Below are 286,215 nucleotides of genomic sequence, written 5' to 3' on the forward strand. Positions count from 1 at the left end.
ACAGTGCAATTGCTGGATCAAATGTTAGATCTACTTTTAGTTCTTTGAAGAATCTCCATACTGTTTTCCATAGAGGTTGTACTAATTTTCAGTCCCACAAACAGTATAGAAGCATTCCTTTCTCTCTGCATCCATGCCAACATCTAATTTTTTTGGGGGGGGGGGGATTTTTAATAAAAGCCATTCTAACAGGGGTAAAGTGATATCTTATTTTGGTTTTAATTTGCATTTCCCTGATGATTAGTGACATTGAGCATTTTTTTCATATGTTTATTGGTCATTTGTCTATCTTCTTTTGAAAAGCTTCTGTTTTTAGACATTGAACAATGTACAACAGTAGTCCCCAACCTTTGTGACACCAGGGACTGGCTTCATGGAAGACAATTTTTCCATGGACTGGGGGTGGAGGGGTAATGGTTTGGGGATGATTCAAGCACAGTACATTGATTGTGCACCTTATTTCTATTACTATTACATTGTAATATATAATAAAATCATTATACAACTCACCAAAATGCAGAATCATTGGCCTGAGCTTATTTTCCTGCAACTAATGCCAACATTGATCTGATAGGAGGTGGAGCTCAGGCAATGATGCAAGCATGAGGAGCAGCTATAAATAGAAAGGAAGCCTTGGTAGGCCACCGCTCACCTCCTGCTGTGAGACTCAATTCCTAACAGGCCATGGACTGGTACTGGTCTGTGGCCCCAAAGGTTGGGGACCATAGACATATGATACAAGAAGGTGATCTCTGGCAGATGGGAAACAAACTAGGTGAGCCCTAGGATTTCCCCTGCCAACCGCCTGCAGAATGTTTCCAGGCCACAGTGCTGAGAGTTTTATGGTCTTCCTGAGTTGAGGAGACTGAGTTGAAAATTCAAAGGGACAAAGTTGGATAGAATTTGCGTGGCAAAATACTGAATAAGAAAGAGGAGAGAGAAGTGCCCAGAGACAAGAGAGTTGCACAGAGAGGGTGAAAGATAGAGAGAGAGAGAAAGAGAGATCCAGCAATTGACAGAGGGTTGCAGCTGGGTACTGATGAGCATTTGTTTATGGGAAAACCACCTGAGCACAGACAGATCCATCAGAAAGCAGGCAGATAAATCTCCAGAGCCCACACAGGGCTAGAAATAGTTCATATTTCGGGGGGGGGGGGGGATGCACAATAAGAAAGACATTAGATATAGTATTTAGAAGGGTATTGCCTTGTAGTGAGGAATATTTAGTCCTACGTTTAAAGGACACTCTGATCTCATCCAACAAAGCTTAAAAGGAACAACTTAAAGGATCAAACTGTTTCCAAGTAACTTAACTACAACCCAGAACAAAGCTTAAGAATATTTAAAAGGAAACAAAAATATCGGCACCAAACAACACAAAATTCACATCTGGTATCCAGTCAAAAATTACAGATATAATTACAATGAGAAAATATAACCCATAATGAAGGGGAAAAATCAATCAAGAGAAACAGCCTCCAAAATGGCACAGATGATAGAATTAGTATAAAAATGGACATTAAAACAGTTATAACTATATTCCATATGGTCAAATTCTGAATAACTTAATTACTCTTGGCAATAATACTGCTCATTGAGTTTTAAGGTCTGGTTATATATAAACCAAAAAGCATGATTATTTTGTTGTTCTTGATACAGAAAATCTCAGGGACTGTAACCTATGTATTTCAGTTATTCTTTTTCCTTTTTAACAAGAATATGCTCTTTGTATTGTATAGACTAGGAAGTTAAACCATTTCTGTCTGCTGAATTCAAAAGAAAAAATTTACTGTTATTTGGACTTATTGCTCTACTTATTACATTGATTTATAGAATTACCAATGTCAAAGCACATTGGATTCTTTGAAAAAAATTAAAAGCATGAATCAGTCAAAACAGTCAGGAGTGTAGTGGGATTTAGTTAAGAGCCAAGGTATAAGTGGAAGAAGAAAAGAGAAAGTCAGATCATACTGCCATACTTGGCAGAAAGGAAACATGTTCATGGTCATGGTGTTTATTAATAAAAGTAATGTTAAATCCTGAATTATAGCCCGGTCAAATGAGCCTTGAGGTGAGTATGACACATGCTTAAGCAACAAATTACACCCACTCCAGATATCTAAGGTATTATTCATTTCTTTCCTGGCTCACAACATAATCTTCCCCCAACTGGCCAAATTACTCAAGCCTCTTAAAGTATCCCACAAACAGGACTCAGTCCAGTTCCTTCTGCTAAATCAGAAAGAGCTCAAGGGGAAAATGGGTAGTGCTGGGAGGAGTATGGGCTATGCCATTCAACTTTTTTTTTTTTCTATTTCAGCATATTATGGGGTTACAAATGTTTAGGTTACGTATATTGCCCTTGCTCCAACCCCAGTCAGAGCTTCCAGCATGTCCATCCCCCAGATGAATCACACTCATTATGTATGTACATACCCATCCCTGCCTCCCCACTCCCATCTTCCCAACACCTGATGAATGTTATTCCTAGATGTGCACTTAGGTGTTGATCAATTAAAACCAATTTGATGGTGAGTACATGTGGTGCTTATTTTTTCATTCTTGGGATACTTTACTTAGTAGAATGGGTTCCAGCTCTCCAGGATAATACAAGAGGTACTATATCACCATTGTTTCTTAAAGCTGAATAGTACTAGTATGCATATACCACATTGTAATAATCCACTCGTGTATTGGGGGTTGCTTCCACATCTTTGCAATTGTGAATTGTGCTGCTATAAACATTCAAGTGCAGATGTCTTTTTTATAGAATGTCTTTTGTTCTTTTGGGTAGATGCCAAGTAATGGGATTGCTGGATCAAATGGTAAATCTATTTGTATCTCTTTGAGGTATCTCTATATTGCTTTTCACAAAGGTTGTACTAGTTTGCAGTCCCACCAGCAGTATATGAGTGTTCCTATCTCTCCACACTCACACCAACATTTATTGTTTGGGGACTTTTTGATAAAGGCCACTCTTTATCTCTCTTTGCTGATGATATGATCTTATACCTAGAATACCCCAAAGATTCTGCCATGAGACTACTGGAATTGATAAACAAATTCAGCAAAGTCTCAGGTTACAAAATAGCATTCCTATACGCCAACAACAATCAAACTGAGAACCAAATCAAAGACTCAATACCCTTCACAATAGCAACAAAGAAAATAAGGTAACTAGGAATATATTTAACTAAGGAGGTAAAAGACCTCTACAGGGAGAACTATGAAACACTGATGAGGGAAATAGCAGAGGATGTAAACAGATGGAAAAACATACCATACCATGCTCATGAGTCAGCAGAATCAACATTGTTAAAATGTCTATACTACCCAAAGTGATCTACAGATTCAATGTAATCCCTATCAGAATACCGACATCATTCTTCACAAATATAGAAAAAATAATTTTACACTTCATATGAAACCAGAGAAGGCCTCATATGGCAAAAGCAATCCTAGGCCAAAAGAACAAAATGTGAAGCATCAATTTACTAGACTTCAAACTATACTACAAGGCTATAGTAACTAAATCAACTTCTTATTCTATCCAATACATTTGTCAGAAGTACAGTAAAAAAATACAAACAGACAAGGAAGTGGTGATATTTTTACCATTGACTTGTCCTCACTTTTATCCCTGTCTCCCCCCTGATTTCCTGAGCTCATCCCAAATCACTCTATGTAGCTCTGACAGGCCACGCATCCTTAGGTGTCACTTTCATCATGTCACTGAGAGAGCTATAATAGCCTTGTGTCACCTTAAGGCATCAGGCCAGAATTCCTGTTTCTTATTATTCAGACCCTGAAATATGTGGCCTGATTGTCCTGTACATGCACCCTAGACTCAGCAGTCAAGTTTTCCTAAGTACTAGTCCTGGCTCCACTGTTCATTTGCTGTGTGACCTTAGGAGCTCAGCACCAGATTCTTCATCTGTAAAATGGGGATGAAAATGGTGCTGCCTACTTCACAGGTTTTTGGCTAAGGATAAAGTGAGATAATTTGTGTAGGACACTTAGCATTGCAAGCACTTTATAAATGATAGCTATTTTTACCTATTCAAGTATATCTACCTGTATTTCAGAGGAACATTCTCCCAATAGGGAGAAAGGGCTATTTAATGTAGCTTGCTCTTCAGACACACACACACCCCTTCATTTTTATCTCTGCTTCTTCTCACATTTTTTCTTTTCTAAAATATTCTCTCTGCCACCTCTTAATTAATCTATCCATGCTTTAAGATGCATCTCAAGTCCTACCTGAAATATTAAAGCTTCTTCAGCACTCTAAATCCTTGTTATACCTATTTTTGAAATTCACCAGTGATTATGTTCTCTAATAAAACAACATTTATATACCGATTTTCAATGAAAATATATTTGATATTTTTTCACATATTGTATCTCGTTTCCTCAACAATAATCTAAGATCCTTAATGACGGTGAACTATGTTTTTCAACAGATCATTCTTTGTTCCATGTGGTAGATATTACAACACTCAACTCAGGAAATCATTATTGATTAGATATAAGACAAAATCCAAAAGATATGGATAATATTTAATGAGCTTATATGATAAGAAATTGACTTTAAGGTGTCGAATAGGGCAAGGTATTAATTTTGCCTGGGTAATATGCCATAGAAGAAAGACTCAAGGAAGAAAATATCAGACATTTGGGGGTTCTCTTCTTTTTTTGAAGCTTAAAAAATGAATTAGAGTAGCTTTCTTATAGTATTTTGTTTTTTACATTTCAGCTTTAATCCTAATACTCTGTGCTTACCAGAGGAGTATATATAAGCAGGATTTTCATTGCCTGGCCCTAGAAGTATATTTAAAGCCATTAGTCAGCAACCAGACAGCTACAAAATAAGAATAAAAATGAATTATAAATATAAAAAGCCTCTGAATTGGAGATAAGGTAATGAAAAAGTATCTTTTTAAATTGAACAAAAATTAACAGATGATGAATATTAACATGGCAGAAGTAACTTACAAAGGAAAAGGTTTTGCAATTTTTTTGTCAAAAAAGGAATTCATCGATCCAATCACAAAGACCACTGTGTTTCTTTATTACAATATACTTGATTTTGGACCTGATGTTAGAGAAAGCTGTTGCCAAGTAAATCATATTATAATGCAATAGTCTGAAATAAGGATATATTAAAATAAGTCCATAATCCTTCACAGATTCTAAAACTGTTCAGTTTTGATGCTGATCAATCAGCATTCTTGTTGCGGCAAATGTACAGCTAGTGTTACATACAGCTCTTGACTGGGGAAAGAAGCCAGCGGCACATGAAGAGTTAGAGAACAGCCTTTATTCCTCCCCAGCAGGCTCAGCACACCTAGTGTTACAACCCTCTTCCTGTCTTCTGATCTTCTGACCCCCCTTCCTTGTTCTCCTCCTGCTTTTATACCCTTGGTAGGGCTCAAAAAGTGTCCAATGAACTACAAGCTTTAACATCCAATAATAGTGGGATTCAAAAATTACCCAATCAGGATCATACAAGCGTGGAGGGAAACAGGCAGCGTAACCTGGCCTGGGGACATTCCAGCACATGGGGCCCAGGTGGCTCTCTGCTGCAGGGCCCGCCCCGGCAGCTGTGCCCTGCAACTGGCCACGCCCAGTGCTGGCCTGCAGAGATGCAGAGAGATTGGGAGGCAGCAAGCGGTGGAGTCCCAGCACCCAACATTTTCCATGTCATTCTGATCTCTAATTTAATTTCCTAAATGAGTTCAACCAACAAGGTAAAAATTAGAGGCTCTGTGAACATATGATCAGTTGGCTATCATGCAAGATTTAGAGTTCTGTGTACTGTCATAATATGATATATAGTTGAAAATCAGCTTCTTATGAATTTGGTTATTATGTGTCAACACTGAGACTCAGCTCACATAAGGGAGAAATGTAATAATAAAATTGTGTCTTCAACTTCAGAGATTGAGTCCAGTCACAGAACCTAGAGTGACCCACCAGGACCCCCAGCAATACTGAACATATGACTCACTTTGTTCTTTGGATCATAATGACGATTCTGTCTACCCCCGAATATACTTTCCCTCATTATGGCCTGATTTATTTTCACTCGAATTCGTGATAGCTTTCTTTGACCTTGTGATAGCAAATTCACTCAATTTGTGATAGCTTTCTTTGACCTTTTGCCCAACCACAAACACACTCGTGGATTAGGTGCTCTTACCTGGCACTCCTTCAAAACATTCTTGCTACTGCAACTGCACATTGTTTTAAACGGATCCATTTATTGGTCTGTTAACTACAATGTTCCTTAAGTCAAGCTTGGGCCTTATTTGTTTTTAAATTCTTAGTGCCTTGTATTGTGCTTAATACTCAGGAAACCCTCAATATATTTTTGATGGAAAGCGCCTATCATATAGGAGACAATAGTCTTTTTCTATGTAAGTAGTCTTACAGATATTTGAATTAAATTTCCCACTAGAACTTAACCTTCATAACATTTGTGTAAAATGGCAAGTCAGAAAATGGGGTGATTCTTAGGTCAGCAAATGGTTACATTTCCCAGTAAATATATTTCAAAATGTATATTTTATATGACACTTATATAGTACTTTCTATGCACCAGGAAGTGTTCTAAGTGCCTTATAAATATTAACTTCAATTATCCTCATATCAAACCTATGAAAGAGGTGATTTCACAACCCCCACTTACGATTGGGGAAATGGAGGTACAGAGAAGTTATGTAACTTGGCCAACATTGCTTAGCTAATGAGGGCAAGGACCAGGACTTGAACCCAGGCAACGTGGCTCAGAGCACAAGGCCTCCTCTGCACCCCTAATGGGTTTGCCAGTAAGTCTTCATCCTTAAGATGAGTGGGCATATTTGTACACAGAAGCCTTGATGTATAAGTCATTTCTTCCCTTTTCCCCTTGCCTAGCCCTCTTAAACAGATGTCTTTTAAACTTCACATTAGACCAGTATTTTATTGAATTACTTTCCTCTAAGGAGCTTGACCTATTTTACAAAAAGGAAAAATGAAACAGGAAAACAAAACCAAGAGCTCAGTAATCCTCAAAAAATCCATTGAGAAATATACATGCTAAGAAAAGGAAACATTTTTAAAATGGGTATTAGCTAAATTCTTACCCCTTTAGGACGAGAGACTGAATAATGATTTCAATCTGCCCTGAGATTGGAAGATAAATGTTCTTGTAAGTCTTGGAAATGAAGCAAAAGGATCTAATGATTTTCATAAAAACTTCCTATTTCCATTTTTTTGAAGTTCAAATCCTGTGATGATTAGCTGCAGCTGACTTTAACCTTTTACTGTGCTTAGGGAGACTTTGCTATCATAGAAATCAGAAATCAAATGAATTAAGCTCTCTCTTCAGCTCAACACTTTAAATTGCAACTGGAAGAAACCATCTATAGCATCGTCATCCCCCAGAGGTTTTACTCAGAGGTTCCTTTGCTGGGGCTGCAATCGAGGCACAAAGAAGAAAAGCAGTACAAAGAAAGCTGCCAAGACTAATTGAAGACTGTGTAATAAAAGGAATATTATCAATTAAATTGTTACATTCTTAAAGGGATCAATAGGGTTCAAAGAAAAGATGTTTTCTCACTGTTGAGAAAATTGATCAGGAAAACTCCTCAGGAGAATAAGTTGGAAAATTGTGTCTTTAGCAAGCAAATGTGTAAGGGACAAACTGTATACTCAATTAAGCTCTTATCTTGTTTGTTGGAAAATAAGGAAATTCCCTTTATAAAAGAAGATCGGGAAGGACTTCTGCTTTGCAGAGTTGAGGTAGTAGGGGCCAGATTTACCCTCCAGCCTGAAACAACCAAAAAAAAATGCAAAATGCACAAACAATGCTTTTCAGGCAACAAAATATAGTGACCATGGAGAGACAGGAAATAAACGAGGAGAGCTTAGGATTGTCCCAGTTTACTGCCTTGACAGAAATTCCAGATCATGGAGCAGGAAGGAAGAAATCAAGAGGAGGCTGCAAACTCCCTAAACTGGGCAGAACAAGGCAGTCAGAATTCTCAGGGCAGCATGTTAAAGAGCAGAGAGATGCACAGAGAGAGACCTCTGGGTATTTGCAAAGGGTCCTCTACGGTATTCAGCTGAATATTGTTCAGTGCACGGATGTGAGAAAATGACACTAGACCAGAGATAGAACTATCCAAAAGAATTACAGGTAATGGTTCATATATATACATACAGTTACCATGTGTGATCCTATTTTCTCTGTTTTGACCATTCACTCGTATTTCCACCTTGTATCAGCTTCTTTATTCCTGAAGGACTTTATTTGACATTTCTTATAGTAAAAGTCTGCAGGTGACAAATTAATTCTTTTAACTTTTGTAGGTCTTAAGATGACTTTATTTTGCCTCCATTTTGAATTCTAGGTACTGAATTCTAGGTTATCTTTTTGTTTGTTTGTCTTTAAGTATTTTAAAGATGCTGCTGTACTGTCTTCTTGATTCCATTGCTTCTGATGAGAAATTAAAGTCATCCTTACATTTATTACTCTGTACGTAGTTATCTATATCTTTATTCTCTAGCTACTTTTAAGGTTTTTCTTTTTATCTCTGGCTTTGAGCAATTTGATTGTGATGTGCCTTGATGCAGTCTTCTTCATTTCTTGTGTTTTGAGTTGGCTGAACTTCTTCAATATGTCTGTTTAGTTTTCAACAAATTTGAAAAAGTTTTGGCCATTGTTTCTTCCAATTGATTTTTTTTCTCTTCTTTCCTCTCATTCAGGGATTTTGACTGAAGTTGTCCCACAACTCACTGATGCTGTCTTAGATCATTTTTTAAAAAATTATTTTTTGTCGGTGTTCTATTTTTGTTATTTTCTATTGTTACGTCTTAAAGTTCAATTTTTTCTTCTACAACATTAATCTTCCATAATACCATCCCATTGTATATTTTTCATTTCCCATATTATATTAATAGTTTTCTTCCCTAGAAGTCTGATTTGGTTCCTTTTTATATATCATCTATGTTTTAACTTAACCTTTAAATCTGTGACATAGAATTATAATGGCTGTTTTAATGTTGTCATCTGAAAAATTTTAACACTATGTCATTTCTGGATCAGTTTTATTAATAAAATTGATTTTTTTTCTTATCTTATTTTCCTGATTCTTTGCATGATCAGTAATTATTTAATGGATCTCAAACATTATGAATTTTACCTTGTTAGTTGCTGGAAATTTTTGTATTCTTACGAATAGTATTCAGATTTTGTCTGCAGTGAAGTTAAGTTACTTGGAAGCAGGTTTGATTCCCTGGGCCCTTGCTTTTTAGATATGCTAGGTAGGACCAAGGCATGTTTATTTTAGGGCTAATTATTCTCCATTGCTGAATTAAGACTCTTATGAATACTTTACACAATTCCATGTGAATTATTAAACTTTCTAGGCTGGCTGGTGTGAACAAACACAATTTTTGTTCTGATGTGAGCCACATGAACTGTTATAGCTAATCCTTTTTGATTGTTCCTTTTCTGCCTAGAATACTTTCCTCACATTTGTACACTGAACAGTACTCAGCTAAATACCACAGAGCTGCAGTCCCCACCCACTGGACCATGGACCAGTACCAGTCTATGGCCTGTTAGAAACTGGGCCACACTGTAGGAGGTGAGCGGCAGGTGAGCAAAGCTTCATGGGTATTTGCAGTGCTCCCCATGCGTGCATCGCCGCCTGAGCTCCTCCTCCTGTCAGATCAGTGGCAGCATTAGTTGCAGGAGAACAAACTCAGGGCTCCCATTGATTCTGTGTTATGGTGAGTTGTATAATTATTTCATTATATATTACAATGTAATAATAATAGAAATAAAGTGCACAATAAATTTAATGTGTCTGAATGATCCCCAAACCATTCTCCCCACCCTTACCCCCAGTCCATGGAAAAATTGTCTTCCATGAAACTGGTCCCCAGTGCCAAAAAGGTCGGGGACCCCTGCTGTAGAGGACCCTTTGCAAATACCTGGAGTTCTCTCTCTGTGTATCACTTTGCTCTTTAGTATGATGTCCTGAGAATTCTGACTGCCTTATTCTACCCAGTTTAGGGAGTCTGCAGCCTCCACTTGGTTTCTGCCTCCCCATCCCAAGACCTGGAATTTATATCAAACCAGTAAACTGGGGCAATTGTAAGCTCTAATCATTAATTTCCTGTCTCTCCATTATCACTGTATTTTGTTGACTGTAGTCTAGTATCTGGAAAACCACTGTTTTGTATATTTTGAATTATGTTTGTGGTTGTTTCAGACTGGAGGGTAAATCTGGCCCCTACTAACCCAACTTTGCAAAACAGAAATCCCTCCCGATCTTCTTTTGTAAAAGGAATTTCCTTATTTTCCAACATACCAGATAAGGGCTTATTTGGGTTTACAATTTGTTCCTTATACATTTGCTTGCTAAAGATAAAATTTCCCAGGTTATTCTCCTGAGGATTCTTCCTGATCAATTTTCCAAACATCTCATATTATATGCAAAAATAACTAAAAATGAATCACAGACATAAATGTAAAACCTGCAATGATAAAACTTGTAAAAGAAAACACACAAAAAATCTTTGATATTTAGGATTAGGTAAAGTGTGACTGAATTTAACCCTAATAGCCAAACCCCTAAAACTAAACTTGATGAATTAGACTTCATCCTAATTTTAAAAGCCCTGTTAAGAAAATTAAGAAATTCCAAAAGCCCTGTTTAAAAAAAATTAGAATACAAGCCACAGACTTGGGTAAAATATTTTCAAATCATATATCTGGTAAAGAACTTATATCCAGAATATATAAAAATAAGTTCTGCAACTCACTAATAAGACAAATAACCAAATAAAACTATAAGTAAAAGATTTTAATAAACATTTTTCCAAAGAAAGTATACAAATGGCTAATAAGTATGTGAAAGTATGTTTGATATCCTTAGTAATTAGGGAAATGAAAATTAAAACCACAATGAGATACCACTACACATCACCCATAATGGCTATAATCAAAAAGACTGACTATGATGAGTGTTCACAAAGATGTGGAAAAACAGGGATGCTCATGCATTTCTGGTGGGAATGTAAAATGATACAGCTACTTCAGAAAATAGTATGTCAGTTTCAGAAAATATTAAAGATGAATTTACCACACATTCCAATAATTCTGCTGTAATATATCTATTTATCTAAGAGAAATGAAAATTTATATCCACATAATTTTATGTCAATGCTCATTGCATCATTATTCATATAATTAAAAACTGGAAGCAATCCAAATATCCATCAAGTGGTGAATGTATCAACAAAATGTGCATATCCATACCATAGAATACTATTCATAAGTTAAAAGGAATGAAATACTGAGAAACGCTATAACATGGGTTATTCTCAAACACATTCTAACTGGAAGAAATCATAATCTAAAGCTACAAATTGTATGATTTCATTTGTCTGCAGCTTTCAATAGCACTAAATTTATAAACACAGTAAGCAAATCAGTGGTTTCCTGGGGCTAGGGAAGAAGGAGTGGTTACAAATGTGTTTGAGGGATATTTTGGGAGTAGTGGGAGGTTCTAAAACTGGGATTTGGATGATGGGTGCAATTCTCTAAATTTACTATAAGTGATTTAATTGTCACTTACAAAAACAAGAATTTTACTATGTGTAAATTACATCTTAATAAGATTGTTAAAATATATATATGTTTATAAATTCTCATTTTCCTTCCAATTATCTTCAAGAAGGTAACAACAAAGGTAAATTTAAGGAGTATATATTTTAAAATGTTTCTGAAGAAATGAGGTTTTATCAAGAAATAAATAACCTGGGCTCTTCTATTAGTCTGAAGAGGCATATAAGCTATTGATTTTTTTCTATAAAACAAAACTATAAGTAAACAATAAATTTTCAGGACAAATTGCTAATCTTTAAAAATTATGCATCAATAAATATTTGTTAAATTAGCCAGAGAGCTCTCACAATCCTATAATGTAAATATAATACATTTACTTCATTTCAAAAGGTGAAGAAACCTAAAGCAGCATTAAGTTAAAAGACTTGTCAAAAGTTATGAGATCAAGGGTTGAAAGAAAATTTCAGCTTTCCTTATAATGGCTACTCACCAATGTTTGAATTTCCCTCCACAATTCACCCAAGACCTTGTCAAATCTTTGCTTGAGGGCCCTTCCTACTACAGTACTTGTTATTTCACAACAAAAGAAAATTTCCATCCCCACAAAACAAAGACAACTAGAAAGACCAAACATGAACTCTCTGTAGTTTCCATCCACAAAATGAAACTAATTAGTAGAAAGAGATATCTCTCCATATTCTGATATTCTGGCTTGCACACATATTCATCATATAAATAGTATATATAAAAAATGTGAATGGACACAATCCATATATTAGAGCCCCAATTCTCCATTTGATACAAGTTCCTTGAGAGTAGGGACAGAGTTCATCATATGCACCATTGTATGCCTAGAGCCCATCACTGTGCCTGACCATTTTAGCACTCAATCAATAACTTTGAACCACACTTAAAATTTTATAATACTAAACAAACATATGTAAATTACCTGAACAATTTTCCAACATCTCTATTCCATAAACACATTTATTTTATTCTGCTTTTTGCAGAGATGAATATCCTTTCTTGTTATATGTGACATGTAAATTAAATGTGAGCATATGTTAGAATAGGTGAGTCAAGGACTAGATGATCAAATTAATGATTTTACTGATGTTACTCAAAGTGAGTCTGAAACTTGCCAAATATTGTAAGGCGAATTTTGTTTATAGTCACTTTTATAAAAAATAATCTTGTGATGGTATTTACTGCCATGCTTAGAATCCAAATTATCAGAAAGATTAAATTATGAGAGGTCATATTTTTAATTGTATGATGAAAACAATAGCCACAATAATAATCAAACTGTGCTTCTGAGATTGCTTTCTGAATTATTAAAGAATAATAGCTATTATTATTACATATAAAAAACCAACATGTTGTAACAAAACTTACAATTTTAGAAGTGAAAAGACCTATATCCAAGTCTGGTTCATATATACAGTGGTGGTCAACTCATACAACAACTTCACTTTGCTTGCCTAAAACTAGAGAGTTATAATACCCACAACATATGCATGATAAGGAAAGAAATTGCAGAAAATGTAAACAAATGGGCAAACACATGTTTGTTCATGGCTTGGCAGAATTAACATTGTTATAATGCCTATACTACAAAGTGATTTACAAATGCAATGCAATCTCTATTAAAAGATCAACATCATTTTTTGAAGATCTAGAAAAAATAATTCTACTTCATATGGAACCAGAAAAGAGCCTGAATAGCCAAAGCAACCTTAAACAAAAGGCGCAAATCAGGAGGCATCACTTTACCAGACTTCAAGTTATATTACAAGGCTATAGCAACCAAAACAGCATATTATTGGCACAAGAACAGAGACATAGACCAGTGGATCAGAACAGAGAATCCAGATATAAAATTATCCTCCTGTTGCCAGTTGATCTTTGACAAAGCTGACAACAATATACACTGGGGAAAAGAAAACTGGATAATCTCATGTGGAAGATTGAAACAGGAGCCTTACCTGTCATCACTAATAAAAATTAATTCACAATCGATAACAGACTTAAACACAAGGCAGTAAACTATAAGAATTCTAGAAGAAATGTTGGAAAAACACTTCTAGATATTGGTCTAGGCAAAGAATTTATGAAGACCCCAAAGGCAAGCACGATAAAAACAAAAATAAATAAATGGGACTTGGTTAAATTAAAAGGTTCTGCACAACCAAGAAAATAATCAGTAGAGTGACTAGATAGCCTACAGAGTAGGAGAACATTTTTGCATGCTATACATCTGATAAAGGGCTAACAACCAGAGTCTACAAGGAACTTAAGCAAATCAGCAAGAAAAAAATCAAACAACCCCATCAATAAAGTGGGCAAAAGACATGAACAGAAACTTTTCAAAAGAAGATAGACTAATGGCCAATAAACATATAAAAAACTACTCAACATTTCTAATCATCAGAGAAATGCAAATCAAAACCACAATGAGATATCACCTAACTCCAGTGTGGATGTGGACCGAAAGGAAGTCATACATTGTCGACAGGACTGCAAATTAGTACAACTTCTATGGAAAATAGTATGGAGATTCCTCAAAGAACTAAAAGTAGACCTACCATTTGACCCTGCAATTCCACTATTGGGTATTTACCCAAAGGAATAAAGATATTTTACTTGCACTTAAATGTGTATAGCAGCATAATTCACAATTGCAAAGATGTGGGATCAAACCAAGAGCCCATTAATTTATTAGTGGATTAATAAAATGTAGCATATGTATACCTTGGAGTACTACTTAGCCATAAAAAATTGGTGAACTAAATTGCACTGAAGACCATTCTCCTAAGTGAAGTATAGCAAGAATACAAAATAAACACCACATTGCACTCACTATTAAATTGGAACTAATTGACCAATACACACGTGCATATATGAAAATAAAACTCAAAAGAAATCAAGCAGTTGGGAAGGAGGAGAAGTGGAAGGGTAAAATGACACCTAACTGGTATAATGCACACTATCTGGATAATGGGCACACTTACAACTTTCACTCAAACTGTACAAAAGCAATTGATGTTGCCAAAACATTTGTACCTCTGTAAAATTCTAAAAGAAAAAAAGCGAGACATACCTATTAAATTGCTAAAAACTTGATTACCCATGTTTATTACACTATATAATTCTTTGATAATCAAAGTATTCAGTTATCTGTGAAATAGCAAGTTTGCTATGTTTTTTCATGCTATCGATTTTAGAAATGACTGTCATTACTCAATTTGACAAAGCCCATGCTTTAAATATTAGAATGAGTACTTTATACCAATAAAGTACAAAACATTCTTTGCTAGAAATAATCACTCATTAAAATATTTATTTTAAGAGATATTCTCAGACATCCTTAAATTATCATTTAGGAGAAAATTAAATCTATGCCAAGTTTTACAAATTATGTATTCTTTTTTTACTTTAAAATTTAGTATGCATGACTCCTTAAATTGGTGATTCTTCTATGGTCATTTTTTAAATTTCTAAATATTATTGATAATCTGATGTAAATGAGACTATATCCAATAAAAAGGACATATGCACACACATTTGAAAAACTGCTTTATAATGTCAGTAGATTCACAGACCTTGTGCAGCCTGAGAATTGATCTATGGTCTATAGACTCCAGGTTAAGAAACTCTGTTTTAAACATGTATGAAAATTCTTAAATGGCATAATTGAATGCTATACAATGAATTAAGTCTTCTTTTTTTCTCCTTTTTTGATTATTTAAACAACAGTTCTCTACATTTGCAAATTTGCAGCCTTTATTCTGACCGTAATGGTCTATCCAGCAAACAAATAAATACAAAGTCATTATTCAATATGAGATAGCATTTGTAAACAGTAATGAGGTGGAAAATTAATTAAATGTGGCTGAAAATTATAAATCATTTTACATTACCTCAGAACTCAAAATTCTCTTAGTGAATAGATGCTATAGGGTAGGGGTAGGGGATCTGTTTGAAAGCCCTTTGCACTCAAAACAGCAGTCACACAAATGTTCCAGGGACTTAGGCCAAAATCTTCCCCTCATTTCTTTGAAAATTAGCAAATGCTGCTGTTTTCAAATAGTAGGAAAAATTCCTATATATTGTGTGATGTCTTATAAATTAAACCTGATAAGTTTATTTATGAATGTATCTATAGACCCCTAGCCCTCTTTGCCGGGCCCTGCCAAGAATTTGACCCTCTCCTACGATAGTGCTGATTAAACTCTTGCCTAGAGACAACAAAATTCATTGTGTACTAGTTGATTTTCCATGAAAGTAAAAGCATAATTTCAGCAGGAAAAAAAGTGTTAATTCTCACCATTTCTATACAGATATAATCACCAGCATCATTGAGACTTTTCTCAGGATTAATCAGGTAATTAAGTCACATAGACCTGTTTGCTTTTGTTTTTTTGTTTCAGAAAAACATATTGTATGGAAAACAGATTCTTTACTTGAGTCAATCTCTGTTATAGTTCTATTCAGCTAAAATATCTCACAGTTAACTACAATCAGATTTTTTTTTTCATTTGGAAATAGCTTTTACATATGACCCACTAGGAAAATCCATTTTGAGCTTAAAATTGATATCCACTTATGTTATAACAGATTGTATAATCACTGGATCTAAAACACTCAGCAGTCTGCCTACATTTAGGGGCAAATATCCATATCCCACAGGCAGTCTTGGAGATTTTTCTAGGGAGTTAGTTCTCATTTCCATCCTTCACCATCCCTAAAACAAAACAGATTCTTCTTTCCAGAAACTAAACATGACCAAAATTTCTTCTCAGATAACTGCATGGCCAAAATATATTCTGTTTTAACCCTATAGCATTAGCCAATAATGCAAAAATCTAGCACTGTGTGTTAGCAAGTATTATGCTTTCTGTCTTTAGAAAAGCATTCCGTTTTAGAGAAAAGAAAAGAAAGTCGAACCAAGAATTTGGCAGTCAAGGATATCTGGCATCCAAATATTTTAAAAATATTTTAACTTGTAGCAGAAACATATTCTCTCTCATCAACCCCACCACCACCCCATTCCTTGATGCCAAGTAAGCATTTTTGATACTATTTTCAAACCAGCTACAGAGAGACATTGAGCGTTAAGAGCAAGAAGCAGCCTTCTCCAAGTGGAGCGGTGTCTCTTTCCTCAGACGACAGACTGAGACATCGAGTTTTGCTTTTCAAAAGTGTATATGTTATATATTTCAGTGCAATTAAGAAAACTTTAGAAAAGTGGCAGAAGAGAAACATGTCTCTCATGACCCACCTGGTGTTTAAGCATCCAGTTGTAAGAATCCAGCTAGCTCTAGAAAAATGTCAAAAAAGGCCTTTTTGGTACTATTCTTTCAGTCCCCTCATTTTTCTTCTCTCCTTCAAACCTAGCACCATTAGGTCCTGTGTGCCTACACTACTACAAAATCTACTCAATAAATGCCAACTGATGACTGGGATTACCTGTTTAATGTCTGTAAAGGAGGCTGACCAGCTCTGCTCTGTTCTTCACCATATGGCTGGACTCTAGTGCCCAACCTTACATACCAGATCAGCCAATACCGGCTGAAGGATTGATGAAAGTTGATTGAAAACAATTTAGAAGTATATACTCTTCCAAGGCATGTGTGATTTAACAAGTGCCAGAGCCTCAAACTGAAGAAATAAAGACTAGAAGATGGATGCCAATGACCAGTTAGACTGATGGGAGAAGTTTAAGAGTCCCAGCAGATCAATAAAAAGCCAAGATCATTCCATGTCACATACAGAATAGGTGCCCCCTACATGTCTTCCAGTCCTCAGTTAAGGGCCAAAAAAACCACTGGCCCTATCTCCATTTAATCTCTCCATAGGGTCAGAGAATGACTTAGTGTGGGGAGTCTGGAAGGCAGGTTGGAAGTAGATAGTGGACACTGAGGAGGCGAGGGCCATCTGGGAGTTCTTGAAGGAATGTCTACATGTTCTTTCTTTACCATTGGACACCTAAAGAACAGAAAGAAACCAAGCTCTGTGTTCTTCTGCTTCCTCCACTAATCAAGCATCCAGATCTACAAGTAGATGAATAAAGCGAGCTAACATTTTTGAGCATTTAGTATGAGCCCAGTCTTGTTCTAAATGCTTTTCATTCATTGATTTAATCTGCAAGACAACTCGTAGAATAGGTTTTATTATTACCTCCCCCTCCCCCATTTGATGAAAAACTGAGTCCAAAGTAACACAGCTTTTAGAAACTGGAGCCAGAAAGAAAAAAAAAAAAGGAGAAGAAGAAGAAGAAGAAGAAGAAGGAGGAGGAGGAGGAGGAGGAGGAGGAGGAGGAGGAGGAGGAGGAGGAGGAGGAGGAGGAGGAGGAGGAGGAGGAGGAGGAGAGAGAGAGAAGAAGAAGAAGAAGAAGAAGAAGAAGAAGAAGAAGAAGAAGAAGAAGAAGAAGAAGAAGAAGAAGAAGAAGAAGAAGAAGAAGAAGAAAAGAAATAAGTTATCCATAGTTCACAATGTGTCAGGGCTTTACCCACAATATCCCATTTCCTTCTCACCACAACCCTATGAACTAGGTACTATTATTATCGCCATTTTACAAATCTAGAAAATAGGCTTGAAATGGTTTTGTAGCTTGTCCAAACTTACACGGCTAGTAAATGACAGGGCCAGAATGGACACACAAGGATGTAGAATTCCAATTCCTATATTTATATGGTGGCGGGGGAGCTGCGGGGGGATTCTTCAAAATCTTTAAAAGGTGCAGACAGTTGTTTGAAGACAGAGCAAGAGAAGCTATTAATAGGATGTCCATGCCTTTTCTGCTCCAGGAAGCCTCTTGGGAAGACATCCTGGCTTGAGCACAGGTCCTGGCTGTGGAGTGGGGAGGGGTGGGCCAAGCCCTATGGTAGCTAGAGGAGCAATAGTGGGGCAATGAGCAGTGAAGAGCCTGCTGTGTGGAGGTTGTGAATCCTGGCAGGAAGTTTCTAGAAATCTCATAGCCCCTGGGCAGGGAGCTCCACAACTGCCCACCTTCTAAGAGGGGCAGTCAGCGCAATACCTTCCTCTAAACTTCTCTTCCAGGAGAGGGAGGGGAGCTGGAAACTCCAGGCCCTTCTTTCCAGTATTTTATCCTGGCTCTCCATCTTCTACTTGTGTACTTTCAGCTTTGCTCTCTGGCAACAAAAGGCTGTAGTTACATTTCAGCATTTTGCATCATCATTGTTATTTTACTAATTAGTTGAATTGATAAAGCACTGAATTAAGTGAAATTAGCAACTTCTTCACGAGTATGCTCCCATTTCTAATAGTCACACACTTTTAAAGTATTACTCATTAATCCCCAGAGAAATTGGGACACGGAGAGCAGGAGAATGCACCTCCATTTAGAAAAGGTGTGTGCCTTGAACCTTATTTCTAACTCTCAGCAGTTTTCACATGATCCTGACTCACCGAGGTGATGAGGAAATTATGTTAATTAACAAGGTTATAATTCCCTAGCTACGCTCCTAGTGTGATTCATGCTGTATACTAGTGAGAAGAAAAAAAAGGCTAAATGATAAGTAATATTTTACATTGCATTGTAATTATCATATTTTGACAGTAAGTCGAACATATCAGTACCAGAAAGGGGGATGACCCAATGTGATCAAAAAGTCTGCAGTGTGTTTTTTTTAGGATTTTAAAGCACCCTGGATTAGAAGACACTATAAATAAGGGGCTAAGCTGTACCATGTTTCCCTGAAAATAAGACCTACCCATAAAATAAACCCTAGCAGGATTTCTAAGCATTTGAGCAATAGAAGCCCTAACCTGAAAATGAGACCTAGTGATGGGCGTGGCTACACACTCTTTCTGCACAACCCATGCATTTCCTTGCAGAGCGGTGGAGAAGAGCAGCCCTTCTCATCTGCCTCATGAGAACTCTATCACTAGACAGGAGAGATTGGGACCAATGGTTCTAAAGGAAATAGAGTCCCAAGAAATTCAGGATGGAATTTGGGGTTTGGAGAGTGATGATGATGTTCCAGAAGAAGATGACTTAACTATATTTGAATAAATGTAGATTGTTGTACCGTACTTAAAAAAAATAGCACATCCCCTGAAAATAAGCCCTAGGGTGTCTTGAGGAAACCTTGTCTTATTTTCGAGGAAACAGTAGGTAGGTAGGTTGGTCGTGGAGGTCCCATAATGTTTCAGGAAAAAAAAGAAAAGAAAAAACACCACCTGTTTATTTAAGAGTGCGGGCATTGGGAAAATGATTGCTGGGAGTTTGAAACAGAAAATTAATGAATCATAATTCTCAACCCAGGGACCTGTGGTGGGGTCTTGAAAGTGGGGTTGGAATTCTGCGCTCCACTGAAGTCTGGTGGCGAGCAGGAACTAGCCCGCGGTCCCCCTGCATCTGACGCGGCACAGCGCCGCCCAGGGCTCTGGGGAGGAGAGCGCCCCGCAGACCTGCCCTGGGAGGTCCTCCCGCACCCCGCTTTCCTGCAAACACAAAGTGGGGACACCTCACTGGGGAACTCTCGCGGGCCTCGCCCTTTCGCCCCTCCTGCGCCTCGGGCCGCAGCCTCTCGCTCCCTTCCCTGCGGCTCGCTCCGGGACGCAGAAAGAACTGGGACAGAGAAGCGCAGCGGGAGAGCCGGGGCGGGGCCTCGCTAGCGCGGTGCGGGCTCTGCAGGTACTGGGTCCTCGGTTAACCGCAGGAGAAGGAGCGACCGGCTGGCCAGGGCTCTGTCACTTGCAGACAGCGGTGACAGCGCCCAGCGTCCGCTAGCTAGCGCACCAGGCTGGGAGGGTGCTTGAGTTGATGCGTCGTTGCAGCTGCTGCCTGCTGCTAAAAGAGCCGTCCTGGGGTGTTCCCATTTGTTTTCTTTGTTGTTTTTCACTTTTGTTTTTAAAGCTCCCATTACATATGAAAATCAATTTCGGTCATCGCTAGGATTAAGAGAAAGTAATTTAAAGGGTATAGTATGTTTGAATATAGGTTGCCTTAATATATATACCCCTTACTCTAGTTTCCCAATACCTTGAATACAGTACTATGTACACTTATATGGAAGTGCACCATATTGAAAGATAAAAACAGCGAACAAATTGCACAGAAATTCTTAGAAGCATGATTGTCGTCCAAAAGGAGGCAAGAAGAAATCTCTAGGAATGGGAGGTTACGTTTTCTTCATTTAAGTCTTTAATCCAATTTTGAGTAGATATTTTTGTACACAGCGTGAGATGACGATCATAATAATTTCAAGCTCTGCATGTGGATATCCAGTTTTCCAACACCATTTGCTGGAGAAACTTCTACTGTACAACGGTGACTATAGTTGGTAACAATGTATCGTGTACTTGAAAATTGCTTAGAGAGTAGATTTTGTGTTCTTGCCACAAATTACTAAGTATGTGGGGTAATGCATATGTTAGTTTGATTTAGTTGTTTCACAGTGCATACGTATTTCAAAATGTCATGTGTATCCTAAGTATATATAATTTTTATTTGTAAATTTAAATAAGTAATAAGAAACAAAAAATTTAAAGCAAACAAAAATGGGAGTTTGTGTGATTGAAGCAATTTGCAATGCAGAAATGTTTCTAAAACTCTCCCAGAATTCCTGTATGTCTTGCTTAGAACCGAGACTGTCCAGAATGTGTTTTCATGTGATCAGCAGTTCTTGGGGCTTGAGAATCAAGCCTGTAATCAAGATCACTGAGCTGACTGGTAGCTTCACAAGAGACAATTGACAGAAAACTCGGGATGAATAGAAGATGGACTTTCTCTGTACTGAAAATATGCTTCGTAGGATTATTTCTCCTAACATGAAAACCTTTTATTATCAATTTTAAATGGAAAGTTTTTTGTAGAGCTGAGCTCCAAAATAACACTGATTTATACCAAAACTATATCAATTCCGTTCAAAAGGACACAATAATTTCTAACACTAGCATGAATTGCTGTGTAACATGGCTGCTGATTGGGCTCCTTTAGCTCTTTCCTGGTTATTGCTGCTGCTAAAACTGTGCTCACAATAAGCATGTAGATGATAAAACAGTTAATATTTGTTAAAAAGTTAAGATTGAAAGGATACAAAAGAAGCAAGTGGGAGCATTGTGAAAGGAAAACTTAAATTGAACAGATGCCAACGTGAAGGCCGTGAGGATGACCCTTAGGGACTCTCCTTTGTAGTAGTGTCAGGGAGAGAAAACCCTACAAAATCAGAGTTAGACCTTGTATCAATCCAACCAAGAAATGTCTCATAAATTGAAGTAGCGATATAATTAAACACTTCCTCAAGTTGACTTCTCTGCATGTGGACAGGAATATTTTGAGATTGACGTTATCACCAAGTTCTAAATGTTGTGTTTTGGTGTAAGGGCCATAGCAGTTTCAAGGTGAGTCAGGTCTCCACTAAGAGCCACCACTTTAACTTTAAACTAGCTCCTTCTTGATAACTCAGTTTCCCCTTTTGGGAACTGGAGAAGAGAATAGAAGATTCCCTGGGTCTGTCTACATTGAACATTCTGTCCTTTTACAAGTGTGCGCTGGAACAGTGGAAGGCTGCCATAGAAGCTTCGCACTATGGTTGGGGGACCCAGTGGTGAACAGTAGCAGGCCCTGAAAAAAATTGAGGAGTAGCAAGTTTTGCAAAAGCCTATTTTTAAGGCATGGGATAAACTCAGCATGAGCCACAAATAAGAGAGTTTTGAAGAAGACAATAAGGAAACCATGCTTTTATCCTATCTATTCAACACATGTAGTAAGTGTCTCCTTACCTGCCTACTGTGTTCATTGAACACAGTAGAATAAAAGCAGATGGATTCCCTGCTTTAAAACAGATTAAATGAAGTGCAAGCAACATGGATATCACTGAGTGGTAACGTCATGGGTGATATTTATGAATTTCTGATTAGTTCTCTGTGTTTTCCAAGTTTTTTACAATGAATATGTATTGTTTTTATAATAAAAATATATTTTAAAAAGCTACTTCACATAAACATCAGAATATATGTTTATCAGGGTGATTTTACACAATTATTTTATGAAGGAGATGACTGCTGAGCAAATGAGCTATCTGAGGCTCAGGTTAAATTGTTTATTAAGATCTCAGAGCTGTGGTGAATAATCTAGAAGAAAGACAGAGACATGCACACAACTACATATGATTGAATGATTTTTTGTGGGTTTTTTCTTTTTATATTCTTTTTTCTTTTTGCAGGAAAGCCAGGATTAACACCTAAGTCCCCTAAGTCTCTGGATCCGGGCCCTTTCCACCACCCGACAGTGTCGGCTGATACCTTCAATCTGCACTCTGGAGGATTAAGGTGAGAACTGCAATATATTCAGTCACAAAAAAATGAAATGAAAGGAACCTATATAAGAAAAACATCTTCAAAATTTATGTCTGACTCTCTTGCTCTTACTCTCCTCTGTCACCTTTCCTTTTTGTTTTATTTCTTCCTTTTTATTTATTTTCTGTTTCTATTAATGACATATTCTTAAATAGCATTTGGAAAAAAATAAAGGAAAATTACATATTCTCATTACACTGAAATGACTACTGTTGATAATGTGACATAATTCCTTTTACTCTTTTATCTAGATTTAGGGGTTTTTTAAACATTATTATAATCATATCGTATATCTAACTGTAAGTTTTTGGTGCATTTCTTCTGAATTATTCAAGTTTTTATGAAAAATTTGGCCAGCAATATGGGAACAACTCCAAACTAAAAGGTTAATGAATATATCAGATAAGCAATCTTAGGTCAACATTTCCTTAGGTGTGTGTCAAAACACTAGACCCAAGAAATGTTCATTAAGAAACAGGTTTAGTAGTAAAATAAGTTTAAGGAATATATCCTATTCTTATCCTTGGAGAATCACAACACACTTTACAAAAATCCCTGAGAAAAGCATTATTTAAGAAAAGGAAAAACTTGTCTAAATTTGGTTTAGCTCAATATTTTCTACATTTATTTGTACATAAATTTAAAAAAACATTTTACACTTATTAGTGTTATCTGGAATAGAAACAAACTTTGAAATATACTTCATTAACTTTTTCACCAGAGTTATTTCCAGTTTTAAAAGACAGTTTTTAAGGGACAATATTATTAGACATGGTTACTCTTGCCCTGCAGTATCCAACTGGGAAAGACATAGAAGAGAAGGAACTTCCAGATCAGCTATACAAGTGGGAGGAGAAGTAAAAACACCCAGTATGTTTGTACATTTGAAAACTACATCTAGGAATGTGGTATTCAGGCCTCCCCATGCCTTTGAAGTCTTTGTTTACCTTAACATTTCAAGGTTATCAATTTTCCCTGTCAGAGTGTCATGCAATGGAGAAAGGCTGGAGAAATCACTAGTGGAAGGAGAAATCACCATTGGCATTATCTGAGGATTCTTCGTTTCATCTTGTATGTTCATTCCTTAGCCTTGCAGCTTTAAAAACATCCTTTTTTGTTCCATCCTGCCTCTATGTCCACATTCAAGTCCAAAAGTGCAATTGGCCTACTGTATCTGTGGGTTTCACATCCATGGATTCGACCAACTGTGGATAAAAAATATTCAAAAGTGAAAAAACAATGAATGGTTGGATCAATCCTGAAAATGTACAGACTTTTTTCTTATCATTATTCCCTAAACAATCCAGCATAGCAACTATTTACATTGCATTAGATATTATAAGTAATCTAGAGATGATTTAAAGTGTAGGGGAAGATGTGCATAGGTTATACGCAAATACCACACGATGTTTGTTATATAGGGACTTGAGCATCTATGGACTTTGATATCCGTGGTGGATCCTGGACTACATTCCCACAGATACCAAGGAGAGACTGTATATTAATCTTATGATTGAAATGAGTACCTCTCATAACCTTTCCTTTCTCTCTATGCCTACCTTCTTACTCATTCACTTAGTAACCCATTTTAGGTGCAGTCAGACTTAAAATATAGACTTTGAGGCATGCATAAAATTAGCTTTAAGTGTCCCAAGTCAAAAGCCATAGGGCACACTACCAATTACAGGCAGTAATCTAAAATCTAGATGCTGCTTACATAGGCAACTCTATGTGGTTTGCTCCAGGGAAATAGCAGCATCAACTCCTTCTACACACCCCCATAAGATAATACATTGTCTGCATTTTCCAATTTTTTGTTCATGTTCTACTTCTTCATTTGGGTTATTGTGAAAATTAAAAGAAATAAAAGAAATAGGTAAAGTAGGTGATTAATTATGCTTGCTAATAGCAATAGCCTTGACAAATTCTCACTTTTTTCAAGAAACTTTCATGTACAATCCTTTGGGACATAATCTCCTCCTCTCTGCTGTTCTAGCTTTTTCTATGTACCTTTAATAAAGCATATATCAGGTCTGTCTTGAGTTGAATTATTTATGCATGTGTCTATTTTCTACCCTGGATTATAGGTCCCTCTGAGCAGGGATCATATTTTATTCATTGTGTCTCACCCACATTGGGCAGGGGGCCTTGCATGGTGAGAGCACTCTACCAAGCATAAAGCACTATCAACTTGATGATGCTTTGCATCAAGCATATTCTGAATTGTATTGCATTCTGTGTCAATGAGGGTTATTACCACTTCTTTCTTAGAGCAATGTTGATGACGATACAAGTTAGAAAATTTTCTTTCAGTAAGTGAGTGAACTTGGATGGCAGAAATGTGGAGCCTAGATGCATCTTCTTTTTGTTCTCTCTGGAACAATTTCACTTTCCTAAAGATGGTATTGTCTTTTTGCCTTAGTCACAGTGCAAGCAAATACAAGTCACCCTTCCTAATGAGACATTTCCTCTTTCATGGGTTCTTAGACAAAGGCATGAATGCATGAAACTTCTTATTATGTAAGTAACTGGTGCAGTGAAGAGTAAGGAAGTATTAAATATTCAAGAAAATTCATGGTCTATGACTTATGACTTCTTCAGTGCTTTGGTAATTCAAAGCTATGGAAAAGAGCAAACCATGGGAGGCAATTCCTGTGAATGACCTCAGCACTCACTTAGTTCAAGTCCTTTGTTCACACCTAAGAAAAATAAAACACAGAGGAGTGAAGAAACATGCTCGAAAATCATGTGGTGAGAAGAAACACTTGTGTTCTGAAATGAAATTTAGGTCAACCTATATGGAAAGTAAGGGGCCCTTTTGTGATGGATTCAGAATCTTCTAATTTTAGGCACAATACTTTTCTAATCCCAAAGTTTATCTTGCTCTTGCTGCCAAAAAACAGACAGAGGAAACCAGGATAGGCAGGGTAATAGAACAGTAACTTTCAATGCTCTGCAGGAAATGCTGTTCTGGTGGTTTCCAGGCAGCCGAGAAGACCTACTGTGGACAGACTCACACTGAATCTCAAGTTTTCAGAGCATGATATGTTCCTTGAGACTGCAGAGAAGATGCTCTTCATCATCCTATGAAACTTGCAGCTAATTGAACCAACTTGAAGATGTCAGGCAACCTTGATTACACCTGACATGGGTCCAGAGTCATCACTGATATGAAAACATGTATCTTGTCTTCTTGCTCTTTATTGCACACTTTAATTTGCTCACCACATCAGCTATGCAAGAATTGAACCTCTTTAATCACATTCCCTTCTCTATTTCATTATCTCCTCATTCCAATCTTTTGCATACCATTGCTTGGGCTACCCTTTCCCTGGTTTCCATTGTCAGCCTCATCCTTCTCTCCTGCTTGGATCTAGCCATATCCAGATTAATTTCAATCAGATTCCTTACCTGCTCCAAAATAGCAAAGAAAAACTTCCTGACTTATCATCCCTAAGTCACAAATGGCAGAAAATCATGTATTAAAATTAACAAAGGGCCAGGCACAGTGGCTCACGCCTGTAATCCTAGCACTCTGGGAGGCCGAGGCGGGCGGATTGCTTGAGGTCAGGAGTTCAAAACCAACCTGAACAAGAGCGAGACCCCGTCTCTACTATAAATAGAAAGAAATTAATTGGACAACTAATATATATAGAAAAAATTAGCCGGGCATGGTGGCACATGCCTGTAGTCCCAGCTACTTGGGAGGCTGAGGCAGCAGGATTGCTTTAGCCCAGGAGTTTGAGGTTGCTGTGAGCTAGGCTGACGCCACGGCACTCACTCTAGCCCGGGCAACAAAGCCAGACTCTGTCTCAAAAAAAAAAAAAAAAAAATTAACAAAGAACACATATATATGGTACCTTATCAGAGACAGTAGAGGGCTGTGGTTAAAAGGGTAGATTCTGGAGACAGATGCTCTGTTTCAAATCCTGGCTCTGCCATTTCATCACTTAACTTCTTTGTGTCTCAGTTCATCCAACTTTACAGTGAGAATGATGATGATACCAACTGCATTAGTTAGGGTAGGTACAATAATGAGCATAAATAACAGTCATTTAAATGACATAGACATTTGCTTCTCTCTGATGGAGGAATCTGGGGGTGAGAAGATGACACCATGATTCTGGGGATTGGGCTCTTTGTGTCTTATTCTTCTGCACTCTCAAAAGATGGCTTCCATCTCATGGACCACAATGATTACTCCAGCTCCAACCATGATGTCGGCATTGTAGCCATGAGGAGAGGATAAGATAAAGGGAAATGTGGCCTCATTTCCTTTAAAGGTATGATCCAGAAGTTCCCCATATCACTTCCACTTATATCCCATTTGCTAGAATCAGTCATTGGCCACATCTAGTTTCAAGGAATGCCATGTGAGTTGTTAAAAAACCTAATACTATGGAAAAAGGGGAGAGTAAAAAGTAGAGGGAAACCCAGTAATCTCTGCCACACCAATGACGTAGAGCTATGCAGATTAAATGAATTACACATAAAAAGCATTTAAAATAGTACCAAAAACAGAGTAAACATATGTGGTGATTGTTGGCTATTAAAATAATGATAATACAAGTTAATTATATATGTCTAGGTCTTCTTCCCACTTTTGAACCATATGTTCAGGGTCAGTAAGAACCATGTAAAATATTTAGATGCTTTAATTTAAAAATAACTATTTATTAACATAAAATGCATGTTAATTTTTTAAAGCTAAAATAAGTGAGAGTACAAATAAAAAAATAATTGCCCACCTAATCTTTCCATTATAAAAAGCTGCATATTTATAACAGAATCAGTTTGGGGCAATAGAATTTTTCTATGTTATTTTCAGAAAATCTATATGTATGCATCAAGATATTAACTAGGGAAATTAGAAAACTGGAATTCAGAAAAATCAATGTTTACTTTGGCATTTGATCCCTCATGGTTTAAAGGAACTGAACTTTTTAATAAAAAGTTGATAATTATAAAGCTATTTTCTTTACAAATGATCAAAGGATTTAATTTGCTGGCCTAGCACCTCTTTAATCCAGGAATACAACCAACAAAGTTTACAAACACCTATGGGTATTTCTGAGAGATTAAGGAGAACCTCTTGATCTAAATGTGAAAATAAAAGTAAAATAAATGAAGATAATCTTTTTAAACCAGCAAATGATAAAACTTTGGCTAGATCAGCTGTGTATAAAGTAGAGGTTTTTCTCATATAAGAACTCTTTAGGTTCTTAAGGTTATCACTAGTTCCTTAGGGCAGTGCAGAAGGCTAATTTTCCATTCAGTGGATGAATTTATACTTTTTGTTACCGTGAAATTTTATTACAGTCTTGGAGACAGGTAGAACAGATTACTGGCTTTTGAGCCAGACCATCTGGGTTTAAATCCTAACTTGACTTACTGCTTGTATGACCTTGGGCAAATTGCTTAACCTCTGTGCACATTGGATTTGTCATCTGAAAATAGAAACAATAATATTGTGTACCTAGAGAAATTATAACAATTAATTTAAATAATATGCACAAAGTTTTTAGAGCAGAAGCATTTGGGAAGTGTTGGCTATTTAATTATTAGTCTCACCCAAGTCTTTTAAAAGTTTTATAATGTTATAAACGTTAACCCCTTATTATCACACAGCTTTACTGATCACAAAATTCTTTTCTATCCACTGTCTCATTTGATCTTCACTATAGTCTCAATATCCTCATTTTAAAGGCAAGAAAGCTGAGAATCAGAGACAGGAAAAAACTTGCTGAAGTAGCTGACTCTTTGCACCATAGAGGCAGGACTCTAGTCCATGGCTTGGTGCTCTTGCAAATCAGCTTCCCTCAGCTTTAATTGGAGGAACACTAATGGTGCTGGTACAGGAGCCTTAGGAAGTGAGGCGTTGGCAGCTCCTTCTAGGGAGGTGTTTCTGAGCTATGCCATGTGACCATACCTTGCTGGATACTCCTGATTAGTCCAGAGAGGGCACATGACTTTGGGGCAGTGCAAAAGCTCTGCTCAAATGGAGATGACAGCCACTTTCTATTCCAATAAGATTTTCTCTGTTGGAAATGTGTACATTTCTAGCCCTGACATTAGCGTGGGAAAGAGACTCACTCCTACTCCATAATCTTTATTACTTCCCATCTTGATTTCTTAAAATAGGTAATTTTATTAATAATGAAAACACTATTTTAAGGTTCCTCTTCAAGTCTGATGGCTGCCTTTGAGTTCCATCCATATAGATATTCTAAAGGTGGCACTGAAAGGAGACTTGATTAGTTCTTCACAGGACAAAAACTGGAAACCATGTAAAGTGAGGCCAAGGTGCTCAGGTGAGAATATTTTCAGAAAGACTGCCTGGTGGTGAGGTAGCTATTGCTGGGTAGCTCCCGTAGCAGCTGTAGGAGCAGAGTAAGTTTCTGAATCATGTTAAAGGCAAAAGATGAACAAAATCTAACTTCCTAGTGGCAAAAGTTAACCTACTTCCAGCATGTAACTCAGTATTAGATTTGGTCTATTTGGAAACCCATGACTTCCTTTTTTAAGCTCCACAGGTTCTCCCTTGTTATTGCATGAGTGGCTCAAGGTAATTTGATTTAGTCCCTGTTTCTGGCAACCAAAAGCCTAAGACAAAGTGATGTGTAAAATATCCATTAAGAGCTGTGTTAGGACTTTGAAACAAAAGTACCCTGTAGTTTATATATTAGACTTTATGGACAGAGACAGAGAGAGCTTATCTTCAATGAGAGAGAAGAATGAGGCAGAGGCACAGAGAGAACTAAGAAAAAATACAGAGACTCAGAATCCTTCATTTCAGCTTTGTTTTCCCCTTGGGTTTTCTGAGATACCCAGTGGCCTTATGACAAATTTTATGTTTTGGCTTAAGCTAGCTCAAGTCAGATTTCTGTAGTTTACTACCAGAAAAACAGACTTAATGCCTATATTTCTCATCTCAGAAGGTTGTAGGAAATTGAACTGGATTCACTCTAGATGTGCAATTCAAATATGAACACATACATTTGGCCCCAAACAGGCTATCTTAGAAGTCTAGGAAAGTATTAGGTAACACTGAAAATCAAAAACTAAACCTTAATTGTCTTTGGTTTTGAAAAGACAGTCATGCACACCAGTGATATTCAACTAGGTTGATGCCATTGTTAGTAGACAGTGTTCCATGGATGGTTTTTGTGCTTCTGAGCAAAGAGTCCTGGCGGCTGGGTTAAAAGATAATTGAATAGCAGCCCTAAGGATAGAGACTTCTAGAGAGCTATAGCAATTTATCTCCCTGGAGCCAAATGGTTATATTCCACCGTGGTAAAGGTCATTAAGTAGACACCTCCCCCTCTGCTCCCCAGAGAGGATTGGTTTACATTCCAGAGCAAAGGTATCCCTATCTCTGCCTCGATCTCTATCTATTTCTGTCTCTGTCTCTATCTCTCTCTCCATCTCTGTCTCTATCTTTCACTCCCCAGAAAAGAGGATGGGCAGGAATGCCAGCTGCTCTATGTAAGCTCTGAATGTCACAATGTGATGTTCCTGTTATGCTACCTGTGCAGGCAGATCTGGCTCTCACTGAGTTTCCACATGGGAAATTGGGACATGGAGAACTGACTCAAGATGCTCTGTGAGGAAATAAGAGATCTATTTCCTGATTCATCTTCTCATGTTTCTGTTTGTGTGTGTGTGTATGTATGTATAATATGTGTGTATATATATATTGCCCAAGATAGTCCTAGTTTACACCCATTATCCAGAGTAATTAATATACTTCCTTTCACTCTCAAAAGTGGCCCTATTTTGGAAGACAAAATATATGACCACCCAACATGTAACCCACATAATCTCAAGGAGTATCTTCAGGAAAGTACAATATTATCTAATTTTTTGCAGGGTTTTTTTTATATATAGTGATTCATCCTTTAATTTGCCAATTTAGACTACTCTGGTAATAGTGTCATTGAAATAGTAAAATTATTGCTTAGCCTTCCCTCTCTCAATTCCTCTAGAACTTGGTACCAGTATTGAAGTACACATCACCTTCTGCTTTTTTATGTAGCATATTTAGGTTTCCCTTTTGTCTCCTATACTTGTCCACAATATTTTTTTTCATATATGTATCCACTGACATTCCTAGTGTGAGGTTGAACAAATGAATGATATATCTCTTGAATAAGGTAAATGATTATCCCCCAGTTTAACTGTTTAAAGATTCAGATTTTTCAGGTTTACTAAGAATATGATTTACCAATGCCAAAGTTGTACAGCGCAAACTCTCATCTTGCAATGTATACAGGTTTGATATTGGTTTTCCTCCACAAATGGAAAATTGAGACACAGCATTAAATCATTTATCCCAGGTTAGTGGCAAAAGGGAAAACAAAACCACAAAATATAGCACCTAGAATTCCTGCTCAGCATTCTCTCGTCAGTATGACTACATGTTTCTATTTATGGGTTTGCTTTGTGGACATTTCTGTGTGGCTATATTTCATTCACTATAAGACATGCCTCTGAAATATTGCATTGCCTTCAGTCTAATAACATAACGTTAATAATACTTCATTCTTAAGGATCGTGTTTTATTTACAAAAGGTAGAAGAAATAAAGCTCAAAGAGATGAAACTAAAAAAATAGGAGGCCCAACAGCTAGAGACTTTCAGTAAAACTCAATCACAGAATGGAAAACAAAGAAGAGTAAATATATTGCTGTTGATATTGATAAATATATATGCATACATATATATGTGTGCATATATATGTATGCATATAGAGATAGTATCAGAATTAGAAATTTTGTCCGGACCTAGGATGAGAATGCATGTAATTAAATTACATTTTTTTTTTAGCACTAGAAGAGAGTATACTCCATCCTCAAATTTAAAACTTAATGTATATTAAATTTAATGGAATCTAAATTATAAAATTTTCTACAACTGAAAGAGTTTAGTTCACTCCCAAATTATAAATCAATGCGATTCCTTGCCATTCATTCTCAAATAAAATGAAAGTGAGGATTCAGTGTAAATACAGGTGTCTTAGTCAGTTTTGCATTGCTGTAAAGGAAATACCTGGGGCTAGGTAATTTATAAAGAAAAGAGGGTTATTTGGCTCATGGTTCTGCAGGCTGTACAAGCAGCATGGCAGCAGCATCTGCTCTTTTGAGGGCTTTAGGGAGCTTCCAGTCAAGGTGGAAGGGTAAGGCAAAGGGGGAACAGGCATGTCACATGGTGAGTGCAGGAGCAAGAGAGAGAGGGGGAGATGCCATACTCTTTAAACAACCAGCTCTTGCATGAACTAATAGAGCAAGAACTCACCCCTTACCACAGGGAAGGCACCAAGCTATTCATGAGGGATCCACCCCCATGTCCCAAAACCTCCCATTCAGCCCTACCTCCATCATTGGAGATCTGTTTCAACATGAGATTTGGAAAGGACAAACCACCAAACTATATCACACGTGAGCAATATTCACAGAGTCTGTTTAAGGGGATAGCTGTAGCACAGGTTCAGAGTGAACAGAGAAAAGCCGTGTTGAATTTATCCTCATGGAGTCTGAAAGAAAATAAACATTTACTGATCTAGATAGATCCCTTATTTTGCCAGATTGCAGAAGCCAGATTCATGCAGCGGGTCGGGATGCAGAACTAGAATTAGAAATTGGATGTTCACTGTAATGCTACACGAACTCCACTGTGACTTGCAGTAGAGTGTCTCTTTATAAAGGAAGGGGGACAAGTGGGAGGAAGGAGGGAGGAGAGGGGATGAAGGGTGAGACGACATCTATATGCACTGTAATTAATCCACCATCAAGATTGTTTGGTCCTGATACCTGAATTCAAACTCAGGCAGTCTGAAAAAAGAATTGAAACTTTTTAACTTTTATGCAAAACTATCTCCCCCAAAATATTTAATACATTTAATAATCTATATATTGCTTTTTAGCCTTAGGCTCTTTGGAAGAAAGCTACCATAATGATATAAATTTATACTTGTTTTGAATTCTAATAACTAAAAGAAATTTTATTAGCACTACTAACTAATAGAATTCTGAATTTTGAGAGGAAAAGCCTGAACCCTAATTTCTCCTATATCAGTTTTGGATATTATCTAATACAACCCAATTATAAAATGTTTATTTATAACAATCTTTTATGCCATGCACCTATTGATGTGCAGAGCTTTTCCCTCCCTATAAAACAGAAATTCCATAGCCAGTAAGCACCAATGTTAACAGGCCCGTGCTGTGATTTTTGATATATAGGGGAAAAGGAAAGAAAGAAAATCCAAGCTGCAGCCCTAGGCTGGCAGTCTGTGGTTCAGCCATTTTGCATTTTAACCAGCCTAAAATATTAAATATTTAGGCTCAAGAGATCTGTGATAGTTTAGGCCCAGCTGTAATATTAAATTAACAATCAAGAAAAAAGTAGCTTTCCGCCTTGGAAGTAAAATTAAAGTAACAATCATTAAACAGTGTTATTGACTAAATGTTATAACTTTGAGCTATGTTTCAAATAGAGGTATTCATCTTCCCATTGTTTCAAATTGTCAGTAATTAAAGTCATCATTTAAAGTAGTTTACCCAATAACCATTAAATAACGCAAGAATAGGGAAACCTAATAAACTATATAAATGTATTTTATTGATGCATAGTATTTTACATAACTCTTTGTGTACATATAAATATACCTCATTAATGCAGACACTACAATTTAGAAAGCGGGTTAATATAGAAACTGGATTTTTTTTAACTATTCAGACAGACACAAGATCTCTGTTAGGATTAGTGGTGCAGCAATTAAATGAATCAAGTGCTGAAAGGGAAAGAGGAAGAAGCTCAATGTCTTCAGAGATTTTTTTAGATAGATTTTTATAACTGTATTACCATTTTGAAATTGAAGTCTTAATTGTAGGGTGCGTTTAAATTCACTAGATGGGAAAGTTCTGGAATGCAGAAATAACATGGCTGTTAGACTGAACCTAAAAGGGGTTTGAATCTTGGCTCTGCTGCTTACCTAGTTGAATAAGTTATATTTAATGAAGTGCTGACTTCAGTGAACAAAAGGGGGGAAATACTTGCAATTCATGATCTCACTTATCTGTGCAATGTAAAAATGTTAAATTTATAGAAACAGAAAGTAGAATGGTGGTTGCCAAGTACTGCAAGGGTGGGAAGTGATGGTGGGGATGGGGTTAAAGGGTACAAAGTCTCTGTTAGACCGGATGAATGAGTTTTAAAACTCATTTTCCCAGCATGGTGACTATAGTTCATAATAATGAATTGTATACCTGAAAATTGCTAGGGAGATCTTAAATATTCTCATCACACAAAAAAATGTGAGATAATGGATATGTTAGTTAGATTTAATCATTTCACAATGTGTATGTACATAAAAACATCATGTACGTTGTAAATATATGCAATTTTTATTTCTCAATTATACTTTAATAAAGCTGGGGAAAAACACTTGCAATTGATGCTGATCAAGAAAATCTTCATCATATGGTCACCATGTGTATGTTCCTTTTTTTTTTTTTTATAAAAATTTACAGGGTATATGTGAAATTTTGTTGTATGTATGTAATGCATAGTGATCAAGTCAGAGTATTTAGGGTGTCCATAACCCAATTATAATACATTGTTGTTAAATATAGTCACCTTACTCTGCTATCAAACACTGAAGTTATTCCTTTTATCTGTGTGTTTGTTTGTACACTTTAACACACTTCTCATCCTCGCCCTTTTCCTAATCACTGTTCCCAGGTTCTGTTATCTATCTTTCCACTTTGTACCTCCTTGTGATCAAATATTTTTGCTCCCACATATAAGTAAAAACATGCAATATTTCTCTTTTGTTCCTGGCTTATTTCACTTACAATAATGACCTCTATCTCCACCCATGTTGCTTGCAAAGGACATGATTTAATTCTTTTTTTATGGATGAGTAGTATTCCACTGTGTATATATGCCACACTTTCTTTATCCATTTATCCCTTGACAGACACAGGTTTTTCATATTTTTGCTGTTGTGAATAGAGCTATAATAAGTATGTGAGTGTAGGTATCCCTTTGATATATTGATTTCTTTTTCTTTGGGTAAATACCCAGGAGTGGGATTGCTGGAACAAATGGTAGTTCTATTTTTAGTTTATTGAGAAATCTCTGTATGGTTTTCCACAGTGGCTATACTAGTTTTCATGCCTGCCAACAGTATATGTAAGAGTTCCCTTTTCTCCACATTCTTGCCGATACCTGTCATGCTTTGTCTTTATAATAATAGTCATTCTGACTGGGGTAAGATGTCATTATGGTTTTAATTTGCATTTCTTTGATGATGATCGGTGATGTTGAGTATTACTTCACACACCTGTTATCCATTTGTATGTGTTCTTTGAGAAATTTCTACTCATGTCCTTTGCCCCTTTTTGATGAGATTATTTTTTTTCTTGTGTAATTGTTTGAGTTCGTTATGTATTATGGATATTATTCCCATGTCACAACAATAGTTTAAAAATATTTCCTCCCAGTCAACAGGCTGTCTCCTCACTCTGTTGATTATTGTTATTTCTTTTTGCTGTATAGAAGTTTTTTAGTTTAATTAAGTCTTATTTGTCTATTTTTGGTATTTGCTGGCTGTGCTTTTGAGGTCTTAGTTATAAACCCTTTGGTTAGACCAATGCCCAAGAGAGTTTTTCTTAGGTTTTCTTCACATATTTTTATATTTCAGGTTTTATGTTTAAGTCTTTAATCTAGTTTCTGTTGATTGTTGTATATGTTGAGACATAGAGTTCTCATTTTTGCTCTTCTCCATGTGGCTTTTCAATTTTCCCAGAACTATTTGTTGAAAGGGTGTCCTTTCCCCAATATAATTTCCTATTAGTTTTGTTGAAGATCAGTTGGCTGTAAATATGTGGTTTTATTTCTGGGTTCTATATTCTGTTTTATTGATCTATTTACTTTTACACCAAGCCAATACTGTTTTAGTTATTATAGCCTTGTAATATACTTTGAAGTCAAATAATCTGCTATCTCCAGCTTTGCTTTGACTATTTGAGCTCTTTTTTGGTTCCATATGAAGTTTAGGATTGCTTATTCTAATTTTGTGAGAAATTATGTTGATATTTTAATAGATATTACATTGAATTTGTAGATTGCTTTGGGCAATATGTTCATTTTAATGATATTAAGTCTTCTGATCTTTGAGCACTGGATGTTTTTCCATTTGTTTGTGTCACTTCAAGTTCTTGTTTTGTAGTTTTTCCTGTAGAAATAATTCACCTCCTTGGTTACATTTATTCCTAGATATTTTATTTGTACAAAGAGATTGCTCTTGATTTCTTTCTCAGCGAGATTATTATTGGTGTATAGAAACAATACTGATTTTTATATCCTGAAACTTTATTGCATTGATTTATGGAATCTATAAGATTTCTGGTGGAATCTGCAGGTTTTTCTAGATATAAGATCACGTCATCCATAAAGAGAGACAATATCACTTCCTCTTTTCCAATTTGGATGCTTTTTATTTCTTTCTCTTGCCTGATTGCTCTATGTAGGACTTCCAGTATTATGTTTAATAGGAATGGTGGAAGTGCATCTCCCTGTCTTGTTCTAGTTCTTAGAGGAAAGGCTTCCAACTTTTCCCCAGTCAGTATGATATTAGCTGTGTGTCTTTTGTATATGGTTTTTATTATTTTGAGCTATGTTCCTTCTATGCCTAGTTTGTTGAGAGTTTTTATAATAAGGAGATGTTGAATTTTATCAAATGGTTTTTCCATGGGCAATGAGATGATCATATTGTTTTTGTCCTTCATTCTGTCAATGTGATGTATCATGTTTATTGATTTGTATACATTGAACCATCCATGAATCCCTGGTATAAATCCCACTGGATCATAGTGTACTGTCTTTTTGATTTACTGTTGGATTTTGTCTGTTAGTATTTCATCGAGGATTTTTCCATCTATGTTTTTCAGGGATATTGGCCTATAGTTTTCTTTTTCTGTTATATCCTTGTATGGATTTGGTAACAGGGTGATGCTGGCCTCATAGAATGAGTTAGGGAGGATTTCCTCTTCTTCTGTTTTTTATAATAATGTCAAGAGGATTGCTATTAGTTCTTCTTTTATGTTTCATAAAAGGCTGCCGTTCTTCCTCCTTCCCTATTCTTGGTTTCCCTTGTCACTTCTCTGTTGAATTACAGCATTCTCTCCCAGATAATGTACTCAAAGTGTGACTGTCTATACACTACTCTGGTTCTTTTAAGTGGAGGAGATAGGCATAAAATGCTTCTATTCAGCCATCTTGAACCCTCCCTCAATATATATATTCTTACTAAGACTATGACTCCAGTCAACACTGATTCATTAAATAACAGAAACTAAAAGTATCCCTGACACTCAGGCATTGATTCCACAAATAAGCTCCACTATGGCCCAATGCTATACTAAAAGGCTTCCTGTAGGGTAGAAAGGAAGCACTTTAAGGCCATTGAGTCCTGAAGAACTATGCATTTTGTCAAGTTTTGAACATTTCAGAGATTGTCCTTCATTAGTAAAATGGAGAACATATGAAATCATAAGATTGTTGATAAGATTCAATTAAATAAAATAATACATGAATAAATGATAATTTTATTGATAGGCAAGGTAGTGATATTAATATAATTTTAAAAACAAACATTTGATCTAAAAGGAAATGTTTTAATCATGATCATTTGAACATATCTAAGGTATTGCTATTCAGGCAATCTTTTTTTAAGTTTAACCAACATCACCTATTGACCCCTTCTAGGGTCATTTAATGGGTGTTAAGCTATATTACTCTTAATCTTTGCAGGCCAGAATTCGAAAAGTAAATAATTTGCTCAAAAGCACATAGCTATATTATATCCCATGCCTCTTGGTTATTAATTAATGATATTTCTGTTATAATAGTGGCTTTTATTTCTCCTCCTTTTGTTCTCTTTATTTTTTCCAGTAGCATAATCATTTTTTCAAATGAAATCTTACTTGGAATAACAATACCTAAAACAGAAAAAGTGGGAAGGGATCATTACCCTCCACCCCTCAACAACTTCATATCCTTGATCGATTTTAAGGAGAGCCCCAAGGTTCTGTGGAAAACAGACTACAAACCATTGTGTTCTAGACTGTTTCAAAACAGCCCATTTGGGAAGAGAGGTTAAAGAATAGAATATTCTTATTCACATTTTAAAGTAATAAATATTTTTACACATTATAACATTTTTATAAGACTTTTATTATGAATTATGAAGGAATTCAGAAATAAATACCAAACTTTATTAGAAGACTTTTTCTTCATGAAATTTATATGATAAATTATGTCTGTCTATTTTAAAAGTGAGCACACTTTTTGATGTGATTTTCTATCCCCTTTAATACCTTTTATGCTATGCTCTTATATGTGTACAAGAGAGCAAGAAATAAAGAAAGTGAGTGCCTACTGAAGTTCGGCTAGCACTAAATCTTTTATTCTCACTTGATTTTTACATAGCATGAATGTACATACACTCCCAAATGAACATGGATAAGAATGAGGCTATATTAATGTTCATATTCAATCTTGTTTGTTCTTTTCTCACCTATTTAGTACAGAATCCCCAATCTCTTGAAAACCCCCACTCATGTATTTCTGGATGTACAGCATATGGCACACATTTTCATGAGCACACTTGAGTCATCCTCCATCATCCTCAGCCTTCACCAATGTTCCCTGGCTTATGCATTTCCTGTGATGCCTCTGCCACTCTAGCTTCTGCTTCCAGGAGGAGCAGAATCTTCTCAGTGTATAAAGGCAACCTATAAAATGAGAGAATATATATGCAAACCATATATCTAGTAAAGGATGAATCCCTAAAATATCAACCCAGAGTGTTCATTGTGCTCTCATATGTTTTCCTTCCTGCACCACAACTGAAAAACACTCTCAAGGCCCTAATATGGGGTAGCCAATTGGCTCACCTTATTCATTTCCTCTCTCTCAGGGATCACTGTACTGCATTTTCTGATATCTAGTATCTTATTAATAAAAACCATTGTTTTATATTTGTACATTTATTTTTGTTTTAGGCTAGAGTATAAATCCACTACGTCTTATTACATCTTGATTAAAAGTGCAACTTCCTCATGATTTTTTAATTGGAAATATGTTTACTTTAGATATGTAGGATTAAGGAGAAAAATGCTAAATAGAAAGACAAACCTCAGTAAGGTGCCACTTTACAGATTCAAGGTCAATGCAAAGACGCAGGGAATAGGGAAGAACAGGAAAAGATAACACATTGCAAATAGTTCTGAATCAACAAAGCATGAAGATTTTTCATTTTTAAATATTTCATTCCATAGCACAAGCAGCATCGCCTGATCACAGTACATGTTATATAAAGCTGACCTGCCTTAAAATGCATAAACCAACCTTTATTTAGAATTAATTTTTGATCCTTTGACCTTTTATGAATTCTTGGCTTGAAAATGTCAAATGGCTTCAAAAGTTTACTCAAAATGATGTCATTTCTTCTCATGGTCAAATTCTGCATTGTGCCTTTTAATAGTGACTATGATTATTGCACCTGTTTTCACTCAACGTAAGTTTCTTGTATCCTATGCATTATAAACTGAAGGAACTTAAAAATTATTATGCATTGATTAAACTTACTATTATGTTATATCTAAACAAATATTGTCCTGCAACACTAAACCATCAATCAAATAATTTTGAAATTTATCTCAGAAAAAAATATTTGAGCCAACAACAAAATCTGTCCAATTATTTTATCGTTTGTCTCCTCTCTACACTTTTAGCTACTGCTCAGGTTTTCTCTAAACTTCTCCCTGTGAAGCTTAAGCAAACAAAAGAACCCATGTAAGGGGTACTGGTATTCACTACTTAGGGCTATGCCAGGAAGATGGCAGAGGCAATAAGGTCTCAGTGACTAAAGCTTATCAAAAATTAAGATTAGGAGTGGTATCAGTAAGATGGCTCCCTAGAGATGCTTAATACTTATCTCCTCATATAAAGGAGCAAACAATGAACAACTACATTTCAACTAGATTCTAGAGGAGGGTGGTAGAATACAACAAGGCTGGAGCAAACCATATGGAGCACAAAAACTCAGACTGGTAGCATAGAGAATGAAGCAAAATGCCCCACCTCTGGCACCCCATCTCCCCAGTTGGGATCAGCTCTGAACTAAGAGGGTCTTATTTCTGCAGGGCAAAGGTAAGTAGGATCCCCCCCAGCATCCCCCATTACCATCATAGACAGCTGCAGTCTTTACTACTTAGGGCCCAGTTCAGTTCCATAAACTGGGCCCTAAGCCCAGTTTATGGAACTGCCTGGAGTTCATAGAGCTTCATTACTTCAGAGAAGCAGCCAAGCCAAGCCTAGAACCCTCTCAACTTGCTTTGAACCAAGATAATATGACACAGGGCCATCTTGAAACTGAAGCCAAGCTAGAATTTGTTCTGCTCTGAGTGCTAGTAACCACTGCATCTCTCCATCCCCAAGACTCAACTGTCATCCTACCATACTTGTACAAATGACTACAGCACCATGAGTCTGGCTACTTGGAGGCTAGGCCCAACAGAATAGCCATGAACCAGGTGCCCAAGCCCATGTGTTGCCCTGTCCCCCAGTGTACAGGAAGTCCTAGGGAAAGTTGAGCCCAAGACAGTGAACCCACTACACATACCTCCTTGGTTTGAAAACCATCCCAGTGTCCCAGGCCCAGAAAAGCCGCACCACTGCCAGCACAAACAATTGCAGGCTAGGCCACATAGGAACCAACATCCATCAGTGGCATTGATTACAACTGCATAGAGACTACACAACTGAACCCACCCAGAACCAAAGCCAATGCATCCTACCCAACTGACACTCTAGCATACATTTGAAGGAAAAAAATCTTTTCCTAACAAAGGTATTTCATAAAATTACAAATGACAACAGTTTCACCAGATGCACAATATCAATATATCAATGTAGGAATGTGAGAAAAAAAATCTCCAGTAACTGACACTATAGAAAAGAAAATTTAGGAAATGAGAGAAAAGGAACTTAAAATAATGATTTTGAAAAAACAGTGAGATATAAGAGAACAAAGACAATTTGTGAAATCAGGAAAACAATACATGATCTGAATTAGAAATTCAACAAAGAAATGGATACCATATAAAAGAACCAAACAGAAATCTTAGAGCTAAAGAATTCAATGAATGAAATAAAAAATACAATTGAAAGCTACAGCAGCAGACTAGATCAAGCAAAAGAAAGAATTTCAGATTTTGAAGACATATTTTGAAATAATTCATTAAGTAGCAAGAAAAAGAATGAAGAAAGCCTTTGGGACTTACAGGAAACTATTAAACAAATATTTAAATTATGTAATTTTCAGAAGGAAAGGAAAGGCACAAAAAGCTTATTTAACAAAAAAATAGCCAAAAACATCCCAAATCTTGGGAGAGATATGTACATTCAGATCTAGGAAGCTCAATAGTCCCAAATAGATTCTACACAAAAAGATCATCTCTGAAGCACATTATAATCAATCTGTGAGAAGTCCAAGACAAAGAGGGAATTCTAAAAGCAGCAAAAAAAATTGTCAAGTCATATATAAGAGAAGTCCCAATATACTAGCAGCAGATGTCTCAGCAGAACCTTTCAGGCCACAAGAAATGGGATGACATAGCTAAAGTGCAGAAAGAAAAAAAACCGCCAGGGAGGAGGAGTAAGATGTCTGATTAGAATCCTCCAGCAATTGTACCTCTACACAAACACCAAGTTCAACAACTGTCCACACAAGGAAACACTTTCAGAAGAACCAAAATTCAAGTGAGCAATCACAGTACCTGGTTTTAAGATTACATTAAGGAAGGAGGCATGGAAGAAGGCAGCAAAGACAATCTTGCATTGCCTACAGTACCCCTCCCAATCCCCCAACAGTGCTGAACCAGCACAGTGAGTGGAAAGAGAATCGATGGGCCCAGGGGAAGAAGAGTAGCAGTACTTGTGGGACTTTGCATTGGAACTCAGACCTGCCCTGTCAGAAGGGAACATAGCACAGGACAGAGCTTTGCTGGTATCCATAGAGAGAGTATTTAGACCAGCCTAGCAAGAGGGAAATCCTCTACCCCAAAACCCAAATTCTGGCTAACACCACCACTAGCTGATAAAAAGTAGACTAAGGCTTGGATTAAACTCAAGGCAATCTGGCCACAAAGGGTGTAGTCCTTGGGCAATTTCTGTGGCTCTGCTGGCTTGGAGCCAGTGGTCTGGGATGCATGTGACCCAGTGAGCACCAGTAGTGATGGCCAAGCCAGTGGCTGTGTCATACCTTCCCCAATTCCAGGCAGTGAACCTAAGGGAGAATCTTCTTCTGCTTAGGGAAAGAAAATGGGATAATTCAGAAGACTTTGCTTTGCAACTTTGGTAGCAGCTCAGTCACAGTAAAATATAGTTCTAAGCAGAATTATGAAGCCCTGATTCCAAGCCTTAGTTTTTAGTTTTAGCATTTCTAGACCCACTCTGGGCCAGAAGGAAGCATACTGCCCTGAAAGGAAGAACCCAGTCCTGGTTGGATTTACCACCTGCTGGGTAAAGAGCTCTTGGGATTTGAATAAACATAAGAGGTAGCCAGGCAATAATCACCGTGGGATTTGCATGATATTGGGCTAATTTCTGGTATGATCAACTCAGTATTTGCAACAGTGGCCATGAGAAAATAACCCCACCACTCTTCCTCCAATTCTAGCAACCCAGCACAGGGAGTTAGGAAAGAGAGTGAGAGGCATGGCCTGGTAATATAGGGAATTCTCCCATACCTTGCCAAGTGCACCAAGATAGTACCACCCGGGGTCTTCAAGAGTCAAAGCATTACTGGATTGGGGGCATTCCCAGCAGTGAAAAAGCTGTAGTGACCAAAAAAAATATATCACAATGCTCAATTCTCTTTGAATATCTGGAAAACCTTCCTAAGAAGGATGGGTCCAAACAAGCTCATACTGTGAATATTAAAAGAGATATCTAACTCTTCAATGCCCAGACATTGATGGACATCCACAAGCATCAAGAACATCCAGGAAATCATGACCTCGTCAAATGAACTAAATAAAGTACCAGTGACTAATCTCAAAGTGATGGAGATATATGACCTTTCAGACAAAGAATTCAAAATAGCTATTCTGAATAAGTTCAATGAACTTCAATATAACACAGAGAAGTAATTCAGAAGCCTATCAGAAATTTAACAACAAAAAAATTGAAATTTAAAAAAATCAAGCAGAAATCCTGGAACTGAAAAATTCAATTGAGAAACTGAGAAATGCATCAGAGTCTTTCAACAGCAGAACTGACCAAGTAGAAGAAAGAATAAATAAGCTTGAAAACAGGCTGTTTGAAAGTACACAGAAGAGAAAAAAAGAAAAAAGTATAAAAAAGAGTGAATCATGCCTACAATATCTATAAAATAGCCCCAAAGGGGCAAGTCTGAGAGTTATTTGACTTAAAGAGAAGACAGAGAGATTGGGGTAGAAAGTTTATTCAAAGAAATAATAAAGAGAATATTCCAAACCTAGGGAAAGATAGCAATATTCAGTTATAAGAAGATCATAGAATATCTGTACCACTCACCTCTCACAAAAATCAATTCATAGTGGATAACAAGATGAAACATAAGGTATGAAACTATAAGAATTCTAGAAGAAAATGTTGGAAAAACACTTATAGTCATTGGCTTAGGCAAAAAATTTATGAAGAAGACCCCAAAAGCAATTTCAGTAACAACCAAAATAAATAAATGGGACCCGATCAAATTAAAAAGCTTCAGTACAACCAAGGAAACAATCATTAGAACAGATAGACAACCTACAGATTGGGAGAAAATATTTGCATGCTATATATCTGATGAAGGGCTGATAATTAGCATCTACAAAGAACTCAAGCAAATCAGCAAGAAAAAATCTGACAACCCCATTAAAATGTAGGGAAGACATGAACAGAAATTTTCAAAAGAAAATTAATGGCCAAAAAAATATGAAAAAAAAAATGCTCAACATCTCTAAGAATTAGGCAAATGCAAATCAAAACCACAATGAGATATCACCTAACTCCAGTGAGAATGGTTTTTGTCAAAAAGTCCTAAAACAACAAATGCCGGTGTGGATGCAGAGAGATAGGAACACTCATACATTGTTCGTGGGATTGCAAACTAATACAACCTCTATAGAAAGGAGTATGGAGGAAAACCTTAAAGAACTGAAAGTAGAACTACCATTTTATCCAGCAATCCCACTACTGGGGATTTACCCAAAGGAAAAAAAGACATTCTACATTACCTGGATAAGCAATATAAAAATATGTAAATTGAGACAGCAAAAAGTCAAAATGAGGGAGGTGGAGTTAAAGTGTACAAATTTTTGTGGATTTTTGCCTTTCTTTCTATTCTTTTATTTATGATCTAAGATAAATTTTCATCTCTTTAAAACAACTTATTATAAGATAATTTTGTAAACTTCATCATATCCACAGCACAAAAATCTATAATAAATGCACTAAAAATAAAAGTCATAAATTAAAACATATTACCACAGAAAATCACTTAACCTCAAAGGAAGTCTAGAAGAAAGGAAGAGAGGAGTTACAAAACAACCAGAAAATAATTTAAAAAATGGCAGTAGTTAAGTCCTTAAAAATAATAACACTGAATATAAATGGTATCAATTCTCCAATTAAAAGGCCTAGAGTGGCTTAATGAACAAAGAAACTAGATCTAATAAATGCTACCTTCAAGAAACTCACTTCACCTATAAAGATACACATACTTTGAAGGTGAAGGGATGGAAAAATGTATTCCAGGCCAGTGAAAACAAAACAAACAAAAAAAAATCCGCTATACTTTTGTCAGATTAAGTAGACTACAAATCATAGACTGTCAAAAGAGACAAATAGAGTCACAATGTAATGATAGTGGAGTGGAGCCATTTCAACAAGAGGTTATAACAAGTACAAATATCTATGTACTGAACACTGGAACATCCAAATATGTAAAATAAACATTAATAAAACTAAGGTTAAAGATAGACTGCAGCACAGTAACAGTACAGGACTCCCACATTCTACTCTCAGTAATGGAACGATAATCCAGATATAAAATCAACAAAAAAATAATGCAGTTAAACTATGCACTAGATCCAATAGGTGTAACTGACATTTACAGGACATTTTCCACCCAACTGATACAGAATACACATTCTTTTCATCAGTACATGGAACATTCTCTATAATAGACCATATCTTAGAATAGGCCACAAAACAATTCCGAGCAAATTCAAAAAATAGAAATCATATCATGTATCTTTTCTGACTACAATGGAATAAAACTACATCAATAGCAAGAGGAATCTTGGAAACTGCATAAACAAATGGAAATTAAACAACGTGCTCCTGAACAACCAATAAATCAATGAAGAAACTAAAAAGGAAATTAAAAAGTTTCTTGAAACAAATGAAAATGGGAATATAACATACCAAAATCTATGGGATATAAAGCAAAGTAGTACTAGGAGGGACATTTATAGCAATAAATACCTATCTGAAAAAAGTAGAACCTAACAATGCAACTGAAGGTATTAGAAAACCAAGAAAAAACCTAAAAATTAGTAGAAGGAAAGAAACAATAAAGAGCAGAGCAGAAATAAATGAAATTGAGACAAATAATACAGAAGATCAATGAAACTACAAGTTAGTATTTGAAAAATATAAATAAAATCAACAAAACTTTAACTAGACTAAAAAAAAAGGAGAGAAAACTAAAATAAATAAATCAGAAACATAAAAGGAGAAATAGCAACTGAGAATTCAGAAATAAAAAAATTTATTAGAGAATATTATAAACAACTATCACTAACAAACTGGAAAACCTAAAAGAAATGAATAAATTCCTATATATGAATGCAATTTATCAAGATTGAACCATGAAAAGATAGAAAACCTCAACAAACCAATAACAAGTAATAAGATAAAAGCCATAATAAAAATTCTCTCATCAAAGAAAAGCCCAGGACTTGATGTATTCACAGCTGAATTCTACCAAACATTTAAAGAAGAACCAATGCCAATCCTACTCAAATTCTTCAAAAAAATTGAAGAAGAGGGAATACTTCCAAACTCATTTTATGAGGCCAGCATTACCCTGATACCCAAACTGGACAAGGACACAGAAACAAAAAAGAAAACTGCAGGTCTGATGAACATAGATGCAAAAATTCTCCACAAAAATACTACCAAACTGAATTCAACAACACATTAAAAAGATCACTCACCATGATCAAGTCAGATTCATCCCAGAGATGCAAGAATGGTTTAACATATATAAATCAATAAACATGACACATAGCATTAACAGAAGCCAGAATAAAATCATATAATTATTTTTTTTCAATAGATGCTGAAAAAGCATTTGATAAATTCAAAATCCCTTTATGCTAAAAAAAAATCCTCATCAAAATGAGTACAGAAGGAACATACCTCAAAATAAATAATAAGTGCCATACATGACAAATCCACCACTAACATTGTATTGAACAGGGAAAAATCGAAGGCCATACTTCTAAGGACTAGAACAAGGCAAGAATGCCTACCTTCACTCCTTTTATTTAACTGGAAGTTCTGGCCAGAGCAATTAGGCAAGAGAAAGATATAAATGGCATCCAAATTTGAAAAAAATAAGTTAAATTTCCCTTGTTCACAGATTACATGGTCTTAAACCTAGAAAAAACCCTAAATATTCCACCAAAAAAAAGTTAGAACTGATAAAAACAAGCCTGGTTAAGTTGCAAGATACAAACTTAACATAAAAAAAAAAATCCATAACATTTATAATCCACCAATAGCAAATAACCTGAAAAAAAATCAAGGAAGCAATTTCATTTACACTAGCTACAAAAATATAATCCATCTAACCAAAGAAGGATAAATCTAACCAAAGAAGTAAAAGATCTATACAAGGAAAACTGTAATATTCTGATAAAAGAAATAGAAGAGGACACACACACACACAAATGGCAGGATATTCCATGCTTATAGACTAGAAGAATTAATCTTGTTAAATGACAATACTATCCAAAGAAATTTACAAATTCAGTGCAATCCCTATCATAATACCAATGACAATTGTCAAAGAAATAGAAAAACAAATCCTTAAAAACCACAAAAACCCTAAATAGCCAAAGCCATCATGAGGAAAAAGAACAAAGCTATAAGTATCACCTGACTTCAAAATTTACTACAAAGCTAAAGTAATCAAAATAGCATGGTATTGACACAAAAACAGACACATAGACCAGTAGAACAGAATAGAGAACCAGATATAAATCCATGCATTTACACCCAACTCATCTTTGACAAAGATGCCAAGAAAATATAATGGGGAAAGGACAGTCATTTCGATACATGGTGCTAGGAAAACTGGATAACCAAATGAAGAAGAATGAAACTAGACCACTATCTCTCACCATACACAAAAACAAAAACAAAATGGATTAAAGACTTAAATCTAAGACATGAAAGTATGAAACTACCAGAATAAAACATTGGGAAACACTCCAGGACATTGGTCTTGGCAAAGATGTTTTGTGTAAGACCTCAAAAGCACAGGAAACAAAAGCAAAAGTAGACAATTGGGATTACAACAAGCTAAAAATCCTCTGTACAGCAAAGGAAATAATCAACAAAGTGGAGAGACAACCAGCAGAATGGAAGAAAATATTTGCAAACTATCCGTCTGACAAGGGATTAATAACCAGAATATATAAGGAGTTCAAACAACTCAATAGCAGAAAAATAAATAATCCTATTAAAAATGGACAAAAGATCTGTACATTTTTCAAAAGAAGACATACAAATGGCCAACAGATAGAAGAAAAATGATCAACATCACTAATCATCAGAGAAATGCAAATCAAAATCACAACGAGATAACATCTCTCTCAAGTTGAAATGGCTTATATCAAAAAGACAGGCAATCAAAGCTGCTGGTAAAGATGTGGAAAAAGGGAAACATTTGTACAATATTGGTGGCAATTTAAATTAGTACAATCTTTAGGGAGAACACTACAGAGGTTCCTCAAAAAACTAAAAATAAAATTACCATATGATCCAGCAATTTCACCACTGGGTATATATCCAAAAGAAGGGAATTCAGTATATTGAAAAGATTATTACACTCCTGTGTTTATTGTAGCACTATGCACAATAGCCAAGATATAGAATCAACCTAAGTGCCCATCAAGAAATGAATAGTTAAAGAAATTATGGTATATGTATATACAATGGAATATTATTCAGCCATAAAGAAGAATAAAATCCTGTCATTTGTAGCTGCATGGATGTAACTGGAGAACATTATGTTAAGTGAAATAAGCCATGCACAGAAAAACAAATATTGCATGTTCTCACTCACATGTGGAAGCTACAAAAGTGTAACTCATGAAGATAGAAAGTAGAATGATGGTTAGCAGAGTCCAGGAAAGGGAATGGGGGGAGATGGAGGAGGAAAAAAGATACAAATTTATTTATTACCACTGAACTGTACACTTAAAATGGTAAAAATGATAAATTATATATGTATATTTACCTTGATAAAAAATTAATTTAAAAAAGAAATTAAGTAACAATAAACAAGAATATAGTAATCAACTAATTTAGTGAATTATAAAAAGACATTTGCCTAAAAATAAAAATATTACAAAAGTGTGACAGGGAAAAAACAAGTATATTGTAAATTTTATTGAGCCATAAATAGTTTAAAATGAATTGAAGATAGTCAATAAACATAAACATTGTTTTTATCTCAATCCAAATAAAGTGTTACAAATAGTCTTAAAATGATCTTAACCATTCCCCTGACCATGATTTCCTTTGGTATGCATCCTGCTGTTGGTTTGATACCAAAATATTTTTGTTCTCCAAAGAATGTAATTCAGTAATGTATTTTAGAGAAGCTATATACATTTGAGAAGCTATCCATACATTTTATAGAAATCTTCATGAATCTAATCAGTCTCAGTTGTTATCCCTGAACCCCACAATGAGGGGTCAAAATAGTGACTACTTGTAGGAACAAAAAAGAGAATTCAAACAACTGACGAAATAATAAAGCATCTTCTGAAAGTTTTTTTTTTCCATTTTAAGGGATAACTCAGATTTCTTAGAGTAGGTAGAATTACTAAACATGAGAAGGCAAGATCTCTGAAATCTACAAAACTGGCAGTTCATGAGAATTTTGTACAATTACCAGGTTCCATTCATAAATGTAGTTTTGTGATACTTCTTTCTTAAGACATAGAGTTGAAAAATATATCATTCCTAATAAGTAATAATAATTCTTTCCCTTAAGTGCATTTTTAAGTAAAATTTTAAAAATTAAATATAGCATATTATTTCACTTACATATTGCTGATTAACTAATCACCCTAAAACATAATGATTTAAACCACAGCAATTTATTTTTTTAAGATCCTGTGTGTTTACTGATGGATTTATCTACTGCCCTGGTCATAGATTACTTATGTGGTTGTATTCAGTTGGTGAGAACTGAAGGATGGGCTCAGATGTGATAGCTGGGGTTGCTGGGCCAGTCTCTTTAAATGATCATCTATCCAAGGCTTCATCATGTCATGGTGGTATAGAGGTAGTATTGTAAGAGACAACCTCTTATTGGGCCTCTGCTTGCATTATGTTTGTAGGTACCCCATCAGCCAGAAGTCACATAGCCAATCTCAGAGCCAAGTGGGAGGGGAATATTTAAGTGTCTGGATACTGGGAGGATTGATTCACTGGGGGACTATTACTGTAAAAAATCTCTCCTAGACCTGCTTTTGCCCCCATGGATTCACATATTTCCCACAAACAAAATTCACTCACCCATTCCCAAGATACCCTAAATCTCATCCAATCACTGTATAAGGCTTAAAGTCCAGACTGTAGCAATCTGCATGAGGTTCTGATACAAATGAGGCTCATTAGGTGAAAATATTTCAAGTGCAACTATTTGGGAGCAGCTCTTCATAAACCATGGATCTGTAAACTAAGGAGTTAAGTTATTTTCACCCCACACATCTAACAAACATTATGTTGGGGGCTGATTCTGGCATTATGCCTTATACTAATCATTCACTATAGCCTGTAATGTACGTGTGCTGCATGATGCAGCGGTATTTTCTTCAGACAGTATTTTCTTCAGACATAGTTACTGCCTTGGGACATAACAAGAGGCCTGAGTTTCTGCACGTAAGCAAGAGCTGCCCAGCTCCCCCATGGTGGGCCCCCATGGTGGGCATCTGGAAGCCATAAAAATAAGAAGAACATTCCCACAGTCTGGACCCGTGAGATGGTTGTTAGTCAATGACGGGTAAGATTCCTCAAGGGAGGGACGACCTAAGACAGGCACAACTGCAGGGGCCAGCCGCAGGCTGGGAAAGAGAACAAGAAGTTCTTCAGATGGCTGCATTGCTTAATGTTGCTTATCTCAGCCTTGGTTTTTGAGCTATGTCTGGTGCCTTAAGTAAGCGTTTTGAGGTCTGAGATCATGTGACAATTGTTCCCTTGTGAAACAGCTCCGGAATTGATGGCTATTGCTGCTATGCTCAGATGCTCATGTACAAGAAACTAACTTTGGATCTGGAGGGTATAAAAATAAAGTGACCAGTGCATTGGGCACTCCAGTCATGTACTGTCCTTGTGTGTCTGTGTCGTTCTTTTATGTTCTGTGTTCATCCTCCGTCCTGTAAACAGGCCACGGCAGTGAGACAAGGGGAGAATATCTTCAACCAGGCATTCACATTCCAAAAAGAGAGGAACAGAGATACATAGTAGTCACTGGTCCATGACAATTATGCCATCCTGCCAGGCATTTGCTGTCAAGGCCCACAAATCTAGGGACAGGGAATGTTCCTTGATAGAAACCAGTTCTGTTTCTTACCAGCAGTTCCCTAATCCATTATTTTCCTCAACTTCATCTTTGAATTTTAGCCATTTTGATATGATATGAGTTTGTCTTAACTTGGTAGTGCTTTCTAATCTTTACCATTGGAGAATTCACCATGGTTATATCTATAGATGTTCCTTTTCCCTCATCTTCCCACTTCCTTCCTTCTGAAATTGCAGTGATACAAATGTAAATCACCTCACTGAGTCTCACAGTGCTCTTGCATTTTCCTTTGTTTCTTGGGACTTGTGATTTCCACATGAACCCTGTTAACGATCACTGAGCTGAGAAAAGCACACTCAGTTGAGCTGAGATGTAGTGGGATATCCAGTACTTGTTCCAGATGAGTTTGTAGGCTCCTTGGACCATTTGATCTGAAGAAATAGAAGCTTGAATTGACTCTTGGCTAATAGGTAATGATGCTCTGTGGTTGAGAGAGAAAAATTAGATGGATAGCAAATGAAAAAGAAGGAACTTTACTGGAAAAAAAAGAGTGGTAAAAAAAAGAAGGGGACAAGGTACAATGGGGGGAGTATTGCACAGAACCTGGGCTATGAAAAATTTTAGCACTTTCCCTGTTTACAATGCAGCATTCTTAGTCCAAACTATTCTTTCCAGACATTATAGTTCAGCACAGTATCTTTTCATCCAGTTTTTATCACTACCCTACCAGCGGGAAAAAGAAGAAAAGATGGATAAAAAGTAATGCATAAGTAGAACTTATATCTCTCTTACCCACTTTCTCAATCTTCAGTAATTTAGGATAGGAAAGCTTTCATGGATTTCCCCACATGCAGCTGCTCTAAAACACAAGCCCCAAGAGTGTGCTGGATTTGTTGCCCAAGCTTATCTCCTCACTAGGTAAACCTAAGAGAGGATTTTAGTTGGTAAGGGAATTGAGTGAGTGTGCTATCACCCAGCTATTGATACTTCCCAAATAACCAATGTCTGCTTATTAAAAGCTGATGAGTCAAATTAGTATCTTGCAGGAGCCAAATTTGGTAGGAAAGTGTTAATAATTGACTCTCTCCTTCACTCAAATGAAAACAAAGGACTTCTGCATTCACCTGAAATATAAGACTTTCTTAGCATAAAGAATATATTCAAGTTCAATTTTTAAAACAAATAAAATAGGTAAATGTGCAAAAAACAAGCAAAACACCCTAGAAATCTAGTATAGCAAAAAAGGCATTGCCCCTAGCCCAGAAATCTATTCCAAGTATATCACTTACTAGCTTTGTGACCTTTGGCAAAATATTTGAACACATTAAGTCTCAAATTTTACAACTTTAAAACAAAGATTGAGATGCATAAAAACTCTATCTCAATTACTATTTTATTAGAAGGATAAAATGAGATAAAGCACATGAAAGCACTTTGTAAATCCATGAACATTGTGCAAATGTAAGACATTATTTTTGTACCGATACCTATTATGAGAAAAATAGAAGATTAATTCAAGATTATATTACATGGTTATGAAAAACTCTGTACTTTAAGATATTCAGTTAATTTTAAGGATCTCCATTGCCATAAGCATGAACATTTAATCCGTCACTATAAGTAGAAAAAAAAAAACACCCAAAAGAGCTTTGCCTAACAAAAGCTGATAAACCAAGAGTCATGTCATGTTTCCTTCTTAATCTTCCTTCAACATCCTCCTACCCTTCTTCCCTGCATACTTTGTATACTTAGAGTTTCAGGCCATTGAAAATATGCATTTTTTTTTTACTGGAAATGATGAAACAGAAATAGATGCCATTATTGTGGTTGGTGAAAATCTAGCTTCAGGGGCATTATCTGCAGTCAAATGTGCAGCTAACCCACTAAGAAAAAGCATGCTGAATCTGCATATGAGTAAAGAACATTTTCTCCCTTAGGACTTTATCACTTCTGCCAATACACCTCAGTGGTTTTATCATTTGAATAGAATCTTTAAAACAGGAGAAAAATATGGTATCATTGATACAAGGATAGAAAACATAGAGAAACTTTATTTTGCAGCTATTTCACACTATTGCCAATGTAGGCATGAAATAGGGACACAAAGTTTCTTGCTTACTTAGCAATGTCCTATTTTCCTTAGCTATTCTTAATGACTGAGTAAGAATATCTCTTTATGTCATTCTCCTTCCTGATTCTAAAAATAGTGGGCAAAAGCAATGTGATAGTGCTAATATAAAAATAACTACCATTTATTGTCTACTCTGAAACAAGCAATTTATATATATTATCTTACTACATTATTATTTATTGGGAGTATTCTAGGTAGATATCATAATTATCATTTGCAGATAAGGAAACTAAGTCTTAGAAAGGTTTAAAAAAAACTTGATCAGGTAACACAAATAGAAAATGACAAAATGTAAAAAAAAAAGACTTTATCCCTTTGCTAGAGGTATTGTTAACCAGGTAGCAGCACATTTGGGACATGAAAATTCTGCTTTATTTAATTTTTTTGAAAACTGGAGAATAATCAGAAAATGTGTTGCTATAACTATTGACACTGAATATTTGCCTGTAATGTTTTCTATCTTTTATGTAGTGAATGCAGCCAGTTTAAGATCTTTTAGAATAAAGATGGGCTGAGAGGATAGGAGAAAGGTAGATGGAAGGTGAGAAAGGGGGAAAAAGTAGAAACTAAAACATAATTGATTTTCCATTGTTATTTCAGGCCATCAGGTTATTATTTTAGACATAAATTTCTAGATTTATGTATAAAATATGTAACTGAATAACATGCAGGATATTGAGGTGATTCTATTGTGGAACATTGTTTTATTAGGACTCTTTCAGTTATAAGCAAAAGAAAACCCAAAACAAAACATCTTTTTAAAAGAAAGTGAGATAAAAGAAAAATGGTACGGTAAAGGTAACTCCCCAGATTCCAGCTCCCAGAGAAAGAGACATAGATCTTGGTCTCCTACATGCAAGTGGACTCCCCCCCCCCTACAGGGACAGCATCAAGAATCCGTAGAGGTTCAGTGCAGGACTCTCAAAAATGGAAAAAACAAGGTGATCGGGAGATAAGATCGCATTCTCTGGAGAGTGCAAAACAAACAATAGGGCATAGAGCATAGGAGAGCACCAGCCCGCCAGACCAGGGGTGAAGTGGGATCAGACCCACAGGAGAACTCCTTGCTTCCCCATTGACCTCCACACCCACTCAGCCAGGGATCTGTCTGAAGTTGGTGCAAAATCGCAGCAGGAGAAGAGGGTGCTGGAGAGTGTGATCATTAGTGGAAAGCATTGTGAACTCCCCCGGAACCCCGTGCTAGGATGGCACCAAGAGCAGAGGAAATCGGACTGCATTGATACGCGAGGCAGTTAGATATCTTGCCTCTGGTAACAAGTGGGGCTAGCCCTACAGAGCTGTTCACTAAGTAGGGGACTCTGAGCTAGAACCCTCTCATGTGAATAAGTCTGCACAGGGTGGGTCAGTAAGAGCGAGACCTATGGCTAAACAGGCATGACTCTGTGGGAAGGCAACATAGAGGAGACAACGGGGCATCCTGATGACCCAGACCCCCAACCCAGTATCTGCCACCTCCTAAACAGTCACCCCCAGTGCTGGTACCCTGTGAGTAGGCAAGCAGTCACCATTGAGGGGGTCCACAGCCCAGCCACTGTGTTGTGATACGGTGCAGTGGGCAGATCACCTACCTGAACCTAGAGACTCTCCTGACAAATTCCATCCCTACACAATCTGTGATTGGCTGGCCAGGCCTGGCTACTGAGAAGACTAATGTCAAGAGGAATTACAGCCACTGGGGCGATGGGTGCAGGGCAGACTGGGGAGCTACCTCCTCCCCCTAGCCTGCATCTCTAGCACCAAAAGTGGTAGGCTCCACCCCTGGAGGTGGGGTGAGACAAGAAAAGCCACTCTCCCACTGATCTAGGGTGAATCTGCTGGGCCTGCATATGGGCAGTAAAATGACTTTGCTTCCCAGAACAGTTTAGGTCACCCAGTTGATCAAAATGCTAGGGCTAGATCTCCTCCCCTGGTGAGTAGCCAACAGTCAGGGCTGGGTTCAAGGAACAAATCCCCTGTAAGTGGCCACAATAGGCTCCGCAAGTAACCCCTCCCATCAGGGGTACCTTCCAAGTGTGGTGGAAGAGCTCTCCCCAGTGGCAGATCAAGAAACCATAGAAGAGAGGACCACTTTGCACCATACAAAAAAACATCAGCTGATCCAGATGGGGAGGGCCCAGCGAAAGAATTCTGGAACTATGAATTCTCAAACCGAAAATACTCCCCCAAAGAGATACACCAGATCTCAAGAAATGGATACTGATCAAACCTAAAACACTAAAATAACAGAAGAAGAATTCCAAAATTGGATTGTAAGAAAGCTCAATGATATGCAAGAAAAAATGGATAACCAACACAAAGAAACCACAAAGAAAATTCAGGACTTGGAACAAAAATTCACTAAGGAAATTGAGATCTTAAAGCAAAATCAATCCAATCTCCTAGAAGTGAAAAATTTATTCAGGGAGATACAAAACACTGTGGAAAGCCTCAAAAATAGGATGGATCAAGCAGAAGAAAGAATCTTAGATATTGAAGATAACACCTTCAAATCAAATAAGTTAATCACAGAGATAGAGCAGAAAAATAAGAGACATGAGCAAAGCTTACAAGAATTGTGGGATTACATGAAGAAAAATAACCTCCGGCTTCACTGGATTCTGGAGAAGAAAAAAAGCAAGGGTTGGATAAGCTATTTGAAGAAATAATTGAGGAAAATTTCCCAGGTCTGGCCAATAACTTAAAATTAGAAATCCAAGAGGCCAAAGGACCCCTGGGAGATACAATGCAAACAGGAAAACATCACAACACATAGTCATCAGATTGACCAAAATATCAACAAAAGAGACCATCCTACAAGCTGTAAGGTGAAAGAAGCAGGTTACATACAAAGGAAAACTGATCCAAATAATGCCAGATTTCTAAACTGAAACATTACAAGCAAGGAGAGACTGGGACCCCATTCTCACTCTTTTGAAACAAAATAATGCCCAGCCTGGAATTTTATACCCACAAAACTAAGCTTTATATATGAAGGAGAAATTAAGACATTCTCAGATAAGCAAAGTCTAAGGGAATTCACCAAGACAAGACCAACCCTACAAAAAGTACTCAAAACAGTGTTACATACAGAATAGCATAATAAATACTAATGAACATAAAAACACTCAAAACCTAAAGATTAAAGGCCAGATATCACAATGGCTCAAGAGAGAAAAAAAAAGCAACAATGTCCAACCCAACAGAATGAACAGTAATCTGCCTCATCTATCAGTTCTCTCAATAAATGTGAATGGCTTAAACTCCCCACTCAAGAGACATAGGCTGGCTGAATAGATAAAAAAAAAATACAAGCCAAGTATCTGCTGTCTTCAGGAAAACACACCTAAATTGCAAGGATGCATATAGACTAAAAGTAAAGGGATGGAGATCAGTATTTCAAGCAAGTAGAAGCCAAAAGAAGGCTGGCATGGCAGTTCTAATCTCAGATGATTTAGTTTTTAAACCAACAAAAGTAATCAAAGACACAGATGGTCATTATATAATGGTGAAGGATACAATTCAAAAAGAAGATATAACACTTTTAAATATATATGCACCCAACTTAGGTGTACCCAGATTCATAAAGCAAACCTTACTGGATCTAAGCAAATTGATTAATAGCAACTTCATAATTACTAGAGATTTCAACATCCCACTGACTCCAAAGGGTAGATCCTCCAAACAGAACATTAATGAAGAAATAATGGACTTAAACAAAACTCTAGAACAATTGGGTCTGACTGACATTTACAGGACATTCTACCCAAAATCCACTGAATATGCATTCTTCTCATCAGCCCATGGGACATTCTCTAAGATTGACCATATCCTAGGACACAAAGTAAGTCTCAAAAAATTTAAAAAAATAGAAATCATACCATGTATCTTCTCATATCACAGTGGAATAAAAGTAGAAATCAACCCTAACAGAAACTCGCATTTCTACACAAAAATGTGGAAATTAAACAGCCTTCCACTAAATGATTACTCCATAAATGAAGAAATCAAGATGGAAATAAAAAAATTCTTTGAACAAAATGACAATGGAGAGACAAGTCATCAAATCCTGTGGGAAACAGCTAAAGCAATACTGAGAGGAAAGTTTATTTCCATAAATGCCTATAACCAAAAGTCAAAAGATCACAAATAGACAAACTAATGAATCAACCCAAAGATCTGGAAAAAGAAGAACAGACCAACTCCAAACCCAGCAGAAGAAGTGAAATTAACATGATCAAATCAGAACTAAACGAAATAGGCAACAGGGAAGCTATACAGAAGATTAATAAAACAAAAAGTTGGTTCTTTAAAAAAATAAACAAAATTGACATGCCTTTGGCTAGGCTAACAAAAAGCAGAAAAGAGAAATCTCTAATAAGCTCCATCAGAAACAAAAAAGGAGATATCACAACCTATCCCAAGGAAATACAAGATATAATTTACTAATACTACAAAAACCTTTATGAACACAAACTGGAAAATGTGGAGGAAATTGACACATTTCTAGAAACACACAGCCTCCCTAGGCTAAACCAGGAAGAAGTAGAATTCCTGAACAGACCAATATGAAGAGCCGAAATAGAAACAGCAATTAAACATCTTTCTAAAAAGAAAAGTCCAGCCCAGATGGTTTCACACCCAAATTTTACCACACTTACAAAGAAGAACTGGTGTCAATCTTGCAGAAATTATTCCACAACATCGAGAAGAATGGAAACCTCTCCGACACCTTTTATGAGGCGAACATAACCCTGATACCAAAACCAGGAAAGGATGCAACAAAAAAAATAAAACTACAGACCGATATCCCTTATGAATATAGATGCAAAATTTTTCAACAAAATCCTAGCTAACTGAAACCAGATGCTTATCAAAAAAATAATCCATCACGACCAAGTGGGCTTCATCCTAGGGATGCAGGGATGATTCATCATACATAAATGTATAAATGTAATTCACCACATAAACAGAAGCAAAAACAAAGACCATATGATTTATTTCAATAGATGCAGAAAAATCTTTTGACAAAATTCAACACCCTTTCATGATAAGAACACTTAATAAAATAGGCATAGAAGGGACATACCTAAAAAAGATACAAGCCATATACAACAGACCCATAGCCAACATCATACTGAATGGGGAATAATTGAAAGCATTCCCACTTAGAAATGGAACCAGGCAAGGCTGCCCAGTATCTCTACTTCTATTCAACATAGTGCTGGAAATCCTGGCTATAACCATCAGACAGGAAAGTGGAATTAAAGGTATCCAAATAGGGGCAGAAGAGATCAAACTTTCACTGTTTGCTGATGATATGATGTTATATTTAGAAAACCTCAAGGATTCAATTAAGAGACTCCTTGAATTGATAAATAAATTCAGTAAAGTCTCAGGATACAAAATCAATACACACAAATCAGAGGCATTCATATACGCCAACAACAATCAAATTGAGAACCAAATCAAAGACTCAACACCCTTCACAATAGCAACAAATAAAATAAAGTACCTAGGAATATACTTAACCAAGGAGGTAAAAGACCTGTACAGGGAAAACTATAAAATACTGAGGAAGGAAATAGCAGAGGGTGTAAACAGATGGAAATCCATACCATGCTCGTGGGTTGGCAGACTCAACATCGTTAAAATGTCTGTACTACACAAATTGATCTACAGATTCAATACAATACCTATTAAAATCCCAGAATCATTCTTCATAGATATAGAAAGAATAATTTTATGCTTCGTTTGAAACCAGAGAAGACCTTGCATATCAAAAGCAATTCTAGGCAATAAAAACAAAATGGGAGGCATTAATAAGCCAGATATCAAACTATACTACAAAGCTGTAGTAATTAAATCAATTTGGTATTAGCACAAAAATAGGAATATTGATCAGTGGAACAGGTCTGAGAACTCTGATATAAAACCATCCTCATATAGCCATCTAATCTTTGACAAAGCAGACAAAAACATACCCTGGGGAAAAGAATCCCTTTTTAATAAATGGTGTTGGGAAAACTGGATAGCCACTTGTAGAAGGCTGAAGCAGGATCCACACCTTTCACCTCTCACAAAAATCAACTCACGCTGAATAACAGACTTAAACCTAGGATATGAAACTATTAGAATTCTAGAGGAAAATGTTGGAAACACTCTCCTAGACATTGGCCTAGGCAAAGAATTTATGAAGAAGACCCCAAAGACAATCACAGCATCAATAAAAATAAACAAATGGGCCATTATCAAACTAAAAAGCTTTTGCACAGCCAAAAAAATAGTGATGAAAGCAAACAGACAAGCTACAGAATGGGAGAAAATTTTTGTATCGTACACATCTGACAAGGGGTTGATAACTAGAAACTACTTAGAACTCATGAAAATCAGCAAGAAAAAGTCAAACAACTCTATCAAAAAGTGGGCAAAGAACATGAACAGAAACTTTTCTAAAGAAAACAGAATAATGGCTAACAAACATATGAAAAAATGTTCAACATATCTAATCATAAGGGAAATGCAAATCAAAACTACAATGAGATATCACTTATTTCCAGTAAGAATGGCCTTTATCAAAAATTCCCAAAATAATAGCATGAATTCGGAGAGAAAGGAACAGTCCTACACTGCTGGTGGGACTGCAAATTAGTCCAACCTCTATGGAAATCAATATGGAGATACCTTAAAGTGATACAAGTGGATCTACCATTTGATCCAGCAATCCCATTACTGGGCATCTACCCAAAAGATCAAATGACACTCTACAAAAAAGACACCTGCACTCGAATATTTATAGCAGCACAATTCATAATTGCAAAGCTGTGGAAACAACCCAAGTGCCCATCAATTTGTAAGTGTATTAATAAAATGTGGTATATGTATACCATAGAGTACTATTCAGCTCTAAGAAACAATGGTGATATAGCACATCTTGTGTTTTCCTGGCTAGAGCTGGAACCCATACTACTAAGTGAAGTATCCCAAGAATGGAAAAACAAGCATCACATATACTCACCACCAAACTGGTGAGCAGCACCTAAGTGGACACATAGAAACTACATTAATTGGGTATTGGGCGGGTGGGGGGGGATGAGGGGGTGGGTATATACATACATTATGAGTGAGATGTGCAATGTTTGGGGGATGGTCACACTTGAAGCTCAGACTTGTGGGGGGAGGGGGTGCAAGAGCATTATTTGAAACCTTAAAATTTGTACCTCCATAATATGCTGAAATAAAAAATATTAAAAAAATAAAAGAAAGTGAGAGGGGATAAATTTTTATGGCTTTTGAAATTGGGAAGTCCAAGGAAAGAGGCTAAGTTTTGGCCACAGCCACATCTGGGAGTTCAAATAATATCATTTTCTTTCCCACTGCCCTGTGAGTTTTACTTTCCTCAGTGATGGCTTAATTCCCAGGCAGGCCTCTTGCATGTATCAGAAAAGATGTCCACCTATACTTCCAAACTCAGAACCCCCTTACAACCACCATTCCAGCGAGAAGGCCATACCCCTCAACCCACAATGTCCCTATCAGCCTGCCAAATGGATGCTGTCTTTCCTTGGATTGTGCACTCACAGTCGGACCAATCTCTATGACCAGGAGAAGAGAATCCTCTGATCAGTCAGCTCATGTCCTCTGTCCCTCATGCAGGAGAAGAACACAGTAGACATCCTCCTTCTCTCACACAAAAGAAGGGATATAGAGCAGGGGAAAAGCAGCAGCAGATATCTACTAAAAGTGCCTACATATTTTCACCATTTCCCAACAGCTTCCCTTGACACTTGCTTCTTTTCATCTCAAAGAAGACTATAGGAAAAATAAAAACATAATTGAAGAAGAACTTCTGTTAGTTATATTGAGATTAGTCAAAGTTCTATGTGGATTTTCTCTTTTAGCTTCCCAGAGCAAAGACAGTGGGATCCTTATTTATATTAACATCAGGGTTGGTCGGGGGCAAGGAGGATCCCTCTCTTCTTTGTTCCTTCTTCTAAGTAAAAAATAGGCAATAAACATTAGGCCTAATAAGTAAATCATATGGTATGTTAGAAACTAAAGAAGCACTGTGAAAAATGAAAACAAGAAACAGAATATAAGGGAGGGCTCTAGAAGAAGGGTAGGGTGAGGTATTAATTTGAATGGTCAAGGAATTTTTGTTGAGAAGTGATATTTGAGAAATGACCTGAAGGTGATAAGGAAGTTTGCAAACAGATATCTGTGGAGGACACTCCATGCTGTAGCAAGTGCTCAAAGATAGGAGCATTCCTGGCATGTCTGAAAAATTTCAAGGGAGGCAGGATGGCAGGAGTTGAGTGAAGACAGGGGAATGTAGAAAGAGATAAGGTTATATTCTGGATATATTTTGAAAGAAGTGAAAACAAGATATCTTGAAAGACTGGATGTGGAATGTGAGAGAGACAGCTGTCAAGACTGCAAGGCCTGAAAAACTGGCTCCACCCCTCACTAGCCGTGTTATCTTTGGTAACTTACTTCACCTGTCAGCTTCCTCCTCGGTAAAATGGGGCTCAAATGGTACCAACATTGTAGAATGTTGTGAAACAAACAGGGTGAAATACTGTTGGCAAAGCATCTGGTACATGGCAGATACCAAACAAGTAGTCATTATCAGCCACTTTCCTTTTGTGACTTCTATTCATCACATCAACTTCAGAATATGGTTTAGCCTCCTACCATGTTTACTTCAGAGAAAGACTGCATCAGCCAGGAAATGCAAGAATCTAGGAAGCTATTCCATTTGGCAGTCATTGTTTTCACTGTAAATGAATTGCTATCCCAGTTCTGTGCCTGGGTCTTTCTGAGCCCTCTCACTCCCAGTACATCCCTGAGAGATCCGTCAATTCTTGGTGGTCTGAGGAGTCTGCACCAGTGGGGTCCACACCTGTGCTGTACAGTATCCCCCCGAAAGCTGGTCACTTTACAAGCCCTTTTAGAGGACAGCCTCTCTTGGGCATATCCTAACTTCACTAAGAGTTTTTCTTTCATCAAATTACAGTAAATATCTAAAATCAAGACTCACCTAGACATTTCAGGGAATTTGTCAACTCTATTACTTTAATTTCAGTAAACTAGATTTAGAGACACTGGTTGTGCTCTATAATGTCAAAATGTCAGGAAATTTTATTTTTAAGGACATTTATTATATCAAAAAGGAACATCTAGGATTATGATTATATTAGAATCAGAAGAACAGCAACCATTTATTGAACATCTACCATGTAACAGGCACTGAACTTGATATTTTACACTGTGTAACCTCATTTAGACCTCAACACAATCCTTCAAGGCACCATTAGTTTAGCCAGGCAGGTGGATGTCACAAAGACACTTGCAAAGTCAGGTTTCTCTACTACCTTACACCTCGGGTATTTTTTTATTTTTTTCTGTTTCCATTTGTTTGCGTGTTTGATGGAGAGGAGAGGAGATTGTTTGGGTATGCTTCATTTTATTCACTACCATGCAAATGATGGATCTTGTTTACCGTAACTGTTTTTGTGTTTACATTTTGTTTACTGATCCAATCTTTGCCCTCAACCGGAAACCATTTTTAACAATGTTTAATCTAGTAGTTTCCAAAAATTTTTGACCACCCAGCCCTTTTACTGGAAAAGAACTACTGACATTCCGAGACTAGTTCCGAGGTGCAAACTGTGGGAATAAGGCTGGGGAGATAAGCAACAAGAAAGTCATTTGCCTGTTTTTTCACAGGGCTCAGGAAAGAATGGTTAAAGGTTTTCCCATAAAAATAAGGTTATTGAAATAGTGAAGAAACAGGAAGAATCTCCTTGTTACTCGATTCAAGCTGCTGAGAATCTTTGCAATCCAAGGCAGAAAAGTGAGTAATGACGCTGTTAGGATGACAGATCCAGCATCAGATTTAGAATCCGAATTGAAAAGCCGGTCATGCAAATTCCAGGGCGATTGCAGGAATGTGACTTGGAATTCTGTCATACAGCTCTGCCCTGTAGCAAGGTGTCTGGGCGTGGCTGAGCCTGGCACATGCCTCTTCACCTCTCACCCCAGTCCAATCTGTACATAGCCCCGTAAGAACCATGATCCACATTCGGAAAATGAGAACCAAGAAATAAATGAACACACAGGAAGGTAGCAAGCCTCAACTCATCGTTACACATCTTTAGGAAGAGGCTGAAAAAGAAGCTGCCCTCCCAAACCACTTCTCACCAACTCCTGACAACAATGGCGGAAATCCCAACGAGGAAGGGGGTTCTCCGCCTCTAATCCCCTCCTTCTCCCCTTGCAAACACACACCTGAGGCTTCACTGTGAATACCAGGCTAGTTATAGATGCTGTGCCCACTACTTTGCTTCTGGTCGTTGGATTTCCCCAGTGTTGGAATTAAACTATTGGTTTAAATTAAGGATTTTATTAACTTAATGATTAGTTAATATCCAGGAGGGAATTTTGTGCTTTGAAAGGAACACTTACCATCATTTTTATTTTATTTTATGTCCAATTGATTAAACTTATAACTAATTACCAAAACTATGGAAATTAAATTTCCTCAAACAGTTAAATGTTGATGAAAGTCTTACTTAATTATAATAACATCTCTTAACTGATTTAAATAATAATTATAAATCTACTATGACTAATTCTTTTCAGTATTTTTAATTTCCAAAAACAACAGATAAAATGTGTACAAATGCAATAAGTACAAAATTTATTTTTACACTTATATCTATTTTGTAAATTTAAGACTCTGGGGTTATATTTCCTCGTTATTTCCTCATTATTTGATGGTTTTCTCATTATAGTTTGTATACTTACATTTATTACTATATTTTTTAAAAAAATTAAACCTGCTTCCCTGCCCTCCAGTTAACATATCAGATTAGTTGAGGTTCCAGGATTTGGGTAACCAATCAATTGCTCTTTGGCTGAGACAAAAAAATCTTCTCCTAAAGTGAGTCACGTGTGAATTGCTAGTCATCTCTGTACTGTCTGTTTTGTTTTTTAGAGTTAAATTTCATATTTTAGGTCACTAACACTTTTTAACTTCATGCTTAACTAGGTTTTGTCCAACCTGTTATCTCACACTTTCTTACGTATGTTTTCAAGTCTTGCATGTCCAGTGTGTTGCAACTCATCTCGTGCTGTGTAGACCTTGTCTGCTAGCATTATCACATATGCTTTGTTATATTGTATTATTAGAAAATCCACTGAGGTTTCGTCTTCTAACGGATAAGGCATAAAGCTTACCCAGCTACTAATTCTTACATGGTTTGTTATTTAATTCATTATCTTAGTACACCCAGTGTTGATTCCTTTCTACTTGATTATTGCATGAACCATCCCTTCTGATATGTGTGGGACCCTGCTCTACCCGGTTGTTCAGAGTACCCACTAGTACCAGAATTCTTGGTCCAGTTGCTACATTTCCCAAGTCCATTTGACTTACTTACTTCCTAGTTACATAAAATAAAAGTCATATCTATACTTTATAATATAAGCTGAATAACAAACCCAAGATATCTATGTATTAAATGTTTCTATTAATTAAAAACAATAAAACAAACACATGCCACTATATTTTCCTTTCTTTTCTATTAGAGATTCTGTACCCTTTGTATTGTCTTTTCTTCAATTTTCAAGGATGAGAAAATCACTTATTTTCAGTAATTCTAATCAGATTGCCACAGCTTGGTCAAAAGGAGCCTCATTAAGCTGCCCTTTTATTCTTAAGACCAACCCCACTTCCCATCAGCAATATCTTTGAAAAGATTTCTTGCTTTCCAGCAACAATAAGACCTTCTTTGCTCACTTTGACTTTTCCATTGCCCAAGATATGAAATCGGCTACTTCCCTAGCAATGCTGGGTATAAGTCGAGTATAAGAGACCAAACCTGTGCACAGGGTTGTGTGGATTCTTGGGCCAATGGGCAAACACATTGCTGCCCCTTTTGACCTCTTTCATACACAGCTGAAATAGATATTTTTTTGAAGATCATAAGTTTACTTTGATTATTCTAATATGACACCATAAACTGTTGCTCCTTACTTTTCTTAAAGACTGACTTCAAACCAAATGGACACACCACGTATTTTAACTCTCTGTTAAATATGAGGGTTAGCAGGGGATTTCCATTAGCTTGTATCCCACTGCAGTTAAGGGGTTTCTACCTGAGCCAGGTTCGCATGTCCTCCTTCATGACTGGAGTTGTGGGGGTCCCACAGTGCCTTCCTTTCTTTGCCATCTAATTTCTTGCTATCCATAGCACATTGTCTGTTCAAAGTCTGACGTTTCCAATCTTTTCATTGCTTCTTCCTCCTTCTGAGCAGTGAAAATGTCCTCAGGATAAGTCAAGAATTTTCAAATATTCTGCAGAATTATCTTTCTGGCAGATAATTACATTTGCATCTCTTTTTTTTCTCTGTAAGAAAAATTTCCTTATCAGCAAAATGCCATCTCAAGAATTAGACCCCATCCCAAATTTCAAGGCTTTAGAGAAGTACAGTGGGTGCGACTCTTGTCCACTCTTCTCAAATCCTTGAACAACATTTCTGAAGGATCCCTGCTTCTAAACAGGAAAGTGGACCCACAGGCGAGCCACTTAGAAAATGTGTATCCTGGAAGGGAACAGCTCTTCTTCTCTTTGTATTTCCCCAGGGGACTTCATTACCTGAAGGGAATACTTTTCCCTGCCATAGTAAAAGGCACTTAGTCCTTTGGCAAATCTTAGCCATTTGCTGTTACTTATTTGAGGAAATAGGATAAGCCTATCTCCTTCTCAGAGGTGTCCTTTGCTGTTCAGTGCCATCCAAGGGTCTCCTGGAAAAACAGACTAGTGACATTAACATTGTTCACCACTATTGTCATTAAGTTATCAAGCATATATCACAGTTCAGCACTATTGTTATTTATATACATCTCGATTAATCCTAACAATCTCTTGCAGTAATATCACTTTTATTCCATTTTTCTAGATGAGAAAACACAGACACAAAGAGCTTAATTAAGCCAATTTGGAAGTAGCAGTACAGGAATTAGAACTCACAGTTGTACCGCTGAGTCTATATTCTGAGTCTTTAGCTCTTCTTTCTTGTTTCTTTCCATCCTTACACCCCATTTTCACATTTAGATGAGCACCTCAAATAGATTTTATATTCCATTAGCCTAATCATAGCACACAATTTTATTTAGATACAGTCCTGGCCATAGCAACCATTTATTTTTATATTGCAATTGATAGTAACCTAGAGACCACATGCTTTTTCAGAACTATGCCCATTAAGTTTATATAACATCAAACACTCAACTTCTCCTATTGTTCACCTACAGCTTTCCTTCTGGACTCTTATTAGTGAAATCAATTAGAGCGTCATGTTCTTGCCTTTCACATATTGTCAAATCCATTCTCACACTACATATTTAGGCTAATTGTATGAATTCCATTCCCCTGAGTTATGGGCTTTGAAAGGTTGCTGAGCTCTATCACCACCTGGCCACCAACACACAAACAATCTTCCTAAGATGATACCTTGTCCTCAGTTTTGATTGACCCTTTCTGCTACTCTGGGGGCGTTTCTTCTTCTCTAAGCTCCAATTTTCCCTTCAATTTCGGGTTCAAATTTGGCCCCAATGCTGACTTGGTTAGAATATGATGGAAAAAAGGTAAAGTTGAAGCATTAAGAACATATATATTATATACATACGTATATAAAAGTGTGTATATACATATATGAGCCAACTTCTTGAAAAATAAGTACTGTGTATATTATGCACAAAAGGTTGGAAGAGAAAGAAAAAGAACAGCAGAAATCAACATTAAATAGATGCACATATACATGCATATAAGCACATATATGAATATATGTATTTTCTTCAATATATCCTAAATTCTCATGAGCATCAAATTTCCAGAAGTCCAATTTGAGCAAATGATAATTTGTAAATATTCCTATTTTTATGAGCAGCATTAGTATTTCTCTGTTACCTCCCTAGATCTTCCTGATGGGGATTGACATAAGATTACTCAGAACTTCAAGAGGTCCCCGGCTGAAACTTCAAACACACAAACTTAAATTCTCCTGGACCAGGTTGCTCAACAGTGTGAAATTTTCTCTGTATAGACAGTTAATGGACTTTTGTAATAGAGACCATTAAGAGTCTATTGTATCTCACCTCTATTTCTCTCAATCTTATTGTCTAATGTATGATTTTAAATTGTCTTTTATAACATCAGTATTGCCTGCCACGATTGTGAATAATGAAATATAAAATAATGCTTTCTAGGTGGCATAATAGAATTTAAATGGTACCTTAAAACATTCTCAGTATATATAAGAGAATTCTAAATTGGAAAGAGACCAAATAGTCCCCTAAAACAATTCCTTCATTTTACAAGTAAGAAATTTTGGTGTTGGTTTATAGGAAATAATGAAAATAACGTTTAATTGACAATAATATATTCTATTAATAAGAGTAGTTCTGGAGTTCCTGACCAAATCGGGAAGCCAATTTAAAACTTTTAGGTCGAGTGGTAGCAGAAAAATGACAAAAATAACAGGCCCATTGCATTTCTGAAACGTTACTGGCTCCATCTGGTGGCCAAAGTAATAATTCCCATTCAATCACATCTGTGTTTATGATTAATAAACTATGCTTTCTCTTGGAAATGTCTGATTAGGTGCAAATATTGAAGAATTTAGGATATAAATTTAGTCTCAAGAATTTTACCATTTATACCTATAATTAACCTCTTCCTCAGAGTATATTATAAATATATATGTTTAAATTGAAATTAAAAAAGAGGCAAAAATCCAGTATAGGTAAATTAAGACAATTCCTCAGCTATTAATATCTTCTGAGAAGAAATCATGTTCATATAAAATATGTTGATTTATTATTAGAAAAGCAGCAATATGTTGGGGGATGGGCACATTTATAGTTCTGACTCAGGTGGGGCAAAGGCAATATATGTAACCTAAACATTTGTACCTCTGTAATATTCTGAAATTAAAAAAAAAAACTAGTACAACTTCTTTGGAAAATGCTTCAGTTATTACTGATCATAGGTATACAAAAAACAGCAGCAAAATGCATTACTTTTTAATCAAGGCAATATAATTAGTACCAATTTATTTAATATTCATTACCAATTAAAATGTAAAACAACACAAATTATTATGTAGTGATTCCAAAAATCCATGGGATTAGTACTTTGTTATCATTTGTTGTGTTCTTTGAACTAAGAAACTAAAACTGAATAAGTAGCCTGTATAGTCTCATAGGGAAGGAAAATTTATTTTGTGTTTATTTAGTATAGGACTTCTTTCCCAGAGTACTGTGAAAACTTTGATGTTTCAAACTCAACTTTTTGTGTTTGTGCCTATTCTAGAACAAGAGGCCTCAATTTTCTTTGGATTCTCAAAGGAGCTTCTAGCACCTTAATTATTTATGGAACTCTGCATACTGGTCACACAAGTAGGCTCAGTTTATGAAAATTCATCAAGTTGTACATTTCAGATATGCTTATATAGTACACTTGAAAGAAAAACATTTTTGGAAGTTTCAGAATCATTGTTTTTTATGTTCCAACTTAAATATACAATAATAATTAACACTACCATATACCAAGGTAAATATATGGTAAAGGTTATTAAAATCTTTTAAGACTCAATTTCTCTAAAGGTCAAGTATAAATAACTTCCCTTGGGTTGTTAAGAAAACTACTATATAACATAAAAATTGTTTGAAACTCGATCCCTGCTTCTGAAACCCACTCAGTCTGCTTCACACTAATTTTCCTTCCATAGCTGGTCAATTGATATTTAGAATCATCAATGCCCTATTGCCTGTGACATGGAATTCCAGGTTTATTCTCATTATCTCCACAGAAAAGAAACTTGAAAAAATAAGAAACATAAAGGACACGCATACTTTAAGTAATATGATAACATCAAAATCAAAATATAGCTTTGCAATGCCTCTGTGCTGGTTATGTATGCATTGCCTCTCAGCTCCAAATTCACCTGGTTTTTCTGCTCTATGAAAATGGATCTGGGCCCTTTAAATATTTTTCCTTCATCAGCTGGCCTGGAAGCTTTGTGAACAGAAGGTGCTAGTAAGATATTGCAGGAGAAAATGAGTTTCGCTTTTTTTAGGAAGGTTTTTTATTGCTGTTTCAATTTCAGTACTTGATGTTGGTGTGTTCAGGAATTCCATTTCTTCCTGGTTGAGCCTGGGGAGGCTGATCCTCTCAATAGACGCAGAAAAAGCATTTGGCAAAATTCAACACCCTTTTATGATAAGAATGCTCAACAAAATAGACATAGACGGGGCTTACCTAAAAATGATACAAGCCATATATGACAAACCCACAGCCAACATCATACTGAATGGGGAATAATTGAAAGCATTCCTACTTAGAACTGGAACAAGGCAAAGTTGCCCACTATCTCCACTTCTATTCAACATAGTGCTGGAAGTCCTGGCTATAGCAATCATACAAGAGAGTGGAATTAAGGGAATCCAAATGGTAGCAGAAAAGATAAAACTCTCACTCTTTGCTGATGATATTATATTATACCTAGAAAATTCCAAAGATTCAACCAAGAAACTTCTTGAATTAATAAATGAATTCGGTAAAGTCTCAGGATACAAAATCAATACACACAAATCAGAGGCATTCATATATGCCAACAACAGTACAAGTGAGAACCAAATCAAAGACTCAATTCCCTTCAAAACAGCAACAAAGAAAATAAAGTACCTAGGTATATATTTAACTAAGGAGGTAAAAGACCTCTATAGGGAGAACTATAAAACACTGAAGAAGGAAATAGCAGAGGATGTAAACAGGTGGAAGAACATATCATGCTCGTGGGTTGGCAGAATCAACATTGTTAAAATGTCTATACTACCCAAAATGATCTACAGAGTCAATGTAATCCCTATTAAAATACCATCATCATTTTTCACAGATATAGAAAAAATAATTTTACGTTTCGTATGGAACCAGAGAAGAACCCATATAGCAAAAACAATCCTAGGCAATAAAAACAAAATAGGAAGTATCAATTTACCAGACTTCAAACTATACTACAAGGCTATAGTCATTAAAACAGCTTTTTACTGGCACAAGAACAGGGACATTGACCAGTGGAACAGAACAGAGAACCCAGATTTAAAACCATCCTCATATAGCCATCTAATCTTTGACAAAGCAGACAAAAACATACACTGGGGAAAATCCTTATTCAATAAATGGTGCTGGGAAAACTGGATAGCCACATGTAGAAGACTGGAACAGGATCCACACCTTTTACCTCTCACGAAAATGAACTCATGCTGGGTAACAGCATGAACCTTAGGTGTGAAACTATTAGAATTCTAGAGGAAAACATTGGAAATATTCTTCTAGACATTGGCCTAGGCAAAGAATTTATGAAGAAGACCCCAAAGACAATAACAGCATCAACAAAAATAAATAAATGGGACCTGATCAAATTAAAAAGTTTCTGCACATCCAAAGAAACTGTCATGAGAGCAAACAGACAACCCACAGAATGGGAGAAAATTTTCACAAGCTACACATCCAATAAAGGGTTGATAACTAGAATATACTTAGAAAATGGGCAAGGAAAAAACAAACAACCCTATCAAAAAGTGGGCAAAGGATATGAACAGAAACTTTCCAAAAGAAGACACAATAATGGCCAACAAACATATGAAAAAATGTTCAACATCTCTAATCATCAGGGGAATGCAAATCAAAACCACAATGAGATATCACTCTTATCTCCAGTGAGAATGGCCCTTATTAACAAGTCTCAAAACAATAAATGTTGGCGTGGATGTGGAGAGATAGGAACACTCCCAAATTGCTGGTGGGACTGCAAAATAGTTCAGCCTCTGTAGAAAGCAATATGAAAATGCCTTAAAGCGATATAAGTAGATCTACCATTTCATCCAGCAATCCCATTACTGGGCATGTACCCAAAAGAACAAAAGTCACTCTATGAAAAAGACACCTGCACTTGAATGTTTATAGCAGCACAATTCACAATTGCAAAGTTGTGGAAATAACCCAAGTGCCCATCAATACATGAGTAGATTAATAAAATGTGGTATATGTACACCATGGAATACTATTCAGCTATAAGAAACAATGGTGATATAGCACATCTTGTATTTTCCTGAATAGAGCTGGAACCCATTCTATTAAGTGAAGCATCCCAAGAATGGAAAAATAAGCACCACATGTACTCACCAGCACATTGGTATTAACAGATCAACACTTAAGTGGGCATATAGGAATAACATTTATCGGGTGTTGGGCAGGTGGGGGTGAGGGGATGGGTATATACACACATAATGAATGCGATGGGCAAGAACTGGAAGATGGACACGCTTGAAGCTCTGACTCGAGGGGGGAAGGGGGCAAGGGCAATATATGTAACCTTAACATTTGTACCCCCACAATATGCTGGAAAAAATAAAAATAGAATTAATTAATTAATTAATTAAAATAAAAAAGAAAATGAGCTTTGCTTCCTAGACCCAGGAGCCTCCCTCTGCAGGTTCCTGCTGTGTTTGCAGCTTCTGCAGCACCTGGCTCCTGTGCTCCCAGCATCTCCACATCTGTCCAGTTTCAGCAGCACTCAGTGGCCAGCAGCTCTTTCAGACAACTCTCCCTCCCAGTGGGTGATTTTGTGGTGGTGGAGTGCTTCCAACTCCTGCAGCATTGTGACATTTGTGGTGTCCAGTCCCTGCAGTGCATGGTGGTCAGCAGCACCCACCATCCTCTCATGCGGTTTTGTTGTGGCACTCCTCCTATGATATAGCTCCCCATGAACAGATTTCCCTGGCTCTCAAGAGCTTAGATTGCCAACAAGTTCTGCCCACAGGGCACCACAGCAAATTCTCTGTTGTCCCGTGAGCGAGGGCAGTGATCCTTCCCTCCCTCCCAGCAAAGTCTGGCTCTTAGTCTGAGCTATTCCTGGGGCTCTCTAGTTCATCTCTGGGGACATGACTGCTCCTCATACTATTATTCCCATATTCTTTAGAGTTCTTTCCAATTGTTACTACCCAATCCCTCTCCAATCCCCTGTTTAGTTCATAATTCTTTATATTAGACTTTCCCTATTCAACTTACTCTGTGGTCCTGATTGGACCCATACTAATGCAACCTCTTACTTTTCCCTCAGCTACAGTGAGAAAAAGAACTTACTATGCATGTGAAAAGAATAATAACTGGATTGCATTAATTCTATAGAACAGTTGGTCTGGTTATACAGAATTGTGTGGCTTGCTAATTTTTCTTTACATGAACTTAAAGTACATGAAGACTAAACACTAACTCTTAATTGATGGGATTTATGCAAACAGTACCAATGGTTGTATATGTAATTTATAGAAAATTGTAAATCAGCAATTTGTACTATGAAGCTATCCCTAAAAGGTACAAAGACCACACATTTGGAACATTCGGAGAATTCTTATTTAACTAGTCAAACAAATATGGTTCTTTTCCCTTGACGAAAGATGTCTAGACACATCTTGAAGATAAAAAGTGTGAGTCATACTAGGATGGTAAGGTTGGATATGGTAGTAGTCATTTTTCCACGGACAAACCAGTCTCTCCCACTCTCAACCTGTTGTTTGTGTGTGTTTGACCTAGTGCAAACCTCCAACCTTCTCCACCTACTCCTAACCCTATTCTGAGGGTAGGAATATAACATAGACCTGGCTAATTCACACTTCCATCCTCTGACCATGATTATTCATTCAAGATGGACAAATGAAATAAATATGTCTAATAAATGTGAGTCTGAAAAATTTTGCTGGAAATTTTTGGAGAGAGATCTCTTTTTGCTGGGGTTGCTAAGTTGCTGAGTTGCTAGGCTATAAGCCTGAATGAATCTGCTAGTCACTATCTTTGCCAGAGCATGGGAAGAATTTATCTGATAAGAAGGGAAACACAGGAAAGCAAAGCCAAAAGATACGAAAAATAGTCCTGATGATGTCATTTGGTGACTTGGACCTGGCCTTTTGCTGCAGATAGCTGAAGTTTTCAGATACATGAGACAATAAATGTCCTAAGTCATTTTGAGTTTGATTCCGTCACTTGTCATAAATATAGTCCTCCCTGCTGCAATTATTGTGAATGATTTGTCTTAACTGACGCCATTAGGTCACAGGCCTAAGTAATTCATTGTTTCCTAGGTCAAAGTCCAGAAGTGAAGTTCAATGTGTTAAGCATTTACTGTGCACGCAGCATTTTAAGCTAAAGAATGAGCGTGCAAATGATCAAATCTGAACAGTGTTTCAGTGTTGGTTGATATCATTACCAGAGCAGACACTTTGTGGTGTTCAGTAACAAAGCTATGCTACTCTGGATCAGACAATCTTTCTTAAAATATTTGGTATAAACACTGGGCAAAATGGCCAAACATAGTATTTTATGTTGCAGTTTTTCTGCAATCTCTGACCTATTGTTTCTCCCTCTTTTACCAGCAGATGATGGTAGAAATATTGAGATAGAAGCAAACTGCAAAAAGACAGCTTTGATTTCAGACAGATCAAGAAAGTAAAAGTGTACCCGATTAAAGGTTAAAGTCTTCTGCTCCTCTCCCTGTCTCTCTAACAGCAACATTAGCATGCTGCCCACCCTGACATGTCTCATGTCACCTAATATGATTGATTAAGGGATATAGTTTTAAATTTCACCGCTGTCTTTGTTTTTATTATTTTTTATTTTCTAGGCTGCTTGTCACATGTCCCAGATCCGTGAGAGGTTTGTATAAAATATAAAAGCATATTTTAAAAGAAATACAATGTGTGACATAATGACAAAAGCCAGAAAATTGTGTGTTCCAACGGACATGCCACACTTCCCTCAGGTCCCTGCTTTGTTTTCTTCAGCTGGAGGAGTGACAGACTGAAGGGCTGGCATTTGTCAGTTTATGTCACAACCATGATCTTTAAACATAGGCTTCTTTGTAGTTATTTTCTCCCATCCAAAATCTTTTTGGAAATGTTCCAAATATACGTTTACTCAAACAAATACAAGAGGTCAACTTTTCTCCTTTGACTTCCCATTTAAAGGAAAGTAATGCTTAGTTATCATCCATTACTAATGTTAATGTTTACAGTCTAATCTGGTTTTAGGTGTTAGAATTTTCTTTTCTATGTCTATTTCTATTTATCATATTATTTTTTCCATTTTTGTTTTTCTTTTGTACTTTAAATTCAAAACTTAATGCCAATATTTTTTATAAGTCTGTAATTTATTTTTTCCATATGAATGCTTTCTTAGAGTAAAACATGCTTAGAGTGGTGGTTACATGGCAATCTTGGATGAAGTTAATACTATTCATTACAAGATACCATCTTCTAAATGTATCATTTTAAGTAAATTTATCAAAAGATAGAATCTTATAAAATTATTCTACAATATGACTAATTCGTGTTACAATGTACTGCCTACTTGCAGTAAATTGTCAGCTGTAAGAAGTAGAGATTTTAAATTATCTAATAATAAAACAATATATTTTGGTGTTGTTTATTGGCATTTTGTCCAAAAAAGAAAACTCTTTTTCTTGACATGAACATTAGATATTACAAAACTAAAATCTGTTTTTCAAATATTCTAAAAGAATGTAAGTTATTATCACTTAGAAGCAAACAGAATAAATCTAACCTGTTACCATTTTCTTCTTTCATCAAAAGATCACTGTGGCATTTTGGAGGGAGGAATTGTTTGCATAAATGTATGGGGTACAAGTGTAATTTTGTTACATGGCTGTTAGTGTATCCATCATTAAATAATCTATATTGTATCCCTTAAGTAATTAAGAGATCACTTCGTTTATTGACCAGGTGAACCCACTTTTGTTAAGGACATGAAGGTTTCTATTAATATAATTCTAAGGATATTCTATTGAGTCAATAAGTACCTTCTCCCCAAAAGATTGCAAGAGGAGAATGTAAGCAATATTTTCAATTGTTGAAACCTTAAATGTATTGTAAATTATTAAAAATATAAATTTCTAATAAAAAATGAGTTATGGTTGTTCTATAGTTAGTTACATATTATTACTTATATCATGTTAATTTTAATCTACCTATTTTTCCCATCCAAGTACTAACCAGGCCCTTATTTTCTATTGTTAAAAGAATGTTAAGTGTTCACAATAAAATATATGTCACTAAAATTATCAGGATAAAACAACATAAACCAATTTAAAAGATATTAAAATAATTGTACCTGAAAAAAAATAAGAACAGGTAGTATAAATTTTGCCAAGGCAAAAAACAAAACATAATACATTATATAATAAACATCCAACATAAGGAAGTGTAATAACTGAATAGAAGAGGCAAACATTCTTTAAGCACTAATCTCTAAAATGTGATTGTTTCAAAGTTTAGAGAAGGAAAACATTAAATATATTATTTTTATATATAAAACTTTTTCAAAAATACCATAAATCTATTATATAACCAGCTTTCCCTTATTAACTATCAGTAATAGCCCAGGAATAAATGTTAAATTTTCTTCTTGTGAAAAAATGTTTATGAAACACTAAAGTATATTTTTTTAGGTAAATGACTTCAATTGATATGTATGTCGTACACAGAAAAGATCAAGGATTAAATGGCTTGTAAGTTCAATGGTTTCCAAACTATTCTGGGCCAAGCTGTAGAAATTCTGTTCCGGGGCCTCCAGGCTTAGCTTGTCATGCTTCATAGATCTCTCCACTCTCACTACCCTCCTTCATTTTAACAAAAGCAGCTCCACTTTTATACATTTTAGCCCTCTGCATGAGATTTCATTTAAGGCACAGTTTCCAAGCTAAAAATGGTAAGTCATTCAGATGCAACTTCAGGTAGCCTTTATGTAGCATGTTTTTTCAACATCTCTTAATAATTCTTATAACAATTCTAAGAGGAAGTCATTATTATATCTATTTCACTGATAAGAGGAAACCAAAACTTTAAAGAGCATATTATGAGTGGAGAAGAGTTCAGGTTCCTGAAAAGCCAAGAAGCTTGGATTTTGAAATCACTATGGAGTAGGACAGGAGCAGATTCTGGAGGCTAGCAGTGACCCAGGAGTCTTTAAGAAAAGAGGAGAGTGGCCCTGAGGCTGGTCAATGACTGCAGCAAGGAGTAGATATTAGAATCTGGAGGATTTTCACTCCTAGAGACTTTTTAAGAAAGAAAAAGAGTGAAGGGCCTGGAAGCAGCAATGAGGAGCAAGAAGAATGTCTATTCCACCTCCCAGACAAGGGGCATGAGAGGAGTGGAAGGAAACATGACTCGGGTGAGAACCACATATCAGTTAGCACAACTTTAAGGGAACATTCAGAGAAGAGGTTGGGGACACAGATTTATGCTGGTGACTAACCAAGAATTCCAAAGGGTGTGGTGAAAGGGTTTTAGAGATTGTGAGTAGGTAGAAAGTAGAGTCAGAAAAGGGAGGTCCAGAGCCACAGGAGCTTCCAGTGGTGGTTGACGTGAATAAGAATATGGGACATGGTAAGATTTTTCTTGATGGTCCCATTGAAGCTGTGAGCATTAGGAGGGGAAGAGAAGAGTCTTGAAGGAGAGCTCAGAAAATCAGGGCTTTCTCTTGACTCCTGCTGATGGAGTAGTGGACTCTAAAGAGTAATGGGCTTACACTGAGTACCTGGGTTCACCACTAAATTGTGCCAACAGAGCAGAAGTCCACCGAGGGGCAGTCTCACCCATGTGTGAGAGGACTCCACTTTCAGCCTTTCTAATAGATAGGTGGAGGCCAGAAGAGTGGTGGCCATACTCTGAGTATCACGAGTATTTCCTCTTGACATCTGCCACTTCTTAAACTTACAAGTTACGGATTTAGCTGGTAAGAGACACTATCTCTCAATCCTATTTTGAAAATTTCCTGGAAGCAGATTCTGGTTGGTCCACTTTGAGCCTGATTCTAATTATCTGTCACTAAGCCTACCTGATTATATTGTATAAAGTGACTACTAAGAACCCATCAGTGTGATGGAGGGATGTAGATAAGGGAGTCCTTGTGCACTGGGCAAACACTTCAACACGTGTCTGCTGGGGGTTTGATCAAAGAGTTTATAAAGACTTTCAGATGTCTGGTGTCCATCAACAATAGGTAATAGAAATAGATCATGTTAATGACAAAATTGGCATACACGTGTGCCCAGCTTTTTGCCAAAGAGCAATTTAGGCTTTTGTGATGAAGAGTTAAGAAAGGAGAGAGAGAGAGGAGTAACCTAGAACTGCTAGAGGAGTTTTAGGGGAAAGAAATGCTTGGGAGTAGATGCGTGGTGTGCAGGCAGAGTAGATGGGAGAGGAAAATAGGATTTTAAGAAGGATTTATATAAAGTACATTTTACTTTATGATGTTTAATGACCATAGGAAAATGATTTCAACCATTTTGAAAATACTTCTGGCCACTGGAGTATGTTCCTGTACTGTGACACCAAGCTCAGGCCAGACCACATTGATTGTGGCTTTGGCGAATAACAATGGGGTGGGGAGGTGGGCTCCTTTACACAAGGGGATTGTGTAATGAAAACTGGACACTTACGTATAGACATCTTGAATAGTTGGAGATATGGACTTGAATTTCAACTGAGAGATCAGGGTCAATTTGGAATTTATAGACATAGAGCTAAAAGTAAACCTTGAGACTGAATTATCTATGTACATACAGTGGGAAAAACAGATTGCCAGGGATGGTGCCTCATAAAAGACTTACAGTTGAGAAGCACAGACAGAAAGAGAAGACAAAAAAGGTAGAAATATCATAAACTATGTGGTTTACCATAGCAGAAGCCAGAGGAAAACATTTCAGGAATAAGGAATCAAATAAAATGAGTTTTAAAGGACTCAAGAAGTTCCCTGATTTAATCTCCCACATTGGGAAGCACACATTTAAATATCTTTGGCAGGTGTTCTTCTGGCCTCTGAGTAAACATTTCCTGTTAAGGGACTCTTGTTTCAAAGGCAATCCACTCCGTTGCTGAACCCGTTTAGTAGTTATAGGTTATCTTGCATTCTCAATGGGCATGATTTTGCTCCTCAACAGGGGGAAAATTGGTTATTTAGCGAGCAAACAAAAAATTTTACTCCTTTTGTATAAATATATGTATATAAACATATATAGACAGTATATCTGCAGTATTAAAACTTCATTGTGAAGGAAGAGTGTACAGTAATCAGGGCCGGGGGGGGGGGAATGTCTTTAAAGTCTTCTTAATAAAAATTGGTTGAGAAACACCAGTCTTTATTAATCAGCCGATAGCAATTCCTATGGCTTGAAAAAACATTTATGTTGCCACAAGTGTTTTCATGGAGAGCAATGGATGTGACAATAGTGCTTTGAGGAAAGTCTGCTCATATGGTTACTCTAGGACTCAGGCTGACAAGGCTGCATGACTCCGTAGCCATTACAGAACACTTCCTTGATGGGGAGAGCCAGAGAATCACTCGTGGCATTTACCGTCCCAACCTGGAAGTTGCACTCATCTCTTCTGCTCACATTTCACTGAGCAGAACAAGATACACCCACTGTCTCCATGCAAGAGGACTTGGAAATATAAGGGAGCAACTATTTAGTGAGTGTCATGTTGTCTGTCATAGAACTGCCATACTGAGCTGAAAGCTACCTCTCTGTAACAACCTACAAAGAACCTTGTACTATGCCTTAGAACAACACATTGCCACCTGGTTCCCTTTCTACAGAAGAGGAGAGAAAATTAATTCTCTCTCTAAATTCCTTTCACCATCTCTGACATGAGAAAACTACCAACACATTCATCAAACCACCTGTCCTCTTCAAGACTCAGCAACATTCATCAATGGCTGTTTCAAAGCATCCAACAGAAACGCAGTCCTTAGTGAGGCATGAGCCAGAGCTCCTGACTGGGGAAGCCAGCAGAGTCCCAGCTCCAGCAGTAATGACCAGGACTTTGAGGCTACTTCATCCACCTACCGGACTTTTGTATTAAAAAGAAAAAAAAACTCAAAAAACAAAAAACCCTCATTCAGCTAGGTGCTTATGTGTCTACATAATGTTAAAGTTTTTGTGCTTCTACAAATTTCTACGTGGAGTATAGAGTGTGGTAGGATTGCTTTCCCAGCTCTAAATATGAATTCTTCAATGCAGTCTAATTTTTTTCTTTCACCTCATCATTTTCTGTGCTGATACTAAGCTGTGGTCAGCCAAAACGCTGAGCTATATTTTACACACTCTGCAGCAAAGCAAGGAAGTCTTTGTCTTTTATCAAAGATTAAAAACTGATGGATAGAATTTATCAGCGTGTTGTCTATATGATTCACTTCCAATAATAGGTTTTCTTATTTGTTTGCTTACTGTCTTTTTTAAGAGAAATCAAAAATGAAAATAGTAAAAGCAATGCCTATTTAAAATAAGTTATAATTTATGTTTTTAAAAAAATATCGGTTACACAAGAATTGAGCTGTGTTTTGGCATTTGTTTTGTTGTGTTTTGTTTTAAGTGATATGTGGCCAAGGAGCCACTGAGGCTGGCCCCAAGCAAAATGTCTTCTGTATATATCTATGGAAGATCCTTGAAGGCTGAAAGGAAGGTAAAATATTTTATAGCATGAGGAAAATTTTATGTCTAACCAGGAATATTATTTGGAAAAGTATGCCTATTGAGGAAAGGCACTTCATTTTTCCACATCTAGGGTATGATATGAACAGAAGTAAGGTGGTAGTGAGGAAGTCCTATGACTAAAGAGACAATAAGTAGAGAAGCTTCACCTGAAAGCCAGAGTTTGTGCTGAGAATAATGACAGACATGGTTAGAAAGAGAGGTTTGAGTCATGTTACACTGGAAACGGAGTTCTGACTTGGCATTGATTGAAGGGCCACTAAAGACTTTTGTAAAGAGAAATGAGATGATCACATGTAACCACTAACTAGACCTAACATAGTATTTAAATCTATAAGCTATTTTTAGAGCAGTTTTAGGTTCATAGCAAAATTGAGCAGGAAGCACTTAGTTTTCATATACTCCTTGCCAACACTTACACAGCCTCCCCTACCATCAACATCCAGCACCATGGTGGTACATATGCTACAACCACGGACCTACATTGTGCATCTATATCACCCAGAGTCCATAGTTTATGGTAGGGTTCACTCTTGGTATTGGTATGGTACATTCTTAACATGTCAGTTTGTCAAACTCATTTAACTTTTGTCTTTTTATTTTTTTGCTTTAAGAAATAAAATACTACATATCCAGTTAAATCTCTTTAGTACCTCCCATCTTTTTGCACGTGTATGTGTGCCTGCACTGCACGCACACACAGCCACCCATTGCCCTCACAATCTTTGTGGAAGGGAACAATATTTTAAGGTTGGGGAATGCTTCACTTCATTTTAAAAAATAATTTTTACTACATATGCATGTATAGTATAGTAAAGCATAGTACAGTATATAATAATATAGCATAGTATTATGATTTCTTAAAGATTTAGTTGACTTTCTCAATGAAATGTGTTTAAAGTTAGCATAAAGGAAATCATACTATACATATCATTTTGTAATTTGCTTTTTTCGCTTGACATATTTTCATAATCAATCTGTGGTGATAAATATGAGTATAGTTTTTAAATTTAAGCTGTCATACAATATTCTATTTGCTGTAATAACTACATCAAGATTTATTGATTTTTCTACTGGTGGATATTTAAATTATTTTCTCTTTTTTGAACTTATAAACAATACTACAAACAGTACATATTCCTTGTGCATACATATGTTCATGTGCCAGAATTTCATCAGTTTATATAGACATGAGAGTAGAATTTTAAGATTTTAGGGTATACACATCTTTAATTGTTCTAGCTATTGACAAACAATTCTCCAAAGTGGTGATACCAATTTCTACTCTTACTAACAGTTGGCATTGTTAAACTTTTAATTTTTGTCTTCTGATAGTTTGAAAAGTGACTTGTCTTAATTTGCATTTTTCTGAGTTAGACTGAACATCTTTTCAACTGATTGCTAGCCATTCAATTGTCTTCTTCCAAGAACTTACCTGTTAACCTTTGATGGTATTTCCATTAGATTTGAAATATTTTTCTCATTGATTGTAGGAGTATAAGAATTCTCTAGGTATTTTGGTTACTAATCTTTCGTATGCTTAATGTGTTCCAAGTATCTTTTTTGGCTGATGGCTTATTTTTAGCTTTGTGTATGGGGTCTAATGTCTCACAAATTTTTAATTTTAATATATTGCATTTAGCAATCCTTTCTTCTATGGTTTATGCTCTTTGTGTCTGCTTTTAGATTTATTTCCATGGAATAGACATTCAATTATTTGGTTAAAAAAAAAGACTGTAAACATTCCCAAACTTGATAGAATGTTCAAATTGTTTTCCAGAATTGTTGAAGAGTTAATACACCCACCATCAATGCAGGAGAGTAACTTATTTATCATGTTCTTGTGATAGTTAATATTATGTGTCAACTTGGACAAGCTCCAGTACCCAGATGTTTGGTCAAACACATCCATATGTTGCTGTGAAGATATTATTTTTACATAAGATTAACATTTAAAACAGTAGGCTTTGAGTAAAGCAAATTGCCCTCCATGGTGTAGGTGAGCTGCGTTCAATCATTAAAGGTCTTAAGAAAAGGACTGACCTCTCCCAAGGAAGGGGAAATTCTGTGAGTAGACCACCTTCAGACTCAAACCCCAATATCAACTTTTTCTAGGTTTCTAGACTGCTGGTCTATCCTGCAGATTTTGGAATTGTTAGCTTCCATAATCCCATTCACTCAGTTCCTTAAAATAAATCACTCTCTATATATACACATTCCATTGGTTTTGTTTCTCTGGGGAACCTGAGTGATACAGTTCTGTGATACAATTTTTTCTTTTCTGTGTAAGTTAGGTATATACACAGCCCACTGTCATTCTTTCTGATTCTAGTTTTTCTATTAGGATGATGCTTTAATTTCAAATATAGTATTAATTTCCTTCTCCTTTGATAGTTATTTTGGTCTTTCCCTGCAGTTGGTTGACATTTCATTTCATTGTACGTTTTATAAAACCATGTTCATACTCATAAAAATTTTTTGCTTAGAAATTTCAACCCATTGGATTTCTTCGTATTATTTTGAATGGTCAAATCACTGGTATATGCAATCAATTTGCTAGAGGACATTTATGTTTTATAATTTTCCAATAAGCTAATGGTAGTAGTACCTTACAAGAGCAAACCAATTTCTAACTATTTAATTTAAAGTGTCTGTTTGAATATGGCTCAAAGGAAAATTTTTCCCTCAATAAAGACAACAATATAGTTACTTTCAAGTTTAGGAAATATTTGAAAGCAAGGATTTTAAAAAGCAGCTTCTGTAACATTTTGCATATGGTCATATCTATGGGAATGTGTAGAACAAAATCATTTTCTGATCTATATAAACTATTTTCCATTATAATTTTGTGCCTTCTTTAAAATATAGTTTGAGAGACATAATGAAAATTTCAATAAATAATCTCATGGACTGAAAATGGGAAAGTTGCTATTGTTCCAACTTCCACAGTAACCAAACCAGCTTTATTCACATTCTACACCAATAGCTCATGCCATTCATGGGACAAAATAATTGCTGATAGCAACAGAAATATTTTTAAACTACCCTCTTCTTTTTATTCACATCTGTTCAGCATTTGAATGAATTTTCATTTTGTTTTAGAGAATGTGCTTAACTGTATATTAAGTAGCTAGGGTCTGTGTGTGTGAATGAGTGAGAAAGCAGCTGATACAGAGTATGTCATGGGACTGTAACATTATAGGGCTTCACTGCCCCATGCTGGTCTTTCCCTTGTGAGATGAAATGTAATAGGACTCTTTATTAGTTTCCCAAACATAAATAGTATGCATAGTTGTCTACCTTATCATTTTCAAATCATAATATGTCATTCTTTAAAATATATGCTGGCATTAAAAATAGGTACTTAATTCCCAGGCTTGATTGTATTACAGTGAAAATTGCCTTTTGATTTTAATATTTTTCAGGACCATGTTTCCTAGGGGAAAAGAATGTAACAATTGAGAAATAAGCTGCTTTTTATTATTATCTTCATGAAGTGGTCAATATAACAGATATCCAGAAAGGCTTAAATAAAACTCTCCATAAGACACAAAAATTTAAAAGAAAAGAGCCCTTCTATAATTGTAATCTTGCACGTATGTCTTCCTCTGAAGGAAAGAAATTTCTTTCTGTGAACAGTATTTTGTCCCTTAGGGAATATGGTCTGAATACTGGACTTGAACTTCACTAGTCTGGGGACAATGTATTTTGCATACTGCAGTTATTAAGGCTTTTTATCCTAGCAGGGACTCCTTTTGAATCATAAGTTCATCTCCCCAGCCAGGTTTGTGCCACCATTTGCTGCCTTTCCCAAGCAAAACAGCTGAACTTGAGTGAGGTCATTAGAAGTAAGAATTTCTTGAAGCTACAGCATGCTGAATGCTTTTTAAAGACATTTCCCATACAGTGCGTCATATCACAAGGATAGAGCCAATTATTACCCCTTTTCCATTTGCATGTGAAAAACCCACGGCCAAGAGTGGTTTCTCTAACACAGGTCTCACAGCTGAGTTGTCCTTGATTACACTTCCCCTCACATCGCATACCCATTCCATCAGCAGGTCTTGTCAGCCCTGGCTTGAAAATATACCCCAAGCCCAGCTCATTCTTATGACTTCCACTGCTGGTAGCCCACTTCCACTTGAAACTTTCTTCAGAACAACTGCAACAGCCTCTGATTGTTCTTCCTGTGTGCATTCCCACTCTCCAACTATCCAGCATCTAGACAGCAACCAGAGAGATCGTTCTAAAGCATAAATCAGATCAGGTGTCTCCTCTGCCTAGACATCCTCCACGGGCTTCCTATGACCTTCAAGGCTTTTGTGACTTGGCCCTGCCTATATCTCTTACTTCACTTCTCTCAACTTTCTCCCTAATTCTCCATACTCCAGCCAAACTGGCTTTTTTCCTATCCTTCAAACATGCCAATCTTCTTCCTAACTTAGGGCCTTTGCACCTACTTCTGTTTGTTTTGGTGTTTCTTTTCCTCCAGATCTTTCCAGGGCTGCCTCTTTATACTAAGTCTTGTCTCGAATGTTACTTCCTCAGAGAGGCTTTCCCTTCCCTTGCTTAGCAAAGCAGCTCCTCCTCATCCCTCTGTCATTTTGTTCTATTTTATCTTTTTCATAACTCTGATTGACATTTGAAATTATTTTATTTATTGATTTATGTGTTTATGTTATCACTTCCTCTGTATTAGTTATCAATTGCTGCATGATAAATTAGCCACAATTTAGCAGCTTAAAACAACAAGCATTTATTATCTCACATAGTGTTTGTGAGTTAGGAATTTGGGAATGGCTTAGCTGGATTGTTCTGGCTCAGGGTCTCGTTTGAGGTTGTAGGTAGACGTCAGCCAGGGCTGCAGTCATCTGGAAGCTTGACTGAAGCTAGAAAATCTGATTTCAAGGTGGCTGGTACACACGGCTGGCAAGTATATGTTGACAATCAAACAGAGGCCTCAATTTTTTGCCATGTGGATTTCTCCATAGGGCTGTTGGGATGTCCTTAGAATATGGCAGCTGGATTCCCTGAGAGCAAGTGATCCAAGAGAAAGACAGAAACCACAATCTGTTTTATGCTCTAGTCTCGGAAATAACACACGGTCATTCCAGCCTTGCCCTATTGATTACACAGGTCATCCCTATTCAGTGTGAGAAGGGACTAGACAAGGGCATAAATACACCAGGAGGCAAAAATCACTGGGGAGATATCTTAGATGCTGGCTACTACACCCTGGAAATCATGGACTCCATCCTGGCCAAAAATATCCCTACTGCACAGAAAAATGCCTGACACTCAAAGAATATTCGATCAATAGTTGAATAATTGGTTAGTGACCGATTTGTGTCTTGGTTTCTGAGTTTGTGTTCATGCATGTGTGTGTAACCTTTTTCCTGACTTATGCATGTGCCCTTGTATAAGTCACTTAACCTTCATGATCTTCAATAGCTTTATCTATAATAGAAATAATATCTGTCCTGACTCACTGACATATTTATTGCAAACATTGTGTAATGGAAACAATTCAACTAGAGTTCAAAATAACAGGTTCTAAATTCTAATCTTGTGGTTTTTAAATTGTGTTACATTAGTCCTAATTCTTCATTTCTTTGTTGACAGAACAAATAGGTGATATTTGATAATCTATAGCATTCTTCTAGCCCTGAGATTCTGCAGTCTGTACGGCTAAAGCAACAGATGACATGATGTAATTTGAAGGCACTTCAAGAAACAGTGTGGGCCGGGCGCGGTGGCTCACGCCTGTAATCCTAGCATTCTAGGAGGCTGAGGCGGGCGAATTGCTCGAGGTCAGGAGTTCAAAACCATCCTGAGCAAGAGCGAGACCCCATCTCTACTATAAATAGAAAGAAATTAATTGGCCAACTAATATATACAGAAAAAATTAGCCGGGCATGGTGGCACATGCCTGTAGTCCCAGCCACTCGGGAGGCTGAGGCAGCAGGATTGCTTGAGCCCAGGAGTTTGAGGTTGCTGTGAGCTAGACTGATGCCATGGCACTCACTGTAGCCTGGGCAACAAAGCGAGACTCTGTCTCAAAAAAAAAAAAAAAGAAAGAAAGAAAAGAAAAAAGAAACAGTGTGGTTTAGCTAAAGGACATTATTATTAATATTATTGCCAGAAGAGTCACAATACAAGTTCAATCTGTCATTAAAGCATCTGTAAGATGTTCTTATTGCAGAGACAGGGAGGCCAGCATGGTAATGTCACAGTGGTTAGAAAGGGCCCAGTGGACATTTGGAGGTAGATTGGCAATTGCTGGCAAATCCGACTCCAGTCAGTCATAGTGTTGCTATCACTTCACAGGCCTCACTTCAGCCAATGGCCTTTGAAGTTTTTGACTTGAGGGCCCAGAGAATTCAAGAAAGTGTGAGAAAAACTTTTTCACCAGGGCCCAAGAGGGCACCCTCACACCTTTCTAGAAATGAAGGGAAACCAGCCTCAACCCCAAGTCAGCCCTGATTTGCGCATGCTATAAATGCAGACTTATTTTGGAATTCTGGTCAGCCCCTCTCAGTCCTCGCATGTACTCACAGACCTCAGCCAAGAATACTTCCCCTCCTCACTCAAATCGTAAGAAATCTACAAAGGCCACCCAAATCACTAAATGCAAAGGACTCTTGCTAAGACTCCTAGCTCATAAGATTTCATTTAAAATTCTCTATGCTTTTGTTTTTAAACTTGTTTACTAGAAGTCAGTAAGAATTGAGGTGATAATATCTATCATATTTGTACTTTAATCATGTTTGTTCAATATCATTTTGAAAACTAAGATTTGTAAGTTTTGTAAAACCTATTTTTTAATTTGGCATAACTAGAAACAGTTTAACTTTGAGATCTCTCACTAATTCCTTTTCCTACTAAAAACAGCTTCAACTTAGGCAATCATACACCCTTTGATCCTCATAGCAGACAATACAATTAGGAGTTTGTTATATATATATATATATGTGTGTGTGTGTGTGTGTGTGTGTATGTATACATATAGTGACAGAAAAGTAAACTTCTAAAGGAATTTTATTGTTTGTATTTATATGAATACCACATTTCCCATGCTTCTAAAAACTTATAAATGCCTTTAATTTGTGTTTAGAATAAAATCTGGCATGTAAAATTCTGAACAATGATGTAACTGATATATTTGAACACACATCTGTAGGGTAAGACAAAGTATAATTGATTTGTTTGCGGAACTAGACCATTTGAAGTGAAGTATGTGGATCTTAGTGGCTTATTTGTCAACATTCTTATCAGTTGTAGCTAGTTATAAGAAGCTTAAAACATTCAAGCATATTAACACAGCTCTGGGCATAGGACCCAAAAGAAAACATTAAGCTTTAAAGCAATACAAAAAACAGTGCTACCAATTGCACTGCATTACCCATCTTCAATTTTTGATGCTTAATCTCTCAAAGCCACCTTGAACCATGTGCTAAAGCCACCAAGGGTGTTAAATGAAAAAAATCCAGAGGGATTAAGGAGTCATTTCTGCTAGAGAGAAACACATTTTCTCAGCTGTTCTGGCTTCCATAAAGAGGGATTTTTTTCCTAAACACACCTGCCTTCTTTCTGTCCCTTTACTCCCTTTCCCCTGGGAAATAGAGTAATTTATCATATTGGGAATTTAAGAGTAAATTGTGCATGCTGAGTCCAATTTCACCCTCCATCGTCTTTGGGAGAGAGAGACCCTCTGCTCCTTCATCCTTCTGTCCTACCTCTGCCCCCCTGCTGGTGGACTCATCAGGCTCCAGGATTACAAATAGAGCAAGTTCCTCTGGCAGTTAGTTAGCAGGACTATTTATCTCACATGGAGTGCAAATTTTAACTTTGCCAATATTTTGGGTTTCCATCTGTCAATCTTTATCTTATTTCTCAAGATCCTAACATTGACCAACAAACCAATTAACAGAAACGTCTTGGCAAGCTACCATACACTTTCATATTCCTCAAACCCAGCCTACATTTGCCACCATATACCAAATTTGAAAAAAATACACATACTAAGAAAGTAATTAAGTTCGAGACTTAAGACAATGCTCTTGATACTATGTTAAGTGAAAAGAGCCATGTAAAAATTTCTATATTTTAAAAACCATATTAGACATCCATGTAAGTCCATTTTTGCAAATTCAAAAGTCTTTTTATTTACTTTTATAAATTTTTTTCATGTTTTAGTCCTCTCCCTACTTAAATATATCTTATCATATTTTTGACCAAATAGGTGTCCTGAGCAGAGACCTTTTTTGCCTAGCCCACAACCACAGCAATTTGTCTATAAAATACATAGCTATTTTCTGTAAATACTTGAATTTAGATTATCAAATGGAAGCTTAGAAGTGATATGAAAATTTTATTTGGCTCAAAACCCAATTAAGAAAAAAAGACTATTTTGTTTAGACAGCAAAATAGTTGTTTTATAATGAGCAAATACAATATATACAACATTCATTCTTATCTAGTCACCATGGACAGAATGAAGCTCCTAGTCTTTCTTTTCTGTGTTTCTTTTACTTCCTCACCCCACATTCTATTCTACACTTTGAAATCATGGTCAAAAGTCCCACTTCCCTAGTGACAGCCACTGTCAGAGACTCTGACCTGAGTTAGACAGAAATTGGTCTGAGATTATGCAAATTTTGAGAACTTCCTTCATTCAAGCACTTAAATGATTCATTAGAATACTACCCTTTGACTTTAATATTTTTTAAATATTCTTGTAATTAGACTGATGTGTGTGTTTCATGAAGGTAGGCCACTCGTGTATACCTTATTGAGGTGGACTGCTTATTGCTATTATATTGAAATGAACAGAAAATTCATTTTCTGAAGGAAATTTTTATATCAGTAACTTCTTTAGTGTTTCATTTAATATTGAAGTCTGCATTTATTCATAATTCTATGGTTTTAGTCTATACTCAATCTACAGGCTAGTTAGAAATGTTCAGTGTCTTTTTGTGGCCACACAAAAGATCTTGAATCCCTGTGTGTAGAGACTGTGTGTGTGTGTGTGTGTGGGTGGGTGGGTGGGTGAGTGTGGGTACATAAAGAATAGATATGAATTGAGGATGCTGTAATTCATGCTCAGCGTGAATGCGTGCATTAAACCTTTTCAGCTTCTTCCATAGTCCACCTGGGCATCTAAATCTACTTTCTCAGATTTTACTTGAGAATCATGAGAGACTCATCATTTGCTTTCAAAGCACTTCTGCCTATTGAGTTCCTCAGATAAAAACTTGATTTATTCCTTAAAAGCCACTACAGCTATCTTTTTCTTAACTTTTCAGGATATAACAAGGAAGGACGACAGATCTACAACTTTCTTTAATACTCTTCCTCTGAAACTACTTAAGGATTTTGAAATTACAACATGGACCAAGAAAAAAGTCTTTAAGGTGATTTATTTCAAGAGGAAATGAACAGGATATCATGAGACTCAGCATAAAATGAAATAAAAGAAAGGGGAAATGAACAAATGGAAGATGCTCTCTAGATTAAGCAGTGAAACTAGAAATGAGGTGATGAAGACCTTTTATCAGAGAGTTAAATGATTTTTAATTTACTTGGACTATAAGGAGAAACATGAGCTTCTTTTAAAGCCATTATCCATTTGGTTCACTGTGCCAAGATTCTCATTCATTTCTTTCCTTTTATGATGATTATTTATTATGAAAGGAGTATTAAAAATTAAGGGAAATTCTGAACATGAGAAACACTGTTTCCCGTTACCCTAATACATTGAACGTTTTTGTCACTCCTCTGAACTGTCCTTTTTTATCCTCAGACCAGATTGGGTGCCCATTTAAAGCTCCCCATATTTGTTTTCACAAATTTAGCCTGGGAGAGCATGGATATTTTACTCTCAATTGTATGCTCAGCATTTAGCATAGTGCATGACACTAGTAGGTATTCAATAATTTTTTTTAAATGTTTAAATAATTATGAGTACATAATAGTTGTAAATATTTATAGGGTACATGTGATGTTTTGATATAGGCATACAATGTGTATTAATCAAATCAGGGTAATTGGGGTACCATCCCCTCAGGCATTTATCACTGCTTTGTGTTAGGAGCATTCCAATTCCATTCTTTTAGTTATTTTAAAGTATATCCTAACTTATCACTGAGTATAGTCCCTTTGTTGTGCTATCAAATATTGTTCATTCTTTCTAATTGCATTTTTGTACCCATTAACCATCTTCACTTTGCCACCCCCTTTGGAATAAAAATGAATGAATAAATAAATGTTATTTTTAATTATTCATCCTTGAAACCCACATGTTTACAGGTCTTACTAGTTTGTAGACAGGAATGACAACATTTAAACCATTAAACAGAATTTTATTAGCTTTAAGCCTTTGTTTGCTCTTAAAGGAGTTCCTGGTCCCTGAAAAGTAACTCTTAAATATTTAAATTCCCACGATTCTCCCTGGGCTCTGCTGCTCCAAAGAGCAGCTCTCTGTCAGTCTTACCAGCACCAAGGCTCTCAATGCTATGGGGAAGAAGAAAAACAGCTCTTCCCTCCCTCCCTGCCACTTTGAGATACTCACTTATGAGTTACCCACAACACCACCACTTGGGCTCTGAAATGTTACAAAGTTCAACAGACACACAGTCCCCTTCCTTCCTGTGGTAAACCTGCTCTGCAAGTATGAGTCAATGGATTAGCCTGACATGAGCCAATTGATTCATTCAGACAAACTAGAGAGGAAGTGGTGCTTCTAGCTCAGGTTCCAGCTTTTACATGCATGTGTTTAGGAAACCTGTTTACCCTGAAGTCTCATCTTGATGGACACATACATGATATGTCGGGGTTTTTTTTTTCCTTGTCATTGTAATCTGCAGAATTCTTTTTTTTTTCCAGTCCCCTTAATGCAGCAGTCCCCAACCTTTTTGGCACCAGGGACCGTTTCCATGGATTTTTCCATGGACTAGGGAATGGGGGGCATGGTTTTGGGAGGATTCAAGCACATTACGTTTATTGTGCACTTTATTTCTATTATTACTACATTGTAATATATGATGAAATAAGTATACAGCTCACCATAGGTCGGGGCCCCTGCTAATGTTATCTCTGAGAGATCCTGTATCCCTTTTAGAGCAGCCTCATTCAACTCTTCTCATTTTAAATTCGACTCTCATATTTCCTCTTCCCCACAGCTCAGGCTAAAGGGTCTGTAGCTCTTACGAGGCATGATCTTCTCTTTCATTCCTCCCATCCTGCTCCTGTGAGCTGTCATGTGGGAAGAAGAAATAGGAAAGTTGGCATGGGTCAGACATAGCCGGCTTCCTGTGGATGGGGAAGGTAACCCTAGAATCTTCTCCTTGAGGTCTCCACCAATATGAGGGTTAGGCACAATTGCTTAGGGGCATTCTTCTGCATCACCATGACCTCCCTTTTACTGAGGAATCTTTCAGAGAGGACCAACCACATCCTTTAGGTTACACCAGAGATCTATGCCTCCAAACCCCTCTCTGACTAGGACATCATTTTGTCTGACCAGCAGTTGCCTAAACAACTCCATATCTTCTGCCTCTTCCTCTAACTCTCATGCACTTTCTTACAGAGACATGGCAATTCCTGAGGTCCTTGTGTGGGCCCCATGATGGATTAGGAGCTTGTCCCCATGTTCTTCCCATGTACCCTACACCAGGGTTGTCACATACTCCACTGATTCAGTTGCTCTAGTAAGGCTTCTCTCTGTCTTAAAAAAAATCACCAGATGAGAAATAAGCACCAGTCTTCATGTTCACATTTGACCCTCAAAGTCCAGGGGACAAACACCAAGCTGTCCCCCTCCTCTGTCTCAGGGGATGTGTTTAAGAATGAGATTTAGTCAAGAATGAGATGCCTGCTATCCCCTTCTTGCAATTCACAAGTTCCTCTTCAAACTTCTCTCCCTCTCCTCTTTTTGAGAGGAGAGCCAGCTGTCTATGAAAATGCATGCTCCCCTTTCACAGTGTGCATGTGTCTGTAAGAGACCATAGCCCATTCAGGGACTACGTTTCCCAGCCCCACTGGCATGTAGACAGGACCATGCAACTTAGTCTTACCAAATGGAATATGAATGGAGGTAATGTATCTCCTTCAGGTCCAGGCTTTTACAAAGCTGGTGACTTCCCCCCGCTCTCTCTTCATCTTTCTGGCAGTTGGAAGCAGAGGACTTTGATCCCCTGGGGATGGTCAAGATATAACATGCAAGGAGCTGTGGTTCATAATTGACTCCATAGAGGAAAGCTGATTCTGACCAATAACACACATGTGAATTTTATGTAACAAATAAACCACTGTCGCATTAAGCCTGTTCTGTGTTCTGCTCCAGTACCCAGAGGCATCCTAATTACTATACCTATGTCTATGGAAGAACACAAAGAGTTTTAAGGTGGTAGCTGGAGTTTACAAGGTCAGTTCTGGAGCTTACAAGGCCAGACACCTCTAAATGAGCTCTAGCAGTGCCTAGATAAAATTGCTGGGTATTTTCTTTAAAATATGGGTCATGTACTAGCCTTTATTTGATCAGCTTTGAGTCCTAATATTATCATCATCACAATTATTATCATGACCTCACAGCTAAAATTTACATACCAGAAACCATTTTTATCACGTTATATGTATTAACTCATTTAACCTCATGACAATCCCATTTTACAGATGAAGGAATTCCAAAACAAAGAAGTTTCTGAAATCTGCTAAAGTTCATATCAGAAAGTGGGACAACCAGGATTCAAACCCAGACAGTCTTGTTCTAAAGCCCAAGTTTTTAATGACTGAAGTATACAGTCTGCAACTTCAAAGTACTCTCAAAGTTCCCAGGATTTTGAGAACAGTCTTATTCAACATCTTCTATGCAATTTTTATGTGCTTACATAATTCACATTTCCCTAGATCACATGCAGCTAATACACAGTAAAGATGCAGTGGAGAAATAGGTTTTCTCCATTTAATTCGGAAACCACGTACCACCAAATGGCTGTTACGTTCCTTTCTCCATACCAATTGCATCTGTTCTGACCATACCTTGAGTCTCTGCAATAGATATGAGGCTGGCCCTACTTCTATACCAATCGTTACTGCTCTGAATAGGAAAATGCTCCTCTCTTAACATTATTAAAAACTTCCTTTTTAGACCACAAAACAGGAAGTTTTTACTTTCTTTATATTACACACACACACACACACGTACATACATTGTTCAGCTTATTTATGTGACTTTTCCTTTTTCAGCTTCACTCTGAACTTGGTACAAGTGCTTGAAAATGGGAAAAGGCCATGGAAGAGGTTGGGTTTGAAGAAAATCTAAGTGACATTTACTAAATATTACTCAAAATGACCCTACCTTTGCCCCCTGGCCTCAACCCTAACCCCAACATCTATCAGTGTCTCTGCACCAAGCTTGTGTGTCACAGCCCTCCCTCCTGTCTCTTTGGTGAACTTCCCCGTGGCAACATACACAGCCCGTGTGCCTTCTCCCTCCTCCCATGTCCCATATTTATTTTGAATCTCAGTAATTGGGATTCAGCCATGAACTCCAATATGTTAACTATTGCCTGTTCTGGGAAAGCTATTCAAGTTCTCCTGGAAATAGAATTCCCAGAAGCACACCCTCCCTAATCAGTCCATCTAAAAAATAAAAAATACTTTGATAACCTGAATTCAAAGCAGCTACACAGCTAAAGTCCTCACACTGGAACTATGTCTGTGATTTTAATCTGCAAGTATAGAAAATTCTGTGCTCTGTTCTTTCTTTTACTATTATTTCATGCTTATTTTCCATGTATCAACATTCTCTTTCTAGTTTTCACTTTAATAGATTTATTGCATTATACAGTCTAAAAATAATGTGCTTTAACTATTCTTTTATTGGCAGATATTTAGAATTTTTGTTAACCAACTTCAATTTATTTTCACAAAGGAAAATAATTACCACCATAGTATCTTCAAAAAGATAAATTATTGAAAATAATCCTAGTTCTCTAGGGAAAAATTACCTTTAGGAAGTAATACTTTCCTACAGAATCTCAGAGTATCAGCTGGTGGTTCCCAGGCACTTTAACCTCATCTATAAAGCTATGTGTGGCAAGTTAAAAGTTACCTATTTGTTAATAATAGATTCATGAACAAGATTTTTCAAACTCTGTTTACTTGGGAATTCTGGACCCTCTGGAAAGGCCAGTAATTGTGAAAATTGCTTAATAATCTAAATATTCCTAGACTTTTCAGTGTATTATGATGTTTGATTATTAACCTTAACATTGGCAAAGAAGGCAATGATGGTTTTTGCAATTTATTGCTGTTACTACCTTCTCCCTCACTCCACTGTGGTTTTTATGTTGAATAAATGTGGGGCCTGGATAAATGTAGCAGGAGAGTTGGGATGAGAGGCCTGGGGGAGTGCACAGGGGGTGGCCCCTGAGTCCAAAGCTGGAGTCTGGAGTCAGAGGAGACAGTGGAGAAGAGGGAGGAAGCTGAATCTTCCATGGAACGGATGCTGAGAACAATGCTGTGGGGACCTAAAAGTTGTAGCTGGGAAAGCCATGCTGAGGACAAAGTCCCCAGTGAAAGGCATGGGGAAAAATAGAATATGTAATAGTGCCAGAATTCCAAAGAATGAGCAGTTACTCGGGACAGTAGGTTCAAAACAGTATGTATAAGAAATAACTTTAAGATGGGAGCTGCAACTGAGGAGGACCATGGCAGGCACTCTATTAACAAGCGTAATTACAGATCAATAATTACTTATTTATGTAATAGTAACCTGAAGGTTATAGAAGATCTAAAAATGCTTCCAAATGATCAAAAATGAAATATTTCATCAAATCTAAGATGCTATCTTGTGTAAGATGCATCCAAATGTTAAAGAGTTAAAATGTGAAGTAAAGTACAGCTTAGAATCTACGATATATAGTAAAGTGAATTAATTGTCTGTCATATAATTCATAAAGCTGGGTATTTTAGTCCACCATGATTCTTTGAAAATGTGGAAATGTGTAGTACATCCAATAGCTATGTATTCATTTCTCCGATAATTTAATAAATCTCTGGAGCGAAACACACTACAGAACAATATCTAAAGATGGAGAATTAAAGGATTACATAGATTTCCCAGGATGAAATTGTTCTATAGTCCCTAACAATGCCATCAACATTGTCATATTAGTTAGGATGGGCTAGACCATAATGACCACAAATTGACCCTCAACTCTCACCAGTATAACCCAATAAAGATTTCATTTTAGCTCAGCTCACATCCCAATCTGATGATGCCTGCTGGGAAGCATACCTCTACCTTGGAGCAACACCATTTGGGGCCCTGAGCCCCAGGGCTACTGCAGCAGGAAAGACACACGAAGGAGAAAGACCAAAGCAGTTATCACCTTTGGCCCAAAACGATCCCTGTCCCTAGCTCATAGTCATCAGTGAAGTATTCATCTAGGCCAACTGCCAGGAAACCTGGGGACTGTCAGGAATCAAAACGGACACTTCTAAACACTGTCTCTGTGACAGTAGTAGCTAATCAAAAGGCTTTGCTTGGACAGAAATTCTCTAAACACCATGCACGTTTTCATCAGAACCAATCTATGAAGAAGTCACCTGACTCTGTGATTGACATCTGTGCTTCAGCGTTTGCCTTCCTCAATGTATCTTTTTGAAAATAAATATCAGTATCTTCTTCTAGCTTCATATTTCACAAATGGCATACATCTCCAAAAAATAGCAAATACAAATTAGTTAAAAATTACATTAGACATAAAAATTACTTTTAAAACACGGTAGACATAGCATTTAGAACTCTATAATAACAGCTATGCACAAGCTTCCCTTTAGATCTCAAGCTTTAAAGATTTAAATGTATAGCACATCAAGTAACAGTAGACATGACAAAGCTGCTGCATCCCACAGGCCCAGGGCGTGCCATTTGTGTGTGCTGGGAGGAGTGGTATGGTGCAGGTCATTTGAAAACAGCAAGGCAAACCTACCTCTGGAGTTGTGGATATAGCAACCCCCAGTGGGAACCTGGAAAAGTATTCATTTCAATCTTTATTGAAAAACATTATCTGCCGTGAAACTGTAATTAACTCTCAAGAAGGGAGCCACTGTGAAGTATAATAAAATTAGAGGAGATTTTTGTCTAAAATATTCTGTTTCGAATGAGGTGAAAATGAACCCATAAAAGAATTTAGCTGCTGTCCTGAAAATGTAAGCATAGAAATAAATGAAAAAAAGAAACACAGGCCGCAGTATTGTGGAACAATGCCAGGAAAATGGAGATTTTTAACAGCAGAGAACCATTCGAACTTTGGATGCTTCACCACGAGACAACCAGGAGGGGTGGAAGCTTCCGCACTCCTAAATTGCTTCAACTACTTTTTATTACTCTCTCTCTCAAGTCTGGTTATAAAATAGTGTTACTCATTTTTAACAAATGTGCCAGAATTTGTGCATCAAATGACTGTTGTTTCCGTTGGAGTAGTCATCTTGAGAGGCTGTGGGTTAATCTGATTGATATTACTGTTGTCCAGATATTTTTGAAAACTCCTCTTTTGGAACTACCTTCAAAGTCAGCATCACATTCTTTGGAATGGTGACAAATCAATGTCCTAAAAGGAAGAATCTGATTTGAAGCCACCAAATGTTATTTAAAGTTAAGTTGATTGCCTAAGGGAAATTATTGAGTTGGTTAACATCACTTTAAATTTTAATATATATATATATGAAGATACAGTGAATATGATTTTATATAACCTACACACAGTTAAAAACGATGCTTTGCTAAAATGTTTTAAGCAAAGATACCTAGCATTAACATTTATTGGTAGCAATCAATCAATGGAAATCTCTATGATGTCTACTACATTTACTTAGAATCCTCTTTTTTTTTTTTTCAATCACACTTCCCATTTTTCAGGTACAAATTCTCTGAGCATTTTAACCAAGTAATACCAGATGATGTACTTATTGAACTTCCAACCATTTTTTAAAATTATGATGTTATTTTGTACTTTTACTATCTTATAAATAACTATAAGATTTATAGGCAAACACATTACATGTAACTGAAATGTGTGTACCATCATGATAATCTAATATCCATTAATATTAAAGCTATTTGTAAAAATACAATAATTGGTTTAATGCTTTTTTTAAATTTTTAATTCAGGATATTATGGGGGTACACACATTTCAGTGACATGTAATGTGTTTGCCTCGCCCAAGCCAGGGCTACAAGCATGTCCTTCCCCTATACAGTGCACTCTGCTTCCATTAGTTGTGGGTTTACCCAGCCCACCCCCCTACCTGATTAGCACCCACTGAGTATTACTATCATCTGAAAACCTTAGTGTTGATCAGTTAGTACCAATTTGATGGCGAGTACATTGGTGTATGTTTTTCTGTCCTTGTGATACCTCATTTCAAAGGATGGGCTCAATCTCTATCCAGGATAATACAAGAGGTGTTAGTTTACCATTGTTTTTTGTAGCTGAATAGTACTCCATAGTATACATATACCACATTTTATTAACCCACTCATGTAATGATGGGCACTTGGGTTGTTTCCAAATCTTTGCAATTGTGAATTGTGCTGCTATAAACGTTTGAGTGTGGATGTCTTTATTATAGAATGTCTTTTTTTCCTTTGAATAGATGCCTGGTAGTGGGATTGCTGGATCAAATGGTATTTCTATTTTTAGCTCTTTGAAGTATCTCAAAATTACTTTCCACAGGGATTGTACTAATTTGCAGTCCCACCAGCAGTGTAAGAGTGTTCCAATCTCTCCACATCCAAGCCAGCATTTGTTGTTTTGGGACTTTTTGATAAGGGCCATTCTCACTGGAGTTACATGGTATCTCATTGTAGTTTTGATTTGCATTTCACTGATGATCAGAGAAGTTGAGCACTTTTTTAAATGTTTGCTGGCCATTAGTCTGTCTTCTTTTGAAAAGTTTCTGTTCAAATCCTTTGCCCATTTATTGATGGGGTTGTTTGATTTTTTTCTTGTTGATTTTCTTAAGTTCTGTATAGATTCTTGTTATCAGCCCTTTATTGGATGTGTAGAAAGCAAATATTTTCTCCCATTCTGTAGGTTGTCTATTCGCTCTAATGATAGTTTTCTTGGCTGTGCAAAAGCTTTTTAAAAGCATGAGATGAAAGGAATAGATTTGGGTATTTAATCAATGCCAGGTACTCAGCTTGACTGAAAGCAGAAGATATTAGGGGCAGAGGTGGGAGGGAACCAAGCCAAGTGTGTAGCTAGATTTTCCTCTTAGACCACAGCACAACAGGCTCTCTTGGGCCAGACTGGGACAGACTTCCTGGGTGCCTTTCTTGTTGTCCCACAAACCACACAGTGACAGCAGCCCCCCACTGGGAAAATGATGAAAGAAGACCTCCTTTCCCACCACCGAGGAAGCTGCAACACAGGCTTGAAGTGCCAGTCATAGCTGCTGGGCACTAAGAGAAAAATGTCTGTGTATGGGGTGGGGGTGGGGGGAGCCATGGTGGGCGTGGCTCCTGCAGCACCAAGAGGAAGTCCCACTCCTTTCTTCCCCAGACTGTGATTTGAGGAAAGCCAAGAGAATCTCAGAGTTCTGGCACTCATAACTAACCTTCCCAGATAAAGCATATAAATATCATCACTTTTAGTAGATATATAATATTTCATATTGTGGTCACACTGTGATTTATTCAACCATTCCCCTTTTAGTGGACATTCACTTTGTTTTTAGGTTTTTACTACCTTAAAAAGTCTATAATAAATTCTGTAATACACTGGTGTTTATGCACTGGTAATTTAATTTCTCTTGGAAAGGTTCCCAAATTAAGATTGCTAAAAGTGTATGATGTTTTGAATTGTAATAGCTATTGCCAGATTAATTTCATAAAAGGTTTGAGCAACTCACACTCCCAGTAGCTATGTAGAAAGGCCTACTTTGCTAGTATTGGATGGCGCTACCTTTTTTTTAAGTTGAGCTTTGCTGATAGATGAAAACTTCCATCTAATTTTTGTATATTTTCCCTGATTCACTAGTGAAAAAGAAAATATTTGTTGCCTACTTTTTTTTATTTACAACTTCCTTTTATTAGTAGCCATTTGTATATTAGAAATGTAACTTATTCTGATGGCATTTTGATTGCATATATTTTCTCCAATCCATTGTTTCGTATAAGGCATGTATTTAAATACACACACACGGAGTCATGCACCAAATAATGACATTTTGGTCAATGATGCATCTCTTATACAATGGTGGTCACATAAGATTATAATACTGGATTTTTACTGTACTTTTTCTTTTGAAAATATTTTCCATATTCCCCATTTTGCTCAAGTATTTCAAAATAAATTACAGATATCATGGCAATTCATTTCAGTATATATTTAAAGAAAAGAATATTTTTCTACATAACCACAGTACCATTTCCTACCTAAAAAAGTAACAGTAATTCTCTATAGTCAAATTTTTCTAATTTTCCCAAAAACGTCTTTTAGAGATGTTTTTAATTTTTTTAATTTCAGAATTGTATGGGGGTATATGTATTTTGGTTACATGCATTACTTTTGTACAATTTGAGTCAAAGTTATAAGTGTGTGCAGATAATGTGCACTGTAAGTGCTTTCTCTATACTGAAATATGTTCATATACACAATGCCATTGTGTTACAATTGCCTACAGTATTCAGTACAGTAGTATGTTGTACAGGTTTGCAACCTAGGAGCAATAGCCTATATACTGTATAGACTAAGCATACAGTAGACTATATATACCACTTAGGTTTGTGTTAGTACACTTTATAACATTTGCACAATGAAATCGCCTAACAAAGCATGTCTCAGAATGCATGCCTGTGTTAAGTGATGCATGATTTTGTGTGTATATACATATATATTCATTCATTCTAATTGAGTTAAATATAACCATATTTTCATCCTGTTTCCTAGCTACCTTAAAGTCTTTTCCTTGACCAAAATTATACAAATATTATTTTCTTTTTCTTTTTATGTTTAATTTTTACATTTTGTGCATAGTAAATTTTCATTTGAACAGGTTCAAGGAGGAACCCCTAGAATCTAATCAGCCTTTTAATTTCCTGTAGTTTCTACCACCTCTTTAGGTCATTCCTTCCGCCCAGATCATTCCTTTCTCAGTGAAATATTTCTCTTAAGTGTTTCCATTAATATATTTGGAAATAATAAACCACTTTTCTTTTAAAATAGTGAACACGAAACTTGTCTTGACTTTCCTCCAATTAATTAAAATAAATTTACTTCAAGCCCTGTCTATTGTTATCGTCTGTTTATCAAGTGCTGGGAGAAACACTGGCTGAGATACAGATGGGGGTATGTATATGTGACATGTAAGTTCCCACAGCGCACTTCCAAACTTGGTAGTTGGATGTTACTTCTCAGACTGAAGTTCTATGGGGTTTACGGAGTTAAGCTTTATATTAAGGGACCAATTTTTCATACACTAATCATCCTTTAAAATTTGGCAGTGGGAAGGGAAATGACAAAAGAATGTTGTTGGGGTGGGGCTTGTCTCTTTTGTCCTTTTGTGGGAAAAAGAAACCAAAATAAAAGCTAATTTTTGCCTCCTCATTTTCCCCCTTCCACCCTCCCCCCATTTGTATGTGGTTTAGAGGAAGGAAGTGTTCAAGAGAGAAATCAGCTTCCTAAAGTTTTTACAACCAATAGACTAAAGGGATTGAATTTTTCTTTTGCTAAAATAACAACTGCAAACGGATATTTATATAAAGACTTAGGTCAAACCTAAGAACTTAAGAGTTTATTTTTAGATTTCTGCTTGGCCAAGGGAGAAATATGGTAAATGAACCTTATGTTCTTAAATGGGCATGCAGTTGAACTAAAAATATTTCAGAAATCTGATGGATGACACTTAAGAACATTAGCTTCCATAGGTATTAATAGAAATTTCTAAACAATGACAAAATTAATATTGAATTTTTCTTCCTTTTTTTTTTCAAACTTACTTTCAGTTTTAGTACTCATAGTCTCTCCATTTTAGAAGCTACCAAAACAAAAAGAATAAAGATCATGTAAACATACAGCTATAAATAGAAACTCAAGTAGCTTTAGCTGAGCAGATATTAGAGTTGTGCTCTCCAGTGTGGAAGCCACTAGCACCATGTGGCTATTAAACGCTTGAAATATGACTAGTCCAAATTGAGGTATACATAAGCTTTAAGTACACACCAAACTTAAAAATGAAGTGTGTAAAAATGGAATATAAAATGTCTCATTAAAAATTTTATATTGATTACATATTAAAATGGTAGTATTTTAGATATTTTGGTTAAATAAAATGTATTGTTAAAATTTGTTGCACCTATTTCTGTTTCCTTTTTTAAGTGTGAATACAGGGAAATTTAAAATTGCATATGTGGCTCAGAAAATCTTTCTACTGTACAGCACTATAGCAGAACACTGGAAGTGTGAGCTGAGCTCTGAAGTAAACCTACCTGAGCTACTGATATACCAACCAGGTGACCTTGGGCAAGACCTTGACCAAGGGCTGTATGAGCATTAAATGTGCAGAGCCTAGTGCAGTGCAAGAGTTCACTAAAAGTTGGTTCTGGTATTCTTACTTCAGAATCTAGAAGAGTGCGTGTCATTTTTCTGCAGGAGAGATTCTCTCAAAAGGAACAAAAACATAAATTAAAAATCAGAAATTTGCTGAAGTGGGATGCCTCCCCTACCCTTCTTCTCCATCCCATTGCCGACAATTTATTGCATTGAGAAAAAATCAAACTATTCTAAAATAAAATATTTTCAAGATTTGTAGATTCCCTTTTGGGTAATTTTTGTCCTCCATAGCTGGGCCCAGTTCTCTGAGAAAGCCAATGCAATTGGACAAAACTGCAGTTGTTTCCTTTTTTCGGTATATCTCATAGAAAATAAACAACTGTGGTAATTGGATCTGACTTCTTAAAAGGCTAAGAGCATATATCTGATGCTCCCGATATCAATGGAGCTAGCTTGAAAATAGTAATAATTGCAAGGCATACCTTGGAGATATTGTGGGTTCAGTCCCAGACCACAGCAATAATGCAAGTCACACAAATCTTTTGGTTTCCCAGTGGTTGTAAAAGTTATGTTTACACTATACTCTTAATACGTCAGTGGAGGAAGTAACTGCAAATGTGATGGAAATAGTAAGAGAACTATAATTAGAAGTGGAGCCTGAAGATGGGACTGAATTGCTGCAATCTCATGACAAATATATGTATATATAAATATATATGTGTATATATATACACACACACAAAAATATATATGTATATATAAACACAAATATGTATATACAAATATATTTATATAACACATATAAAAATATATGTGTATATAAACACACACATGTGTGTCTACAATAACATTACATCTAAAAAGACAATGTACATACTTTAATTAAAAATAATTTATTGCTAAAAATGCTAGCAATGATCTGAGCCTTCAGCAAGTTGTAATCTTTTTGCTGACAGAGGGTCTTGCCTTGGCTGCTGACTGATCAGGTTGGTGATTGCTCAAGGTTGAAGTGGCTGTGGCAATTTCTTAAAATGAGACAACAATGAAGTTTGCCATATTGCTTAACTCTTCCCTTTCCCAAAATATTTCTCTGTAGTGTGTGATGCTGTTTGATAACATTTTACCCACAGTAGAACTTCTTTTAAAATTAAAGTCCATGCTTTCAAACCCTGTCACTGCTTTATCAAGTAAGTTTGTGTAATACTCTAAATCCTTTATTGTCATTTCAACATTGTTCACAGGATCTTCACCAAGAGTAGATTCTGTCTCAGGAAATGACTTTCTTTGTCCCCTCCATAAGTAGCAACCCCTCATCCATTCAAGTTTGGTCATGAGATTGCAGCAATTCAGTCCCATCTTCAGGCTCCACTTCTAATTATAGTTCTCTTACTATTTCCATCACATTTGCAGTTACTTCCTCCACTGATGTATTAAACCCTCAACAGTATCCATGAGGACTGGAGTTAACTTCTTCCAAACTCCTGTTAATGTTGACATTTTGACTTCCTCCCATGAATTACAAATGTTCTTAATGGCATCTAGAATGGTAAATTATTTCCCAAAGATTTTCAATTTTCTTTGCCCAAATCCATCAGAGGAATCACTATCTGTGGTAGCCATAGCCTAGAAAATGTATTTCTTAAATGATAATGCTTTAAATTCAAAATTACTCCCTGATCTATGAGCTGCAGAATGCATGTTATGTCAGCAGGCATGAAAGCAACACTAATCTCCTTGCACATCTTCATCAGAGCTCTTAGGTGACTAAGTACATTGCCAGTGAGCACTAACATTTTGAAAGGAATCTTTCTTTTCTGAGCGGTAGGTCTCAACAGTGAGCTTAAAATATTCAGTAAATCATGTTATAAACAGATGTGCTGTCATCCAGACTTTGTTGTTCTATTTATAAAACATAAGCAATCAGATTTAGCATAATTCTTAAGAACCTTAAGGATTTTTGGAATAGTAAATAAGCATTGGCTTCAACTTCAAATCACCAGCTGCATTAGCCCTTAACAAGAGAGTCAGACTGTCTTTTGATGCTTTGAAACCAGGCTCTAGCTATGAAAGTCCTAGATGGCAACTTCTTCAAATAGAAGGCTGTTTTATATCCGTTGAAAATGTATGGGTTTATTGTAACCACCTTCATCAATTATCTTAGCTAGATTTTTCTAGGTAACTTATTGCAGATTCTATATCCGCACTTACTGCTTAACCTTACACTTTTATGTTATGGAGATCGCTTCTTGCCTTAAACCTCATGAACCATCTCTGCTAGCTTCAAACTATTCTTCTGCAACTTCCTCACTTCCTCTCAGCCTTCATAAAATTAAAGAGATTTAGGGCCTAGCTCTGGATTAGGCTTTAGCTTAAGGAATGATGCTGTGATGTTGTGGCTGGTTTAATCTTCTATCAAGACCATTAAAACTTTCTCCGTTTCAGCAATAAGACTGTTTCACTTTCTTATAATTTTTGTGTTCACTGGAGTAGTACTTTTAATTTTGTTCAAGAACTTTTTGTTTGCATTCACAACTTGGCTAACTGGCACAAGAAGTCTGGCTTTCAGCATACCTTGGCTTTGATATGCCTCTCTCACTAAGTTTAATCATTTCTAGCTTTTGATTTAAAGTGAGAGATGTACAGCTCTCCTTTCACTTGAACATTTCAAGGCCATTGTAGGGTTATTAATTGGCCTTGAATAATTTCAATATTCTTGTGTTTTAGGCAATAGGGAGGCCTGAGGATAGGGAGAAAGACGGGAAAACCCCGTCAGTGGAGCAGTCAGAACACACACAACGTTAATCAAATGTATTCACTGTCTTATATGGGTGGGGTTCGTGGCACCCCAAAAATAATTGCAATGCTAACATGAAGGATCACTGATCGCAGATCATTACAACAGATATAATAATGATGAAAAACTTTGAAATATTGTAAGAATTACCGAAATGTGTCACAGAGACACCAAGTGAGCACATGCTGTTGGAAAAATGGCACCAATAGACTTGAACAACACAGAGTTGTCACAGTTGTTCAATTTGTAAAAAGCACAGTATTTGCGAAGTGCAATAAAACAAAGTACAATAAAACAAGATATATATGCCTGTACTTCTGTTGAACTTTTGCTACTTATTAAGCATTACTCCTGAGTGCATTTCATGTTTTGTCTCATTTAAATTCACACAAAAATCGATTGAAATAAGTATTATTATTTCTTTTATTTTGTGGTTAGATGGGATCTCAAAGAGGTTAAGTAATTGTTGTAAGTCACATAGTTGGTGGGAGGGCAGGGATTAGGTCTAACCCAGAATTGCCTACGGATATATATTGCTAGGGGGTCTTATTATTTCTCAGACAGCTATCAATAGGTCTGCATAGCACAGATCACAGCCCTGCGAAGGGAGGGAAATGCTCTCATCCTGTAGCAAGGATATTACATAAGTGAAAAAGAAATAGTTATTAAGATCATTATATTGTTTCCACTAGAGCATGACTTCAAATTATTTTCATAATTGCTTACAATCCACTTGGTATGAAGTTTTGAGATAATTTTACAGTACATAATATGATACTGAGCACATAGTTTGTGCTGTTTAATGATTAGTGAATGAATAAGTATAGGCGTATGTGTGCCACTAGCCTTTCCCAACCAGCACTTGTCATCTGGACCACAGAACACGACAATGTTTTGAGTGTTATTTACTCAACTTTCCCAAGTATCTACATAGCAAATAGCATTCTAGATCCACTGCAGAGAAGTTGGTTCATTATATGCAATGGATGCCTTAGGACAATAGAACTTAATTCCCTCTTGGAATCCCATAGAGAACCACACTTGGTTCCATCCATGGTTTTTGAGGGCTGCCTTGACTCTTTAGTCAGGGCTGGCAAACTGCAGCCTGGGCCAAATCTGGCCCACAGCTTGTTTTTATGAGACCTCCGAGCTAAGAAAGCTTTTATATTTTTAAAGGTTTATTTAAAAATACAAAGAAGAATATACAACAAAGATTTTTTATGGCCTGCAATGCCAAAAAAATTTACTATGTGATTGTTTTCATAAAAAATCCTCTGCCTTGGGTCATAGTAGCTATATGCCCAATTGGAGCAAGGGTTAACTTACCTGTTTATATTTGATGAAACCTTTAAGACTTGTGGTCCCTGAAGTCTTTCCTACCAATTTATATTTAGATATGATATTATTACCTGTTTTATTACCTGTTTTTGTATATTGGGCATCAAAACAACAGCCTTTCCAACCTCATTCCCCATGAAAGGCCCCTCTCCAGCAGCATGACAAAGGGAGTGATGCTTCGGACTCCATGTGACATAAGTTCCAATTTCACCTCTTATTAGCTTTTGCTAATAGTAGGTGAGAAAGTTGGGCATGTCAGAGTTCATTTCCTCAATCACCAGTCATTTGTACAGCAAACCTCTAGCAATAATGTTTCTTAGGACACACCATTTGTGTTGGTTTTCTATTGCTACTTAACAAACAACCCTATAATGTAGTGTTTTTTTAAAAAAACAAAACATTAATTATCTCACAATTTTGTGGCTCAGGAATCTAGGTATAGCTTAGCTGGGCCCTCTAGCTCATGGTCTCTCACAGGATAAAATCAAGGTTATCAGTTGAGTCTACAGTTATCTCAAGATTCAGTGGGGATAAGATCTGATTCCACACTCATTCACTACTTGCTGGCAGGACTCAAATCCTTGGCAGCTGTTGTCAGAGGCTGCCATCAGTTCCCTGCCATGTGGGCTTTTCCATAGGGCAACTCACAATATGGCAGCTGGGTTCATTGAACAAGCAGGAGAGAGCAAGAGAATGCCAGCAAGACAGAAGTCACGGTCTTTCGTACACTAATTTCAGAAGAGGTAACCTTATCACCTTTGCTGTATTGTATTCATTAGACAAAAGTGACTAAGCCCAGCCCACACTGGAGGAGAGGAGAGTGCACAATGTCAAGACCAGGAGGTAGGGCTCAGCAGGAACCACCTCAGAGTCTGCCTACTGCACCGTGAGTGTCACATGGTAAGGAGTGCCTAGGGTGGAAACAGACTGGTATGGGAAGACCAGAGAAAACGCAAAACCCATTTGGAGCATATAGGCATCTCAAAGAGAGCATGTGTTGAATATCACAGCTCTAGAATAAAACTGAAATAAATACACTCTCTTACTCTGTGACTTACAAACTATATATTCCTGGATAAGTTATTTTATGTCTCTGAGTCTTTGTTTGTTCAACTGTAAAATGGAGATAATAGAACCTACGTTGCAGAGTAGATGTAAAGATTAAATTAGATAACATATAGAAAGCACACAGCCCAGCACTTGGCATATGGTATAAAGTTAATAACAATAGTTATCATTGTTTTCTTCCTCACCTATATGCTAATCTATCAAATGAACAGTCAATACTTTTAAAATCCTATAGCTCTGTACATAAACAATGGCATCCAGAAACGACATTTCAGTGAAAATAACATTGCAATAAAAATAATAGCTTATATTAGTTTAGCACTTTGTACTTAACAAAGTGTTTTCATGAGCTTTATCTTACTTGATTCTCACAAGCTGTGTGAAGACAGTTTTGGGATTTTCTAAGTTTATGTTTGTAAGATGAGAAAACTAAGAAATGGAAAGGTTAAATGAATTACCCAAGATTGCACAATAAATCAGTATATTAGGACAGGGATCTCTGAAAAGATATGGAAGGAGATCAAAGGCATTTGGTGGTGGTGAGACCAAAAACATGCTGAAACCAGGAGTACCAGTGAGGTGGGGGACCACATGGTCAGGAATCCAGAGAGTTCCACACCCAAAAGAGTGGAGCATACCCCATGAGCCCACAGCCAGGAAGGCAAGTGGCAGTCAGAGCTCATGGCAAACATATGACATGAAGAAAAAAAGCACTCAGAGAATAATCATGTTGCAAATGCAGAAGAACAAGGGAAGGGAAGGCCAGGCCAGGCTTATTTTTCAAAAATTTGGTCAGATAAATTTCTTTCATTAAATTTATTGAGAACTATAAAAAGAAATCAGAAAAGCATTCAGAAACCTGTAAATCATGGGAGAATGTAGGAAGCAGGTAGAGGAAAGCAGAAGTATTTAGAATGGCACTGACAATGTCATGGTCCACTAAGGACTTCAAATTAACTTTAATAAATACAGTGTTAATATACCCACCTATACTATCTGCATAGTTTAATGGTGCACCCTCCCTACCTTCATTTGCTCCCCACTGTGCATACCAGAATGAATCATATAACAACCTGGGCACCTCGTGAGCATTCTATATAATACTCAAGAGACATTTTGACAGGAAATATCATCACTCTATAAGTTGTGCTGTTTAGAAAGAGCATTTTCATGGAATGGTTATCATTCATTTGGAAAACAAAATACTGCAAACCTATATGTCAAAAAATAAACTTACTCCTTTCTCCAGGGGCTTAATCTCGATGACCTTTCTGCCACCTTAGCAGAAAATCCTTACAACCCTTTACAAATTATGAAAAAATTAAAATAACCAATTTCTTCTCTGTAACAGATATGCACTATAACCTTATTGAATGCCATAACCTAAGTTAAATGAGGGGAAAAAAAATACCTAGTTCTCTTAGGATACAAAAGCAACCAGAGAAATGAGTAGGACTCTGTCCACCTTGGAGACTTTGTGAAAATGGGATGGGATATAAACAAACACACATTTTCTTTTTAAGACACAATTGCTATCCCCAAATCTAGGAATGGGGAGAAACTTGTAAATTACTCACCCCAATAATAAATAGTAAATGTATTATAGGTGGCAGGGGGGGGGCCTAGAGGAGTTAAAAACGAAGGGGACTTCTGAGCAGAGGGAACATGGAAGTGGAGCTTTGAGAGACCAGCAAAGTGAAGGGAGGAGCTGGAACATGGAAGGCAGCTCGACGGCTGGGGCACCACTGTATGCAGAGGGACATTGTCTTTATCTGTCTGGGCTGCCATAACAAAATGCCCTAAACTGAGTAACCTATGAACAACAGAAACATATTTTTCATGGTGCTAGAGTCTGGTAAATTCACGACAAAGGCCCTGGCAGATTTGGTGTCTGGTGAAAGCAAAGATGTTTGGGTCATTGGCGGCACTTTCTCTCCGTCCTCGCACAGTGGAAAGGGCAAACGAGCTCTGTCGAGTCTCTTTTAAAAGGGCACTAATACCGTTCAGGAGGCTCTGCTTTCATGACCTAATCTTCTCATCTCTTAAGTTTTTCTTTTTTTTTTTGAGACAGAGTCTCATTTTGTTGCCCAGGCTAGAGTGAGTGCTGTGGCGTCAGCCTAGCTCACAGCAACCTCAAACTCCTGGGCTCAAGCAATCCTACTGCCTCAGCTTCCCAAGTAGCTGGGACTACAGGCATGCACCACCATGCCTGGCTAATTTTTTCTATATATATTAGTTGGCCAATTAATTTTCTTTCTATTTATAGTAGAGATGGAGGTCTTGCTGTTGCTCAGGCTGGTTTTGAACTCCTGACCTCGAGCAATCTGTCCACCTCGGCCTCCCAGAGTGCTAGGATTACAGGCGTGAGCCACCACGCCCGGCCTCATCTCATCTCTTAATAGCATCACCTTGGGGGTTAGAGTTTCAACATACGAATTGTGGGGGCAAGGGGGGGGCGGGGAAGCAAACATTCAGATCAGAGCAGGCACTGACAGAATGGTCTCGAGAAGTAAAGATGTTAAGCTTGAGGAGCTAAGAAGCCGAGACTCTTTCCTGATGGCAACCTAGCTCCATCTAGACTACTTTCAAGTGGGAGAATGACAAGATTAGATTTGTATCTCAGAAAAGTCACTTGGAGTCGGAGAAAAAAGATGGAATAATCGGAGGGAAAGGATTTTAAGCAAAATAATTTATTCCCAGAGAAGTTTCTAAGAAAAGGCTGTGTATCTAATCAAAACAATCTAATTTTATGCATACTTTTCCACTGTATACTGTGTACCTGGTTTCATTTTTAACCTAATGTTAGTGATTCCTGTTACAGACACGTCTATTTCAGACTGGAAACTACTTTAATTGGAACCCTGGATAATGAATCCTTTTCAGAATGCAAAGTATTGTGACTAACTTCACTTATTCACTAACTTCCTAATGACATGCTGCGCTTGGGGTTTGACGGTCCCCATATTCTTTTGTCATTTATAGTTGGGTTTGTGTTCTTTTTCAGAAATGCTAACTGAAAAATAGTATGTCTTTATGGAAATAATGAGCCATAAAAGAATTTTTTACCATTTGTTAGTGGCATCTGCCAGTCTGTTTGGCAGTGCATGATAATAAATACTCTCTTTCTTGCTTTGTGAAAATGACAAATTTAAATGTGACTCCACTTTAAAATGCATTTGGAAGGTAATAAGATACGTATCCTACATAACACAAGAATAATAAAGCATGAGAGAGTTCCACCTGACTCTTATGTATACAGCTTTTTGGACTTCTTTAGTAGCAAGAAAGAAAAGATATGGAAATTGCCAAATGACACACAATAGACAGCCGACACTTACAGAGTCGAATACACAATTCTGTGGCATTAGGGAATGAGATGGCTGTTTGTGTATATGTGAAGGGAGACATAGTGGCACAGTGTCTGGAAAACAAAAATACTGTCATGGACCCACAGTTTATGCCACAGATGATCCTAAATGTTTGTTTCCTTCCATTTTCCCCCTCAATTTCTAGAACTAAATACCAATTATTGAGGGTGGATGCTGTGCGGTAATCATTTCAGATTCTCTCCTCAAGCATATGGTAAGGCTGTATTTTCCTGTTCCCTTTAAGTTAAAAGCACCCAAGTGATTCACTTTGCTCAGTGACCTATAAGAAAAGGTGATGCGTGTCACACCTGAGGAGAGGTTTTAAGACGCAGTGGCTGTCTTATCCCTCTGGCGTGGCACATGGGCACATTCAGGGCAGTGGCTCTCCATCAGTTTGGGTGCCTGAGTGACTACCAGAGACCCGTTGTAGACTTGGTGGACATAAGCGAGAAGTGAATCTGTATTTTTATGGCAGCAAAACCCTTATCTTGAATGATACAGAAATGGGTGCTGAGACATGAGTGCTACCACAGCCAATAAGCCTAAAATATATGGCGGTGGCTGAGGGCTGGGCAGTGGATGGCAAGCAAACTACCACTGGAGACTAGAATGATGGTGATCTGTCGTAGCTAAACTCTCGGTAAAACCATCACCTGTGGTAACATGGAAGGCAGAAAATGAAGCCCTAGAGAAAAAGATTGAAAAACAGTGTTAGTGATATATATCGATCATAACTATACAGTCATGCACCACATAGCAATGTTTTAGTCAATAATGAACCGCATACACAATGGTGATCTCATAAGATTATAATACTATATTTTTACTGTACTTTTTCTATGTTTAGATGCACAAATTCTTACCATTGTGTTGCACTTGCCTACAGTATTCAGTACGGTAACATGCTGTGCAGATTTGCTGCCTTGGAGCAATAGGCTGTGTAGTAAGCTAGACCATCTGGGTTTGTGTAGTTACACTGTATGATGTTTGCAGAAGTATGAAAAATGATGCATTTTTCAGAACCTATCCCATGCCATCGTTAAGTGATACATGACTGTATTTGATAGGGTACCATAGAAGGAGACGACTTCAGAAACAATCAAGTAGTGTGCAAACATCAGCAAAAGAAAATAGGAAGTGTCCAGGAATTTGGGAAGCTGTAGTAGGATTGGCAAAGGCCACTTCATCTCTTCAGCAAATAAAAGATAAAACCAAAGACTTTGAGGCAAAGGCCGACTGAAATTCTGCCTTTTGACAAGGGTCGTATCAAAGATGTTATGGGATGATTTGTATACTCCTCAAAATTCATATGTCAAAGTTCTAACCCCCAGTAATTCAGAATGTAATCCTATTTGGAGATACAACCTTTAAAGGGATAATTAAGTTAAAGATAAAGCTGCTAGGATGGAGCCCTAATCCAAAACAGCAAGTGTTCTAATAAGGAGAGAGAGAAGCACCAGGTGTGAGAATTAATTTTATGTGCCAACTTGAGTGAGCCACAAAGTGACCAGATTAAACATTGTTTCTGGGTGTGTCTGTGCCTGTGTGCATGTGCTTCTGGAGAAGGTTAGCACTTGAATCAGTGAACTCAGCAAGGTTGATTGCCATTGCCCTTACCTGGGTGGTTGGATATCATTCAGTTTGTTGAGAGCCTGAGTAGAACAAGAGGCAGAGGAAGGAGGAATTCAACCCTTTTTTTTTCCTGTCTCGTTGCCTGAGCTGGGACATCTCATCTCATCTTCTGCCCAGGACTGGGATTTACATCATCAGCTTTCCCGGTTCTTAGGCCTTTGTACTTGGATTGAATTATACTGCCAGCTTTCCTGGGTCTGCAGCCTGCAGATCACAGGACTTACCAGCCTCCATCAGCACCTGACCCAATGCCCCACAAAAGATAGATAAATCAATCTTTTATTAGTTCTGTTTTGGTGGAGGACTTTAACACACCAAGAATCCACACACAGAGAAAAAGCTGTATGAGGACATAGCAAGAAGGCAGCCATCTGCAAGCCAAGGAGAGATGGCACAGGAGAAACCAAACCTGCTGGCACCTTGATCTTAGACTTTCAGCCTCCAAAACTGTGAGAATATAAATTTCTGTTGTTTACACACATAGTCTGAGAAATGTCATTTTGGCAGTCCTAACAAACCAACACAAAGGGGGTGACCATTACACCACTGAAAGCAATAAGGTGTTTCAGAAAGAAAAGAGTAAATGTTTTCAATTGGACCAGATATCACAGAGCTCAAAGTTTTCATAATTAAGTCACAGGGAAGAGAGATGCATAGGATCAAAAGAAGCATAGAAATATGGCAAATCTAAGATATATGTCAAAAATGGCTTCATGTGTCCACTGACACATCTAGCTGTTGGAATCAACTAGAGACGAGTTTGCATTACTCAGTTTTGCAGAAAGCAGATGACACACACAAATCATTTAACTGAGAAAATTTAATAAAGAGGCAGTTTACAAAAGCATGTTAGTGTTAGGGTATCCATTAGGGATGATGAGGGACTCAGGAACTAGCAACCACAAGAAACCACACCTAGGCCTAAAGGACAAAGGTACAGCACTGTGTGGTGGGTTCCTGGTGAGGTATGGAACCATAGAAGAAAGATCATCAGACAGAAGCTGGGACCCCACAGAGCAAAGCAGCCACTGCAAGGATTATGGCAAGGCTGTGGAAGGGAGCTTTAGGATAGGGATTAATATTGCAACCTCTCTCTTAAATCCTGCCCTTCAACTTCTATCTCCCACAGACCCAACCAACAAAAATCCAGAGAAAAAGGAAGCCTGGATAATGCAGTCCATGGTGGTCAGCTCCTGGGGCACAGAATAAGGTAAAAAGGTAATATATTTGATGGGGCAAACAGAGAATAATCAACTCAGAAACTTTATACACTACATGGTTAAGAAAGATATACTGGCAAAGAAGAAATAAGCCTTCACTGACAAAGAGATTGACTTATCAGGGGAACCAGTCTTCTGTGGCCCAAATGTAGAAAAGCTTCTCATCATTCCTTAATTGGAGAATTTGGGCAGAATCAAGTAATGTTGCCCATCAACTAGGGACTATCACTTCTGCCCAGCAGGTTCTTATAGTGTCTGTGGGTCAGTGATTACCTTGTGTCTCCTTTTCTTTCCCTTTCTTTTTCTTTTTTTTTTTTTTTTTTTTTGGACAGAGTCTCACTCTGTTGCCCAGGCTAGAGTGCCATGGCATCAGCCTAGCTCACAGCAACCTCAAACTCCTGGGCTCAGGCAATCCTACTGTCTCAGCCTCCCGAGTAGCTGCGACTACAGGCATGCGCCACCATGCCCGGCTAATTTTTTCTGTATATTTTTAGTTGGCCAATTAATTTCTTTCTATTTTTAGTAGAGACAGGGTGTTGCTCTTGCTCAGGCTGGTCTCAAACTCCCGACCTTGAGCAATCAACCCGCCTCGGCCTCCCAGAGTGCTAGGATTACAGGTGTGAGCCACCGCGCCCGGCCTCTTTCCCTTTCTGAATAGGAATGTTCCTTAAGTTCTACTGTTCTTGCTTTACCATCATATATCAGGCATATAGGAGCAGGTAACTTGGCTTTATAGTTCACGAATCTCTGGATCATGAGCAATCCCACTGGATCTGCCTGATGCTGCGATCGAATGGCTCTTTAGCGTTTTCTACCTCAGGGAGGCAGTGGATGTACATATGGTGTGGGAAGAAAAGAGGACTGAATGTTTGTTGACCAGATGGCTGACGGTAGTCATTTGGTGCTGTTCTGGTTCTCCTTGCATTTGCCCACCTAAATGAATATAAATGGTGACATGGTCAAACCAATAAGATGTGGACGGAAGTGACCTGTGTCACTTCTGGGTGGTGTGGCGTCTGGGTGGAAGCCTTAAGAGCTAGTATGTAATTCATTCCACTCTCTTTTTCTTTTCTTTTTTTTTTTTTTTTGGCATAGACACCTGGAAGTTCCAGATGGTAGCTCCTCCATCGGGTGGGTCACTGAGGCCCCACTCACGATAAGCAGAGGTGATGACTGCATATCGTAAGCAATCCACTCCAAGTTTTAAAGCACTGAGATATTAGGGAGTTATTTGCTTTTACCCCATGCCCCTGTAGCCAAACCTGACTGATGCGTTCCAACAGTGAATTAACAACTGTAGTTTAGACTATGTTGTAGCGAGTTCTAAGGTGGAAACAATTAACTTTAGAATCCTTACTATTAATATCTATTGTCATTCTATAGGGCCAGCTACATTAAGTGTGAGCCAGATGTAATTTGATTACCGCCATCTCCTATCCTCCCCATGCCCAGTGAAAACCTTCCCTGAGTCCTATATGTCCTCGGAGCTTCAGTTAGTGGTTGGAGATAATGTGAACTGAATGGAATCATAATGGCTAATAACAAGTGTTTATTTCTCCTTTCACCAGTATTCAGAGAGACCCTCCAAGGTGTCAGCACATTTCTCAGCCTCAAGTATACTACAGTGACAGGAGCCAAGAAGATCTGGTGCTGGCTCTCATGATGCCTCCTTTCTAGCAGGAGGAACAAACAGCAATGATGTGAGCAACTGAGCCACTTTCATGGGGAGGGTGGAGGAGACTTCTCTGAAGAGGTAATATTAAAAGTAACAGAATGGAAAAACAAGCACCACATGTACTCACCAGCAAATTGGTGTTAACAGATCAACACCTAAGTGGACCTATAGGAATAACATTTATCGGGTGTCGAGCAGGTAGGAGGGGGGAGAAGGGGATGGGTATACACAAACCCAACGAGTAAGATGTGCAACATTTGGGGGATGGACATGCTTGAAGCTCTGACTCAAGGGGGGAGAAGGGGCATGGGCAATATACGTAACCTTAACACTTGTAGCCCCATAATTCGCTAAAATAAAAAAAAATTTAAAAAAAATAACAATTTCAAAGATGTGGAAATGACCAAAGTACCCATCAATACATGAGTGGATTAATAAAATGTGGTATACGTATACCATGGAATACTACTCAACTACAAAAAAACAATGGCGAACTAGCACCTCTTATATTATCTTGGATAGAGCTTGAGCCCATCCTTCAAAGTGAGGTATCATAAGGATGGAAAAACAAGCACCACATGTGCTCACCATCAAATTGGTACTAACTTCCCAACACTAAGGTGCTCACATGGTAGTAATGCTCAATGGGTGCCAGTCAGGTGGCAGGGTGCTGGGGGTAAACCCACAGCTAATGGAAGCAGAGCATGCTATAGGGGGAAGGGCACGCTTGTACCCTGGCTTGGGTGAGGCAAACACATTACATGTAACCAAAATGTTTGTACCCCCATAATATCCTGAATTAAGTAAATAAGTAAATAAATAAATAACAAGGGTGCAAGTGTGGAAGGAGCTGGACCAAGCAGCAGCTCAGGGGAGAGGTGCTGATGATGGAAACAAGAGGGCATGGTTGGGATGCTTTAGGGTGGATTGAACGCATCTTAATGAAGAAGTGCATGAAAGGATGAGGGAATCAAGAATAACTCTAAGATTTTGGCTTCAGCAACTGGGTGGAAGTTGGTGCCATTTAACTGAGCTGGGCTAGATGTTGACTAAGGTGCTTTGATAACATTTGCGTTTAATGGTGGCCTTCAGTGCTATAACTCAGGACCACGGAAAGAATGCAGGACTAGCAGAGGAAATACTTTGGAAATGTTGTGGGGAGAGTGCCTCCTTCCTTTAAAAAGAAAAAGAAAGGAAAACAGATTTTCTCTGTTTGGCCATGAAAGGAGAATATCCTCAGGGCATGAGGTGATCTGACCTTGAAGCTTTAATATTTTCCCACGAGATTCACCCTCCCTTAGGCAAAATCTTATTCTTTCACCCAAAGTATGAAAAGGGAGGGGAAATGCTGAGTTCCTTGTAATGCTCAGTCCAAACATGACCAGCTGACCCTTCCCTTGGTATCGCTGGAGCATCTCTTTGACACAGCGTGAACACTGAAACGTAACTTTACTGCAGTAAATAGATGTAGGACATGGCATCAAACTCAATTTTTCAGTTTAACAAGATCTAATTTTTCTGGCCGGCCGAGGTGGCTCACACCTGTAATCCTAGCACTCTGGGAGGCCGAGGCGGGCGGATTGCTCAAGGTCAGGAGTTCAAAACCAGCCTGAGCAAGAGCGAGACCCTGTCTCTACTACAAATGGAAAGAAATTAATTGGCCAACTAGAAATATATATAAAAAAATAATTAGCCGGGCATGGTGGCGCATGCCTGTAGTCCCAGCTACTCGAGAGGCTGAGGCAGGAGGATCGCTTGAGCCCAGGAGTTTGAGGTTGCTGTGAGCTAGGCTGACGCCACGGCACTCACTCTAGCCTGGGCAACAAAGCGAGACTCTGTCTCAAAAAAAAAAAAAAAAATATATATATATATATAAAATTTTTCCTTAACTTGTTGTCCACCATAGATGCCTTTTAAATTCGTCCTCTGTCCCAGGAGGCAGGAAGAGTACAGTGGTGAGAGTCATTGTTATCTTAGCACAGCCACTATCCAAACACCCAAGACAAAACTTTTCTTCTTATCTAGTCTGGTGCCCAAATACTCTCTTTCTCTTACACAAGACCTCCTCTTTCCTGGATGACTGATGCTGGGAGTGAACCCTTCCCTATGCAGGGGACTGTGGTATCTGCCACTTTAACTTCAAAAGAACCACACACAAGCTATACTCATGCATTTGCTGGGGCAGGCAGGGGTGGGGGCCTTTCCTTCCTGTCCTTCCTGTAGCCTTTTGGCATCTCAAATTAGTCTATGTCAAAGATTTTCTCTTTACAGATACCTGGTGGTTAAGAGCTCAGACTCTGGGGAAACACTAGTTTCCAAACCTTAGGCACGCTGCTTACTAGATGAGCGAACTTAAGCATCTACTTAACCTCTCTGAGCCTCAATTCTTCATATGAAGATCAGGGATAAAAATAATACCTATCTCACACATTTGTGAGGATTAAATGAGGTAGCATATGTAAAACGCTTACCCCAGTGACAGGTATTTAATAAATTCTAAATACACATTAGCTATTTGTATTATTATTGTAGAAATATCATTATCATCTCAGTTCTTATTGAAACCAAAGCACACTATAGTGTTTACAAGTTTTTTTTTAGTATCGACCCAAAAATAAAATGCTAAATTTAGTGCAAATTATGGGAAGTATACATAGAAGATCATCAATAAATTATCAAATTAAGTATCTTTCTGTATTCCCTCTTTAATCTAAAAATATATCTTTTTCTTATAAACTAAAAATAAAAATGAAATCCATGATTTCTAAAGCAATAACTTTTAAATGTTTAAGGTGCCCATTTGATATTAAATCTATTATTTGTTGGTATAAAATTTTCCAAATGCTCAGCTAATGCTACACATTCTAGCTTTATTATAATATAACTAAGAGTTGCCTCTTTCATAGTTGCCACCGTGTAATATGAGCACTCTTCTGTTATAAGGTCACTATAGAGTGGCTGTTTACAGATTTCTCTTAATAACAGTGCAGTTTTATTCTAAACCTATGACTTATGAACAAGTTTGAAAACAAAAAGGCAGAAGATGAACCATAACTAAGACAGAGAACCAGGCTATTCAAACAGGTAGACCTCAGTCATCTCAGAATTGTGGTCTTCTGGGTCCTAATCATTATTCTCAGCAGTAGGAAGAATTAAAAATAGTTGGGTCTCTACAATGGATAAAGAGGCAGTTTACACAAGATCTTTCTTTTGGGGTCAAAAATAGACATATAAGTAAAAGCAAAGAAGCCATCAAAAAGTGAAGATCCACTTGAGCCAATATAGCCACTTTTGAGTTCAGCTGTATTTGCGGTAAGGCCCACTGATGGACCCAGTCATTCTAAAACAGTCCTTTATTTTATTCATTTTGTTTTTCCTTAAAAGACAAAGAACAAAACAAAACCACAAAACAGAGGAGATGAGTTATATAATCTACACACTGGAAGCCTAACCATTTTTATTTCTTATTGCAATTTGAATTGCAAAGGAACACTAAGTCCTAGAACATGGTAATTCATCTCCTGTTTCTTTGTCAGCAACTACAAGTAGGAGATAGTTCAGAGCCGCTGCCAATCGGAAAATACAACAAAGCCATATTAGCTTCGGATTTGTTTACTGGCAGATCACAGGCAACTTCCCTCGAATCTCAGACATCCTGTTAGGTCTTAGAGGCTCCATCCAGGCATACCTAGAGTACTTCAGAAAAGAAAGGGCATCTGAAAGGCCTCCTCTTTTTGTTCTGTGACTATGTCATACTTGAATTCAGTTTTGAAAATATTCTCCACCCTTGTTTGTTTCTTAATGCAGTACCAAGATGTAATTTGTATGGAAGCCAAAACTAGAGACATGCTGAATATGTGAATACTGAGGAAGTGGTTTCCTTAGCAATAACAGGCATGTGAAAGTCAAAACTTCCTTTCCTTCTCATGTGACCTTTTTTCAAAGCAATTCAGATAGAGGACAATGGAATTGAATTCCAAGCACCCACAGTGTTCATGAATTGCTAAGCAATGATTCACCAAGTACCCAAATTACTCTAGACTGCTTGAGCATTTTATTAGTGAAATTGCTTTGTATTTAAAATTTCCTTCCTCACTTTGTACATCAGCGGTCCTCATTCCTACAGGCCACTTTTCTACCACTTTGTAAACACAGAGATATATAGAGCAGTCCTAAACAGTGATTAGTATAAGGACTTTAGAAGATCAGAATGTTAGTAGTGAAACATTCCACACAATAGTCGTAACTATTTCCTTCCTTTGGATACATTATGTGCCAAATACTAGATAGAAAAGTTTGTTTGATAGTTAAAGTTTACTATTTACTCAGAATAAATAATATAATATAATTTTGGGGAACTTGTTCAGTTATATTTTAGAAACTGTGAAGTTTTCATTCATTCCAATTATCAATTTATCATGACCCTAAAAAAAGAAAACAAAGTGCTACACTTGGCTTACAAATTACATGTTCCACTTAGTCCTCAAAGGTGGTAACTTATTTAACAATATACTGGCAAGCTAGGACCTTAAAGTGCCATGCTTTTTTGCCTTTAATTAAATTGCAATGTTCTTGAGGAACATAGACAAGCCTATCTATGAACTCTTTCTTTTTACAGTCTGTGAAAAGTGAGTCTCAAAATCACTAACATTGCTTAACTTCCTACTGTCAAAATTCTATGAAGTGACTCTACAGTGACTGTTGCTAGGCAACCATAGGACCCAGGTAGCTATGGGTCTGTGATCCTGATGTTTGTGCACCATAGGTTTGTATAGTAGCTCTCATATTGGGTTACTGTAAGTATTAAAAAGTGTGTAAAGCAACTGGACATAGTAGAAAGGAACTGTAGCAACCCAGCTGGGTTGACGTGGTGATGAAGAGAAGTGGGCAGGGTTAGGATGTTTTAAGATGGATTTAACACATCTTAATTGTAAATTGCATGAAGGAATGACAGAATCAAAGATAATGCTAAGATTTTGGCTTCAGCAACTGGGTGGAGGTTGGTGCCATTTAATTAAGCTGGATTAGATGTCAACTAAGGTGCTTTGATAATGTTTGCATTTAATTGTGACCTTTAGTGCCTTAACTCATGACCATGAATACTTGGAAAATTACAGAACTAGTAGGGGAAATATACTAACAGAGTCAGTGTGGCACAGTAGCTACTCAAGAAAAATTCATTCTTCTGTCCTCTACCTGTCTTTTCATTCTGACATTTTACAGTCAATTTACCCTAATCTGTTCTCAGTTTAATGGCTCCTCTGGACTCAGATGTGGTCCAACATAGAGCCTTCATAATCAAGTAGGGCCCAACCAGTATCTTCCTTGATAGTAAATCAGAGGTAAATCCTAATAAAAGTATAAGGATCCCCAGTGAATTCACTCTCTGAGCACTTTCTACAGTGCTTGGGAGATTATTTAACAAAGACAATCCTGAGCTGCCCAAGCAAGCAGGGTAATTTTCCATACCCTCAGACAAAGACAGTGGAGATACAAAGTTGGCAATGTTCTCATTTGCCCGGCACATACTGCAGTCTGGTAGCGAGAAAAGTCAGGCTTTTGGGAGGTTATTTCTCAACCTGGACATGTGCCCTACAATGTGTGTGCCCTACATACCCTCAGTGAAAACTGGTTCTCATTTTTAGTGCCACCAATCCTATGAGCATCCCCCCTTTTTTCTAACCAAGGCTGGTTCTGAAAGGTGGGCACAAGCCCACCCTGCTGATTTGACTAGCTCTGTTGCCTGCCACTACAGCCAAATTCACTGAGAAAGTACTTGACTGTCTTTTGGAGTAGAATAGCCAGGGTAAGACAGTGGAAAATGTTACAGAGTGATTAGTTGCTTGCCAAAATATTTTTAGTGCTTATTTCTGGTTGATTCAGCTTGTCAGAGAAACATGACTCCAGAAATTAGGCATGACCTTGTCTAAGTCACTGTATCTCTCTAGACATTGGAAATTTGGGTTAAAACACAGGTTTTAGAACTATGTTCCATTGAGCTTTGGAGTTCTGCTATGTTGAGGGGCAGGGGCAGTTGATAAAAGAGACATCTAGCAGATGGGGATTGGACATCTGGACTCAGAGAAATTTTGCTTTTATCTATTTTTATATACTGATTTAATTTGTTAAAAGTGTCCTGTGGCAAAAAAAAGAAAAATTAAAGACACAGGCTAGATGTTTTCTAATTTCCTTTGAACCTGATATTCTATCTAGAATTTTGCAAGTACAGATTTATAGATGATAATTCATACAAGAATCAGTTGTTAAATACAAAAAACAACAAAAACATGAACCACGCACAAACTCGGTTTCATGACCAAAGACTATTCTTCTCATCTTAGCCAGAGTTTTATAAATGTCTATTTTTGTCCAGAGGATATAATAGAGAAAGATATAATAGATAATTCAGGGTAAATCTGTGGCAATTAGTAGACGAAAACAACAGAAAAGGACAGCACAAGCATGAGGTTAACATGCTTATAAATCTGTATTACTTTCTCTCTAACTCGGGAAGAAAAAGTTCCTAATACTAGCAGTGCATGTTGGGCTAACTCACTTTTACCTATTTTACTAATTTTATTTGACCTTTTAAAATGTTATAGGCACTGTTGGATGTTCAAAGTGAGGGTCTTAAAAGGAAATAATTCTTTGTCCATATCATTGAGTAACATTAGGAGGAATCGGAGCCACAAAGGAATGGAGACAATCCTCTTTGTAGCTGCGGAGTGGCTCTATCAGTAGCAGCTGGAGTCACTTTCTCTGTGCAGCATATTTTTAAGAGGTGAATTGTTTGATACCTGTTTCCCATTATTCAGTGTCTTCAGAAAAGGCTGGAAGTAAGGCATCCAGTCTTTCTGGCACGGTTTTACCCCTATTAAAAAGGCTATTATTGAACTGTTCAAATTGGGATGCTTTGATTGTTAGCACGTTCAGTAGTCTGTGATTACAGTAATTACAGACCTGTGAAGGTCAAATTGACAAAACTGAATATAAACTGGAACTGAATATAAACTGGGACAACTCACTGCACTAGTTCTTTATGCACTCTTTTAGTTGTTGTTGTTGTTGTTCTCCTGTGGCTGTTGTTGTTGTGGTTATTGTTGTTATTGCTGTAAGAAAGAGTTGCCAAGTGGTAAAACTGTAAGAAAAATAAAAATGAAAGTCATCGATTTCACAGTTTGGCTTTGACTACTTAGAATCACCATTCAAGGTACTAAAGTGAATGTTCTATTGTACTTTCAGGTCCAGGTATATTTTTGACTCCATTACCTCCCTCCCTAGTCATGGTCTTGACTTTGTGGTACCATGTATCCAGGCATCTTTTAAAGCATGTCATAAGTCTTTAATGTTTTAGGGTTTTTTCCTTATTTTTCTCTTTGCAGGAATGTGAGTGACACTGAATACAAAATGGACAGAAACATTTTTTTGTTTGTGCATGTACTGTAAAATATTTAGCAGAAATAGCTCTCATGTAAAGGGAACCCACAAAATTATATAAAAATAAATGAAATGGTCTTACTTTAATTGCCTGGCCAAAGACCAGAATAAAATTACTTCCCAGGTACACTAAATATAAACTAGTCTTTATTTTCCTTTGTCCTTATTGATGGCTTCAAGCAATAGTTTAGGCAATAATTAAGTAAAAATAGAGTCTATTATCATGTATACTATGTGGAGAAGAAGAGAATGGTAGAAAATAAATAAATAAATATAAATTAAATATAAATCCTTTCTACACAGCAGATCATGCTGTTTGTGTAGTGCCAGGAAAAAGTTTGGGGTCAGGACAAAGGCTGTGTCTGAATGAAGCTGAAATAGAAAGGCTGGATGGAAATTAACCAATTCACAAAATCCAGATGTTTTGTCTACTTAGAGCCAAACGTGAATTTTGGCTGCCTGAAATTTTCATGTTTCATCCAGAAATTTGCATTCAGGTAGACATAGTCATAGCCTCACATGTGTAATTTTGTTGTAATTTACCATAGTGTTCAAAATCTCAAATGTTCTCTGGATTATAACAAGATGAAGAATAGGATGGTATAAGCTATTTTTCATGTTTTAGTAGAAATAACATTGTTAAAGATAATGTTTTTAAAGGATAAAATGATGACTCTCATACAAATATAAAATGAACACGTGTCAGAGATTTTATAACTAGTACAAAGGAAAATTCCAGTAACAGTAAGAAATTTTGAAGGGAAATTACAAATGGATGCAAAGTGAGTCTATTCACAGGGCAATAATCAATTGTATTTTAGTAAATACAATTAATTTTTATTTCTACAGATAAGAGCCATTTGCATTATTATCAGTTTTCTGCAACTTTCAGACTTGTAAAAAGGCACAAAGACAATGGAAGGCATAGATAACCCAGAAGAGTGCGCTAAATAGGACACTTGCTAATCTTTTTTATTCCCATTTCAAAGTTTTTCATAATTTTTCATAAAAGACTTAGTTTACTAAACTAAAATTATTCATGTATACAAATATTTCTAAACTCTCATAGTACTTTTACTTAATATCACATAATTTACCACTTGCTTGGACACTCTTAATTATATTATTGATTCTTGCATGTATCTTGCCTCTATGTTGCAACTCTTTGTTTTAATTATCTCCTATTCACTCAGTTGGTGAGGGAGGATTCCACTACAGCATTAATCAGTGTAGCCAAACACATAACACTCCATGCTGGACAAATAAGAGCAACAACAGTTTATTAGTCACACATACTTAAATAGTGGGGGGAGGACCCCACAACACACAGGGCGACATGGGGTCTGCACTCTGGAACAGAATAAATGACCAGGGCTGTGGAAGGCAGCATCAAAAGGACGGGGTACCCTGATTCCCATGAGAGTATATGAATGGCTTGTTTGAACAATTCCATAGACTTAAGGAATTGAAACCTGCTATCAGTTATAAGCACTGGGTCTGTTTGATAAGGAGGGTTGTTTGACTAGGGAGACCTTATGTACAAGAGCAGAGCGGGGAGGGAAAGTTATGCTTAGGCCATTTGAGATCCTCCACATTTTACAAGCTTTCAAGGCAGCACATGATACAGATCCTTAATTTTAGGCCTTGCACTGCACTTTTTAGGGGCAGCAACTAAATTTACCTGTTGAATAAATGATTTGTTGAGCTTCTATTATGTGCCAGGTACTGTTCTAGGCTCTCGGCATGCAGCAATGGAAAAAAAGATCAGTTCCCTATGCTCTAGGGAGAAAATGAGAAAGAAAAGTACTTAGTATGAGAAAGAGTGAAAAGGGCAATGAAGAAATTTTAAGCAGGGGATGGAAAAAGAAGTGCAGAATAATGACAGGGGGGGGCTGCTGTGTTGAAATTTTAAACATGGTGCTGGGGAGCCTTTACTAAGAAGATGACATTTGAGGTAGGACCTAAAGGAGTGAACCATGAGGATATCTGGGGAAACAGCTTGGAGATTGAGACCAGGATTATAGCTCTGCAGCGGAAGAATGTCCTCATTTCAAGTAAAGCAAGGGGTCCCATATGACTAAAATGTCATAAGCTAGAGCAAAAGCAGAAAGCCATAGGGGTCTCACTGAGATATAGGGGTAGGAGCATGGATTGTATGGGCCCTTCTAGTCTTTAATTTTTACTGTAAGATGTGGGAGCCCATTGAAGGGATGGAGAGGGAAAAATGGCCCATCATTTGACTAATTTTTTCTTTTGTCTCTCAGAGACGCTAACAAAGTACTGAGCATATAAAGGCTACTCAATATCATGTTTGATTAATTATAAAGGGAGCAGCTCCTTCCTTCACTGATTTCTACAATTTTTTACCATAATCACAATTAGATGTATATGTCTTCCTGCCCAAAATATATGCTCACTGCAGAGCAATGGGCACTCAGAAAATTTGGCTTATATGAAGTTGAGTTTTTAAGACAAAACCTGTTTCTTCACTAATCATACCTGAGTCTCTCTGACACAAAACATAGCACAGGTAGTATAAACACTTATGTACAGTGGGGAATGCATTCTCTCCCTGCCCAAATTCTAGAAAATCCTGCAGCCCTCTACCACAGGACAAGGAACATTTAGACTTTAATGCATTAAACACATTTTTACTAGCTTTTATTCTTTATAAATTTTGTTTACATAGTAGAAATATATTTCAAGCTGTATAGAATTTAGATATTTATACTGAGATGGACTCTCAAAAATTTTCCTTCTATGAACAAGTTCACATACAAAAACAATACATGCTATAAATTCTGAGATCAGCAACTTGACTATATGTTGTGCAGTTTTGACAGACAGGACTTATAATTTAGTTCAGTCATGCCTTTCCTGAGTAAATATAGATCTGTTACTCACATAATTACCCAATCTTCCTTTCCCCCACCTTGGCCATGGATTTGATGTTTTTACCATTAGCATTTAGAGAGAGTGATATGTATATGACAATAAAGAGTAGTATATGGAAAGAGAAAACTGGAGAAATCATTTCATCTTTTGCAGGAATGTGTCCTTGTGAACTCTGAAGCTCATTCTGTTTGGTTTCAAGAAGGAATCATCTCCACATCTTTTATTATTCTGGAATATGAAGTCACAAGGGGAAATTCCCAATGATGTGGTAAGGGACACAATTAGTCAAAGGCTCACACACATCCTTTGTCATACACTTCACTCCAGAAACATCTGAAAATTCATCCCCCACACCTCTAACTTTGCCTGGAAAACACCACTTATTATCAGAATTCAACTCGAACATGACCTACTCAAAGAATTTCTTCCTCTCTCCTCCCCTCATCCCTCTCATAATCAACAATGCATTCATCGTAGTCCTTGTACATTTTTATTACTGATACTATGTACTTCTAAATCTGTTTCTCCTGTTAGACAGGAAGCAATTTAAGGGCAGTGACCACAGTTTAATCATCTCTTTATCCTAAACACTTAGCACAATGCCTGAAACATGTAGGGTTTAAGAAATATTGTTGATGGTCCAATCTTGTCACACTCACTAGATCCAACATGCTGCTAATGGAGAAGGAAGCTTAGTCCAGCTCTATGTTTTGAGAAAGGTCATTCTTCTTTCTTAGTGGCAGCTCCATTACATAACAGAGCCACCACTAATGGCAGCAGAGTTTGGTGTATAAAAAAAGAAATGGGATCACTAGCCTTTAAATAATTCTCTGTTTCAGCATTGTATTACAAGGTATTCACTTACTAAAGATATTCTCATCTTCTCTTTTGCACCACTATCATTTAAAACCCCATTATAAGTAAGGAATGGGGTCCTTGAACTGTATCCAAAGATTTCCCAACTTTCTGAGGCTTCTAAAAGTTGAGCTGAAACTTTGTCTTTGGTGCAGACTCTTGCTTTGTGTAAGAAAAAGCCCACTTTGCTGGGCTTTTTTAGTCATGCACATATAAGGAATTTATTTAGCCACTGTTCTCAGGGAAGCCCTGAGTGGTGAAACATGCAAATGCCCATACTTCTGAATGGGATTTTCACATACTGTATTCTGTTTTTGGTTTTTGTTTTTTTTAAGTAATTGTTTCCTTCTTGGAGGATAGCATGACACTGTTGGGACCATTATAATATCCAATAATGTTTTCTGCTTCCCCTTATGGTCCCAGATGTAGGGAGTGGGGGCTCTATGTTCTAGGAAGAGAGGACCTAAGAAAGGAACTATATAGCCCAGGGTTGAGCACCACACTGTGGCAGTTGTCAGGGGCAAGAAGAAGGAGAGACCCAAGGGGTCCTTTGGAAGATAGTATAGACTCTGACAGTGGTAGTTTAAAGTGGTTTTTCATTCTTTATTACAAATCCCCTCTCACATCTTCCATGCCTCCGTTTAGTTTCTCAAACACAATAGCTTTGTGTTTGGGGACTGGAAGGGTAGTGGCGGAAGCCTGGAACAGTAATGAGATGGTGGGTGGGGCATGGCCTTTGAGCTGTGGTCCCTGGTAAGAAGTGACAAAGGAGTCCAAGAAGCTTATGCAGCATTTAGACACTCACTAGGGATGCTCAGAAATGTTGGGGAACAGCCCTGGACTTCCTACAGTCAGGCAGACTGGAAACTCAATTGGGTCTTATTGACTATCAAAAGAAAGGGGGGAGCCTTAGAAACTGAAGAAACCAGAAGCAGTTGGGTGACAACAGATGGCTTTTTGAAAAGAAGTTTAAGGTAAGACTGAAAACAGGTGTACACTACAATATATCTGCTGAGGAGCAACGGGTTTCCAGTGAGCATCCTATGATCCTTCATATCTTTAGTCCCTTAGACCTAAAAGGCCTCCAAGGCTCAGAGATGCCTTAGGGAAACTGAGAGTCTAATCAGAAGAGAAGACAAACAAGGAAGAAGGGGAACACAGGGACACAGGAGAAGGAACACAGGGGGAGAGTTATCAAACAAACGGGAGAGTTATCCTCTGTGGTGAGAGACGTCTTCAGGGCTGTCACAGCAGCGTGGGTAGGTTAAGAACCTGGGTGAGAGTCACTACAGTGAACAGGTAGCGGGGCTCTGGCACTGGCCAATCAACCTGCAGGACCAACCAGTCTGCATGGACCGGCCGGAGCAGCCAATAAGACCGCCAGAACCCGCTGGCTGAATATCAGCAGGGCATCCTGCAGACACCGGGGGTCACCAGTCATCCCTGGTGACATATTGGCCTAGATGCAATGGCTCTAATCAGGGAGACTTCCTAATGGTGAAAAGCACTCAGACTGTGGTGAGGAATATTTCTGAAGGTGAATTTGTGCGTCGTTGGTAAGGAATTTACCACTTTGGCCAGTCTCCTTCCCCCATGTGCCCTTTTTATTAATACCTCCCCTCTTCTTTGCTGGGCTCATTTATGAGCTATTTTTCCTCTCCTCCTACTTTTCCAGTGCGTTCTGTAGCATGCACTCAGCTCTTTGGAATTCTGTGGGTGGCAGGGGTTTTCGCCTCCATTTCATATGCTCAGTGATGTGAAAAGACAAGCATGAACTCTGACATTTACTTTTTGCTAACATTTTGATGAAAGGACAAGTGATAGTCACAAATCTTAAAACAGGTGGCAGGGGAGATGTGTAAGGCATCTTATTTGTTAACTCCAGCAGCAGCTCCTTTCTTAGATCATTCCAAAATGCTGGCATGTGCCCAACAGCCCAGTTTGGAGAGAATCCTATTTTATTCAAACACCAGACAGAATAGGCGAGGAACGATGAACGGTTCATTGGATAAATACTCACTCTCTCCCTCATCTAAGCCCTGGGTCTGTCCTGCTTGCACCCTAGTCATCTTTGCTATTTCTCTCTTTCATTAAATTCCTTTGAAGTTGTGGATTATTTTTTCTGTCTTTGAAAATTCCTTCTGGCTAGTGGATTTCAGAAGTGCAAGTGCATTACACTTTTCCCTCCTCTTTTGAATTAATACTGTACTCCGCATTTTTTTCTTTCCATTTTGGGGGACCGACTACTGTGTTGTTTTATATTGCATTTTCATTTCAGAACTGTTTGAAAATGGAACTCATGCCATGCATGTGAATATTTTGCCTCCTCTTAGCTGATTTAATCAGCATGGATACCATTATTCATGCAATTACATGAATAATTTATTTCACTGTTGTAAAAGTTTAATAAAAGTTTTCTTGTTTTTATCAAATTCCATGTTACTCTTTGTTCATTTTATAGCAGCAACATAATCAGAATATAAAGCAGCTCATATCAAAAAGCAATGAATGGCATGGACTTCATAAGTAAAAATAACTTGTGTTATTTTTTATTGCCATTTTATCCATAATTAAATAAGATTTTATACATGGAGAAAATATGGTAGATCTGTATATCTAAGCATGACCAGCACTAACCAATCCATGCTGCTTGTGAATTACAAAAACACTGAGATGCCCAGCCTTGGTTATACTATCCAACAGAACATACCGTTCTTATCCATGCACATGTGTGTGTGTGTCCATGACCCTTCTACCCACTATGTAATGCTATATTAGTGACTAAGTCCTAATCCAGGATGATTGTCATTTCTTGTATAAATAGAAACACTAAGAACAAATATCATTTGTTCACAGTACATTTTTCTGTTAAAACTCCAAATTAGCCACTTTCAACCAGAGACATTATTCTACAAATTAAAAGTGTCTTAATAATATTTACATGTTTTTCTGAATGTGAAAGTGGTAAACCTTATAAACAAGAGTCATCAACATTTATGTCTACAATAGTAAAGTCAAATTCTGAGCATACTATGTATGCTGAAGTTGCAAGCATGCTCTTTTCATGTAGTCATGTGCTAAATTCTTGAAAGTTAAAAATTCAATCAAGATGGATATAAAAAATCAAGAAGACATTTATCTGTTAAAGGATGAAGGCATATATGACATAACTACAGAGGGAAAAGTGTTGGTGACAGTCCATAAAAATACTCATTGGCTGACACAGACCCACAATCTCTTATCTTAAACTCTTGGAACCAGACATGTTTTAGAAATCAGAATTTGTTTTAGAAATTGGAATTATGCCATTATTACATAATGCTACTCAGGGGCCTAAAATTAGAATAGCAGCCTACAATAAACTGTTTAGTATTGCCTCAAAAAATTATAAATGTTCTATGTGGGATATGGGTTAATTGATGACTACAAATACTTTTGTGTCGTTTCAGATTAGGTTTTGTTGTTAAATGAGTTCTGATCAGCTCAAGTTTTGCAGAAAAATTAGCTACTTTTTGCCTTTTCAGATTATAGTTTTGTACCTTTATATCAATAAACATTATGAGCTCCTGCCATGGTGCCTGGACACTGTGCTAGATGCTGTGCCTAAAACCAAATATGCTCCTGAGAAGAATGCAGTCTAGTTGATGAGACTTTTTTTTTTAATTTGAGACAGGGTCTCACTTTGTTGCCCAGGCTAGAGTGAGTGCCGTGGCGTCAGCCTAGCTCACAGCAACCTCAAACTCCTAGGCTCAAGCAATCCTCCTGCCTCAGCCTCCCAAGTAGCTGGGACTACAGGCATGCGCCACCATGCCCTGCTAATATACATATATATATATATATATATATATATATATATATATATATATTAGTTGGCCAATTAATTTCTCTCTATTTATAGTAGAGACGGGGGTCTCACTCTTGCTCAGGCTGGTTTCGAACTCCTGACCTCGAGCAATCCACCCGCCTTGGCCTCTCAGAGTGGTAGGATTACAGGCGTGAGCCACCGCACCCAGCCATTGATGAGACTCTTAAGCAAAACAATATTTGCATGTTTGCACTCAGTGCTAAAGAGAGAAAAAGAGCATCTAGATAAGGTTGGGGACTTAGGGAAAGTTCCTAGAGAAGTTGTTATCTCTATTCATATACAAAATAGTTTTCATAAATGAACATGTATAAATTTTTTAAACATTTCCAGAAGAATTATACTTCCATACTTATTTTAGAAACCAAGCCATAAATACAGCACACAGTTTCCAAACCTCCAAAATCCCCTATGGGTAAAAGTAAAATTTTATTTGATTATACCATAATAAGAAACAATTTAAAGATTTCAGTGGTTTGTAACAAAGGAGGTTTATTTCTTACTTATGTTACACACAGATTGCTCCATCTGTCTTCTTTTCTGTGGGATGTTCACTGAAGGATCAGCCCTTACCTAGGCTTTTGCTACTCTTACAGTAGGGAGAAAAGAATAATTGCAGAATCATGCAATAGTTCTCTGTTCTGAACCGACACATGTTATTGCTATTCACTTTGTATTAGCCAAAGCAAGTAACATGGTAAGACCTGATATCAGGGAAGCATAATCTTCACATATGGATAGTGCATGGTGGTGCTCAAGGAAAAGGCAGCAGATATTGACATTAATACAGCCTTCCTCACCCAGCGTCTTTATTCTATGTCCCACATCCTTCACTGACCAGATGCCCTGTCTCTGAGTCAGTAGTGTAGTCTCTCTATATTGAACAAGTAGTAAGTCAACACTCTTAATTAGTGAGAAGGCTATTCCTACCAAATGAGAGAAAGCCGCTCCTATCAAATGAGAAATGTGCTTCATGTAGAGAAAATGGGAGTTTGGCATGATAGAGGTTGATTAATACACTAGAATATGAGAATTAGAGCTTAAGAAGACATATTGAGAAGCAAAAATTAATTGGGTCCTTGACAATGGGTGGAAAAGTCTATCACCATTGGGTAATAAGTTAACAACAACAAATGAAGAAAGAGATTATTCAACCAATTCTGGAATATATTTTAAACTATTTCTATAATTTAACTGAAAAAAGTACCTCTGCAGATAGCTCTTTCAAATATTTTCTTTAAGAAATGAAAGGAACTGTTGCATTGGATGAATGCATTATGATCACTTAGAAAAGCTTGGAAATTTATATATATATATTTGATAACGTGGAAACATTTGTTTCTAATCATGTGTCTACTGTATAAGAAGCATAAAATTAAATGCAAGAATACGATAGAGGATTAAGTATCTACTCACAAAATCAACTCATAATAATTTAAAGTAATGGCATTTTGTCTATGGGGTATTCAGTGATCCTTGGAAGAAAGAATAGTAGCAATTTTACATAAGAAAATAAAACTAGTAAATATATTGTACTCTCTTTCTCTCTCTTAACACAATGCCTGTTTTGGTCTTCCTATAATCACAGAATTAAGGAAGTTTAGAAGTTCTAGGAAAGAGGACAAAAAAACCCTACTAATTATATAAATACATGTGTGTATATTATATATAATACATATTAACATATATAAGAAATTAAAGTGATATTAAGTAATTCAAGGGATAACTAAGAGATTAAGATACAAATTAAAAGCATATATAAGGCTATATAAAATTTTATTTTCATATTCTTATGAAGAAGGGCATCAACCCATTATAGTATTTTTTTAATTTTGCTTCAGAACAGAATCAAAAGAAATGTATTTTAGTTGAATCAAAATATTTAAGATCTCAAAGAAGTAGTGGTCATATTCATATTTATTTGGTTACAGTAATTTCCTAAAATAATTATTTGAATGTCATCTGACACTAGTTACTTTTATAATTCAACTTATATGATTATGATTAAGTTATACAGCTCTATTTATTAATATATGATGAATAATATCAATTCTTGTCCTTATTTGCGAACATCAAAAATAACTCTAAATAATTAAAGCAGAAAAAGAATTTATTATAAGGATATGATATCTGCTTCCCACCCTAACAAAGAGAACAGGCCAAAGAAGTTGTAAAATTATGGTTTTGTGGGTTTTTTATTAATACCATTAGAGTGCTGAAGGTAAAACAAAAGTCTAAATTAATTAAATTTTAGAAAGAGAAGAATCCTTCTTATGAGAGAAGAAACTTGAAATCCATGGGCCTATAAGGAGGAGGAGCAAATATACCATAGACAGAGGTAAGGAGAAACTGGCCAAAATTTTAATAAATCTTCAATATCCACATTTGGCTAGTATGATAGATAAGAATTCCAAGGAAGTCCTGTGAGAGGGTGCTTCCACACCCAATCACCAATCATCCCACAGGTCCTTCACAGAACACGTGTAGTAGCCTGCTAAAGAATGGGAGCAGAGAAGGAGATCAGAGAGAGATTCCCATACCACAGTCCTTAATGAGTGTATAATAGTGGTGCTCTAAAGCTTAAAGAACAGGAACTAAGGTAGAGAGAGATTTCCTCTCAGGTGAATCAAGTACACAGAAACCAAAAACTGGAGGCACAACAGTAGAGCCAAGAAATATCATCTCCAAGTCAACCAAGGCCTTTACCTGAGTGCAAGACAGAGACAGTAGCATTCCACAAACTAAGGGCATAGCAGCAAAGTATAAATACATCTTGTGAGCCTTAGAAACTCAGGAGCAAACATGAAGAGTCAGAGACCATCACAGGAACCCCAAAATATGGGTGGCATAGAAAGATAATCACCAGCATGTAAAACATGAAGACATCTCAAGAATTGTGTGGTGCTTAGATAAACTAGTTCCAATCCCTCTTATAAAACATTTGAAACCTATGGTGAACTAACTGATCTAACAAAAACTATAACAAACCTCAGACCCAGCTCAACCACAGATTAAATTGCTTTAGCTTCATCATTTGCAAATAGTCATATGGATGGTCATTTCTTTTCTCTAGTAAGTGAGATTCTCAATATTTTTACATAAAATTTCTGGCAAAAAAATTAAAAATTGTGTGGTATAAAAATGAGCAGAGTAATATGACCCATAATCAATACAGTAAATAGTCAATAGAAGTGGACCCAAATGTGACCAAAATGTTAGAATTAGTAAATAAAAAACTTAATATAAATATGTTAAATATTTTTTTAAAAAGTAATATAAAATATGGTTAACATGTGGGAACAGATATCAAATTTTATTTCAGTAGAGCACTGAAAATTTATAAAAACAAAGGGAAATTTTAGGATTTAAAAGTACATAGCATTAATAAATAATTCATTTGATGTGTTTTATAGCAGCCTAGAAAAAGCAAAATAAGGGATCAGTGACCACAGAGACAAATTAGTTGAAATTATCTAAACTAAAATGAAAAGAGAAAAAAATGTTAAGACCTGAGAAAAGCATGCAAAACCTGTAGGATTGTAGTAAATGGTTGAATGTACATGTATTGGAGTCCTAGAAATAGAACAGAAAGAAAATGGAGCCAAACAAACACTGGAAGACACATTGGTCAAGAAGTGTCCAAAATTGATGAAAGATATCAAACCCACAGATCAAAAACAAAAAACATAATTAACTTCAGAAACAACAGATAAATACAAAATCAAGCTTCTGAGAATCTTTAAAGCAGCCAGTCACACACATGCATGCATGAACGTGCACACACATAAACACTATATTCAGGGAAAATAAAACAATGTGAACTTTGACAGACTTCTCATCAGAAATAGTAGAAGTCAACTGATAATGGCATGACATCTTTAAAATGCTGAAGGAAAGAAGAAAACTGTCAATTTAAAATTCTGTACCCTATGAAAGCATTCTTCCAAAATTAAAGTAAAATAAAGATGCTTCAAGACACATAAAACTTGAGTAAATTTAGCTCTAGCCAAAGTTCACTCAAAGAAATATTGAAAGCAGTTCATTGGATGGATCAGACAATATCTAAAAATACATTTCATAGCTCATGTCACATAGTCACCTGGTATTCCATATTGAAATGCTCAGTTTATGCAAACCAAAGAACCATTTTTCAAAAGAAGAATAGTATAATGATGAAAGGTCATGACTCTTCTCAAGTCCCTCTGTTGTAATTTTTGTACTACCTTACCCAAGCTCCATATCTCATTCTGATCTGCCATAAACAATTCAGGTGTCATTAAATCCATTGTGGAGCTGTTTGCAACGTAGCCTGAACTAGATGAAGATGCTTTTCTTTGCTCTGGAACATATTTCTTACAAAGACATCCCAAAATATATAATTTAAAAAAACTATAGTTGAAGCAAATATAATATGTCCGGTGAATTATGGCACACTCTAAAGTAGTAATTCATTTACTAAATATCCTGTTGTGATAATTCATTGCTGAGTGCCAAACCACCCCAAAATTTAGTAGCTTAAAAAACTTAACAGTCATTTATTTTACTCACAAATCTGCAACTTATACAGGCATGACAGGTACAACTCATCTTTTTTCCACTCAGTGTCAGCCGAAGTAACTGCTAAATAATGCACTTCCAAGATGGTTCAATCACATAACTGGCAAGTTGGAGATAGCTGTTGACTGGAGACTTAGGTGAGGTATTAATAATTAATTGGGGGCCTCCTGCCTCTTAATGGGCCTTTCTATTGGACTATGTGGGCCTCCTCACAGCATGGCAGCTCAGTTCTAAGAGCAAAAAATTTCTGTAATACAGCACATGGAATCTGCCAATCTTTAAGGTCTGGTCCGAAAAACTATTACAGCATCACTTCCACTGTGTCTACCGCATAAAACAGTCACCAAGCCCATCTCTCCCAGAGTCAAGGGAAAGGGGAAAGACTCCACCTTTTAATGAGAGAAGTGTCAAAGAAATCTGTGTCCATTTTAAATCCAAAATTTGTCATCCAATGCCAGAATCATGTCTCTCCTAAAATTGATAAGCATGCTTCAAACTCATGATTATAATCATGGGAAGATCTGAAGACACCCTGGCCACAAACCATCTTGCCTGGTTGGGTAAGCTTTGGGTATGGTTGTTCAAGCTCTTACAAATACAACACATCTTCCCTTTTCCCAAGCTTAAGCTCCTTTACTTATCCCAGCTGGAGGTTCCATATCCTTCTCTAGATTAATAGATTAATTCTCTGCATCACTTATTGCTCTACAATGCTTGGTATTTATCATACACTATTTTATGTGATGTATTTGAGTACATCTTGTCTCCAAAATTTAGGATCCTGGAGAACAGAGGCAATAAGACAGTGACCATATTTTCTTTTCTTTCTTTTCTTTTCTTTTCTTTTTTTTTTTTTTTTTTTTGAGACAGAGTCTCGCTTTGTTGCCCAGGCTAGAGTGAGTGCCGTGGCGTCAGCCTAGCTCACAGCAACCTCAAAACTCCTGGGCTCAAGCAATCCTCCTGCCTCAGCCTCCCAAGTAGCTGGGACTACAGGCATTCGCCACCATGCCCGGCTAATTTTTTGTATATATATTAGTTGGCCAATTAATTTCTTTCTATTTTTAGTAGAGACGGGGTCTCGCTCTTGCTCAGGCTGGTTTCGAACTCCTGACCTCGAGCAATCCGCCCGCCTCGGCCTCCCAGAGAGCTAGGATTACAGGCGTGAGCCACCGCGCCCGGCCTTCTTTTCTTTTCTTTTCTTTTTTTCTCTCCTCTCCTCTCCTCTCCTCTCCTCTCCTCTCCTCTCCTCTCCTCTCCTCTCCTCTCCTCTCCTCTCCTCTCCTCTCCTCTCCTCTCCTCTCCTCTCCTCTCCTCTCCTCTCCTCTCCTCTCCTCTCCTCTCCTCCCCTCCCCTCCCCTCCCCCCCTCCCCTCCCCTCCCCTCCCCTCCCCTCCCCTCCCCTCCCCTCCTCTCCTCTCCTCTCCTCTCCTTTTCTATTTCTTACAGGGCCCCGCATGGTAGTTTATACATGGCAATTGCTCAAAAAATTTCTGTTAGTAATTTCAAGAAAGTGTAGTAAGAATTGTTTGCAGAATGTTGAAACTCCTATATTTTATTAATTCTAAAATAATCTTTCTCAAATGTCACTAGGCAAACCCTGTTCTTTATTGGTTTTCTATAATTTAGTAAACTAAACAGCATATTTATTCCAATGATAACTTTCAAAATCTGATAGACTTCATTCGAATCCCATTTCAGTTTTTGAGACTAAGTTTAAGTAATTAGATAAGCAGTCATCGAATAGATACAGATCATCAGAAACCGCCCAATGAACAAAATGTGTCTTTGTTTTGCTTTCATAGAAAATAAAATTAGAATTCCATTACATCTATCTATCTATCTATATAGCTTGTTTTCTGTTTTAAAAACTTATTTTATAACTATAAAGCATATTTTTTGGCTTTCTTCTGACATACAAAAATGAGAACTATAGAAAATGATTTGTCTTTAAGCTGAAAACAGCTTTTAAAAAAATCTGCTAGGAGAACTAGGAAAAACAGAAAAACCATGGCAATGTACTATCCAGCGTTGTGTTAGTTAGGGTAACGCTAGTTACATTAATAGTACACCACCAGATGTATAACACAAGTGATATAACACAAGTTTATTTCTTACTCTTCTAATAGACCAATGTGGATGTTTCTAGCGAGGCAGTGATTGAGGGACTCAGCCTCCTTCCACCTGTGTTTCTTCAACAGAACAAAGATTGTGTAAGGCAGGGGTCCTCAAACTTTTTAAACAGGGGGCCAGTTCACTGTCCCTCAGACCTCCCTTAGGGTTGGAGGACTGGACTACAGTTTTTAAAAAAACTATGAACAAATTCCTATGCACACTGCACATATCTTATTTTGAAGTAAAAAAACAAACAGGCAAAAACACCTGCATGTGGCCCGTGGGCCGTAGTTTGAGGACGCCTGTAAGGAAATCAGATTCATCCTCAAAAAAGTAAGTTGTCACTTCCTTTAAGCTTTTAGCTGTTAAGCAATAAGCTAAGAGCTGAACATTAACCACTGGAGCTCTAACATGAAAGACTGGATGAAATACAAAACTATTAGTGAACATTGCTGGTAGCGTAGAATTAGCTTACTCTTTGTCCATATCATCTTCTTTGCCTTGACAAAACGTATGACTCTACTAAATAACTGATTTTATTTTTCTTTTGTCATTTTCAAATGCAGAACTAAGATTCTCTGTTGGAATAAATTTTATATCATTTTCTATAAAAATAGTTCTTTTCTGCTTAAAGATTTGATTTACTTTAATAACTCTGTTTAAAACCTATAGTTTTCAAATTGTGATGTATACCATGTGAAAAGTAACTTTTAATTTACTTTCTTATCAGTCACCGGAATAACTTCACTTAGATTCAATGTTTATGATTTTAATGACAAAGTAAATAGATAACTATGACATCATCACATAAAATGTACAATGGAGATTTTCGATCAAGGTAGTGCCATAAGTTCATCCAATGATGTCCCCCTCTGCTCCAAACATGTGCCAATAATGATTAAAAAATTTTTTTGGAGAAAGCCAAAAAATACAACCTAGGTTTAAAAATATAATTCTATGGTTCAGAAACAGTAGAAGTAAAATGAGATGAACAATAATAATCATATGCTTCTTAAAAACACACTTTCAAAGTGACACATGCACAGTGCATTGGTTTAGGTTCTCCAAGAAGCAGACACCAAGACAGGATTAGATGTGTAAGAAATTTATTGGAGGAAATGCTTGTGAAGAAAAAAGGCAATGGTAGTGTGAGGAAAGGACCCTTCAGACCATCATGCAAATCTGACCCCTGAGAAAGGCAGGGGGGAAGGAAGGATCGATTAGGAAGAATCTTAAATGGCAGCACAGTTCCAGGGCATTTTTGACACCCTAATTGGGAGTCCTCCAAAGTCACCTGACTGTGAAGGTTCACACGTCATAGAAAGGAGCCTGCAATAGTTCTCCTAATGTGTTCAGTCATTGCCTGGGAGTAGCCTCTGGGAAGCGTGGCCTCAGCATGAGCACAGTAGTGAATCCAGAACAGCAGCTGTTCTGGTGCCTGGTTGATTTCGCTCCCTGAGCAGGTGATCTGGGCCATGCATTTTCTGGGCCACCACAAAAAGAAAGTTATAAATAAAGGGATGGGAAATTCATATCAAGCAAAACCTAAACAAAAGAAAACGTAAGAATGTTCATATCAAACAAAATAGTTAAACGCTAAAAGCATTTAAAAGAATAAAGAAGGAAACTAAATAATAAAGGAACCTCTATTGGCTTTGCACTGTCAATTTAGCTAAACTGAAATTAGACTTTCCAGAATTCCCTTCCCTATGTGTTTCCAGCTTAGGGTTGGCCTCAGTAGAAATTTGCATGAAATTTGGAAGGCAGAAGTTAAGTAATAGTCATTTTTGTGCTCTGCAGCTCAGCTGTTGCAGCACCTGGGGCAGCAGCTGGGCCCAGAGCTCCTCTGACTCTTGCTGGATCTCCTCCCGAAATTTCTGTGACTTCTGCATCAGCATGTGCAACTCTGTGACAAAGGGCACCAGCCTCTCCTTCAGGTAACCTACATCATCAGAGGTGGAGGCCTGGAGGTAGGAAGACAGACAGAGGCTCCAGTGTGTCCTCTAGGTACTCATCTTGGCCTCAACGCTTCCAGTTTATCCTTGCTTTCCCCATTTCACGTCCATTTTCCTTCCTGACTGTTGGCCCTGCTGCCTTTGGGCCCAGCACCAAAAGAGATGCAGTACAGACAGTTGAAACAGAGTCCACAATTGCTTACCATCCAAGCCCCATAATAAATCCGTTCTTGAACATTACTGCCAACGGTTTGGATTCTCTGATCACACCCTAACTGACAGAGGAGAATTATCAAAGACAACATTTTTCAACATGATTATGAAGAATAATGAATAACAAGGAGAAACCCACCAAATCACAATCATGGTATAAGAGTATAACATACTTTCATTAGAAACGGAGGGATCAAGTAGGCAGGAAATTAATAAATATAGAAAAGATACTACAATATCAACAATATGTTGAACCCAGAAAATAAAAAAAAATAAACTTTCAGTACACATGGAACAATATTGTTTACAAAGTAGGTGTTGGTAAACTGTAAAGAAAATATATTATATAGAACATGTTCTCTGATAACAATTATAAATTATCAATAAAATATAGTAAAATACGTATGTGTGAATAGAAACTAAAAGTATCTTAAATAATCCCTGAATCAAAGAGGAAACAGCAAGGGAAATTACAAAATTTTTAGAATGAATTTCTTTGCATATCATATAAAAATGTGTGTGCAAAGCTAAAGTATATCTAGAGGTAAATCTATAGACTTAAGTGTATTTATTGAAACAAAACAATATCAAATTTTTTTTAAATATTCAGTGTATTCAATTTAAAAAACTAAAAAACAGTAAACCCACAGAAAGTATAAAAAGGGGAAATAATTAAAATAAGAGCAAAAAATAATAAAATGTGACACTAAGAAACAACCGAATGGATCAAGAAAATTAATTAGAACCCCCAGAAATACTATTCATGAAACAAAAAAAGAGGTGATATGATAAACTATAGTAGAAATTAAAAGGGGACTAACTACATATTTTTAAAAGATTTTAAAATTCATGTGATATACCTCGAAGTTTTTGGCAAATAAATTTTACAACTTTGATGAAAGGGGTAATATTTAGAAAAATATAAATGACTAAGGAAAAGTCAAAATGAAATGGAGAACCAAAATAAGGCAATGAACCTTAAAGAAATCATATTATTAATAGTTACATTATTGTTAGATTCCCATAAAAGACCTGAGGCCTAGATTGCTTTAGCAATAGGCCTGACTCCAAGGAAAAATTATTATTGCTTTATATAAACTGTTGCAGAAAACCACAAGAATGATCACAACAAATCAACCATCTGTATCAAACAAGGAATATACAAGAAAGCATTGACCAATCTCCCTTACAAACATAGATGCAAAACCACTAAATAAAGTACAAGCAAATGTAATTAAGCTATCTATTAAAAATAAATATAGAATATATGAACAAGAAATGTTTACCCTAGGTGTCAACATGGTTCATCATCATTAAACCTATTAGTTATACACCAGAGTAACAAGGAGAGAAATAATATAATCATCTAAGTAGATACTGAATACATATATAAATTTTTAAATTATATTTATAATAAAAAATTTTAGTAAACTCAGAAGAGAAGGCTATTTCCTCAGCCTGATAAGAAATAGCTATAAAAACTTAAAGGAAGCATTGTCCTTAATTGTAAATCTTTAGGGGCATGCTTTTATTTTTATTTATTTATTTATTTATTTTTGAGACAGAATCTCGCTCTGTTGCCCAGGCTAGAGTGCCATGGCATCAGTCTAGCTCACAGCAACCTCAAACTCCTAAGATCCAGCAATCCCTCATGAGTAGCTGGAACTACAGGCATGTGCCAGCATGCCCAGCTATTTTTTTTTCTATTTTTAGTTGCCTGGTTAATTTTCTTTAATAGAGGCAGGTTCTCGCTCTTTCTCAGGCTGATCTTGAACTCCTGACCTCAAGGGATCTTCCCACGTACTCATGTTCAAAGACACCATGAACACAATGAAAAGCAAAGTACAGACTGGAATACGAAATTTGCAAAGGCTCTGAGTTGTGCTGTTTAGTTTATATGCAATCATATTTGATCCTTTTTTTCTTAATTCAAATCAACAGCTGTATTTGACAAGTGGACATTGCATCTCTACATGACTAATTTCTTAATTTTTTCCAGATTTTAAGCCCCCATAACAAATTTTTTTAAGTGACAGAGTCTCTCTATCACGCAGGCTAGAGTGCAGTGACGGTGCAATCATAGCTGACTATAACCTTGAACTGCTGGCCTCAAGTGATCCTCCTGCCTCAGCCTCCTAAAGTGCTGGGATTACAGGTGTGAACCACCATGCTTGGCTTTAAACCTTAATTTCATATATACTTTTCAAAAATCTTAATGTCCTACTGAATTTATGTGGAAGATAAGTTTTCATTCTTCCACTGTTGAAACATTTTTATAGTGTTACCTCAAATAACTTCTGTTGCTTCTGAAGTATTCAGTAAACGTAATTCAAAAGAAGTATAATGCTCCAGACTTGGCCCTCATGTTAACGACAATGAGCAGTGTATTGGTGACAACCTGTGAGCTCTGTTTCAAGCCAAAATGAAGTGCAAACAAAGAATCCAGGCAGGAGTTCAGTGTGAGTTCTGGTCCTGAGTGGGGTCCTTAAGCCCAGGCTCATTTCATCAGGACTGCACCTTTCGGTTACATTTTTCTCTCCCATCCCTATGCCTTAATTATTTGGAAAAGACAGTTTTCCAGGCCAGTAGTAAAGATTTCTTTAAATTAACCGAGGAATGACAGTGTTGGGAACACGGGGAGTCTAAATTAATAGCACTATTACATTCCCATTTCTAGTACCATATGGCTAAAATAAGCTGAAGGGGAAAGAAGCATATGGTTTATTTCTTTCCCTAGAAATTTCGATTTAGTAGTGACATACTTGGAAACAGTTTGAAAAGGAGAGATAGTGTTTGAAGAGCCCGAGAGAAGTTGTTCTATTAAATTCCATTGACAATGAAAGTGGAAAAGGGATCTCATCAAGTGCCTTCCCCCTACTGTCATCACAGAATAAACACGGTGTCAGAGAAACTGGGTCACGGAGACAAGGGAATCCTTCAGAGTGGAGTGATTCCCAGAACCCTGTGACATTTACCCAGGATAAAGTAAGTGAAAGAAATCATCAACAAAATTTCTAAACTTCCACCGTGCTTCAATTACAATCGGAGTCACAATGGAGTGACTACTTTCAGTTAAGTGATTACAAGAATAAACCATGTTCTATGCAATTCAGAACATGCTGTCTCTAGGTTATTTTTTTTTTTCTTTTTGCTTGCCTACGTAATTATCACACCTGTATGTTTTTGGTGCCAATACAAAGTTTTGGATTAGGATAGAGATAAGGAAATTTGCTATTTGAGTGTGTGTATTTGTGTTCATTCATCTGACATTCTTCTGACTGTCTCTAGAGACAGGGTTGTACATAGAAACGAAGCAGGTTTTGGAACCAGGTGGACCTAGGTTGAATCCTACTTCCTCCACTTAGGGATTGTGTCCTGAACAAGTTACTTAGTGAATCTCAGTTTTCTCTTCTGTGTAATATAAATTACAATACCTACCAGAGAGTAGTTATAAGAATTAAGGATTGCTTAAATGCATGAAGTATGTGGCACATAATAAATAATCATCTCTACTGGGCAGACAAAGCTAATAATGAGCTGTCAGTTCGTCAGTATTCTTATAGGTCTTTGTAGAAATGCTAGTATCTGAAAGAACCGAAATGTGTCTACAAGTAGATATCTAAACTCTTGAAAGAAAATTCCTTAAGATATGCTTAACTGTTTTGTTCACATTATACTTAAAGTCTGTGCTCATCATAATTAAAATTTATTGAAGCTATAAAATTGGTTTAAATGCTGTCTATATGGATTTTTACCCAAACATATTTACATATATCAACAAAAACATAAAATTGTACTACACAAAAATCTTCTGAGTCTCGTGAAATATATTGAGTATATTCTTGATTGGAAATCTAGAATACAGGGAATAAATGGGTATTGAACTTACCTTTGAAGATTTAATCCCAGATCCACACACAATAGATTAGAAGATAAGATCTTTATCAACAGATCAAAACCTTTGCTTGAGAGAAATCCATTTCTTTTATTTATTCAATTATTTATTCACTCAATCAAGAAATATGTATCCAACCAGATTTTAAGTAATCCTATATTTGGTCACTAGACAGGGAGCTCATAAACCAGGGGCCTTCCATCTCCATATACTTCCATCATCCAGCTGCCTGCCTTCATTTAAGCTTCTTCTTAGTTACCAGTTCCTCCATGAAGTTGAACTTCTACATAAACCCAGCAAACTGTCCCTTTATCTAATCACACAACACTTTGAAATCCTTGAAGTCCTTCCTTCATAGACACATATTCTTGAAGATATTAATAACTGCTATAATTACCAAAATAACTCACCAACCTAGTCAAAATTTTCTGGACATCATGTGTTATTTGTATTGACAGCAATAATTTTTTTTAGAAAGAAATAAACTGTTAACTTGCTTATTATAAGATAAATAATGCTGCCACATGAAACTTGTTTGGTTTATTTGTGATAAGAAATAAGAACTCCTTAGCTGTAGGAGTCTTTGTGAGAGGACGGAATGACTGGACAGAGGGATTGCAATGCTAAAAGGCCCCTACAGCAAGCAGCAAGAACAGTCAGAGAAGGCAGTTGCAGGAGAGAAGAGATTTAACCATGAGAACTGGGAGATGGAAATGGGGCTACTGGAATGAAGTAGAAGAAAATTGTGTCAGTATAATACTTTCTCCAGTGCCATCAAATCCCCTGAACTTAAGTAAAATTAAAAGATTAAAAGGCAACAAAAATGATACAAATTTTAGATTGCCATGAAGGAATGAAATAAAACTTACTTATAGGTTTTGATATAATTCAGCAGCCAAAAGCCTGACTTCTATTAATATCAGTCGCCTATCAACCAGTGGTTGCCACTGAACAGACAGGATTGAGGTGTTGAAGTCGTAGTAGGGTAGGCTCTCTTACCATCTAGATTTCTTTCATTCTTTAATGTTATAAAGATTAAAATGATGAGGCTAAATTTGAGGGAGCCAAGTCTGTTGGCTACCTGGAATAATAAACACAGAAATAATATGATACCTACTCTCCAAATGGCTAAACTATCATCTTGTCAATGTCTTTTGGTACTATAGGCAGTTCCACAGTGTTTGGTGGAATTTGGTCGTTTGGAACTAATAATTCATAGTTCCTTAGCTCTAATGATATAACGATAGAGAATAATATTTTTAAATTTTCAATTTAATAAATGCTTATACGTTGAATAATGTGAGGATGTGGAGGGGATTTAGGCTCCCAGCCCAGCCTGGTCAGCTTTGTTAACCTATCATACTCCTGAATATAGACTAGAATCATACTGATGCAATACAGAGCCGACCTCAAAGACTGTCTTTTATAACAACAGCTCTTGGGAGATTTGCACTGGTCCCCAAAGATGTCTTCTTAACTGACATCTGGCTTTTGTAAGGCAGCTCGATGGTGGAGTAGCTAGTTCTTAAATCGTCTCTCTGGAAGAGCATTCTTTGCTAAGCTATTCAGTGCAAATCATTCTTTGGTTAGTTCTAACCTCTGAAAGATTTCCAACTACACACCCCAAAATTTACTGATTATTTTCCTAATCACTCTCCTATTAATCTATTATCATTTGCTTATTTATTATTACAATAGGTTCTACTTTGATTTTATTGTCACATCACTTCTTCAAACATTTTACTGAAGTCTAACATTCATACAAAAAGTATACATATAATAAACATACTATAATGTCATATGTTATATGAATTTTCACAAAATGAATTCTCCTATGTAACCAACACCCAGATTAGGAAGCAGAATATAACCAGCAGCCCGGGAGCTTCCCTATACACAGGTAACAATTATCCTGACTTCCAACAGCACAGATTAGTTTTGCCTATTTTTGTACTTTCTATAAATGGAATGATGCAGCATGTATTATTCTGTGTACCTGTTTTTTTCCATTTAACATGCTTGTGAGATCCATGTGTATTGCCACAAGCAGAAATAGATCTTTTGTTTTCATTGTTGTATGGCATGTTGTGTGATTATCACATTAACTGCCGTGTGAGTTGTATTTAACTCACACTAGTTTTGAGCCCGGGGCCTCATGAAGCATATGTAACTCACATGTCTCTACTTTGGGAGCTGTATGAACTGTTTTTCAAGTTGCATATAACTCATGCACAGAAAACAATAAAAAGTAACAAAGTTTTCATTAAATTAGAAAGGATCATTTTGTTTTTGAAATTTTTATTCTATTTTCATAATAAAACACTGTGACTCCAAGGGAAAAAAATTTTTTTTTAGTGTGGCAACCAATGTGATATAAAACAATTTGTTTTCCCATTTTACTGTTAAGGGCAGTTAGGTAGTTCCCAGTTTGGAGCTATTATGAGAATACCCCTGTGAACATTCTAGTGTGTGCATTTGGTGACTATGCACACACATTTCTGTTGGGTATATACCTGGAAGCGAATTGCTAAGTAATATGGTATATAGATGGTCAGCTTTTAGTACCATAACTTTTGAAGTTGCTATAAAATTACAATGAACTACACAAAACTATATAAAACAGAGCTTGTTAGGAAATAATGTGTTCACATTTCCAATTTAACACGTTTATATGTTAGTTGCTACATACTAGCCTGTACTCTCAGTACTTTATAAGTTTTTATTTATTTTACAACCCTGTTAACCACCCAGTGAGTGGCAGAATGAGAATTTGAATCCACGAAGCCTGGCACTAAAGTCTGAGATTGATTTTTTAAAAATAGTTCTAGTCTGTACTAGCAAATATTTGATATCAGTTCCCTTCATTTCTGGACCCTTGGACAGACAGGGTGTTTGCTGTCTTGGAGGTTTGTGCTCTGGTGCCCAGGTTGTCCTCCTTGAGTGTGAAACTCTTGGATATTTCTCAGTCATGAGAGTTCCATGTTTTTCTTTCCTTGGATCCTATATACTGACCTAATTGTTTTTCCCCTTCCACAGAAACTATCTGAGCTTCTGGGGAGGTTCTCTCCTCTCCCTACCCACTAAGAAACAGAGTGATTTCACAGTTTCTCCCTACAATCCCACAGCTTTGGGGAATTTCTGTACCTGTAGGATTGGGAGACATACACATGCTTCCTTCTGAAGCTGACATTCCCATCCTTGCCCTCTGCCCGAGGTCCACCCACAGTTGTTCCCCCTTCTCAGGGAAAGATAAGAAGCAGAGAAGTACATTCTCCCAGCATTTATGATTCTTTAATTCCTACCACAAACTCACTTAGCACTTACTATGGCCCAGTCAGTGCTAGGCATTGAGGTAAATATAAAATGGAATACGAAAGAAATAATGATCTTAAGAAGCGTGAAGTCTAGTAGAAGAATAGATTTCATGCAAAAAGCGTGGCATATGAAGCATAGGGGAAGAAGGGAGTCAGACTAAAAAGTGTTAACGACTTATCAAGGCATAAGTACTGACCAATCAGAATGCACGCATGTACAGCCAATGGCAGGGTGCTAGCAGTGCGCAGCTTCCGAATACCAGCCCAGCATGTCCCAGGGATGAGTCTAGATGGAAGGCTGTAGCCAGACAATGGGGCACTTCAAATGCATAGTGATGTGCCTCTGCTCTGCAGAGCCACAGAGCAGTTCTGAGCACGGTTATGGTACACTAGAGCTATGTTTGGGGTTTGTTCCTCAGCCTTTAGCCTACTAGCAACCCAAAGCCGCAGAACAAAGAGATTGTTCTTTTCTATTCTTGTAACTTTGTTTCTCAACAACCTATGACCCATGCACTGGCTTATAATTTTTTTCACTCACTACCGCTTGCTCAAAGTCTATGAAGACCAGATCTGGTTAGCTGTGTTCGGACATTTGAAGTATTTCAGGGTTGTCATCCCCCAAGAAGCAGATAGCCAGCTGAGAGTTTGACTTCTGTGTGCCAAAGAACAACTGAAATAAAAAGCTCACAAGGGGATGCACAATATGACTGGAATGTCCCTCTGCCAGCTGGCTACTCTGACACTTGTGCTCCTTTTCATAATGTTTCCCACTTTTGAGGCTGCTAAGTAAGCCAGAAAAGCAAAGGTTAAGCTGGGGGCTGGGCAAATCCCAGTGGAGTGAAACAAATGGAAGAATGTGGCAAGATGTCTCAAAGAGACACATCTTTTGAATTAATATCCATCCGCATGTCCCCTTTAGCACTTTTATTTTTGTTGTATTTGTTCTTCTGAGAAAGAGTCTGCTAATTTCTCCCATATGATCTGAGCACTGTTTCCTCCACCAAGGATTAATCAGCTAAATTTATCAGCTCAGTTTACAAAACAGGATTGAAAAATCTCTTGGCTCACTGTTTGCAGGGAGGATGGGATGGTAGGAAGTATGTAGGCACTAGTGCTAGACTGCCTGTGTGTGACTTCTGGCTCCACAATACACGTGCTGTGAGGTCTTGGGAGGGAATTTTATCATCATTTTTCATATCTATACAATGAAGATAATGTTAACTACCTCATTTAGGGTCCTGAGGATTACATGAGTTGTAATGTATGTAGAAAAAACCTGGTATGTAGTAAGCACACAAAAAAATGTGAGTTGTTTCAGTTGTTGTTGTTACTGCTTATATTGCCTTGTATTTTTCTAGGTCTCTTTCTCTATTTTATTTTATTTTATTTTATTTTACTTTATTTTATTTTAGAGGCAGAGCCTTGCTCTGTTGCCCGGACTAGAGTGCCGTGGTGTCAGCCTACCTCACAGTAACCTCAAACTCCTGGGCTCAAATTCCTGAGTAGCTGGGACTACAAGTGTGTGTCCAGATAATTTTTTGTTTCTATTTTTAGTTGCCCAGCTAATTTTTTTCTATTTTTAGTGGAGACAGGGTCTTGCTCTTTCTCAGTCTTCTCTTGAACTCTTGAACTCAAACAATCCTCCCATCTTGGCCTCCCAGATTGGCAGAATTACAGGCGTGAGCCATTGCACCCAGCCTAGGTCTCCTTCTATTTCTCAATAGGAAGGAATAGATACCTTTTTGTTAATGTAACCTTACTGTGAGCCACAAACTGCTAAAGATATATATATATATATATATATATATATATATATATATATATATATATCCCAAGTGTAAACTACTAAAAAAAATACTAAAATTATTAGAAATGTAATAGAAAGTTAGAAATTTTGTATACTTTTTCCTCTAGGATGACAGGTCTCCCTTAAGCCCTCTTTCTAATTTTTAGACAAGCTAGTCTATTCTGAATGAAAACAACTAATATTTCTCTGATCATAAAAAGATATGTTAAGATCATTAAAATACTTGCTAACTTTCTTAATAAAAATATTTAATCAATAATATTGATTATTCATAAACCAATAAATGTGGGTATGTTACACTTGACTGGACATGTAACTCTTTTCGTGACTGCTCCTTAAGGTGTACTTGCAAATGTGTGCTTTTCAGAGAGAGAAATCTTCTCAGAAGGAGCAGCACTGATCAGATGTGTATTTTACAAGTACTTACAAATACCTGTTATAAAAGGGAAAGGGGCTTAGATGTTAACAGGGGGAGGGGTGGAATCCTTGACCCAGAAATCATGTGCATTGGATTACACTGTTGACTTTTTAAGTGACTTTCTGTTTGATTACAGTGCAATGCCCCTGCTTTTTGCCTCATGTTGGTCCTCTGTAAGATGGGAATGGCTTAAATTTTCCTTACAGTGCCCCTAAGGTATTGGAAATTATTAAAAATAAAATAAAAGTATGAAGTGCTTTGAGTTACACAAAGCAATCTAGGGTTGAGACGGGAGAACATATTATGCACAACGACAGATGGCACTCTTTGTTAGTTTCAGTAAGATCTGCATGACCAGCTAATTGTTGTGTTATTTTATAAGGAAGTAGGTCAGCAGGAAGCACCAAGCTGGGGGGAAAAATACAGACTAGTATGTGTGTGATGATCAATTCTCTGAATTATTCATTCTCATCATTGATTGCTTAATTGAGTAATATGGATACAACATTCCACCGTGCCCTCCAGAATCTGAGATGTTAGGGCAACAAGTATTTCTGTCTTGGAAGAATCCATTTGAGATATACAAAGTATTCTGTATGTATTTAAAGACAAACCTGGGGTGGGAGGGTGGTGGTGGATCACACCTATAGTCCCAGTACTCTGGGAAGCCAAGGTGGGAGGATTGCTTGAGATCAGAAGTTCCAGACCAGCTTGAGCAAGAGTGAGACCCCATCTCTACAAAAAATAGAAAACATTAGCCGGACATTGTGGCACATGCCTATAATCCAAGTACTTGGGAGGCTGAGGCAGGAGGATCCCTTGAGCCAAGGAGTTTGAGGTTGCTGTGAGCTATGATGACGCCAGTGTACTCTAGTCCAGGTGACAGAGTGAGACACCTCTCTCAAAAAAACAAACAAAGACAAACTTGGCTAGCAGCCTCTCACCCAAATTTATTTAAAGTTAAAGAAAAAGTGAAAGTACAATGAAAGGAAATTAAGATTCTTTAGTTAACCTGTGGCAGCAGGATTTGAGAGGGATCTCTGGGAATGTCTAACAATTGGGCAGAGACAGGAATAGCCCTGAAAGCAGGGGAGCATACTGGAAATTTCAGTTTTTTATATACTACAACTTTCCAGATGGACAGAAAGTCAGGAATTGAGATTTAGAAAGACTCTATCATAAGCAAAAAAATTGTCAATTATAACATAAGGGATTGGCCGGATGTGGTGGCTCACACCTATAATCCTAGCACTCTGGGAGGCCGAGGCGGGCAGATTGCTCAAGGTCAGGAGTTCAAAACCAGCCTGAGCAAGAGTGAGACCTCATCTCTACTATAAATAGAAAGAAATTAATTGGCCAACTAATATATATAGAAAAAATTAGCTGGGCATGGTGGCACATGCCTGTAGTCCCAGCTACTCAGGAGGCTGAGGCAGGAGGATCGGTTGAACATGGGAGTTTTAGGTTGCTGTGAGCTAGGCTGATGCCACGGCACTCACTCTAGCGTGGGCAACAAAGCGAGACTGTCTCAAAATAATAATAATAATAATAATAATAATAATAAGGTATTTATTGGGCAAGAGCTAACATAGTAGGCTGTCTAAGAGTACTCCCAGTGGAAAAATCATGGTGCTAAGTTGTAGTAACATACAACTTTGTCGAGAAAAATATGGTTGTTTAAGTGTGAATAGATAAAAAAAAAAAAGCAGTATTTGCAATAAACTGAAAATGGTACAATTGAAGGAAAAGGGAAAAGCAACATAATTTTCAACTTCCATATTAAAAGCATACCTCTTACAGTTGTGTTAACTACTTTAGATTGTTTGTCATCTTTAATGGCATGCAAGAAAATGTTTTTTCTATGAAATAGGAGTAGAAAGTTACAAGAAGACTAAAAGAAATGAAAGTGAAATAAGATTAAAAGACACATGAGTGATTAAAAAATGACATACAAACAAAATAAAAATGTAACTGTAACTCAGAAATTCTACTCATAGACAAGTACCCTTAGAGACACTCTTCTATAGGTGCACCAGGATTTATATATGTGAATGTTTACAGTATAGGAATTTGTAATAAGAAAACTCTGATAATGACCTTAATGTTCATCAATAAAATAGTGGATAAATCAATTCATTTTGGAATACTTAAAATATTCAATAGTTGAGTTAAATCCACAATAAAAGCAAGAAGTCCCAGAATTTGCACTGCAGAAAATCAAATCAGAGATTTTAAAAACACACCTGTTTTCTGAGGAAAGCAAAAGAAAAAGATGAAAATCCTCAGAAAAAAGAGAGTAGTGTTGGAAAATAGAATCAAAACTCAACCCAAGAGTTACAGGTAATCTCAAGAAAAAGAAACACAAACAATTCAAGTTCATGGGATGATGAAAAATGTCCCAGTTGGAAAAAAATCAACACTTTATATGAATAACATCATTAAAGGATTTGAGTATTAAGATTAAAAATGATGATCAAATTCAAGGCAAAAATTCATGGAAAAAAATGAAATACAACTACATTGAGTTATGTTCTAGAAAAAAAAACTGAATTCAGTGACTAAGAAAGCTTATTTTAAGCATCCAGGAAGGAAAAGAATTAATGATTCCTAATAAAACTCTAGCACATACTATTTTTAAGACTTTATTCTAAACAAACAAAATTATGGAAAACAATGAAGCAACATTTTTTAGGGGAAAAATTGTAAGGATAAAAGTTTCAAGAATTATGTTCCCAGAGAATTTGACCTTCAGTTATGAAGGAAACAGAAATAATATTCTCGGGTTTGCAAGAGCTCAGAAAATAAACTATACATGTGTGGTTCTTGAAAAGGTTAAAGTTATACTATTGACCAAGAGATAAATTCTAATGAAGAGGAAGTCATCAAAACCAGTGAAACAGAAAGGTAAATCTCAATAACTGTTGCTAATATGGTTATAAAACAGAAGGCAAATATACACAGTGAAAATATTAATTTAATGACAATCATCTGGGCCTAAAATTGTAGATTACATTAAGGGAAACATAGAAGTAAGGGAAAGACCAAGCAGAGAAGAAACCGAGCTAACTTCCTTATAATTCTAATCATTAGAAAATACAAATGAAAGCACAATTTTGAAAAATGCAAAGGTAATCTTTAAAACAATTGAAAACAAAATGATTATCTTCTAAAACAGCGATCTCCAGTCTTTTTGGCACCAGGGACCAGTTTCACAGGACAATTTTTCCAGGGATGGGGTCAGGGGGTTGTGGGTGGAGGATGGTTTGGGGATGATTCAAGCACATTACATTTATTGTGAGTCAAACCTTTCTGCTAATGATAATCTGTATTTGCAGCCACTCCCCAGCGCTAGCATCACCACCTCAGCTCCACCTCAGATCATCAGGCATTAGATTCTCATAAGGAGCGCACAAGCTAGATCCCTCCCAGGCACAGTTTACCATAGGGTTTGGTGCTCCTAAGAGAAATCTAATGCCACAGCTGATCTGACAGGAGGCGGAGCTTATGCTGTGACGCAAGCGATGGAGGCGCTGAGGCTGTAAATACAGATGAAGCTTCTCTGGCTTGCCCTCTGCTCACTTCCTGCTGTGTGGCTTGGTTCCTAACAGGCCTCAGACTGGTACCAGTCCACAGCCCAGAGGCTGGGGACCACAGTTCTAAAATTAACTAGAGACTATAAAAGCTTATAAGCTATATGCAATATTACTAAGAAAACCAGAAAAAAATAATCACAAACCAAGATAAAAGACATGTGAGTAAACGTATTAGTTATAATAATATTTATGAATTATTGCAAATTCCCTAATAAAAGACAAAAATAATTCAGATCCAGTTTTAAAACATTGAACTACATGATACTTATAAAAGCTACCTTAAAACAAAATGATACAGGCAAGTTAAAAATAGATGAATGGGCAAATATACATCAGATATTCACAAAATAAAACAGGAAATACTAGAAAAGGCAAAAGGCAAAAATATATCAATGGTAACCAAGAGGGTCACCTCCAAGAGGGTTACCTATGAATAAAAATACACTTCACAGAGGAAACCTAATAGTTATGCACTTTATAAACTGAATAGGATTATATATTGATAAAACAAGGATGTTAGAAATATTAGAAATGTGAGAAAGCATCTTCATACAGGAAACTTTAGTACACCTCTCTCAGACCCTGATAAACAGATATATGATTAATATGTATCATAAGTAAGTGTGAATCTACAAATATACTAACTTGTCTATTCCAAAAACTGAAAAACACATGCATATATATTATTTTAAAGATTAATATAACTTTTTATAAAAATTTAACAAATAGTACCATAAAGAAAATGTTCAAATGGTCCCAAATCAGGAATTATAAGGGCTGCATTCTCTGACCACAATTCAATGAAACTATTTATTTTTTTAAGTTTAAGCAATCAACACCCAAACACTTTACAAGTTATAAATGCTTTTCTAAATAGCTATTTGGGAGAGAAAAATCAAAGGTAAAATTACAAGCTTGTTTTAAAATAATGAAAATAGGACCATGACTTATCAAACTTTATGGAATGTTTGCAAAGGCAAATGCAATATGTGGCCTGATATATTTTTTGTTTTTATTAAAAAAGAATTTTTAAAAAATCAAATATATGTTAAGATAGAACAATGAGAGAATCTAAAAAAAATAAGATGATGAAAATATTTAAAATCAATACATAAATGAATGCATGAGAAAATGGTAAAACAGTAAAATTAACAAATAAACTATAGTAGTGAATTCCTAAAGGTGAGAACAAGGCACACTACAAAAGGACTGGCAAATCTAATCAAGACAAGAAGAGTAGGCAAATAAATAAAATTAGAAGTAAGAAAGTACATAATCTTAAAAGGATTTAATAACAGATTTAAAGATTATTTTAAAATGTAATTTCAAAGGTATTAGTACAAATTTATTAGCTTAATATTTGAAATTGTTCATGAGGATTCAAAGATAAGGAAGGAAACAGCTGCCAACCAAATCTGAAAAGACCAATATTTACTGAAGAAATGAAATTGAAAAATGTTTCAATAACTACCTTCAAGACAGCTGCAGGGCCAAGAGTTTTTTTTTTTTTTCTTTTCTTTTTTTTTTTTGATGAAAGAGCACTTTTCAATTTTCAAGAAATAAATCATTCTTACTAGGTATACTCTTCTTGAACATAGAAAAGTAATAGGAAACATGTTCCAACTCACTTCACAAAGCTAGGATCACCCTCACAGCAAAACCTAAAAATAATTATTATAGATGCAAAATTTCAAATAAAAGATTAGTATACTTAATTCATGCACATTAAAATAATAATTTACCCTGAATATTTAAGGATTGCCCTGAAGAATGTATGTATATAAACCCTAATGAATACATCACACTAATAGGTTACAAAATAAACACATAAACATCTCAACTGCTCTGAAAAATAATTTGACAAAATCTAATAAACTCTCTTGAGTTTCAAACCTTGCTTAAGAAGCTTAGAATAAAATGATGCTTCATTGACATAATAAAGATTATTTATTAATTGTTAACATATAGCAAACATATTGTTTAACAATACACGAAAGGCATAATAAACAAGTCAAAAATATCTGTTATTACCAATATCATTTCCAACTGTTCTAGAAGTGGTAGATAAAACAAACAAACACAACAGGAACATAAGGTATATTTGTTAATTTTTAAAAAATCTATTGGAATAGATAAATTATTTTCATATATATGATTGTTTACCTAAGTAATCTAAGTAAATCAACTGGAAAAGTACTGGATCTAATAGGATAGTTCAATAAAGTGATCAAATGCAAAATGAATATACAAAAATTAATCATGCTGCTAAAAATAGTATCAAATTCAATATATAATGAAAAATATTCCATTCGCAATAACCAAAATATTACGATATATGATTATAAGATTAATCTTTAAAAGAATTATGTGGGATTGGTACAATGAAAATTATAGGGGTTTGTGAGAGGAATAAAAAGACTTTCATGAAAAGAACATACCTGTGTCTGAATGGGGAGAAAATAGCTTTAACGTAACTCATCAAAGTCTCAATACAAATCCTTAGGATGTGGATGTAATAGGAAGAGTATATTTTCAAAGCAATCCTACAGTTTATCAGAGGAATTAATGGGAGAATCTAAAATTTTTTAAAAATTAAAAGTTCAATAGGGGAAACCTGTCCTAGTGAAAATAGATATAACAGTGGTATAGAACGCATAGACCACAACCAAGTGTAGTAGATTAAACTACAAAATGATGAGGATAAAAATGCTTTATGTGAAATAAAGGTGACATCACAAATGAGTAAAGATATAAATTATAATTATTAATGGTGTGAGATAAGTATTTAACATATTGAAATAAAATAGTTCTTCACTTTATACTATAAAAACAAAATAAACTACAGAATGATTAAATATTTTAATGTTAAAAACTGAAACCACACACACAGAAAAATAGAAAAAATGTGGGTATTTATCAGATCTTAGAATGGGAAAATGGTTTCTAACTGTAAAAGCATTGAAAGAAATGCCCCCTTCAAAAACAGTATAAATTTGACTATGGAGAATAAAATTTGAAATTTCCCTACAACAACAAACAGCATCAAAAATTGAAATGAAATTTCTATCATTAGGAAAATGTAAATATCATTTTTTCTAGGAAAAGATATTTCATAAAAGAAAAGGGAAATGAAGGATGGAGAGGAACGAGGGAGGAAGGAAGAGAGAGAGGAGGAAGGAAAAGATAAGGAAAAAAAAGAAAAACTAAACATGAAGGGAAAGATTAAATTACTCAATTTCAAATACTTTTGTTTTAAAGACAAGATTTGTCACTTACCAAATCAACAAAATTGAATTCCAAGGTCTAGTATTGTTGAATGTGAGATCAGAAATTGGAACACTTTTCTGGAAATCAAGTTTGGCAACCTATATCAAAAATTAATATCCTTCAATTCAGTAGCTTTTCTTTTAGCCAGTTATCTTAAGGAAATAATTAAGGAACATTTGAAGACAGGAACATTCATGGCCACATTACGTCTGCATTTAGTTAAATTTAGTGTAACTCACCTGAGATGTCACAAAATGCCCTCACTTGTTAAGTGTGTGACAAGTAATTTGTTACTACTAATAGTAAAAGTGCCAAACCTTGAACATTATTTAATAAATTAGGGTAGAGTCAAGGTGGTCTCTGTATCGTTACTCTCACTGTTATTACAATGCACTTTATGAGTGGAAAAGAAAGTAACAGAACAATGGCAAATGTCCAAGAAGGAAATGTATAAACCAGAACCTTTCATATTTGTGTGTGCAGCAGAACTCATCGGCTTATGAATGTTATACATCTATATATGTTACAGAGGAGAAAAAAACAGAACCACTTGTAGAATTAACTTTGATGCAGTCATTTAAAACACATGATGCAGCTACTATATACCTTGATTTGGAAGAAGTTTGATGGAATGGGTAAATGTTCACAATATGGTAAGGCCCGAAGGTGGGGTTGGGCATTCAGTGATCCCTGTTTTATGGTAGAACTAGAAGGAAGTTGACCTGTGTTGTAAGTGGTGGTCTCTGAGGATTTTTTTTCCTTTTTATACTTTCCTGAATTCTCCAAATTTTAAGTAGTGAGCAGATATTACTTTTATGACTAGAAAGAGATTTTTACCAAAAAAGTTATAAATTTATAAATAAGTACAGAACATTTAAAAAGTAACCTGTAACCCTCTTTCCCTCCTGCTCCCTACACAAATTAAAACATATAATAAATATTTACAGACAGGGATTTATGCCTTTCTGATTAAGCTTATAGAATCAATTCTATCACATACTAAAAAGAAAGCCTCTGACAACAAAAAGTAACTTGGTAATCAGCATGTCTTCATCTAACCTGCCGAAGACAATTTCGTGGCAAGACCGTTAAGCATTACACATCTAATTAAAAGCTAAAATAAAATATAATCATAAAGTATCACTTCATCCTTCATGAAAACTTACCCTGTTCTTTGAGGAAGAGTAATAAAGGACAAATAAGTACACTTTGGTTAATAGTGTTCATTTTTATTTACGAGCAACCACATGAATGCCTTCTCTAGGGAGGGAAAAAGATGCAATGACCTTCATTGAAATTCATGAAATAACCAGCAGAAAGCATATTTTTAAATGCCCTGAAAAAAAAATCCTTCAGGGTTGTGAGGTTAACACAATACAAAACACTGCCCACCTTCCTGTTGTTGTTTTCTTAATCCAAGAATCTTACTAAGAGACCACAAGTTTCACACTGGGACGGTGGGGAGAAAAAGACTTCTGCCCTGTGTACATCCATCTTGTTCTAGAAGTGCCTTTCTAATAACTCGAGATTCTGAAGGGCACATAAAACATTGAAATAAGTGCATTTTGTGTTTTCATTTATTTCTTGGGAGAATAGCAGTCATTATTAATGTATGTTCGTGACAGATCATTGGATTCTCATTCCCAACAGTTACAAATTACTAACTAAAATATTCTTTTGAGGAATATTTTTTAAAAAGCCATTTTCAGGTAACTTGCAGAACCACATTTGTTTCCTAAGAGCCTTACTGTTCCAATTCTGTTTTCTCAAACACCATGAATAGCTACCTTATGTTTCTTAATTTTTAAGTATTACCTTACATCACAAAAATGTACTAGAAATATTTCTACTTTGAGGGGAGGGAAATAAAATTTCTATTTTCCATTGCTTGAAAGAAAGGATATAAATAAAGGCTGTTTTCTTTTTTTAAATTTTGAAGTTGGGAGTGTTATTTCATGTCTTTGTAAATAATTAGACATTTAAAGCAAGATTTCTCAACCTGTGAACTACTGACATTTTGGGCTTAATAATTCTTTGCACTGGAGGGCTCTCCTGTGCATTGTAGGGTAGGGTGTATATCAGCATACTTGGCCTCTACCCACGAGATGCCAATAGCACCCTCCTGCCCCCAGGTGTGACAACCATACATGTCTCCAGATATTGCCAAATAACTCCTGTGGGGCAAAATCTTCCTGAAAAGTCTGGTCTAAATTATATCACTCACAAAATGCCCCTGAATATTACTTATCTTTTTTACCTACTTTGTAGTCTTCAAAAAGTAAAAATTACTGTCTTTCAAAAGTGGGGAGTACTTGCTATTATATTATTTTTTCTAGTCCTTAAATATTCTACCTAGAATGAGTTAATAAGCAACTAAGATTTTTCCATATCCTTCAAGGAAAATAAACAACTGACCAAAAAACTGTAATTTAGATGTTAGTGGTAACTATCGCACTGATATTTCATTTCACTTCTCTTTACATTATTTCCTTGTTTTCATTTAGTGATCAAAATCATCTAAATTATTTTATCACAATGAATATTCAAACATTTGGTTCAAAAGTCCAAGTAAAGAGATTTTCAATATGAAGTAGATAATTTAATATAATTCATTTAATGCATATGCTTCTTTTTTTATTTATAAACTTTATAATAACTAATATAGCAATAGAGGAGTGAAAGTTTCTTGATCAGTTATATACCATTTAAACAAATTTTTTATTATTTAATTGTAACACATTTATTGGAAACATTTCAGAAAATAGAAAAATATGTAGATTACCACAATCATAGAGATAATAATAGTTAACATTTAAGTGTTGATATTTCTGTATTTTATTCCATTTATATATAATAAATATATCCAATGCTATGTCTTTAATAGATTACAATATATACCCTACTCAGTAACAATTAAACATAATGTTTGTTGGAGGATACATTAAGGGCAAAATTTGCAATGATAGATATAGTTAGCTTTCCAAACAACTATTTTTTACAGCAGTAATCACATGATGTGTGGCTACCTATATACATCATTCTACTTTTCAGCAATAATCTCCACATTCAGCAATTTTTCTTTCTGCTTCTCTAACTCATAGGCTTTAGCAATAATAAGAGAGAAGAGAAACTCAAATACAATTAGGGCTTATCTTTTTTTGTTTTTTGCTTTCATTCTATTCAGTATGTCATCTAGATATAAATGTCCAAAGGCCTGCCAATTTTTGTAAGAATTCTAGAGGAAGGAAGGGGGTATGGCTTACATTTTTATGGTTACCTCTTATTTTCCTTCACTTTCCACATGAATCCATTGAAACAAAACAAATAACAACATTAACAAAAACAACAAAACATAGACAAGTCTGTTTATGTGTTTACAATATTTTAACTAAAATTTGCACTTGAATCTTACTAATAGAAATCCTCTCTCAACATCTCTTCTATCCTCACATGCAGGAAATCTTCATGAACTATTTCATTCTGTCTCCGACTCACCTGAGAAAGTTGGAGTACCAAGTGCCTGATGATTGTAGGATTTACAACCAGAAGAACCCTGGTACTCAACTAGTCTAACTCTTCAATCCAAAAAAGAAATTGAGGAAACGACCAGACTATTCCACTTTTGTATTTATTGGCTACAATTTAAAGCCTGCATCAAAGTACTGGGAGGAGCACTGAGAGTAATGAGGAGACCTGGGGACCTGGGGCCACAGACCCACCTTATCTAACCGGTTAATTATCTCTTGATCACTGCATAGACTTTCCCATTATCTATAAAAAGAAAATAGAATTTACACTAATAAGGACATTGGTGACCCACGTAAGGTCACAAGCAAATCATGTTCACACAAATTAGCTGCTTCCATTCTCATAACAAGACAGCAAGAGATGGTTATAACATCTGTAATTATTATCATCCTCATTTAAACGCCCAGAGGAATTCGTGGTGTAATGTTGAAGTAGTGAAGCTCAAACGTGTCTGTGAATTGAAATACTACCCCAAGTTGCTTCATCATCTCAAGAAAAAGTTATGAGGATTTAATGACTTTACATATGTGAAGGTGCTTTCCAAATAAAAACATATATAAATGAAAAAATGCTTATCATCCCTGTATTTATTTACAGTAAACCTTGGAAAGATGCCATCTACATGAGAATGCATTGGTTTAGGGTTCAGATAGTTTCCACAAACATCGTCTCCAAATTAGGATTAAGCATTATATCTTACAGTAATTTTTCAGTTCTATCATGCTTCTTTAATTACTCTGGACTTGCTTTTTAGATCCATCTTATTTGTTAATCAATTGGCAGTGATCCACACATTTATTTAGCCTAGTCTCTTACACAGACACACACACACACACACACACATACACACACACACACACACTCCTTTTCTTCCTCCATGGTTTCTGGTAATGATATTTTTCTTTGTCTATGAATACTTACAATGTATTCTCCAAGTCCAGCAGGTTGATGTTGATTTCCCTTTTACCCAAGACGAACCAATTCTAATAGACACCCCCTCCCCCCCAGCATTTCACAGTGGGCCCACTATTCTCCTCCACTTGCACAGAAAATTAGCAATGAATTATATCTAAAAATTTGGAGCCTCACAAGCTCAAAAATGTTAATTCCTCAAGATCAGCTATGTTCCAGATTTCTAATTCCTTTTGTAACTTTCCACGGAGTCTTCTCCATAATTTTCATTCATTTCTCAAGCTATGAAGCACACAATTGAACACATTTTCTATAGAGTTTTCCTGTGTGCTGAGTCAAACAGTTTCAAATGATACAATTACCTCATCAAAAAACAAACAGGCATTTAACAAGCATTCTCATGATACCCAATCTGCCCTAAAATCTGTAGGATCCAAAGGCACAATTGTTCTCAAGCACAAAAAAAGATAATCTATTAGTACTATATTATAAATTGATTGTGAAAAACATAAAATAATTTTACTATATATCCATTATATTTGCTTTCTTAAAGCCATCACATATATTCACACTTGGGACTTAAACACCGTTTTATCCTATGTTAAAGACTATACAATTATGGTTTCCTAATATATATTGATACCCTACATTTATTTTTTAATAAATTCATGCTAAGAATTTTTCTGTAATATTGATAATTTTCATCAAAAAATATTTATATTCAGTTACAGAAAATGAAATCAGACCACAACCCTCCTCATACCCGATTGTAACAGCCCTCCTAAAAGGTAAAGTATTTTAATCATTTCTGCTTCTAGATTCTTCTTGTAGAAAACTAAACAATGAACTTGTTTGAAAAAAGTATAGAATTTAAATAATGAAATAACTAATATATTTCTATATCTGTGATGTATTTATTATTTATTTATCTGCTTTACTTTCAGCTATATAAAATGAGCTATGTGAAATAAGGCCTTAGTTTAGTCCTTCTTTCAATACTACTCTAATTTTGGTACTTATTGCATTATTTTCAGTTTTGTTGTTGTAAGTTAGAAATATCTACCTACATTTCTCTTTCTTGTCCAATAAGTTTTATCCAATAAAGTTGGATAAAACTAAATTTTGTCCAATACATTTTTCTGACACCCCTCTATGTGGCATCATGCCTCCACCCATCCCTCTGCTTTTGCTCCCTTTTTTCATTCTTCCATCCCACCTCCTCTCAGCTAGCTATACCTTTACTCTTACTTTACCAAGGTTGTACAATTTAAATTATGTGAGCTACTATATTTGCTTTTGCGTTTAAGTGAGGCTGAGCTGAGTTTTCTACCACTTATAACTTAAACCCTCCTAACTCCACTGAGAATCTCCTACATGCTGACTTCTGGCCTGGAAAAGAGATGCTACCACCTACTTTGTGTAAACTACTCTATTTTAAATGGATATTTTTAACCTATAAGTTCTAGTTAATTAAAATATACCACATAAGATTAAAAACAACAAAATAAAGTTCTGCAACAGTGTTAAGACAATATCTCAGTCAGGAGAAGTCTTTTAAAATAACTTGAACTTTAAAAAATAATGTAATACATTTTCCCAGTCTAATACCTATATTTTTTTCTACCTCTCTGACAAAGGTTTTGAGAGCTACCTGCTCTCAAATACCTGCTGAATCAGATTCCTATTCCTCTGTGAAGAAAAACCACAGCAATAGCCTTCATATTGTCCTCACTACACTTTCTGATTATGTTCAGCTCTTCATACTCAAAACATGCCATTTGTTCATTTATATTTTATCTAATTTCTAAAAGCATTTTAGATAGCTTACATGAAATGCACACATACAATTATAAGCTAATAATGTATAAATGAAAAGTAAACCAAGGCAAGGTAAAAATTATACTTATTAAAAAATTATAGTGGAGCAAGCCATAATACCTTGCTAAATTGAGCTGTAAATTTAGTTCTGAGCTTTCTGATAGTTAAAATAAAAATAATTTACAAATATTTAATTAAAAAAATACAATTTTTTCTAATGCTTAACTCTAAGAGAATTTTTCCTGAGGGATTGTGGCCCAAGATAAAATAGGGAAGGATCTCTAGTGTGTCCATAACCACTGTTTTCTGAAATTTTCTCTGTTACTCTGTAAGCATATAAAAGATTCTAGCCATAAATATATCACATGATGAAGAAACTGCATGGTTGGGTTCAAGAAATCAGAAAAATACAAGTTTTGTAAAAAAAAAGAGAGTTAAAGGGGTATGATGTTGTGGTTCACAAAAGCATTTTTTCCCTCATGCATGTCAGAAATATAAAGAAAAATAGAGCTAATTATTTTTCTATTCCCTCTATATAGAGATTATTTCATTATTCCCAATAACATCATTTTCATATGAATTGGATTCAGTGAATTGGAGAGAAGTCATGTGGAAGTCTTATTTGTACAAGACACAGAAATTCAGAGGCATTTCAACTATTAGAATCCAGAAGATATAAATCCAGTTACTTGTCATACTCATTGATGAAGCAATCTTAAGATGATAGTTTCTTAAACGTAAAAATACAGAGAAAAGAATATTGTGATTAGTCATATTAACACAGATCATTTGAAGCAACTTATAAAAGACCATATGTCTATGTATTTTTTTAAAAATTGCCTTTACAAATGCTAAAACTAACCCCAAAGTCACAGTTTCTCTAGCAAACATTTAAAAATGTGTTAAAACTGATAGCTTTCCAACAACTACAACTCTTCTGTTTCTCATTCAGGACAACTGATGAAGAAATCACTGATGAAAAAATGAAAACATCACTCAGAAATGAAACATCACCATAGTGGAGTCATAAATGTTAACCAGACAATTGATAAAATATTAATTCCTTATAATAAATGGCTATGGTCTTGTTGATTATCAAGAAATTATAACAAATGCTGGTTTTGACTTAAATATACTGAATAAGTCACATATATTGCATTCATGTTGATCCATTTTTCCACAATTTTCACTCAAAAATGAAATATGTAGAGTTAATTAGTTGAAAATAACAACTGCTGGTTCAATTAAATTCAGCAAATTTCACATTTTAGTGTTACCATATGTACATTTGTTTGAAGAAATAATTAAACTTCTGTACTAGGCATATTTTGGAACAAAGTAAACAAATTACATTATGAAACATGGAAATATGTCTAAAAATACACATTTACTTTCCTCTTTGAAAATTAAGCATAAAATCCATAAGTGAATCTTTAATAAATGCCTATAAAATTTTTAATTCAGTACTTGATTATATGGGTATAAAGTTGACCCAGCCATTAATTTCCAGTTAAAACTGTGCACATTTGCAGACATAGGATACATTAATTTTTATATATATACATTAAAACATATGTTTTTAACCATTATGAACACAAGAATATTAAATTGGACATCATGATACTTCTTGTTTTTTGAGGAATATATTAAGAGTAATCAGTAGTGAACAAAAGTTCTCAAACTTTTCCTATCCAGAATTCTTTCTTAAGTATTCTTATCTTCTCTCCTAACACCCTTTCTATTAAAAAAGAGAAAAAAGGAAAGAAACCCTGAAAGTACTGCTTTGCTATAGAATTAGGAGACAGGAGTTTATTCAGATCCATTTTGAGGGAAAACTGATAGAATCAAAAAAATTTTCAGATTGAAAAACCACGCAAAGGAAAGATTAACAAGCTGCAAGTGGGCAAGTATACTTGCCTGTAGAAAAGCAGACAATAATAATAACACATTATGACTGCTTTACACTTGGAACGACGTCTTGGTTGGATCTCACAGCACGGCGTAAGGCAGGCAGAAGGGGGCATATTATCCTAGTATAGCAGAGTTAGTTACTAAGAGATTTGCTCGAGGTCAATCCAGAACCTGGATCTTTTGATAAAAGTTAGTTTTAGGGCTCATGTTATACCCCGAAACTAACGTGATAAGGCCTGGTGAGTTTCAATCACGAAAGCAAGGTGGTAATATAGTCCTTTTTTTCTTGTCTGATATCTCCTCCCTTCCTCTCTCCCTCTGTCACTCCATTCGGTTCATTGGATTAGCCAATGATCCAGTGATCCAGATTATCCTTTAAAAAATAAATTTATCAAAATAATTTATGCAGAAGAGACATGTAACATGTGTACAAAAATTTTTAAATGCAAAGTTTACTACCAGGAGAAATAAACTGAGCATGACAACTATTTAAAGTACAAGTAAGTATAATCTTATTTTAAAACACGTGTCACCAAACACTATTTTCATCATGATGTAGTCCACTTTCAGTAAAGAATTCAATAAAGTTCATTTGAACAATAACAAATGAGTAATCTTATTTAAATCAAAGAAACAACTATAGCGTGCCTATTGTTTGCAAGGTACTGGCCAGGCGTTCATGCCTGTAATCCCAGCACTTTGGGAGGCCAAGGCTCGAGGCCAGGAGTTCAAAGTACTGTGATTAAAAGATAGATACAGAAGATAGGTCGTGTGACTTTATTATAGAAATAAAATTCGCAGTAAAGATGATTTACATAAAGAATTCTTGTATTTTCATTCTTGGGGGGTGGGGGAGGCAGGACAAGACAGTGCCAGTGACAGTCTGCGTTTCAGAGCAGTACAGAAAATAACCTGCTTCAGATACTTGATGTTCTGGCAAATTTATTCAGAATACAAATAAATGCTCGGGACTGTGAATGCACTAACCTGAGCGCCGCCTGACAGGCACTTTAAAGCAATGGTCTAAAAGGAAAGGCCTTAAATTAAATAGTTAATAGCGCTACAAGGTGATTGTTCGGCTTTCTTCCATATACAAACTTCGGCCAGAAAAAAGGCGTTTTAATCGAGGGTAGAGATTCAGATGACCTACAAAAGTAGTGTGTCCATCGTTCCCATTTTCGTCAACTCCTTATACTCATTTAAACACCGGACCTCCCTCCACAGAGTTTGCGACACAGCGGAGGCCAGACTGAACTCGATCTGGGCGCCCGGATCAGGGTCCCACCGCCGGGCTCCTTGCGGTTTGTTCTTAGGGGATCAGGGCGGGTGTGTTGCCGGAGGCGCGTTCTATTGGCTACACCGTCGGGGACAGGCCGGGCTTTCCGACACTTGATTGGGCGGAACTGCCCTCTTTAGGCCGAGCTCATTGGACAGCGCTGGAGCCAGGGGGCGGAGCGGGTTCCCCTGGATTCTTGACCGGGCGCGCTTGTCCGCGGAGCCGGGCACTGGGCGCGGGACCGGACCTGCGCGGGCGGCCGCGGAGGCAGGGTCTCCTCGCCCACGGGGTCTGAGGGGGCGAGTGCGGGGCCGGGGCTGGTTGCCGGCAGCGGCCACCGGAGGCAGTCCCGGTTTCCCCCCAGCGGTGGCCGCTCCGAGACGGCATCTGTCAACGCTCCTCTTGTCCCCTCCTCCCCTGGCCGGGCCGGGCTCCGCTGGCGGCGGCCGAGAGGACGCGGGACCGGCGTGTGGTGAGCCCATCAGCTGTCAGGCGAGCTGCGGAGCGGCTCGAGGGCTGCGAGAGGCACACAAAGAACACGGTGGGCGGCGGCGGCGAAAAGCGGTGGCAGATTCGGTGCTGCAACTCCGCTCCGGCTGGGTCCGAGGCCGTGGAGACAATGCGGCCGGCTCGGCCCCGCGCGTCTCGGAGTGCGGGGCGCCTGCGCTCCCCCGACCCCAACTTGACCGTCTCCCGGCTCGCCCAGCCCCCTCCTCCCGGGGAAGGGGCGCCCCCTCGCTCCGGCGGCCGGAGAAGGAAGTCGGTCCGCGGCCGCCGAGCCCGGCAACTCGCGAGCCGGGAAAAGTTTGCGGCGCCTCAGCGGGGCGGCACGGCTTGGCCCGCCCCTCGCGTCCGCGGTCACCGCGGGTGACTTTCTCGACTCGTCGTCAGCTGGGGCCGCAGCGCGGCCGGCTGGGACTGCGAGGAGGGCCGGAGTCTCTCCGAGGGCTCCGGCACCCGGTGCTGCGGGTGAGTCTGCTTTGGGCGCGGTGGGCTCGGGAGGTTTGGGGCACCTGGGCTTGGGGAGCAGGCGTGCAGAGAGAGAGCCTTTAATACTTTTTGGAGCTGGCAGGGAGAACAGATAAAAAGTGCAGTCGCTTGAAAGGCATTAGCGTGCTACTGACTTGTGAACCGTATCCGTGGGAACCTTATGGGGCCCGTGCTGCTGGGAGCCTGTTCAAGGGGGTTAGGGAGGTGGAAAGGTTAGAAGGTCGCGGACCAGCTCTGCCCATAGCTGGCTCAGCTTGACCTTGGACGAGTGACTTAACTACTTAGATCGCCTGGTGAGCGATATATGGGGCTACTTCTACGGGATCTATGATGTCTTCTAGTTTTTAAAATACATCTCTATTAGAGATTTTTGTTGGGCCTTAGCGTGGTGCGGGAGTTAGGAAGCTGTAGGCCAGGATATGTTTACATGCGCCTGGATACACCTTTCATACTACTCAGGAGTAACTTTTAAGTCTGGTGGTTTAAAACATGAATGTTTAAAGGTTTTCATCAGTAAGAAATGAATTACGTATTGCCTATTTTAAGACTCGGCTACTTTGCTCCACCATTTGGAGTCTTAGGGGCCAGGGGGTCACAGAGAGCCAAGCCTGGGGGTCAAATGGCAGGTGTCCCCAACAGTCCCTTCCAAACCCAGTTTAGGGGGAGAACGAGGCATTTATTATGCATAGGAGAGGGTGAACTGGTGTTTGTGTTTTTGTTTTCTGTATTGCTTTTTTCTACTGAAAACTTTTTTTGGGTGAGGGAGTGGAGGAAGGGACTCTCATGACAAAGAAGGAAAAGAAAATGTCACAACCAAAGTAAATCTTAAACTAATGTAAATCTTCCTCACAGGAACAGTAACACATAATTCAAGTACATCTTGATCTAATTTTAATGAAGGATTGAAAATAGCTACTGTGTTCAGTATCACTGACGCCAAGACAGCTCACTTACATAATCTGCTTTGTTGGGATGTGTTAGTGGCAAGTATAATTTTTATAAATAATTAATGTTAAAGGTTTAGTCTGACAATGGTATTGAAATATTGTCATCACAAGTTGTATTGCAAAACAATGGAGTGTTAACTTTTGGTTATCATGATAACCTGCATTTTGAAAAAGTAACATCAAACATTTTTTATAACCAAAATTCTCTTAAATATTGCATGCATATTTTGTCAGTAGTGTATACATGAGAAATTATTAATTATGCCATCTTGTAAATGACAGAGCCCTCCAGTTTTCTCACCATTTCATGAAAGTGCCTTCTAGATGTCAGGTGTTCCACTGGGCATTTTCTCTTCTCATGGAGCTTATTGCAACACAAGTTGATTTAAAATATATAAATATATATATATGTACATAAATATAGATACTAAAAAATGCTGAATAAAGTACCAGAAATAATTAAAAATCCATCATGTCCAGCCCAAAGAGAATTATGATTATGCTTTAGTGGAAAGAAAGAAGGTATCAAAGAAAGAACTGGCAGAAAAACAGCTTAGTTCCAGTATCTAGCCTGAAAGTTTATACTTTAAAATAGGGACACGCATTTGGAAAGAGACAAAGGCAAGTGATAGGGTTTCTAGGAGAAAGATAGCAATATTGATTTAACATAATACATTTTATGACCTATTTTTGTTTGAAGAACAGAAACCTTTGAAAAGGTGTATTTCTTAAATAAATAGTAGCTGTTTGCATTGTGATTGGATATCTAATCATAACTATAATATTTCACTTGAGTGATGTCTGATTTTTAAACTCATTTTTTAAAATAGCATGAAATAAAAACCTTTCAATTCAGTTGCATGAAGGAAAGTATACTTTTTGAAATCAACTAAATTTGCAATGAGAAAAATTATAATCGATCTTAAACCAAATGTAAATTAAGCACTGGAAATAGCGTCTTGCTAAAAGGTCTTCACTCTAGACAATCACTGGGTGTACAAGAGGTCTAATGTAGACTGCGGTGAGATATGATGTTATTCCTGAGAGCCCTGTGTAATAGCTATTTGGTGACATCAGGAAAATACTAAGGCCTCAACATTTGTAAGCCTGGCAACTTCTGGAAAGCCTAGTAGCCTTATTAAAAAATGACTACTTAACCTAAAACCTACCATTGGTATTTGAACAAGCTGTTTTTGTGGAATATGTGTTCTCCTCTGTGCAAATTTGTTAGTGGGGCAGCTTTGTAAGAGGTTAGAGCAGTGTGTCTCAAGGTGTGGTCCTTAGACCACCTATATCAGAGTCACTTGGAAAACTTCAAACTCCTGGGCACCTCCCACACTTACAGAATCAGAATTTCTATTAGCAGAATCTAGAATCTGTGTTTCAACAGGCTCCTTCCAAAGTGAGAGTCACACTAAATTTTAAGAATTAGTGTTAGAGTTTTCTTGCCGATGTTGTAATGGCCAGTGTTGCTTTCTTCTAGGAACATTAAAAAAAACTCCCAGATGCTCACTGCTCTGATCACTTCCCCTACAGCACCAGACATGTTAGTATAATTTCTTTATTAGGCCCTGTGGCTAGGAACCCCCTCATGAAATGTCTCTACAGGTAAATCAATATATGGTATACCTCCTACAAGCAGAATTAAGCTATTTAGGTACACAAGGCCCAAGACACCACAGTTTACGGACCTCTCCTACTAGTGCGATACACCCACCATCCTCACCAGCCTGTTGGTGATTTGTGGGAGTGCCATTCCCAGCCTCTTCCCTCTCTTCAACTAGGAGGATAAGCAAAGGATTGGGAATGGACCCTAAGGGACTGAAAGCCTGAGAGAGAACAGAACAAGAATGCTGGGTAGAGAATTTCCCCCTCAATATCTTTTGGCTCTCACATTTGAAGACTTCAGTTCTAAAGAAGATAACTTGGCAGACAAGTGTATGGTTAAACCCAGGCATTCCTAGCCTGTGTTATCAAAACTTTCATCTACAAACTCATATAATTCCTCATAATGTCTATATCCATAAAATCTCCAACATGTAACTGAGAATTTTCATGCTTATTGGGGGGACAAAAAGGGAAGAGTTTAGGAGAGAGGTTCAAAGCATAGGCTGAGGAGTCAGCAGACCTGATTCTAGTCCTAGCTTTGCAATTTACTGCCTGGGTGGCCTTGAGCTGTATCCTTGACCTAAGCTTCAGTTTTCTTATTTGGAAAATGTGAATAATGGTACCTGCCTCTTGTTTTGGTACTTGTTCTGGCACTTGGTACTTGTTTTGAAAATTATGTGAGATTACCAATTAAAACACCATCAGCTAATAACTCACATGGTATATATTTGATATATATGGCTTTTAGTTTATTGTAGTAACTTTTTCAAATTTCTTTTTTAGCCCTGGTGAGTTGTTGTAGAAGAAGGAAGAGAGAGGAAGACAACATAGGAAGAGATAAGTAGCTCTGGACACTATGGAAGTTCTCATTAGTAAGTAGTAATTGTTGAGCAAAGAGAAAAGGGATAGGAGAAGGATACTGACTGTAGCACTCACTTGGGTTTCATCACATTCTTCCCTGGCTCAGGTGCTGTCTCTGCTATCCTCCTCCTTTCTTGTACTACCTTATTTAGCACTTAATTATATACTTTCTTGACTCACTTAGAGACACACTGACTATGTGGTCTGCCTCAAAGTTGTACTCCTGTTTTTGAATTTTAGTATCACTGATCCTCAACTTTGAAGGGACTTAAGGATGGTAACGGTCTCTCCCTGGGGAATCTTGATTTTGGAATCATTGAGGGGTAGAGATTTCTATCTGTGATCCTATACAAATAGATCCAGAGTTCAACTCCAAATTTGCTTTTTTAGAGAAATACATGCCACCAAGACATGGAAACATGGTCAAAGAGGCCCCAACCACCAGACTTTTAACACAATCTTTATTTTCTAGAGTTATTTATACTTGTCACATACTTTCTCTCATATTAGCTCATTTGTTCCTTACAATAGCCCTGTAAAGTATTATTATTATTATTAGGTAGACTCCTATAAAACACCCCAAATCTTTTTCTCTCTTCACTTCCATTCTCTCTTACACACCTATTGCTAGGCTAGTCAGTTTTCTAAAATAAAAATCCTTTAATTGCTCTCTATTTATTCCCCTGTAAAATTTAACTTCTTCTGCCTGGTTTGTCAGGTAACCTTATAACCAGGGTCCCATTCTACTCTGAACACTATCTGTGCCTAGTTCCAGGAACGTGGCAGACAGCATGCGTGGCAGACAGCAATAGTCTGTATTGCTTCCCTCATTAGTGATACCTCCTTTCCAGTCTCCCAGATTCTACTCATTCTTCAATTGCCTCCAAGAAGGAGTTGGATTCTTAGATCATTAACTTAAAGATCTCACCTTCCTCTGAATTCTGATGCTAGCCACAGTTATTTGGTCACAGTTATAACCTGGACTTAAACTCTTAGTGGAGAAAACAATATGTGATGGATTTGATAACAGAGAAGAAAGCACTGAGGCTTGAGACTTCTACTAAGGAGCTATGTGAGCCAAGCCAGGTGCTCTGTCTGGATCTGTTTCCTGATCTGTTGATTGAGAAGATTGGGCCCTATAATCTTGACAGTCACTTCTCATTCTGAGGTTCTAGGACAATTTGACCTTGCTTATGTGAGATGAATTGAGACTTTTATTGAGTTCTTGGATGGAAATATCAGTAATGGGCACTCAGTGCCTTCAGGACTTACTCTATCGCAAAGATATCTAACGCTAAATTTGGCAATTTTTAAATGCTGTGTACCTTCTCTGGCAAGCTCTTGAACCACAAGAATTCAGGGAAGGTTAGTGGGGCATGTGTTAGGTATCTGGATGATGCATATTATGGACAATAAAGCATTATTCTTGGGAATGCCTTCCTATGGTATAGTACATAGGATCAACTACAGGATAAACCTTAGTCTTAAGTATTTATAATTTACTTTGAATTTCTTCTTCATTAGTGCTATAGAAGAATATAGTTATGTTTTCTTTTTAATCATTTCATAACCTAGAAAACATCAACATAGTCAAAAGTCTAGGGTAGATGCTAGATGACTTTCTGTAATAATTGGAGACATGATATGAATCTGTATATATATGTACATGTAGACCATACATATTACACTTAAACTAAGGATACTCCTGAATTATGAGGTGCTGTTATACATTGACCAGACTTAAGAATATCCCTTTAAAGTGTGTTGACATTTAATTGACCTTTGAAATTTCATTCTGTTAATCATACTCAAAGTGCTAAAGCTATGGTTGACTGCTCTGGTGTTTTTACATTCATTCGTGCTTAGCATATAAATTCTTCAGCATAATTGCTAGTTATTTAGCAAGAGTTTCCTTTCTTCTCTGAAAATGTGAGTTGTGCTTGTATTTTTGTGCCTTTTTTTTTTTAACTGTGCTTCAGGCTGCATAATGTTAGAGGTTTGAATTAAAATGCTTTCCTGTCATTAGTTGTACGGGGTGTGGCTTCTTAATATAGAAGTAATAGAAATTTCTTGCTTAAATGAAGCGTAGTTTTCTTCCTGCAGCAGTTAGAACTCTTTAAGTTGCAGTGCTAAAATTTAGACAAGCTTAACACTTCAAAACTACGTATTTTTTTATCGTAAACTTTTGGAAATCTTTTGTTGTATTTGTGTAGATTAAAACTATCAGTGCTAATACTTTTTATTAAATAAGGATTCAATTATCTATTTTCAAATAAAAACTCTCAATTATATTTCTTGAATTGCTATGAGTGGAATTTTATTTTGTTATAAACAAAATATTTTTTAAGTCAAATATATTTATTTTAAAAATCTTACCAGTTTATTACTATCACCTAGAGAACATCTGCTAAAATGTTTAAAAATTTCTGAGTCTTAAATTTTTGAAATCAGTCTATGGAAACAATTTTTAATATGGTTAGCTGTCTAATAAATTTTTAAATTGATATTTCTAATAAACAGGGGAAAGTAGCTAAATTCTTTGTTAAATTTTTATATAAAAATAAAAACATATAATTGCCAGTTTCTGGTAACTTATCTTTGAAACTTCAGACATGTTTTTGGGACATTCTTACCTTAAAAATAATTTTTAAATAGATAAATTAAAGTTTAAACCAGAGTTTTCATTTTCATTGGGTAATTTTATATTTCCCAAATAGGTCCATATTCATACATTCTGTTCTCTGTTTATAATAAGATTTGATGTCATTATGTCATTTACTTATCCATATATTACAAGCATGATAAATAGTCCCATTGTCATGAAGATAACCTTATTTTCTTATCATGATCTCTCCTTCAATATTGTCCTAGCTTTTTTCTTCATTTTCTGTTCTCTTTACAGCTGCCGTTTTCATTTCATTATAGCCTCCACCTCAAATGAAAATAAGTTTGTTTCTCACTAACATTCAACTTTAAAGGCTATCCTGCTTTTAAAATATGCATCTTAAATCTATCCTTTTTTTTTTTTTTAGAATATACAGTGGAACATTTTAAATAATGTTTTCTAAGTAATACTTAAAGAATGGAAATGACAGCAATTGCCCAATAGTGGGATACAGGATGTCCTATAGTGAAGGAGACTCTTACACTTCCATTTTGTAAGATGTGGTTTCAGCAGATAAACAGATAGATTTCTTCCTTAATAATTAGTGTTTCAGGACCAGAATTGACTAAATACAGAAGTTTTAGATAAAGCCTGCTGCCTTAGGAAATCTTTGTCAACCCTTGATAACTCTACTGGACTGATGATACAGTGATGAAGTTAATATATTTGCGGTTCTTTTCTGTTTGAAGTCTCTTTTGCTATTGTAAAGTGCTTATTGTTATTTGAAGGTGGATATATGTATTGAAAGATGGTCTATTTTTGTTTTATTTAATAAATTGTTATACTTTCCTGTTCCAAACACTGGGACATGTTTCATGTTCTCAACACTTTATGAATATTAGCTTATTTAATCATCTTAATTCTGTAGTTACAATTATCTTCATTTTCCAGTTGAGAAAACTAACAGCAGAGTTTTATTTTGTGGTAGATCCCTAAACAGGGGGAGACTGATAAGGATAGGCATAGTGGATCACTTAACAGTAGTGCTAAGAAGCAACAGAAAGATGTGCAAGAGTTTTGGAAAGATGAGTATACTCAGAAAGGACCAGATGGGCCCAGTCTGAAAGAGCAACATGTCCTCCTTCCTCGATTTTAAGTCTTTGGGCTCTAGAAGTAAAGGGCAAACTTAGAGAATGGAGACACTCCTCAGGTTTCAGCTGCCTGTTCAGCTGGTGAGGTGGCCCTACTGGCTCATGTGATTCTCACAGGGCTGCTGTGAACCTTTGTATGTTACCTCTTCCTAGCATTTCTTGGCTGACTCGGGCTTTCTTTGCACCTGGAGGGTTTAACTTCTCTTTCAGGTGGAAGCGTGGGCATTGCAAATACCAGTGGAGAATTTTTTTCCCCAGCCTTAACTTCATCTCCCTCCTTGCCCTTTTTGTATTCCATTGAAAATCTTATCCATTAGTGTTTACATATGTGTGTTGTATGAAATTTAGAGATTGAGGTTAAGCAACAGAATTCAAAGACAAAGCTATCTTTTCTGTTGGAATTGGATGGAAGAGGCTAAAAGTGGGAAATATGGAGAAAGGAGAAAGACATCCTGGAAAAGAAGCTATATATTGAGGGGAGAAAAGATGGTAAAAAAGTAAAGGGAGACAATTACTGATTTGCTTCACACCCACACCTCCCCCCCAACCTCACAGTAGCGGAGGTAATGTCACTCTCTTTTGCCTGATATGTGCTTCACCAGGGAGTTGTGCGTGGCATCGTGGGAGTGGAAAATTTCTTCCTTCTGCATTTTGAGAGTTGGGTGTACTGCTTTAAGATGCCACTGGTATCTAAGTAATGTTTGTTTATACTGGTTATTTTTCTCTGTAGCCTTTGTGGATGGGGCTTATAATACAAACAATACTGTTAGCAGAACTGCAGGTACTGGATTGCTATGTTTATTTTATTAGTTAAAAAACTGCCAGAGCCCTAGGACTTCTGAGCACATTTAGAAAATACCAGAGGCAATTTTAAGAATAGCTTTAGAGAGAAAGAAAAAATAAAAAGAAAAGTTAAGGCTTGCATGCTTTAGAATCCTAACCAGTTTGGTAATTTTTTAAAATTAATATTGCAAAGACTCTAAATTGGGATAGTTCATCAGTTAGATTTTTTTTTAAAAAGTGAGTATAAAGTATTCTTATATATAAGTCTTTTTTTCTTGAGATAATTTAGGTAAAATGAAAGTGTGGCATTTTTATTCCATGGAATATAAAACTAAGTTTAGAATAAGAATTCTTTTGTGAATTTAGGATTTTTTGGATGCTGCTTAAATCATCTATAATGACTTTTCTTTGTCATATCACAGGTCTGAAAGTATTTTCTACTGAATTATGATTATATTGGGACAGAATAATCGAAATTATAAACCTTCTAGAAAATCAAAGATATGTGGTCAGTCTTACTCTGAAACATTCTGATAATTTTATGGCTCCCTGAATTCTCTTTTTTTATCCACTTTTCTGTATAAAAGGTAGATTATTCATTAGCATTTATGAAAAACACTTAGTTTGAATAACAAAATGTTGAGTTAATCTAAATGGTAAAATTGTTAATTTGAAGAAATTTATTTTAAAACAGTTGTTTATTTCTTAGGTGGAAACCCATGATCTCATCAGTTTTGGTTAGATCCTCATCTGTGAAACAAAATAAACTAAAGATTCTTGATCAATATGTGGCAATAACATGCTGTTCAAACATTTGAGGAATCACTAACAAATTAGGAACTAGAAAGGGGGAAAGAGAGTTTTTCTATCTTATTTGTTCTTTTTTCATGTATCCATTTTTCCCACTTGTTCATCCTTTTTTATAATCAGAAAGTTTTCTTTTCCTCCACTGTTTTCCTCATTTGTGGATCCTAGATTGCCACCACACCAAAGTTTTCTAGAGTTATACAGAAATGGAACCTGAGCCTAAAAGCTGGTGGAAACTATCCCATGCTTTCTCAGATTCTCTTTCTTCTCTGGAGGTAAGAGGAGTGAAATAGGAGTTGGTGGTTCCTTGCTATTACTTCTGTTCCTGCCCTGTTTGGTTGACCCAAACTTTTTTACCTCCACTTTTTATGGTCACCTCTGCAAATGAAATCAGGCCCAGTCACACTGTATTTCCATCATCAGTTATCCCCAGTGGTTCAAATTTAGCACAAACCTGCTGTGAGTACATATTAATTAATACAGTAGAAGGCAATCATGAGTTTTTTAATAACTATTCTTTGAAGTGTTGTTTTTGTTTTAGGAGTTTACAGTTATTTTGTTGAAAATCTAGAATATTTTTATGTGAACAACTGAGCTGCTGATAGCCCAAAATAGTTTAGGTCAAATATTAACTTGCAGTAAAACTCTGCTGAAGGTATCTTTGATTTTGAGGTGAAAAGAGCTTATTTCAAGTTAAGTTGCCCATTCTCTTACAGGATGGTATAGAGGTCTTGCAACCTGATTTAAAGATTAGACTCTGAATAAGAATTTTTGTCCCAATATTCTGTATGTTGTGTCACTGTTTGCCATAGGTATAAAGTGTATGAACCTCTTTTCTTTTGCTGCTTTCCATGCCAAACAGTATTTCAGACAATTAATTTCTTCTGTAGAAAGTTTTATAAGCCAGCTACTGACTACTGTGTCTGTAAATATACTCTCAAACTATTTTGTGTGGTCCTATTTTTAAAAATGTGTGGGCGTGGGAAGTGATGTTGAATGAATTTAGGGTAATTGGTGGTTCTTTGTATTAAGAAAAATCACACTGGTTAAACAAAATCTGTTTCTATGATTTCTTATGTTTAATTTTTTAAAAAGTTCTTCTAACCCTCCCTCACTCCAGTTCCCACTCTGCCTCATAAATTCAAGCTATAAAGGAATTAGAGTCATAGGATTTATAGCTGGAAGGATTTTTGAGAGAATCTGATTAACCCTCTCATTATAGTTGAAGAAATAGATGTCCAGTGAAGTCAAATGAAATCATGTAACTAGTTTAAAAGACCAAATAACATTTTAGTAGTTAATTTCCATTAGTAGACACTGTTCTGTTTAATCGGCCCTAACATATTCATGATCAGAAGGTAATCATAAGGAAAAATAACGAATGTGTATATGGTACTTTCTTGTATATACCTCAGTCACTTGTCAAACACTCTGAGGTATAGGTGTCTAGTTTCCATTCATGGAGAAAATAGGCTCAGTGAGGGTAAGAGGCCTGTACCTGCCATCTATCAGAACAGCATAGCACTCTATATCTTCCCACCTTGGCAGAAGCATCGGCTGGTCTCAAGAGAGTTCTCATAGACCACAGGATGGGGGACCACTTCTTCATATTATGGCTCTGGTTCTAAACTTGGACCAATTATTAATTCTTGTTTCTGTTTCATCACTTTTTAAAGGGAAGAAAACAGCACTTTTAAAAAGCTATGAGATTTTAAATTTTCAGAAGAAAGATGCTGAATAATTATAAATAGGTGTGTTTTAAGAATCTCTTCATCTGCATCTTAAACATTCAGCCAGTGTGGACTGAACATGTACTGTATGCAAAGCACATTATGGGATACTCCAGTAGATACAGTAGTGCTTGGGACAGAATTGTGGCCCTCAGGGAAGAGGCTTATGCAGTCTTCTCTCCTTCCAAAGATTTACCTAGATAGAGGACTGTTGATAAGAAATGTCTAGGTACTGCCTACATTACTCTTGAGATATGAAAGATATTATTTATTATGTCTGAAATGGGTCACTTATTTCTACATATTTGTATTAAAGTATTCACATTAAAGAAAATTTATAAAATATAGAAAAGTAGAAAAAATCAGAAATTTTTAATACGGGAATTATATCATACATAAAGTTTTTTTTTTTTACTTTAACTTGATGGAATATCTAATGTTATTTGTCATTGAATAGCTTTGTAAACTTGTTCTAATGATTACATAATTTCAGAATGGGTCAGTTTCTAAGTATGTCAGAAATCTGACCGTTTTTTATGGTGATTATCATTGTTTTGTACAGAATGATTAATAAAAGACTCTAAACTAACCTTGGCTTTAGAAATGCTTTCTAAAATTTGAAATAATGAATGAAGTAGCAGATTACTTTCTGATCTTTCTTAAAGGCACCAAAATCATTTAACTTGCTTAAAATATTGATAGAAATATAAACTATGTACAGTTGACCTAAATTAGAAATGGGTTTTTTCAATTGTGACATTTATAAACAAAAAAATACATATTTTAAAATTTAGTTTCTATTATTGAATTGTGTTCTTCTGAAATAATTTCTCATCACTCTAAATCACATTCAATTTTTATTGTTCGGGGAATTTAATAGCTTTGAGTTTTAAAAAAGCTCTTTGAATTCTGAATTCTGCTATATAATTATTATAATGAAATTCATCATAAATTCACCTAATGTCTCTTTAGAAGTAAGATCTATTTCAACAGACCTAGGAGGGTATTTCTTTGTGCAAGGAGTCCAAAGAAGCAGGAGCCCCAGAGGAGGGAAGAGCTGAGCCAGCAGGTGGTCTGAGGGAGGGTGCCCAGAATTGCTGAGTAGGTGCCTAAGGGAAGGGAAGGAGCTGGGATGGGAGGAGTGGAATGGAAAGTCCCTTATTAGCCTGTATGATGGGATGCCCTGACCCCCTGGAATCCCCCTCCCAGTGAGAATGCCAGCCAAAGCAGAAGAGGAGTGGCTTCCTGCACAAGGGGGTTGGGAGAGAGAAAGTGTAGTGATAACAACCAAAAAGGTCTCTAATAAGCTTTCAGAACTCCTGTCTGGGGAACCCTGGCTTTGCTAGTCAATCAGTATTACCTTAAAAGGGAGTTTGGGAAATGTATGTATATAAGATGAATGAATGAGTGACTGAGTGAATGCTTTTATTATCAAAGAATCTGGATATTTGATTCTACTCTCACAAGTTTTTTCATTTGTTAACTTTTTATGCCCAATTTATAATGAAAATTTTTATTGAACCATCTCCTACTTGTTCAAACCCTCCCCTGCTTGATTCAGAAAAGCTTACAATAAGTACAATATATCCAAATAGAAAAGTGAGTGGTGAATGTGATTTCACCCCTTCAAACTTGGTGTCCTGGTTTATGTGATAGTGATGATTATAGATGCTTTATCTTGTTGTAGCAGGGATGAAATGAGACTATACCATTGTTTGGCATACAGCAAATACTTAGTTGAGGTTGTGTCAAAATTAAAGCTATCAACTTGAATATATGTACTTCAGCTTAATTCTCCATTTATTTTTCACTATCATTTTATTAGAGAATGCTAATTGAACAAAAATGTTTATATTCATTTCTAGAGTAGAGAGATTTTACTCTTTATAGCTATGAACTCTATACTATCCAAGATAATGCTTTTCTTTCTAGAATTTGAATTTCTTAATCTGGAATGTTTGCACAGTCCTTCAGAAATTGTTCCCAGTAAATTCCTACAGTCTTCATCTGTTTTCATTAGGAAAGGAGCAAGTAGGTCTATATTTGTATTAATTACAAAGAAAAGCAAAAGAAGATTTATCATTATTTTCATTAGCAAGAAATATAATGAAAATTAGAAGTCCTTGAATTAGGCTAAAAAGAGTGTTGACTACCAAGTATAAAATAATGAATCAGAGAAGGTGAAGATTAATTTTAAGAGGATAATTTTGTTTATATATCTAGGTTACTTCCATTTCAGATTAGTTCTAAGTATGCTTCTATAAAAGGAGGCAGAAATCACTTGTGCTTATCTTTAGGTGTGTTTTCTGAAGTAACAGGACAGGGGCTGAATGCCAATACTATTAATGCTGCTACCCAGGACTCTGAGAGATAGAGGGTGGAAGGATGCAGAGCCTGGGCTCTGGGCCCTGTTGACATGGAACACGTACATTCCTAGAGTGCCAGTGCAAACACTCAAAAGCCAGAGAGTGTGGAGGTTACATGAACATGGGAGGAGGAAGAAGGGAAAAGCATCTTTAGTTTTTTAAGTGGGCAGGGTCACCCTTACATGAACTTTTGCATTTCTATGGCCAAAGGATTTATGAGGATGAATGGATGGATAGATAGATGCAGTGAGCTAGTAGTGGGAACATTCACCACCTGCTGATCAGTGCCCAAAATCTCACCATTCAATTTAAAGATGTTGATATTTTAAAATTCAGAGAATTGGGTAGGTAAATGGAGGAAAGATGGGGAGAGTTGGGACACTATAATATTTTAAGCTATTTTTAGTTGTGAATAGCCCAGAAAAAATACATGATTATAAATTTAATTGAAAGGGTTCAAGATTGAAGTTTAGGGTAGTCAAGAAAAAGTTTTAAACTATCTGGAGCTACTCCTAAATTCCCCACCACCAGAAGGAATTAATACTTCAAACAGTTATAAAAAAAAAAAAAAAAAAACCTGATGTGAGGAAGATTACAAAACCTGTCCAGGGTACAGACTTCCAGAGCTGTACTTTTGAGTGAGAAGACTTTTAGGGACTTTGTCTACTGGGCTAAAGCAGCCAGGATTCTTACGGTTTTGAAATAGATAAGTCATTTTCTGTGGGCATTTCCAAGAGTAGATAAGACAAATCAGGGTCTAATGTATTGAACACAATTAGATCTTACTATATCTTATTTGTTTTTAATTTATGATTTTTTAAATGGATTTACTGGTCACATTTATCAGGTTGTGGATGATTTTTTAGTCTTAAGCAAACTTAATTTAGTTCAGTCCTTCTAAATAAGTAGTTCTCTGCCAGGAAGGTATAGCAAAATCATTTGATAGCTTTTGCAAAATTCATATACTCAGTGGCCTTCCCATCTACTGAATAAAAATTGTGGAGTTGATGGGGCCAAGGCAATCCAAGTATGAGGGGTTAGAAGCAGCTGTCCTGGTCATTCTGTTGCCACTCTCTCACTCAGAGAATCACTGTTCCAAGTGGGACCTGTACTACTCAGTCACCAAAAAACAAGCAAATAGTTGAAAACACTAAATAACACTTAAGCTGGTGAAATTGTTTGGCATTTTATTGGAATAAATTCATAGCTTTCATCTAGTTATCTTGCTAAAAAACAAGCCCATACATATAGGCAGTAAAGTACTGTGCCGATGCTTATTAAATGCTTTTCCATTTATGAACTCTTCTGACTAAGATCTTATGGTCTTTCATGCTTTGGAGAATTTTTTATGTTTATTCATAAAGTTCTAAGCAAAAGGCTGGATTTTTAAAGTTGAGCTAAGATTTGATATTTCTTCCACATATTAAGTGAATTATTTATTTTTTAAGGTTGCTTAGTATGTAAGCAAACATATCAAGTACTACTTATATATTAGGTAAATAGTCGTCACTTTCGGTTTTTCTTTTTTTAATTTTTTTTTATTATTATTTAAAAGTACTAAGATTCCAAGGCAAGCAGGGGATCTGTCACTTTGAGAAAAATTTATGGAAGTAAGAATATTTTCTTTTTATAAACAGTTACTCATATACAATGTCCTCACGGGGTGTAAGGCGTGGTATTTATCTGTTTTAATTAAAGAGTACCCTGCCTGTCTGTTCCTAGTGGACTTAAAAAAAGTGGATGTCTTGGTGAGAAGTTCACAAGGTTGGTAGCCTTAGCTGAGTTTGGTGGATTGACTCAAGCACTAGTCAGCAGTGCTATATGAATGCCAAGTACTAAGAATTTCTGGAATGTAGAATTGCACAGCACTGATAAAGTTTGCTTTGTTCCCCTATGTGACTTGACCCATTGAGAAAATGTGGTTCCCTAGGAAGTTTTAATAGTTCAAAGTCCTCAGTTAATAAAGAAAAAGGCCACAACATAATTCAACTTGTTTTCACCTGCTGCCTCAAAGATTAACTTTCTTAACCTTAATGGGATAGAGTTACACTTTGCTTTGAAAGAGTAATTTATGGAGCTCTTCACATTTGTAAGTTTCAGTAAACATGATGCTGTTTGGTGTGGATTTTGTTTTTGTTTTGGGTTTGGTATCACAAACTACTAAGACTTCTGCAATTTAAGAACCTGTGGTAACTTCATCTAAAAACAAATCTCAGGGAAAGGCACACCCTCTTTTCTGTATCAACTTAATCTTTCACTAGACTCAGAATGGTTTTGGATTACTTTAGGAAAGTAGTGACTGATAGAGCTTAACCTTCAGTTTTCCTCGTTTATTTTCATAAGAGAATGGGAGTGGAATTCAAAACATTCAAATATGGAGTTAATGTGCGTCACTCCGTTGCAAGTGATAGGTTCTGTGTTTTTCCAGTGGGAAACTTTGATCCACAAACTGATATATGCCTGTTATATACCTCGTTATTCTTTTCTGTTTTTCTCCTCATTGTTGCTTACTCTTTAAAAAATCAGCTGACTGTACAAGTCCTCCCTGGGAGCAGATTTTAGAACAAAAGTGATGGATAAAAGCAGCTTGTAAGTCTTTTTTTTTTTTTTTTTTTTTTGGTCAGAGTGTATAACTTTCTAAATAGATCTCTTGTATTTTCATTTTAGTCTAAGTTCACTAATTGTGGTATTTAATGTTAAATATGTACTTTATGGTGTTAAGATAATCAAGTTTCTATGTTCATTTTGCTTAAAGAAAGATTTTAATTACATAATGCTTGTTTGACTCATATTAAATAACCTGGCCACTTGCCTATTTGTTTCTGTGGCCAACAGTAAGGGATGAAATGCATTTGCGTATGTTGTCTTAGTATATCACAAAATTTTGTAGAATCTTGGTTGATGAATAATAAACATCTATGAAGCTTCTTGTTTGTTTTGAATTTGAGACATTTTCTAGAATATTTCTGTTTGAATGAGGCTTTAGTAATTTATAGAATTGTTGCTTGTACATTTTAGAAACACCTGCTGGGGACCCCTCTTCAGGTTAACCAAACAGAAAGCTAAAGAAGGTATATCACTATTGACAGTGAGCGACTGTAAACATCCTCGACTGGAAGCTGTGAAGCCACAAATGGGCTTTCAGTCGGATGTTTGCAGCTGCCTACTGCCTCGGACTTCAAGGAGCTACTTTAGGAGCAATTATCTTGTTTACTAAAACTGAATACCTTGCTTTCCCTTTGATACATTTTTATAAAGCTTGGGTAAAACTGGTATAAATCAAATTACTTTTAAACCATCTCTGGACATTTTTAGAGGACTTTAGCAGGCAGGAGGAAAGGTGTTCTGTGAGTGAGAGAAGTGAGAAAATATATTGTAGTATTTTTATTTTTTTTTAAGGACAGTAGGAGACTATTTCAGAAATCATTCTACAAAGGGATTTGTTTTGTTCTGCTGTTTGTATTTGTTTGAAGTTCCAAAATAGGTGTTTTTTAGAGCCATTCATAAAATATCCATTAATGAGATCAAAATTATTTAGAAAGAAATAAAAGTAAAAGCAAAATTGAAGAGTTAATTTCACTTTCACATTGCTTGCATTAAGCTTTTCTAATTTCCTTATAGCTCCAGTCTTTAAGTAATAAAGTAACAATTTCCAACTTAATGAAGTACCTAAAATAAACTAATATTGACTCTCTTATTTGAAAAATCTATTTGTTCTTATTTTAGCTTATTAGGATATTTTACACATTTGTCGATATTGTCTTTCTATTGAACTTTGCTTTATGTAATAACTCATGTCTCTTAAAAATAATAAATGCAACAAATTCTGTCCTAAGTATATGAGGCCATTTAAGATTCAGAATCTTATGGTAGATTTCTGTGAAGGACCTAATTTCTAATTTGTCTTTTTTTTGTAAATCTGTATTTTTCTTATAGCAATTTTGTTTAATATGAGTATCTATTCATTTAAGGTAGTAGAAATGAGACACTTTAAAAAGAAAAGTGACATTCTTTGTTCTCTAAAATGCAATGTTTTCTAAATGTATAGTATTTTCATTAATGTAGAAATTATACCTTCTGTTTTCGTTCAACACCCACCGTTGATGTTGATAAGAGGTGTATATACCGAAACAGTGTGATCATACCGCTATTTAAAATGGTGGGCATTTTGTTACCTGGGATAGAGAGAGAGATGCGTAGAAGCGCCTTTAAGTTTCCCTCATACATAAAGCCATCAAGTGAAAAAACTCAATTAGTCATGCTGGGCCTTGTGAGGTTAGTCAGCTGCCCCCGAAATGCGAGATGGTGTGTGTGTCGGGGCTCTGTTAGGCCCTGGGGTCTGGAATTGAGAATGTGGCCTGTTTTAATAAGTAAACTGAAAACACTTACAGCAAATAACTCAGCTGTGTCCCAGGGAACCCAACCATATTTTCTAGGTTAATAACTATAAGTTTGAAGAAATGGATAAACTTTTCCTAATTCTTTGACCTTCACTTCCTTTAGAGTCTCCTCCTGTGTTGTTTCACATCCCCTCCCTCACCTCACTGCCCTCTAAATTTTCCATTTTCCACCTCTGGTTATTTTCTTTATGTAAATAGTTATTGGAGTTTTTTTAATTTGTAAAGATTACAACATTCTTAAATATTCTTAAACCGACAAATACAAACCTCCACAAGCCATTGTGGGCAGTTTTGAAATTAATACCTATTATTTATTACATCTTGTGCCCCACATTTCACAGTAATAATCTAAAATGCTATTTCAAAATAATATCAACAGTGTGCTATTTATAGTTGAATAAGATCTGGATGCAATTTTTTTATTTTATGAAAATCTCTAACTTCTAAAATTTACACAATTGTATTTCTACAACTGCATGGACAAAGTTATCATGCACTTAAGTAAGATAAATTAATATTTAACATAAATTAGGAGATCTATCACTAATTGCTTTCATGTGCTTTTTTCTTCTTAATATAATTTTTAAAATTTCACATTCATATCAGCATAATAAAATATCAAATATGAACTAGAACATAAAATTCTTATACTATAGTAGGTCCATTATTGAGAATAAAACACTGTCAAACTGTGTGCTAGATAAATGTAACTGAGTGTTGCTGTGAATTTAGTAATGTTTAAAAAATAGCACCACACTGAGTAATCTTCTTAACTACTGTACATTTAGTTTTTATTCATGAATTGCCAAAATAAAAATTGGCACATCTTTTAAGTGGAGATTTCTAAAGGAAGTTGTGAGCTTCTAAAAGTGGCAGTGGTAATTCATTTAAATGATACTTGCTTTTCCTGACCTTAAAACTCTGATTTGAACCTGTACTCCATTTTGTAGTGATGCTGTCTATAAATATCACACATGTGTGAAGCCTTTTCTCTACTCCAGAATAACTAAAACCAGGCTCAAGGACTGTGGAGACAAGGGAGCTGTCTGTAAAGGCAGTCCTGTGTGGGAATTGGTATTTAGACCTGCAAAACCTATCTCTGCGCAGATTGTTATCAGAATTGCCTTGTTTCTTTCACTGAGATTATAGCTATGTATTATCATTTGGGGAAAGAAATTTTCCTGAGTGGTGTCAGTTTTTGGTGGCTTAGTAAACTATTTCAAAGTTGCCAGTTGTTTTTCTGTATCAGAAGGGTAACAGTAAGTTAATTATTTCTCTAATTTTTGAAGTGATTTACTGACATCTTAAAGATGGAGAACCATCTTAATAGTCTCCCTAAAATAATGTAAACTTTCTTTGCATAGTACTATACCACAATAAGGACTCTAAACAGACGTGGAACGTATATTTGCTAGTGTATAGCATAGTTGTTTTGTGTGTACTGCCAACCAAATATGAAACTAAGCTATTGAATCATTCGAGATTGAGTTTTTTATGATTATTGTTTTCCTCTTCATTTTATTCCTCTTAATGGAGTAAAATTTTATTAATAGCAAAAGACCACTAATAAAATTAATAAAAGGCCATAAATAAAATTTTTAAAATCTTGTGAATGTGCTTATTATTAGAAATAATAGTCAATGAATTAAATATTCTTCAATAGGCTTCTTCAGTTATAATGTATAAATATCTCTCACTAATACACTCTATTTAAATCTGCAGTGTAAATATGGTGGGCAAGTTCATAATTTGTATTATCTAATTATTATATAAGCTTAATTATTGCAGTACTTTGAGTGTGGAGGGTTTTTGATGTAAATTAAAACAAAGTGGATTGGGGATTCATTTGGCACAAACAATAAATGTAATGTACTGTCCCCACAGACTTCAGTGCCCCACATGGTTAGAGAAATCAATGAAGGAACTAAATCAGGTAACTTCACAACTCTGAGTAATATCAGAATCTCTCCACAGCTCTCATTTCAAAAATAGTACCATAAGATCTCAGGATGTGACAAGCCTTACTGTAAAGTGTGTTGGAAAATATAAATATTTTACAATGTGTAAATGTAATCATTACACAAATATGTAATGTACCATCAGCTTTTATTCTCAGTGTGCCTCCTAGTATGGCCTGACTACCATTTCTGAATTTTGGATTTGGTGTTTTTTAGCTAAAGAATTAAACCCTTGAAAAGAGCAAATGCTTATACCAAATCCTATAAATGAAGGAAAATTTATGTAAAAGCTAAAGAACCACATGCAGTTAAATATGTAAATAAATGTCTCAATGCCATAAAACAGGAACACTTGCAATCATGATTCCTAGTCAGTAGAAATACATTTATTTGCAGAATGTGTGCATATACATGTTTTGCACATAATAGGTCATTTAAGGTGTATATTAAAGAAGTGATTTCGATAAATTCCTTATTTAATTATCATGTTAGATTAAAATTTTCTTTGTAATTATAATCTTTAAACTATGCAACACTCATCTAGAAAATTTAATTTTCAAACATTTGTTCTTTTTCAAATGCTTTCATTGGCTTTCTTGGCAATATCAGATATATAGTTGTCTTTCCCTAATTCTCATTCTACTCTCTTAGCCCAGTAAATTTACATTTTACTTAAAATAAGTTCTGACAGATATTGAATAAGAAATTAGGAAATTCACACATTGTTGATTCATAAAATAATGTTCAACTATATCTTAAAGCAATCATCTACTTTTCTGTTTTAACTTTAGATTCTATACTGATTTTATTGATTTTTTTATAACTTGACCCTAAATCTCTGAGTATTTAAAAATAAATCATCATGAGTTGTTAAACATTCTAAAAATTTAAGGCTACTTTAAAAGTAAAATTCAATTTGTCAAAGTGCAATTTGCTGAAGTGTAATTTCTCTTGTTCTTTTTGTGTACAGTAGAATCTATTCAGGTTGTTGGTACACATTTAATTCTTATTGAATATGTGTGATATGGTAACTAAGCCACCTTAAAAAAATCATTCAGTTTACCACCTGAGACAACAGTAATGCTAGTGCTGGAGAGGTTAGGGTTATGTTTAGGGTTAGAAAACAAGTTCTCAGGGCCTAGTATAAGCAGTCCAACCCCTGTATCTCAGGATAGGGTAGCCCACTTTTCCCGAAGGAAATTTAAAAGTCTCAGGGTGACTAATACTTTTTTTTAGCACTCTTGATTGTTTCCAGGTTAAAGAAGAATAAGAGAATACTAATGAAGGCAGAAGGATTTTTTTTCTGAGGAGTTATTGTATCTTAGATTAAGATATTAAGGGCTAATGTGTATAAATGCTGTACTACCCCTCTTTTGGAGTCTCTTCTAAAGAGGTCCTTGTGATCTGGCTCATGCTCCATCTTCTGCTGTCCCCTAGCATAAGCTCCAGGCATACTGACTTTCAATTTTTCAAACAACTTTGTTCTCTTCCTTCATACTTGGAAACCTTTGCCTTATCTCTTTCTTCCCTTTGCATAGATTGAATGCTGTCATTTTATTCACCTCTACCCCCAAACACCTACACTCATGCATCCACATATAGATGCATACACACTCATGCTTTACCACTCAATCTACTTGTCATTCCTCGAGAGAAGAATTCTCTTTTTGCCTTGTCTTCCTGCTATGGGTACCTTTTTTGTCCTGAGACAGGAAATGTGAAAAGAAGGAGCCCACCATATGAAATTCTAGGCAGAGGGAGCAGCAAGTACAAATGACCAGATGTTGAATCAAGCAAAAATTATAAAGTATTAATAGCACAGAATAAGGAAAACAGTATCAGAGAGATAAGCGAAAGCCAGGTAATATAGGGCCTTGACAAGCTGAAATGTACTAATAGGCATTAGTTAGTATTTATTATTATGAAATGTTCTTTGAGTTTTGAATTTAGTTTAATTAAATGATAAAACCTCTATCATAGTGACTGACCCTACCAGAATGTTAGTAACATTTTTTTTATCAAGGTGAATAATCACTTGGTTCAATAAATAATGAATGCCTACTTGTATAAAGAATACTGAGTGTTAGGGGCTGAAGGATACAAAGTTGAAAAAGCCTTGATCCCTGTCGTTGCAAATGAGAGAGGAATGATATGTTGTTTTGTGGACCAGAGACCCAGGATTACCTGAGACTAGCCCCTGGAAAGGTTCCACAGGAAATACATGCTGAGAAGAAGAAAAGCAAACAGAATAACACCTTATCACTAAATAGAGCATCTGCTCTGACCCCAATATAGAATGCCAGTCAACTGGGCTGGCATCATTTATATCACACTCCCTTAGCCTAGAGCCCCGTATTGGGCAGTTCTATTTATGAGACATTTTGAAGAAAGGAGATTATCTGAGAAGATAGGTAAGAGGTAAAAATTAACACCTATCTTAAAAAAAAAAATGGGACATATTACTTCTTACTCTTGGATGGAAGAACATCCACAAGGAGTTCTTTGCAAATGGGTTAATGACCTTGTCTATGTGTTCTTGAACCTTCAGTTCAACCCAATGGCCAAGAAAATCTTGGTAAATCTGACCCCACCATAGCAGTACTCCTCAGTATGTGTGTGTTTGGAGGTGGATGGAGAGTGGGGAAGGGGTGGAAAGAGGAAGGGGGCAAGGAAGGGGACTGATATGTATCTATACTCCTAGATGCCCGTAGTTGCCCTCAAGTAATTTTCCTTGAGATGGAGTAGATGATGTGCATGTTTAAATAAGTAATAATGGTACATGGTGTCCTAAGTGATAGTAATAATGAAATTCCAAATGATATTTATTGAGTGTGCTATGTGGCAGACACTGTTCTAGGTGCTTTTCTTGTGTTAGTCACAATTTAATCCTCACAACAGCAATGTGAGGTAGATGCCAGCGTATTTTTACATATAACCGGCACAGAAAGGCTAAGTGACTTGCTCAGGGTCACTCAGTAAGTGGCAGAGAATCTAAAGTAAAAAATAGGAAGTGCTAAAGGTCACATAAGAAAGGACACCAATTTAAGCTAGAAGGGTTGCGGAAGGCATTTGAGCTATGTTTTCCTCAGGCTGAGGACACGAAGACGTACAGGGTATGTTTAGAAAGAAGTGTTTGAGTGCAAGGATGGTGGTGTGTTCCTGGAGAGACTGGGACAGCCAGATTGCTGCCTGATCAACTCCTCAGCAGGTAATAGCAAGCCGCAGTCAAAAACTGTGCTGGAATATTGTGGAGGTTTTGAAAATGTTGTGCAAAAATATCTCTCTAAGCTTATGGCAAGCGACACTTTTAAATAGTGTTGAATTGTAGGTTAAAGTTATTATGCAGACATGTTTTCCTTCTCTTGAAAGCTGGAAAACAAGGGACAGCTCATGCTGCATCTGTAAGTAGGCTGCTATCTGTTTTTCTTTCTTTTTGTAGTTGTAAAGAATCATTCATGCCAGCGTAGTTAATGAGCTTCAGCAGCTGTTAAGTGAAATTATATATTCTGTTCAACTAGGGCCTTCTAACGCTGCTATTGTCTCCTGGCCATCCTGTGTCTTCTCTAGCACTAAGATACTTCCAAATCACAATGGCTTGAGTTGTTCTTAGTCCAGGAGATTCTGAGGTCTGGGTTAGACTGGGTCTGCAGAGGAAGAAGCTATTTTGGCAAAGGTAGCCATAATAGGATGTTATTTTTCTATATCACAGCTGCCTTCTTCAGCAAGAACTCTGAGGAATCCTAGAGAGAAACTATTCACAGTTTTCTAAAAAGGTTTTTTTAAAAACGAAATCATAATTCATCGAATTATACGCAGGCACTAACTTTCAATCTTCCAAGTAGGAAACTTAAGCAGCTTCATAGACAGCTGAGGCTAAGGCGATTGAATGAGACTTGGCTCTTCTTTCCTGCAAGATGTTTCTTTGTTTCATACCTATCTCTCTTAGGTCTTCCTGGTCAGCTCTTAGAGTGTAAGTTTGAAGATTTTTTTAATCTCTCAATCTACTATTGCTCTAAATTCAAACTTTTAACATTGAGTCTTCATCACCTATTTCTCTGAGATGATTGCTTTCCTCTAGTGCACTCTAAAAATTTCTAATTACTCATGTGCCACCAAGAAGTCACTCCTCATTCTGATGCCACCAGGCTTCACTCTGGGTCCCTGGTGTGCAGGATGCTGACCTCTCCTGGGCTGTGCTTGGTGGAATCTGCCCCTTGCAGTAGTGATGGGTAAGGATATAACTAGATTCCTTTTGGTGGAAAGGAAGTACCTCCATATTGGAACTAACTGCACACGTCTCTCTCACTGCCCAGGAGTCATGAAACTCTGTGCTGCTTTATGTACAGAATGCCCTTCTCTCCAAACATCGGATTTGCTCTCCTTCTTCGCTGAAAGACTATTTAGATATTTAGAATATTTAGAATAAGTATTTAGAATATTTAGATTTTTTTTCCACAAACATTTCCATAATGTATTTACTGAGGCAAAAAATATTTGCTCAGCATTATTTGTGTGCTACTTCGAAAAAACAGGTCTATGACTTTTAGGTTACCATAAATAACTACTGAAGGACAAACCCTGGTGAAGTGTAACTTTAACTAATTAAATGATAATTTAAGAGTCAAACATAAGGGAACCAGAGAATAAGCACATACAAAGATATTTGTATGAATAAGTGTATGCAGATATAAATTCAGCTTCCTACTTTTATACTTTCCATTTCTTTGCGTCCCTGATTCCTATATGGACCTTCCATAGATGGCCAGTTGTTTGTTACTTATAAATTTGAGCTGTTTGCATAAGTGTTAATCTGATTATGTTATTCTGATTATCAGTTACATCTATATGCCATTAAAACTATATCAACTATATACATGCTCTTATAATCTCTCCAGTTTTGAAAAGGAAGTTAATTTTGATGAACAGTGATGAAGAGAATATCCTTGAAGAGTAAAACACTGCTTAATGAAAAGAGAAGACCATGAGAGCTTTCCATGTCGTGGTCTCTTTTTATATTGCTAAGAAGATGTCAAAAATATAGTCTGGAGACTATCCTATATTCTGTAAGTAGGGCATAACTACTTATTAGTAGAAAGAAATAGCTGCTAATATATAGGCCACTTCTGAAATACTGCTTAATACATTTTCAAACAGTCTGGTGCCATCTCAGCCAAATTAATGTTTGAACCAACAAGAGTCTTTTCTGTGCTTCACAGATCTTCTTAGAGATATGTAACAAATGGTATATATTCAAGGACTGCTGCAGTAATAGTATTTATGTAGCTTGGCTAGAAACATTTGCTCTCTTAACAGTGCGTATTTAAGATGAAGACTGTCCCTGGCATTGTGCAGCACAGTAGGAACGTTGGCCTGCTGACTAAACAAATATGATTGCCAAAGTGAATTATAAAATTCACTTGCTAGAGAATTTCACTCCTTTTTCTCCCACACAGCTTCCTACGTTTTATTAGATGAACAGTTTTCAACTCTTGCAAATAATTGCTGTAGTTTGCTAGTCATTACTACAGCAGTTTCCCACTGTTTATGTTTTAAAACTAGCACTTGGGTGAGTCCTGTTGAAGCAGAACAAATAACTATGTGTGTGCATCTGTGCAAATATTTATCTAACATTGCTTTATTAAAAGTTCCAGTGAACTCTCAGTCTAACTGCTGTACCTTGTATCACTTCTGAGACAATCACATCATCAAGCTACTGTTACTTTACTGAACATGGGTGACTTCATTTCAGTATTTCCTTTAGAGGACTTATTTGGGAGACTCCCTTCCAATAGAGGAAGTGGGTTGATGAGGGCCAATGTTCTTATTCCAGATCCTTCACATCTCTCAAAAGCTGCATCCTTTGTAGAAAATAGATCTGTATGTGTGCCAAAGTATAACCCTGATGTTCATCAGGGTAAGGGAAGGAGGTCACATATTCCTTGTCTGTTTCAGCAGTAATCCTCCCATTTGGCAGGAGTTTGAGAGGAAGTATTTAACAATGGGATTTTATAAAATTCAATGTAGTAAAGAATGTTTTTATATTTGAATGGATCTAAGGAAGTTTTCTTTTTCTCCCTCTGATAAGTGGAGGGTGTTTAAGGATAATTGTATCTGTGGATTTGTTGGGAGGATTTGCCTTTTTATTAGACCTTACAGAATAATTATTTTTCCATTTTATCATTTCCATGAAAGGTAATCCTCAGAAGAAAAAGTTGTAGTCTCTTAACTTCATACTGATCTTAAATATTTTGCTTAAGGGGAATTAGTCAGGAAATAACAGTCTTTCAGGAAGGTTTAATACTGTGATTTTATTCAACAACTTGAGCTCTTTTAATGTCTCCAACCATGCCAGAAACTATGAACTTATTTTCTTTCATACAAGCACTATAAGATGTAGTATTTGTAAAAGCTTTAAACACAAGTAGCTTCATCTTGAAAATAAAAATTACAAAAGATAGAAGGAAAGATGTTCTTGTCATTAACCCCTGTTTGCTTCCAGCAGGCCTGTGTGGGCTCCAAGGGAGCTTCTGAAGACACAAGCTTCTTAGGTTGAGCACACCCAGCACATAGTGGCAAATGGTTGGTAAGCAGTTACTGTAGAAAATTAGAGGACACCTTCTGAGGAACAAAGGTAGATACCTTTCCTCCAAGACATACTAGGTTTACAGTTATACAATACAAGAATGGTTTCAGTCTTTTTTTTTTTTTTAGACAGAGTCTCACTCTGTTGCCCAGGCTAGAGTGCCATGGCATCAGCCTAGCTCACAGCAACCTCAAACTCCTCCCTTCAAGCGATCCTCCTGCCTCAGCCTCCCCAGTAGCTGGGACTACAGGCATATGCCACTATGCCAGCTAATTTTTTTTAATATATATATATATGTGTATATATATATATATATACACATATATATATATATTTTTTTTTTTAGTTGTCCAGCTAATTTCTTTCTATTTTTTTAGTAGAGACGGGCTCTTGCTCTTACTCAGGCTGGTTTTGAACTCCTGAGCTCAAACGATCTGCCCACCTCGGCCTCCCAGAGTGCTAGGATTACAGGCGTGAGCCACCATGCCTGGCCTGGTTTGGGTCTTCATTAGGCAGTGACTCATGCCACTATAACACAGAGCAAAAGTTATCCTGCTGTGTTTGAAGTGTTTCAATGTCTGTTAGGAAAAATAAGCAGGAAAAAATGATATGACCAATGTGCTTTTTAATTTACAATATAGTTTTAGACTTTGTTAATTTCTAGTCTTTAGAAAAGTAACTTTAAGGAGATTTACTTAGTACAGGATCATCATAACATAAACTCTTCCTCGTGGTAGGAGCATTAAGTTACGTGGTCCACATCCTTATCAAATGGCAGCCCTACCAATTGGTCATCCAGGCAGTGTTTGGCAATTGGTCATCCGGACAGTGTTTGGCTATCTTCCGAGTCAAGGAGGTTATTACCAACAGCATATTTTACGCGTGTAAAATTCATTCATTCTCTTGGTTGATGTTTATTGAGCCCATTTCCTTGTAAAAATACAGCAAAGAACAATGCAGCCTCTTAAAATAAAAACATAGTAACTGATTGCATGACAGAACCTGTGGTAGGAGTGCTGTTGAGAGTTTTAGGAGAAGATATGTACAGAGAAGTTCTATAGAGCTTGTTGTGAGAATCATGAAACAATTCAAAAGAAACATTTGAACATATTGAACGATAAGCAGATCCTGGCCAAATGGATCAGTGGAGCAGATACCTCAGAACACTAAAGAGCGTGTGCAAAGGGCAGAGGTGTGGAGAGCAGAGCCTTCTCAGGAAAAACTCCTGGTGGGTCATGCTGCCTAAGTCAGTATGAAAAGATGACCACGAACAAAATCTGTGTCCATGGGAAATGTGACATGTAAAGGTGGGCAGAGGAAGATGGCACAAAGATACATCAAGGAGGATGGCTCAAAGACACCTCCAGAGAAGGAAGAAGAGGAAAATGAGGCTGGAATATGAAGAGACTTGGAAAGGTGTCAAGGAGGAAGAAGTCAGCAATATCAACAGCTGCAAAAAGATGAAAGAATTAGCCTTGACCATAAGGAGAGGTATCTTTCCTGTGAAGAAGAAAGGATGGGTGGATGTTGATCTGAGATGCAGAAATGTGTGGGACAGAATGCATTTATGAAATAGGAGGTGAGGTTGGTCATGCCTAACGAGGATGAAAATAGGGATGAGGTGGAGGTTCTGGAAAGCTGTGATGAGTGTAGAAAAGAAAGCTGGCTGTGGAAGACATTCTGTGCTTCACTGTGGGCCAGCTGAGATTAGAGGCCACACATTTGGAGTGGCATGTATCCACTTGGTAGCATGATTTTTTTTCTAGCATTAAAAGTCCAAACATAGGCACAAAGAAGGGGGAATATTGTGCACTGGAAACCCCACCTGAGAAGGAAATGTGCCATTGTTCTGGTATGTAGTACACCATAGCTGTAAAGAATAACATGATCCTGGTATTTTGGTAGATTATACACTTGCCTTATCTAGAAGCAGCAGCTTTTCTCCCACCCAGACCCCACCTCCCATCCTCCTATCAGCACTCCAAAGTCTTTCATTGTGCATTATCTCAAAGAACCTGGAGCCCACAAATCTGACTTGGCTCTTTAGAGAGTTTGGTATGGAATACCTTGTTTCTCTGGCTGCTTATGCTTATTTCCCTCTTTTCTCAATCAGTATGTATTGACCTGTGCACTTGAGTGCTTAACTCTGTGTACAGTGGTACCTGATTTATTTAACACCATTCAGGAATGAGTTAATCCCCACAATTAAATTTTCCAGATAACTTAATTATATTCCATTTAAAACTAAAACAACTAAACAAACAAAAAAGACAATTTCTAAAATATATTTCTATTACTTGATTTCTCTAAAGAGAGGAACGGATTTTATTTACAGCAGGTTCTTGATGACTTTGGGCCATGGTTATAAACATTAGTTAATGGGTTATGCCTGTTAAGTTCATTGAAGCCTCTAGCATTTTTATGTTTTGTTTTTTTGGTTTTGGGCTTTGGAAGTTTTGAGGGCTTATATCCTTAATAGTTGAGACTGTCTAATTACTAATCTTCCTATAACTAAATAGTTCCTTAAAAGTAGGGATGTGCCTGACACTTCTCTATCCTCCACTGCACCAAGAACAATGCTAATAGAAGTTCCATAAATACTTGGTTGATTTGTAAAGATAGCACAATTCTCTTAATGTTGGCTAAAATCAAATTAGCTTTTTTTTGGTAGTCATCAGTGTTACTCAGGTTGGGTTTAGTGTCAATTAAAACTCCTTCCTTTTTCACATGAGTTATGTGTTTGCCCCATTGGTACTTGTTTGGCCCATTCCCTGAATTTGAATATCACTAAGACTTCACAAGAGCTGCCACCTTGTCACCTTTCCCTCCCTAGGAAATTTCTTAGAAATGCTGCCTAGTTGTTAAGTTAGATTTGGCCTATTGTGCCAATCTGCGATGGTCCTTTTGGGACCTGATTCACCAATTCAACATAATTACTAACTTCTTCAATTCTATGACAAATTGAGAAAACCTTTTTTCTCTAGTTTAACTGAAGAAATTAATAAAATTAAAGTGTTTCATAGGAAATGTCCAAGCAAGGACAGACCTGGAAACGCTGACTCTCAACAGTCTCCTCCAAGTTAATATCTGTTAATCATCAGTTCCATTAGAGCACATTTGTTCAGTAGTTTGAGTCTCCCTAATTATGTTAGAATTCAGACTAAATTTCCCCACAAGGAAATCTTGAGAGACTTGGTCATATGTACTCTGCCTAGCACATTTTTTTCTGTCCATCCAGTAATTGTAGGAAGAAAATAAAATAAAAATCAACACCCACATTAAATAAATACCTGCCTGCCTTCTCTCCAAGATCCTTCTCAGAAAAGATAAAAGATAATTGCTGATCCAAGACAGAGGATTTCAGACATTTGTTTATTCATTTAATAAATATTTATTGAGTTGTTTCTCTGAACCGGACACTGTGCTAATAGTTGAGGAGACAGCTGTGAGCAAGTCAGACATCGTCACTGCCCTCCCAGAAATGTCCATTATTGCCTGGCTCTCTGAGAGGCTGAAGGGTGGGCTGAGAGTGTAAAGCAGCTGTTGTGACTAAGTGGTAGACAGAACACAGCTGCAAAACAGCATGTGCAAAAGTGGAAGCTTTTCAAGTTGCTGAGATTGTAAAATCAAATATGGCGTCAAGGTCTAGATAGATTGGGAAACTGGTTGAACTATGTAACAAATACACCCTAAGATACTGAAATTTGGAGCGGCTTATTTTCTAAAACATTTAGTATTAATAGACTTTTCACCCCAATAATTCCAGTGCATGCTTAGCAATAGCTTTCACATACCCTGGTTAACATGCTATAAAAATGGCACTGTCATCTGAAGTAAATGTCTTTGAATATAGAACTGCCATATAAGAATTTTTATTCTTTTGCTGCAGGGGGGACAAAAAACCTAGCAGAACAATGAGTCAGTTTTTTAACTACATTGCCTAACCCTGATGTTCTTTAGAGAGTTTTCAGAGAATTGCTTACACAACATCCATCTCTCCCACTGTTTCTCCAGAGGGCTCGTATTAATCATTTTCTGAAAGCCCTTTGTTTAGGTGTATGCTACACCTGGGCTGACTCTTACACTGATTTCTAAGTTAATCATACTCCATGAACAGATCTCAAAAGGACTGTGTATGGAGAAACATAAGATAATTGGCCCAAGACCACTATTTAACTCTAACTCAGTTCCTTTTCCCTGTTTCCATTGCAGCTTGTTCCTCTTCTAAAGTTGAGTACCCCTTCTGCCTCCCCAGGAAAGACTGGGGAAAAGGAATGTTCATTTTTTCCTTGGAGCTTCTTGCTGCAGGAGCCTATTCGTAGGTACTCAGGTTCCCTTCCACCCTCCAGGGATCCTTATAGGCCAGAGTATTTGTGCTAAAACGGAGAAGCTACATGTAAGACCTCTCCAGTTGCCCTTAGGGAAAGAAATGTTTCTTTTTCTTGCCATTGATGTATCATTTAAGTTATTAAGTATGGAATGTCCAATTTCCTCAAATACTGAGTTTGACAGTTGTTATCTCTGACATTTCACTGATTCCATTTCGTGTGTGTGTGTGTGTGTATGTGTGTGTGTGTGTGTGAAGGTACATTGTCATTCTTTCTAACATGCATTTTGGCTTGTGGTTATCTTTCAACATTTTTTTAGAGCAATTTTTGTGAGACCAAAGATAAGTCAAAAATTCATGTTATTTTTGAATATGAATTCTGTCATGGAACCAATGCAGTACGGACAGCTCAAAATATCAATGACATGTTTGGGAAGGATGTGGCTAATGAACACACAGTACGTCGATGGTTTGAGAAGTTCCATTATGGTGATTTTAATCTTAAAAATGAGCCATATAGGTGACCCGAGACCAAGGTGGACAACAATGAGCTGAAAGCTGTAGTGTAAGCGAATCCATTTCACCCTACTCGTGAATTAGCAGCAAGGTTTGACATTACTATTCCAACACTATTGGACCATTTGAAACAAATTGGCAAGATAAAGAAGCTTAATAGATGGGTACTGCATGAATTAAAGGAGCATCAGAAGGGAAATCTTCTCGAAACTTGCCTTTCTTTTCTGTCGCAACATAAAGGCGAACCATTTCTATACTGCAGTATTACGTGTGATGAAAAAATGGGTTCTTTTTGACAATCGCAAGTGTTTGGCACAATGGTTGGATAAAGATGAAGTGCTGAAACACGGTCCAAAACCAAATATTCATCAAAAAAAGTTAATGGTGTTTTGTGGTCCAGCACTGGTATTATACACTACAGCTTCATGAAACCTGATCAATCGATTACAGCAAATGTCTACTGCAACCAGTTGGATGACATGATGAAGATGCTTGCGATTAAGCAGCCAAAGTTGGTCAATAGAGACAGGCCAGTCCTCTTGCAAGGCCATCTGTTGCAAAAAACAATGCTGCTCAAACTGTTCAAGCTAAACTTGGAAACTCTGTCATCCACTGTATTCAGCAGACCTTGCACCAACTAACAACCACTTCTTCCAGGCTTTGTACCACTTCTTGCAAAGAAAAATATTCAATTCTCAACAGACTGTGGAAAACGCCTTTGACAGTTTCATCACCACTTGTTCTCCAGGCTTCCTCGCTGCTGGCGTAAACAAGCTACCATTAAGATGCCAAAACTGTGTCAATAATTTAGGCACATACTTTGATTAATTGTACTGCTTCTTGATTGAGATATAATAAACTATCTTTTGATTCCAGGTCAGAAATTTCATATTTAATGACCTAAAATATTTCTTTTCCTTTATATATTTTCCTGCTGGTCTCTTTAATTCTCAGGCTTCATCCAAACTCCTATTTCTGTATATAGTAGCTTCCTGTACAAATGCATATTATACTGAGATGTAGAAACTTGCCTAAATAAAATTAGGCAGATACAGGACATACACACATGACTCACTCTCACCCCCCTTGCTTCATTTAGTTTCCTGGTCTAATGTAACTTTAGCAAGGAAGGCCTTACTTGACCCCCCACCTCCATCTAAAATAGCTCTCCTCCTAACTGATCACTTACCCTGCTGTACTTTTTCTTGGAGCATTTGTCACCACCTGTCAAATTGTGTGTTAATTTCTTAATTCATTATATTTGACTCTTCATGAATGTCAGGGACTCATTGCTATATCCCTATAATTGAGAACAGTGCTGGTACATAGTAAGGCCTTAAACTTTTTAAAAGAAAGAAGCACCTATTAAATTTTGACAATTAAGAAACTTGAGGTTTATCTTAATGAGAGAGTTGCTACTATCATCATCATCATTTCTTTTTTAAAGTTGAGTATACTGAAGTTTATAGCTTGCTCAACGTCACACAAGTGATAAGTGTGGAGCCAAGATTCAAACTCAGATCTCTGGACTCTATATGACCCTATAAAATTGTCTTTAAACAAAAAGATAAATTAGTATTATAAATATTTATTGGTATATCTTTATAGAGAAAGCATAAAAAATGAACATAAAGGGCAATGCATTAAACTTTATCACAAGCAACCCTTTGTTGGAATGTATTAACTCCTTATCAGAATGAATAAGTCCAGGATATCAAATGTAAATGAAGCTTATAGTTAATCTGAAAGTTGTGTATCAATTAAGCATTCTAGTTTCTCTCCTCAAAGTTCTAATATTGAATGATTAATAAAAAGAAATGGCTTATTTGATGTTTTTTTTTTTCATTTCTTTGGCCCAATTCTAAGGTGACTACTCATTCCTTAAAATTTAACTAGTGTTGCTTTATTTCCTCTCCTCTGGGGAGAGAGGAGTGAGGGTGAGGAAACACATCTTTTAAGTTTGTAAGTTCTGCTTCTTTCAACCCCACAGATGTCTCTTGCTGCCCTAGAGACACCTGGGCCCTGGTGATTAAGCAACTAGATTTGGAGTCAGTTGAGTTTTGTTTAAACATTTGAACTTTTTCTTGTTTTCCTTGCAAACTCCTCCTCGGCTTTCAGATAGGTTCGAAAGGAAATGTGCAATTCTTACATAAATTATATGGTAATAGGATTTCAGCTTTTTTCAAAGATTCTTTTTGGTGGGGAGTAGGGAGAGTAGACTGGGCTAAAAGTTTTGATTTTTCAAAGGCAACAAGATAACATGTTCTTTTATCGTAAGATTTTTTATCTAAGTTTATTTTTTCAACTGAAACAAAGTTTCAATTTTAATATGATGGAAAAAATCAAGATCTGTGATAAATTTAATCTGTATAAACACAGAAACACTTAAAGATTAAGTACTGAGACAAAATAGCAAAATATTTTAATTCTCATTTGTTGTAAAAAAAAAACTTCAGCACGTTTTTCTTCTTTGCTTAATTCTGTTGGGTCCTGTTTTTCATCAGAAGAAAACATTCTGTCATGTTAATACACAATAACTGCAAAAAACTGCACAAGGATACCACCCTCAGTGCTGCTGAAAAGAAATCATTGTCAGAAGTTTTCTTAAAATGTAAGAAATCTGCTATTCAGGTTTCAATGAATATAATCAGCCACCTGAACAATTTTTACAATCTTGCTCCTATTTTAAAAGCACAATCAATTGTGTGTGGAGCAAATATCTTTTCTTTGCTCTACCTAAAAAGAGAATTACATCATGTATCTAAGTCTCATCATTGTGAGACTAGGTGCTCTCCTGTCCTTTGTCTTAAAAATTATTGAAACATTAAGAAAATATTAACAAAAAAAAGTTATAGGAACAAAAGCATTCTCAAAGAAACATGATTTATAATCTTAATATTCAAGCACAGATATTCCAATACCTTCCGATTTTTGTGCAGATGCAATCATGTGGTATATTGAAAGTAGTATACTTTTTAAAAAATAGTATATTATAAAAAGACACCATATTAAATGACTGTATATTGTTGATAAACCTCATTGTACCAAATTACTGTTTGAATTGTTTTCATTTTGATAACTAATATTCCTATATAGTATTTTGGCTTCTGTCACTTTATTTCCTTATAATAAATTACCAAGCAATATCACCAAGTCAGAAGCAGATTTTTTTTTTGCTTCATATGAATATAACAGATTTACTGAAGGTATGCCTGCAGTGTGTATATTACGTGTTTAAATTTTGCTGATTTAGTAGTTGCAAAATGCTGAAATTACAAAAAAGTAGTGATTTCTATATTATTTGAATGTCTTTTGGGAGTTATATGCTCATAGCTCTGGAAGGGAAGCAGGTATTCTTGATTTCATTATTGCATATTGAAACATTGATACCCAAGAATTGATAAAGATATCACATAATTCCTAGAGAATCAATTTGAAATTTTATGTAGTGCTATGTGAAGTTATAAGGCTATAAAGGGTCCAGATACATCTGTGTCTCCTCTGTTTTTCTAATATCCACTGATATTAATATTAAACTTTTAAAACCAAAGTGTACTTTCACTCATACTCTCTCTGTTTAGGATGTACCTGTTCATATAGATGCTGAATGAAATAAACCTGAGTTTAGATATAACTCTTGTGTGAGTTTGAGCAAGTTTAAGCCTAAGTTTCCTCACCTGTATGGGATTATTTATAGCATTATGATAATTTGCACTTAGCACAGTGCTTGGAATATGGAAAGCACTCAAAAATGTTAGCTATTATTGGGAAAGCCTGATTAATCATTAATCCAGAACTGTTATAACATGTCGCTTATTCAGGTAATTCAATGGAAGAATCATCTTTGCATTTTAATGAGTGAATTTTCTTTTTCTTACTATTTGGTGAATTTATAATATTCAATGTTAATACTAATTGATGGCATTACAGCTGTAAGCATGTTGTACCAGATGTGTTCCCTGAAGCAAATGTAAATGATAAAAGCATGTTACCATCACAAAATACATGTAATGCTTACCCACATGGAGGATTCTGCAGTTGGTAGTAAAATATCATAAACATGATTGTTGCCCTTCATGATTGTTGCCCTTATAACCTAAGAGGCAACACAGTGACAAGATGGAGACAATTGCTCTATCTTTCACAAATTACCGATTGATAAATTGTAGGAGACTCCCAAGTATTGAGAAGCAAACTATCATGATGGAAAATAACCTGAATAGGTTACAGCTTAAGCAAAAGGAATAAATACAGAAGCCATTGTGGACCTAAGATTGAACAGTGTTTCTGTTATAGATAGCATATAGTTGGGTCTAGCTTTTTTTTTTATTTTTATTTTAGCGTATTATGGGGGTACAAGTGTTAAGGTTACATATATTGCCCATGCTAATTAGAGTGTTTAGTCCACTTACACTTACTATAATTAGCAATGTAGTTGAATTTAAGTCTGCCACTTTGTTATTTATTTTCTATTTTTTTTTATGTGTTGCTTGTTACTCAATCCTTCCTTTCCTGATTTGTGTTGAACAAACATTTAGTATGTCATTTTAATTCTGTTGTCTTTTTTAAGCTATGTTTCTTTGCATTAATTTTGTAATGGTTTCTATAGGTATTGTAATATGCTTCTTTAATTTGTCACAACTAACTCAAAATTATTAATGAATTAACTTACAAAATATATATGTTTACATATACACACACACAAGCACACGTGTGTGCCTTGCAACAACACTACATTTCCATTTCTGTCCACCGGTTGTGCTATTATTGCCATATATATCACATCTATATACTTTAAAACACAAAATACAATGTTACAAGTTTTGCTTAAGCCATCATATGCCTTTAAGAAATTGAGAGAAGAAAAGTATAAAATTGATGTTAAAATGCCCACAATTATTACAATAAGTTGTCACTAAAATCAATCTTATAATTCATGATTATCATGACTTTATTATTATGAGATTTTCCACTTATTTTTTATTACTTTAAGAGGTGACGAACCCAATATGGAATAGAGAACAAGAAGCATTGAGTGGATCAAATGTGTTTCAGTCAAATGACAGATCACCATAATACTGAACCTTTACGTTTGCCTACAAAAAGGCAAACTGAAACTTTGAAATTCGGAACCTACAAAGATCTACTTAAACTGCATTTAAATCACTTAGCATTCATTGTCTTAATCACTATTTTATAATTTAAAAAAAATAAGGCTTGTGCCTTTTCTCATCTATTTATAAGTTACAGTATAAGTTACTGACTTGGAAAGGATTTTAAGACAGTACTCATTTCCTTATAATGTGAAGTTTTTACATTTCTTTCCAATTGAATAAAAAATCAACCAACAGTGCTTTGGGTTATAGTGACACCTGGTGGTACCAGTCTTTTGGTTTTTGGTTTGGTTTTTGTTGTGGTGGTTTTTGTTTTATAGAATTTTTAAAATTTCTAGATTATTTTTGTAAGGAACCATTTTATCATCTAGAATGTACCTTAAGAGGCCTTTCCCATCCTGGCCCCATATCCCTTTCTGTAGCAGAGGTACTTGGGCCAGAAGCCCCGAAGGAGAGAACAGCCAGTATCCCTTGCATTTCCACCTTTGGCTTGAGAAAAAAATCTGTACTGTATATACAAGAGAAAACTAATTAGGCTAGGAAGAATAAAGACATTGTTATGTGGCAAAATTATAAATATTCATATCAATAATATGGTATAAAGTACTTCTGATGACATGCACTTACCGATAATATGCCTGCCATACCCCATGAGGTATGTACCATATTATTTTATTATTATTTAAAAGCTAAGGCTCAGAGAGGATTTTAAGAGTTCCCAAAGCTACAAAATTAATCAACTTGATTAAATCTGTAGGGAAGCCAGAATTTCAAGTGAACCTTATCTTTAATTTGGAGAATGATAGAATTTAAATTTAAATACCCAACGTAAATTTTAAATTTGTATATATATTATGTGAGTGCATTATGTTTTTAAAAAATTAACATTGCCAATAAGGTTGAAATCTCCTTTGATACCCAGTCCCAATCCCCTCCTCCTTTCCCTAATGATAGCTACCACTATAAGTTTGATGTGTAGCTTTTCAAATACACCCCCCAACACAAACACACACATTCTTAGTGTTAAATATAGAGATGAGTGGTTGCTTGCTTGTGTATTTGATACATCATAGATAGTATTTGGCCAAAGTGGCTTTGTATTAGTAAAACTTATTCATTGAAGGGACTAGTGTTATCGAAATCTGAACTCATGACCTGCTAAGTATTATAACAATTTGATATTCTATAGCAGTGACAGTAATTTCTAAAGTTATTCCAGTGTGCCTATAGCAAATAGTCATGGTTTAACTAAAATATTGGTAGGACTATCATTTTCCAGGTTAAGTTAAAAAGCAATGCTAATCATGTACACATTAATTTAAGTCTTTTAATGAATGTTTAAATTCAGTGACACTGGTCAGATTAGTCATAGTGTCACACACCCATCACCATGGCTGTAAGCGAAAATTAGCTAACTTTTAAATATAAAGCTCACAATTATTTTGGGGGGCTAAAAGTATAAGAATGCTCTGTAGCTTGTAACCTTGCTTACAGAATATTTGAGGGAGGACTCCAAAAATTGCCTATAAGAAAATTTTGTTTAAATCTGTTTTTTTCATCACTTTCAGAAAATCCACTTATATTTTCATTCAAGCTCTCAGTTTCCATGTTAAAAAAGCTAGATATTTATATGCTTAAAAGGAAACTAATATTAATAGACAGTAAACTAAATATGAATTCATTATAACAAGGTTATCTCTTTTTTCTTCTTGGCACAATAACTTAAATGAAATAATAAGTGTAAAAAAAAAAAGAATCAAGAGCCCAAAGAGTTTTTAAGAAAACCATGATTGAATAGGTTACATCAGACTGACCAGTCTCGTAATTTTTTTTAAATCTTATCATAGCATTCTGTACAAAGATGATATGACCTTCTAGCTATTCCCTTACACTATAGTATTTACTAAATTTTAGAATTAAACAGGTTAATTTGAGCTATAGTGATAACTTGAGACAGAATCACATCAAACAGAGATTCAAAGTACAGCACTTTGGGGTCAGGGAAAAGAGAGCTTTCCCCCCCGGGATGAACATGAGAAGCTTAATTAAAGAGGGTGTGGATTTTCTCAGAGCAAAGGATATTTTCATAAAGCCATAGAATTTTTGAGTTAGATAAATCACCATGAATTTCATGAATTTCCATATTCTATACTTTTATCTACTGTAATATCACATTATTATTGATTTTCCATATATTGTAACATTACAATAAGATATTCTATGCTTGCAGTTTTCCTTTAAGATCCAAGGTAAATAACTAACTAGAGTAAGATCCTTTACTATAACTTGAGGAGGCTTAAAATAGAGCACATACTGTTATATTTTCATTGTGATTTCCTCATAGGAAATTTCCATATAATTCATTATTCCTTGAGGGTGTGTTTGGTGCATTAATGGGAGGATTTTGTTTGTATTTTGTTTTCTACTAGGGGATGATGATTCCTTATTAAATGTTCATCTCATACACTGAGCAAGGTGAAAGCACAAGGGAAGGTAAAATGACGAATATTAGACTAGGTAAAGAAGGGAGCAGGTGACAAAGTAGCTTATGGAGAAGGGTAGAAAGAAGCATCCTCACCAGGGAATATTCCTTCCATCTCTCAAATCGATCATGGTGGGGGACCTGGAGCCTGACTTTAAGAATTAGTAACAGCAATAACTAAGCAGAGAATGAGCAGCTGAGAATTCTGGTACACAAGATACAATAAGCTTCAAATACAGGAGCAGTGTTTTTTCTTAATCAGTCTTTCATGGCTATTTTAAAGGTGATACATTTTAATTTAAAAATGAGAGTTGGAGAAAGCTGCTGTCTATCCTGAAAGGTGATGTGTACTACTGCAGAACTTTTAAAATGTCAGTTAATGGATAAATAAAAAGATTTTTTTTTGAATACAAAATGTGCCAAATGTGACCAGATACAATATACATTAGAAATAAGTGTCTTTTCATTTAAAACTGAAAATGAGCAGATGCTAATTTATCGGAGATTGGTTTTACATAACTAAAATGCCTATTAAATCAAATGCCCTATTGAAGCAAAAAGAGTAAATTTCATGTTACAACAGCAACCTTTCGACTTGCCTTTGAATGGTTAAAATCATTTCATATAACTAAAATTATTTTAATGACTGTATTTAGTAAGGGTGTGGTTCTTTCCAGTTAGACCATTTTAAACTCTTACATGATTATTCAATATTCAGACCCAACTTTTAGGGCCATTTCCTTTCATTCTTGTCCATTTTTAAACTGTTTACATGTATTTTTTCTCTGTACTCACTGATTTTCTTCACTTGGAATCCATCAAAAAAATAAATTTAAAAATCAAACTGCCTTCATGAAGGTTAACTTCCCAGGAGTTAATGCTGTTATTTAAGGAAAGATTGCTTGTAATGCAGTAATTTCTCTTCTTAGCTGTGAATTCCTTAGAAAAGTAAAGCAGCCTAATCTTGAATTATTGGGGAACTTAAAAACAATTTTTTTTTGCAAATGAGACAGCCAACATTTCCTAATTAAAAACAAATTTTTGAAAACTGTAATTTTTTATTTAAAGATTAAAAGCCAGAATAATCTTCAAATAGTCAACAATTTGTCAGGTGTTAGATGGCATCATTCATTCATTCATCAAGTATTTACTGAGAACCTTCTTTAGTGCCAAACGCTGGCAAAATGTTGTAAATTTTTAAAAATGAAATGAAGTGAGATGAAACATGGTGTTTCTTCCCTATAGAGAGATGGTCAGGTAAACAAATAATTGTACCAAGTTCTGTGATCAAGGCATACACAGAGTACAGTGGTGGTGGAAGGACAGAACGAACGATTCCTCCCCAGGTTGAAGGATGGGTCAGGTGTTATGGATGGTGATGACCAGAGGAGGCTTCAGATGAGAGAATACTTGATTTGGAATTTGAAGACTGTACAGGCATTCACCAGGTAGAAGGGTGAGCAGAAATGCAGGAACAGCAAAGTAAAGATGAGGTTTGTGTGGTTCAGTCCTTCAAAATGTCATTATCCCTTCAGTTATGACAGACTTCAATATTCACTAAATATGGATTCATCAACTTTCCAGCCCAGACCCATTAAAGTTATCACTGGTACTCCTCAGAGCTCTTTCCTTCACCACTTCTCTTCCTGCTCATTCCCTCCTGCATGAAAGGCCTTGACACCCAAGCCAGACTTGTGAATTACCCATGACTTCTCCATCTCCTCAGTGCCTCCCCTCAACTACTCCCTTAGTGAGTTCTGCTGTTCTTTTTGTCTTTCTCACTTCCATATTTATTTTCTCTATGTTCTTACTCCCTCTCCCTAATTAAGGTTCTCATGGTCTCCTCTAAACTACTACAGTAGTTCTTTTTTCTGTTTTCCTTATCTGCAGCCTTGTGACAAGAGTCAATTCTCTAAAGTACGGACATGATCATGCCACTTGCCTGCTTACCGCCTTTCAGTGGTCATCAAGAGATAATGCCCCAATACCTTAATTATTCAATATTCAGTAGGACTGAATATAGAATAATCATGTAAGGACCCCCGCCTTTTCCACCCTGTGGTACTCCCCTACCCCTCACTGACATGCATCTTCCGATCCAACTCTGCTGAATTCTTGAAAGTCTCAGCACACGTTATCTTTGTCTTTCTTTCTCTATCCATATGACTGTTCTTTCTGGTATACTTTAAGCTATACTGTCCCCTTCACTGCCCACCCTTCCAAATCCCCATTAGCAACATCTTCACCTAGTTCATTTTATTCAATATTCAAGACTCAGTCTGGCTATCAGCCAACTCAGAAGTGTCTTTTGGCCCACTGTAATACCTGCCACACTTACAATTGTTTATGTGTCTATGTTGCTAGTTAGGCTGTGTCTTTCTTGAAAGCAGAGATGTTACCATTCATTTCTCATCACCCAGAATTTAAAACATTGCTGGCATATGACAGGCATGCACAAATGTTTGTTGAATGAATGAATGAAGAATATCCCATAACAGTCTGAAATTACATGCAACTCTGGTTCACAATGTGGTGCTCTCTTGTAGGGTTGTTCTGTGATGTATGGTATTGATGACTTTTTTCTTCACCCAAGTATTTTGTGCACCTTAGATCAATTTAGCAAATGAAGTCTAAGAACCATTTGAAAAGTCATTCTTAGAAAAGAACTGTAAGAGTCAACTAGTTCCATTCATGCAGGCCTCTAATTATATTTACTTCCAAATATGAAATTTTTAAAAATTCAGTATTATGTTAGCAACTTGAAATGTACCATTTTATACATACAAATTATGTTCTAACATATTTACTTTTTGCTCATTCAGTTGAATTTACTACTGCATAACACATAATGAAAATAACTAACTTTGAGTAATTAAACTGTTGGATGGTTTTCTGTCTGTAGGCATAGTTCAGCCATTGTTCTCAGTTCTGTGCAAGAGTGAGGTGGAACAAAGTATTATAGCTCAGAGAGTGAGAAGCTGGATTTCACGTCTTCCCACAGTCAGAAAGGAAATATGTGCCGCCGTTTAAGGAAGGAGGGTGGTGAATCTTTTAAGACCATTTTGAGAAAGCATAGGATCTTGAAAATTAAAAGTTAACTGAATCCATGAGTGCAAAGCCAAAGCTGGAGACTCCAGGAAAATCCTAGGTTGTGCAGAACAGGAAGGGAACAGTAACTGAGCAGGCAGCAAGAAAGTAAGGGTCATGTGGCCTCCCCACCCACCCTTCCAGCCCTACACCTAAAAAAGCCATAATTTAGTCCCAAGTATACTTTTCTGATCTTTTCCTGTAACATAATATGGTATCTTGAAATGGTGCTGGATTTCCTGAGGCTTATGCTGCTGACTGCCAACCCCGCCCCAGAGAGCACTGAGCGACAGATACTGTAAACATCCTACACTCTCAGCTGTGGCAAGTAAGAAAGCTGGGAGAAGGCTGTTTACTCTCTCTGCCTTGGAAAGCAACTAAAGAGAAATGGATTTGGAGTATTCCTATACATCTCATATTTAATCCTATCCAGTGTTTGTTTATGAAGTCAATTCTAAAAGAAAAATAGTGAGTTGACTAAGTCATGCTAAGATATGTAAAATAATTTGTAAGATTAGTTATCTTTGCACTGTATCATGTGGTTTTAAAAGAAAAAAAAGAGATTACCAAATACTCAAGGATAAAAATTCTGGCAATTGGTATGAGGCTACATTTTGTAGGTTGCTATAGCCTGGTCTGTAAAAGCAACAAAGTGCCTATACATTAAGTGCCTATACATTAAGCTAAACAACTCTCCATTAACCTGAATTGCATCTCTATACTGAATTTAGATTTTTTAAAGCAAAAGTTCTGGTGTCCTGGGACTTGCTATTTTATCAGCGATCAGAGGCAGTTTGGAGCCCTGTGCTTAAAGAATTGGTGAAGAAAAACAGTATGAATAAGGCCCACTATTTAAAGCTAGAATATATTAATAGTTAGACTTATCAAGAAAAGATATGATGGGGATGTAGAGGCAGGGGGTACACTGCAAGAAAAGAATTTTAAGAAAAATCTATAAAACTAACTCCTAAGCATTAACCAGAAAAAACATTTTCTTCATTTCTTCTTCCTTGTAAATCATTCAAATCAAAGATTTATTGAACATCTTATCTAGAATTTGACGTATCCCAAATTTGAGTCCATTCTTGTTTTTTTTTTTAAATCAACATTAAATAAGCCTTCTTTTCAAAGACAGTATTTAAATTATATGCTGTATTCTTACATAGCAAGCCCTCAAGAGGTTAAAATAATTAACTTAATGCCTGTTTTAAATCTTAAACAAATCTGGACACAATTACTTGAATAAAGAGTCTTGGCATATCAGCATATACCAGTCATTTAAACTAAAAGACATTCTATAATATTACTTTAAAAGTATTAGAGGAACTTTAATTTCCCTGTCCTTGCCAAAAATAGAGTCTAATACAATAGGAATGATTGTTTCATACGAGTCTAACAGAAAATGTGTATAAATACAATGACTTTAGTACATGGTTTCAAGGAAGTACTTGAACAAGCTGGCCTTGCAGCAGTGGTAGACATTGTTGAAGTGCTTGCTGGGCAACTCCAGCTTGGTTGAGTCATTAACCTTTTGAGATTTTGCCTACAGGCTAAGGAAACCCTCTTTGAGACAATGTTCTACAGTCTTCTCAAAGAAATAATTACTGTGGATATTTGAAATTTTGCTGTCTGCCAGGAGATTCGGATTATATGGGTAAAGGCAAAAGCAGCTTCAAGCATAAGTAGGAGAATGATGTGTTTGCTCTGCCATAGCTTTTTAGTTATTCTGCCTAAATTAAAAGGGAAAGCATTCAGATATCCAGATCTAAATTGATAATTAACTTTCAGACATGAATGTAGTTTTTTCAAAGCTTATTCAAATATATGTTGAAATTCATTCCATCAGTCAAGAAATATATATTGAGTACCTACTATGCGTAATTCTAGGCACGAGGATATAGCAGAGAACAGAAGCAAAATCCATTCTGTCATGGAACATACAAATATTAATAAACATATAATGTGTCAGGATATAGCATCTCGTTTATTCTATGTATGTGTGTAAAACACCTAATTGTTATTCAATGATATTATTGCCTCCTTCAATCTTTCAAAACCCCCATGCATGATTAAATATTCTAAAATATTTATTTCATTATCTATGAAAAACTTCAAGATATGTCTATATAATATTGTTAGACTTTTTATTTAGCATTATTATTACAGATATGGTCTCATTGTTAATTAGCTTGTTTTGTGACATGGGTAAGTAGTACTAAAAATAAACATGCTTGAGAGGTCATTGTTATGTATGTACAAGGGGACTTCAAAAGTTCATGGAAAAATGGAATTAAAAGATAAAAATAAAATATATAAGCTTTCTATTTCTCAACAGAAGCTCCATCAAATTCAAGACACTTTGTCAGTGATAATACTAGCCATTTTGGCCATCCCTGAAGAACTGAGGGTCCAGGGAATTTAGCCATGTTAATGCCATCTTTTTTACGTTATTAACCAAAGAAAAATGGGTGTCCTTTAAATATTTTTTAAGATTAAGAAACAAACAAAAGTCAAAAGAAGCTAATCTAGGACCGTAAGGTAGATGCTTAATTTCTCATGGAAACTCTTGGAGAATGCCCTGATAAGAGGAATGAGCAGGAGCATTATACTGGTGGAGAGGAACTCTTTGGTGAAGTTTTCCAAGGCATTTTTCTGCCAAAGCTTTGTCTGACTTTCTAAAAATACTCTCAAAATAAACAGATGTTATTCTTTGGCCCACCAGAAAGTCAACAAGCCAAATACCTTGACCATCCCAAAACACTGTTGCTGTGGCCTTTGTTCTTGATCTATCCACTTTTGTTTTGACAGGACCCCTTCTATCTCTTAATAGCCATTGTTTTGATTGTGCTTTGCCTTCAGGATCATACTGGTAAAGCCATGTTTCATCTTTTGTTACGGGATCTTGGTATTGCTTGTTCAAATTTCCATTGAAAGCTCTGCTCTTGTCTACAGCTGATCTGGGCTCAACAGTTTTGTCATTCATTGAGTGGAAAGTTTGCTCAACTTTAATTTTTCACTCAAAACTGTGTAAGCTGAACCGCTTGAGATGTCTGTGGTGTTGGCTATTGTTTCTGCTGTTAATCATCAGTCCTCTTCAATTAGGGCATGAACAAGATGAATTTTTTTCCTCACAAATTGATGTGGATGCTACTTTGGGCTTCATCTTCAACATCATCTCATCCTTTCTTAAAATGAGTTATCCATTTGAAAACTACTGATTTCTTTGGGATATTGTCCCCATAAATTTTTCATAAAGCATGAATGATTTCACCATTCTTCCACCCAGGCTTCACCATAAATTTGATGTTTCTTAGTAGAATTCATGTTGCTCTGATAGAGACTCTTTTCAAACTTTTGTTTTATCCTTCTTAGTGCTTCAAACCAGATCTTGTGCAGACATGTTATAACAAGTTAGTACAAGTTTACTTTGGTGCCAGAAACTTTTGAAATCCATGCATAGTTTTTTTATAACACACATTTTCCATGAACTTTTTAAAAGTCCCCTCATATATTTACTGAGAAGATATTGCTAAGAAGTTATATAATATAAAAAGTTACATGATTGTATCTATATGTGTATATGTTTTTATACATACGTTACATATATTCAAATTACCATTATAGTACAAGTAAACTTTATTAATTTGAACCATATTCTGTTCAAGTATAGCTCTCTAAATCCTTATAAGGATGATTTTTCTTTGCATTATATTTGCACATTTTTTGCTAAGCAAATACTGTAAAGACTTCAAAAGAACAAACCATTTTTAAATGTGAACATCTATTTGTATGCCATGTATACTTTATTCATTTATGAATTCATGATCTCCTTGTTTCTATTTGTTTAAATTAGTTCAGTCTTAGTAATATACATTTTTATGTCTAGTGGTGATCTATTTCTATAAAACTACTGTGGCATAGATTTCTATAAATTTAAATATAGTTCTGTTTTCCTTTTCATTTAAAACTTCAGTGAGCAGGTTATTAATCCCAACATTGATTTGTTGGTGTTATTTTGGTTCACTTTGTCATTGGAAAACTATGTGATTAATATATAAAAATCAGTTGTATTCCTGTTTATCAGCAACAAATAAAAATGATTTTTTAAAAAAAGATAATATAACAGCATCAAAAACTGTCAAATACCCCAAGGATAAATAACAGAAGATGTGTAAGACTTCTACACTGGAAACTAAGTATTGAGACAAATTAAAGAAGATCTGAATAAATGGAAAGAAAAACTATGTTCAGAGAGAACAGGACTTAGTATTGTCAAGTGGCTGATTCTCCCCATCTGGGTCTATAGTTTTGATGCAGTCTCAATCAAAATATAAGCAAGTACATACGTATGTGTGTTTGGAAACGGATATACTGATTCTAAACTTTATAATTCAAACACCAAAGAATAGCCAAGGTAATCTTGAAGAAAATATGGAGAAATTACCCTATCACATGTCAAAATTTATTATGAAGTTATAGTAATTATGAGAGTGTGGCATAACACACAGTGTTGTATTAGCATAACAACAAGAGACACCATTATGACAAAGATGATACCAAAGTACACTGGGGCCAGGATGATCTGTGGATCTAAATATGAAAAGGAAAACAATAAAGCTTCTAGGAAAGAAAATAGAGAACATCTTTATGACCTTGGAGTGGGAAAGATTTGCTTTAAAAGTTTACAAGACAACACCAACCAGAAAGGAAAAAAAAAAGATAATTTGGATTATAATAATACTTTTAATGTTCATCAAAAGACAACATTAAGAAAATGAAAAGGCAAAGTATAGAAGAGAAGGCATTAGCAACATGTAGAATATTTTATATCCAGAATATATAAAGAATTCCTATAAATTAATAAGACAGGCAACCCAATCGAAAGATGGACAAAGTCTTGAACAGAGAATTCACAAAAGAGATGCAGATGATTGATTAACATAAAAAGTTGCTCAGTCTCATTAGTTATCAAGTAAATGTGAATTATATCACAGCTAAATACTAAGACATACCTACTAAAATAGGTAAAATTAAAAAGACAAAAAAAATCTGGTATTGGCAAGGATGTATACTAACACTGCCACTGAGAGCATAAGTTGATAGAACCACTATATAAAATATATAAATATATAGTGGTCTCTACTTAAGCTGAACAAATCCTATGTCCCAGTTCCCAGTTGTTGTTACCTACTCCACAGAAATTTGTACCATGTTCTCCAAAAGAAATGAGAATTTTTTTGTATGGGTATATTTGTAATAGCCCCAAATCAGAAACTATCCAAAAGCCAATCAACAATAGGATTTATAAATAAATTGTGATATATTCGTACAACATAATACTATCCAGCACTGATAATGATTTACAACTTCTTATGAAATTATGAATGCATCTTATAAACATAAAATTAAACCAAATAAGCCAGACACTAAGGAGAACATCCTATATGTTTCTATTTGAAAAACTAATTTGAAAAACAGGCAAAGCAATATCTATGGTGACAAGAGTCAGGATATAGTCACCTTGTGGGGTGGGAACTAATGACTGGAAGTGAGCATGATGCACAGGACTTCTGGGATGTTGAGGGTGTGCCCATTCTTCAACTGAGTACTGCTTACACAGATGTCACTTCATGAAAAGCCCTCAACCAGAAATTTATTTGTGCACTTTTCTAATTGTATATTATGCTCTAATAAAAATTCTCAAAAATTAAATATTAAAAAAAGCTGTACCACCTGATCTTAAATAAGGCAGGTAGAACTCTTATTCAAGCAGTTACTAAGAGCAATGCTTTCTCCCAGATTGGCTTTCTCTCAAAACATATTGACAGCACATATCTTGAGGAACATTCTCTGAAACTGGCACAAAAGATTATACTATCCATAAGTTAACACAGCAAAGTGACTTTTAACCAAACATCTTCTTTTCTTCAAGATACTAATTACAGTGTATCCTATTTTGTAGAACACCACTCCCCTCGAAAGCTCACTAGCCTGATCCCAATTTTCTAGCAAATAACCAAATTACTAAAAGGCCCCAGGAAAAAGGCCGATATCAAAGGCATTCAGCTGTTGCCAGGCTGCTCCGTTGTCTCACACATATTGCAGGGAAGGAAGTCAAGACATGGTTAACTGGCTTTCCCAGGATGCTGGGCCACCGGGAGCCACAGGAGGACTGAAGGAGACGCTGCCAGCTTTGGACTCTGTGATGTCTCAGCCTTTCCACAGCCAGGTAACTCAGGATTGGACTAGAAAAATGTAAGTCCTCTACCATCGTATTTTTTGAACTAAAGCTTTCCTCAGAATTAAGAATATGAATAGATTGTACAGTTAGCATTCTTGTTTTTCATTCTTAGAATGGTAATTGTGATTGAATTTTTGCCCTTTCCTTGAACAAAAGAATGTTTTGTGATTGTTAAAATTTCCTTTTATGAAGGAAAAAAAAAAGCTCCAAATTCAAACTTCAGCTTGAACTATAAACCTTTTTATATTCAATCAAAACTTGAAAATCTTGACTCGGTCACATATCAAGTCACATGTACTAAAAAAATCCTTTAATGCTTCTCATCTGAAGACCATGCAGCCCCTCGGGGGTGTTTGGAAATGTGTGCAGGCATTTTTGGTTGTCACAATAACTGAGAAATGTCACTCCTATGAAGTTTGGGAAAGTCCCACTCGACAAGAAATAGTTTAGACCAAAATAACAGTAGTTCTCCCATATTCTTAAAGATTATTTTTAGGAAAATTTGAACTATGTATACTTTTAAGTCTTAAGTTCAACACATATCTCTAGTATACTACCTGGGAGCCTGCCTGTCTGAAAGAGACAAAAGTGATGATCTTAAAAATAATCATAATTAAGGAATAAAAATTACCTCCAAACTGACTAGAAAAATGTCCTGTGACCTTAGGGTAACTGCAGACTTTTCTGTAATGTTGACTTCACCAAAAAGCCAAGTTATGGCCTTAACATGCTTACTTTTTGGCTCAGAAAATACATCCTATTTTAACTTCCAAGTTTTATGGAGTAGACCAGTTATTTCTGTAGTTTGACAATGCCCATTACTTGAAAACCTGACAATATCTAGGACTTCACCATCTAGTTCAGCTACTAGAAAGCTGTGAATTTCTAGCTATACTAAAACACTTTCCACACTAGACTAAATGTTCCTGGAAAGACAAATAAAACTGCATGTTTTTAAAACCACCTTTGAATTTTGAAATAATTTTAGTGTTGCTAGCCCAGTCATGTGCATGTGCTGAGGGGACATCTGACTGCCTTCCTGTAGCTCTGATTAGACATTGTTAGTTATAGTGCAGTTATGCCAGGCTGTTCTGTCTCATCCCGCTCCACAAATACCTACTTGGCTCAGTCATAGCATCAGACAGGAGTAGAAAACAAGGAGATGTTCCCACCCTCAGGAAACTCCTAGTTTTGTGGAGACTACACCTGCCATGCTTATTGCTTCAGAGAAATTTTTAAATTCTGTATCATCTAATCTAGCTCATTTGGTGGAATCTCATTAGATTTTTACTGCCTTTCCTTCATAGGTAATCAATAAGTCAGTGCTGGGCAACAGCAAGCCTGGCTTCTATTATGATAAAAATAATCATGGCAACCACCATCATCACTCTGGATTCTCTACACCCAAGAAGCCATGCCAGGGGCCAAGAGCAAATAGTGCCCATACTATGTGTTTATATTAATGGATTTAATCCTCACAATTCAATAGTATTATTTTTCAGATGAGAAATCTGTGGTGAAAACAAGTAAGAAAGTTACCCAAGATTATACTAATAAGCCTTAACACTGGGATTCCAACTTAGGCAGTGTGGCACCAGAGATCTGCTTGTAACCATGAACTGAAACACTCAAGTATTTTGTAAGTTAAGTATTATTGTCCCAATTTTCCATGGAAGGAAACAGAATTTGTAAGAGTTAAGAAAATATGGTATTCATTGGGGTTATTTACAAATATTCCAGTTTTTTCCTTCTGACACACTATAAAATTGTACTTCTCCACATCCTCTGAAGTTAGGTGTGGTTGTGTGACTTGCATTTGTCAACAAAATGTGAATAGCAGTGGCAGGGAAGCATTAAGAGCCCCTATACAATTTACTGTGTGCCCTTTCTGCTACGTTGGTGAAAGATTTTTTAAGATAGAGCTTTTGTCACCCTTGATCCTCAAGTGACTATGTTAGACAACATCCTTTTGCTGACTAGTTGTTGGACACACAGAAGAAGTGGTAAACTTCTGAGATTTACAGCCAAGATTAGAGGAAGGAGAATGTAACCATAACATAATCTAGCCCAAATTTAACAATTTTCCTAATAACTTGCCCAAACTGCTATAGTTTGTTGGTACCAGATATGTGTCTGGAATCCAAGTCTCTCAGACTCAACAGTTCACGGCTGTTTTTTGTTTTTGTTTTTCTTTTTAACATTTTTTTTTTACCTCTCTTTTGGTATTGCATGACCTGTAGGAACCCAAACTTAGTTCTTTTGTTTGCTTTTTAGTTTTATGATAGTAATGAAAATGCTTAAAAGATTCAATCTGGTATCTATGGTTAGTCCAAGATTAAGATTAAGAGCATGTAGAAGAAAAAACTTTGTCATTCTCTGGCCTATATGTTTGATCTGGAGCTTAATATAATGATCTGCAGCTCCATAAGAAATTTTTCTGGCCTTCTTAATTCTGAGATTCAGGTTCTAGCAACAGACTGTCAACAATAATGTTAGCTAAAGAACACTAATCTGTCCTGAGCATTACTCAGGTTTGTCACTGTGCTTGTAGTTTTCATGATGTGTGCTGGTGTAAGACTTCACCGTTCTTTAGATTAATTGTCACTCAAACACACTCTGACTCTGCAAGGTAATCCCATCAGCTATATCTGTATTTATCTATATCTATGTATATATCACTTTCTCTATATATGCAAACACCAAATTATCCAGATTCTCATGTTTAAATTCAGAATTGTGGGGATTTCCCACTCCACCAGCTTAGTACACACAATAATTTAGCTGTATACAACTGACTTCCATGATAATGAGCAGCAGAGAACCACATGAAATCTGAACTTCTTTCCTGAGGATTCTCTCCTGAAACCTAAATGAATAAAAAACTCTGAGAACCCTTCCTTTTGCAATATTTGAGTTATTGAATGACTTATGGGGCAATAGGTGTTGCCCCATAAAATAAAAGACAAAGAGGAGATTTTATCCCCTTAACTAGCAGGGCTAACTTTTTAGAGAGTTGGGGGTTTTCACTTTGTATTACTTGCTGAAAACTGACTATTTGATTACTTTAACTCTGTAAAATTACTTTATATATTTAATCACAAAATTCCTAACTCTTATTTCAGTAACTTTTAAAATTTTTAGAGTTTATTTGTTTATAGTCCTCCTTCATTCCAGAAATGACTAGAGGCAAAAAACTTAATCTTGACAAATATCTGTAAAATGATACTGAGATAACTTTTGTGGGATGAGCTAAACAATGAATAGATTGTATAAATTTGGGATTTTTTAGTTTTTATTTTGAAATAATTAAATTAAAAATACTATGGAGAGATCCTATGTACCTTTCACCCAGTTTTCCCCAATGGTTACATCTTGCAAAGTTATAGTGCAGTATCAAGACCAGGAAACTGACATTGGTAGTATGTATATGGGTGTGTGTGGTTTTATACAATTTTATCACATACATAGATTCCTGTAACCACCATTGCAATTAATATATAGACTGTTCCATCATCACAAAGATCTCCCTCTTTATGGTCACATCCAGCCCTCTTCATTCCACCATCCCTAATTCCTGGCAACCACTAATCCATTCGTCTTTATGATTTTTTCCTTTTAAGAACATTCTATAAATGTGAGTTTTTAACATATGAATTTTTAAAGTTATTTCCCATATGTCAATTAAAAATTAGAGCATTAGAAATCTTACAGATCTCATATAGATTTGTTGAATATAAGCTTGTTAATCATATTAAATGATGATTGGTATAAAATTTGCTTTGGGATACAATTTTCAATCATTCTTTCCTATAATCTAAACATATATTAAACTTTCTTATATTTCAGAAGATGACGATTTTCTCAATGACATGAATAGCTTCAGCACTTTTTGTTCATAATAGGCACTAGCAAATAAAGCTTAGATGAAACATACACTACTGTGCAAAGTGTGGTTCTTCCAACAGACCCTGTATTTAATCTAAGACCTGTTTAATTACAGCAAGACTTCAGGTTTTTGTTGTTCCTGTTGTTATGGCAGTTGGGATGTGATATAAATCAAAATATGACAAAGCTTTAATTAAAAAAAAATTGATCTTTCATTTAGAACAACATGGTCATTCACTGTATTGAGCTTATATGAATGTGTATTATGTAGGAGAATTTTATAGGAGATAAATTCCTATAAAGTATATTCATTACTATAAACCTGTGATTAGGTCACAGCCTATTATTAGGAACATACAGGCAGCCAACTGGCAAATGGATTGCCACCCCATCTAAGGAAGAGAGAAAAAACACAAAGGTAAAATTAAAATGCCAATGCATGCTGAGTAAGCTAATAGAAAGCATGTGACATTATATACACTGGTGATTCTCAAAATAAATGAAACAATGGAACCTATTTAAAAATACATGTGTGGATTTTATTCTTTGATAAATGAACTAGCGTAGGGGGTGTAAAGGTAGGGAAAGAATGAAGACTTAGTCCATTGAAAGAGAAGATTATTTGACCCATTTATCTGAAATCAAAACCAAAAAGCCTAGGTTTTACAAGATCTTCAAATGTTTGACTGTATTTTCAGGTAGGTGTGCATTAATAAATATTAAATGAATAATTAAATGGGTTATATTCTAATCATAGCTTATCACATATTTTAAATAGTACTGCTTTAAGAATCATCAATTTAGAGGGAAAATATGGCAAACAACAGGACTTCTTTTTCAATCTTGTCCTACACGACATTTTTATATTCATTAAGATAAAGACATTATTGGAGTTATGATTAATTTTTTTAAAGGAAACAAGAAAATAGAGTGTTACAGTAGACAAATCAGGATCCAAGTAAAATCTACATAGGCTGAAAGGATGGGTAGGGTTGGATGCAATGAAATTAAATTGCTGTAAATGTGGAAGTCCAGCCTTCGGAGTCAGACAGCTAACTGCACAAGGACTTCGTGGGGGACATGCTACTTGTCATCATCACATGGAGAAGAAGACTTTGAACTTTTCCTGACCACTACATATGTTGCCTACAGAGTAGCATGATGGTCCACACATATGTACACAGGATATAATTTCCAGAGTAGAACAAACTGTCCTGCTGTATGTTGGTCAGATTTTCCAAGTAGTTCTGTGTTCACTACTGTTCATTACTCTATTTATACAATAGAGGTATAAATAAAGATATGTCTAAGACAATGTGTCCATTTGATGAAGGAACTCAAAAATGTATTATTGAAGACTAGGGTACATTACTATCTTCTAGTAATGAAGAACTAGAGTGAGGATAGGGGATTAGATTTAGGCTTTGCCCAAACCTGAGAGTGTGTAACTTGGACTAGACTCAAAGATACAGAGAAGCAGAATTTACATGACATAAGATAGACCTTTTTAGCCATGTTTAGGAAATCCAAAGATGGACCAAGCTAATTTGGAAGCAATGAATCCTTTATCACTGAAGATATTCAAGCAGGAATTTCAGTAGCCACTCTGGGCATGTGTGTAATCTAAGCAATGAAAATATTGCAGTCCCTTCAATCCTGAGATTTTATTAAATGTGTATCAGCAAATCCCAAGTGTATCACTTACCAACTTCTTGAGTATCATTTAACTTCTCTAGGCCTCAGTTTCCTTCTATTTAATGGACTGAGAGGTGATAATAACTTATAAAAGATTAGATGAAGTTGAAGGAAAATAGCAATAGCCTGATTCCAGCCTCGCCCCACATTCCCAAAATAACTATAAGATCCACAAGGAGAACAAGTAAAACTATATAAGACCTATGACTTAAGCATTGTTTAGAGACGGAAAACACTGCAAACTTCAAGTCACTTATAAGGAAAAAAGAAATGTCATCAAAGCTTCTAATACCTGCAAACCATCACAGCAAATCTCTGGGTGTGGAGAGGAGTTGTGTGGAGGGAGGTGAAATGCCTCCCTGAAGAAGAGCAGAGGACTTGTATTAAGCACCAGCATTACCTCTAATAGGAAGAGGTGAACGAATACATATAAAACTGTCAAATACACGTTGGAACTTGGTAGTTCATAGCCCTGGCTATGAAGAAGGATTCGAAAGTGTGCAGGACATGAAGTAACAGCCTCTGAGAAGCAGTACTTCAAGGGGAGGATGAGACAGAGAGGGGGAGAGGGAGAATGTCATACCCCTTGGAATGAGGTGGTGGAGGGAAAGAGAAATAAAAGGAGAAAATTAACATCGTCTGAATAAGATTGGTTGATTTTACCAATGTGTCATCATGGTTGTGAAAATGCTTCCATGGTTAGAAGATGCTACCATGAAGGGATTAAAAAAAAAAAAAAAAGCATGTCAAATCTCTGTTATTTCTTAACTTAATGTGAATTCTCAATTATCTAAAAATTAAAAGTTTTGTTTAAAAAACAAAACTATTGATTCCATCTTGTTTAAAAAACAAGACTATTGATTCCATCTTCATTAAGATAAAACTGGTAAAATGAAACTATATTGTTTAGAAATTTATATTAAGGGGTAAAACTAAAGAAAGTGATTATCGTAAAACTCAGCCTAGTAGTTTCCTCTACAATGAGAGAAAGAGGTTATCATTGGAAACAATAAGGTGGGGATGCTTCTTGACCTTCAAGATTATTACATTTCTTCAGATTAACCAGAAATAGAAGAGGAAGGATTCAAATAAGCTGAATCAGACTGAAAAAGAAGACATTACAACTGCTACCACAGAAATATAAAGTACTAATATCCAAGAATACTATAAAAACCTCTACATGCACAAATTAGAAAATGGAGAAGAATTGTATAAATTCCTGGAAAAGCATAACTACTCAAGCGTGAATCAGGAAGAAATAGAAATCCTATACACACTTATGATCAGCGAGATTGAAGCAGCCATAAAAAAATCTCCCAACAACAAAAGCCCTGGCCCAGACAGATTAACAACTGAAATACCAGACCTAAAAAGAAGAACTGGTACCTATCCTTCAGAAATTATTTTATGACATCCAGAAGGAGGGAATTCTCCCTAACCCATTCTAAGAAAGGAAGGAAAGAAAGATAAAGAAAGAGAGAGGAAGGGAGGAAGGATGGAGAGAAAGAAGGAAGGAAAGAAAGAGCAGAGAAAAGGAAGAGGAGAGAGAGAGGGAGAGGGAGGGAAAGGCAGGCAGAAAGGAAGGAAAAGAAAGAGAAGACTACAGACCAATATCACTTAAACAGATGCAAAAATCTTCAAAGAATGCTAACAAAACAGAATACAAAAGCACATCAAAATGATAATTCACCATGATCAACTGGGTTTCATCCCAGGGATACAAGCATGGTTCATCATATGCAAATCATAAACATGATTCATCACATAAACAGAAGCAAAATCAAAGACCATATGATCATCTTAATAGATGCAGAAAAAGCATTCAATAAAGTTCATCACCCTTTCATGATAAAAACCCTCAACAAACTAGGCATAGAAGGAACTTACCTCAGCATTATAAAAGCCATATATGACAAACCCACAGCCAACATCATACTGAATGGGAAAAAGTTGAAAGCATTTGCTCCAAGAACTGGAACAAGACAAGGGCACCCACTGTCACCACCTGTATTCAACATAGTACTGGCAGTCCTACACAGAGAACAAGAGAAACCAGGCAAGAGAAAGAAATAAAGGGCATCCAAATTGGGAAAGAGGAGGTCAAACTATCCATGTTTCCTGATGATACGATCTTTTTATCTAAAAATGCCTAAAAACTCCACCAAAAGACTCCTAGAATTGATAAATAAATTTAGTAGAGTCTTAGGTTACAAAACAATGTACACAAATCAGTAGCATTTCTATATACTGTTATAACAACAGTCAAGCTGAGAGTCAAACCAAGGACTCAATACATTTACAACAGCTACAAAGAAAATAAAATACCTAGAAATATACTTAACGAAGGAGGCAAATGATCTCTACAAGGAGAATTATAAGACACTGATGAAAGAAACTATAAGACACTGATGAACTGTTTGTGTCATAGATGACACAAACAAATGGAAAAATATCCCATGCTCATGGGCTAGTAGAATCTACATCATTAAAATGTCCACACTGCCCAAAGTGATACATAGATTCAACAAAATCCCAATCAAAATACCAACATCATATTTCACTGAGCTAGAAAAAAATAATTCTAACCTTCGTTTGGAACCAAAAAAGAGCCCAAATAGCCAAGCCAATCTTAAGCAGAAAGATCAAATCTAGAGGCTTCACGTTTCCTGACTTCAAATTATATTATAAAGCTATAATAACCAAAACAGCATTACACTTGTATAAAAGTAGAGATATAGGCCAATGAAACAATAGAGAAACCAGTAATAAAACCATTTACCTACAACCAACAGGTCTTCAACAAAGCAGACAACATACACTGGGGAAAAGAAGCCCTATTCAATAAAAGGTGTTGGGAAAACTAGATAACCATATGCAGAAGAATGAAATAGGTTCCCTATCTCTCACCATATATAAAAATTAATTTAGGATAAAAGACTTAAATGTAAAGCATGAAACCATAAAAATTCTAGAAGGAAATATAGTAAAAACTCTTCTAGATATTAGCCTAAACAAAGAATTTATGACTAAGACCTCAAAGGCAAATACATCAATAACAACAATAAATAAATAGGACTTAAATAAATTAAAGAGCTTCTTCATAGCAAAGGAAATAATCAACAGAGTAAATAGGCAACCTACAGAATGGGAGAAAATATTCTCAAACTATACATCTAATAATATTAAGAATTTACAAAGCACTCAAATCAGCAAGAAAAAACAAACCCATTCAAAAGTTGGCAAAAGACATGAACAGAATTTTTTCATAAGAAGATAGACACATGGCCAAAAAACATATGAAAAACATATGAAAAAGTGTTCAACATCATTAATCATCAGGTAAATTCAAATTAGAACCATAGTCAGATACCACTTTACCCTGTCTGAATGACCATTATTAAAAAGTCAAATAACAAGAAGTGCTGGCATGGAGGCAGAGAAAACAGAATGCTTATACACTGTTGGTGGGACTGCAAATTAGTACAACCTTTAGGAAAACAGCATGGAAATTCCTCAAAGAAATAAATGTAGACTTACCATTTGATCCATCCATATCACTACTGGTTATCTACCGAAAGGAAATGAAGTAATTTTATAAAAATAAAAAAAGACACCTGCACCAGAATATTTATCATAGTACAACTCACAATTTTAATGATGGGGAATCAACCTACATGTCCATCAATTCTGGAGTGGATAAAGAAAATGTTACACACACACACACCGTGGAATACTACTCAGTCATAAAAAGGAATGAAATAACATGTTTTCAGCAACTTGGATGTAACTGGAGACCATTATCCTAAGTGAAATATCTCAAGAATGGAAAAATAAACACCACATGTACTCACTAACAATTGGAAGCCAAACAATGGGTATACATAGGCACAAAGAGATGTGAAGGACATAGGAAACCAAGAAATGGGGAGATTGGGAGAGGGCAGAGGGATAAAAACTTACCTGATAGGTGCAATGAACACTATTCTGGTGTTGGGCACACTAAAAGCCCTGACTTAAGCATTATACTAGGTATCCTTTTAACAAAACAATTTGTATCCCTTTTATATTTTGAAATTAAAAGCATGTTTATTATATTTTTTACTTTAAAATCCTTCATTTAAAGACCCATTCTAGGACACAAAGAAAACTTTGTATTGGGTTCTATGAAGTAGACATATTACCAAAAAACTGATTTGACCACATGTGTAAAACTGGAAATTTAAAATGGAACCAAAAAATAACCAAAATTTCACCTGGAAATTAAAAGACCTTGCATTAAATAATTCTATTCTAAATAATTCAATAACACAAAATTATTGAATTTCTGAAAAATAATGATAAAACAGTATATATCATAAATCACACTGTAGTGAGCCAAGATGGCTGACAAGAGATACAGCTTATTGGACCATCCCAGGAAGAGTTGAGGCTTGCATTGAGGAAAGCAGAGTGTTTATTGCTCAGAAGTGGACCACAGGGTTAGACATCAGTGGAGTCCAGGGACACCACTTGGAGGAACTGTGCAGCTCACAGAGAAGAGGATGGAAAAGAGAAATCAGCAACATGAACACAAACCAGGGAGTTCCAGAGCCCAGGGAAAGGAAAAGGGATCTTCCCCCTTCCCACCTGGATGCCTCAGTCCACATAGGGCTCTCATCCCACAGGGGCATGCCATGAGGGACCAGAGAGCCGACATCCCTGCAACTCCTCTGCCTCCTCCTCTGCATCTCTTCCATTCCTGACATCCCAGAAAATAATTTTGTTTTAAGCTGGTTTGTAGCCATGTAGCCACACCCTCCTCATAGCAACTGCTAAAGTGCTTTGCTGAGAGACTTGGCTCTGCAATGGGGGCGCATTCCCAGCCGAACCTGCCTCACAGGGCATAGCCTCAGCATCTCGGAGAGAATGGCAGGACCCAGTGCCACCTGGACACAAGAGCAGTCCATGGAGACTGCAGCGTTTCCCACCACTATATTAGCTGCTAGAGTTCTTTGTGCTAAGTGACCTGCTTTTAGCACTGGGGGTGCATTCCCACCGAAGTGGGTGGGACAGCCACAGTTTGCAATCTTACTGCCCACAGACATTTGATGCATTCACCTACTGACAGCAGAGATAGTGGGGTAGGGAGGCATAGAGAAGAGGTTCCAGTTCCTGGATCAGATGGCAAGAGAGAGCCCTTACCCATCAGGAGGCTGTGAATGAGTACAGGAGAGCAGGGGGCTGTAAGTGTGCCCCATCCCCACCCCCACTGGAGAACTGCCATACTGGAGTAGACTGTGGCGCTGAAACTGAATTTGCATGAGTACTGGCTCCATGGCAACTGAATACCTTGGATGCGATAGGCTGAATCAGAGCAGCTACCCCTCACCCCAGACACTACTCACTTTAATAGAGAGTGCAGCTTTATCCAAGAGTTTCTTAAGGTGCCACTATTCTCCTGGTGAAAGTGTCCCCCTGGCGGAGACTTCTGCGGATAGAGAGCCCTCCCCTGCTCTCCCTCCCTGCCTCACCTTAGGGTCTAGTGGTAGAAAAGGGATGCACAATTGGAGAGTCCCTATCTGCCAGCATCATTCAGAGATGTACACCAGTGGATCAGACACATGAACAGTGGGGAAGCTTGAGAGCCTGTCTTGGGCACAGAGGGAACACACGTGGAATGATCAGAGAAGAAACTTCCCTGGGCTTGTGGGCAGGACAGAAAAAACCTGGCTAGGAGCCTCAGCAATTGCACAATGAGGCTGCTCCCATCAGGAGCAGCCCTCCGAACTTGAAGAGATAGCCCTGAACTCCATATCAGCAGCTCCCTTAGCATCTGGATAAGCAACCTCTGAGCACCATAGAGGCTCAACAAAGCCCCACACCCAGGCTTTTGCACCCTAGCTATGATTTATCTTGTTCCTCCATCCACCTCAGAGGGAAGCATGGTCAGAGCAACCCATAGGAGCTACAAAGCCCCTCCCAAAGCTTGAGGCTTTCGTGTATCCCAACTGGGGGACCAGAGCCTACCACAGGCATGATAGATTACCTTGGTAACTAGCTCCTTCACACAAACTATAATCAATGACAGTGGAACCAACCCCATAGCTAAACATACTTCCTTCTATCTCAAGCTATTAGGGAGCAGCTGATTAAAACCCACAAGTAGGAGAGGATCAAGATGGCGGACGAGAAACACTGCCAGAAAGAGTGTCTCTGCAGAAAGGCAGATTCTAGCAGAAATTAGAAAAAAGAAGCAAGAAGGCGAGCATACAGCAGACAAGGGCCAGAATGAGGGGTACCTGAGACCCCGAGAGACTCCACAGGAGGAGGCTGCAGAGGAGAACTGGAAGCTGAGACCGCCGGAGCAGCCCAGAGACCAGCGGGAAGGGTAGGTGGATAAGTCACCTTTCCCCTTCCCTGCATTTGGGACTGCTGGTGGGCTCCCCAGCGGGTGGAGAGACCTGCGGACACCAGCCCAGAGACGGCTGCCACCAGCTAGCAGTGAGCCTGTAGCGGCGGGGCACCAGACTCCCAAATCCCTCGGGGCACCTCCATGTACACAGACCTGAGCCACACGGCAGGCGCCATATTGCCTCCTCCTCCCCTCCGCCGACCCTACACGCAGCTGCCCAGAGAGACAATACAGCCACCAGCCAGAGGCACTTCCAGGGAATGGGACCTTCCCTTTTGGGACCCTACAGCTGACTAAGGAGAACCCAGACTGTGAGCTCTCTACCCACCAGCCCTCCCAGGTGCTGCTAGCATGGTGTTCCCAGGAGAACGGTGCCAATTCAGAGGCTGAGAGACACAGACACAGCTTGGGCTCCCTGTGGGTGAATTGGGACCGGAACTCCTCTCCCTGGTGGGGATACAGTTTGAACTCTGGGATCCAGAGGTCGGACCTGCAGACCAGATCCCGTCCACCAAGGTCTAGCATTGCCTGAGGCACAGAAGGGATCTTTGTGAACAGCCTGCTGAGGTGTGTGTGCCTCCAGGGGCAGATCAGCGTCCTAGAGGGCAACCCTCCCCCCAAAGGGAGGCCCTGCGCCCAGCCCAGGCAGCGTTTCTGTGCAGGGAACCTCCCCGCCAGCATCACAATCCAGGGAGGCCTGGTGGCGTGTGGTCTGGCCTGCTGGCAGAGGCCCAGGAGTAGCTGCGGAGTTGGGGAGGGTGGAAAGAAGCGAGGCCTATTCCAGACTGCGGGTCTCAGACAGCCCCACCCCCACACCCGGACTTTCTGGCTGAGCAGGGCCATTCCAGCCCCGCCCTGACAGCTTTACCTGGAAGCAGAGAACAGAACTTTGACCCCTGCTAACAGCATTGGTGGTGCCTGAGGGCAGGCTTACCCAACCCAGCTCCGCCCAGAACAAGAGCTGATAACAGGACACAAAATCAACAGCATAGCCTGTTCCTCCAAGCAAGCGCCACCTACTGACAGGGACGGCATCCTGCACAGCCTTTTCACAGCACCCACTGACTCATTATACAGGGAGTGGTCGAATCTCACCCACAGACACCACCTAACGGCTCAGAAACTAAACAAGGCGTGTGAATACCCAAACAAAAACCTAAAGGAAAGAAACAACAACTGATGGACACGGCAAGAAATCAGTGAAGGAACTCAGGAAATATGAAGAACCAAACGGAAAATACACCCCCAAAAGAGGAGCACCAGCCCCCTAGAAACGGACACCAACCCAAATCAGGCAACCAAAATGACAGAAGAGGAATTTCGTATGTGGATCATAAGAACACTCACCGACCTGCAACAACAACTCAATAACCAATACAAAGAAACCACAAAAAGCCTCCAGGACCTAGAACAAAAGTTCACTAAAGAAATAGACACAATGAAGAAAAGTTTAACCGAACTCCTGGAAATGAAGAATCAATTCAGGGAACTACAAAATACAGTGGAAAGGCTCAAGAACAGGGTAGACCAAACGGAAGAAAGAATCTCAGAGATTGAAGATAACACCCTCCAACTAAGTAAAACCATCACAGAGATAGAGCAGAGAAACAAGAGAAAAGAGCAAAGCCTACAAAAGATCTGGGATTATGTGAAGAAACCTAATGTGAGGGTCATAGGGTTACCAGAAGGGGAAGAGGACAACACTCAAGGGTTGGACAAGCTATTTGAAGATATAATAGAGGAAAATTTCCCAGGCCTTGCTCAAAATCTCAATATACAAGTTCAAGAAGCTCAGAGGACCCCTGGGAGATTCAATGCAAACAGGAAGACGTTACGACATGCAGTCATCAAACTGACCAAAATATCAACTAAAGAGGCCCTTCTAAGAGCTGTAAGACAAAAGAAGCAAGTGACATACAAGGGAAAGCCAATTCGAATAACATCAGACTTCTCTAATGAGACTTTACAAGCAAGGAGAGACTGGGGCCCCACTCTCACTCTTCTGAAACAAAACAATGCCCACCCTAGAATCTTATTCCCTGCAAAACTAAGCTTCATATATGAAGAAGAAATAAAGACATTCTCAGACAAGCAAAGTCTCAGAAAATTCACCAAGACAAGACCAGCCCTACAAGAAGTACTCAAAACAGTGTTACGCATGGAACACCATAATAAAAACTCACGAATATAAAAACAACCAAAACCCAAAGATTAAAGGCCAGATAATACAATGGCTCAAGACAGAAATCAAAGCAACAACATCCAACCCAACAAAATGAACAGTAATCTACCTTACCTATCAGTTCTCTCAATAAATGTGAATGGCTTAAACTCTCTACTCAAGAGACATAGGCTGGTTGAATGGATAAGAAAATACAGGCCAAGTATATGCTGTCTTCAGGAAACACATCTAACCTGCAAGGATGCATATAGACTAAAAGTAAAAGGGTAGAGATCAGTATTCCAGGCAACTGGAAGCCAAAAGAAGGCTGGTGTGGCAGTTTTAATTTCAGACGATTTAGTTTTTAAAGCAACAAAAGTAGTGAAAGACAAAGAGGGTCATTATATAATGGTGAAGGGCACACTTCAACAAGAAGAGATAAAAATTTTAAATATATATGCATCCAACTTAGGTGCACTCAGTTTCATAAAGCAAACCTTACTGGATCTAAGCAAATGGATTAATAGCAACTCCATAATCACCGGAGATTTCAACACCCCACTGACGGCACAAGACAGATCCTCCAAACAGAAAATTAATAAAGAAATAATGGACTTAAACAAAACCTTGGAACAACTGAGTCTGACTGACATCTACAGGACATTCTACCCAAAATCCACTGAATATACGTTCTTCTTATTAGCTCAGGGGACTTTCTCTAAGATTGACCATATCCTAGGACACAAAGTAAATCTCAAGAAATTTAAAAAAATAGAAATCATACCATGTACCTTCTCAGATCACAGTGGAATAAAAGTAGAAATCAACCCTAACAGAAACTCACATTTCTACACAAAAACGTGGAAATTAAACAACCTCCTACTAAATGATCACTTCATAAATGAAGAAATCAAGATGGAAATAAAAAAAATTCTATACTCCTACACTGCTGGTAGGACTGGAAATTAGTCCAACCTCTGTGGAAAGCAATATGGAGATACCTTAAAGCGATACAAGTGAATCTACTATTTGATCCAGCAATCCCATTGCTGGGCATCTACCCAAAAGATCCAATGACACTCTACAAAATGACACCTGCACTCGAATGTTTATAGCAGCACAATTCATAATTGCAAGGCTGTGGAAACAGCCGAAGTGCCCATCAATCCAAGAATGGATTAATAAAATGTGGTATATGTATACCATGGAGGACTATTCAGCTCTAAGAAACAATGGTGATATAGCACATCTTATATTTTCCTGGTTAGAGCTGGAACCCATACTATTAAGTGAAGTTTCCCAAGAATGGAAAAACAAGCACCACATATACTCACCAGCAAATTGGTATTAACTGAACAGCACCTAAGTGGTCACATAGGTACTACAGTAATAGGGTATTGGGCAAGGGGGAGGGGGGCGGGTATATACATATATAATGAGTGAGATGTTCACCATCTGGAGGATGGTCATGCTGGAGACTCAGACTTGGGGGGGAGGGGGGAAATGGGCATTTATTGAAACCTTAAAATCTGTACCCCCATAATATGCCAAAATAAAAGAAAAATAAATAAATAAATAAATAAAACCCACAAGTACAATCTACCATCTAAGAACTTAAGCTAGGGGAACAAACTCACTACTCTCCATTGGGAAGAACTGAAGGCAATAGATCAGAGGCAACCCAAGAGGTTCATCTAACCTGCTAGAACACCCCAAAGGCAATTCACGACCAGCACTCCTCTCCCTGGAACAGTCAGGGGACAAGCTTTAGGGACTTTGACACAGGGCCATAAACCAGTCCTATCACCCCCAGCTCTTGACCAATAGGTGATGAGAAGGAATTAATGAAAGAACTCTGGAATCATGAAAATCAGAACAAAAAGATGGCCCCAAAAGAAATCAGTAGCTCCTTGGCAATGGATACCAACTTAAATGAAACAGTTAAATGATAGGTGAAGAATTTCAAATATAGATTGTAAGAAAGACGAGTGAATACAAGAGAAAATAGAAATCTAACACAAAGAAGTCACAAAATCAGTGCAAGAAATGAATGAAAAATTCTCTAAAGAAATCGAAGTATTAAAGAAAACCAAACAGAAATTCTGGAAATGAAAAATGCATATAAGGAATTACAAAATACAGTGGAAAGCTTTAGAGTAGGCTGGATCACACAGAAGAAAGAATCTCAGAGCTTAAAGATAACACCTACAAGTTAAATCAATCAAGGAGAAAGAACACAAAAACAAAAGGCATGAACAAAGCATACAGGAAATGTGGAATTATGTAAGGCGGACAAACATAAGAATCATAGGCAGCCATGAGGGCAAAGAAGAAAACACACAAGGGTGGAATAACAAACTTGAGGGAATAATTGAAGAAAAGTTCCCTGGTCTTGCTATAAATCTAGATATCCAGGTACAAGAAGCACACAGGATTCCTGGGAGATTCATCATAAAGAGGCAATCACTATGTCACACAGTTATTAGGCTCGCCAAAGTAAACATGAAAGAGGCACTCCTATGAGCCATAGGTGATAACAGCAGTTAACCTACAAAGTGAAACCCAACAGGTTGAAAAGAAATACACCTAAATATCAATTCTGTCAATAAATGTGAATGGCTTGAACTGCCCATTGAAAAGACATAGACTGGCTGAATGGATTAAAAATATAAGCCAAGTATCTTCTGTCTCCAGGAAATGTATCTAACCCACAAGGACTCATTCAGATTCAAGGTAAAGGGATGGAAAATAATAATCCAGGCAAATGGAAACCAAAAGAAAGCTGATGTAACCATTCTCATATCAGAAAACATAAACTTTAAATCAGCAAAAGCAAAGAAAGACAAAGATGGTCACTATGTAGTGGTGGAAAGAAAAATTCAATAAGACAACTTAACAATCCTAAATATTTATGCACTAAACATAGGAACGCCAACATACATAAAGCAAATCCTGCTTGATCTACACAAAATGATAAATAAAAATGCCATAATAGCTGGGGACTTCAACATCCACTGACAGAACTAGACAAATCCTCCAAACAGAAAATAAGCAAAGAAAAAATGTACTTAAACAGAATGCTAGAACAAATGGGTCTAACAGACATGTACAGAACATTCCACCCAAATAACACTGAATATACATTCTTCTCTTCAGCTCATGGAACTTTTTCTAAAATTTATCAAATCCTAGGCCAAAAAAAATCTCAAGTTTTTAAAAAATGGAAATTTTGCCATGTGACTTCTCAGGTCACACTGAAATAAAATTAGAAATCAATTCCAACAGAAACACTCAACTCTACACAAAGTCATGTAAATTAAACAACCTATTGCTGAATGAAATCAGGAAGAGATTCCTGAATTGGTCAGGAAGAGATTCAGATGGAAATCAAAAGATTATTTAAACTAAATTAGAGTGGGGAAACAAGTTATCAAAATCTATTGGATACAATAAAAGCAGTCCTGAGAGGAAAACTCATAGCTTAAATGCCCACACCCAAAAAACAGAAAGATCACAAATCAACAATCTAATGAATCATCTCAAGGAACTGGAAAAGGAAGAGCAAACCAATCCTAAACCCAGCAGAAGAAAAGGAATAACTAAGATCAGAGCAGAACTAAATGAAATCAAGAATAAAAGAACTATACAGAAGATTAATTGCCAGGAGTTAGCTACACTCCCAGCAAAAACAGGTCCCTGGCAGGATTGTTGCAAGAGATTTGGAAATAATAGAAATAGAGAAATAATAGAGACAGAGAAATAACTGAGACAGAGACAAGTATAAAGTGATGGGAGATCAGGGGTCCTCCAGCATTCCCATGAGCTGTGAGCCCGTGAGTGAAGTCCTGCATCAGTATTTATTGGTGCAGCAATTAGTTGCCAGTGGTTACAGATTTACATAACAGATAATTTGTTTAGGTTTTAAGTCTCCCCAAAAGTTTCTAGAAATCCCTTAATTAACTCTATTTATGTGAACAAACAATTACAAAATTTTTCTAAGATAAACTTCTAAGCCCTAAGATAAACTGTCAATTAGCAGAAAGGCTAAACAGAAATACAAAGGCTATATATTTCTTTATCTAGTTTCTTGTTGATTGAGACAAGTGGTCAGGAGTGAAGCAGGAACTGTCCTGGAGGCTAATTGTCTTTTAGCTGCAGGTGTCTGCCAGGTGGGCATTCTTTGATCAGTTCTTAACCTGTGCCCTCATGCTGAGCCCTGTCTTACATAAGCATCAGGCACAAGCCTCCAGGTCTGAGAGATGGGCGTTACCTTTCATACGCTTTCTGATCAGTGAGATGCCCTCCTGTGGCAGCTTTTGATCTGTGAACTAACACGTTCACAGATTCCTTCAAGGCAAAGCCCTACAAAATTCTTGAAACTTTTTATGTCTCTATCTGCCAACAATTAATGAAATAAAAAGTTAGTTTTTTGAAAAGATAAACAAATTCAACAGGCCTTTTACCAGATTAACCAGAAGCAGAAAAGAAAGGACTTTAAGAAACTCAATTAGAAATGAAAAAGGAGAGGTCACAACTGATATCACAGAAATATAAAACATCATCTTTAAATACTATAAAAACTTTTATGCCCCCAAACTTGAAAACATGGAGGAAATGGACATATTCTTAGAAATACACAACCTCCCTAGGCTCAATTAGAAAGAAATAGAATTCCTTAACAGACCAATATTAAGCACAGAAATTGAAGCAGCAATGAAAATTCTTACAACAACAACAATAAAAATGTCCTGGACCAGATAGGTTCACACCCAAATTTTACCAAACGAATGAAGAAGAACTGGTACCTATACTGCAAAAATTAATAACATAGAGAAGGAAGGAATCCTCCCCCAACTCATTTTAGGAAGCCAATGTCACCTTGATACCAAAGCCAAGAAAGGACACAACAAAATAGAAAAACTACACATCAATATCCCTTGTGAATATAGATTCAAAAATTCTCAATAAAATCTTAGCAAACTGAATTCAATTGCACATCAAAAAAATAATTCATCATGACCAGGTAGACTTCATCCCAGAAGTACAAGGATGGTTCAGTTTACACAAATCTATAAATGTAATTGACCATATAAATAAGAGCAAAACCAAAGATCAGTTGATCCTCTCAATAGACACAGAAAATGCATTTGACAAAATTCAGCAACATTTATGATAAGAATTCTTAACAAAATAGGCATGGATGGGACCTACCTCAAAATGATAAAAGCCATATATGACAAACCCACAGCCAACATCATCCTGAATGGGGAAAAATTGAAAGCATTCCTGCTTAGAACTGGAACCAGACAAGGTTGCCCTCTATCACCACTTCTATTCAACATAGTGCTGGAAGTCCTTGCCAGAGCAATCAGTCAAGAAAAAGAAATCAAGGTTATTCAAATGGGGAAAGAAGAGGTCACACAATTACTCTTAGCTGATGATATGAACTTATATTTAGAAAACCTGAAAGATTCCAACAAGAGACTCCTAGAGTTTATAAAGGAATGAAGCAAAGTCTCAGGCTACAAAATCAATGTACACAAATCAGTAGCTTTCATATATGCCAGTAACAGTCAAGCTGAGAATCAAATCAAGGATACAATACCTTTCACAATAGCATCAAAGAAAATAACATACTTAGGATATATATTAATAACTAAGGGGATAAAAAACTATATAGGGAGAACTACAAAGCACTGATAAAAGAAATAGCAGAGGATATAAACAGATGGAAAACCATACCATGCTCATGGATTGCCAGAACCAATATTTTTAAAATGTCTATTCTACCCAAAGTGATCTACATATTCAATGCAATTCCTATTAAAGTACCAACATCATTTTTCACAGATATAGAAAAAATAATTCTACCCTTTGTATAGAACAAGAGAAGTCCCCATACAGGCAAAGCAAATTTAAATAAAAAGAACAAATTGGGAGGCATCAATCTACCAGACCTCAAGCTATACTACAAGACTATAGTAACCAAAATAGCATGTTACTGGCACAAGAACAGAGACATAGACCAATGGAATAGGACTGAGAACCCAGATTTAAAGCCATATTTTTATTTCCATCTAATCTTTGACAAAACAGACAATAACATACACTAGGGAAAAGAATCCCTATTTAATAAATGGTGCTTGGGAAATTGGATAGCCACATTTAGAAGACTGAAACAGGATCTACACCTCTCACCTCTCACAAAAAATCAACTCATGATGGATAACAAACTTAAACCTATGGCATGAAACCATAAGAATTCTAGAAGAAAATGTTGGGAAAACTCTTATAGACATCAGCCTAGGCAAATAATTTATGAAGAAAACCCCAAAAGCAATCACGGCATCAACAAAAATAAATAAATGGGACCTGATTAAACTAAAACCTTCTGCACAGCCAAGGAAACTATCAGGAGACCGAATAGACAACCTACAGAATGGGAGAAAATATTTGCATGCTATATGTCTGATAAAGGGCTGATAACTAGAATCTATATAGAACTCAAGAAAATCAGCAAGAAAAAATAAAACAGCCCCGTGAAAAAGTGGGCAAAGACGTGAACAGAAACTTTTCAAAAGAAGATAGACTAATAGCCAACAAACATGAAAAAAATGCTTAACATCTTTAATTATCAGGGAAATGCAAATCAAAACCATAATGTGATATCACTTAACTCCAATGAGAATGGCTTTTATTAAAAAGTCCCAGAACAACAAATGTTGGCGTGGATGTGGAGAGATAGGAATACTCATACACTGCTGGTAGGACTGAAAACTGGTAAAACCTCTATGAAAAGTAGTATGGAGATACCTCAAAGAACTAAAAGTAGACCTACCATTTGATCCAGCAATACCATGACTGGGTATGTACTCAAAGAAAAAAAGACATTTTATAAAAAAGATATCTGCACTCAAATATTTATAGCAGCACAATTCACAATTGCAAAAATGTGGAAACAACTCAAGTGCCCATCAAGCCATGAGTAGATTAATAAAATATGGTATAAATATATATGTATGTATATATATATATATATATATATATATACACACACACACACACACACATACCATGGAATACTATTCAGCCATAAAAATGGTTAACTAATACCTCTTGTATTATTCTGGATGGAGCTGGAGCACCATTCTTATAAGTAAGGTATCACAAGAATAGAAAAACAAACACCACATGTACTCACCATTAAAGTGGTATTAATCAATCAAAACTTATGGTCACATATGGAAGTAACATTTATCAGGTGTCAAGCAGGTGGGAGGGGGAAGTGGGGGATGGGTGAATTCACACCTAATGGGTCCAGTGCACTCTGGGGGTGTGCATGCTTATAGCTCTGACTTGGGTGATGCACAGACAATATATGTAACTGAAGTGTACCCTGTAATATTCTGAAATACAAAAAAAAGAAATCATGGGATACATTTAAAGCAATGATTAGAGAATAATTTGTAGCCCTATATACATATATCAATAAAATTAATCAATAAAAATAAATGAATGAAATTCCCAACACAAAATACTAAGCAAAAAAACAAAATAAGTAAATGAAATGAAAATATAAGGAAGAGATTATTACATATAAAAGCAGAAATTAATGAAGTTGAGAACAGAAAAGCAATGGGTCAATTTAATCAAAATCTTGGTTCTTGAGATAATAAAAATAGACAAACCACCAGATAATTTAATCTGTAAAAGGGGAGAAATAACAAATATACAAAATAAGAAGTTACACAGAAATAATTATGATACAATGGGAATGTTTATAAAATCATAAATAACTGCTTTTGCATACACTTATGCAAATAAATTTGAAAACCTCTAGGAAATAGATACTTTCTTAGGCAAGTATCTGTGACTGAAACTGATGCCAGTAGAGATAAAAAAACTTTGATCAATTTGTATAGAAATAGAAAAAATTTTCTTGCTACCCCACATAATAGTACCAAGAAAGAAATATATTGAAGAAGACTTTTCATACCCAGCTACTGAAAAGTTTTTCAAAGCTACAATAATTAAAATGAAAAAATATTACCTCAGGAATAGATAAATTAATGAAATAGAAAAAAGAGCCTACATATAAAATTATGTATATGAGAAAGATAATTATAAGCCAATAGATAAAGAATAAATTATTCAATAAATAGCAGTAGGAACAATTGGTTAACTATTAGGAAAAATATTAGATCTTTATACCATATTACAAAGTAAGCTATAGTTGGATTAAAGAGTTAAATATTTTTAAAAGGCCAAATAGATGAATATTTATATGATCTGAAAGTGGGGGAAAACCTTCTAAGTATTAGAGCAATTTTTAAAAATCCACAAGAGAAAGGACTAATATAAAGAAAAATAATTAAAATCTTACATATCAAAATATGCCAAACAAAATAAGAGAACAAATAATTTGGGGAAATAACTGCTAACTTGCCCCACAGAGAAAATTAATAGTCATAATATGTGAGGTACTTTTACATAATTAAGACAGAGACTTTAATAAAAAAATGGTAAAATATATCAAATGATAATTCATAAAAGAAGAGATTCAAATAGCTAGTTAAGTGCTTAAAAATTTCAACACCAAGAATAATCACAAAAGTTTCTGAAATAAAAGTTTTCTAATTTCTAACATTGAAGGCAATCTCTTCTGATTGAAAAGTTAAGCCTTCATGAAATGGTCCATTGGCTTGTCATAGCTGCATAAAATTGAGAATCTAAGTTGGTATGATACATCTTTTGAGCTGCATTTTTCTAAATCTTTGGACTATGTCAATAGAGTATAAAATTCTATTGATCAACTATTCTTTATGGTTATCCTTGAGATTACAAAACATTTTCCATAATTAATGGAGAAAATGGCTCTGTTTTTTATGAAATCTCATGGGGAAGATACATTTTAATATGCTAATTTATGCCAGAAACCAAAGAATATGTACTCTGTATCATGATAAATGTTAAGTTCTACAGGACTTGCAGTTTTAAGACCTTATGGACCTTCCTGGGCCACTGAGGTCCTCAGATATGAGTTTTTGAATCACAGATTTTAAGTAGGTGAAATTGACCTTGGTTTTGCTTTCCCTAATTTAAACTAGCAAGAATTACCATGATGGAATCTAAGTTGGGTCAGTCTCCTCTGGCCTTCTCTAGGGGCACAATGCCAAGTCAGAGGCAGTAGACTACAGCTGTCTTAAGTTAGTTTTAGGGCCATGAATAGACACAATTGAGAGTTCTATTAATCCAAAGAGTGATGAAGTAAAATGTTGCTTTCAACTGCAAATTCCATGTCTGTGAAGCAGAAACCACAGAACATGGTGGTGATATGGTTTCCTCCTTCCTTGGTGGTTGGGGTGTGGGGGTGGGGGTGCCCGTGAGAGAGGAAGAGTAAGAATAGGGAGATATTAGAAATAACACAATAAAATAATTTAATGTTTTTTCAAGGCTGTGTTAAACTGGAATAATTTGCTTCTAAACTTGTATAGAGAAACAAATTGTTTTCTCAGGCAAGAATAAAATGGTGACCAACCCCCTCTGTTTATAAAAGCAATTTTCATAATCCAGGTCTAGTACGATTTATTAACGATATAGTGAAAGCCATCCTCATATTGATCAAAAATCTAGTTTTATTAAAAACTAAAAATAAAAAATAAACACAAGAATAACTAGGAAACTACTAAATGTGAAGACCTGTGAGAGGTGGTAGTGGCTGCAGGGCAGAACTACTCCCAGGTATAAAAATGTGCTACAGAGCTCTTTCATTGAACGTTATACTATGGGCGCAGGAATAAACTATCAGATCAATGGAATAAAATAAAATCTCTAGAAGTAGATCCAACTACGTATAAAAACCTAGTATATGACAAAAGTGATATCTCAAATCACTGAGACAGAGATGCTCTGTTTAAGACACAGTGTCAGGACTACTGGGTAGCCATTTGGAAAAAGATAAAACTAGATCCATTCATTCCATAGCACTCAAGAATAAACTGTAAATGGATCAGAGATCTAAATATAAAAAGTAAAATTGTTTTACTTTTGAATATCAAAAGAAAATATAGGGTGAATTCCTCTAAAACTGGTGTGTAAGGAAAGACTTTCTAACTATAACTAAAACCCAAGACATAATAAAAGAAAAGGTTAGTAAATTTGACTGCATGATACAAACATTTGCAAGACCTAAAAAACACCACTAACCAAGTCAAAAACAGTTGACAAACTGGAAAAAAATAGTCACAGCATATATCATAGATAAAGAGTTAACCCCTCAATTTATTGAGAATTTTCTAAAAGTGAGAAAAAAAGACCTGTAGAAACCTTATAGAAAAAATGAGCATAGAATTGAACAAAAAACTCAAAAAGTGATATAAAAATTACCCTTAATAATATAAAAAGATATGCAATTTAATTCATGCAAAATGCAAGTTAAAACTGCAATGAAGTTCATTTTTCACCTGTCAAATTAGTGAAAATTTAAAAGCTTGACAACACATAGTATTGGTGATACAGTGAAGAAACAGATAATGTCACATGTTGCTGATGGATACGGAAAATGGTACAGCCCCATGGAGGGGAATTTTCCATTCTCCAAGCAACTATATATAACCAAGTCTCAACACAAGAAGTCCCCCTATGAATTGATCCTGAACATACATCTTCAACAAAATGAAAACACAGATGCACAAAGTTATTCATAGAGTATTATTTATAATAGTCAAGAATAGAAGATTGGTTGAATAAACTATGGTACATACACAGAGTACGCTGTAGTTACAAAACAAAATGAGGCGGAGTGCAAAATGAGAAAGAACACATATAGTATAGATAACTTTTCTATATAAAAGAAGGGGAAAATTTTAATGTATATAATGGCTTATTATTACAAAAAAGAAACACAGGAAGCACAAACCAGAAAACAGTCAAGTTAGTTGCCTACAGGGGTTGGGGATATTGGATAGAGAGAATACAGGAAGAAGTGACACATCTCCAATTATACTTCTTTGTATAGTTTGACTTTTTAAAGCATATCAATATTTTACATATTCTAAAAATAAAATCAATAAGAATAAGAAGGAAGTTCTAAAAGTGAAAGGGAACTAAGAATGTTAATCACATGACATCTTAACAAGAGGAGATATTTTTTCTCAGTAGTAAATTTAATTAATTACATTCAATGTACAATCAAGTGGCTTATAAACATAATTATATTTTAAATGAATTCCATAGCCATATTAAAGGGAAAGAAGAGAAGGAGGAAGGAACCACTAATCTAAAGTAATTTAAGCACACACTATTTACTGAAATGTCTTCATTTTGGGGGTAGAGGAAAAGGAAAAACTGCAAACGAATCCCAAACTCTTTTTGGTAAATGTTTTATTATGATGGCCTGGGCAAAGCAATTCTCAATATATTTTAGGTGTACTAAAGGGCTGAAAAAATGAGTAAATATGTTGATGCTGTTGAAAGTTCTTACTGTAGAGGAAGAGACATATAAATATGGGATGCTGGAAGGCAAGAAATAACCCTTTGGGAATGGATCTAAACTGGAGGTATTGGTGTGAACTCATGATTTCTCAAATATGTATATGAATGTTTATGTGCACATATATTGTGCATCTATATGTATATATACCTCTGTCTATTGGTATGCATGTGTATACGTGTGTGTGTAGTGTGTGTATAGAGAGAGATTTCTTACCTCTCTTTCCTGAAAAAGCCAAGAAGCAAAGATCAGAGGAGCAATTAGCTACTTGGTCCTCACTGAAAGGAACCAAGGCTTCCAGGAGAAATGGTTAATTCAAGGGTTCAGACAGGACAGCTTATTCCTAAGGAAATGGGCTGCCTGTGGCATCCAACACTTGTTTTTCTCTTCTCTTCAAGTCCTAGTAAGCCAGACACAGTTTCTTAGACCTACTATTGATATGGTTGTCAGCCAATCTTCCTGAGCTTCCATAAAGTTTATAATGATCCTCAGGACATTAAAGAACTTCCACCAATCCCAAATCATCGTTTATTTTTATTCTGTATTCCTGTGAACACTTCCGTAAAGGCCATGCAAAACTTGGATTTTAATATCCATCTTAATAAGCTTCCATTATTTGCAATTGGTTCCACATTTCCAATTGCAATATGTTTTTGTTAGACACTATAGGTACGAAAAGTTTGCTAGAACACAAAATAAATGTCAGAAAGAGAGCCCACAGCAAATTAAACAACACACATTGCAGAATACACTCAGTATAGCATGGTTAAAAACTCATTGGCCAATAGGGTTTATAATGTGGATGTGCTGAAGCTAATTGGCCCTACAGACTCACTAGATGATAATACAACCGCCCTTTGAGCATGGGGAAAATACATCAGTCACAAATGGCACTATAATAAATTGGCCCTCTAACATCTTCCAGACGGCCACATGACATTTTCACTACCAATAGGATTTGAGTGAAGACTACAGTTGAGATCAGCAGCCACGACACGTCCTCCCTGAGCAACCTACCTGAGGGAGAGTTGCCCACCCAGCCAGAATGGCAGCTGCGCGCAAGCCAGTGGCCTTCACAACTACCTCGAGACAGTCTGAGCTCTCATGCAGACCGGCTGCATTCAGGGAAGGCAGATGCGAGCAGCCACCACAGGCCATGCTTCTGCCCTTGGAGAAGACTTAGTGAGGGTCAGGAAAAGCAACTGAAAGTCATTCTTCCCAGTGCTTCAGAAAAGGCAAAATAGTGCCTAATTTATAGGCCTAAGAAGGACCCGTGCATTAGAGCAAATTTCAAGAGTTCTGGAGCTCTGTTAAGTGTGAGCTCCCTGCTCTCTGCCAAGCACTTCTTGCTTCTGCTCCACACTGCTAAGCCATCTTCCTTTTTCAGAATGAACTTTTACCTCTGCTTGTACAGATTAATTATGGCACAACAGAAGAGGCTTGCATGACTGCATCATAAGATCAAGGCACACTCGACATCAATCTTAGTTACATGAAGACTATATTATTACCATTTTTAATGTTTGTTTGCTTAATTTGCTTTTCACTGAATGAAAAGAAAACAGAGACTCAAAGCATTATGGAGGGAACATAGATTTTCATCTTCTCCTTCTCTATCCCTGAACTGCCAAGTACTGTACTTTCAAGTGGCTTATGGAAAGGGTTAGAAGTGAAGAGTGAGAAAGACCGATAGGAGCTGAGCTGTTTCTATTGTCAGTCTCTGAGGCTCCATGAACAGACTGAAAGTTCAGTTGAGGTCTATGAAAATATTAGCAGATGCCAAAAGGCCAGCAGCCAAGATTTGTGTCTTTGTGCAAGAACTGAATAGCTACCAACAGCTAGAAAATTTTTAAAACCTTGGCACTGATGGAAAAGTCCTATGAAAAAGTGAGAAATAGAGAAACGTTTCTGAAATAATTATATTTATGAACTTGTAAAAGAATGTTCTCTACAGATCCTAGGCCTCTAAGCATGTAGATAACTGAAATTTTAAGACTAGGAGATGATTCTATTTTTAGGTTATTCAGAATGTTAATCACATGACATCTTAACAAGAGGAGATATTTTATCAGTAGTAAATTTAATTAATTACATTCAGAGATCTATAATAGGCCCTTCTTAATTATTTTGTGTTTCTGAATAAATGGGAAACATCTGTTTTATGCATCTTTTTAAAAAGATACTAGTCAACATAGTAAAAAAAATATTTAGGCTGTATAAAATGAATTGAAACCAATGCCAAATGCTATAAGTGTTTTTATACAGTGGAATTTGAATTTTTAAGATAAAATATAAGTGAAAAAATATGATTAAAGCAAATATTTGAGATTTTATTTACTGATCAACTTATAAAACTTGTACGTGCTTCAAATATATTAATACTTAATAATAATTTTATTTCTCTTAAGTAGAATCTATAATTTATCTTTATCAGAAATGAATTTAATGCTTTTATTTCTAGAAGGACAACTTTTCTATTAAATTTTGTGTCTTAACAGATAGTTGAGTGTAATGACATAAAAGAAACAGTAGAGGGCACTTCAGTTCTCCAACAAAATAAAACCGTTTCTAAAACCTATTATAAATCAGTAAAATACACAATGAGATTTGAACTACCTGATAAGGGTTAAACAAAAATGTAAAGCAAGTTCCTCTGCTTCCCATAGGCTAATAAAAGATATCTTAGGTAAATTTCAGCTTCCTTCTGTAATCAATTTATAAATCAATTGAGTACCATATGAAAAACAGAAGTGTTCTCAGATCTGCAAATTACTGGATCCATCATTTCAAGAGTATTTTATTTTTAAAAACTCACACTTAATTGGAAATTGCCTGACCTATTGAATATATTTAATTTAAATTAGTAAATTCTCATTATCCAATATTTTTAAGAGGTAAATTGAGTGCTCTCTATATTTAAAAAGTAGCACTGTTCAACGAGGTATATTTCATATATTTTGGTTTGAAACCCTCTAACAATTACCCTATGACCTTAGACATATTACTTATTCACTGTTTTCTCCAAAATCATTTTTATTATCATTATTGTCATCATTATAATCATCATTTTAAAGTATAGTTGCTGCATTCAAGTTGTTTTCATTCTATTCTAATTGAAACATGAAAAAGAAAACAATAGGGGAGACATTGCACAATTAAATCTAAATTGTGTTCAATGTGTGAACAGTCTCAGGCCAGACACTACAATCCCCTAGGCCTCAGTTTCTACATTGTATAATGAGGTTCTATACCTGATGATCAGACTCTACAACACTGTCATCCATTCTTATTTTGCATTTTGTTCTATTAAATTCAGTTATCTATGACCCATCTTATAACAGATATATGGTGGTTCTTAACCTTTTAGAGTTTAAAGACCCACTTGAACATCTTATCAAAGATATGGAGCTTTTCCCTCTAGAAATTGCTATAATCTGCCAGATGTGGTGGTTCATGCCTGTAATCACAGCACTTTGGGAGGCCAAGGAGGAAAGCTCACTTGAGGCTAGGAGTTCAAGTCCAGCCTGGGCAAAATAGTGAGACCACCACTTCTACAAAAAACTAGCCAGGCATGGTGGCATGTGTCTGTAGTGCCAGCTGCTCTGGAGGCTGAGGCAGGATGATGGCTTCAGCTCAGGAGTTCGGGGCTGCAGTGAGCTATGATGACACCACTGAACTCCAGCCTGGGTGACAGAGAGAGACCCTGTCTCAAAAGAAAATGCTATAATATATACCTCACTCAAAATAAACATTCATTTCAGGAGTTTCAAGGACCTTCGGAAATCAATTCATGGGCTCCATAAACACTGTGTCAAGAGTCTCTGATAGAGGCACAAATTATACAGCTCCTACATATTTGTGAAGTTATTCCTAGAAATTTTATGTTTTGTTGTTGGGTCAAGATGGGGGATGAAGCTGGAGAGATGGGTGGGCCTTACCAAGCAGTTTGGGGCTTTATTCCATGAATAATGGGAAGTATTACTGCATTGTTTGAACATAGAGGTGGCAGATATGCATTTTAGACAGCAAAATTGGAGAGCAGAATGTGAAATATACTGGAGAAGAGAGACAGGAAGCAGGGAATCATCATTTAGTCTGTAAGCACAATAATCTGAGTGAGAGATAGTGAGAGCCTGTTTTAAAACCTTTCCAAAATTAGGGATGTTATGTTCACTTTTCTAAGATAAGCCTGCTGTGATCCTGGGTAATAAATAATGAGACAGCATTTTCAAACACCAAGAGACATTTTGAAACCAGACAAAGGACTGTTCTGCAATTCCATTTATTTTTTACTCAAGGCAACAGTTAGATATTAGCAGCCTTGTTTTTGTACCCTTTTGTCTATGTGGGGTATTTCAAAAGCTTAAGCAGCCTAGGACCCAGTAAGGAGATGAGGCAACTTCTGAACAGGAAAATGTGGAGAGCTTTGCTTATCCTCCATATCCAAGTTCAGTGACAGGTGTTCTGACTGTTTTCATTACATCCCTTGGGACAGAAATGAGTGGCAGAAATAATTTTTTACTCATAATGTTATTTGAGGCTAAACCAATGTGGAAATATATCTCCATTCTCTAGTAGCCAAGTTAAAATAGCAAGCAAGCAAAATTTCTGGATAGGGAGATTTATCATAGGAATTGAGGGAAAATTAAATGAAAAAAATATATAACTATATGTATATATTATCTTCTAGGAAATTTGCACACAGATCCTAATATTGCCATACATTGCCAATCCCATTGTTTTCTATAAGAAAGGTAAAAAAAAAAAATCATTAGTTAAATGGTGAGGGTGGGATACAGAGAGGTTCTCATTCTTATAAACAAAAATTTGACTAAAGACCTCCAAGAATAGAGCCAGAAATAAGGCAAGGCCAATGGAATTAGACAAAATAAATTAGATGCAAGTGTTATTTGATTGATTCTACTCAGAACTTCATATTGTATTCGATTTAGGAAGTAAAACTGATAGTTCCAAACTATAGAGCAAAACCCACATGCCTTATTAGAGGCACTTCACCATCTGGCCCAACCCACCTTCCAGCCTCATGTCTTCCTCCTGCATGCCTCACAGTCCTTAGTGCTTTTGTGACAAAATGTCCTCTTGAACTGGAATGTCCTTTCCCATGACTCTCCATCTGGTGAAATCCTACCCATCCCCAGATCCCAGCCCCAAAGCCACCTTCTATGTTTAAGCACTTGTTAACTCCCTCTTTCTACTTCCTGCAAGTAAAATTAACACGCCTTTCTCTGGGCCACCAAGGACTGTGTTCATATATATGGTGCTCATCGTAGTACACAGAAATGGGTATTAGTCACATCCTTCTTTCCCAATGCACCATGAGCTCCTTGAAGGAGACTAGTCTAATTCCTTTTGTATCCCACTCCCAAATCTTAGAAAAACATGGGTTAATAATATGAAATAGATCGATATTTCTTAAAGAAAGAAAGGGAGGGAGAAAGGAATTGCAGTCAAAAGGCTGTTGTAATAATCCAGACAGAAAGTCTCAGATGAGCCTAAATATGTCAGGCGGAACTGGGAATGGAAATATAAAATTATTAAAACAGAAAATATTAGATTTGATGGGTGATTAAATGTAGGGAATGACAGATAAGAAGAGCATGAAAATGATTCTGACTGAATTTTCTGGCCCAAAAGACTGAAAGAACATAGAGGATATTTTAAACATAGGAAGAATAGGAAAAGGAAAAGAAAGTTAATTTCTGTTTCAGACTTTTGAACTTGACAAGCAGGAGGCCTTCCATTTGTAGACGTTTAGCAGATAGCTGTGTATTCATATGCGGAGCTTTAAGAAAAGTTCTAGGCTTAAAGCATGATAATGAGAACTATGAAGTGAATAATATTGAAGAGAAGAGAACCAAAACCTGTATTTGGGGGTTCTGCTTCTATTTTAAAAATTAGGAAAAGAAGAGAAGGAGGAGAAGGAATCTGATGAGGGACCACATGAAGTGATCCAGGAAAACACAATGTCACAGGAGCCAAGAAATGAGACCAAAGGTATAGAATGTTGAGTCTGAGCCAGAGGAGGACTGAAGGAGTCATTGTCATTATAACCTCAGAGAGGGCAGGTCACCAGAGCAGTGGCAGCAAGATGGAGATGGAGCCAGTGGAGAGACAGAGTGAGGATAGAGAGTGTGGCCTGCTCTCAGAAATGTTAGTTGTAACAGGGCTGACGGGTGTTGCTATACAGCCTGTGTGGATGATTTCTGGTTGTCACCTACATTGTCTTCTAATTCAAGTTTCATTAAAGTTTCAACTGCCCACAGCTACTAATTTTTGTTTTCTTTAATTTAAGAAGTTGAAAATAGAATCTGTGTATAAGCCTAGGGTTGGGGTGGAGAAGTAGTTTGATAATTCATTTATTCTCCCTCTTAAAGTATATCCTTTAATTCTCAATATGAGCCAAGTGATTTTTTTTTCTAAAAAGATAAACCCAAAAGATCTTAAGGAGTCCCTTCAAAAAGAGATTCAAATAGAGGCTCCCATTAAATCCAGTTGGAATTGTATATGCTCAGCTGCTGCAGGCTGGGGTTAGGGTTTAATTGTGAGCCTACACACTCAAAGTCATTATTTCTTACTTGGCTTTCTCCTCCTGTCTCTCTAGATTGCAGGCTGTATTGTCTAATGTAGCAAAGGGAGAATTGACATGTCTGCCTTCCTCGCAGTTGAAGCACTTTTTATTGTCTCACCCCTATTCATAACTGAGGAGGTCTGGGCATTTTAGATCATGATCAGTGAAGCTTGTGGCTCTCTCTACTCAGCGCCATGCCCAGCGCAGTAGGTTTATTCTACCGAGTTTCTAATTGAAGACCTGTGTGTTTTAGTTTGGTTTTAGCCAATGTATTTTAAATATATTTTCTGAACTAGTGTGGAAAAGTTTATCAAAATCCAGTTAAAAAGTAAGCTTTTCAGAGATCAAAGATATTAATTAAATAATGCAATCAAAGTCGTCTTACTCTGTCAGTGCCTTCCTAGAAATTATAGTTGATGGATTTCTACAAAGGAAGTGTTTCCTTCCCAGGGGAAGAAACAGGAAGCCAAGGTGAAAGAAAGCTTAAAAGAGCTAAGAAAAGCAAGAGAAGAGAAGTCTGATTTTAGTAGCAGCAGATGAGGTCATTCCTACTGAAGACCTATTTTTAAAAAAGCTGTATTTAGTGTATAGTATATTTATTTGGATATAATGTATACATGGTAATGTCTTACTGTTGGCATGAAAGCTACAAAGGGGCAGGAGTCAAACCACCAGCAACCCGTAAACTTTATAACATTCTTGGAGTAGAAACAGGAGGACCTGGTGGGTGACACGCTGAGGAGTTGGGTCACACGGTAGCTGACTACTTGAAGTTCAAAGACCTCATTTTAAGGATGCTTCATTATGACCCTCAAACTCGAATTCAACCTTATTATGCCCTGCAGCACAGTTTTTTCAAGAAAACAGCTGATGAAGGTACAAATACAAGCAACAGTGTGCCCATGAGTCCTGCGATAGAACAGTCCCAGTCTTCGGGCACCACCTCCAGCACATCATCAAGCTCAGGTGGCTCATCGGGGACAAGCAACAACAGGTGAGCCAGGTTGGACCCGACGCACCAGCATCGGCACAGTGGCGGGCACTTCACGGCTGCTGTCCAGGCCATGGACTGTGAGACACAGTTCCTGGGTGCGTCAGCAGTTTCCTGCTTCTCTTGGTTGGTCAGGCACTGAAGCTCCTACACAAGTCACTGTTGAAACTCATCCTGTTCAAGAAACAACCTTTCATGTAGCCCCTCAGCAGAATGCATTGCATCGTCACCATGGAAACAGTTCCCATCACCACCACCACCACCACCACCACCATGGACAACAAGCCTTGGGTAACCAGACAAGGCCAAGGTTCTACAATTCTCCAACGAATAGCTCCTCTACCCAGGATTCTATGGAGGTTGGCCACAGTCACCACTCCATGACATCCCTGTCTTCCTCAACGACTTCTTCCTCGACATCTTCCTCCTCTACTGGTAATCAAGGCAATCAGGCCTACCAGAATTGCCCAGTGGCTGCTAATATCTTGGACTTTGGGCAGAATTGAGCTATGGACATTAATTTGACCGTCTACTCCAATCCACACCAAGAGACTGGCATAGCTGGACATCCAACATACCAATTTTCTGCTAATACAGGTCCTACACATTACATGACTGAAGGACATCTGACAATGAGGCAAGGGGCTGATAAAGAGTCCTGTAGCTAGCTCGTGACTACATTGAAACTTGAGTTTGTTTCTTGTGTGTTTTTATAGAAATGGTGTTTTTATCCAAAAACAAAGTGCAAAGCTTCCTGAATCAGGAGATTAACACACTGAACCACTACAAGAGAGCAAAGCTGAGGTTTTTTTTTTGTAACTTGAAAAGATTGCAAAGGGACAATGAAGTGTTTAAAAGAGCCATGTCCAAATCCATCTTCACGGATAGTTCAGAGGTATCCTCTTTTTGCCTCCCCCATTGTAACTTGCCACATCCCAATCAGAGTGGGTTTTTTTGTCTTTATCTTCAACAAAAGTTAATGTTCAGATGTTGGTCTTGGTCATTTGCCAACTAATTTTAAAATAAAAGACAAAACAGTATCTGACCTACACTAACTTTCCCATAATTATTTGTTGCATGAGTGAATGAATTATCTAAAAGTTCTTAAGTCCTGGGAGTGTTTCGCTTTCCTACCACAAAGGAGCTCTCTTCAGGGCCCTGTCCTTTCCCTGCCCTCTTATGCTTTCAGAAGTCCTCTCTCTTTTCCCACCCAGTGCACTTCTAACTCATCCCACTCCCCTGGAGAACACAGCCTAGAGGACAATTGTCTGTTTTCTGCCCTACTCTGTAGCCAAGAGAATCCTCCATGTGTCTTCTGTCCATTCTCACCCCAGGGAGTGGACGTGAGAGAAGGGCCTATAGCCTTCATGGTTTTGGTTGGAAGGGGAAGGAGATAAAAAATGGACACCCATCTTAGGCCTTAATCCCACTGTGAACACAAGCTGGGAGAGGCCCTGGATGTTATTAATAGCATGGCTTCTATAGGATTTGGTGAGTATTATGGGCTCCACACTTAAACAACAGGTAGTTGTTTTGATGATGATGTTGTTGTTCATTGCCCCGGGACAAAAGGTAAAGGCTGTGGTATAAAACTGATTTATTCAATCTGAGTGGATATTGTTTACTTCACCCCATCCCTTTATTAAACAAGTACAGTGGCTACCGTATTGTACTGAAAGAGACAAGAAACTAGGTTGTAAGTTGAAGGTATCATACTACCTGTCCCTGTGTGACATGTTGGCTGGCAGATTCATAATGGCAAAGAGTAGCAGCTATCAAATGTAAGTGGGGGCAGGAGAGAAGAGAGGAACTCCCACTTTTTCACCTACAAAGACTCTCCTACCCCCCCCCATGGTAACCAGGGAGACCACTCCTTGGACCTCCTTTCAAGAGACCCTGCATGGGGAGCATGGTTGAATGACAGCCCTAGCCACTGCCCCTTCAAGTCCAGCACAGCACTCATGCCTAGACCACACTTTCTGCAGTCTTCTCCAGGTAAAGATGGAGCAGGTGGGGTCACTACAGGCAGGCCATTGCAACCAGTGTAGGACTCCTAATGCTTCCAAGTCAGGAGGCTCACTTGCCACTGCCATCTCCTGCTTCCTCCTCCATCCTCCTTCACTGGAGTTTCCTCTTCATAAATCTCTTTCCTATCTAATTCCATCTTGGCATTAGCTTCCTGCAAGACTTAAACTGATATACCCCCAAAGAGCTGGTGCCATCCTGACAACTCACAAAATTCTTAATTATCAAAACTAAAGAAAAATATTATGGGTGAAGATTGCATCTTCTAACAGACTTATTAGGGACGGTACACCCCCAAATGTAGGTAGAAAATGCCATCTCTCATCATGTAATGGAATCAATGAAGAAGTTTCTTTTTTAAAAAATTTCAGAGTATTACAGGGGTACAACGTTGTGGTTACATGAATTGCTTTTGTACAGTTTGAGTCAAGGTTGTAAGTGTGTCCATCACCCACATAGTGTGGATCATACCCATTAGGTATATATTTATCCATCCCCTCTTCCCCCCTCTCACCTGCTTGATTTCTATTGAATTTTGACTACCATATGTGCATATGAGTATTGATCTATAAGTTTCGATTTAGTAGTGAGTACATGTGGTTTTTGTTCTTCCATTCTTGTGATACTTCACCTTAAAAGGATGGTCTCCAGTTCCATCCAGGTTGTTATGAAGGAGGTTCTTGACCTGGTTCACAGGTGACTTTAGGATCTCCTATACTCTTTAAATATGTATGTATCGAATGTGCATGCAATTATCCTTGAAGAAGATCTATAGCTTTCATCACATTCATCTGAGAAATTATCAGCAGTAGCAGCCAATTGTCAGTTAACTAGGTAGTTCACAAGTCACATTAACATGAAATCTGTGTTACATAACTTATTGTATTCAATAATAGTCATGCTTCCATTTTCCACCCCAAACTAAATGAACTTCAGTCATCTTTGAAGTGCTGCAAACTAAGCCTGCAGTACAAAAATAATCAGTACTGCATTCTTCATCTTTCACTGAACTTTAATAGAAATGATGCTTTAATTTGAATAGTTATTAACATGAAAGAAATAAGTAATTGAGAAATCAATAGGTTAATTTTTAATATTAGAGAATTACATCTCAGTAGAGGATGCTTCAACTCTTATCCCAGACAATGCTTAAAGTTAATCCACTGGAAGATAGCGGAAAAGCACCTCTAGCAGCTGTTCTGAAGGAGGTTTATGTCAGCACCACTTACATCAACTATACTCAGAACATTTGTGTCAGCAGCATAAATGCTGGCATGTCAGCATCTACATTTTATATCCCCCCAAAATGTGTATAGTTTAATTAGACCAAAGACAGGGAATGGTTTGTTGACAGCTCATCCTGGAAGTTATGGCTTCCTAAGGGAGACATTCCTGCCCCACCCTGGGGAACCATCTAATATTTGTCAGTGAAAAGCTAACCCCTCATGGCTTGTTCCCTACTGGAAACTCTTTTCAGAAGGTAATAATTTTATCTCTGAATCTAGTGGAATAATTATGGTGAGTTGGGACCAATAATTTGTCTGGACACCTGCAAACATCTGTGCTCTGTTACTACCAACTTCAGTCAAGCATCCCAAATTCCTCCCTGTGTAGGTTTATCTTTTTTCTATGCTCAATTTAAATGTGGAAAAGAAAGCTTCTACAGAGAGAACTAGCAGAATAACCAAACAGCCCTATGATCTGTTGAAATAGGTGAAGCCTTCAGGGGAGACCAAGTTCCTCTGAAGGGAGAGTCGATCCATGCACAGGAAAAAACTCAAGGACAGGTAGAGAACTCTCCCCTCCACACTTGTTCAGCCTTAATTTTGGTAGAAAATTCTTGTTCAGTACTCTCAATACTTTCAATTTATCAGTTCCTGGTAGCGTTGAATAATAGTTTTAGGAAGAATCTCAAGTTCATGCTTGGAAAGGTAAGACAGAAGATTTTGTTTGGTAGGGGGAGAGCAACAGTTGTATAGGGTACTGTCTTTTCAGTCAGCAAGGGAAAATTAAATCTAGTTAAGTGTTAGAAAATACTGACTCCCTTTCTATGGAGAGCAAGATATTAGGAATAAACATCAGAGGGGAGTTAAAATAAAACTGTGCTCAAATTTTTGATGCAGAAACCAGAGATTTCTCTATGACAATGACAACCAGATACTAACTTCTGACAAAACACAGTTGCTACCTCCGGCTAAGTTCCTTCCTGACCTCTAACTGAGTTCCTTATATTTCAGTCTCTACTGGAAGTTTCTTTTTCTAAAAGGAGCAGTCACGTACATCCTGAATTAAAACACACACATAAGCACACACACACATGCACACACACTTTAAAAGCATTACTCTTCCTTGCAGAAATATCATGGGGTAGTCAGCAAGCGTAAATGTAAGCAAATCATAATGATTCAGACCAAGTGAGGGCGCTTGTCTTGGGTTTTAGCTATTCTCTACAAAATCTTTAAATCAGGGCCCTGACAGAAACACAGAAAAGGTCTTAGCTTGGGGCTGCCAATGTCCTCACCTAATAGCAGTTAATGCTTCCTCAAATGCCCATGGCCATAATCCCATTGGCTCTACACTCAGAAAAAAAGAGAAAAGCATATAAATCTTTTCTAACAGTTTGACCAATGTCTGTTCTACATTTTAAAGATATACTTTCATAGACATAATTCTGGGGAAAGCCAGTTGTGGACATGAGGATCAGGATGAAATATATTAGGTGTCATATGTTACTTTGTTAACACGGAGTAATAATTTTCACTTGCACTGCATCTCTTTGAAGGATCACAAATTGCTTTACTGCTGTCATCACACAGCCACTATTCAATCATTTTGAGGAATTATAATGGTCACTAAAAAACATCTGAAGATGAAAGCAGGGAGATGCTTTTCCTATCTAGTAAAAAGGGAAAAGGAGTGTCACAGGAAATTACGGACTGCTGGACGTGCATGAGTACCAGAGCAAATGATCAAGCCTTCATAATACTACGTAAGATATGTAATGGTGACACAGCATTTTGGAGAGCATCATTGTAACTAGAATTGTGTAGAGTTATTTGTTTTTGTTTTTAAAGCCATTTTAGTGCCAATAGGTTTCTGAGTCTGTTGCATTGAATAAGCAACAAGGTGCCATGGACCAGGAGTAAGAAGACATGGATCTAGCCTTTTCTCTTCCACAAAATCCCCATGTGACTGTAAGTAGATCACTCATCCTTTTATTTCTTGGATTCTCCTCTAGAAAAATCAGATAGTACTTCTTACTTGTCAACGTCCCTTGAATTAGAATCTTTGAGAAACTGAGGACTAAGGTCCAAAATCCTAAGATATTTGTATCTCTAATAAATGTCATCTAGTGTGGCTGCCTGGCTCACAGGATGGCCACCTGCTGGAATTCCTTCTTGTGATGCAGGAGGTTTGTGATGGAAAATGGTCCTGTCTGGACCACAGGGTGCAATTCCTTGTCCCCCTTCTCTACAGTGGACTCGCACAGGCATAGACACTTCATTCAAATATGGCTGTTCAAACTCTCCGTCCCCGGACACTGAATGGAGGGACAGAAAGGCATATAAAGATTGTAGATTATCAGTCCAGAGGGTCACAAGACATTTTTTTAAATTGTGAAATAATAGACTGGAATAGACTAGATCAGACGTCAGTACTCTCAGCATCTCTTCCCACCGCACATTGGAGTAGCTTCCTCACAGTGCCTAGGACTGGCTGGGATCTGCAGTGCTGGACAGAGAGCCCCCTGGTTCGCATTTCCTATTTCCCCTTTTGGGGATGCTCCATTCTACAACTCTCTACCTCCACCTAGGGTCAACCAGGTGCCCCAAAGAGTTGCGATTCATGCCTATGGGGTCATCCTGGGGCCCCATCAGCGGACCCTGGCTCAAGGAAGTGGCCAGGAGACAGAATTACTCTTACTGGCTAGCACGATATTTCTCTTGTGGAATTGTATGAGATTGGGCTGCCAGATGGTGTTACCATACTGATTTTGAAGCACTATACATCCTATGGATCCCAAAGGGCATTGCTAGTGGTACAAATAAAGTTTGTTTTGTGAGACTTTCACTTCATATGTATTTATGTAACTTATATGAATATTGCATGTATATTTATATAAATATTACACATATGATATTTCTCTAATATATGCATAGAACTTTTATAAATATATGTTGATATTATAAATGTATATTCATATGTTTTGAGTTGACATACAATAAATTTCTTATTGTAGGTCAATGGTAAAAAATGCTGCCCGTGGTGAACTACCACCTTCTCCTAAAAACAGATTAATGTATGTAAGACCAGTGTGAGTAAATGGAAATAGCAACACATAATGCAATTAAACCTTAGTTATCCCAATCAAAACAATAAGTCAGAAAAGGTAGAAATGAAGGAGAAACTTCTATGCCAAGATATTGATATTCATGCCACTTCGGATCCATTGATGCATCTAATAAAACAGAATAGATGCATTCTCCATTTTAGAACTGGGAAGAGCTAGAACTGCTAAGCTTGAAGCAAACATATCATAATGGAGACAGGTCACACAAAATGCATCTCTTAAAGCCAAACAAATTACCCTTTCAGGGCCCCTTCAAGTGTCTGACCCTAATCATTAATGCAAAAATCGAAGGTTGACCTTCGCATTTTATTACCTCTACCCTAACTACCATTTCACATTGCCTTTTTTAATTCTGTCATATTACTGATCAATAATTGAACTGTAAAATCCTATAATTTTATCATGTAAATAAGATTTTTAAATTCCACGTGGAAAATAAAAATAGTTGAGATAAATAAGTAAAAAATAAAAATTCCAAGCAATTTTATATTTGCATTGCTCCTAGAAATGTCAGGTATATTTTTAAATCTTCCTTAATCCATTCAGTCAGTCGTGTTGAGAGTCAACATGTTAGCCCTGTCAGTGCCTGGTCAAGCCTGAAAGAATCAAACTCTATGACTCAGGGCTAAAAGGAAAGTTTTAATGCTTGAAAAACTGTCAACTATCTCATGGTTTTTTCCAGTTTATGGGAGCTCATTATAGCAGTATTCGTTCCTCTTAAAAATCCATCCATGACTTACTGTCAGATATACTTTCTTCAATTAAAGGTTATTCTCCCTGATAATGTTTTCAAAAGTATATTCTTTTTTCCTTTATAAAATGTGGAGTTATTAACAACTGTGAGAAAATAGACTTGATCATCACATTCTTTGACAGCTGGCATCATTCTCCCTGCTATTTTTTTTCTCTGAGACACCACAACCTTTTTATGTTCACGCTGTCTGTGCATGTTTATGACATCTATCACCACGAGCCATACCTTGCTGGGGTAAAGATACAGCACTGGAGGAGAGGGAGACATCGCCAGCCAAATCCCGTATAGATTATGTCAGAGTAAGTGATGATGGTGGAAGCCTGTGGAAGAACAGCAGAACCTATGGGATCCTAGGATGCTCTATCTAGATCAAAATTTGTGCAAACCTCCTGCACTGAGTATTTTCTTGAACATTTTTCATATTCAACAGAAGCCAAAACTCCATCTCTAAGCCAGATCATTCCACATTCCAAGTTACTCAACTAAGGCTATTTTTCAGTGCTTTTGTCATCCAGTTTGATGGGTACATAATGATTTGGTATTTAATTCTGAGTCCACTCGATATTTTTAGGAGAGGATAGCAGTCTTCTAAGAAAGTGAGATAAAGAATGGGAAAAAGCAAATACTGGCTTGTCACTGCCTATAGCTTTTTTCAGAGAGGGGAACCATTGGGATCTCTGTTACCTTTATTCCAAATTTCTGAGCATAGCTGCAAGGTCATTCATGATTTTTTGTATCTCCCAGTATTGATTAGTTCTTGTAATTTTTTAGAATCTACCTACATACTCTTCATTGCCAACCACTTTCATTTTGCGTATGAGCAGAGAGATGTGCATGAAGGAGAGCCATTTTGCTATAGTTTAACATTTATAACCACTTCAGAGTTAGACTATTGGCATTATCTCCAAATGATATTATGCGTAGAGTCACATAAATACACTGACAGGATGTTCACCATTCACCTGTTCATCATACCATCTTAAACATACCCTGTTGGTGGCCCATCCTGCCTAGATGCCTTTTTAAAATAAATCCTGTGATTTCTTGTAAATAGAGTCTTTTTGTGTCTTAATGGTTTAAAATTATTACATATAAACATTTAAAATATACGACAGTTTTCCAAAATTTGTTTTGGCACGTCCTCAGTTTTTAATAATCGAGGATCCTCACCTGGAAGTGGGCACAAGCCTTGTAGCATTCTTTTACACATCCCGCTTTGGTGCTTATCATTTCCTTTCTGTCCTTTGCTGATCTTAAAGAAGCAGCTCCAAGTTACCTCCTACCCTTGGGCAGAATTACTTTTCCTCTCATAGTACAGATCTTTACTGCAACCCCTCGCACTCTGCATTATGCGTTTTTATATGTGCATATCTGTCCCTCCCATATACTGGGAAGACTCAAAGGTGGAGATATTAACTTTGTCAAACCAAAAGTACCAGAGCAATAGATACTCCTCATTCCCGTCCTAAAAGACCAGCTGCTACCGAGGACACACTATGCACTGTGGCTAGACAGCATCTCTTAGAACGTCTGCATACTTCAGTTGCCACTTCTGGGTTGTATACTAACCAAGAGTCTATTGCATTTATTCTCACATCTTCGCCAGTTATACTAGTTATTGTAAGCATGTAATTTCATTAAATATTAAACAAACATAAAACGAGTGCAACAGAAATGAAAGTTTTATTTTTGTAAAATATATCCTGAAAGCTTTGGGAAAACTAGATAAAGGAAAATCACGAAACAAACAAAAACTCTGACAGGTTAATTATGGGAAAAACCGCTGTATAAAACTGAGGGGAAAATCTCAAACATCTATAAGGATTCTGCACTCTGATTGATTGCAGGTGTCTTTAAGTTTTTATTTTAAAGAGGCAGGATCTAGTTTTTTCAAGAGCTCTACACAACAGTGTAATACTTAAAAAAGAAAGGTCTTGGCTTTACATCAAAAGATCATTAATTTAAGGTATAATGCAATATTTAAAAAATGTTCTTTTTAAACCTTCTTTTACCCATATTTAAATATGAACCAACAAATCGTTGATAAATGGCCTTCTAATGAACTTTGCCCTGGCCCCTAACCTTTGCCACTACCAAGAGTGGGTTAAAAAAAATGGAATCAATCAAATGGAAATTAAGGCCAGGTGCAGTGGCTCACACCTGTAATCCTAGCACTCTGGAAGGCCAAGCTGGGAGAATCACTTGAGCTCAGAAGTTCAAGACCAGCCTGAACAAGAGTGAGACCCTGTCTCTACTAAAAATATAAAAGGAAAAATTAGTCGGGTGCAGTAGTGCGTGCCTGTAGTCCCAGCTACTCAGGAGGCTGAAGCAGGAGGATCACCCAGGAGTTTGCGGTTGTTGAGAGCTATGATCAGGCCACTATGCTCTATAGCTATGGCAATAGAGTGAGACTCTGTCTCAAAAAAAAAAAAAATTAAATTACAAAAAGGAGATGGTCCCACTCTGTCTGTAAAAATGAAATGTGAACTGAGATGCTGCCGGTGGCCATGAGTCACTTTTTGGAGGATGCTGGAACAATTGAGGGATGAGAGATGGAGACAGAAAGCCTGCTGATTCTGGGCCCTGAGTGTTACTCCCAAGGCCAGGCACACACCCTTCATTCTAGGGTTGACCACACAAATGGCACCTTTTTCTTCTTGCTTAAGTTCATTAAAGGTGGGTTTAACAAAAAAAAATCTGGGTAATAATAATTTTAAAAAGACACTTCTACTTTATTTATTAAGTCATCATTTAGGTAGTTGTTAATTGACCCAACAAATATAACTGGACATCTCTGTGCCACATACTGAGGGTAGAACAGTAAACGAATCAGACCACATTCCAGGCTCCCCTAGAATTTACAGACTAGTTCCCTGATGGCCAAAATGGATTACAAATATAAAAATATAAATTTTACATTTACATCACACTAATATTTATATCATAATATTGTTGTATTCCTTATGCATTAATGGTTGACAGATCCAAACATCGACTTTAAAGAAAGCGACAATATTTTTAAGGGAATAACAATAACTCTGTAGTCGGGATGCCAGTGAGAATAAGTATCATAACCCTGTGCCATTGTCAAATTCAAAATCTGGCATTGGAAGAACTATAAGACTTCATAAGTAAGGTAATTTCTTACGTTAGCACAACATAAATATACACAGAGAAGCCTTATTTGGCTTGATTACTCCTATATGACAGTTCTTGCAGAATTTTAGAACTGGAAGGAGCCTGCAAATAAGGAGTGTAAGGCACAGAGGAATCAAATGCTTCATTCATGGCCAGCAAGCACAGTAGATTCCAGCCAAGCGTTAAGATATTTGGTAGGTCACCATCACTTAAAAGTATGTCACAAGTAGTTTGTTATGGATAATGAAATTGTGGCATTTGAAAATTATCACTTTTTTTTCCCAGAAATTAGATCAAATTTGTGATTATTTTTGTAAAATGCTCATTTGCATTCCAAAATCCATTGTTGAGCAGGAGAGAAGAGTGTCAGTCTATTCCCTGCTAGTGAGCCAGGAACTGCACACTCCTTGGGAAACCCCTGGCAAAGGGCTATGCAAGTCAATGTGACAAGTCCAGTATTTCTTGTCATTGGGAACATAGAGGCCGAAAATCATGTGAGATGGTGGAAAATCCAGGACTAGAACCCCAGTGTCTTGAGTTTTGTAGAAGGCTTTGTTTTTAAATCAACTTGTAATAAAGGGTAGGATGGACTCTCCAGCTTCAAGCATCAAAAAGGAGAAAATTTAACATATGGTTACAATGGCCCAAGAGAAATAAACCCTATCAAATGAAGCTCATTCTGTGATACCTATAGAACACTTTCTTCCTCTGTTCCTCAAAGATCTGATGGGAATTTTATCTGTATCTGTTCTAACTTAACTTCTGCTTCTTGGAGAGGAGTTTACTATCTTGCTTAAACTTTGGCTTCATCACATGGTAACATCACATGCCAACTAAAGTCTTGCTCAAATACCTCAGATAAAACAAAGTATCACTGACTTGGGGCTGATCCTGTAAACCTCAGTTTTCAAAAGCTTTCAGAGCCAATGACCTCCCACAACAAAGCAGTCCACAAGCCTCTTGATAATGCTCAGAATGTCTATCATCAATTGCTGGCCTGTTTATACTTCACAGTAAAATCTAATTTCTTATAGTTACTACTAAGAGTTAGGCTGCCTTAATCAATTGAATTCCTAAAGAAAATGAGGATCTCAGAAGTAAACCCAAACTTATTAAGACACGCTTGCAATCAGAATTTCCAGCAGCAATGGGGCTTCCTAATTCAGTTCACTCAATACATGCTGCTCAGCAGTTTTAAGGATATACTTTCCAGAATTTAGTGAGATATCTCCCCATTAGAGGTAAAAAATTGAATAGAATGCAATTCATACAATATTAATAACTTGCTCTACTTTACAGCTTAGTAATAACGTTATTTATGTTGCCAGAGGCGTTTCATGACATTAGCGGTGGAAAGATAGCAGTAGACAGGTAGGCCAGGCCTGTGCCATTTACAAATGGCAGGACTGCAGCAACTCCCTGCAAGGCTGCGCGGTAGGACTGTGGCCAAGGGGAATTGATCCTGGGACAAAAGTCTTTATATGACACACAGAAGAGGAGACAGAGACTCTAAATCAATCTCTGTCTTATCTTTAGGAGCAAATGAATAGCAAAAATTGTAATTTAGATTAATAAAGCCTGGACATAGATCAACTAGCTGCCACATTACAAATTTATCTCTTTCTCAGATCAAGCATATCCTTTTAAGATTTAAATTACATGTTCCACCTAGTTCCTCACACATTAACACAAGTCACACTCTCAACCATGCTGTTACCCCTATACACATTTATATTATTTTATTATGCACTGTTTTATATTCTTTTATTCACACTATTTTGTAATATGTTTCCTATATTCAATTCCAAGCACCTGGAACACAATAATCATATCTTATTCAATGCTTCTCTATCTCTCCTAGCATCTGCCAGTGTAGTAAAATAAAAAGACCAATGCTGAAGAAATATTTGTAAATCAAGAAATATGATGCCAAAGTTTTGCCTGATAAATGGTTATAATATAGTCATTTTCCATGATCAGATGTAGGATGTGCAAACAGAAGGAAGTAGTGGCATAAATAATTCAAAATAGCAGGTAATTGGAAAGTCATTTCTATTTTACTTTGAAATGCATTAAGACTGGCTGCAACTTTATAGAACAGCCCATTTACAGACTAGTCAACAAATGATGAGTCGTGTGCTGTGCTAAGCAAAAAGATGAACTGGGCAGGGGAAACATTTGTCATATTTTGTCTACCATTTGTCTAACATTCATCCCCCAACTTCCTTATGGCATGCTAATATCCTCCTAAGTAATTATCTCCCCTATGATGTGCAATTCTGGTGGAAAAGTGAATCGAGCATCACTGGAAACTCCTTCAACTAATTTCCCTGTTATTGCCTGGCACAGCTAAGAGCTGGTACATCACTTACACTTGGCCGTTCAGACTCTCTTTTCCATGGCTTGAACATCAGGCCATGTTATGCAGAAACAGGAAAGAAAAAGAACGTTCTGGGCCTGGTACATATCTGGGATGTCCATCAGGGCTTGATCCTAATACTTTCTGGAAATTCCTAGATCCCATAAATTCCAAACAGGGTTCTTTTACTCTACCCATAGTTTTTAATGAATTCACTTTTAATAAATTTAATAGAGTAACTTTCCATTGTTTGCAATCAACACACCCTAACTGCCATGTTGGGCCAATGCTTCCCTGAGAAATGTGGAAATAGAAAACCAGGACACAGACACAGTGTACTACAAGGGCAGAGTCTGAGAGGGTGCCGGGGCAAGATCAGGCTCAGAGAAGGCACAGAAAGTGAGGGAAGGTTGTGACTGTGCACTAGTCAAAAGTGAGGAGGAGCAGAGGAGGCTGACACGTAGAGTAAGGAAAAGGCTAAGAATCATAGAAAGAAGCAGATATGCCCAAAGCTACAAGCCCCTGCAAGCTCTCAGTCGGCCTGGTTCCCAGTGGTAGTCCAATTCCCAACCCTGCTTCTCAGAAAAGCCCACGGTATATTTCCCTGGAATTTCATTATTTTAATAAGCCCCTCAGTACTCCTCCAGGACTTTCAAAAGGAATGTACATTGATTAAAGTGTGAGCTCTAGGGTCCAACTGCCTACGTGAAAATCTCAATCTGCCATTCATTTAAATTTTCCTATTTGTAAGTTGAGGCTAGTGATGGGTGCCTCACAGAGTTTTGATGAGGCTCCAATTGGATAATCCAAGCACAGTGCTCAGCACAAGGCCATTCTGACATATCAGAAATAAATCTTATCATTTCTTCAGATTCTCTCTAGCCCTCACCTCCCAGACAGGCCATGTTACTGGGACACCAAGATGGCTAGGCCAAATACCCTGCGCAGCCACTGGAGGTGCCATATGATGCCACATGAAAGAGAGAGGGGGTTAACCACCCCATGGAGCAAAATCTGAACAACAGGGAAGGGATGAGAGGGAGCCAGGCAGTCAACCCCCCTTCCTCCTGCACGCCTGGGCTGGTCCACGGTGGAGTTTCTCCATACAACCTGCCTGGAGAAGTCCCTGGTGGACCTTCTCAATGACCAGCTGTGTCTTATCGTGGCTCCCACAAAGCAGGAGTCAAGGTGGTAACATTTCACATCTCATTGATTTTCTCATCGAATCTTTGCATAGTTTCCCTTCTTCCTCACTCTGGCTCCCCTAGGTTTTTACCTCCCAAATAAAACTCAAATTTTAAACTGCCTGCTTGCTTCAATCTCTAATTTCCACGTAACCCAGTCCAAGATAACTATGATTGGTGTTATTATCATCACTTGAACTAGTTTGATTGTGTCTCTGTTACTTGAAAACAAGTGAGTTAAAATAAAACAATGAGGCAGAGTACTTGCTGTAATGCTAAACTAGGTATTAAGAAACAGGTGAATTACTCAGCTACTCAGTGCTGTGGTCTAAAGATTTTTTTGAGAAGCTACTGACAGTTTGTAGGTAACTTTAAAGAATAAAACTAAATACTTCTTAAAATAGTTTACTAATAAATATGATATGCAACGAGATGCTTTCAATTAAAAGCATAGATTTATAGAGATTTTCGAATGAAAATCTTAAAGAACAAATATTTAGAGGCACAAACATTTATTTTTTCTTTTATTCACACCCCTCATAGAAATGCTCATTTTTGTTTTTAAATTTTTTATTTTAAATTATTATGTACATAACAGGTGCTCATATTTATGGGGTACATGTAATATTTAGATACAAGCATACAATGTTTAATGATCAAATCAGGGTAATTGGGGTATTCATCAATTCAAGAATTTATCATTTCTTGTGTTAAGAACATTCCAATTTCACTCTTTAGTTATTCTGAAATATACAATAAATTCTTGTGTACCATAGTCACCCTATTGTGCTACTGAACACTAGATCTTATTCCTTCTGTCTGTCTGTGTTTTTGTACCCATTAACCATCCCCTCTTTATCCCATCCTCCCCACTACCATTCCCAGTCTCTGATAACCATCATTCTACTCTCATCTCCATGAGTTTAACTTTTTTTCTTTTTTTAGTTCTCATATATTAGTGAAAACATGCACTATTTGTCTTTCTGTGCCTGGCTTATTTCACTTAACATACTTTAATCAATATTTGTTCCATCCATGTTGTTGCAAATGACAGGGATCATATTCCATTGTACCACGTTTTTTTTTTTAGCCATTCATGCATTGTAGAAACTTCAACAGGCCATTTACCTGTTTCTCCCCCATACATTGATACTCAAAGTCTTTACTCTCTTGAAAATAAACATTTGCAGTACGATACTTTACATAAAAGATGATGTTATAAAAAGTGTTTAATAATACTCATAATAGGTGATGAGAAATAGAATTTATAAAATTACATATCGTAGGTGTTTTAAAACCCAGAAATATATGTCCTAGAGTGGTGATTAAGGTACAGACTCTGCATTTAGGCAGTACAGGCTCAACTTCCTGCTCAATGCATTCTAATTTTGTGTCCTTGGCCAGCTTACCCTACAGCCCTAAGGTTTAATTTTCCTCTCTGAGTTATCATATATGTAGGAATAATATAGGATAGACATAGATTAGATATATAGATACGCATAGATACAGGATAGGATAGATATAAGAATAATTAATACAGGTGAGGTAGGATGATAAAACCTACCTAAAAGGGCCATTGTAAGAAATAAATGAAGTCTTTTTCATCTCAGTAAGTATTACCATTACTCACCTAGTTGCCCATCTTTGATTTTGCTCTTCCCATATCTTTCCCTCATCTCCCACATCTAATCCATCAACGCTTCCTATTAGCTCTGTCTCCAAAATGTGTCCTGCATCCTTTCTCTACTCTTCTGCTTCCACCACTAACATCAAAGCTACCATCATCTCCTGCCTGAGTTACAGAAATAACCTCTAATTGTTCCACCCTTCTCCTCTTATAATCCATTATCCACACTGCAACCATGTGATCTTTTATAGCATAAATTGTGTCACCCTCCTCCCTGCTTAAACCCTCCATAGGCTTCCCATTGCCCTGCCACTAAAAGTGGAACTAATTACCACTACCCACAAGCTCTCGTGCCTCTGCTCTTGCCTGCCTTTCCTCTCTCCTTCTCTAATCCTCGTCCTCAGCTTGGGTCGCTGACCTATAGAACACATGCTGCCCTTCTGTCTGTTCTTCAAATAGATCAAGTCATTCCTGCCTCAGGATCTTCTCGCCTCCCCCTCCTCCTTCTGCCTAGAAGACTCTTCCTCCAGATCTTTACACAACTCTCCCCTTCTCATCATTCAGGTCTCTTTTTAAACCCTGCCTTCTTGGGCAGCCCTAACCCCTCTTTCCTTAGCGGACCCCACACCATCACTCTTTATTCCTTAATGCTCTATTATTTCTTCAAATGACTTCTTACTATGCACAACTCTCTTACTGACTTAATTTTTTATTGCCTATTTGTCTCATTAGAATGTAAGGTCCACTAGAGTGGAGCCATTGCCTGTCTTGTTTGCTGCGCTGCTTTCAGGGCTGAATGAATAAATGAATGTGCCACGCTTAGCATTATGTCATTTTCCCTGGCACTTCTCAGTGCTGGGATCATGAATTACTTTTATAATGGGGGTAGGGGGGAAGCTACTTTTTCTTTAACCAGGAAATGTTAGTCCTTAAAAAAAATTCACCTGCCCTAATTCTAAGTACTTGGAAAATTTCTTTCTTTGTTGTCCTTTAGTGGCATCTTTGGATTTCAAAATAAGACCTAGTTTCTAAAATGCCAGGACAAAGCAAGGTGTGCCTGGAGTCTGGGCAGAATGACGTTCAGATAACATGGCAGGCCAGCTGGCTAGGGTAGACGGTGCTTAGGGCAGGTGTCCAGAGGGGTGAAGTCACAGAGAACATTGCCAGCAGGCAGGAGCTGGGTCATGGGCTGGGGACTATAGAAAATGAACAGAGGCTCACATTGACAATGCTGGTAAGGACCTTTGCAAATGATGACAGTGCTTTTCAAACGTAGCACAGGGAAAACATGGCGCTTGAGCTTGCAGAGCAAGCCAGAGGCCAGAGCCTAGCACAAGCAAGCCTCCCCTGCTGTGAGGTGAGCAAATTAGTTGCTCCAAAAACAAGATAGGAAATGATTGAGCCCTTTTATCAAGAGAGAATCTGGGTCCCCCTGGTCTTGAGAATCTGGACCCCCTGTAGGGGTCCCCCTGGTCCCCCTACATTTAGATCTCTGCTATCTATTCTTTGAGTAATACCCAACTTCTCAGGTGATTTTAGGCCTTCTCAGAGTTATTACTCAGACCCTCAATGCCTTAGAGAGGCCCTTTGGGTTTCCTTTGCCAGTGTCTCCTTTGCCAGGTTTCTGTAACCCTTTGACCTGCACTCAGGGTCAGGAATGGGGGAGGAAAGTGAGCTGAAGGTTGCCATAAGGCCAGCCTCAATACGCATGGTCAAGGAACCAGATATTTCTGGCACTCGGCTCTGAAAGAGAATAAGGTGAGTGGAGAATCTGCATTCGTTCTCTAGGTAACTGAAATCACTCCCCAACCTGAGCCTGAGTGATCTGAAAAAGTCCATGGAAGTCCCAGAAGGAAAGAGAGAAAGCTAGTCATCTGTCAGGAGACAGCTTCCGCTGTCATACACAGCTGGTCACTGGGGTGGTGAGCACTGGTTCTCAGTAGGACAAACCACAGCACGGTCAAGAGCCTGCAGATGTAATTAACTTATATGGAAGAATTAGACTCAAAATTAAAATAAAAGAATTTTAAATGTTAAACTGTAAATTAAAAAGTGCCTAGCTGCTGATACTAAGTGAATAAACTGCTTTGAAATTGGTGTTGAATTGGTTTGGGGTTCATAATGGGACTTGATTATTTCTACATGGTACTTAGCAGGCACATAAAATTCCACTAATATGAAAGAAATGTATTTTAAATGCTGGTTGATGGAGGAAAGAATACTTTTATATTACTAAAAACGGCAAAAAGGAATTTTATGGCAACTGAAGTGTGTTATCTCAGAATACTGAATAAAACTCTCCCAATAAGGTAGAGCAACTTAAAATAATTATTTAATATTAATATGTGTCAAGTTGATCAGGATAAAGATTTTTTTTTTTTTGGCTTGTAAGAAACCATTTTAGACTTTTAAATAAACTTGTATTATGTTTGAAACCTTCTGGAAAAATATTTACCAGAGATTTCCAAGACTCCTTGATCCAGACATCACTTGCTATCTGGATTCATCTCTCACATCTGGACCCTTCTGCTTTTGCACTGTGGCTTGCCTATCCTGCTCTGTTTGGACCTTGGTGACATAAACAAGAAACCATTATTCAGACAGTATAGTTTCATTGCTAGTGTCTTAGCTTCTGGAGTCAGTCCATCTGGGTTTAAATCCTGTCAACGTTCGTAATTAGTTGCACATATAACACTGAGCAAATTATTTAACCTTTCTGTGACTTTGTTTTTTCCTCTTTAAAATACAGTACTACCTACTTCAAAGGTTGGGAATGAAAGAAAAAATGCAAAGACTGCTTCAACAGGGTCATCCAACTAAAAGCAAAACAAAAAACCCTTTATTTAGGATTAGCATTGATGTACAATATCATGACACTCCCCAGGTCTCCTTCCAGACCACCAGATCCTAGTCATTTGCACCAACTTCTCCTGTCTCCCCAATCAGCTATGCTTAGTATAGTACCTGAAATAAAGAAAACACTAATAAATTTCAGCCAATATTAGCTGTTCCTCTGGATTCCTTAAGACCAAATTCATTTCAACAAACCACCCCAGGAGCCCAAGACACAGGGGAATCACATTCAGCTCAGACCCTCTGGCATAGGTGTTCAGTAGCAGTCAGACTTTACCAGACATATTGTCTTGATAAATGTGCCTTACTGTTTAGACCACATAGGTACAGGCCTTAGAATTAAGGATAGCTCTACTTATTGAGTGCTACCATACCCCAGGCTAGGCTTGTCATTTATAACATGATCTCAGTTCATCTTTGCTTTTAATCTTTGCATTGCTATGGGAGAAACAAAAATGTTAAATAATCTCTGGTGTTGAAATATTTAAGGACAGATAATTCCATTGTCCAAGTTCTTCAACCAATGGTACTTTTTAGTTCTTTGTTATCAGGCTTTGATGGGTACACAGTGATTTAGTGCATAAATGCAATCCTACTCAGTATTCTTATAAGAGAATTGTAGCCTTCTAGAAAAAAAAAATAAGTCAGTATATAAAGTATGGCCAAAATTTAAACTCATTTTTTAGGTTTTACTTTTTATTGAAGTATGATATACATACCAATAAGTACACACATAATAATTATATAGCTTGTTGTATTTTCACCAACTGAACACACCCATGTAAGCTTCATCCAGATAAGGAAACAAAACATTATCAACATTCTATAAACCTCTTTTGTACTTCTTTCCTGCCACTAACCCCTCCACAAGGGTAACCATCATGCCGACCACTAACCCCATTAATATATTCCACCTGTATTTGAACTCTATATGCATAGAATCATAGAGCATAAACTCTTCTGCATCTGACTCTTTTCATTCAGTCTGCTGCAGGACCCCAAGAGGAAAGGCCTGAACCCCACTCTCTGTGGAAGCCTCGCTGTGGTGGCTCAATTGTCTCTCACAGCAGCTGTGCGTTAGGGAGGGAAAGGGAAGGAAAAGAGTCTGGGTGGAGGAAATATAGCACTCTGGTTGTCTCCAACCCTTTCTCCGGATGGCAGTCCATCCAGAATGTCCAGGCTCTGTAGTCACACAGATCACCCGGGACCCACTAGATCCCTGTGGCTCCTGCAGTCTGGGGCAGAGTTGGGAAATGTCTGTGTAGGAACAGGCAGGATGGCACCTGAGGTGCTGAAGCCCCCTGGGAAGAACAAAGGTGCATGGTGGGTGGAGAAGCAATATGGCGCCTGCTGTCTCAGCTTCAGTCTGTGGGGGCAGGAGGCGCCCATCGGGGGCTGGGAGCCTGGTGCTCTGGGCACAAGCAGTTCCCAGCTCCCTGACAGCAGCAGCCTCGGGGCTTGTGTGGGCAGAAAGTCTCTCTAGCAGCTCAAAAACTCACCAACTGTCAGAAATGCGAGAAGGGAGAAACAAACTGCTCCACCTACCCTTCTCACTGATCTCCAAGCCTCTCGGGGGTTGATCTTTGCTGATACCTTACTCCTGCTTGTTCTGTACCATAACTTCTTTCCGTGGAGTCTCCCAAAGTCTCTGGCACCCTTCCTCTGGACCCCCATCTGATGTATGTCTCTCTGTTTATTTTTTCTCATTCATTTAAAAGTTTTCCTCCTTACTGAGACAGTCTGGCAGCTGGTGCCTCCGGTCAACCATGTTGTCGCTTTCTCCCTATGATTTAGTTTTGAATTCTGCTATTGATGGACAGATATTATGAATAGCTTATGTCGTTTGGTACACACATGCGTACACACCAGTTGAGTCCCCACCTAAGAGTTCATTGCCAGGCCACCGAATATACATAGCTACTAGCAAATAGTTTTCCAAGGTGGTTATACCTATACCAATTTGCAGCCCATTATCAGAGAAGGAGCATTTCAGTTCCTCCACATCCTAAGCAATAGTTGGCATTTTCTACATTTTTTTTTTAAATTTAGGCATTCTCACAAGTATGTATAAGTTTATCTTTGACTCACTTCTAAGTTAAAGTCCTTAAAGCTCTCCTGTCCTCTGTGGCACAAAGTCTGCAAATTGTATCACACTTCCTGGTGATGACACAGAATAACCCCATGCTCCCACTATAGTGCGCCACCTGGAGGACAATCTCAGCACAGTGACACAGCCTACAAAATACAAATCACACCCTCCCCAAAGCCTGAAAAAGCCACGTAGGTCTTCACTTAAAGCAAGGCTCCTCAAACTTTTTAAACAGGAGGCCAGTTCACTGTCCCTCAGACCATTGGTGGGCCAGACTATAGTTTTTAAAAAAAACTATGAACAAATTCCTATGCCCACTGCACATATCTTATTTTGAAGTAAAAAAACAAGTGGGCAAAAACACCCACATGTGGCCCGCAGGCCATAGTTTGAGGACGCCTGATAAAGTCTCTTGAGGAGCAGCTGGGGGGGAGTCACGACACAGGACACACAGCAGGGTTTCCTAAGGTCACTCTCGCCACACCACTGTCAGGTCAGATGTCCTGCTTCCTCCTCAGGCTTCCCTTCCCTGTTCTCCTCTCTCTTCCACACTGGGGCTCCTCTCCTCTTTCTATCCTCCTTCCTTGCCTTTATCCTTTATGTACAACTGTTCCCTCATTCCTCATCCCAGACAGCATTCCTCACAACCAAGATGATGGTCTCGCCAAAAATATGGTCCCTCCTCCCTAGAGCCGAAATGTTATGCCTGAAATGCCTCCTGTTAGCACTTGTGTGGTGGGGGGTTGAGATGTTAGTGTGTGCTCGCTGCACTCTTAGTTTTCACCTTTCTCCTACTCCGAGCTGGTAGCCAGTCCCTGGTAATCCCTTTCCGTGGGTATCTTGGCCAGGCAGGGAACAAAATGACCTGGAGCCAAAGGCCTTTTTCACCCTTTTGTGAGATCCTAAATCCTCAAAGGAGATTTTTCTGGGAGTCCTGGAAGGGGACGGGAGAACAGTGCCTTTGAGAAGCAGCAATGCTGAGAGCAGAGATTCCTTGTTCATGCTGCAGGAAGAGGCCAGAGATCTGAGGGCTCTGCGGTTGGCAGCAACTTGCGCTGTGCTCTGTGGCAGTGCAGGAAGATGGCCGGCCACAGCTAGTCTATAGATGAAGACTTTGTGCCAACTGAAAAGCGCCCTCCTCTGAGCAGATGTAGCCCAGCAAGCATATGACGTGATGAGCAGATGGTGCCTTCATCCAGAGGAAAATGAATCAGCCTCCGCTGGGGCACAGGGCCTGACAAGCACAGTGCACGATGGCTCTAAGCTCCCTCACCCCCTCAATCTAGCCCTTTGTGCAGGGCACAAAGTGTACCACTGTGCATAGTGTCCCTGAAAAAAATGTAGCAAGATATCAGATTAAACCTGCAGGTGCCTCTGTGGTGCACTTAGGAAGGAGAGATTCTAGGTATTGGCAGCTTCAGCAAAAAGCCCCATGCCCCCACTTGCTATGGCATAGAGAGCCATGAAACTCTAAGGAACCATGGATCTTGCAGTTTAACCATGGTATGTCTTTGGGGACCTTGGTGCCTCAGCAACAAGAGACCTTTCTCTTGATCCCACACCATGTGACTTCCCAATTATTGATAACGATCCTGGGGGAATCAGCAAACCCAAAACTGATTGAAATTGGGTTTCCTGGCCATCTGGTGTGGGGGGAGTCAGAGTCTGTTTAATTTGACTTAAAGGCACTAAGGACCAAGGTATTTCTTGTACAGTTGAGTTTATTTGCTACATCTGTCATACTTGAGTTACAGTTCCTTTTAAAAAATAAATCATGTCTTGATTAGTGAAACTATAAAATGCAACCTGCAAAATGACAGTGTGTAATTGACAAAATGACAGATCTACCTGTGTAGATCTAAGTAGATTGTGATTCAGTCCATGTGAACATTAGAATACAATCTTAACTTTGAATGTGATCCTGTACAATTTTATTGACATGTTACCTAACAAAAAGTTATAATGCTCATTATATACTAATAAAACATGAAGAATTGGAGATTATAAGGGGTAAAAGTCTAACATTTCCAAGTATTCATGTGGGTACTAAGCAGATTAATTGTCAATATTTTCTCTTTGTTGCACTGCTTTTTTTTTTTTACCAGAATAGCAGAAATATCTGAAATGTTACTGCTATCATATTAACAGATACTCTGAATTGTTTCTAAATGTCTGCAACTGAAATGTTTACTTTTTGAACACACTGTAGTCATTTGTTTTAATGACACTAAAGAGTAGTGCTTTACAATATAACATGATTTTGAGACAGCCAAATTAATAATGATTGAAATTGAAAATTCACTTTATAAAGCATTGAGAGGAACATACATCACAGTCAGAAACATCCAAAAACAGCTAAGAAAAATTAAATTAATGTCATTCTTATTTAACCTAGAATAAGTATGATTTTCCAACAGCTTTCCTTGTGAATAAAAGTCCAAATAATAACAAATATTTATTAAAAACATGTGATACCTTTTTCTTGTAAACTTTTCATGGAAAGAACTAGAAGAAATATTTTGTCTTACTTATAGCTTATGCAGACAATGAATAAAATCATAATATGTAAGCATGACAAGAATCTAATACTTCAGTTATGCTAACTTTTGGGTGCCTTTCCTCTGAACAGTTCAAAGTACTTAAAAATGGACTATCTTAAAAAAAATTCCATTTTCTGGATTGGAAGAAAACAAATATGACTATTCCCAATGCATAAATAAGAAAACCAGAGCACAAAATTTTAATAGATTCCTCAGGACCACAGTTGAGCATTAAATTATTCATATACATATATACTTTTATGCCTTCCTGTTGTTCTTTTATTATAGGATATTTTTCCCTATTCTCTGTACTTCAAAAATGCTTTTTATATTCTAAGACTAAACTGAAATATCACCCCTTCCATTAAACCCTCCCTGATCTTTAGGTAGACTGTACTTATCATTCACCAATTCCATTAGCTTTTATTATTGAATCACACCCCTTTGGATTTTTGAAGAGCTTTCTTAAACTATGTACAAATATAAGGCCAAACTGAATAGAAAATATATCAGAATTATTTGCTAGACTGTGTTTGGGAATTGTATCATGCATAACTTCTCAGCTTTTCTATATTTTCCAAATTTTCTATAAAGATCATATAATCTATGACTGGAAAAAGCAAAACAAATCCAAAAAAAAAAAAAAAACCAAGGAAAAAAGGAGGACATATTAAGTTTTATGAGCTATCACTTTAATTTAAAGCTAGGAAAAAGCAATTCAGTAAGACTAGAACAATAGAAGAGACTTCTGAGGAGGGGAAAAAAGGACTTTGGACAGAGGCGGAACAAAAAATCTCCAAAGAAAACTTTTACTTCCTTCTCATATTATATCTAGATACTACACTGTTCCCCGAGCAACCCAGGAGATGTCACAGAGACCCTGGGAATACCTGTTATCAGTTTTAAGAAAATTTAAGACAATAATTCAAATAGATAGATGGCTACTCAGAAAACTAACCTATCTTCCTTAAACAAAATGGAAAGAATAACTTAGAGCCTTCAGGGGAGAAGTAAGACTAAGCAACAAGTCAATCTCCAATGGCTGGAGCCCAGCTAAAGCTTCCTGCTTTCAAAAGTGAAGTTGAGGCCGGGCGTGGTGGCTCACGCCTGTAATCCTAGCTCTCTGGGAGGCCGAGGCGGGCGGATTGCTCGAGGTCAGGAGTTCGAAACCAGCCTGAGCAAGAGTCAGACCCCGTCTCTACTATAAATAGAAAGAAATTAATTGGCCAACTAATATATATAGAAAAATGAGCCAGGCATGGTGGCGCATGCCTGTAGTCCCAGCTACTTGGGAGGCTGAGGCAGAAGGATTGCTTGAGCCCAGGAGTTTGAGGTTGCTGTGAGCTAGGCTAATGCCACGGCACTCACTCTAGCCTGGGCAACAAAGTGAGACTCTGTCTCAAAAAAAAAAAGTTGAATCTGAGGAAGGGTAACAATGCCTGCTCATAAGTACTGGTGAGGGGAAAAGCCAAACTGCTAAACAAAGCAGCCCCAAAGCACAGAGGCTTAGAGACAATGAAGTCTATCTCTCTCTCATAAGCAATCCCGAGGTGAGTGGTCTGGCCTGGCACAGTTCAGCTCAGTGTAGTAATGTAGGCACCCAGTGTCTTTCCGTAGTTTCTTCACCATAGGGCAAGAATTAGAAAACTACAGGCCCAGGGACCAAATCTGGCCTGCCACCTGTTTTGTACATAACATTTTCTTGGAAGACAGCCATGCCCATTTGTTTATGTATCATCTTTGGCTGCTTTCACATCACAAGGCAGAGACTTGAATGGTCGCAAAGTTGAAAATATTTACTCTTTGGCTCTTCACAGAAGAAGTTTGCACACCCTGCTCTGAGGTGTTGACCTTGATAAGCAGTAGAAACTGGATTGTGGCCATATTTAAGTTCCAGCTTGTGAAAAAAAAAAAAAAGCGCACAGCCAATATTACAAAGCCCGAGCCCAGGGGCTACACATATCGCTTCTCTCTCATTCCACTGCAGTGACATAACACAAATCTCCATGTACTTGTAAGGAGGCTGGGAAATGAGTCTATGACTGAACAACCATAAATCCAGCTACAGCTTCATCACAGAACAAAAGGAGGATATTCAATGGCCTCCAGCACATGGTGTGTTTGTTTTGTCCATGTGCTTCAACTATCATTAAAAGTAGCATAAAGCCACATATGTGTCACGCCATAGGCAAATGGTCACATTTTTGTCCACACCAGAAAGGTACACTTGCTACAACTAAGAAGACAATATACTTTCTGACATTGCTTGCCAGGTAGAACACCAAAATATAATTTGGTGCAAGGAAGTGGCAAACATAACAGCAATAGTCAGTGTTAAGCCAAGAAAGATTGTGTTTTATGGGAACATGCAATGTCATTAAGTAAGCTGGTCAAGAAGGTACACGGCTCCTCAAACAGCACCATGGGGTTAAAGGGTGGCCTAGTGAGTGTGGCTGTGTTGTCCAAAATTCTATTTTGTGAAAACATTCTGTTGCGGTAGTGTGTACAGCTAGTGTTACAGTTCTTGTTATGGCTCTTATCCATTTGACCGGGGAAAGAACCGAGTGGCACAGGAAGAGTCGGAGAACAGCCTTTATTCTTCTACAGCAGACTCAGCACACCTAGTATTACAGCTCTCTTTGTGCCTTCTGATGTTCTCTCTCTTCCTGCCCTTCTGCCCCTGCTTTTATACGCTTGGTAGGGCTCAAGAAGCATCCAATCAACTACAAGCTTTAACATCCAATCAGCAACAGGCTTTAACATCCAATCAGCAACAGGCTTTAACATCCAATCAACAAGAAGCTTTAATATCCAATCAAAAACAGTGGGATTAAAAAATTACCCAATCAGGATTACGCAAACAGCATGGCTGGAAACAGGCAGCGGCTGTGAGCCTGGGGGCATTCCAGCACTCGGGGTCCTGGCGGCACTCGGGGGACGGCCCCAGCAGCGGGCCCTCCAACTGGCCATGTGCAGCACTGGCCCACAGAGATGCAGAGCAACAGGGAGGTGGCAAGCGGCCGTAGCCCGGCGCCCGCCATTTTCTGTATCAATTCCTCAACACACAAAAAGGGCATGAGGCTCATTTACAAAGTAGTGACCACACACAAAATATGTTATAAGCCAGCAACCAGCCTCCATTTGAAAGGGGGAAAAAGTGTATATAAAAAGATTTAATGAGTAGTCAAAATTTCCATGGGAGACTTTACAGTCCATTTGCCCTACTATCACATAAGATTAGAAGTAGAAAAAGCATCCAAGCTGATCTTTCTGTTAGGATGATTCCCAGCAGCTGGTTTTACTACCTCCTTCGATTCAATTTCAAATGTCTAGAGCAATATGCTTTCCCCATCCTTCTCCTAGAGGCAATTCAAAGTCCTGTGGGAGATTTTTTTGAACACCCATGGTATAAAAAGAAATAGAGCAAGGAATGAGGAGATAGTGGTTGTGGTCTTCATTCTTTCGCTTCTCAACTACGTGAACCAGCAGGATTCATTTCATGTATTCGTTTAAATTGTGTATTTTCCCTACCAAATTCCAGGGCATTCTGTAGGCAAAAGAAAGAAGTCAGGAACTGAGCCCCAGCCCTGTAAAAGCTTATAATCTAATACAGGAGTAACTGTAAGGGAAAGGAAAAATGCTTGGGTGGATGGAAGGGCATCTGTTGTAAGTGATGGTGGATGAGAGACATGCAAACTGGCCAGGAAGGTGGGTAAGACCTGGAATACAAACAGGGAAAGAAGGAGGCAGGAAAAGAGATATTCAAGGAAGGACAGAACAGGCGTTATTTGCAGGGCAACAGTGGGAAATCAGTTAGAAAAGATAAGATAGAACCAGACCTGGAAACTAATGAATCTGATGTTTATTTGGTAAGCAAAGTAACTGAAGGTTTCTGAGAAGGGGAGTAATTTGATCAAGGAAAGGCTTTGGAAGGATTATTCACATGATAAATAGTCCCATGGTAAATGGAGTGAGGGTAAGAAGATTAGTTAGAAACTAGTTAGAAAGCGAAGGTAACAAGGCACATGTGGGAGAGATTATCAATAAAGAACATACACAGGAATTATTTTTCCTGTGTTGAACATAATCCAATTGCTTTTCAGAGATGCCACAATTTAAAAACATGATGAAGCAGAAAATACAACACTTAAGATGACAGGTAGAAAAAATATTTGAAATTGATATGACAGAGAAATAACTTACTAGAAATGTATCACTGCTTAATTTGATGTTTATGAGGATTTTAAACTATTTTTTTAAGCTATGAAACGTGGTGCAACAAACTTGGGAAAGATGTAGGAGAAGGTTCCTCTTCTTAAGAGGATACAAACATAGGGAGGGAATTAGTGTCCTCTTTAGGCTTCTCACACTTATTCCCAGCTAGATGGACCTTCTAGTCTCCACGTTTTGTTTTGTTTTGTTTTTTTTTTTTGACTGAGAAGATAGTCTGTGTCTTGTTCTTTCATTTTTACTTTATCAAACTATATTTTGCATACAGTAAAATGGACCTATTTTAAATGTACAGTTTGATGAGTTTTGACAATATACACCATATAATCATCACTCCCCTCCCTGACAAATTCCTTCATAACTCTAGGGCAACCATTGATCTGACTTCTGTCACTATAGTTTTGCCTATTTTTTACACTTCATATAAATGCAATCATACAGCAGGCATTCTTTTGTTTCTGGCTTTTTTTTTTCCCTCAGAGTGTTTTTGACATTCATCAATGTTGCTACATATATAGTAGTTTATTCTTTTTTATGGATAAGTTGCATGAATATTCCACAAATTGTTTATACATTCATTTGTAAATGGCTATTTGGGTTGTTTTAGTTTGGAGCTATTTTGAATAACACTGCTATGAACATTAGTGTACCGGTGTTGTTGTAGACAAAGGGTTCATTTCTCTTGGACATAGGTTTTTATATACTTCCATGTGACCTAAGCCTAAATCATATAGAAATATGAGTTTAAGAAACTGACCAATTATTTTCCAAAGTAGTTATAATATTTTACATTCCAAAATACAGTGTTATGATAGTTACAGTTGCTCTACATCCTTTCCAAATTTGATTTTGTCCCAGTTTTTTTTTTATTTTAGCCATTCTAAAAGGTTTATAGTAATACCTTATTATGTTTTAATTTGCACTTCCCTGATGATTAATAAAATGTTCATGTCCTTATTTTCATATCCTTATAGGCCATTGTATATATATATATTTTTTGTGAAGTGCCTGTTCAAACCTTTCTTCACATTTTAAAATTTTCATCTGAATTATTTTTGAGTTGTGAGAGTTCTTTACATATTTTGGATGTAAATCCTATGTCAGATATATAGATAGATAGGCAGCTAGATAGAGCACAAATATTTTCTTCCATTCTATGACTTGCTTTTTTATTTTATTGGTGAGTGATACATTTGGGAAAGCAGTGATTATAATGGAAAGGAGTATAACTTAATTAAAAATTAAGTTTTCAATTTTAATAAAGTTCAATTCATTAATTTTTATGTTTATGGTTATGTTTTATTTACAAAATCTTTGCCTATCCCCATATCTTGAAAAACTTCTATGTTTCTTCTAGAAGTTGTATATGTTCAGTTTATATGACTAGGTCTATGATGGACTAGGTCCACTTTGAATTTATTTTTATATGCAGGATGAGTAGGGGGTCAAGGCTCATTTTTTCCCCCATTTGAATATCCAGATATTCCAGCACTATCTGTTGAAAATAATATTCTTTCCTAATTGAATTACCTTTGCACCTCTGTCCAAAACCAGCTGACTCTGTAAGTGCTGTTCTATTTCTGAACTCTTTCCTCCAGTCCACAAATCTATTTGTGTGCCCTTACACCAACATCACATGGTCTGGATCATGTAGCTTTGAAGTAAGGCTTGCAATCAGGAAATGGTAGTTCTCCAAATTTATTTTTCTTTTTAAGAATTATTTTGGCGATTCTAGGTCCTTTACATTTCCATACATACTATTAGAATCAGCTTGCCAATTTCTACAAAGAAGTCCTCTGGTAGTTTGGTTGAGTTTGCATTGAATCTATAGATCAATTTGGGGAGAATTGATTTCTTAACAATATGAGTTTTCTAGTACAAGATACCTTTGCTTTTTATTTGTCTTTTTAAATTTCTCTTAACAATCTCTTATACTTGTCAATGTATAGATCTGGCATATATATTTTTTTAATTTATCCCTGAGTACTTCAGACAGACTGTCTTAGGGTTGACTATTACAGAAAGTAATCTGACCCATTATTTGTCAGTTTTACTAGTTTAACTCCTAGAATAACAATTTCTTCAAATTGGTGGTAGTGGATGAGAAATTATAACAGTGGAGGGGAGCTTCCTAACTGGAAACATTTCCAATTAGAAGATACTTTTCTGCTATACTAGAAAAATAAATCTCTAGATGAAACCTTACTCAACTCCAACCTGCAAGCGAGTCAATACAAGCACATACAAGGGAGACTGTATAGGTGAACAAAGTCTTCCTGGTGTCAACTATAAAGCTACTTACCAAGATAATTAGGCCTTTAAAGCTCAGAGCAGCTCTTTTATGGATTACTCAGTCAACAAATCTACATATAATTACCACTTAAAAATTATTCGATTTACTGCATTAATAGACATTATGAAAATGTTTTCATAGAGCTGGATATTTCTTTTAGCATAATTCCCATACTTTAGTTTGAATCAGCAGTAGCTTTTGTGTAATTACAGTGTACTTGTAGGAGACCTAAAGATTAAGAGTAGAGAAAAATGTTTTATCAGCAAAGTTTTGCCTAGATGGACAAAATTCTCTTAAAAACACTTTTGGGAAATCTAACTAACCGATCTTTTTGCTTTCCACACAAAAATATTGATGATAAAGAGGAAACTAACTTTCTGAAAAATTAAATATCATATTAATTCTCTCACCAAATCCCCTGATGGATATTTTATAGATTTTCCTTAATTTGAAAAATAGATTGCTCAAGGTTCCTGAAATAATTATATTATAAATATAACAATAACATATTAACTTATATAATGTTTCTTTTATTTATAGTCTCAATTTTTTCTCATATCTATCAAATTAGAAAAAGAAGGACTAGGTGTTATCTAATCAGGAAACAAATTCTAAACAAAAGTCAAAGAGCAATCTAAAATATTATATAGATTGGCTTTATGTTTCTTTTTTGTTGTTGTTGTTCCTTTTCTTCGCTCCTTCCTCTTTTTGATCTTGGGCTTTAAGAGAACACTCAGAAGCCACAGATATTTAAGAAATGCTAACAATAATAATAGTTATATTATCTACTCTGTGTCGAGAATAAACATTTCAATTCTATAACCTTTCACCTCTGCAAGGCGTTATTGTTCCCACTTTACAACAAAAAAACTGAATCTCATAGAGTGTTAGTTACTTTCCCAAAGTTAGTTACTTTGGTCACATGGCCAAATAAAGAAAATAAGATTGAAATTACAGAGCCAAATCTCTCCCCATCATACATATGCCTCTTAACATTGTTCATAGCCCTACAGAAGCTCAGAGTCTAAATGATGGGGCTCCTATTGGCAGGAACTTCAAGACTGAAGGCTATTGGCTCCACCATGGACACAGTTAGGTTTAAGCCCAAATAGTCACATGAGACTATTTGGGCTTAGCAGGTACTTAGATCAGAGAGCAGGTACTAGATCAGAGAGCAGCCTAGCAAAGCCACTCCACAGTTGCCACTAGAGAGCATCCACACTTGTTCTCTGCTGCCACAAATATTCAATGAAACCTCCTCAAGGAACCTCAGAAGCTGTCTTTGGCAAGAAAAGAGGGGCGTGGGGAGGGGTGTATAAAATCCAAATAACTAGTAATTTACTGAAAGAAAAATTCATTCCAAAGAGGCTGTTATACTGTCCCTGATTCAAATTTTGAATAGTCTGGACGTTTAAACCAAAAGAAGAAATATAGACATGAAGTGATCAAAGTAGTTTTGTTGGCAAGTCTAAGAGGTCCCCAACAATCATTGGGTCATGACAGGAGTTGTGAAGACTAAATAAGCTATTAAGACATAGGTACTACATTTCTTCACATATTGGATATTGGTGCAAATGATTTTGTGACCTCACTACAGTTTTATAATTTGAATTTATTACTATAAGCTAAAGGAACACAAACAAAATGAGAAGCCACCCTTTTCACAAAGTCAAGTTAAGCTCAAGTGTTTTCTCAGTCTTTATTAAAACACTCATACTGAGGAAGGTTAAAGGAATTTGTGTGATCATTTACTTCCATCCTCTAAAACTTCCCTAGGGTTTCCATTTAAGGAAACCTTAAAATAAGTGAGTTTTCAGTTTCAATTTAGTTGTCAACATGCAGAAAAAAAAGAAAGGCTCAAATCAAAGAAACAATACAATCTGAAAATTAAACATCAAGGGGAAAAGCCATACATTAAAGTGTAGCTTTTGTTGTCAATCAAAATTTTGGTCTAAATTGTGAAAACAGAGGAAAAAAAATCAACTTTGCTGTGAACTACCTAGGAATTGTCTTTATTCTGCCAAATGCTCCAGATGGTTCTCTCATAGAGAGACTTCCATCTCATGTTCACACTTGTTTGTTTCCATACATCTAATTCTCAGCCAAGCACTGAAACAGGTATTTTGCTGATCTACTGAATAGGATTTTAAAAGTATTTCATTTTATTTAAAATTTCAAGCCAAGCAGGAAAAATGGAATCATGTGCTTCCCTTCTTTTTTAAAACTTTTTAAAAATTTTTAATTTTGATTATTATAGGTACATAATTAGTTGTATATATTTAAAGGGTACGAGTGGGTTTTTTTTCTTTTTTCTTTTTGTTATTTCAGAATATTATGGAGGTACACATGTTTTGGTTACATGGCTTTTGTACTGTTTAAAGATGTAAGTGTGTCCATCACCCAGACAGTATGCATTGTACCCGTTAGGTATGATTTCATCAATCTCCCCTCCTGTCTTCCACCTGCATGATTTCCACTGAGTTTTACTTCCATCTGTGCACATGAGTGCTGACCTGTTAGTTTCAATTTAATAGTGAGTACATGTGGTGTTTATCCATTATTATGATAGATACTTAATTTAGGAGGATGGTTTCCAGTTCCATCCAGATTGGTACAAAGAGTATTTTTAATAGCTGAGTAGTACTCCATGGTGTACATATATCACATTTTATTAATCCACTCATGTAGTCATGGGCATTTGGGTTGTTTCCACAGCTTTGCGGTTGTGAATTATGCTGCTATAAACATTCAAGTGCAAGTGTCTTTTTGAAAAAATGACTTTTTTCTCTCATTTGAGTAAATACCCAGTAGTGGATTGCTGGATCTAATGGTAGGTCTATTTTTAGTTCTCTGAGGAATCCCCACACTATTTTTTCATAGAGGTTGTACTAGTTTGCAGTCCCACCACCAGTGTATAAGTGTTTTCTCTCCCCATCCATGCCAGCACCTATTGTATTGGGACTTTTTGAGAAAAGCCATTCTCACTGGGGTTAGGTGATATCTCAATGTGGTTTTGATTTGCATTTCTCTGATGATTAGTGATGTTGAACATTTTTTCACATTTTTTGGCCGTTATCTATCTTCTTTCATAAAGCTTCTGTTCATGTCTTTTGCCCACTTTTTAATGGGTTTGTTTGATTTTTTCTTGCTGATTTGCTTGAGTTCATTATAGATTTTGGAATGAGGTGAGGGGGAAAGCCCTATTTAAACAAAATAAAATAAAAAAATAAGAAGCATCAGTTGCTCCAGATGAGAAGGAATCAGCAAAAGAACTCTGGAAAAAAATCAGAGTGAAATGTCACCCCCAAAAGGGAAGACCAGCTCTCTAGCAATGGAAACCAACCAAAACCAGAATATTGAAACGATAGATAAAAGTATTCCAAGTATGGATTGTAAGTAAGCCGAGTGAAATACAAGAGTAAATGGAAAACCAACACAAAGAACCCACAAAACAATTCAGGAAATAAATGAAAAATTCACTAAAGAAATGGAATTATTTTAAAAAATCAAATCAATTTTGGAATTCTGGAAATGAAAAATTCACTGCGGAACTCATAAAACACAGTAGAGGGCCAGGCGCGGTGGCTCACGCCTATAATCCTAGCACTCTGGGAGGCTAAGGCGGGTGGATTGCTCGAGCTCAGGAGTTCAAAACCAACCTGAGCAAGAGCGAGACCCCATCTCTACCATAAATAGAAAGAAATTAATTGGCCAACTAATATATATAGAAAAAATTAGCGAGCATGGTGGTGCATGCCTGTAGTCCCAGCTACTTGGGAGGCTGAAGCAGTAGGATTGCTTGAGCTCAGGAGATTGAGGTTGCTGTGAGCTAGGCTGACGCCACAGCACTCACTCTAGCCTGGGCAACAAAGCCAGACTCTGTCTCAAAAAAAAAAAAAAAAAAAAAAACAGTAGAAAGTCTTAAGAATAGACTAGTCCAGGCAAAAGAAAGAATCTCAGAGCTTGAGGACAACACTTTCTTTTTTTTTAACTTTGAAATTTGAAGCTGCTGTTAAATCAGTTTAAAACCAATTAATGACACTTGTCACTAATTGACCCTAGAAACCAGAAAGAACTATGATCTGGGTTTGTAAAACAAAACATTAAGTACTTATGGAATGTTTCAATATAATCTCTGTACTGTCATACAAACAAGATATTTTGAAAGCTATTTGTCTTGAGGAAGACATCTTATTTCAAAAATGGATCATAAATAGCTGTCTATACACATATATCCTATTTCAAGATATTACTGCTGAACTTTTTAAAATTTCATGACTTTATTATTTATTATGGACCCTATGTTAGGCACCTAGGATACAAAGATACACTGTGACATTTTGTGAATGCTGGGTTCTCCCTGGCATCAGGGAAGAGTTAGGAGTCTTGTGCAATAAAGGCCTATGGAGGCAGTGGAGGTGATGATGGGGTGAGGGGGATTGGAGACAAATTCAAGGAGTTAACATCAACACAATTGTATGTGTTGATGGATAAAAATTCAGGAAGAGCTTCCCGGTGTCCTGTCTGGGGATAAGGCAATGCCACTCAAAAAAGATTACAAATGTCAGAGTTAGAGCAGTACAGTAGGCTCCACATTACTCCAGGGATAAAAATCTGTAAGATCTACCATAGTAAGGCACACTGTCAGAGATGATTACATTCAAAGACCATTTTCAGATCCCTGGTGGTGTGTTTCCCAACATGGAAATGTCTGAACCTGCCTCAGAACCTACTACACACAAGCACTGGCTAGGTGGAAAATATACTAAATGATGAGAAAGGCTCTTTCATGAAGACTCTGGTCTTAGATGAATACTGCAGCATACATCAGCCACCGTCTGGGTTGACGCTCTTGAATCCATTCTAATTATTAAAGGATGTCCACTGAGTTTAGAGGAGCCACACATAGTAAACACACTACATAGCCACATGGCTTGGGTTCCACCTCAAACCCTTGCATCTGCAGCTTTTGGAGGGAGAAAAGTCACACTATTCCCTCTCCATCCCCCAGCTTCATTCTGTAAAATCAGGATGCGGACTCTCCGCCAACTACAAAGTCTATAATTTTCCTTCCCATTTCTGGACACTGCAACAGACAAATGGAGAGGAGAACTGGTTGAAATGAATGCTAGATTTTTTGTTTTTCAAAGAAAATGAAAATGTTCAATTTCTATTCAAGTCAATGAGAATTTATTTCTTATCTTGAGTATAGTACATATGTGGTATTCTGAGGGGGTTAAAGGGCTGAACAAGACAGTGACTCAAGACTTCCAGGGACCCCACTTTAATGTCACAGTACGAATTTAGAATTCGTACATTAGCACATTTAGAATTTTGAAAGATGAATATTTCTTTGGCACAACATTATTTATCCTCCTAGTTCTGACTGTAAAAAAAACAATGGCAATTAGGCTACCATGTTCATAGAATTAATTACATACACATTTTTAAATAGTGTTAACTTTCAAGCAACCTCCCAATAAGATATGAAGTAAGCAGCTATTTGGAGGGTTAGAGATTGAAATTTCCTGCTTTTAATAAGAATCAAACTGAGAGTGTGCTAAAATAAAGTAAGATCATCTCCTTATTCTGATTGAAAGCCTTCGCTTCTGCCTCATACTCCAGCTCTTTTCTTGGCAGAGAAGGAACCATTTCAAAAATTATTAAGAAAGTAATAAAGGGCTGCTTTGTACATTCATTACATTCATAGTGAGGGAAATTTTCTGTCTTGTCAATATCAGTATATCTAATATAAAATCATCAATTACATACCTACTGGCTTTTTTTTAGTAAAAACTGCATTAAAATTATAACTTACAATGTTTGTTTTGATCTGTAAACCTGGTTAACATAGATTAGATTAGATTGATTTCCACTGAGATAAATGCTACACAATACCTGTTGTGATTAGGTATCTCCTTATTTTTTTCTATTAATAGAACACTGGCAGTTGCTATGAACAAGTGTCTGGAATATGTTCCTGGCATTTCACCTACACTGTCTCTAAACCTTCCAAGAAATTCACAGAGTAGGTATTATTACCAATGACAGACCAGAGACCCTGAGAATTTACACCACTTGCCCAAGGCCACACAGCCAATTATAATTGACCATCTTGCCATTTGTACCCAAGTCCATCTGGCTTCAAAACCTGCTCTTTCCCCATTAAACAAAAGTCTCTTTGCCCTTACTTTTTCCCTCTCCAGGGCTTTGTCTTGAACTTCTCTTCCTCACAACAGTTAAATCATCCATTTAAAGATGTCAAACAATCTCACTGTTCTAAGGTAAGTTGTCAGATTTCATTTGGTTCACCTTGTCTACCACTTCTCTGTTTATTCCTTCTTCTTCCAGCCTCTTCCTTTTCTAAAGCTGAGAGTAAATAAAACTAGCTATTTCAATCACCACAAAAACATCTTATATATCATTTGAGAAGAAAATGTTTATATATTACTTGGTAGTGTTGAATATGCAATGAAGTCATAAAACTGCAAGAATGCTACCTATTGTAGCAAAATGAACAAATCCAGTCTTCGGGGGTAAAGTCAAATCCATAGTGACTCTCTAATCTGTCTTTTTAGTATCGTATTTTAAAATGCTCTTCCAATTAATCCTACATATTCATAGGGATAATCCCAAGGGCAGGATAATCCTTACATGTTTCCTGTATTCGTCTGACAACTCACTCAGTCAACATCACCAAAGCCTACAATCCATCACCCACAAGAAGCCAAACTGCCTGTCATCACTTTTATCCAGGCTGGGATTTCCTTCCATCCTTGAAATACCAGCTTGCCTGCTTTGCATACACCTGAGACTTAAAATAAGGAAAATGTTATAAATCTTTTCTCCAATATCTCTTCCATATTGAAATTTACAGTCTTGCAGAAATGCAGGCTCAGTCCTGCACTTTTCTCTATCCCGCCAATCTCCATTTTCTTAAGATTTTACACTGCCTGCAGACATTCAATCTGTGGGGAAAAGAAAATCCTTCTATTTTCTATTACCAGAATGTGTCTATTCTTCCTTTATGTATGACATGACTTCATTCTCTTACCACAATTTTTCTTTAGTTCTTTCATTCTCTTTTCCTGACTATTTATTATAGAAGGCAGCCAAGTTCAAATGTTAACACTTTTCCTCATTTTTGTCCACACTGTCCTGTGATTCTTAGAGCAACCTCCTCACTTTCATCTCACAACTGAATTTTTCTTTTTTTTTTTTTTTTTTTTTTTTGAGACAGAGTCTCGCTTTCTTGCCTAGGCTAGAGTGAGTGCCGTGGCGTAGGCTAGAGTGAGTGCCGTGGCGTCAGCCTAGCTCACAGCAACCTCAAACTCCTGGGCTCAAGCGATCCTCCTGCCTCAGCCTCCCGAGTAGCTGGGACTACAGGCACAAGCCACCATGCCCGGCTGATTTTTATATATATATATATTAGTTGGCCAATTAATTTCTTTCTATTTTTATGGTAGAGACGGGGTCTCGCTCAGGCTGGTTTTGAACTCCTGACCTTGAGCAATCCGCCCGCCTCGGCCTCCCAGAGTGCTAGGATTACAGGCGTGAGCCACCGCGCCCGGCCTGAATTTTTCTTAATAAAAAATTTGACTTAAAAACATTAAGTTTTTAAAACTTAACATTAGCCTGCTTAGGTGAAAAAAATCTATCATCTCCATTAGCTATTCATATTCATTCATCTGTATGAAGTATACTTTTAAAACTTTGCATTACAGAATAAAAGAAAATAAACATCCAAGTATTTACACATGTAATCTGATCTGTAAAATATAATAAAAATAACTTCATATGTAAATATGATTTCATTTTTCACAATAAAATACTTACTTTTTAGGATGAAGAGTAAATGACATTAATTTCATGTTATTCATAAAAATATATTTAATCGGAGGAAAAAAGCAAGTCACTTTTTCTAGCTCTTTAAAAATATTTTAATGGTGCAAAATCATCTTAATGTCTTCTAGCACAATGCTAAAATGTTACTTAAAGATGAAATGGCTTTTATTAGTTTTACAAGATGTATATTCAGCAATAGTTATTAAAAATAATTACTCTAAAGGAACTCTAACTCTATTACTTTAGAAACAATATTTTAAAATACAGCAGTAAGCAACAAAAACTATTGCTCTTTATACATTTTTTGGCAAAACATTGCCATACAGTTACAGAATTATAAAATAAGTATTTTATAGTACCATACAGATCCAGAAACTGGTTACAACTTCTACCACATACACATGGTATTGGTACTAACAAACATGCACAGCATTCTGTAATTCATACCGCAATTGAATACAGAACACAGAGAAGGCCCAGAGGCCACCAGAGAATCAGAGCTTATGTGATAAGTAAAACACACATCTTTGTAACAATCATACCCATTTTCCTGAAATATTTAAAATACAAAGGGCACAATAGTTTTCAAATTGAAACAGTGACTAGACCCAGTCTTTCATCTATCTTCTTAGGTAATACTAAAGAAGAACAGGTATCTTACTTAGGAACCAAATAAAAGCTTCTTTTTTTAAAAAAAAAGCAGGGGGGGGGCGGAGGGAGGAATGCATGTCAAAAACCTAGGCTTTTGCTCTCATTCATTTCTCTCAATTGTAATGTCACACATTTGGTATGCTGTCAACTCCCAACAGTGTGGGAGACAGTTACTTCATTCATAAACCACCTATCACTGAATCCTTCTCTTATCTGCAGCCAGTCCCTCAATTTAACTTCTTGTTAGTAAAGCCACCAACTGTTGGCATACACAGGCAAAGGAATTAAACTGGTATCTCATCACTTGATTACTTCCGTCAGTCTACTGGAAGGTTTCCAATGTGGAGGAGGTGGAACTCATGGTTCAAATGAGAGTATTAATGAGATCTGTTTCCAAACCAACATCTGATATCCTTGGCACAAATATAGAGCTGATTTTTAAAGCACATTCTCACCATAAAGCTTTTCAAGATCATTCTTCAACCGCTTCAAATAATTCTGGCACTTGCACAAACTTATCATTGGTTATGTCGTTACTTCTATAGTGAGTTTTTTACTGTTTCCAGTCTCTTGTTTCATTTGTGTTTTCATTTTATTCATATGAAACTAAATCTCTTAGCACTGAAAAAAATGTTCATTTGACCAATGAGTTCAGAACATAAACATTTCTTAGGACCAAAGCTTATATACCTCATCTCCCTAGCTAATATAAACAGTCATACAAACTCCTTTATAACTTAAAAACTGAAAATATGACAAATAAACCTCATAGCTTAAATATTTATTTTTCCATAAGGTGATCTGAGTTAGAAAAAACAAGACAACTTTTAGCATAACAAGTGAGCATTATGCTTTTTCTCTGAATCATTTCATAAAAAGAATATATATAATATATATATATATATATATATATATATATATATATATATATATATATATGAACAACCTAAACATTTTTTTTTGGCTAGAGAACGGGGGCAAGGGAAGAAATTGGTATTTCAATATGTTTCCCAAGATAGTTATACAACTATAATTTATTATACATAGCAAGTGCCCAATTGTTCACATTTTCTAAGCAACTACAAAATGGTGGCAAATGAATTATAACAGATATTTTGTGAGAATTGATGCCTATCAAAATTGTTTCTGGAGTCCAAGGTGGCCCATCTTCCCCAGAAGTCAGAGTTTATAGGGCCCAACACCCTCATTAACCAAAGGAGGTTCTGAGGACCCAACATGCCAATGCAGGGAATGGAGCCCAGTGTTGGCTCTACTTCTCCAAGACATCCACAGTGACTCTTAGTTACCTCTCCTTCTTTGAATTCCACCTCTAGCCAGAGTTTGGGCCATAACACAAAACACTTAATTGTATTCTCCACATAAAAACTTTAATTCAAGAAAACAAACATATTAATAAGTTATTTCCCACCAAAAGAAACCTGAAATAATAAATGTCATAACAGAATAAGGGAAAAAGAAGATGACAAGGAACACTCTCTCTAACTAGGAAAAAAGCAAGAACAGTGCTTTTTAAATGTTTCTCCTAAGACTACGCCATAAAAGTTTTTATAATTAATTTCAGATTCCTCTAACCTTCTACTGGAATTTATCCTTTAATAATTTCTCTAATATAATTCCATTTTTTATATCTATTTGCATCTAAGAACCAAAAGTAAAACACAGAGAAATATTACTTGTAGTAACTAAGCAATGTTTAAAATGAAAATTAGGCATGTAGCTAAACTAAGAAAAAGCATAAACAAATGTAACAAACAACATACTTAATCTTTCTTACTCTTAACCCTTTTTTGGCAAATATAACACATTGTTGAATACTGTGCTGAGTATACTCCTTTATGGACCGATGCTATTGTCTCAAAACAGCAATTTCTCCAAATGATAAAGCACCAAAGTAAATTTCATTAAAAGAACTGACATTCACAGTTTGGAAAAATTCCTTATGACAAGATTTTACATTGAAGTAAAAATGTAAACTTCTGAATGAAAACCATTTGCGTTCGTTAAGGCACATCTGGACATCTCCAGGCATTCATATTTATAACTATATAATTATTAATTTCAGTAATAAGGGATTTCTAAAAACACAGTCTGTCCCTGAACACAATCTGCTGGGTGGGTTGGATAACTAGAACGTGGGAGAAGCAAGGTAGTACTCACTGTCACCCTAGAGATTACCCAGACAAATCTGTTCCTGTAATGAACAGTACAGAATTCACAGTTGAAAGAAGTCAATAGATGTATACTCCTCATTTTCTAGACACCACATTGACTCAGGCCATCTTTCTCTACAACTGCACCTACATTTGAAATTACTCTAGCATGTCTAACACCAGCCTCATATTTAACACACAAGTCCCAAAAGAAAAAGGGGAATTTTCTAAGTGGGAAACTAAGTAGAAATCTTACAGGAGATCCCCTACAAAAGGGGATCTCCACTCAACCCAAATAGCCATTAAAGACTAAAGATGCAATTACAGTCAAGCAAGATCAAGAATAGCCTTCCTTTCTTAGGTTAGAAAATAAAGCTTTTTGAAGAGCCTCAATTACAGTTTAAAAAATGCTTGATTTAGTTACTCA

The 286,215-nt window shown here is 36.8% G+C and overlaps 1 protein-coding gene and 1 pseudogene across 1 annotated transcript; both read left to right on the forward strand.

Moving 5' to 3' along the window:
• Nucleotides 1-22,484: 22,484 nt before the first annotated feature.
• LOC105863333 (uncharacterized) lies at nucleotides 22,485-173,350 on the forward strand. Its single transcript, XM_076003578.1, has 9 exons — nucleotides 22,485-22,488; nucleotides 22,819-22,924; nucleotides 113,716-113,802; nucleotides 121,678-121,681; nucleotides 136,027-136,110; nucleotides 141,070-141,165; nucleotides 163,868-163,944; nucleotides 164,060-164,888; nucleotides 168,248-173,350. Exons 1-9 carry the CDS (start codon nucleotides 22,485-22,487, stop codon nucleotides 168,254-168,256), a joined length of 1,296 nt encoding a protein of 431 aa, XP_075859693.1. The 3' UTR covers nucleotides 168,257-173,350.
• Nucleotides 173,351-245,304: 71,954 nt separating this feature from the next.
• LOC142871019 (dual specificity tyrosine-phosphorylation-regulated kinase 1A pseudogene) lies at nucleotides 245,305-246,729 on the forward strand (annotated as a pseudogene).
• Nucleotides 246,730-286,215: the final 39,486 nt, after the last annotated feature.

This window comes from Microcebus murinus, chromosome 5 (assembly GCF_040939455.1).
Source record: "Microcebus murinus isolate Inina chromosome 5, M.murinus_Inina_mat1.0, whole genome shotgun sequence".
Classification (NCBI taxonomy): domain Eukaryota; kingdom Metazoa; phylum Chordata; class Mammalia; order Primates; family Cheirogaleidae; genus Microcebus; species Microcebus murinus.

Bases quoted from the DNA above. Each gene is read 5' to 3' on its own strand.
- LOC105863333 (XM_076003578.1), top strand. The intron at 136,111-141,069 runs GTAAGGCAGGGG...CTGTCATCACAG, and splicing joins TTCAACAGAACAAAGATTGT to AATAAACACGGTGTCAGAGA. The intron at 141,166-163,867 runs GTAAGTGAAAGA...CTCCCTCCACAG, and splicing joins TGACATTTACCCAGGATAAA to AGTTTGCGACACAGCGGAGG.